The 243,793-nt window shown below is 41.4% G+C and overlaps 3 protein-coding genes across 8 annotated transcripts in view; 1 reads left to right on the top strand and 2 right to left on the bottom strand.

Annotated features, from left to right (window-relative positions):
• Positions 1 to 776: 776 nt before the first annotated feature.
• On the bottom strand, positions 777 to 178,675 carry DPF3 (double PHD fingers 3). Of its 6 annotated transcripts, XM_075282902.1 has the most exons (12): positions 178,615 to 178,675; positions 108,445 to 108,605; positions 106,202 to 106,309; positions 81,164 to 81,288; positions 78,903 to 78,998; positions 78,236 to 78,302; positions 61,945 to 61,986; positions 60,954 to 61,100; positions 52,089 to 52,217; positions 5,395 to 5,507; positions 2,756 to 2,837; positions 777 to 1,425 (listed from the first exon to the last, which is right to left on the bottom strand). In XM_075282902.1, the coding sequence occupies exons 1-12, from the start codon at positions 178,644 to 178,646 to the stop codon at positions 1,391 to 1,393; spliced, it is 1,137 nt and encodes a 378-aa protein (XP_075139003.1). In that variant the 5' UTR covers positions 178,647 to 178,675; the 3' UTR covers positions 777 to 1,390. The 6 variants fall into 6 exon arrangements, 4 of the variants coding, with proteins under 4 accessions (XP_075139003.1, XP_075139004.1, XP_075139005.1 ...); XM_075282903.1 differs by lacking the exon at positions 61,945 to 61,986; XR_012717256.1 differs by lacking the exons at positions 777 to 1,425; positions 2,756 to 2,837; positions 5,395 to 5,507 and adding exons at positions 16,996 to 18,020; positions 47,029 to 47,994.
• A 30,545-nt stretch (positions 178,676 to 209,220) lies between these two features.
• DCAF4 (DDB1 and CUL4 associated factor 4) lies at positions 209,221 to 226,421 on the top strand. Its single transcript, XM_075282889.1, has 14 exons — positions 209,221 to 209,260; positions 212,393 to 212,486; positions 212,695 to 212,783; positions 214,177 to 214,331; positions 215,010 to 215,092; positions 217,370 to 217,472; positions 217,786 to 217,932; positions 219,290 to 219,339; positions 219,449 to 219,534; positions 220,078 to 220,176; positions 221,256 to 221,353; positions 222,304 to 222,483; positions 223,618 to 223,732; positions 226,109 to 226,421. Exons 2-14 carry the CDS (start codon positions 212,398 to 212,400, stop codon positions 226,312 to 226,314), a joined length of 1,500 nt encoding a protein of 499 aa, XP_075138990.1. The 5' UTR covers positions 209,221 to 209,260; positions 212,393 to 212,397; the 3' UTR covers positions 226,315 to 226,421.
• A 5,578-nt stretch (positions 226,422 to 231,999) lies between these two features.
• The window catches only part of ZFYVE1 (zinc finger FYVE-type containing 1), a 22,529-nt gene continuing 10,735 nt past the window's right edge, over positions 232,000 to 243,793 (bottom strand). Inside the window, exons 3-11 of the mRNA XM_075282886.1 lie at positions 242,739 to 242,953; positions 239,220 to 239,326; positions 238,260 to 238,368; positions 238,011 to 238,108; positions 237,810 to 237,927; positions 236,897 to 237,067; positions 235,683 to 235,863; positions 233,682 to 233,792; positions 232,000 to 233,135 (exon numbers count right to left, since the gene is read on the bottom strand). Coding sequence (XP_075138987.1) covers positions 232,903 to 233,135; positions 233,682 to 233,792; positions 235,683 to 235,863; positions 236,897 to 237,067; positions 237,810 to 237,927; positions 238,011 to 238,108; positions 238,260 to 238,368; positions 239,220 to 239,326; positions 242,739 to 242,953 — 1,343 coding nt within the window. The 3' untranslated portion in view covers positions 232,000 to 232,902. The remainder of the gene's footprint in view (positions 233,136 to 233,681; positions 233,793 to 235,682; positions 235,864 to 236,896; positions 237,068 to 237,809; positions 237,928 to 238,010; positions 238,109 to 238,259; positions 238,369 to 239,219; positions 239,327 to 242,738; positions 242,954 to 243,793) is intronic.

Below are 243,793 nucleotides of genomic sequence, written 5' to 3'. Positions count from 1 at the left end.
TGTGTCTGGTTTAAAAAAAAACGGTTTCGCGGCGGAGAGCATAAAACGCTCACTGCTGCTCACGGCTGGACATCTTTCAAACCCATTCAAATGAATGGGCTTGAAAGAGTTCTGCAGGTTTCCGTCTCCTGCCTCTGTTTTGTGCAGGAAACGGAAACCTGCAGAACGGAGACCGGGCGCAGATGTGAACGAGCCCCTATTTCCTTCCTTATTTCCTTCCTTATTGTGGACAGGTTCTCATGCAGGGACACTACATGCATGAGAAGATAACCTGAGCAAAAAAAGGAAATCACGACTGGCTTTCTAACAAGTAGCTGTGACTGTCGACACGAAGATGGTTAGGGAAAATCTTTTTAAACTCGGAAAAGTGTTTAATCACTTAATTTGTAGACAAGTAAATATTTTGGCAGATGTAACTGGTTCTTTTAATAGGAAAACCTCTTTAAGGCTAAGTCCCCACATAGCGGCGGCAACTCGTTGAGGTTTCTTCCACATCGCTTTTCAGAGGTTTCCACAGCTTTTTATGTTGCAGATTTTTTTTTTCTAGCTAATCCCAAGAGTGGCTACACTGGCATCCAACCTAAATAAAGAAGTGGCTGCAGCACTTGCATGAGTGATTGATGGAGTGCCAATAGTCAGGCCCCCTCAGTCTAAAATTGATGGCCTTATTTTAAAGACACTGGGAAGTTTAAAGAGTGACATGCATAAATATGAGTGCTTTTTTTTAGTAGTCACTTAGGAAAAATGCCAATATATTTGTAAGTAAAACATAGCTCATAACCATTTTTAGATTTGGGGCGGGTGGAGCTCATTATTCAAGTGTGAACATAGACACTTGTCAATTACTAAGAAGGCAACAGTTTTTCAACGTTCAGAGGCCAAGGCGTATACAGAGTGCAAAAGGAAGATAATGCAAGGCGTGAGTAACCAATGTTATTAGTAGCTGCTGGTTTTTGTATTAGATGTATAAGGGTAGCATCACCATGAACATTTATGATAGAAGTATCTTCATTTGTAGGACAAAACAATCTCTTCTAATTTTGTGTTTTTGCAGTATTCTAGAGAAATATATGTAAGTAGCTTAATATAATTCTGTTCCAAAAAGCCACTTTGGTTGGATATGTTGGTGAAGAGAAAGGACTGAAAATCATGTTGTGCGCTTACTTAGTGAAGCACCACGGCAGATAACGTGTTCTTTCTATGAGCTGCCCTCTGAATCCAGTATCCATATCTTGGTGGCTACCATTGTTGGATTAGTAAAGCACAAAGACACAAATTCTCATAATGATGGTGATGAAAAATATCCGATTGTTGTCATTTCATTGTAGGGTGTCTTCACTCCCGTTGTCTAGGTATGTACTTTTTAGTCTTGGGGCAAAGAGTCTTCTCTTTATTCATTGACACACAGGTGACAGCTCCAGCTTCCTAAAGATCAAAGAAAGAATGTATAACTCACACATCAAATCTTAATGTTATTATTTAAAAAAAAAAAGTTGAAAATGATGTCTGGATTAAAAAACCCAACTATTTTCTATTATTGTTTGTTGAAGTATATCCTGTTCTGGGCAAGGGCCATTCTGCTTGGGGAAGAATATGAACAAGGCTGCGCCACATCATTAATTAAAGAGGACCTTTCATCAGATCTGGCACAGGCAGTTCAGTACTCTATACTGCTGGAAAGCGGACAGTGCGCTGAATTCAGCGCACTGTCGGCTTTCCCAATCTGTGCCCCGGGTAAAGCGCTATCGGTCCCGGTACCGTAGCGCTTTACAGTCAGAAGGGCGTTTCTGACACTTAGCCAGGGACGCCCTTCTGCCCAGCAGCGCCTATCGCGCTGTACTGTGGAGCGGGAAGGAACTCCCCCTCCCTCTGCTCACACAACTCGTCCCTAGACGAGTATTATCAGGAGCGGGAGGGGGGAGTTCCTCCCCGCTCACACTGTACAGCGCGATAGGCGCTGCTGAGCAGAAGGGCATCCCTGGCTAAGTGTCAGAAACGCCCTTCTGACTGTAAAGCGATACGGTACCGGGACCAATAGCGCTTCACCCGGGGTAAAGATCGGGAAAGCCGACAGTGCGCTGAATTCAGCGCACTGTCAGCTTTCCAGCAGTATATAGAACTGCCTGTGCCCAATCTGATGAAAGGTCCTCTTTAAGGACATCTTCCTGGTGCCTTGGCCCAAATTTATGCCAGCCATTGCCAGCATAGCTCTTGCCATCATTAATGCTAATATTGTGGCGAAAATAATATTGAATAAGGCCAAGTTGCTGCTTAGCCATTATGATGACCACTCCCCTCCACATACACGCACACACCTATTGAATCACCCAAACATCCAAGTTATGAACTTCTACCATTATGTTTTCCTGTAAAATGTTTTAATATACCATAGACTTCATTGTTCCTTCAATGATTTCAAGGTTTCCAGGCTACAAGGCAGGAGAGCAGCACCAAACCATACTGCTTCTTCCACCATGCTTCAGTTGGGATGTGGTTATGGTGTTGGTATGTGGTTTTCCTCTAAACATAGCATTGTGCATTTGTGATACAAATATCTACTTTTCTAATCTGTACGAAAAACTTTTTTGCTCAAGACCACCTGGTTCTTGTATAATGCTTTTGGGAAAATGATCTACAGACAGATAAAACAAAAGTCGAACTTTGTAGTACAAATGTACAAAACAGAGTAAATACTTTGAAGTAGAAGGAATTCTAGGAATATATTTATATACCAATAAATAAAAAAAAAAGGTACCTTCTGGTGGTTCATCCATTGGAGGACTGAGGCAATACATGTGGTATCCACGATCGCAGTCATCACAAAATAGAAGCTGTTCCTTAATGAAAAATTGTGCACAAAATATCAATTGAAATCATGCATTATTGTAAATCTGATTTTATTTATTTTATTTTGCTTTCGTATTCCAGTGCTCACTATACTAATCTAAATATCACTTCTAATCTAAATTGTATATTCGTAAGTCTTTGAGTGGGAGGGAACCTAAGTGCCGGGCGGAAACCCAGGCAAACATGCAAATATATTGAGAACATACAGACTCCATGCAGATGTTGTCCTTGGTAAGATTTGAATCCATTGATAACCACTGAGTCACCCTGCTGCTATGGCTAAGTTTCCTACAGACAGCTGTAACAAGGATAGAGGATGAAAAATTTAATTTACTGCTAAACGGGTGACATTAGGGTGCAATCGTAAAGGACATTTAGGCTAAGGCCCCACGGCCATAAATGCAGTGATAAAGCGCTGCAGGAAGAACCGCTGCGTGATCGCATTGCCGTTCTTTCTGAGGCACTTTTAAGAGAAAGTTCAGAGTTTTCCTCTGCGGACTTTCTCTTAACATTATATCTACGGGAAAGCCACCGGCGTGTCCGCGCTGCGATTTCTTCTGCAAAGTGGGCATGGGATTCGCATGAATCCCATCCCCTTTGCTTGCACTGTAAAACGCCACGATTTTTCCCGCAGTGTCTCCGCTGCAGGCAGATCGCGGCGTTTACGTCCCCTGGGGCCCCAGCCTAAAAGCAGTTATGGTAATCTGTAGGTAGATCTGGCAAATCAGGCCCTGTGTCCACTACACTTTAAGGGTGCATTCACACAGAGTTTTGTGGCACTGTTTTTGTCACAAAACTCGTGTAAAAGAAGTAGCGCTGTAAAAACAGAATCCCATTGAGTTCTATGTGTAGCGCGTGTAAGATGGAACCTATTGAACTCAATCGGATTCTGTTTTTACAGCGCTGCTTCTTTGCACGAGTTTTGTGGCAAAAACAGCGCCACAAAACTCCTTGTGAATGCAGCCTAAAGGGGTTGTCTGAGATGAAATGTTATTTTATTAATTAGGCTGGGGGAGGTGGGAAAAACAAAACAAAAAACATAGTCATACTCCTGTTCTGAGAGCACAAGGAACAGGTGAGTGTTTAAATGAAATGGTTTAGCCTGGACAACCTCTTTAAACATTGATTTGCATATCAATAAAAAGAGAATTCTCTGCATTGCTCCATCAGTTAGCTGTCACAGAGGTGTAGTCCTTCTCCTATTAAAAGCCCCTACAAGCCACTATTTTTGGTTTGTGAGGTATTTTAGAGATGACAGACTTCATTTAATGGCACTACTATTGGTTTTGAAGGCATGTTGGACTTGACATACTCACTTTAAGTTGATGAGAGCATTACCTGGAGTCCAGGATCAACAAAATATTTATAAAGGCTCTCTGTACTGTACATTCAATTCAGTATTGGATAGCAGTGAGGAAATGCTTAGCTCAGCTCTGTATACATTTATAAGATTAGGGGGAGTTAAATTGCCCTGTAAATGGTGACTGTCCTTAGAACCCCCAATTAAATATTATATCATTGAGAAAATGATTGTTTTTTTTTTTTTTAAAGGCTGTGCCTTTAGTTGTGCAAAATTTATTAAAGAGCTCACACATTGGAGCAATTTGTTAAGACTGGCATTGTACAGGGGTTGTGGCACACATTTAGCACAAGAAAAGGCCTTGTGCCAAATATGTGTATCCCATATTGTCCCTCCTTGTTCTTATAATTTTCTACTGAGGGATCTTGGGGGATTTTCTCAAAGATTTCATGAGACTCGCTATGAAAAAAAAATGTAGCTTGCTCTATCACATGTACAGTATATCAGAAATTGATTCTAGGGCAAATAAAGTACAGTGTCTCATAATACACCTGTACATGAAGTCCTTATGGTTTATGGACCTGCAGGAATTCAGTGTACCACCATATGTGATTGATTTATTTTACATTTCACATTGATTTATTTTGTTCCATTTTGACCTTTTAATGCAAGACATGCAGTTTATTATAAAAATAAAAGTTATACAATGTTATGCTAAAACCAAACCTTTACTCTACAAAAACATAGTTGCTGCTTTTGGTCTACTTCTTTCTGATAGGCAGTCAGTATTAATTTTCAGAAGTAGTGAAAGTCAGTGCTTGTGACATGGAGCACACAGCCCTGTTCTGTTTAATATAGTGTTTGCACAGGGTCTAGAGAAGACAGCGACCAGTGACTGCAATGTCATGTCTAGAACATTTATACTTCAGATTCTCCTCATTCTACTAGGCAGTGCAGAGGTTACTAGCATTTTTACTTCCTTTGCTTACTAAATGAATGGTTTTAGCACTCACTTCAGCCTGGGCGCAGGAGCAAAAGTGGAGACGCTGATGGCAACATGAAGGATTTCTAATCCTCCTCCTGGCTCCTGCTCACCTCCGCAGAATGGGAAGCGCAGGCGGACGTGAGCAGGAGCCAGGATTGGTAAGTAAATAGGGCCCATTACCTGCTGGAGTTACCTACAATAATACAATTTGGAGAAGGCTTTTCTAATTTTAATGTGACCAAAATCTTTAAATGACACTCACATCATTCTCTGACGTTCCACAAATGATGCAGGACTTGCACTCTATGCACTGCCACTGGTAGGTTTTAACAGCCTCAGTCATATTTGCTGTGAACTGCAGGCAGGTGGGGTGACCTGCAAAACAAGGAAAAAACAATGTCAATTTTCAAACAAATGAATTTTTAGTGTGATCCTGTACAATTTTTAGTGCCATAGGGTTTAGCTAAATAGGGTAACAGCAAGCAGTAACCCTTTTGCTGCCAGTGATGTACAGGTCCACTCACACTCACAGGCAAAGCCAGTGTCTCTAAGGTCTATAAAACAAATATGATAACACCGCAACATTACCAAAATCTCTGTGAAATGTATATACTCAGTGCCCATTGCATGTTACGCCTCTTTCACAGTAGTTGATCATGATAAACATAAATTTACTTGTTTTGTTTGCTAGCGTGCAGTGTCCATTTTATTTACAAGAGCTCTGAGCATAACTATATCACAACCATGATATGCTACTTTAATAGCAAAAATGAAAATCTAAAGTTCAATTTTCTAAAACACAAGGAAAGAAGCTGCGCACAAGGAAAATTTGGGCTGAAACTTTTGGGTGCTGGCATGCATTTCCAATCCACATTTTGAAACGATGAAGCACCCAGAAAACACCTATCGACAGAAGACGGTAAAGCCAAATGTCCATCTGCAAGAGAAATCAAAATATGTAAGGACAAACAAATTCTTTAGAAATAAAATGTATAAAGGGTGGAGTAGAAACGCTGATATGCCTAGAAATCTGTTACTGGCATTATTTATTTTTTGTTGCTGTCTTTGTTCTTATTGTGGGCTATTAACAGAAGACAAGTACGTCTCGGTGATGTATAGCTCTGAATACTGCCCCAAAACTAGGTTATTTTGGCCATATTATGCAATGTACTTAAAGGTATTCCCATGTCAGCTAATCATGGCTGAGATAAGAATCCACAGCTGTAAGTTGCGACCATCTGTGCTAAGTCTTAGGGGGCATTCACACGATGTAACGCAGTGTTGATTCTGATACATAAACTCGTGTCAGAATCAACGCTGCAAAACAGAATCCCATTGAGTTCAATGGGTTCCGTTTAGCGCGTGTAACACATCGAAATCAATGGGTTAAAAAGCCTCCCATTGATTTCAATGTGTTACGCGCTAAACGGAACCCATTGAAGTCAATGGGATTCTGTTTTGCAGCGCTGATTCTGACACGAGTTTGTGTCAGAATCAACGCCGCCTTACATCGTGTGAATGCCCCTTATAGATATAAATATGACTTAAGAAACCAGTGTAGCAATATGAGCTGTGATGTGTACATAACTTGGGAGTTACGCACATTTCTGATGGTTCTCATTTTCTCTGTGATGTTCATCCTATATCTTGCAGATTGTGGGAGAAATAAACTGCACTAAACATTAATGTAAAAACAATACTGTGTTAATATATGATTGCCTATGTATGTAAATTTGTATCTAAGCTGTGGGTATATGTGCTGTATGTGGGTAAAAATGTAGTCATACTCTAAGAAATCCTGTAAAATGCTATTGTGAAACTTAAAGGGATTTTCCTCACAACACTTAACCCATGTGGAATAGGGTTGTGTCTGATCGATGTGTGTACATTGCTGGTACTGTATGGATCATGAGAATGGGGTTCCCCCGTTCGCTGTGTAAATGAAGCAGTGGTATGCATACATGACCACTGTTTAATCACTTCTATTTGGAAGTGATGGAGCTCTGTATTCAGTCCCTGAGAGGTGAATACAGCAATGTTCACACATGTGGACTACCACTCCGTTCACACAAGAAACCATTGTTCTTGAGATTGCTGGGGGTTTCAATGGGACAGACCCTTATCCTTTTGATAGTTGATAATCGGAAACTCCATAAAATGTGTATATATAATATGTCTATACATTCTATAAACATAACACACATATTTCCTTTAATATGACACTATCTGTATCAACCTGGAACCAGAGCATGATACAATGTAGCAGAATTGTGAGGACTTTTTTTTTTGGCACGTTTTTTTTACACGTGTAAAAAATGGCATTGAAGTCAATGGGAGTCTGATTTTTACACGTGTATTTTTTACATGTGTATTTGGCCATAATCAGCTCACGTTTACTCCATGTGAACAGCCCCTTAGGCTGCTTTCACGTGGAGTAACGCTCCACTCATTCTGACACGTAAACATGTGTCAGAGTGAGAGATGTAAAACAGAATCCCATTGACTTCTGGGTTCTGTCTTATGCGCGCTACCCATTAAACTAAACACGCGCGTATCACATTGAAAGCAATAGGTAAAAAAGCCTCCCATTGAGTTCAATAGGTAGCGCGTGTAAGACAGAACCCATCAATGTCAATGGGATTCTGTTTTACATCGCTCGCTCTGACACGTGTTTAAATGTCAGAATGAGCAGAGCGTTACTCCATGTGAAAGCAGCATAAGATTGGGAGTGTTAGACACCATTGCCAAGTATTGGTGCCATTAGGTTTGGCTACCAATACCTGTGGACTGTCAGAGGGGCCAGCCTCACAGCTCAGCACATTCAGCGCACTGTTAGCTTTGCAATGGTATAAAACAATCCCAATCTTTAGGTCCCCTTTAAAGCTGTTTATCAATCTGATTTTACTATTAATGTCTAATTTTAGCTTGGTTGAATATGTGTATAATATCCATTGATGTGGAATAGGTGTAGGATTGGATCAACTGAAATAATACAAGACATCTGACTTTAGTTTGATTGATTTTCATTGTTCATACCAGTGTCCATTCTCATTTATTGCTGACCGCTCTAGCGAGGATGACTAGTTCTGCTGCAAACAAAAACCTAAATAACAATCGGATACTGTTAGCCTCGTGATGTACAAAGCTGGGTATACACATACAGGTTTCAAGACTAATCTTACTGATGATTAAATTGGTTGGCCATTTGTCATGATAAAAACAATTTTTGGTTTTCTGACTGGTAAGACATATGTCTGTTAGATCAGCTGGTCATTTAGTATGTGTAAGTATTATAAGTATGTGTCAAATTACTGAGGTTGTTTGAAGCAAAGTTTTATTTTATTCAGTAATATTGGGCATTTCATTATACTTCTAATAGGAATGCCACAACTCCCATCTGAAGACTCTCTGAGGCCGGGGCCGCACATGGCATAAACGCCGCAATTTGCCCACGGCAGAAACAATTGCGGTGTTATACAGTCAGAGCAAAGTGGATGGGATTCTAGTGAATCCCATGCCCACTTTGCAGTAAAAACCGCAATTTCCAAAACCAGCACAGTTTTAGAAATCGCAGCATGTGAACTATACCTACGGAAACACCAGCGGCTTCCCCATAGGTATAATTGAAACAGAAAGTCCGCAGAGGAAACCTCTGCAAACTTTCTGTCTAAAATGCTGCAGGAAGAACCGCAATGCATTGCCACCACCGTTTTTCCCGTAACATTTTTTTTTATTTTTGCTGCGGGACGTCCCGTGGGGACTTAGCCTTACTGTTAGGAAAAATAGCACTGCAGGGAGTGTTATTTTTACCTACTGTATGTGGAAACCAAATTGCTCCATTATGAGTCAATGGGGTCCATCGGGCAACCCTAATGTTTGTTGTTGCACTTCTTTCATGCTTAGCTTTGAGCATATGGAGATGTATTTGAATAGGGAAAATTATGCATCTGTCAATTTGTTTATTCACTAAATAGTACGGGTGTATATTTAATCAACTTTCCTAGTTGTTGCACTAGGAAAGTCAGCTATTCATGATACAATTCACACCATATGAGGATGAGTATATTCTACCAAGTGTTAAACCATTTTTCAGATTTTCTGTAAGAAATACATGAAATGTTCTTAAACTCCCCCTCCCCCCATATAAAAGTTGCAGAAAAAAACTGCATATAACTGAGCTCATGCTGAAGGTATATAAATGAAATCTGCAGCACAATTCTCCAGTATTTCTTTCTCCAGTCTTTTTAGTACATCATGCTAAATTTAACATTCCGGAAATTCAATTCTTAAAAACTAAGCCTATACAGATCCTTCATACATTTCAGTGTTTTGAGAGCTCTGTGGAAACGGACCAAAATAGAAAACTACCTATTTTTCATACTACCTAAAGTCAGGGTGACGTCTAGTAGTCTCTGTGTAGGGACTCCAGGTGTGCACCCTAGGTGAGCCAATATCAGCACAGTAGTCCCAGATGAAAAAAGGAATTACCCTCAACATTCAGACCGTTGCAGGTGGATTAGGGTTTGGCTGCATGTGGTCGCTACACTGGCAGCTGCTAAGTGTGTTACTACTCTTTAATATCAAAAAATTAACCATTTTGACCCAAATATTTACAGTATATGCAAAATATGGAAAACATGGGATTGTAATGTAAACCACAGTAAAATAACACTTTTTGACACAATGTTATTTCCAAACTAAAGATATTTAATCCATTTTGCTTGTGAGCATATTAAATACAACAGTAGTTACATAGTTACTTTGGCTAGAGATTGGTCCAATTCATTCAAACCATCTCAAAACAACGCGTCTCTCTTTACACTACACAGTTATTCAGTATAAAATGAAGCACAAGAAGCAATGGGATGTACAGTACGCACAGCATCTATAATTTATAAACCCAAGAATAAGCTAAAGACACATTTACAACTTCTGAGTAATGTTATTTGTCTAATCTGGTGAAACATGTAATGAAAAGACTTTTACTACGGAAGTAAATATAGTAATATCTTAATAGTGCTGAAAATGTACAGAAGGAAACGTACATTTATGTCAGTATCATAGCCACAGAAACATATTTCAGACTGTTCTTGTAAATACAAAAAACAAACAGGATAGTAATTCTGCATGATAAACTAATAGTGAAACGTAAATTAGCTTACAGTTTTGTCATACAGACCAAACGCTTCTCACACCTCGCTACAGCGTTTACAGTGCATACAAGCCCATGGGAGTAAGAGCCAATTCAGATGGCCATATGTGGTCCTGAACCTTGTTCCCTGCATGATGCTGTGAGATCCAGCCTGACTTCAGGCCTACTATCCTGTACTCAAATGATGCAGGGAGTATAAGATAGCACCCACAGTCAGGCCACAAATGGCTAATGTCTAAATTGGCTCTTAAATGTATCAGAAGCACTTATTTCTCTACTGTGGGTTTGCTATAATACATCGGCACAAAAGGCTATGTTCACATCACATTACTCCTTTGGGGTATGTGCTAGAAAAAAAAATTCTGCATATAAGCTGATTATATCTTTAGGGTATGCTCACATGGTACTTGGTATTTTGCATGAGTACTGCTATGACGAATCTAGGAATGGAATCTACAAAGTATGATATAAAGATCTGCATCAGTCTTGTGTTTTGTTGGCTGTATCACAATAGATGGCTCAAATGTGGTGTGAACAGAGCCTGACATCAGCCTGGAACCATAGATATGTTGTAGCAAACTCTCAACTAAGAGAATCATTGGGTCTGTAAATTACATAGTTACAGGACCACTCACTGATGACAAGCACAGACCCTGAAAAGGTGTGGATTTGCATAAAACTGTTCTTTAGTTCACCCTGCAAGATTTCAGCTTAATTTTTCCAGGGCATATTTAAACATGAAGCAATGGCTTTGGGAAGACTGAATTTAGATAGAATAGGATTCACTAGCCAAGATTTACTATTGTGGTTATGGCTAAACTTTGGGACAAATGTGGTGCATCTAGTTTGAACTAAAATGTTTCCAACCAGCTAGATGTAGGTGTGGATTCTCAGAAAAAGGGGTATGGTCAGAATGTGCTGAAATGCAGCAAAATTGTATTATAAAATTCTGACCCAAGGCCAATATGAGGCTAAAGTCCCATGTAGTGGGCCGCAGCAAAAAATAAAAATAAAAAAAGCGCTACGGAAAAAAAATCGCAGGTTTCCTATACAGACTTTTTGCTTCCATTATATTTTTAGGGAAACTTTTCCGTAGGTATAAATGACATGCTGCGATTTCCAAAACTGCGACCGTTTTGGAAATCACAGTGTGTGGATGGGATTTGCTAGAATCCAGTACACTATGCAGGGACTATAAAATGCCACGTTTTTTTTCCCCACGGTTTATGTCACGTGTGAACATGGCTTAAAGGGGTTATCTGGCTTCCAATTGTTTAATGCAAATACATCCACAGCAGCGCTAAATACACACTGTTGCCTTGTGGACTTTTTGCATGGCTTTATTTTACTTGCTGCTCCTTGTATACATGCAGTGAATCTGTGGGCAAACTATATTTCCCACGATTCACCTGCCTGTCCTCCCTTCTCCACTCTCCCCTGTCTTGTGTCTCACTTCTTCATTTCTTGAAGCCATTCTCCTTTGCATTTCTGACCAGGTAATAAATCACTCACACAGAGCTCAGTATTAGTGGCTTCAAGGGGCAAGGTCCTTACGTGCTGCTGTGATGTTTCCTTGGCTAGCCAAACTGCTCACAGAGAGGGATTTTGAGCTTTTGTAAACAAAATATCACAGCTGTGGTCAAAGACTTGAAAATAAATCACATAAAAAAGGCTTAGTTTACACAGAGTTTTTTGGGCAGGAATCAGTCTCAAAATCGGCCTGCAAAAAAAGGCCTCCCAATAGAGTTCTATTGGGGGGCTTTTTTTAACCTGATTTTGAGATGGATTCCTGACCGAAAAACTCAGTGTGAACTCAGCCAAACTGTGTCAAATTTAAACCTGATGTATATTAGGAAGTTCTTTGTATTGTTGCATCCTGTTATTGGGTCTAAATTTTTTTAAAAAAACTGGATAAATCCTTTAAAGTTTGTATAAATGAATAAACATGTCTAAATATGTGCCAAATTTATTATCCAGAACTAATCTGATGCCTCTATAGACTATCTAAGTGTACACTGTCTAACTATATTAAAAAAAATCTGGGCCAATGTCTATTAGAAAGATGCATATTAGTTCATTACAAGAAGTTCCCACCAATATAATATAGTGTATGATACTAGAATATAATACCCCAAGAACTGGGTATTGGGACTTGCATATTATTGACCAGATTAGGGGGCATCTAACATGTAGCACCCCTACTCATTAGCTGCTCACAGTGGCACTCGCACTGCTTCCACTTCACAGGCTTAGTGACCTTACGTTCATTGATCACATAACCTTTTTGCAGCTTAGGGCTCGTTCACATCTGCGCCCGGTCTCCGTTCTGCAGGTTTCTGTTTCCTGCACAAAACATAGCAGGAGATGGAAACCTGCAGGACTCTTTCATACCCATTCATTTGAATGGGTGAGAAAGCTGTCCGGCCGTGAGCGGCGGTGAGTGTTTTATGCTCTCCACCGTGAAACAGGTTTTTTAAATCCGGACACAGAGTCGGACATGCAGTACTCTGTGTCCGGATTTAAAAAAACGGTTTTGCGGCAGAGAGCATAAAACGCTCACCGCCGCTCATGGCCGGACCCGGTCTGTGGTTTCTGTCTTCTTGCATGCAGAAGATGGAAACCACCAAACGGAGTGCCGAACGCAGGTGTGAACCTAGCGTCAGTCCTATTCAAATAAACTGTGTTACAATACCAAGTGCAGCCACTATAAAATTTACACTATGCAATATAAGGCGGTGCAGCCTCTCCAAGCAGCTGATTGGTGGGGGTGCCGGATGTTGGACCCACTCCCATCTGCTATGAATTATCCTAAGGAGGGGCCACCAATGTCTGTAACCTGGAAAAAAAAACCTTTTGAATAGCACAGGACCAGTAAAATGCAGTGGACATTTTTTGCACTAAGTACAGTGCCTGTGCCAAACCAGTTCTTGGATTGGTACTAGCAGTTTTCTGGTACAGTGTTTGATCAGTAGTGTCACTATATAGAGAAAGTTTCAGATTGGTTGCTAGTGCTCCATTATAAGTATAACTTTCTCCGCTGTCAAACCCTCACAGATCAGTAACATATGGCATAACCTAGCCATATGAAAATAAAACTTAGGGCCCCTTCACACGGATTTTTACGCTCCGTGTATTCTGTACATTTTACACGTGTAAAAATACACGTGTAAAATGTAGTTAGCCATTGAGTTCAATGGCATGTTTGTATAACGCGCGTCTTTTTGCGCACGCAAAAAGACGTGCGTTATACGAAAAAGCCATTGAACTCAATGGCTAACTACATTTCACACGTGTATTTTTACACGTGTAAAATGTACAGAATACACGGAGCATAGATAGAATACAAGGAGCGTAAACTCCATGTGAAGGGGCCCTAACGCTAAAATATAACAAACAATGCATTATCTACACTGTGGCACAGAGAGCCAACTCAACTTTTTCTATTTTCAATTTCAATTGCTTAAGTCATTTTCTGGGACAATCGTACAAAAATGTATCTGCTTCCAAATAAATTTACATGTTTCAGGGTTCTTCCAGAAATTGTAATTAAAAATCTGTTGCAGATATCTGAACAAGTTTTTCTTTTTCCCCTGCATCATGTGCATGGATAGAGTCACATGACTTAGCAGAAGAGAAGAATTCAGACAGAAATGAATAACTAAATTAAGTATTACTGTCTGAATTATAGCTATAAGGGGCATAGGTACATAACAAATGGGAAAAAAAAAATCACTGGAGTGCTTCTTTGATATAATATATCTCATACAATTTTGTAATATTCTTACAACCAAAAATACTATATTCTGTCAGGTATCATCTTACAAGAGCATTCACAGAGCTTTGAGGCTAAAATCAATAAGACTGCATCAGAAACAGTGTAACTCTTTTTCCAGGTTAAAGATATTGATGGCCTATTCTTAGTATATAGCAGTGGTATAAGATTGATGATGGTCTCAGACCCGGGATCTACTCACAACAGGTGCAGGGACGCAAATAGCTCCATTTGCTGTGCAGTGGCCCAGACGGGTTACTGCAGCTCAGCTTCCATTCATTTGAAAAGAAGCTGAACTGCATTGAACCCTTTAGCCCACTGGACATGAAGCTGTGGCTCTGACTCCAGTCTTTGTGTTCGTTCAAGAACTGGTGGGTGCTGTGAAGAGCTGAACTGTGTGGGTGTGTGGTGTTGGACCCCCACCAATCTGATAAAGATGGATAGGCTAAGGATAGGCTATTGATTATTTTTAAAGAAGACTTGTCAATTCCTCTAAAGCTGGGTTCAGACAGAGTTTTTTTGGACTGGATTTTGACGCAGAGGTCGCCTCAGAACCCGGTCCAAAAAACAGCTAGCTGCGACTGGATGCCGGTGCAGTGCATACAGTGCATCGGCATCCAGTCGCGGAATTCTGCTCCGGATTAGGCCCAAATGAATGGGCCTAGTCCGGAGGGAGTGTCGCAAGGTGGACGTCTGCAGCTGCTTGAAGAAAGGGCATGTGGCTTCTTTTTTTCGCGAGCGGTTTATTCCTGCTTGCGGAAAAAAGAAGGATCCCATTAAATTCAGTGGAGTCATTTTTTGGGCTGGTTTTTCGTGGATTTCGCGTCAAAATCCGGATCAAAAAACCATGTTTGAACCCAGATTAAGGCTGCAGTCACACTAGCGTTCGAGGACCATTTGGTAACTCTGTTCCACCTTTCACCTAAAATATGTGGAGAGACAAGTCCTGTAAGCAGATCTTGTCTCTCCACCTTAGGGAGCGTTCACACTACCGTCTGTGTCCGACAGGTAGTGTCCGCTCAAAATCTGGCACGGACATTAGGAGCGGACACTAGCTGTGTAGTGTGAACGCTCCCTTAGCGTAACTCCTTCAGTTTTGTATACCACTAGACTGCCAATACTGCCCTTAATTCCCAGTGTTTTTATTTTATCTCTAGCAAACCCCCATTCCAGAGGTATCTGTGCTGTCACTTTTGGCTACCGTGGAAATACAACAGACTCATAGCATTGTGTGTGTATGTGACAACAGGGCCAGAAAGTTCTGAGCTTATGTTATCATATATCTGTATGATGCTGTAAGTTTAGTTTGTTGGCATTGAGTCTTGTTACAGGCAGCCATAATACATAAGTGTTGTGAAGTCTGTAGCCTGAAGACCCATATTCCCTCACGGTTCCATTAAACTGAAGTTATATTCCCATAACGTTCTGTTTATTAGAACTATTAATGTCTTGTATGTACAATACAGGCATGTGCATAACAGCAGTCTAAAACCAAATTTACAGTGTGACATTGGTAAGACAGGACATATCTCAGTATTTAATGTGCACAGAAAAGATCAATGTCATGGCCATTATTGTTGCCTTGACATTGAATAGTGCATGTCTGAAATCTAAGCTCCTATTTAAACTCAACACACGAAGCATAATTCAGAAGAAAACTTAGGAACATTTATAAAATTTTAGCACCTATAGAGAGTAAGATGTATATAGTCTGTCCCTCTATTTTTTATCTTTTGGATCCAAGTATAATGCAACATGTGGCAGACGTGCAACTCATTTGGGTTACATTCCACAAGATTCATTAATGAGAAAAGGTTGAGTCAAACACAGGATAAGTTCTTATTCACACGACAGGGTTTCACTGCACTGTACTAGCTATTTTTTCTTCAAATGGCTAGCACATGACCTCATTGAAAATAATGGATCTATTCGCACAGCACTTTTGTTATGGTCCATGTGACTGATCAATTAAATCAGAGGTAGGAAACCTTCGGCAGTGCAGCTGTTACAAAACTACAACTCCCAGCATGCATACTTGTTCTGTGTTCTTGGAACTCCTATGGAAGTGAATGGAGCATGTTGGGAGTTGTAGTTTCACAGAAGCTGGAGTGCCGAAGGTTACTGACCCCTGCATTAAATAATAGAACATGCTATTTCTCAGTCCATTTTCATGTATGCCTTAATAGACCCAAGTCTATGAGGAACCTATGAAAAAGGATTATCCTTGGATGTACACTCACCATTAAATAAACATGCAGCCCAGTCGTGTGAATGAGCTCTAAGAGATGTTTCAGTCATTCCTTTGCATGTTTGCTTCCTTTTGGATTAATCCGTAAGGCCGGGGCCCCACTGACCATAAATGCCGCAATTTTCCCGCAGCGGAGACGCTGCGGGAAAAATCGCGGCGTTGTACAGTGCAGGCAAAGTGGGGGGGATTCATGCGAATCCCATCCCCACTTTGTGGAAAAGATCGCAGCGCAGACACGCTGTGATTTGCAAAGCCGTTGCGGCTTTGCAAATCGCAGCATGTCAATTATATCTACGGAAACGCTGGCGGCTTTCTCGTAGATATAATGAGAGAAAGTCTGCAGAGGAAAACTCTGAACTTTCTCTTAAAAGCGCTGCGGAAAGAACCGCAATGTGTTCACTCAGCGGTTCTTCCCGCAGCGCTCTAATGCTGCGGATACGGCCCGTGCGGCCTTATTAGCCTAACTTTGGCTTAACAAACTGGAACTTGTAAAGGCAGTGCAAATCATGACATTATGCTTTTTTGCCAATATAAGTGCAAAAACAGGCAACTAAAATTCTGCCAGTTTTACCTAATAGGATTTTTTTTAATGTTATAAATACGGACTTCTGTGTAATATATTATCACACATTTATTTCTCCCAGATTAAAATTATATACTTTCCATAGACGTGTGTGCATCCTTGCAGATTCTGAAATTTTTTTGGGGGGATAACACTATGTCCATACAACCCAACAGTGTGATAGTAAGGCCTGGGCTTCACTTTAAATTTTTTTGGAGAAAAGCAGGAATTAATCCTATGGATGAGAGCTGCAGTGTTCAATCCCAACCCTGGGCACCTGATACTGGCTCCTTACAAAACAATGCAAAAAACAGACACAATTTACTTTGCACAACTTTAAGCTCTGCTCCCTCATAGATTTCTGTCTAGAGAAGTACAATAGAATTTTGTGAGGCAGCTGGGACCACCCACTGTAAAAAAAACAAAACAAAAACACAATTATGTAAATAAATGTGGGAAAACTAGAACTCTACCAGTATTGTCTGTACAGGTATTCCTTCAGCAGCAGAATAAACAAAAAAAAAAAATCACAGCAATTTATGGTACATTACTACAGTCTATACTCCTTTATCGCTAGCATCCAGTGATTGACAGCCTGTTATCTGAGCAGCGGTGACTCAAAACCAGTATGATGCAAAATGGCAATTTCTTATCTGCCTGTAGATACCAATAATTCCTCTACAAAATTTAAAAAATATATATATTAAAAAAAAAAACAAAAAAAAAAACCATGACCGGACAGAAAAAAGAAAATCACCAGTGCCTTATTGCAAAAGTGCATTCATTCATTTTAGTGTGATACCTTTTGTCCACATAAAATGCATGAAAACAAAAATACTGCGCAACTTCAGCCCTGGGATATCCTTGTTTTCTTTAAATATTGAAATAAATAAGGAGAATTTTTTTGTCTTCTGTTAAATTTACATGAAACTAGCCTGAGTGTCAAACACAGCATCTAAGCTAAAAATATAGAAAATGAAAACCCCAAACATCTTCAGTAGAAGCCAGTATTTTTTTTTTTCTTCATATTGCACAAGCAAGGGGTTGGGCTCCAGGTGCAGAGTATTGGTAAATGAAGTCAGTGTTATCACCATCAAAATCAACTCAGATTGCTTTCTTGTAGGAAGTAGATGATCATCATAGGGCATGGCGACCTGTGTGGAAAACAAAGCAAAATTATCAGTAATATATTTCACACTTTTACTTATTTATTATACAGTGCATATGTGATATATCTTACCAAATCAGTATACAAAGCCAAGTGAATCTGGGATGTGAAGAGTTCCAATTACAGAGGTGTATTTCAAGCAGATAACACAATGGATCTGCTGCAGTTTTAGGCTAAGGTCCCACATTGTGGAAACGCAGCTTTTTTGTTGCAGTTTTTTTGAGCCAAAGCCAGGAGTAGATTAGGCAGAAATATAAGTACTTACTATATATTTCCCATTACTTTTGTATCCACTCCTGGGTTTGGCTCAAAAAAACGCAGCAAAATCTGCAACAAAAGAAGCTGCGTTTCCGCAATGTGGGGCCTCAGCCTTATGGTTCCTGATGAGTTCCGAACTGGGAACTCACTGGGAGTGACGAAACACATGGAGAATCAGCAAGCGAGTAATGTAGTTATGATCACAACCAGCTTAGTGCAGCTCTGTCGGGTGTCCATATATTCTGGTTCATTTAAATGTAATATGTATCATACAGTTTACTATATTCAACTTTAAAGGTAAGGCTATTTGGTCACTCTATATACCTATTCATTCTCCTTCTAATAGCCAAGTGCTGCTATCAGCTCTATGTCAGTCTCATAGACTGTAAACAAATGAGAAATGTCTGCAACAAAAAACATAGCGCTTAGGATAGGCCATCAATATCAGATATACGGGGTCCCAGTAGTCAAACCTCTGCAGATTTTCTGGTCCGGATTGCTCCATGTACATGAGAATCAAAGAATTTAATGAATGAATCCTGCAATTTTAGTGTATATGGGTCCATTCACACGGAGGAAATTTCAGCGCTGAAAAAAAAAAGCCTGCCATTGACTTCAGAAAAAGGAACCCATTGAAGTCAATAGGAGGCTTTTTTTTCAGCGCTGAATCTCCACACTAAATTCCTCACCATTTTCTATGTAAGAATGGACCCTAACAAGACACCAGGTATTTTCCTGTCTGTTTTAGATGATTGGTTGGTTTTCACATTACTTTGTGGTAATGCACAGAGATTGTAGCTAAAGAACAAAAGTACAAAATGCTAAATGACATGTGATTTGTTTACTGCTGTGCCTTTGTTTTTTGTTTTTTTTTAAACCCTTTTCTTGCGGAGGAAGTCAGCTCTACGTCCTCCCAGGGTGGCACTTCAGTAGCAGAAGACGTAGCTAATACGTCCTCCCTACTAATGCCAATATCTCTTGACTGCTCTCTGATTGTCACATGCAGGTATTATCTAATTTCCCCCTGTGCCTTACTAGTGGGGTATTCTTATGTAATACCCTCTAAACATAACCAGGAAGTTTATTGGCGCTGTGACCCAGGCGTTTACCATTGTCCAGGTCGCATCGTCAAAAAAAAGTTGCACCGAACACTTACATAAAGTCGTGAATAAAGTTTACATTTCACCCAATCCCTGTCCTGTCCATACCTGATCTTTCTACAGTAAAATACGTCTCTAGTGATGTCTGTTATACGATGAACGTATAGATTATTTTCCATCCCCCTATAAAATTTTTAGCATTTTTATATAAAGTCCTATTTAATTTGCATACACAAAATGGGATGGCGCATATCTGCGATTTTGGCGTCTAACACCCGCCCCTGTAAATGTATACATGTGTGGTATGTATGAACTCCTGTAGTTTTTTGGAAAGTACATTTTGTTTGTAGAAAGGGATTGCTTGAGCTGCACTTTCGTGGCAAATTTGAATTTTTGTGCAATTTTTGCTTGCAGTCTCTGTTTGCTGCAAAGCTGCATGAAGGTGGTTGTACAGTGTTGGCCAAAAGTATTGGCACCCCTGCAACTCTGTCAGCTAATACTCATTTTCTTCCAGAAAATGATTGCAATCACAAATTCTTTGGTATTATTATCTTCATTTAATTTGTCTTCAATGTTAAAACCACAAAAAGAATTGTCAAAAAGCCAAATTGGATATAATTCCACAGCAAATATAAAAAAGGGGGTGGACTAAAGTATTGGCACTGTTTGAAAAATCATGTGATGCTTCTCTAATTTGTTTAACTAACAGCACCTGTTACTTACCTGAGGCACCTAACAGGTGGTGGCAATAACTAAATCACACTTGCAGCCAGTTGAAATAGATTAAAGTTGACTCAACCTCTGTCCTTGTGTGTACCACATTCAGCATGGAGAAAAGACAGAAGACCAAAGAACTGTCTGAGGACTTGAGAAGCAAAATTGTGAGGAAGCATGAGCAATCTCAAGGCTACAAGTCCATCTCCAAAGACCAGAATGTTCCTGTGTCTACCGTGCGCAGTGTCATCAAGAAGTTTAAAGCCCATGGCACTGTGGCTAACCTCCCTAGATGTGGACGGAAAAGAAAAATTGACGAGAGATTTCAACGCAAGATTGTGCGGATGGTGGATAAAGAACCTCGACTATCATCCAAACAAGTTCAAGCTGCCCTGCAGTCTGAGGGTACAACAGTGTCAACCCGTACTATCCGTCGGCGTCTGAATGAAAGGGACTGTATGGTAGGATACCCAGGAAGACCCCATTTCTTACCCAGGGACATAAAAAAGCCAGGCTGGAGTTTGCCAAAACTTACCTGAGAAAGCTAAAAACGTTTTAGAAGAATGTTCTCTGGCCAGATGAGACAAAAGTAGAGCTTTTTGGGAAAAGGCATCAACATAGAGTTTACAGGAGACAAAAAAGAGGCCTTCAAAGAAAAGAACACAGTCTCTACAGTCAAACATGGCGGAGGTTCCCTGATGTTTTGGGGTTGCTTTGCTGCCTCTGGCACTGGACTGCTTGACCGTGTGCATGGCATTATGAAGTCTGAAGACTACCAACAATTTTGCAGCATAATGTAGGGCCCAGTGTGAGAAAGTTGGGTCTCCCTCAGAGGTGATGGGTCTTCCAGCAGGACAATGACCCAAAACACACTTCAAAAAGCACTAGAAAATGGTTTGAGAGAAAGCACTGGAGACTTGTAAAGTGGCCAGCAATGAGTCCAGACCTGAATCCCATAGAACACCTGTGGAGAGATCTCTTGACGGCAGTTTGGAGAAGGCCCCCTTCACATCTCAGGGACCTGGAGCAGTTTGTCAAAGAAGAATGGTCTAAAATTCCAGCAGAGCATTGTAAGAAACTCATTGATGGTTACCGGAAGCGGTTGTGCGCAGTTATTTTGTCTAAAGGTTGTGCTACCAAGTATTAGGCTGAGGGTGCCAATACTATTGTCTGGCCCATTTTTGGAGTTTTGTGTAAAATGATCAATGATTTGACTTTTTTTTTTCATTCTCTTTTGTGTTTTTTCATTGCAAGCAAAATAAATGAAGATCTTAATACCAAAGAGTTTGTGCTTGCAATCATTTTCTGGAAGAACACGAGTATTATCTGACAGAATTGCAGGGGTGCCAATATTTTTGGCCAACACTGTATATATGAATTATTAAATTGTGTTTTTATATACGGTATGCTGTGTAATATGAAAAAGTTAGATTTTGGTGTCAGTCACAGTTTTCTAGGTTCAGTATAGCTTTTTTAACACACTAGTGAATAACAGCAAAATCCTGCTTGTCTTCTGTATTCATGTTTTTGGGAGTCCGAGCTCTTGTTGTAGTTGATGTTTGTGGTACATATAGTGTGTGTATATATATATATATATATATATATATATATATATATATATATATATATATATGTCTACACCTTAAGTTATTATTTTAAATGTATTTTGTATATGAATCTGAGATTGAACATGAGTTTTAGGTGCAAATATGTGTTTTAGTGCATTTTTTCAAAAAATTATTTGTGTTTGTCACAAAAGTTGCATGAAGGTGGATGTGGCTATTGATGACCCATTAAGAGATTTATAATCTTCAGGTTTGTCTACTTTCAAAAAAATATATAGGGGTTAGGGGTTCACTTACTTTTCATGGTGTGTAATCCCTACATTTTATAGTATGATACTTTAACATTTCCAGCTTCAAAGCAGATTTTTGTTCCTTCTAGTTCTTGCGATTTTCTGAAGACACGTGCATGCGGTGATATGAATGAACTCTGCACATGTTGAACTCTTATTTTTAGGAGGTTTGGTGCATATAATTTTTTGTTTGGTTTCCGCTTTTAGCAACTAATGTACATTTATTTGCATTTTTTCATAAAACATTGACTTTAAATCAAAATTGCATGAAGGTGCCTGTTTGTGTACAGTACCAAGTGGTATTCTGGCAATGCTGCAGGTGTCTACTTTAAGAAAATATATAGGTATGGGGGGGTTGAATGATTTTTTAATGTTGCAATTTAAGTTTGATTTGTCCATCTCAAAACTGTGAAAATTGCTCTGCATACTGGAGGTGCAAAATTTCCAGAGACCCTTGGCAGTGAAAGAGTTAAAGTATCCCACCCATTAAATAGATATGGCTCCTGGAAGATTGTATATAAGCTAACTCAGATTCTCAAAGTGGGTGGGAACCTTTTGTATTTCTCTGAGAAAATAAATAGTTACCTTCCACTTTGAAAAGACATGCTAATTTACATTTAAAGTGTAACTCCCACTTTTTTTCTGGTATTATTTCGAAGGGGGGGCTGTTTGGTGACCATTTTTGTAATACACTTTATTATCTAAATTCCTATTTATTATAAAACAGACTGTAAAATTCTCCTCAGCAGCCCTCTAACTGAGCTGTTGCTAGGGAAAGTCCATAAACAGTTATATTGTAAATATGCAGAACTGAAGCCTTTACCAAAGAAGCAATTGCCACAGGAATCACACAGGAATTTCAATTTATATAGTTCATGCTACATATAAAACCACATTCCTAACTGTAACTAAAAAATACAGGGCACTCTGCACACAGCCATGTAAAAACCCTAAAGGGCAATACTAATGTAAAAACACCTAATATGCTAATAATATAGAGGTACTTATACAAATTTGATCAAATCGTATGAAGCCCACCTGTCACAACAAGGCGACCTCATTTAGATGGAAACCTACACTAAACAGACATACCTCTCTTGTACCTGGACAGATCTACAGTGTGAACACAGGTTGAGTAGGGTCCAGAGCACACTCTACTTCAAAATAGCCTAAGGCAGATGGGGGAAGTGGAGAATATACCGTATATACTCGAGTATAAGCCGACTTTTTCAGCACATTTTTCATGCTGAAAAAGCTCTCCTCGGCTTATACACGAGTCAGGGTCCACGGAGCACAGAAAACGAGGGACCTGGAAGGGGGAGGTCCTTTAGTGCTACTGCTCTGTGATTGGCTTGTTATGAGGTCACATGACTGTGATGTCATCAAAGGTCCTGTAGCCACTGGTATGTAACATCTGCAGATAAGGTTGAGTCTAAATCCTAGTAGCTCCGCCCACACCAGAGTCCGATCACCTGGTCATGACGTCATCAGAGGTCCTTTAGCACACTAGGATTTAGCATCTACCCTGCAGATGAGTGGCCAGGATTCATTGTGTCTTATGGAAGATGTCTGTTGTATGGAGGAGAGGAAGCTACAGTAAAGCGAAACACACAGTTACCTTCCTTTAGTTACTCTGCCTATTAATGTCAGGCATTTGGGGTTATTAATTTAGTTTCAGTAACTCCATGTGCCTCACATTAATAACAGTTAACCCCATCATGTCCCTCATATTAACCCCTGTGTGCCCCATATAAGGGTTACTAATATGTGAGACACATGAGGGTACTAATGAAGGACCTTAATTATGAATATACCTAATTATTAGAGATGAGCGAGTACTGTTCGGATCAGCCGATCCGAACAGCACGCTCGCATAGAAATGAATGGACGTAGCCGGCACGCAGGGGGTTAAGCGGCCGGCCGCCGTCAAAGCGGAAGTACCAGGTGCATCCATTTATTTCTATGGAGCGTGCTGATCCGAACAGTACTCGCTCATCTCTACTAATTATTACCTCCATATGCCCCACATATCAGTAACTCTTATGTGAGGCACACAGGGGGTTAACGTGAGGGACATGATTGGGTTAACTGCTATTACTATGAGGCACATGGCATTACTAAGCTGCAATGCACATGACCAGACTTTTTATCTGCAATGGTGGATTCCCCCCCCCCCCCCCCCCCCGCTTATACTCGAGTCAATAAGTTTTCCCAGTTTTTTGTTGTAAAATTAGGGGTCTCTGCTTATACTCAAGTATATATGGTATATACTATTTTAATTGGATAAACCTGTGCAATTGGATGGGTGTGCTGGTCAAACCGTGGAGGTAGCCACCCCACACAGGTGGTCTTCATACTATTTGATAAAATTTGTATAACTAAGTACCTCTATATTATTAGCATATTAGGGGTTTTTACATTAGTATTGCCCTTTAGGGTTTTTACATGCCCTTGTGCTCTGTACAGAGTGCCTGGCATTTTTTGTATTTTTTATTTATATTGCTTCGCAGTAAGCACCTGATCACACTGTGATGTGCAGTCTTAGGGAGCCTTCACACGGAGTAACACCGAACTCAATGTGCGCTTATTTTTACTGCTGTGGAAATGTGAGGGAAGCATTTATGTTGCGTTTACGCAGCGTTTTTTTTTACTATGAGCGTATAAGTGGCGTTTTAATACTGTGTATGTTTTAATACTGTGTAAAGTGATAGGCTGAAAGTCAAGTGACATGGTATTTGTGCTATTTCACTCTGATCCCAAGTCCATAGAACTCACAATCATTGCTAGATGTGGTCATTCACACAATTTATACGCATTCAAAAAAAGCTGGTTTATAAATATTTTGTGAAGTGGATGATAGTGTGGGTTGAGAGAGACTACATAGCAGTGACTAAAGTTGACCATATACATTTAGATTTGGTCACTTTCAACCACAAAAGATATATGAGACAACAGATTTTCAGTCTGCAAAAAAAAATGGCCACGCTGTATATTTCAGTTGGCAGTCGGGTGAATATATTCGTGTTCAGCATGATCAGCCATCTTGCGCAGACTCTCTGTACTTTTTTTTAATGTAAAAACATTAATTAGTGGCTGTCCCTTATTACTGGCCACGTGATAACCTGCAAAACCATAATCCATTAGTGAAGTGTTGGCCGCAACCTGGAGTAAGCCTACATCGCTTTTTTTTTTTTTTTTTTTTTGTAAATTCTCCTCCTGGTTTTAGGCTTGATACTGCATAAGAAAATCTAATGCAGATACTAAGTAATGTGCAAACTCGAAAGGTACAATACAAAAAACAAAAAAAAAACCAAAACCTGACCCAATAATAATGATGAGTTTGAATGTCTATTCACAGAAAGTGATGTGTTTGACAGTTAGATAGTTGACCGCATTCAGTTGCTCTGTCTTTACTTGGACACACTTGTCTTGAGCCTGTGAGACTGAGTTCACATGGAGTTTTTTGGCGAGGGTTTTGAAGAGTAAAAAATCCGCTTCAGGATTTAGGAAATAGCACTTGTTTACATGAGGCGTTTTTTGTAACATTTTTAGTTTTTTTGTTTGTTTTTTTTTCCTCCAGCACAGTGTATGTATCTTGAAAAAAACGCTAGCACCGTTTTGTTCTGCATCCCATTGTTTTTTTCAGGTGGAATCTACCTGAAGAAAGGTCAGCTCACTTCTTTTTTCTGCTAGCGGAAAAAAACGCTAGTGGGGAAAAAAAAAAAGAAGCTAGTGGATGCTATAGAAGTCAATTGGGAGGCGTATTTGGAGTCGGATTCCGCGTCAAAATCCAGACCAAAAAACTCAGTGTGAACTCAGTCTGCAGGGGACCAAAGCTCATCCATTTAATTAATGTTAATTCAGTTAGTTATTTTTAATATTTATTTAGGCCGTTTAATAAAATATGTGCAAGAATCAATAGTGATTGAGAAACTAGCTTTAAAAACAACCAAAAAGGTGGAACACCATCAGGAAAGAATTAGGGTAAGTTCACACAGTTTTTTGGTCATGGTTTTGAGGTTGTATCCGCCTCAAAACCCTGACCAAAAAGACGGCTCCCATTGAAATCAATGGGAGCCGCTTAGGTCTTTTTTCCAGGAGCTGGAAAAAAGAAGCGAGATATTCATTCTTCAGGCCGTCACCTCGCAATTCAGCCTGAAGAAACTCCCTCCTCTGGAATAGGCCTATTCATTGGGCCTAATCCGAGCAGATTGCGGGTGGATGCCGATGCACAGGCTTTCAGTCGCGGCTACCCGGTTTTTGGATCAGATCCTGAGGCGGCCTTTGCCTCAGGTTCCGATCCAAAAAAAAAAACATGTGAACTTACCCTTACCATGTAAAATGTGCTAGAGTTCTAGCACAAAAAAAAAAGTTAGGATAAATGTATTATGCATTATACAACATGTCATATTTACTAACAGCATATGTCATTTTCTTGACTCAAAACGGTGATAAAATGAAGCAGGTGACATAGGAAACTCTATTTTCTCGACACATTTAGGCTGAATTCACACAAATTTTTTTTTACCGGAATTTGAAGCAGAATCCGCCTCTGAATCCGACTTAAAAAACAGTCTCCCATTGACTTTAGTGGGAGTCGTTCACTTCCTTTTTCCACGAGTGGTTTCTTCCTGCTTGTGTAAAAAAAGAAGCGAGTTGCTTTCTCTTGCTCCCTCCTGACTAGGCTCATTCATTTGGGCCTAATCCAGAGCGGAATGCCATGACTGTCAGGACGCTGCGACAATCACGGCTAGCCGTGGGAGGGGTTTTTTGGTCCAGATTTTGAGGCGGCTTCCTGTGACAAAATCCGGTCCAAAAAACCCTGTGTGAATTCAGCCTTAGTGAGATGCAACAAATTTATCGCACACACAACTCTGATAATTCTGATGCACTTTCTGCATACCTGGTTCTAAAAAATACAAACAAAACCCGCAACTGTGAGAATTGCTCAATATATAATACCACCCTAGTAGTTTATTTTCGTTGTCTTGCCAATCAGCACCTTTGTTTTGATGTTGTCAAGACATTTGGTAGGCAACATTATCTTGTAAAAGATTACAGTTCCAGTAGTTCATCTTTCCCCTTTCACAAACATTGTTGAGAATTTACTAATATTAGTAAATGGTGCATTTTTGGCACACAGCCATTTGTGCCACTTTGTCTATTTTCTGACATGAGAAAAGTGGGCGAAGCAGGGCAGAGATTCCTCAGGCCACCAGAATAACCTGAACTCACTATTTAAGCATGAAATGTACACCAGTTTTCTGCTGCCCGCACCCACAATATTAAGACCAGTGCTGGTCTTAATAAATTACCTGCCGTGCCCCTCTACACAAGGTGTAAGGTTGTACTGTAAATACTCACTAGGTGCTGTGTTTAACAGTACCTGCAAAGTGGATGGGATTCTGGCTAATCCCATCCATACATTGCAGAAAAAAATGTGCAGCGGAAAAAATGCGTTTTTGAAAATCGCTGCATGTCAGTTATACCTATGAAACGCAGGAGATTTCTGTATAGGTATAATAGAAGCAGAAAGTCTGCAGAGGAAAACTTTTCTATGAAAAGCGATGTGGGAAAAACTGCAATGCATTTCCACAATAGTTTTACCTCCATTGCTTTTTGGCTGTGGCTTGCTACGTAGGACCTTAGACAGTTTAATAAATCTACCCACTGTCCTTGTACACAACACAGATCTAATACACTGTCCTGCTATTCAATGATACTGCAATATCTACTGTCCATCATGACAGCTCTGTTCAGAGAAAAGGAGGGATGGGGAGAGCCAGGGAGCAATGGAGACAGCAGGCTGAGAGCACTGTGTGTGACCTCCACAAGCAGGCAATAACAGGAGCATGGTTATGACTACATGTGAGACTGGCATTTCAGATACAGACAGTAATTTAGTAAGAGGCGAAAAATTGTGTGCGGATGGCTTAAATGTAGTAAGATCAGAGGACTGCTTTAATTTACCATCAGATGACCTTTAAATACCAAGATCTTTAGAATAATTCACTAACTGAACATGATAACCTCCATGTTGTGTTGGATCATTTTGCCTACAGAAAATGTAAGTTGTTTTTTTTGTTGTTGTTTTTTTTCCAAGCTTAGGAAGTGATTCTCAATTTTATTTTCAGTAAGCAGGCACTGTAAGGAGTAGTCAAGACATATTTGATGAAGGCTTCTTCATCCTACCAACTATAGTGAAGAAACTACTAAAGGGAGCCTTCACACGGAGTAAACGCGCATGTATTTTTGCAAAATATATGTGTAAAAATAAGACTCCCATTGACTTCAATGATATTTTTTACATGTGTAAAAATATGCCTGTAAAATGTCGTTGAAGTAAATGGGAGTCTTATTTTTACACGTGTATTTTGCAAAAATACATGCGCGTTTATTCCATGTGAAGGCTCCCAAAGACTGAAGACCTTGTTGCGAAATGTGGCATTTTGGCCTTGATGGAAATGCCACAGGAAACAATGCTGTGTTTAACAGCAAAGTGGATGGGATACTGGCTAATCCCATTCACACATTGCAGAAAAATATCTGCAGTGGAAATACTGCATTTTCAAATATGCTGGCGTTTTCTGTATAGATATAATAGGGGCACAAAGTTAACAGAGGAATACTCTGCAATATTGCAATGAAAAAACGCTGCAGAAAATAACTATGCTACGTGGGGCCGTACCTAGAAAGAACTATATATGAAATATAAATGCTGCCAGAAAAAAAAAATGTTAGAAAGTTTAGGTGTGCTTTAAAAGGGTATTCCATGAACATGATCATATCTATATTTGTAGATAATAAAGTTAAATATTTTTGCGAATATAAGTAGTTAAAAATTCTGTAAATAGTAGTTTTAAAGATCTTCTCTAACCAAGTCTGTTCTTTTGATTGGTTGCCAATAGATACGACCACAAATGGAGAAACTTTCTATGGTCTGGGACTTGGGAACCCAGGCATGATTCTCTTATTGTGGCTGTGTTATCAGTCAAGGACACTACATGTATGAGAAGATATTTCGGTCCCAATAAGGAAATCATGGCGGATTTTCTGACCTTAGACAGTTTCTGCATTCTTGGTCGTATCCACTGGCAACCGAACAAAACAACCAGATTGCAACCACAACATATTTATAGAAAATCTTTAAAACTCTGCAAAATGTTTAATTACTTATATTGTAAAAATGTTTAACTGTTAATTATTTACAAATTTATAAATGGTTTTGTACATGGGAATACCCCTTTAAGTGGTCCCTCAACTTATAATATAAATTTATTCTAAGGCAGTCATTTGCAAGTAAAAAAATTATAAAATATAAACTCTATGTAAAACTAATAACTAGTTCTGAAGCCTCCAAAATATCAATATAAAGCAAGTCACTTTTTATGTACAGGAGCTTCTACAAGGTCCTGTACAGAATACATCACAAAGAGAAAACTGATCCACCGTCATCTGGTGTGCAATGGAAAAGATTATCCCGCACAGGTCAATGGCAGTACAGAACACGTAGTATTGTACTATCTTCTACAGAGAAGCTGCTGAATAGTCAATCATTATGTGAACTTCACAAATACTGCTTCACCACTTTAGTTTTCTCAGGAGCTACATAGGTAGTTGTGTTTATTCACATGCTTTGGATAGGCATCATGATGATCATATAGTGACATGCCATCGCTTTATGATCAGTGAGGTTCTGACCTTTAAGACCCCCATCCATACTGGGAATATAACCACGCCGCTGGTGTAATCCTGTAGCCCTTCGTGATGATCCCAGGTGTATTTCTTTTAATGTCGCTATATAATTGTTCTATACAATGTACTCTAAAACCGTTAAAAAAAAAAATTGTATGTTTGTTAAAATGGGGAACAAAACCCAGTTCTGTCATTGTTTATGGAGTGTCATTTTACAGCATTCACGTACAGTAAAATTACCTGTTAACGTTATTCTTCAGGCGAGTACAGTTATGTTGATGCCGAATGTATATAGCCTTTGTTCTGTTTTACTACTGGTATTACTATTTTCTTTTTTACTACTTAACAAAAAAAAAAAAAAAAAGCTTTGCTATTCATTTTAATTGGTTGGACATTACTGCTTTTATATATAAATGTGGAAAGGTGAATATGATTGTAGTACTTTGCTTAACTGCCCAGCCATAACGCCATGCCAATCTTTTCTTTGTTTAGTATCACCCTGCTTATTCATCTCAGTTGACGGCTATCCTGTTATTGTAGTGTGGATGCGGTTGAACCAATTTTCACACAGTGCTACTGATCCCTTGCCATTACTGCACCATAACTTTATGGAAGTTTGCAGGAATTTCCCACCTCCTGTATCACCTACACACCATTGCAGTGCCTTCCTATGATCAGTTAAAAATAATGGTCACTGACAGACCCCATTATAAGCAATAGGGTCCATCAGGCTCCGTATGTGTACACTATTTTAGTGTTACATTTGTCGTCTGTTCTGGGTCTCTGACAGACCAGAACAACGGAAACTGGATACAGATGTGAACTTGGCAGTACTGACACATTTTGTCTGCTTTTATCTCCTGATTTGTAGATTCAAAAAACATCCATGTTCTGTATGGTTATGAGGCAGCCATTTTGCAGCGGTTGTTATCAGCATTCAGATATTCTAGATATTCAGATATTCTATATGGAATATAGAAAACAAAAGATAAGAGATGTCCATTGATTTTTATGGAAGAATATTGTGGATGATGGATCCTGTTATCTATATAAAAGTGTGAAATTATATTGTAATCCTGTCTGGAATGATAAGGAGTAGAGATGAGCGAACAGTGAAATATTTGAACGAATATCAAACCCCATTATAGTCTATGGGGAAAAATGCTTCGTTTCAGGGGAACCTACAATTCGACTCAGGAGGGTCACCAAGTGACACCCCAGGAAATGATGCTAACACCCTGGATTGCAACTGGGACAGCAGGGGAAGGAAGTCTGGGGGCATCTAACATGCCCAAGTCACTGTATTACGTCGGGATCCATGTCAGCTTGCGATATGCGGGAGCTGACTTTTTCTCATAGGAATGCATTGACCAGCGTTGATTGGCAGAATGCCATACAGAGTACAGCATTCGGCCAATCAACACTGGTTCTGCCAGAGGCTCGTCAGTGAGGAGGCGGAGTCTAAGATCGGTCCACATCAGTCTCCATTCTGGTCCGATCTCAGATGTAGCAGTGTTGAGCGCACGCTGAGCTCTGCTACACCCTCAGATGCAGCAGAGCTGACTGTGTGCTGAACCCTGCTACATCTTAGATGTAGCAGAACTGGTTGTGACTGGAGTTTATGACATGATGTAACTTCAGAATAGTGACTGCAGCTCTGGAGGTGACAGGAGTATAAGACATGATGTACAACAGAATAGTGACTGCATATATACTCCAGTCACATCCAGAGATGCAGTCACTATTCAGCTGTACATCATGTCTTATACTCCAGTCACAGCCAGTTCTGCTACATCTCATATGTTGTCAGGGTTCAGCACACAGTCAGCTCTGCTGCATCTGAGGGTGTAGCAGAGCTCAGCGTGTGCTCAACGCTGCTACATCTGAGATCGGACCAGAATGGAGACTGCTGTGGACGGATCTTAGACTCCGCCTCCTCCGGCAGAACCAGCCTTGAATGGCCGAATGCTGTTCTCTGTATGGCATTCGACCAATCAACGCTGGTCAATGCATTCCTATGGGAAAAAGTCAGCTCCTGCATATCGCAAGCTGACAGGGATCCCGACCAGATAGAGCCCCAAAGAGCTGGGTGAGTGACATTCCCACCTAAATAAAGGTAATCCCTAGCTAACCCTGCTTGTAGATCTATCCCTGTCTCACAGTCACATAGTTCACAGTCTCATATGATCCGGATATTAAATCCACTATTCGTATAAATTGGAGGTTACCTGATTTAGCCAGCCAATTACTTTTTCCGATTTTTTTTATTTTTTTTCGATGCCTCCGTGTCGTAGTTCCTGTCTCACCTCCCCTGTAGAGTTATTGGTGCAAAAAAAGCACCAGGGAAGGTGGGAGGGGATACGGATTTTTAGTGCGTTTTCCCCGTGGTATTTGATTGGAATCGAATACCTCAAACGGCCTGATATTCGATCGAATACCTATTCGATCGAACGGTGTTTACTCATCTCTAATAATGAGATGATTTCTGAAAAATGAAGCGTCAACCTATGATGAGACCGAGAGGAATCTGCAAGATTTCAGATTTTTTTTTTTTTAATATGGAGAAAAATAAAAAAAAACACTAAAAATTCTTACATAATATGTTTAACATAAAACCTGACTTAAACAATAGTTCATTTTCTAATGATCTACTCCCTTTAAAAGTATGGCAGCCTTAGTCATTTCATACAGCACAACAAAAGTATCCTTGGACAAATGATTTACCGTATTTTTCGGACTATAAGACGCACTTTTTTTCCCCAAAATTTTTGGGGAAAAGAAGGGTGCGTCTTATAGTCTGAAGGTGGCGCCTGGCATCCGCTGTAATAGAGAGGCGGAAGCCGGTAAGTGATAGACGCCATTACAGGTGCCGGGGCCTGCGACATCGCTGCGCTCCTCTGCCCCGCATGAAGCCAGCAGCGGCAGGGGCTCCTCCGTCCCCCCGACGCTGGCTTCATGCAGGGGAGAGTATCGTAGCGATGTCTCAGGCCCCGGCGTCTATCCCTCCCCGGCATCCGCCTCTCTAGTACAGCGGATGCCGGGTCAGTATCCGTGGCCCCTTCTCCCCCGGGGCCGGTCCCGTACCTGTAAAGTTGCAGGTCGGCTCCTGCGCGGCGATATCGCAGGAGCCGACCTGTTCGGGTGACAGCCGGGAGCCTAATTAAGCTATGGGACTTGCGATCAAGTGACCGCAGGTTCAAGCCCCCGGGGGAGGAATAAAATAGTAAAAAAAAAAAAAAAAGCTTTAAAAATATGAAATAAATAAAAGTTCTAAATCACCTTCTCTTTTTTTTCAATACAAGGTGATCTAAGCAATAGATATCCCCCAAAATGGTATAACTAAAAAGTACAGCTGGCCCCGCAAAAAAAACGCTCTATGCATCCCCGTACAGCTGCAGGGTCACCTGTCAATGTGGCCTTGCAGCTGTTGCAAAACTACAACTCCCATATATTAAATATTTTACCAGTTTTTGCTTCAAAATTTTTTTTCCCTATTTTCCTCCTCTAAAACGTCTTATAGTCCAGTGCGTCTTATAGTCCGAAAAATACGGTATATTGGATTGTCCCATAGAAACCAATTAATATATCACAGTACATTTAGATACTTTTTCCTGTCCAAACATATTTACATGATCTAGCCCAATTAAAGGAGTGTGAAAGGGGCCTGAAGACCTTGTATAGATGTTTGTATAATGTGAATAGGCTTTAAGCACATTAAATAAACTGGTGTTGGGGACACTGGGAAAAGTATTAGTTTATACTGTGAGCTGCTATTGGGGAGAGCATCATATATACTGTGGGAGGCCCATTGGGGAGAGAATCCTATATATGATGGGGGGCCACTGAGGAGAACATTATATGTACTGTGAGGGAGCATTATATATACTGTGAGGGGCATAGGGGAGAGCATTATATATAGGCCACAGCAATACTGTGTGAAATGTGGAGTATTATACCTCTGAGATGCCACAGAGTACACCAATATACTTTTTGGGGGAGCATTATACTGAGTGTGTGGGGCCACTGCAGCATTATACTGTATGGGGGGGGAATGGCACATATTATATGGTTTGGCAAAAAAGTTTGTTTTGGCTTCTAAATTTTCTAGTTTAGGAGCCAGCGGCCCTAGGTATTCATTTTTTTTTTTTTTTAGTCTTCATTGCTCCCCCCAAAAGTTGAAAAGTGAGAGCTGCAAATTCCTGTCCATCTCTGCATTCATAGTGGCCACCAAACAGTGGTCTCTGAGCTCAATCCTCAAGGTGAGGTCAGCATCCACAGGATATATATATGGATATATGGCATAGCCTGTTGATATGAAAAAAAATGTCTGAAAGGGAATTTTAACTTTTTTTTTTTTTTGTTAAGGGAAAGTTGGTGTAAAACCCATTAGGCTACTTTTACACCACTATTGTCATTTTTGTTGTTCTGATCCATCAAACCAGAAAAAATAGAAAAATACTACTTCCTTTTCAACATTTTGTACTTGTAAATTATTGGCTTCATTTTAAAACTGGGTTCTGTCCATCAGGGTTCTATTTATTCTTCCATTTGTATTAGTTATAAGCTTAATTTTTTTAAAAAACCATTTATTCTTTTTCTGACAGAACAGGAAGATTCACACAGGGCGAGTTCACACTGGGTTTTTTGGCAAGAATTTTGAAGCGGAATCAGGAGTCCTATGTAATCTGCTAGCTGCGACATGCCCTTTCTTCAGGCGGATTCCACCTAAAAAAACAATGGGAGTCAATAGGAGGTGGAAAAACCATGTCACGGTTTTTGCTGCGTTTTTTTAAGGTCCATACACTGTGCTGGAGGAAAAAAAAACTAAAAACACTGCAAAAAATGCCTCATATATAAAAAAAAAAAAAAAAGCTTAAACCCCCCCCCCCCAATTTCCTAATTCCTGAAGTGGGTTTGTTCCTCTCCAAAATCCTCGCCAAAAAACTCTGTGAACTCAGCCATAGATGGCATTCCTGGGAGCCTTCTTTAGTCTCCAGCGACAACCAGTTGGCACCTAAATTGTGTTATAGGGCTGACAGAGGATGTTTATTCCCTCTGGTTGCTGTTACCTGTAGCATCTGAGGTGAAAAACCTAAAGTGGTTCTAGAGTGTTACCTTTTTTTTTATGGAAAATTGACAACCAGAAAGTAGATTTCTTAAAGGTTGTACGTACTCTCCGTATGATACAGCAAGTGACAGATTTCCTCTATTTGATCAGAAGACTGGTCTACTGAGCAGAAAGTAATAACTCCTGGCTCAAGTACAGCTATCTGGATTAGGAAATTCCCTTGTACAAATGTTGAATTCTGTCTGTTAAAGAGGACCTTTTACCACCTCTAGCAGTACAGGTTTTTCACATCTGTTAATGGGCTCCATTCCTTGGAATTTTTTCTCTAGCCCCCACCATTCCCAAGTAACAAGCACAGTTAGTTTTGGTGCCTGATGTGCTATTTAAGCTGTGTGATGTCAGAAGGGCAGTGTTAGGCAAGGGGTGTGATTCAGAGCTCTAGTCAGAGGCAGCCATTGTCAGAGTTCAGAATCACACCCCTTGTCTGCTCCTGCCTGACACCGCCCTCCTGACAGAGCCTAAATACCATTTCAGACACCAAAAATAATAGCATTGACCGCTTGGGAATGGTGGGGGCTAGAGAAAAAAATTCCAACTGTGTCAGAATTATTGGATGTAATTAATATAAATGGTGGGATTTGTTGGAGGTTGGTGAAAGGTCTTCTTTAATCACGGCTTTCTTAGCAGTATTCTTACTATATGCAGTGGTGTAACTAAAATGCTGTGGATTCCCGGGCCAAACACCTCATTTTTTACATCACATTCTTTATAGCAGCTATAATTACTGCGGGTGCGTCCCGCAGACTTGAAAGAGATACAGCTATAGTACCTACAACTGCTGTTATCAAGAATATGGTTCGTTAGCAGCGCAGAAGCATATAAGTGCATGCTCTGGGAAACAGTTGTTCAGTGAGGTTCTGACAGTTGGACCCCTGCCAATCTTAGTCATAGACCATCATTTATTAAACGGGCTATTCCAGTTTGCTGATCAGCTGTTTGAAGGGACAATTCTGTGACCCCTTTGCTATTTACATCGCTCTCCGTCTGTTTTATAGTTACCATGCAATGTAATTACATCCTGTTCACTTCTATAGGATGAAGCTGTAATTACATCGCATGACAGCTAAAAATTCATGGTTGTAAATAGTGAAGGGGGTCTCAGCACTCACAAAATGTGGTCCGTTCAAACAGATGATCAGCAAGGGCCCTCGATGTTGGACCCCATTGTTCTCTTATTGATAAGATAAATGGAATATCCCTTTATGGAATGAATGTAATAACCCAAGGAGGGGTCCCTACTTCAGTCCATGATAGCAGTCAGGGAAAGCCTAACGCCCTGGCTGCTGTCTTCCCTGTAAATATATTATACCACAAGTAGCAGAGATTGGCATTCATCTCTGCTGCCTTGGGAGTTTAGTACAGTAATCTCAAACTGCAAGAGCTTTGGGGGCAGGACCTGATTTACCAGATTTGCCAAAAGGGAGCCGTGATACAGACAGAAGCTGAAAATGTCATTCTAGGCTAAAGGGAAAACATGAGGCCTGTCTGTAGGCAAATCTTGTAAATCAGGCCTCACCCCCAAAGTACTTTCAGGCAGATATGCATATTTATAAAAAATATGATATGATTCTCTCTACATTGTGATATTGGTTTGAGGCCACAAAGGTATGTTCCTGCTCCTATTACATGGCATAATTATTGGTTTGACAGACTCCCTTTAATGCGATGCAGGTACTTTGAGGCTGGAGTATTATGTATTAATATGTTCCAGGTTTAACCCTCCCCACAGCTGGTGACTTTTTTTTTTCCCCCTAGCTCTGGCATCACACTATATTGATTAAACCATGAGTTTACGAAAACTACTGTATATACACAGATCCAGTCACAACTTCATTTAGATGTATATACACAGATCCAGGGCTACTTCATTTAGATGTGTCAAAAGACAGTACTGATGGAAAACTGAAGTTCTAGGACCAACCTACTCCCACCGATTGCTAGAAACAGCCCTGTCCCCTTTTTCTTTTTTTTAAGCTTCACTCAGGACAGACTAGAATGTCTCTTCTGCATTAAGGCAAGAAAGGTTGATGAGCTCTGGAGCGTTTTTGTGTAGTGATGGGTGTGGGGTCTTAGCATCCAGACAGTGTCTGACACGTTCTTTGAAATGTCTCTGACAGTTTTAAGTGTTACAAATGACATTACAAAGCAAAGGTGTTCATTTTCTTTTATTTTGACATTGGAGAGAAATTTTACAGTGGAACTATTGTGCTCTTCAGTAATTCTTTAAACACAGGGGCTACTGTACACTGACTCAAGCCAGTGGAGTATGAGATCGATCTGAAATAACAATAAATGTTTGTCACTACACTTTACATTACTTGCCACACTGAAGAATTGTCTTCTGTTCATTTCAGTGGCCATCCACATCATGACTGATTGGAAGCCACAAACATTCAGTTACATGCTTACTACTATTTGGCTGCCCCATAAGATATCTTGCCTATATTACCATTTAAAGGCACCAGAAAATGTTTTTTAAACCAAGTTTTATCTTTTCAAAACTGACATATGTCACTTTGTAGGGCAATAACTTTGAGACTCTCTTACTTACACAGGTGATTTTGAGAGAGTGTTTTCAGAATACATTGTACTTCATGTTGGTGGTAAACATTGATTAATATTTTTGTATTTATTGAAAAATAAAGTTAATGGAAATTTAGAAAAAAAAACACAAAATGTGAAAATATATTGTTTTAGAAATTCTGCTTTGTTTGCCTGCTATGTGACCTTATTCCTCTCATTGTTTTACATAGCATTGCTATAACCTCGGACCTATAGGACAAGTGACATCACTTACTCACTGCTCTTGCCAGCAGGACAATCATATAGCTAATTGCAGTTTGTTGATAACAGATTGGTCTGTTATCTCTCTTTGTAAACACACAGATAACACTGAATCAATTCTATACCATATTATCCTATCTGTATAAGTGTTGTGAGACTTCTCCAGCTGTTTAGCAAGAGGGAGGTGAAATACAGGAAGTGAGATGAAAAGACTGTAGATAGACTGCTGAAACACTGATATGGGGGAACTGTTTTATGGGGTGTAGTTTCCAAAATGGGATCACGTATCAGGCGATTTCACTTTACTGGCATTCCAGGGCTCTGCAACAGTGTCATGATGACCAGAAAGTCTAAGTCTGTGCTCCAAAAAACACAAGGTGCTCCTTCCCTTCTGTGTCTGGCTGTGCCCAAACAGCAGTTTATACCCACATATTGTAGCATGTATGATTAAGTATGTTATTCTGGGTACAACAGTGTCATATACGTCTATTTTGGTACACAGTAAGGTACAGAAGAGATGGAGCGCTACGTGGCTGTTGGAGTGCAGATTTAGAGGTTTAGTATGTGGACACCACGTCATGTTTGCAGAGCTTCTAAGGTACCCCTTTTTAATGTAAATGAATAGTGGATGGTGAAAAGTGAATATGTAAGCTGTGTGAAGTACATTGGGAATTTGGGAAAGTACAAGAAATTGGGGGGCAATTGCAGAGAGGTTATAAATTTCGCAATGTTCAGTAGGTGTGCTGCGGGATCTAGATGGTATCAAAAGCATGTACAGTGTTATTGAGAGAGGCGGTCAGATATAAAAGATTGCGAACATCCTTGACCCTAGCAAGGAGGTCAATGTTCGAAGGGAGGCGGCACAGATTTCCAGCGTAGTGCAACTAAAGTCTTAGCCACTGTACAGCGGTACAAGAACAATCGGGCAGACTTCTTTCCCATCTGTGTAGAGGGCAAATTAAGTAGATTCAATAGGAGAGCAAGAGGAACCCCCTGTATGAACAAACCATCCGTCCATCAGGGGAGAAGTCCAAAATATATGGTAAAGCATGCCTACCTCAGTAAGACATCGCCAACAGACTTGAGGAATGGTGGAATTCAGGGAGTGCAGTAAAGCTGGCATGCTGTACCAATGCATAAGAAGCTTGAATGGCGTCTCCCAGAATATCACACAAGACAAGGATTTTATTTTATTTTTAAGCACGTGACCATATATAATTTGCAATTGAGCGAAGCTATTGCTTTCAATGTGATACACGCATATCATATTGAAAGCAATAGGGGGAAAAAAGCCTCCCATTGATTTCCATGGGGAGCACGCGTATGCTGGCACCCATAGAAATCAATAGGATCTGTTTTAACACCACTCATTCTGAACGAGTTTACGTTCAAAATGAGCGGAGCGTAAACTCCATGTAAAGGCTCCCTTAAAAAAGAAATTTACATAAGACAATTGCATGTACTGCTGGAAGTCATTAACTCCTTAATTACACCAGGTTTTTTTTTTGTGTGTTTTGTTTTTACAGTGTTTGATATCTGATATAAATACATTTTAATTTTATGCCATGGGTGAGTACAATCACAATTTATTTTTTTCATGTTTTACTACCTTTGTACAATAAAAACACTTAAAATAAATATTTTGGTTTTACTTTTCCATATTGTAAGAGCAATAACTTTTAATATTAGACACTTTGATATAAAAATTTAAATGTTCCTCTTGTGTCTCTCCTTGCTGTCTGTGTGTCCCATGGTTCCTCTTTGTCTCCCCCCTTCCTCCTACCCCTGTTTTTCTCTTACCCTGCCTGTTTATGGACTTTTATGTCCACTGGCATTCATGCTTGTTATGCTGTTTACATCCTCATCGGTGTTTTGTACTGTGTATTTACATCTAAAAATTTAAATGTTAAATCTGGTGGACCTTTGGACGGAGGCCCCACATTGCAGAAACGCAGTTTTTTTATTTCCAGATTTTTTTGCGATTCTTTGAGCCAAAGTCAGGAGTGGACTGAGAAGAAGGCAGAAGTATAAGAACTTCCTAGATATTTTCCATTCCTTTTGTAGCCACTCTTAGCTTTGGCTCAAAAAAATGCAACAGAATCTGCAACAAAAAAGCTGCGATGTGGGGCCACAACCTTAGACTGTCTAGTCTAACTTTGCACCCGTTCTTAGTTTGCTTAGTTTGAAAGAAGAGTTCCAAAATTTTGGCACCCCTTCTTCTTGCCAGACAAGGTGCATAATATTGCCAAAACACCACGTTTATTAAAGGGGTATTCCTACAAAACATAACCACATTCAAATTTGTAGAAAAGTTTTATTAAGGTATAAAGCGTGGGTCCAAAGGATCCCACCAAAGTCAGGAAGATCATCTGGTAGTTGTCACCCCCCCCCCCCTTTTCAACAGCCATGACTGAAAATTATAATATGCGCCCAAAAAGCATAAGATGCAATGGAGAGTGATCTATCTAATAGGGTAGAAATGTAAAATAGCAACCAATCCATCTGCCTTTTGAAAATACTAATGTGATTTGTGCACGGCCTACTACTGGTAGATAAAAAGGTAAAAGGTTGCTGGGGTACAAAATGTGGGTCCAACCCTGGTAACTGCTCCCCTCTTCAAGAGTTATGACTGAAATCTTTAATATGTGCCCAAAAAAGCATGAGATCCAATGAAGAATGATTTATCTAAAGTGGTGAAATAAAAAATGAGGCCTTAGCTGGATTAGTTGTTATGGGCAATGTCCCCTCTAAAAATGAAAGTACTAATCTGATTGGTTGGTATAGACAATGGCTCCACATATAGGATTTTATAGCAAAGTGAACAACCTGCCACTGATAGATAAAACCAAAATATCAAACCGCCACATCCTGTGGATTATGTCAGATGAATGTAGAATTTCTACTGGCGTAATACAGGCCATGTTTAAAGTAACATTATGGTCACCAATCCCCTGTTGTCATTACTTAGAGTAAACTATTGTGCGTGTGTGTATACCTGCTGTCTGAGGCAAACTATAGAGTTTTTTATGCCCCCCCCAACAGTATATGACCCCTTTCTTATGCTCCCACAATATATGACCCTATTTTTGCCCCCACACAGTATCTAACTCCATTTTATTGCCCCCATACAGTATATGACCCCCTTTTTTACATCCCTCCCCCCACAAAGCATATGATCTCCCTATTTATGGCCCCCACACAGTAAATGACCCCCTTTTATTACCCCCACAGTATATGACCCCCTTTTTAAAGACCACATGCAGTGTATGACACCCCCCCCCCCATTTTTTACAAAAATTATCCTCCACTGCTTATTGTAATAACACAATATGTAGAGGCTGATTAAAATGAAAATTCAGCCCCCGAATTTATTCCATGAGGCACTGCCTTCTTCTCATGGAAGATGTGCCCCTGTATATTTATCTACCATTTGTATGTTGTGATTACAATCCTCTGATAATGGCTGATAACAGAGGACAAGGGTGTGCTGCAATCCTCTGATAATGGACTATGACTATGTCAATGAGGCTATTAAGAATGAATGATCTACAAGCTTCTATTTTTGGTCTTGTGAGTCCTGTCTTCTGATAATAGGGCTGATAACAGAGAACAGTGCTGCAACTCCCTGATAATGGTGTATGTCAGTGAGGCTATTAAGAATAAACAACCTGCAAGCTACTGTGATATATGGAGGGAGGTCCTTGATGTGGAAGCTAGGGGTGCATATGTTGGTCCTAAAAAGCTGTAATTAGGTCAAAAATCTTTGGAAGCATTTACCGTATATACTCGAGGATAAGCCGACTTTTTCAGCAAATTTTTCATGCTGAAAAAGCTCTCGTCGGCTTATACACGAGTCAGGGTCCACGGAGCACAGAAAACGAGGGACCTGGAAGGGGGAGGTCCTTTAGTGCTACTGCTCTGTGATTGGCTTGTTATGAGGTCACATGACTGTGATGTCATCAAAGGTCCTGTAGCCACTGGTATGTAACATCTGCAGATAAGGTTGAGTCTAAATCCTAGTAGCTCCGCCCACACCAGAGTCCGATCACCTGGTCATGACGTCATCAGAGGTCCTTTAGCACACTAGGATTTAGCATCTACCCTGCAGATGAGTGGCCAGGATTCATTGTGTCTTATGGAAGATGTCTGTTGTATGGAGGAGAGGAAGCTACAGTAAAGTGAAACACACAGGTACCTTCCTTTAGTTACTCTGCCTATTAATATCAGGCATTTGGGGTTATTAATTTAGTTTCAGTAACTCAATGTGCCTCACATTAATAACAGTTAATCCCATCATGTCCCTCATATTAACCCCTGTGTGCCCCATATAAGGGTTACTAATATGTGAGACACATGAGGGTACTAATGAAAGACCTTAATTATGAAGATACCTAATTATTACCTCCATATGTTCCACATATTAGTAACTCTTATGTGAGGCACATAGGGGGTTAATGTGAGGGACATGATGGGGTTAACTGCTACTACTATGAGGCACATGGACTTACTAAGCTGCAATGCACATGACCAGACTTTTTATCTGCAATGGTGGATTCCCCACCCTCGGCTTTTACTCGAGTCGATACGTTTTCCCAGTTTTTTGTCGTAAAATTAGGGGTCTCGGCTTATATTCGGGTCGGCTTATACTCGAATATATACGGAAATTATTGATTTAATGATTTGCCAAATTTGGTGCTGAATGGTGCAGGCATAAAGACCAGACAACAGAAATTAATTTTTATAAATAAGTAAGATTAAAAATTGATGAGTTGTTTTTTTTTTTTTTTTTTTTTTTTTTTTTAATAAGGAATAATGAAGAAAACATGGTTGAATTTCTACAAACATCAGCATTCATGGTTGTACCTGTTGGCAACCGATCAAGAAAAAAGACTAGCACCACTTAGATGGTTTGAGAAAATCTTTAAAGTCACTAAATTTTTAATTACTTATATTTGCAAAAATGTTTCTACAATTTTAAACTGTAATATTTATCTCATCATGAGTCACCATTTTTGGAGCGACAGATTAAAAAATATGTCTAAAACTACAAACAGTAGTTTGACAGTATTGATAAATGTGCCCCACTGTGCTCAGACCTGGCCCTGAGTTTCACTTGTACTTCAGACTAATCTTCAATAAAGAACTAATATGACAAGCAGAAACTTAGCATTTCCTCTATTATCAGATATAACACTGATCTAGCACCATGAAGAGAGTAATGGAGATGGTGATGGAAGTGTATCAGAAGGATCAGTGGCATCTGTCGAGGATATATTTTAGGAAATCCTTGTGCTGGACACCACTAAAGCTGGATTCACACCATCGCTTGCTCTATGTTCGGGGATTCCATTCCTGAATCCGCTTGAAAAAAAATGCAGAGAGAAAAGTCTGGCAAGCAGGACTTTTCTCTCCACATTTTTCACGTAGAACCGTGGGGTCTGTGGGTAATCGCTTTTTAAGCGGATTGGGTTTCTGTTGTTCAGGTCCCCAAGCGGACCCAAAGAACGTAAAACGGGCACAGGTGTGAACCTAAAGTCAGACATAACAGTGTGGAGAAGTCAGAGTTATCATTACAACATGATATGAATGCTAATATTTAACATTGGCACTTCTATATCACTGCAGCATGGCCATTAAAGAAGGCATCAAAGCAGTCTGAGGACAACATTAACCCCTTAGCAACTCATGACGTAGTATTACGTCATGGGCGCTAGGTACTTAGCGCACCATGAAGTAATACTACGTCATGGTAATTCCAAAATGGGGTCACTTTTAGGGGGTTTCCATGGTATTGGTACTCTAGGGGCTCTGCAAATGCGACATGACACCTGAAAATTATTCCAGCAAAATCTGCCCTTCAAAAGCCAAATAGCGCTCCTTCCATTGCCGTGTTCAGGAGAAATTGTTTAGCAAACTGTGGGGGGCTTTTTTTCTTTTAACCCCTTGTGCAAATGAAAACTTTGGGGATAAAGTGACATTTTAGTCATTTTTCATTTACACATTCCAATGTTAGTAAAATCTGTGAAACAGCTGCAGTATCAAAATGCTCACTATACCCCTTGATGAATTCTGTGAGGGGTGTAGTTTCTGAAATGGGGTCACTTTTGGGGGGTTTCCATTGATTTGGTACTGTAAGGGCTCTGCAAATGAGAATGGCGCATTAAAACTATTCTAGCAAAATCTGCTGTTCAAACAGCCAGTGTCGCTCCTTCCCTTCCATGCGGTGCCGTCTGCCCAAAAATCAGTTTACACCCACGTGTGGGGGATTTCTGTGCTCGGGAGAAATTGCACGATAAACTGTCAGATGCATTTTAGGTCTAATTGAATGTATTAGTGAAAAAAAAATTAAATGTCTAAAATTTCACCTCCATATTATTTTTATTCTTATGAAATGCTTAAAAGGATTAACAAACCTTCTAAATGCTGTTTTGCATTAGTTGAGGGGTGCAGTTAAAATGGGGTGATTTATGGGGGTTTCTATTATATAGGCCTTTATAATCATCTTCAGAACTGAAGTTGTCCCTAAAAAATTAGTTTGGGGAATTTTCTTGTAAATCTGGAAATCACTGTTACACTTGTAAGCCTTGTAACGTCCAAAATAAATTAAAAGACAATCAAAAGATGATGCCGATATAAAGCAGAGCTATGGTAGATGATATTTATTCATGTATTTGGGTGGTATGACTATCTGCCTGAAAAGCAGAGAATTTCACATTTTGAAAATTGCAATTTTTTCCAAATGTCCATCAAATTTCCTATTTTTTTTTTTATAAGTAAATACAAAAATATTGATTATTGTTTACCACTAACATGAAGTATAATGTGTTACAAGAAAACAAAATCTCAAAATCACTTGTGTAAGTTAAAGCATCTCAAAGTTATTGCCATTTAAAGTGACACATGTCAGTTTTGAAAAAAGAGGCCTGGTCCTTAACACACTTTTGGGCTATGTCTCTAAGGGGTTAAGAAATGATATGCAGAAGAGACATGAAAGCAAGATAGAGCAAGGAAACCGTATACAGTCGACAGGTAGGGTGACTGGAGAAAGCATAAATACAGAGTATCTGCTGGACTGGAATGCTCTACTGGCTTCTTCCTGCAGTGCGCTCCAGAGGAGCTGCCATAATGGCAGTGAATCGCATAGCACTGCTTTGGATTTGTGCTTCAGTCCAGTTTTAGGTTCTTTGAAAACAAACAAAAAACCAAAACATAAAACAGAAGTCAAACACGCTTGGACCATTCACACACTGAGATGTTACTTGTGGATCTTGCTGTAGGTTATGTAAGCAGTCCAGGTCACTTGATATGGATGCTCAGAAGTGTAGGAAGCACTGGAAGAACATGTAATGGAAAGGAAAGTCCAGCAACAATAAAAATAAAATCAGCAATTTTACTCCATGTCCATTCTGTGGATTTTATGAACATGAAATAAAATTGCCAATTTTTATGGATGTTGGTCTTTCCTTTCCATTATTTGTTGTACATGTGTGCAGACTAAAATTGCATTCCACTGGAAAATCTACAAGAAATCTAATACTGCTAAACTCTATTTATATACATCATATAAAGTACTTTTGTGTAGAACTTGCCCTGAAAAATACTCTTTAAAGGGGTAGTCCTAGTTTTTCAAAACTTGTCCAAGGATATTAAAAACCTTTAAAACAAAGTAATAGCCTACACTGAGCTTTGAAATGTGCTGCCAGGCCAGTACTCTGGTCCCAACTGGTTCTGTAGTGATGACATCAAGTTCATTGTCCAATGTGACAGTTTCAGCCAATCGCTGGATCACATGTGCATGTATAGAATGTGATTGCCGCAGTCATCAGGGCCGCAGACAAAAAGTAGAATTCCAGCGTTTTCCTGACTTTTTTTTTAAATTTTTTTTATTGTGACTACCAGTGTTAAAGGCATTCTATGACATTATGTTTGTGTAGGACTGTAGAGACACGGGATTGCTAAAACTTACTGCATCATAAATCATAGAAGCTTCAGTTTGGTTGGTTCCCGGCCCAGATATAGGCGTGTGCAATCCTTAAAGCTCATTCACATGATCGAGTTTCATCTTTGAAACTCCCATACTGTAGTCAGTACAGAACAGTATTTCAATGGGAAAAAGGGACTCCTAGCATTATAGAGAACTATACTGATAGAAGTTTGTCTCACGCACTGTATTCACGGTAAATTCGACCCACACCCGGACTGAGTTTCACGGGTGAAACTTGGTTGTGTGAATGAGCTGTTGGAGCAGCAGGACATGTGAAGGTGAGTATAAGAAATTTCTTTATTTTACAGTTTCCTACCTTGAGCAGGTTTTGAAAAATCTTGGGCTACCCTTTTAAAAGCAGTGTAAAAAATAAAACTCGGCCAATCCCGCCGATTTTAACAGGCTCAACTGATGATTAAATACACAGTAGGGCAGATAAAGTAGTAAAAATACATCAGAATTTTTACATATATTGTGCCTCAAAGCTGGTGTACAGGCTTTACACCTTAAGTGTTTTAGGCACTTTTGTAATAGTTTCTGCACCTTGTTTGACAAGGCTTACTGGTAGAGGGGAGCAGGCTGTTCATCAACAATTTTTTTTGCATATTTTGTTGGAAAGAAAATCAACTAATAAGTGGTGTAAAGTACAACTAGACAGTCTACTGCGCTAAATTTATCAGACAGCATAAGACACTTTGGAAGATCTTTGTGCAATTTAAGGCTGGGGCCCCAAGGGCCGGAAATGCCGTGCTAAAGCGCTTTTGGAATAACCTGCGAAGTGAACGCATCACGGTTCTTCCCGAAGCGGTTTCAACAGAAAGTTCACGGTGGTTTCCTCCGCGGACTTTCTGTTCCCGTTATGTCTATGGGAAACCACCGTAGTTTCCATAGATATAATTAACATGCTGCGATTTCCAAAATCGTACCAGTTTTGGAAATCGCAGCGTGTCCGTGCTGCGGTTTTTCCCGCAAAGTGGGCAGGGGATTCGCATGAATCCCATCCACTTTGCAGATACCGTAAAACGCCACAATTTTTTACACGGCGTTTCCGGCCCCTGGGATCCCGGCCTAAGACTGTTTAAAACCTTAGACTTTAGTATTATTTTATCTGCCCAACAGAGTCTAACCAAATGATTTGTCTGCCTCACCATTGCCTGCTTTCCTTTTTCACAAAAAAAAACCATGCTAATGGAGGAACGTGTATAACCAGCCTTAATGTTGTTTTCGTGCTGGTTGAGCAGCTTCCAGTTTGTTCTGTAGTCTCTACTTATGTACTGTGATATTAAACGTAACGTTTTTTTTTAACGATATTGCTCATTTTCTTACATTTACATAGCTCCTTAGAGTTGTCAGACGTTTTGTTTGAGTTATTTTCCCATTCTGATGAATAACATTTGTGAACAAACAGAAAAAAAAACTCTGGAGTTCACCAAGTTATAGAGCAACATGATGGAGTAAAATGTGCAGGTAGCATACCTTTGCAATCCTGCTGCAGTGTAGTCTGAATTCAGCTCAGCAGGTGCGATGATAGTTTGGTCTCATTCCCATTGCCCTGTGGACCATTAATGGGTGTTGCTTTGGTATCTTCTAGTAGGTGGTATTGAATAAGGAGACAAAAAGGTGCCTTTTAGACATCGGGGAGTCTTTTGAGCCAAAGAAAAATAAATAGCACATATAAATCATTGCAAGGGGAAAAGCAAGTCTGAGGTATTTTATCCCATTTGCTTTTATACTTGTTCTATAACTATAGACCCTCTGACCTTATGCAGAGGCTCAAGTGGAGGAAAATAAGGAGGGACTTGCTCCTTGTACAGCAGTGTTTGCATTAACTTAGGCCGATTCCTCACTGTGTGTGCAAAATCCGATAAAACCATCACTTTATAAAAGTCTTCTGTCACTGAGGTAATCAGGGTCGCAGACAGAAAGTAAGCAGAATTCCAGTGTTTTCCTGACACCTTGTTTTATTGTGACTATCACTAGTAAAGGCATTCATTTATCAATCCAAAGTGGCCTTAGAACCAGCTCTTGGATGCTGGCTAATACTGGAGAGGTGAGCTCTGCTCATACCAAAGGAAAAAAAAAAAAAAAGTATATCCACAGTTGTCACTTGCAAAATATCCAGTTGGATACAGTTGTGCTTTGTAAATGGAGAAGAAATAAAAAAAATATATATATTAACGAGGAGAAAATGCAAAACAAAAACACAAAAATGAAGGTAGGGAGTAGAAGTGTCAGGTAGACGATGGGGTGATCCAGATCATTTGCTTTAGCAGTCTCCCCAGTCGTCTGCAGTAGGGGAGTGAGTGGCTCGGGCTGAGGAAGGCCCCTCCCAGTCATCCTCATCAAAGCCATGAAACGTGGAAGTGTCGCTTTCTGACGTGGATCCGAACAAGTCCTCTGCGTTGTGCATCTCCTCTTTTCTGCTTTCTCTTCCCAAATGAGCTGACATGTATGATGAATATATCAGCACAGGGGTTAAGTAACATACAGTTATCTATGCATATTAACTAGCACAGCCACACCACCGAGACAAAATAGAAAGCAAAATAAATATCAAGCATTCATCACCTTTTCATTAATATTAACTATCCAGGACACAAAATGGCAGCAAAAGGGTTATTTTATTTATTATATATTTCTTTATTTGTTACTCAAGTCCATTTACTTTTCAGAAAACACCAAGCAAACTGATCCAGTAACAAGTATTGTATGTAACTGCTTACAGACCAAGCAAGTCTGATGTCTTAAATACAGTATTACAGTACAGCTCACTCATCCATGCACAAACATAGCTAATCCATACAAGTTAGCTTGGAAGAAATCTAATTTAATAAAAGACACAGCAGAATATTCAGCCTACACATTGACTATAGGTCAAGCAGAGGTGATAGGAAAATTTTGTATGTCCTATTTGTGGATATTAACCACATTAAAATTGCTAGAAAAATCTCCCTGTGGCACACTATGGCTTCTTACATGGCAACAATCCACAAGAAAATAGCCAATGCATAAGATGCAGTTATGTTGGAAAGAACTGGTTTAGGCTTGGCTAGAAGCTTTTAAAGTTGCATTCACAATTACTGTATATAATGCATATAGTAAACGGGTGAAAAGTCACAATATATTTTCTTATTGTGAATTTATCAAGCTTGTTATTTGAGTTATTATCCTACCATTTTTAAGAAACAGGTGAAATTACTTTGTTTTTCTGCTCTAAAAATGACTGCTGTGGACCTAGTGAAAGACAAGTTCACAGAGATGTGTGGTCCAGCTATGAGTACTCTGTGGGTAGCTGTTATCAAGTCCTAGCTTGTGTATTATTGCTTTACTATAGACTATATTGTAGCATGCTTACCTTATTTTCTTTTTAGTACAGTTTCTCTCCAAGCAGACTACCAATACATATGTTAGGAGACTTTTATCAAACGTCAAGGGCACCCACTTCCACCCAATAGTTCTAGTGAGCCATGTACTTTAGATAGCTGTCACCAACAGCTATCTTGCCCCTGACATCCCCATAAAAATGTATGCTCAACTTGGCAGAGCAGTGCATGTATACTGATCCAAGAGAGGGGAGAAAGAAGATACTTCTAGCAGTGGCTTCATTCCCTGAAGGAATTGGGCAGCTGAAAATCACACTTTTGATCCTCATCTCCTCAGACACCTGCTGTGGAAGAATCTGGAGGCCCACATACACTTTAGACAGGCAAACTAGCTTTTAGGGGTTTGTCAGTTTTTTTTATTTTTTTGTATTAACTCATCTTCAGGAAAGGTCATAAAAAAATCATTGGGGGTCTGACATCTGACATGAAGGGGTCAGGGTACTCATTCAAGTGTCTTTGCTGTTTATACTGCACGTGGTCTGCTTTACAGCGGCCACACAGTGGCAGATAAGTGAATGGGATGACATTGTAATTACATCATATGGCCACTATGAAGCAAACAGCGTGCAATGTAAATAGAGAAGGGGTCAGGCCCTTTAAAAGTATGCTTTTTATATGACTGTCCCCCCCCCCCCCCTAAATATTTCATGTCTATAAGGTTTACATGGATCCTTCTGTAGTGAACTGGTTTTGTACTAAGGCCACAATCACAGAACTTAAAAGCCAAAAACTATAATATATTTAAAAGGGTTGTCTTAGCATATTGACCTCCTGGGGCACATGGATGACTCCCACCCCCCACCCCCTCTATGAGCCAGAGCTCCTGTCAAGCGGTTGATCTTTTGGCTACTGTATATATGATGCATTTCTCCTGCAGTTTCCAGCTAATTTCCCGGGGTCTCAGGAGCTGGACTGGCAGCTCACAAATAATATACAATGCAATAACAGTACAGTATAGTCTGTGATAGGACAACCCTTTTAGGTTTTAATCAAGGTTGTTGTAGTCTTATTTTTGTAAGAAACACTGGACACAAACCTATTAATTGAATACAACTTTAAAAGATGCAATTGTTTTCTTTTTGGAATTTTACACACAACTATCATCAGCATGTAAGATAACATGAAAACCAAGCTACACTGTAGGCGTACACTTACCTTCCTGTAGTTGTTCATGTAAGAAGATAACCACTGGAAGGTTGCTATAACCTTTTGTGAACTAACACAAGAGTTCTCTATGTAGACATGCTGGGGTCAAACACATGCAGTCTACCGAGACCTCTTGTGTTTGTTGAATACTGTATTTATATTGTTTACACCAATAGTCAATGCACTGTCAGCTATTTTCTGTGTATGCATTTAGTTAATCATCAAACCAAAAGTTTTTCAAAGTAAAAATATCATATTGAAACCAAACACCAACACAGGTATAAGTGACTCAGGAGTATTTACCAGATTTTCCAAGGGGTGGGCGGAGGTGCCTTCTAATGAAATTGAATTTGGTGATCAGATGTCTAAGATTAGTCCCCTCTAAAGGCTTACCTTTTAAAGCGTACCTCCAGTGGGGAAAAAAAAAAAAAAGTCACTTCCACAAACAATTTTATTCTCTGGCCAGTTAGAAATGTGCTTGATGTAAATCGTAGTGCAGATAATCCTACTGGTGGTTATACTTGTGAGATATCCATCTTTTCCATTCAGGTCCTCAGCTGTGTCATGTGACCATCACCAACTCTTGAACTGACACAGCGTCTTATGTGTAGACAGGAAGTCAGTTTCAATATTCATTTTTTAGAATACTGATGTGAAGACTTTCACAAGTACACACTTAGGCCGCATTCACATGGACTAACGCGGCGCTGATACTCCCATTGACTTCAATGGGTTCCGTTTAACGCACGTAACATATTGAAATCAATAGGTTAAAAAGTGCATTAAACGGAACCCATTGAAGTCAACGGGAGTCTTTTTATCAGTGTTGATTCTGCTGCAAGTTATCGTGGCAGAATCAGTGCCGCATTACTCCGTGTGAATGCTTCCTTAGACTATACGTTGTCAGATTGATCAAAGTGTCTAATGCTGAAGAAGTTTTATACCAATTATTAGTGTGCTTAGTTTTTGATTAAAAAAAAAATGATCCAAGTCCATTGTTGGTCAAGGCACAGATACCGTCTAAAACCGACACAACTGAGAAGCAGTAGGAAGTGGATAATTCCCAAATACAGCCACCAAGATTACTTTCACTACAACTTACATCATGTACCTTACCAACAGGTCTAAGAATAAAACATTTTATGGGGGTACTTCTTTAATACCTCTTGTGGATAGTTTTTATTTTTTTTTTTACTTTGAGATCTTATTTGTGCTACAGACCATTGTTCCAATTTTGCTAACTCTTTCTGCCATGAGATACCCCATTCCAGTCATTCTGCAATGAGCCTGCTAGTTTAAGAAATGCTCGTCAGGTCTTCCCATACACCTACATTCCTTATAGTGCAGAGAAATTGACTACTGTATGTGTGTTACAATTAGTGCTTATGGTACTGTGATCACAGGACTCCCAACTAGCAAGTTACCTCTACAGACACACAATAGCTTGTCATTTTCTGCATAGTTGTAATACTAAAGTTATTTTAGCTGTATCTCTAAGTAGGAAGCAAAGGACGACAGTAATTCATGTCTTTTTTTTTTTCCTCTGCAAATTATTTAAGCTAACAAACCGTATAATTTTTACTTCTAGATCCAAAACTTCAATTTACAGGTGTATTTCTCAAGAGGATTTTAAGTTGATCACTTGAGGTACGCTTTAATATTCTGCTCTCAATATGTATTGAAAGAACTAATAACCTTGTGAATTAATATCATGTATAGTGAACAATGGTGTAATTTGGGATTAGTAACATAAATGTACTATTAGAGATAAACGTGCTACATCCATTTTAGAAAACACACAATGGACCTCAACAATGAAATCTGTGAAAAAATGCAAGCAATTTTTTTACTCATTTATCTTTTTTTTTTTTTTTTGGTCTTGCACCATGCCATGCATGTATTGATGTTTCTCAGTTCATGCAAGTATTGATATCCATATTCAACCACAATTTGTCAATTAAGAATTCAATAAAGAATAGATTTGAAGTAGAAAGAGGAATGACCTACCAGAGCGTCCACAGTCTGCACAGGACACAAGTTCTTCTGGTTGTCCACTCTTCTTGTTTATGGTTGAGTCTCCAAGGCAAAAATCACAGTAGTTATTGGAAAGTATAGCACCATCTGCTCCTTTGTGAGCTAGAAGAACAGTAACATGCATATGGTAAGTGACATGAAAACTTTCATTTGTACCCTGTATAGCATCTACACTGATGATAAATTATATTAACGTTAAATATCATTTCTAATAGAACAATAAACACTGCTATTATCCCTCAGATGCCCCATCAGCTTGATTGCCTCCTATATTAATGACCACAATGTTTATACATGTATTAGCCTTAAAGAGGTATTCCCATATCAAGGATTCTATATATACTGCTAGCTTATGTAAATTAAAGTGTTTTTCCTGAACACATTGCTTTAGAAATGCTGTTTTGTTTGCCTGTTATGTGAAATTATTCCTCCCGCTGTTTACACACTGAATTTGTGTATAATTTTTGATCTGCATTTATATTAAATTTCTAGTAACAATAATCTCTCAAGGTAAAAGCAATGTCTATCTAGTGAGATACTTCTTAGTGTCTTATCTATCAAAACTGCCTATCAGCTTGTAGAGGAATCCAGGAAGTGAAAAGAAGAGACAAGCAGGGAAATTGCTAAGAGAGGGAGATGGGAAAAGCCCTTTAATTTGAACTCCTGGATGGTTGTTAACAGCACTGCCTATTGTCATGACCAGCTCTGGACAGTAGGGGATCCCCAGAGAGGCTCCAAGAAACTGCCTATTTGTCTGGTTTACACTAGGCTCACACTAGCTTTGGCTGTTCATTGTTCTGGTCCATTGGAAGATAAATAGCAGTTACATAGGAAGCTCAACCGACCACACTGACAATAATGGGGTCTGTCAGGTGTTTGTTATTTTTAAACTGAAAGCGGGGAACGAAAAAGCCCTGCGTGCAAGACTGACTTAAAGAGGACCTTTCACCATTTTTCACACAGGCAGTTTTATATACTGCCGGAAAGCTGACAGTGCGCTGAGTTCAGCGCACTGTCGGCTTTCCCGATCTGTGCCCGGTGTGAAGAGCTTATGGCCCGGTACCGTAGCTCTTCTATGTTGCTGATGTCAGGCATGGGAAGGTGCCATGGGGGGGTGTTATCTACACCAATCAGTCTTATTTATACTTTTCATATTTAACCCCTTCCCGACATGAGCCGTAATAGTACGGCGCATGTCGGGTCTGTAACTATGGTGACCGCCCGGGAGCCGGGCGGCCGCCATAGCTGCCGGGTGTCTACTGCTTTAAGCAGTAGACAACCGGCTCTAATGCCTCCGATCGGTCCCCGGACCGATCGGAGGCATTAACCCCTCCGGCGCCGCGGTCAAAGGCGCCGGAGGCACCATTTTCCCGGCGGCGCATGGGCGCCGCCATTTTGGCCGGGATCGCCAGCTCCTGGAGCATGCTCCAGGGCTGACGTCCCGTTGCCATGACAGCCGGGAGCCTTGTACAGGCTCACAGGCTTGTCTGCAAATCCTCTCTTCTGCAGGCTGGTCTATGCAGCCTGCAAAAGAAAGGATGCTTTTTTGCAATGCATTGCATTAGTGATCAGACCCCCTGGGGTTCAACACCCCTAGGGGGTCTAATAAATGCAAAAAAAAAAAAGATTAAAAAAATATAAAAAGAATTAAAAGTTCAAATCACCCCCCTTTCCCTAGAACACATATAAAAGTAGTTAAAAACTGTGAAACACATACATGTTAGGTATCCCCGCGTCCGAAATCGCCCGCTCTACAAATCTATAAAAATATTTTTCCTGTTCGGTAAACGCCGTAGCGGGAAAAATAGTCAAAAGTGCCAAACCGCCGTTTTTTCACTGTTTTGATTCTGATAAAAATTTGAAGAAAAAGTGATCAAAGCAGTAACATTTCCCGAAAATGGTAGAACTAAAAAGTACACCCGACCCCGCAAAAAAAAGACGCCCTATACATCCCCGTACACTTACGTATAAAAAAGTTACGGCCGTCGGAATATGGCGACTTTTAGAAAAAAAAAAATTTTTAACACAGTTTTGGAATTTTTTTTAGGGGTCAAAATGTAAATAAAACCATATAAATTTGGTATCCCTGGAACCGTACCGAAACACAGAATATAGGGGACATGTCATTTTGGCTGCACAGTGAACGCCGTAAAACCAAAGCCCGTAAGAAAGTCGCAGAAATGCATTTTTTCTTCAAATCCACCCCATTCTGAATTTTTTTCCTGCTTCCCAGTACATTATATAGAATAATTAATGGTAGCATCATGAAGAAAAATTTGTCCCGCAAAAATTAAGACCTTATATGACTCTGGGAGCAGAGAAATAAAAAGTTATGGGGTTTAGAAGGAGGGGAGTCAAAAACGAAAATCAAAAAATGCCATCGGCGGGAAGTGGTTAAAAGAAAAAAAAAAAAAAGTATCCGTTTAATGTAACATAAATGTGCTATGCAAGTAGACTTCTTTTGCACCCATGCTGTGTAGGCACTGTATTACATATAGAGTGTGCAGTACCAGGATAAATATACTATTGATTTGAGACTTGTTGCATGCAAAATTGTAAAGTTAGGGATAAGAACAGAACCAGATACTGACTGGAAGTCATGGTCAGTATAAGATAGTTCTTTTGCAGTCATGTTGCTTTACCTATTTATGTAAAAAAGGTCAATGGACATTTTATAGCTTATTCTTGTATTGTCGATTGTATTCTGTCATGTCACCTAATCATTGTTGGTCAGATTGCTCTGAAGTTAGTGACATTGTGATGAGGTTGTCTTGTACATCTAGTAATTTGATTTTCTTTTATATACCCTTGTGTAATATGTGATGCACAGAAAAAATGGTTTCCGTAATATGCCACTTACTGAATTTCGTCTATCATTAATGTGTGCTGTAATAAAACTAAATCTTACACTGCCCCCTTAAGGGAGGTTGCTGACAAATCACAAACACTATTTACTGTACATCATTGTATAAAGCATGTACAAATGTGCAATGATGTACCAGAGTGGAACTTATAAAAATTCTGCTCATACAAGGCAGAAAAGACCAATATTTTGTGCATGTTGTGGTTTTTTTGGGGCAGAATCACTGCATTAAGAACGGTTTTGACTCAAAGTACATTGATGCGATTTTTGTCAAGGCAGTTTTGATTCTTCTCATACGTATGTACATTGTATTTAAAGCACACAAAATACTTTGGGTATGCTGAAGATTATACATACTAGAGAGAAAAAAAACCACACCAAAAGGTGTAGATTCTGTTGGAGAAATGTTGCAGATTTGCCACAAATTTCACTTTTTGCATTACAAATCAACAGGGGAATATAAATTCTGTATCACAAGTCACTTTTTACTGCACCGTGTAGATGACATTTACTTTACTAGTACAGACAACTCTATGACAACATCTGCAACATGTGTGTCTCCAGTCAACTGCTGGAGACACACAGGGTAGAAAATGCAGCTTTACATATTCCCAGCTAACCGGATCAGATATTACACACAGCTGAAAAAATCTGCAGAGGAAAACACATTGCAATTTTCTTTTGTAAATGCAGTGTATTTTTTATCTTTTCAGAAATTCTGTTTTTTGGCTGTGAAACTGCTGTCAATTGCTTAGTGAAAACGCAGAAGGTTTGAATGAAAACATGAAGAGGAAACTTTCAGTTGAACTATGTATATAAAAAAAAAGACAGATTAAAAAAACACTGTAGAAACAAAAGCAAGAACACAATAAAATTGCAGGCATATGGTGCGATTTTTCCTGCAGCATTTCACTCCGGCATAGCCTTCACTAAAAAGGGTTTTCATGTTTAGTAGAATGAAATAAAAAAATTAAAAAAACTTTAGGCCTCATGCACACATCTTTGAGCATGCTGAGTGGGTGCTGATTTTTTTTTAAAGGCACTCGGATCGCACTCAGAATGTCATCTGAGTAACTTTCATACTAGATTCATTTCTATGGGGTGCTCGGTAGAAATGATAGAATCTTCTCTATAATTATCAAGTGAATACATTTGCCAAAAAAAACAAGGCAAGACTACCCAAACACAATTTATAAAAAATGTAACAAAGTTTATAAATGCATAAAAACACAAGTAAATCAAAAAAATTGAAAAAAGGACAAAGGAGAACACATCCAAAAGAACACATCCTCAGGGTGGAAGCCAGATCAGGCGAAACGTGTTGGGGCATTGTCCATGCATCAATTGGTAAGGTTCTGGTGTTAACTTTCTATTTGTATTTCTTATTCTTATGTAGCCTTACATTCAATCTGGTTACCATGGTTTAGTCATTGGTTCACTATTATGTATTGTACATAAGATATTGGTGATTGTATATACTACTGGCACTATGTCTTCAATCCCCTCCCCCCCTTTTTTTCAGTGATTGTTCATATCATTTACCACACCTACTTGTATGCTGGTTTATTTTGGATGTGTTCTCCTTTGTCCTTTTTTCTATTTTTTTTATTTACTTGTGTTTTTATGCATTTATTATTAATAAACTTTGTTACATTTTTTATAAATTGTGTTTGGGTTGTCTTGCCTTGTTTTTTTGGCAAATGTATTCACTTTCTTAGTGTCTACCTCTATTTTGTATGCCCTATGTTTATATTTGTGTATTGTCTTTAATTATTAAAACAGACCGTGGGAGACCCCATGGATGGCACACTTGGTCATGTGCATGGGACCTGACCTCTCCTCACTCACCTCTACTTCTTGGTTCAGTCTCAAAACACAGGAAAAACCTAGAAATGCTCAGTGGCTGCAATGGTGATCCACCTCAGCCAGATCAGAAGTTAACTAAGGGGGCGTTCACACTACCGTCGGTGTCCGACAGGTAGTGTCCGCTCAAAATCTGGCACAGACATTAGGAGCGGACACTAGCTGTGTCCGTGACACCTGTCATTTATTTAAATGGGCATCGGGTGCGTTCTTTTGCACTCCTTCCTTCCCTGTCGGCATGTAAAGATGTCCGACTTCTCAAGCGGACAGAAGAACCCTACATGTCGGGTTTTTCTGTCTGCTTGAGAAGTCGGACATCTTTACATGCGGACAGGGAAGGACGGGCACGGAGTGCAAAACAACGCACCCGATGTCCATTTAAATAAATGACAGGTGTCAAGGACACAGCTAGTGTCCGCTCCTAATGTCCTTGAGAGATTTTGAACAGACACTAGGAGCGGACACTACCTGTCAGACACCGACAGTAGTGTGAACGCTCCCTAATACTTCTAAATTTCATATTGTTTTAAATCTGTTTTAGCCAGGGAGTGCGACCGTGACTGGACCCAGCAAGGTATAAGGCCCACGGCCAGCTGGACATTGCCGGGGCCCACTACCAATATGATAACGGCTGTGGAACATAATGTAAGGTCTGGTTTCCCGACTGCTATGCATATTGTAAATGAAAAGGGTCCCTGGTATCTCGCCGGGCCCCTTTTCAATAGGTACTAGCCAGGGGAGGTGACTGAATAATGAAATAATGAAATTAATAAACACATGTACTCACCTCCCTGGCAATCTTCCATCACGTGACTGAGGCCTGTGATCAGGCCCCAGCGGTCACATGGGGCACTGCGGCGTAATGACATCACTGCGCCCCCATGTGACCACTGAAGACCAATCACGGGCCTCAGCAGAGATGTCGGGAAGATGGCCGAAAATGCTGCAGACAGTCGGAGCTCCAGGATGCCCAGGAAAGGTTAGGCAAGGTGAGTATCAGTGTTTATTTTATTCACCTTCCCTGGGCCTCTGGGGTCTGAAGTGACCACAAAGTATAATAGCACCAGAGCAGGGGGGGGGGCACTGCTGGGCATGTAATACTGCGCGCCTGCATGTATATGATTGTGGTGTGCAGACTATGATAACCTGTCCCTCCCTATACGTCATCTCTGAATGTGACGAAACTGAAAATGGACTGAGAAGATCAATTTATACCAGTGTTAAAATAGAAGTGGATGATGAGAAGTGATGATCAGTTTCTGCTTCTTTTTCTCCAGAAATGGTGTATCACTCTATATTTTCAGCTTTGAGTGGTTTGCATGGAATGCAGATTGTCTTGGATGAAAAGAATCAGCCCTGAGAGATGTCTCAATGTATTATGCATTTCAAGCCAGGCTTCCTATGGCTTGCATGGTGTCCAATTTGTGCCTAGGAGGAATCCTGCTGATTTCCTTCTTCGCCTGATAGGCCCCCAGCCTGTACTAGTCTGGCATGCTGTCATGGCAACCGGCACCCGTGGATCCTGCCACCTGTCATTATTTTGTCTGTCGTGTAAACCATTCCAGGCAGCCATTCTGAATCTGCTGATAAACCTCAACCTCTAATAAAGGATCAGTACATAAAACAAGGAACATTGCACACTTCATACAGTGTTTGCCTTTTCAACCTCTAACATGACTTGTAATGTTTATATACAGGTTTAGGCTTTCTGAATACCACTGAGAGCTCAGGATGGAAATGGTGCAGGATATGCATTACTAGTTCTCCTCATTGGCGCTGCATGTACAGATTTTAGGATGCCAATTATAAGGCGCCCAACCGTAGGTAAGAAGATGCTTAAAACAATGTCTTGTGATGTTTAATGGTCCTTTCAGCATGTATATTATATATAATAATGTTAGTGCCATGCTTAGAACGGATTAACCTAAATACAGCATAGTTTTTCCATTGCTCACTTCACACCAAGATGAACAGGTACAAAGTGCAAATGTGAATGAACTGAAATATATCCCTTATAATTTAATGAAGTGATGCCTGGCCTGAAATATACTATGGAGAAATGAACACTATGCTTAGTTCTTTAGCATTACCTCCCCCCATGTGATTAGGAAGGTCATGCTGTTATCTTAGCTTGTCACCCACCATTACAGTAATCAAGCCAGGCACATTGTGAGGTTGCATTAACGTAAGGAGGCTTAGCCCTCATAAACCAATGCTTTAATCAAATAGAACAGGGAAGTGCGCCTGCAGCTAGACAGACAAGCCTGAGACCGAGGGTCAATGCAATTACCTTTCTTGTTTTACTTACACAGTCAGGATATAGTGATACAATGGCACAAATTGTACTAAGTTTCACATTATGCACGGCAAAGGTACACAATCCACAAAAAATTCAAGTTTTCAGAAACAAACCCCCCAAAATTTGCTGTGAAATAAACTCCTATAGTCAGGTAGTGGCTTTACCATACAACTGTCTACGTGGACACACTTTCTGAATCATTTCTTTTGTGGTAACTTTGGTATTTTACATTTTTATAAAAGTCACCAACGCTCTGCTGGCTGGAACTGCAGACTACCAAACATTCTCTGACATTAACATCAGGACAAAACCTCCACATCAGGTGCTTCATGGCATAGGTTTCCACGGTAGAGTAGCAGCATGCAAGCCTTATATCACCAATTGTCAGATGTAGTGGTATAAAGCACTCCAACACTAGACTATGGAGCAGTGAAAAGGTGTTTTGTGGCGTGATAAATGCCAGGAGAACATTACCTGCCTTGTTCCAGTTGTCAATTTTGTTGTCTGAGGAATAACACTCCCATAGGTTGTTATTCGAGGGTTGGTCTAGGCCAGGGGTAGGGAACGTACGGCTCTCCAGCTGTTGCAAAACTACAACTCCCAGCATGCATACTTGCTCTGCTGTTCTTGGAACTCCCATGGAAGTGAATGGAGCATGCTGGGAGTTGTAGTTTCACAGCAGCTGGAGAGCCGAAGGTTCCCTATCCCTGGTCTAGGCCCTTGTTTTTCCAATGAGGAAAATGTTAATGCTTCAACATACCAAAACAATTGTATGCTTCCAACTTTATGAGAACAATTTGCAGAGGCTCTTTTCTGCTCCAGCATAAATGTGCCCCAATGCACAAAACAAGGAAAATTAGGCCATTGTTGGGTAAATGTAGTGTGGAAGAACTTGACTGGCCCACACAGAGTCTGGACCTCAACCCCATCAGTGCAGCGAAGTAGAATGGGGATTGTGAGCCAGGCCTTCTCATCCATGTGTCTGACCTCACAAATAACAGCATGCTCCAGTTTTTATTTCAATGAATAACAACAAAGGAATAACCAAAAGCTTCCTTCCCCCAAACTACCCATGACCAAGCCAAAATGCTGTATAAGTAAAGGATCAAGCACAAAGATCTATTACAGTTATTTACTGTATATTACACATTTATATATTATAGCTTTTATTTCCCATGGGAGTTGGTAAATCAATAATATGGCATGTAGTGGAACAGGCAATATTTTTAAAGTATTCAAGCACTACAAACATATGTAGTACCTATGTAAATCAGAAGGTTGCTGTGACAGGTCTGCCATTCTAGTGTGCTTTATTTACTGTGATTTTCACCAAATACAAAGACCACAGTTACTACAGTAAGTCCCCTAACAAATATGTTGGAGTGGTTTAGCTATATAGCTATGCCACTGAGTGACGCGTAACAGAGATTAGCCAGATACTTCCACTGCTGATCATAGTAGACACCGTTCATGCAGAAAGTTCTAGTTCATAGTTGACCAGACTGAAACAAGCTCTATGTTATTCATATGTTGCATAGCTCTATGTAGGTTTTTGTGATGAAAAACTCACAGCCTGCACAACCATGTCAGAGTGAAAAGGGGTATGAGGCTAGAGCTCTGAGAAAAAGTGGGGGTTAGAAAGTGCATGCTTCACAAAGAACACCCAACTGTACTCTGAACTTGCAGGTTCACAAGTTAGCGGGTCTTGAAATAAGAAAAATATGCAATAGAGAAAGCAGTGACCAGCATACGGAGACTTCAAACCAATACTTATCTATTTTGGTAAACCGAAAAGAATGCAAAGGCAACTTACGTTTCTGGTTTTCACTTCGATGAATGGAAGGGGAACATGGAGATCGAGATTCTTGGTCTCTGCTGTCTGCCCCTTCTTCATCAGCAAGATGAGTGTGGGTATAGTGGTAGCTGAGGCCAGGTCTGTTCTTGTAACGTTTTCCACAAACTATAAAGACAATATTTGAAAATGGATTTCTACTGACAAATCTCACAGAGAAAATGGACATTGACTTTTCATTTTGCTGTTTATCATTTTAACAAATCAGAAATTGGTTGACATTACTTTTGCATTATTAAAATAAATTTATAATGCAGTTTGCAATATAATATTACAAGACATAATATTAACACAATTACCACAATAAGGGACATTTGCTGTATTTTTTGTCTGTCATAAATATATGGATACCAGAAAATTGCACAAATGTTTTTTTAATTGCACTGTAAATGTATTTATTTGTTACTTTTGCCCCCATAAGTGTAGGATACATGACCAAAGTTAAAGATTCAGTATAAGCTTCACTTTATGCTTTGGCAACAAGTGTGCATCAAAATGACATTCACGATAACATTCAATATATAGTGTTGTATAAATTAAAGGGAAACTGTCATAGAAATCAGAATATTAGAGGATAGAATTGTGCCCACTACAATGGGCTTCAGAAGTGCCAATCAGTAAAAAATGCTTTGCCACATATACCTCTGTCCTCGGGGCACTTTTATGCAATCTGCTACACCTCCAAGCAAATTGGAAAAAATAGGAGGCAGCACTCGCATCTGGTATTGCCAGTGGACATCATTTATTGGGCAAAACAATTCTATGTGAAAGGCCATCTCTCACATGCCTTAACTTAAAAGGGACCTGTCTTAGTGGCAGGCTCCCTCAAATGTAGTCTCTGTATATAGTTAGCAGCCAAACTAGCATTCAGAATAGGGCACCGCACTGTCACACAGCCACAATCTTCTGGTAACATTTTGTACAAGCAAGGGGAGAGAGAGGTAATAAGTACCTTTTTCAGCTGTTTTGGGGTTATGCTTTTGTTTGTAACTATCTGCAACAAAGAAAAAGAGAGAAAAAGAAACAACGAAGAATGAACCTTGCTGTATAGAACAAGGCATTTTTGGAATGGGTACGAACAAGAGGAATTTTCAGCATATTTAGAAGAGTCTTTATGGGAGCTGACAGTAAGCGGACATGTGTGTGTTTAAATAGAATAAAAAAGATGAGATCTTTCTAGAGCCTTATTCCCACCATCGACATTTATGGTGTAACCACAGTATACGTCATAAATATCTGATAGGTGTGTACGGTGGGGCAGGACACCTTTGGGATTGCCAACTAAGGAGTCCAGTAGCTCCTGATGTCACGCATAATATCCAAGAAACAAGGAGAAAGTAAGAGCAGATCACTCATACCTGCAGCTTTCTTTAGTAAGCACTATACTATGTGAAAACAACGGCTATTTCTATCAATTCTTTAGGTTTTAAAGGGGCTCTATCACTGGGAAAAGTCATTTTTATCTAAACACATGCTTGCATAGGCTTTAGAAAGTCTATTCCACACCTACCTATAGTATGTAAATTGCCTCAGTGGTTTCTGAATAAGTCCGTTGCTTTCAGCCAGCTCAGGAAGTTCCCAGCAGCCTCCTCTCTCCTATGATCTCCTATGTGTGTGAGGCAAACAGGAAGCTGAGTCATCAGTAGCAGCAGCAGCCTCCCATAGGAAACAACAGGAGAGGAGTGCACAATGTATCGTGCAACAGTCTAATTAGCATATGAATAAAAACGGACTTATTCAGAAACCACTGAGGCAATCTATATACTAAAGGTAGGTGTGGAATAGACTTTCTAAAGACTATGCAAAGGTGTGATTAGTTAAAAATGACTTTTTCCAGTGATAGAGCCCCTTTAAGGACCATTGTGGAATCTTATTATATTTATTCACTGATACAAATGATGGTCACAGGAAGGGAGGAGGTCTCACTGTTAACCATTTGTGACATATCCTACACATATTTGTCAATGGTCAGAATATCAATAACAAAAAACCCCAAAAAGGTATGTTGGGTGTTATTTTGCATTAAATGCAAAAATCACAGTTTAATGTAACCAAATGGTTATTACTGAAGCTATATAGTGCTTCACTGGATATACTACAAAAAATTTCCTGCTCATCTGGTACCCAGGACAACTTTCTCAATTGTCAACATGCCAACAGTGTCAAAATGCCACTCAGCACATTTTTATATACAGACAATTTTAATATGTGGTTACCTAAACAGAAAATAAAGATGCACAACACCTAGTAAAAATTCATACGACAAGAAATCACTTTAGATTATCTGGGCTCTGACTGTTGGGAGTGCTGCAGAGGTGTCCCATTCATAGTGTATGGTTGGAGCCCTCTGGTAGTAAAATTAATGTCCTATCTTTTTTTTTGTAGATTGTGAGCTCCATATAGGGCTCATAATGCACATTTTTTCCTATCAGTATGTCTTTCGAGTATGGGAGGAAATCCAGTCCACAGAATCACATGATGGCTTACTGTTTGCAGGACAAATGGTACCTTGTAAGACTGGGTTCACACAGGTTTTTCGGGCCGGACTTTGAGGCAGAGGCCGCCTCGGAATCCGCTCCAAAAAACAGCTAGGCGCAGTGCACTGCACCGGCATCCAGTCGCGGCATTCCACTCCAGATTAGGCCCAAATGAATTGGCCTAGTCGGGAAGGAGGTGTCGCGCCGTGGACGCAGCGGCGGATTCGGCGGCAAGAAAGGGCAGGTTGCTTCTTTTTTTTTCTCAAGCGGCACAAAACCGCTAGTGGAAAAAAGAAGTGAACGGCTCCCACTGAAGTCAGTGGAAGGCGTTTTTGTGAACCAGATTCTGAGTCAGATTCCGCGTGAAAATCCAATCCAGAAATCCCCGCGTGAACCCACTCTAATGGCACCATTCAATATCTTGTATAATTTACTGGGAAGCTGAAAATATAATTCAGAATGTGGTGGAATTGGGGAAAAAAATGCATTTGTACCAATTTCATACTGGTGTTGGAAAAATGACGTTAACTGCATTCTGTGGGTAAGTACAAACACAGCGCTACCATATCGATATAGTATTTTTAATGTTTTGCTGGGTATGGCATCTTTTTATGTGGGACAATGTTTTTATTTATACCATTTAGGGAAAGAGCTGATGGTTTGATCACTTTTTATTAATTTTTTAAATTAAGTGTTAAAAAAAAAAAAAATCACCATTTACCTTGTTTGATTTTTTTTTTTTCTTACCGCTACGCCGTTCACCTTATGAGACAAATAGTTTAAGAGCTCAACTCCTAAATCCTGTCCATGTCACCCCTATACGACCTAGGACATTCAATTACATCCTTGGTTGTTAAGGGGGTAAATGGATCACTCTACCCTCTTATTAGAATACATGGTTGAGGTTGGCAAGTCGATCACACGTGGTTGAATATTTTCTGCCCTGATCTTAACACTGGCTGTTTGTTTCTAGCATGCATTTTTAATTGAGTTATCATGTTCTTTACTTGTAACTTTCAAGGTAGTTACTTGCACTTTAAACTAAAAAGACACAAAGTTCACCCCAAATGGTTACTAACTACTTTAAAAAAATCTACGTTGAAATTGAAAATTTCAATTTTAATTTAATTTTTTTTTACAACACAGTAACTATAACCAAACATTGCAGAAAAACTTAAAAGGGCCATGGCATTGAAGACACTTATTTCCTATCAAAAGAATAGGGAATGAATGTCAGATTGCTGAGTGTCCAGTCACTCGATCATTCACTTCAATTGGGCTGCTGGGACTGCAGGCATTATAGAAGGGAACAGATCAGTAGTCATGCAAGCACATAGGTACAATATTCCCAATGGGCAACTCCTTTAAGTAGACCCCTTATGTGAGCAAAATATTCTCCATACAAAGCAAATCATTGGTTCTTATATGGAGTTCTCATTTTTTAAACAGTTTAATTCACCATCCCAGATTTGAAGGCAAAATAGGATTGTGAATGGCATCTTTTTTTTTTTTTTTTTTCATTTTACAGACTATTGCTGAGAACCTCGAGAGCTTAAATAAACCTTTCACCACCACCACCAAGTCCAGCTTGTTGCATCCTTTAATAGGCTGGAATTTTGATGGCTTTGATGGCTGGAATTTTTTTCCCTAGCCCCCACTGTACCTGAGCTGTAATTGCTGTTCGTTTTGGTGCCCAATATGCTATTTAGGCTCTGTGCTGTCAGGTGGGCAGGGTGAAGATGTGTCAGGTAAGGCGTGTGATTCAGAGCTCCAATCAGAGGTGGACAGTGACAGCGCTCAGAACCATATCTCTTGTCTGCTTCTGCCTGACATTACTTGCCTTTGGCAAGAAAGGTGTTGGTCGTCATCTATCTTATGAGGGTGACTTGCTTTAGGGTACTTTATAGCTCCTCACATGCAAGAAAGAATCCCCTCAACAATGAATCACCTGATTCTTGGTCTAATCTCTAGAGAATTGTATCTACTTTGTGATAGAAATTGGTTTGTCTAGCCCCGATACCTGAAGCTGTGTGCCACATTATGCCTGGGTCTGTCATACTTACCAGCCTATTATTATGCTGATTGTGAAGCATTGTACAAGTGTTAAGATCCCCAGATTCTTTTGCTCTAGTCTGGCACCAGTAGGCTAGTTATTACTATGCTGATGACCACGAAAGGCTTCTCTTTGCACCCGGTGATCACCTCAATAAGGCCAGTCCCATGACACAAACTTCAATTATAATGGCAGCAATTATTGTCAACTGCAAGTGTTCACTTCTGGTCATTTGCATGAAGCAATTAATGCTCACTGTGGTCAAAATTAATCAAATCACACGCAAAGTTACAGCATGAAAACTCGCCCTAAGGCTATGGCTCACGCTACTGCGCAGTGCTTGAATGATTTAACAAAAGTAGTAGCTTCTTTTTGACCTCCATAAAATAATATAAAAAAAATATCTCCTATGCGTTTTGATTAGGCCCCTTGCATATCCCTTTTTAGAGATTTAGTCTCCAATATGTCCTTTTTGACCCTTAGGGCTTTTTTATCTTTTGAAGTACTCAGATCTGATCCTCCTTTTGATCGAAAAAGATGTACAGTGGAGCTAGATGTAATGTGCAAGCTTCCTTAGTACATGGAATAAAGTCTTGGAACAAGAAGTCTTAGTGTAGACCTAGCCTTAGCCAACAAGGTCTTGATTGATAGACCTAAATTAAAACAAATCTGCCAACTACTTCAGAGCAGCATGAAGTAGTGTCAGTCTTGCTCATTTCAGCTATGTGACTTTAATGTGTAAATATGCTTTAGTTTAGCAGAGTCTACAGTGTATTAGCTGCAGGGCATTATGACCTTGAAGGCTCCTCCATCCACCCACCACTGACAGCTTTCTCCCTATGCACAGTAACAGGGATATTCAGCAGAGGGAGGACTGAGCCATCTTGTATCTGATAAATATGCCGAAGTACTATAACTGTAATATTGGCTAAACTATACCATATTTACACATAAAAGTCAAAGGTAAGATCGACATGCCTCTTACTACTTCATACTACCATTAAAGTGGACCTTTCATGTCCTCGAGCACAGGCGGTTTTATGTACCGCTAGAAAGCAGACAGTGCGCTGAATTCAGTGCACTGCCAGCTTTCCTGTTATGTGCCCCAGTGGAAGAGCTATCTATGCCGTTACCGATAGCTCTTCACTGTCGGAAGGGCGTTCGCGTTCCTAATAGTCCAACTGGGAATGCCCCTCCTGACTGTACTGTGTGTAACGCTATACTGTGAGGGGGCGTTCCTTACTGCTGCTTTTAAAACTTCTCACCCATTAGAAAAATATCTATATATTTTTCCATTCACTGAGCCATAGGGTGGCTTATTTTTTGCAGGATAAATTATAATACTACTATTTAATATTCCATTGCATATTAAGTCCAGCATGCCCACAGGTCTCTGAAAAAAAAATAAAAAATCTCAAACAGCTTTATTTATGTTCAGAATAAGAACATCATAGCATTGATGAATTTTGGCTGAACCTGCCCTAGTCATAGCCTAAGGCGGCGTTCACACTAGCGTCGGTGTCCGACAGCTAGAGTCTGATGGTAATGTCTGCGCAATATCTTGCACGGTCACTAGCTGTGTCCATTGCATTTTGCATTGATTTAAATGGGACATCATGTGCGTTCTTTACAGTCCGTGTCTGTCCTTAATAGAGATGAGCAAACACCGTTCTATCGAATAGGTATTCGATCGAATATCAGGCCATTCAAGGTATTAGTTTCCAATCTAATACCACGTGGCAAACGCAGTAAAAATTTGTATCCCCTCCCACCTTTCCCTGGCGCGTTTTTTGCACCAATAACTGTGCAGGGGAAGTGGGAAAAGGAACTACAACATCGGAGGCATTGAAAAAAAATTGAAAAAACCCATTGGCTGCCAAAAACATGTGACCTCCCATTTATGAGAACAAATCGGCCGCCATCTTTGTTACATTTGCGGTGAGAGATCGAGAGATATGCTGAGGGCTAGATAGGTATTAGCTTCTAGTAGGCAGGGAAAAACCGAAGAAAAACAACAGCTCTTTTCAGAGCTATATACTGCAGGGAGAGGAGTCAATATACGCTCAACCCAGCTTTGCACAGTGTGTGTATCCAAACGCCAAAGTTGGATACACAGCACTTGTCAGGCTATATACGTTCAACCCAGCTTTGCAGACGATGTCCCCCCAAAACAGGCATACAGAGCAGTTCAGATAAATACGCTCAACCCAGCTTTGCAGGTGGTGTCCCCCCATAACAGGGATGCAGAGCAATTCAATACAGATAAATACGCTCAACCCAGCTTTGCAAGATGTCATTGTCACACAGGAGGCTAGCGGGGAAGTTCATTGCATCCCATTGCTGCAGAGCGGATGGGGCGAAATGGAGGAGGAGGAGGAAATGGAGAGTGACCATTCCGGTGGGGACAGGGAAGTCATGCCAAGTAACACTCTGGCACACATGGCTGAATTCATGTTGGGGTGCTTTTCAACTGACATATGCATTGTCAAAATCCTGGAGAGCAACCACTACTGGATTTTTGCAATCCTCGACCCCTGGTATAAAAATAACATATCTTTTATTTCGGTAGAGGGGAGGGCCAGTCGCATGAGTGATTGCCACAAGCAACTGGTGCAGAATATGATGGAGATGTTTCCATCAACTCTCGTTGGCGGCAGAGAGAAGAGTTCCTCAAATCGGCTAACAACTGCCATCCGGGCCACACCCGGCAGGGGCACACTCTCCAAGGTCTGGGACACGTTAATGTCACTCCCTCGCCAAACTACCGCCACTGAGGGGCCTAGTGTCACCAGGAGGGATAAGTATAGGCGCATGTTGTGGGAGTACCTGGCCGACACCAGCCCTGTCCTCTCTGATCCCTCTGCGGCCTATACTTATTGGGTCTCCAAGTTGATTTTGTTGCTGGAACTTGCGATGTATGCATTGGAGGTCCTTTCCTGCCCTGCCGCCAGCGTGCTTTTAGAAAGGGTCTTTAGCGCACCGGTGGCATAATTACGGATAAGCGCAGCCGGCTGTCAGCTGACAGTGCTGAATGGCTGATTAAAATGAACAGACACTTGATCATTTTCATGTCCACCTGTATCAAGCACCCCGACATGAAGCTTCATGTGCGTGCTCACCCTCTACAATACCTCCTCCTCCACCACCACCACCGTTGCATAATTCTGCTCCTACTAGGCTCAATCCAACCTGATTCCTCTCAACTCTGCTGGTTAGAGGCTCAAATCATTCTAAGGGCCAAAAACACTGCTGGTGCAAGGCTCAATTCACCCAAAGGGCCAAAAACTAAATCTCTGCTTTTTAACCGGTTAAGGACCAGGCCCAAAAGTATGTTAAAGACCAGGCCTCTTTTTTCAAAACTGACATGTGTCACTTTAAATGGCAATAACTTTGAGACGCTTTAACTTACACAAATGAATTTGAGATTGTTTTCTCGTAACACATTATACTTCATGTTAGTGGTAAACACTAATCAATATTTTTGCATTTATTTATAAAAAAAACTAGGAAATTTGATGGAAATTTGAAAAAAAATTGCAATTTTCAAAATGTGAAATTCTCTGCTTTTCAGGCAGATAGTCATACCATCCAAATACATGAATAAATATTATCTCCCATATCTCTGCTTTATATTGGCATCATCTTTTGATTGTCTTTTAATTTATTTTGGACGTCACAAGGCTTACAAATGTAACAGCAATTTTCCAGATTTACAAGAAAATTCTCCAAACCAATTTTTTAGGGACCACTTCAGTTCTGAAAGTAATTATAAAGGCCTGTATAATAGAAACCCCCATAAATTACCCCATTTTCAAAACTGCACCCCTCAAATTATTCAAAACAGCATTTGGGATGTTTGTTAACCCTTTAAGCATTTCATAAGAATAAAAATAATATGGCAGTGAAATTTAGACATTTCATTTTTTTTCACTAATACATTCATTTAGACCTAAAATTAACACATTCACAAAGGGTTAAAGGAGAAAATGCATCTGACAGTTTATTGTGCAATTTCTCCCGTGCACAGAAATACCCCACATGTGGGTGTAAACTGATTTTTGGGCACACGGCAGTGCATGGAAGGGAAGGAGCGACACTGGGTGTTTGAACAGCAGATTTTGCTGTAATAATTTTCAGCGCCATGCCTTATTTGCAGAGACCCTAGAGTACCAAAACAATGGAAACCCCCCAAAAGTGACCCCATTTTAGAATCCACACCCCTCACAGAATTCATCAAGGGGTATAGTCAGCATTTAGACCCTACAGATGTTTCACAGATTTTACTAACATTGGGATGTGTAAATGAAAAATTACTAAAATGTCACTTTATCTCCAAAGTTTTCATTTTCACAAAGGGTTAAAGGAGTAAAAGCCCCCCACAGTTTGTTAAACAATTTCTCCTGAACACGGCAATACCCCATATGTGGCTATAATCTGCTGTATGGGAACATGGCGGGGCTCAGAATGGAAGGAGCGCTATTTGGCTTTTGGATGGCAGATTTTGCTGGAATAATTTTAGGTGCCATGTCGCATTAGCAGAGCCCCTAGAGTACCAATACAGTGGAAACCCCCTAAAAGTGACCCCATTTGGGAAACTACACCCCCCACAGAACATATTAAAGGGTAGAGTGAGCATTTTGACCCTACAGCTGTTTCACAGATTTTATTAACATTGGGCCATGAAAATGAAAAATTACTTTTTTTCCAACAAACTGTCAATTTAGCCCCAAATTTTTAATTTTCACAAGAGGATAAAGGAGAAAAAGCTCCCTAAAGTTCGTTACACAAATTTTGCTGAACACAGAAATGCCCCATATGGGGTCATAATCTGCTGTATGGGAACATGGCGGGGCTCAGAATGGAAAGAGGGCTATTTGGCTTTTGGAGGGCAGATTTTGCTGGAATATTTTTCAGGTCCCATGTCGCATTTGCAGAGCCCCTAAAGTACCAATACAGTGGAAACCCCCTATAAGTGACCCCATTTTGGAAACTACACCCCTCATAGAATTTGTCTAGGGGTAGAGTGAGTATTTTGGCCTCACAGGTGTTTCACAGATTTTATTAACATTGGGACGTGAAAATGAAAAATTACTTTTTTTCCCAATAAATCATCCATTTAGCGCCATAGTTTTAATTTTGCAAATAGTTTAAGAATTAAAAGCCCCCCACAGTTTGTTACACAATTTCTTCTGAACACGGCAATACCCCATATGTGGCCAAAATCTGCTGTATGGGTACATGCTGGGGCTCAGAATGGAAAGAGCGCTATTTGGATTTTGGAGGGCAGATGTTGCTGGAATAGTTTTCAGGGGCCATGTCGCATTTGCAGAGCCCCTAAAGTATCAATACAATGGAAACCCCTCAAAAGTGACCCCATTTTAGAAACTACACCTGTCAAGGAATGTATCAAGGGGTATTATCATTTTGAGCCTAAAATGCTTCCCAAAAATTAATGTACAAAATGAAAATTGAAATTTTTTAAAAAATATGCCATTTCGGTGCCCAATACGTTGCACCGACTTTGTGTTGTCAGAGACCTGCACTCCTAAAACTATTAAGTGGGCCATCCCGGGGGTCAAAAAATTATATATGTGGGTGTAAACTGCTGCTTGGGCACACAGCAGGGCTCAGAAGGGAAGGACCACTGTGCGTTTTAGCTTTTGGGGTACAGATTTAGAGGGACCCTCTGGGCGCCATGATGTTTTTGCAGAGCCCTGGAGGTTCCAGTAAACTGGAATTCACCAAGAAGTGACCCCATTTTGTAGGGGCAATTTTAGGGTCTCTGCAAATGTGACATGGTGTCCAAAAACGAAGAATCTAAATCTGCACTCCAAAAGTACATATTGCTCCTTCACATCTGCACCCTGCTGGGTACCCAAATAGCAGTGTATGCCCACATGTATGACACTGGTGTACCCCGGATAACGTACTTAATGCCATATGTGGGTAGAAATGGCTGTTTGGGCACAGCCGGGGACAGAAGGGAAGGAGCGCTATTTTGGTTTTTGGAGCACAGTTTGGTTTTTGGACGTCATGCCACTTTTGCAAAGCCCCTGAATTGCCAATAAAGTGGAATCCGCAGACATGTCACCCTATTTTGGACACTACCCCACTGATGGGATTTATCAAGTGGTGTAGCGAGAATTTTTAACCCTTGAGTATTGCATTTATTTAGTTTCCAGAAATGAAATCGCAACTGATAGAGAAGTTAAAAATGAAAATTTTACAGATTTGCCATTTCAGTGTGCAACATGTTGTGCCCGACTTATGTCAGCAGAGACACTCCAAAAACTGTTAAACGGGTATCCCAGGCACAACAGCTTTTAGAGCGTTCATCTCTGATACAAGCCAGGCATAACATATTACGCACTGAAAGGACGTATTCCTGGAAAAATGGTCATTTTCACCTCTCACAATCCACTACAGTTATAGTTATATATATAAAGTTATAGCAACACTTGGGGGTTAAAAATGCTGTCTGTACCCCTGGATAAATCCTTCAGGGGTGTAGTTTCCAAAATAAGGTAATTTATCAGGGGATTCCAAATTACTGGCGCTTCAGCTCTACAAAAGTGTCATGGCATCCAAAAACCAAACCGTCTGTGCTCCAAAAACCAAATGACCCTTCTTCCCTTCTGTGTCCGGCTGTGCCCTAATATCAGTTTATACCCACATATGACATTATGTCCGTTATCCGGGGTACACCAGTGTCATACATGTGTCATACATGTGTCATAAACTGCAGTTTGGACGTGCAGAAGGGAAGGAGCGCGATGCGGCTTTTGGAGTACAGATTCAGATGTTTGGTATCTGGGCGCCATGTCATGTTTGTAGAGCCTGTAAGGTACCAGAAAAGTGGATTCCATGGGGTACCAGGAGTGACCCCATTTTGAAAACTGCACCCCTCAAAGAATTTATCAGGGGGTGTAGTGAGTATTAGTATCCCGGACGTGACTGCACAGCGGATGGCGAAGAGGGAATGTATAAGCTGTGCGGAGGACATTGCAAACACCAAATTCCCTACTATGTCCCCGTAGCTCCTATGATTGGGGGAGTCACTCTGGGGGTCACTTTTGGTGTCTGTTCCCTCATAAGCTGTAAATCTGGGGTGTCCCCTGATATCCGCTCACACAGCTTATATATTCCCTACATGAAGCACCCAGTTGTGTTCTAATAATTTGGCGATTTTTGAGGGTTTTTGTCTTCACATTGTGAGATGCTATATTTTCTTTATTTTTCTGGTGACGCAGCCATATAAGGGCTTATTCTTTGCGGGATGAGATGCATTTCGTAATGTCACCATTTTTGGGTGTCTACATCTTATTGAATACATTTTATTAACCCTTTTTTGCTGGATTTAAAAAAAAAAAATCAATCCTGGCATTGAGTTTTACTTTTTTAATTTTACACCATGCAGCGTACAGTATAAGTAACATGTTCCCTTTATTCTGCGGGTCGGTACGGTTACGGCGATACCTCATTTATAGCATTTTTTTATGTGTTACTAGTTCTGCAGAGGAAAAACACATTTGGGGACTTAAATCAATGTTTTTTGCATCGCATCTTCTAAGAGGCGTAACATTTTTATTTTTCGGTTGACAGAGTTGGTTGAGGGCTTATTTTTTGCGGGACAACCTGCGCTTTTTATTGGTACTGTTGTCGGATGCATATGACTTTTTGATCACTTTTTATAGCATATTTTGTATGGTGAGATGGCGAAAAATCATTACTTCCGGCGAGTTTTTTCCGTTTTTTTTTTCCGGCATTCGCCGTGTACATTAAATATTATTTCAGTTTTATTGCAAAGATTGTTACGGACGCGACAATACCAAATATGCATTGTTTTTATTACTTTTTAGTTCTTTTTTTATATAATTCATTTTCTATTGAGAAAAAGGGATTTTTGGGCTTTATAACTTTATTAATTTTTTTCATACACTTCATTTTATTTTTTTTACATTTTTTTTAAACTTTTTCATGTGTCCATTTAGGACACTTCAATCAGCAATACTTTGCTGATATAGAATGCCATGTGAGACACAGCATGCAGGTGTCCCACATGGCATTCCGTAGCAGGATGTCAGGCTGTGTAGACGCACAGCCTGACATCAGAAGGTCCTGGCAGGATCACCAGGTATGTGGGGGCTCCGGGCAGTCTGGGGTCACTGGCCAGACCCCAGACTACCTTTTACTGCTATCGGCACCCTCCGATCTCGCCGCGGGGGGGTGCCGATCAGCTTCAATTGTCGGCGGATGCCTTTCGATCGCGCCGTGATGTTTCACGGCGCGATCGAAAGGGTTAAAACGTCCAGTCGGACTCAGTTCCGACTGGACGTTATTGAGGAAGGGGTTAGGTGTTAGTAACACCTAACCCCCGTCCTCCCCGCACCCCTCCCCCCGCGAAATAGGTACCTAAAGACAGGACGTATTTTGACAATAGTCCGGTCTTTAGGTACCTGGACCGCAGGCCGTAAATTTACGTACGGCGGTCCTTAACCGGTTAAAGGCTCAAATTACCCAAAGGGCCTAAAACTCTGCTGGTGCAAGGCTGAAGTCACCTCAAGGGCCTCAATCTCTGCTGGTAGCTCAGCTTAAGGGCCTCTAACTTAATTTGGAAAGGCTCACGTTAAGGGCCAGAAAAGTGAATTTTGGAAGGTCTTACCACATCTCTCACACACACACACACACACACACACACACACACACACACATCCATCCACAATGACAGTTTAGGGTGGGTACTGTTTGGTTTCCCATTGTCTATTGCATCTGTGGTTGTCATGGGCAACGTGATTTAAAGGGGTGCTTGTTAATGTTTCTTTAGCTTAAAATTTGGGTTTCTGTCCATCCAATTGGGAAGGAAAGAAGGTTTCCAGGTATTTTCCCACTTTCATAGTGTTTTTTTGAGTGTGGAAAGTGTGTAGTCGATAGGCTGTGATGGTGGGGTAATACTGTGACTTGGGCTTGGTAGATGCCCCCAGACATGCTTCTCCTGCTGTCCCAGTTGCATTACAGAGGTGTTGTCATCATTTTCTGAGGTGTCATAGTGGACTTGGTGACCCTCCTGAGTCGAATTGTGGGTTCCCCTGAAACGAAGCATTTTCCCCCCTAGACTATAATGGGGTTCGATATTCGATCGAATAGTCGAATATTGAGCGGCTATTCGAATTTGAATAACGAATATCCAATATTTCACTGCTTGCTCACAAAGATGGCCGATTTTTCAAGCGGACAACAAAAACCTACATTGTAAAAGTTGCAAGCCGCAACAAAGAATTATATTGCACTTTTTTCTGCAGTGCTTTTCACAGAAAGTCCACAGAGTTTTCCTTTATGGACTTTCTGCTTCTATTACACCTAAATGGAGAATTCCAGCGTTTCCGTAGGTAAAACTGACATGCTGTAATTTACAAAAACGCTGCATTTCTACTGTAAATTAGTAGTTACTGTAAATTGCTTGGGCCTTGGCTTGAAATGTCTTTTTAGCTTAGCAAGTTGGTTTTATTTTAAAATTTTGGTGATTTTCTGATGTTTTCATCACTTTCTATTCAATTATTTTAGGAGGTAAACGGCAAACGGCAGTTCAGCCATGTTGATTTTATACAGGGTTCCCCAGATGGGATACATATTTTGCTTATAGTTCATTAATTTTCAGGCACAGGGATACTTAATGTGTTCATGTTTATTTATTTTTTATAAACATTTGTTAAATATATATTAAGCTTTTTTTGTTTAGTTTTCGCTCTTGTTTTTACATCCCCTAGGCAGGTTGAATCCTAGGGGTCTGGTCACCCATACAACATATACTGCAATAACTATAGAATTCTAATGGAAGCGCATTGATAAGAGTAATGGGAGCTTTCAACAGGATCCCAACTGTTATGGGAATGGATTGCCGCCCCAGGATCTCGCTCTGGTTGATAGCAATCCTAGTCAGAATGGCAGCGTTATATTGATTGGACTTTAGATGGAAAATTGGACAATATGCTTGTGATGGAAGGCATACTGTGATGCAACTCTAGGAGTTCCTCAGGGTCTTAGTGAAGCCATCTATCTCATAGGGCAGTTATCAGAAACCAAGGTTTACAGCCTTTATCTTACTATAAAGAAGCCATGAAGGACACAATGTGAATTCCAGTAGATGCCAAACAGTATTGTGAGCGTCACTGCAGTGAGCAATAAGCTATCCAGATACTCACTCTTATAGATGATATTCAACTATCCCTGTGTAAGTCTTTCACGGTAATCTTTGCCCATTCTAGCCTTCTTGCAAGCCTCTTCAGTGACAGTGAGTATGCACAATAATACAGGAAAGGCTGACAGTCACTCAGACCGCCCCCTGGACTCCTGCACTTTCATTTGAAATGAGTCCAAGCAGAGAGAACAACCTTTCTCAACTGAAATAAACAAATCTGTTTATTCTTATAGAGATGCATGTGATTTAATACATAGTAGGTGTATTCTGTGGTAAAGGGAAAATAATGATATTGGGAAGACTGTATTATATGGTATACCTGAAATTATTAGTAAATGGCATAAAATATGGAATAAAAACAGAGATACAGCTATTTGAAATGACCTCTTCCCCTCCTTCCTGTTTGGCAAGTGATATATCTATATATACTGGCAATACAGAGTGAATATGGGATGGATCTTCCAAACAACACATAGTTAATGTTAGCGACAACTTTATAACTCTTCTGCTAAAAGTAATTACAATAGGTTAACATAATGTATTACAAAGATGTAAGTTACAACCCCTCTCTACACAATAGTTACAAAAAGAGGTGTAAACAACTGTTAGGCTGCATTCACACGGAGTAAACGCTGGCGTTTTTTGTGTGTTTTTTGCACATAGCGCCGCGTTTACGCCGGGCAACGCCACCGCTAAATAGCGCGGCGTATACGCGGCGTTAACGCGACGCTACGCGGCGTAAACGCGGCGCTATGTGCAAAAAACACACAAAAAACGCCAGCGTTTACTCCGTGTGAATGCAGCCTTATTTTTACCAGGACTCAATTATACAACATGAAATTTTGGCATTTTTTCAATTTTTTTTGCCACTAGGCAAGACAATACACAAACTATAAAAAGTTATTCTTCTTTCAGTGTTTTCAAATAGAGGGTATACATGCCTAAACTGCCTGGCTAAATATGGATACCCTTATAGTGGGTTCAACCATTTAGGCTTTGGTTACAAGATGGTGCTCTGCAAGCAACAAAAATAAATAATTGGCAACAAGGCATTAGTTTTTACAGGAATTTACATATTTTTGTTACTGGATAGACAAGTATGACAGTATTGTTTTGACTATAAGCAATAGAAACCTGACCGGAAAAAAGTAATGGAAGTGTGAAGAAAACCTTAAGTCAACAATATACATTGTATTATAGTCCATCCACAAGCCATCTAACCTATATGAGGCAAGCCTCTTTATTTTCCTCCAACTGGTGAGATAAGTTTTTGGAACTGAATTTCAATACCTAATCCTCTTGTTTTGACAAGAAATAAATCGCTGCCAGAAGAGTATGGCAACAACTCTCATCCTGTTCCCCATTCACAACATATGCAAGCTTGGCCACATTTAGTGTACATGTATATAAGAGAGTTGGGAGAGATAACTGTTAGCAAGCACTTAGCCAACAGCTCTTTAAGGTGAATGAGCATCTTTAGCCACAACCATTGCTATCTCCATGGCAGACGGCAGCAATAGAATGGGTCGTACTGGAGAACTCGGTACTTTTTAAAGTGGTACAAATGTCAGAGCTTTCCAATTGCCTTTAGTCCAGTACAGTAGGCCAAATAAGCCAGGTGTCAGCCAGTGAAATCTTACTACTATGAACTACAGTGACAGGGAAAACGTATTAACACTGGTCTTAATCTATTCCATACTGACCTCAGATGAGTCAAAATTATTGAGAAAGACACACCTCTTAATAATTTTGGCCCATCTCAGGTTGTCTATCCTGCAGAAATTGAAATCTACACAAGCTAGGAGCTGGTGTAGTTTTTAACCATTACCTGAGACAGTTCTTGGGATATGAAACCCCTTTCTTTTTTTGAAAGAGTAAAAGTTGCAATTTTTAGTGCAATGTACAGGCCTGTACCATAAACAGTGACACTTCCCATACATTTCATTCAGGAAGAGGCATAAAAAGTATGATAAATTCCCGTGTGTGTCTCCAAGTTTGCCATAGAAGACTGGCCTCAAATACTAATTGTCCGTTGCTTTATCGCACAGCAGTGCCCAACCTCATTAATGCTCTTGTGGCATATTGTTTACAAGTACAATTTTACATATACTTCATCATATTTCTATACTTCTGTAGCCATTTTGCTACAATAAATATTGTGATTCTGATTTTAATATTTGACAGTTTCTTGTTCCATTTTTAGTTGTTGATCAGCATTGTTAGAGTAATGTAGCACCATGTAGTACTCAGTGGGTTTTTATTACTACTCATGGATTAATTTGGGCTCCTCATCACGTACCAATTTCAGCATTATATACTGACCATTTGTAAGGCTAAAAGTCAGACTTAACATGTGCAGCATGATGTGAATGTTTTTACAGTCAGCGCAGAACCAATAGCAGCTTCACAGCTAAAGCATGAGCAAACAAAATAATGCAAGTCCACGACTGCCACTGAGCTGCTAGGATGAGTGGTAAAAAGAAAAAAAAACATAGCACGTCAGGACATCTCTACTTACTGTCACATACGTAAGGTTTGTCATGTTCATCAAAAGAAGTATCGTTCCTCCTTCTACCACCACGAGCCTAAAATGGAAAATGATAAAACCTTTTACAAAATACTATCATATCATCATATTTATACTAGTATTAGTGTATATAGTATTTTTCAGACATGCACAACTGTAAACGCTAAGGATAAGTTCACACGTAGTATAGAAACATGCAGCAAGATCTGCATGTCTTACGTGCAGCTTATGTAGCAGATTTTCTGCCGGGAAATGTGGACATAAAATCTGCAGAACAAGTTATCATCCCCTTATACTTGTATCCCTTTATAAAGAACTGATCAGTTAAAAACATTGAACGGAAATTGACATGTCTATATACTTTACAGCAAGTATAAATATTAAAATCATATGTGCTGTATATAATGGATTTAAAATATGGCTTATTGCTGGGGCACTACTGACTGTTAAATGCAGAATTCAGGGATTAGTAGAAAGGACATAGTTGTACACAGTCGTTCCCATTCTCCTCATCAAACTTTCGATGATCACACCATTTACACACACTTGTTAAAGGAATACAGAAAACATAAGTTCTGGGTGTACAAAAACTAGCCCAGAATGGGACCTTATACATGAAAAGGACATTGTATGCTTCTAAAAGTAGCAGCCTCCTCACCCGTCCCCTGCTCCGGTTTTTTCTTTTTGGAAGTTCCTCCTCATAGTCGTCATCCCCATTTGCATCATCTGCATTTTCATCATTCTCTAAAACCCTCTGAACAAATGCCACAAGATTGTAAGTCATAAGAGCATTTCAAGACAAAAGCACACAGGGCAGGCTAGTTTACATGAACAATATCCAAAAAGAAAAGTAGTAATTTAAAATATTGAGTTTCTTTTCATTACTGGGTTTTCTGAGACTATGATATTGATGACCTATCCTTAGGGTAAGTTCAAACGGGTAGCCGCAACGGAAAGCCGGTGCACTGAACCGGCATCCAGCTGCGCACTCTGCTCTGGATTAGGCCCAATGAATGGGCCCAGTCCGGAGGAGGGAGTGTTTTCAGACCAAATCGCGAGGCGACTTGGCCTGAAGAATGAGCATCTCGTTTCTTTTTTCCAGGAGCCGGAAGAAATAGCTCCTGAAAAAAACACCTGAGCGGCTCCCATTAATTTCAATGGGAGCCGGCTTTTTGATCAAGGTTGAGGCGATTATGGCCTCAAAACCCTGACCAAAAAACTCTGTCAGCTTACCCTTATTAGATAAAGTCTGATACCCGGAAGCTCCACCGATCAGCTGCTTGAAGAGCTTGTGGCACTTGGGTGAGGTCCAAGTCCTCTTCTAAGGCCAGGGACAACATATCCATTGGCCATGCTGCAGCTTGAGCTGCATAACTTGGGCTGAGCTGCAATACCAAGCACAGCCACTATACAATATACTCTACAAGGCTTTGATAAGTAATTAGTAAAGAGGCCACCGCAGCCAATATCACAGTCCTGGTAAACCCCTTTAATAAGCAGCTTATCACTTTTACTTTTATAAAACGCTCTTGAATAATTTTATAAAAAATATTTAAACAGCAAAAATACAAAAGGCCAGAACACAGCACTGTCTCATAATAAACATGAAGAAAATAAAGAAAAATCTACATAAGCTTGTCACATCTTTGCATTGTTTTTCAGTCTCTACTTGCTAGGAGTGCACTACAGAAGATGGATGAAAACTAGCAATAGAAATCAAGTGTGTAAGTTTTCATAGTAAATGTATGTTTTGCCAGATCCAACAGTAAATGAATATTTATTCATGAGACAACCCCTATAAAGCTACTGGCAGATGACTGCGCAGACACAATCCATGGCAGGTCTTTATAAATGATTATCTGCATACGAGTGGAATAACATGTCCGTATTAAACCTACAATTGACGTGAACGGTCTGAAAAAGAAGATATATAATCAATGTTTTAAAGGGATCCAATCATTAAAACAATATTTTTTTTTTCTCGATCACACGTAGGAATAGCCTTAAGAAAGGCTATTCTTCTCCTACTTTTAATGTGTTCTCTGTGCAGCCGTTTGGTAGAAATCCCGCTTTTCTTCGGTATGTAAATGAGTTATCTAGCAGCACTGGGGGCGGTCCTCAGCGCTCAAACAACACTGGGAGCGTCCCCAATGCTGCGAGAGAACTCTCCAGCGCCGCCTCCATCTTCTTCTGGAGCGGCCTCTCCTTGCGTTTTCTTCCGGCGCTGGCTTCAAACTTCCAGGCATGCGCAGTCAGCTCTGCCATCAGGCCTTGGGCAGAGCCGACTGTGCATGCCCACCTGGTGTAAGCGGCCATTTTCTTATGGCTGCTTACACAGTAAGCTGTGTTAAGCGGCCACAAGAAAATGGCGGCTTGCATGTGCAGTCGGCTCTGCCCAAAGCCCGATGGCAGAGCTGACTGCGCATACATAGAAATTTGACACGAGGAGAGGCTGTTTCAGAAGAAGATAGAGGCATCGCTGGAGAGTTCTCTCACAGCATTGGGGACACCCCCAGTGCTGTGAGAGAACTCATTTGCATACAGAAGAAAACCGGGATTTCTACCGAAGGGTGGCACGGAGAAGACATCTAAAGGTAGGAGAAGAATTTTAATGATAGAATCCCTTTCATGTCGTAAAAATAACTCCAAACTGTCTATAACAGTTTAAACTCTAGTAGTGTTAATAGCTCTATCCCATTAGGACAACCCGTGTCCATGTGCTCTGCTACGATCCTCCACTTGAGACACCCACTCTGTCAGAAAGTCCAAAGGGTCACTCTGGAGAACTATGAACCATCAATCAATGTTGTCAATTATTTGGTTAGGTGTGGCGATCTGATCACTGGCTTCTCAGGATTATCTAAAGAAGTTGGCTCTTTTCAATACAGATATAACACAATGTAAAACTTAAAAAATTACCTGGATTTCTTGTAGACTGTCTTCATCTCTGACATCTTTCTTCTCTAGTCCTTCACCTCGTAGAAGGGCTTCTAGTGTGGTACCCTCCGACATAACATTGTCTTTCCGTAAAGGGAAGTCCACATCTACAACAAGGGAAAACATGTATATTAACAGTTATACAGTTTTTTTTTTTTTAAATGATCCTCCAGGAAAAGAAATCTATTTTAGCTATCTTACTATTTGGTTACAATGTCTGCAGAAGGATTGAGGTTTCTTTATGTTATGTAAATTCCTGCTTAGAGTTTTCATTTGCATAAAATTAATGTGTCTACTAAGGGAGCGTTCACACTTGTGCCCATGTCTGCCCATTGGGTCTCAGTCCTATTTCCTTGGAAAACTGGATAGGGGACGACTTAGGCCGGGTTCACGTCTGTGCTCTGTCTCCGTTATGCAGGTTTCCGTTTCCTGCACAAAACTGGGCAAAAGACTGAAACCTGCAGTCAGTTTTCAAACCCATTCATTTGAATGGGCTTGGAAACTGTCCGGCCAAGAGCGCCGGGGAGCATTTTGTGCTCTCTGCGACGAAATCTGTTTTTTGTTTTTTTTTTTAAACCGGACACAAAGTCAGACATGCAGGACTTTGTGTCCAGTTAAAAAAAACAAAAAATAAAAACTGTTTTGCCGTGGAGAGCACAAAACACTCACCAGCGCTCATGGTCAGACACTGTCTGTCAGGTTTCCATCTTCTGTCTGCAGAAGACAGAAACCCGACAGACGGAGATCGGGCACAGATGTGAACGAGCCCTTACCAGCAGTCAGTTTTAAAACCCATTCAGTTGAATAGGTTTTTAAAGCAAACTGCAGGTGTCCATATGCAGCCTCTCAGTGGGGAAGCCTTTTTTTTTTTTTTTTTTTTTTTTGCACGGTCACAAAGTCTGACATGCATTATAGTCACTGGAGTTCACAGGGCTCTGTATTGGCAGTCTGCCTCTCCATTGTTCGAGACCCCTATAAACAGACCAGAACAACTAATAGGTGTTCACTAGTGTGAACTGAGCATTAGTATAAATTTACCACCTTCTTAGGATTATGGTTTCAATCTGAGGCATAACTTGAGGGGTGCAGCCCCCCGAGGTCTTGGAACTTTAGGAGACCTCATAAATCCTGTCTTCCAATATGAGGAGACCAGTATTGTAACCCATACATTATAGTCGGGGGTGCCGGGGTACAGATTTTACATTAGGGTACATGTTTCACCTTTGGTTGCTATGTAATAAAAGTAAGAAAAATGTTTATTTCTGCTTATTGGTGTGCTCAAGATTTTTTTTTCTTGTGTAATACATAACATCTTTATGGCATCTGCTGTTTCAATACATTTCTGACATATCAGAATGAAATATCAGAAGATTTGATCAGTGGATTCCCATGACCCTGTGATATTCACCTGTTTTATAATAGGTTGTTCTTTCACTAAATAAAAAAAAGTTCACCCATTATGAGTCCAAAATATAGGTGATCTATGTATAATTTCTGGGGTCCTACCAATCAAAAGAACAGGGATCCTGAGTCCTATATGTGACTAGAATGGAACTGCACATGGAAGACCACCACATCCCTCACCTCCATGGCACTGATAGAAGCGACTGGAGTGGGGGTCACATACTGTATGCACACTTCCACTCTATTCACACAGAGACATGAGGTTCTTATTATCATTGTGGGTCCTAGTAGACAGACCTCCAAAAGTTATACTTTTATAACCAATTTTGTGGACAGGTGCTATACTACTGATAAATGTAGAGTACGAAAAAATGTGTTAAATAATATCAAGCAGCTGTATCTTACTTTGGAGCACTGCAGATATATGTCGCTACCACAGTCTCACAGAACCTGCACCTGCATCTACCCATCATATATTTATAAAATGTATGATGGATTTTTATTGTTGACACCATAATGCTACAGAATTGTAAAATAACAATGTACAATATAAAAAATATCCCCATAGAGAATCCAAGTATACTAGATAGTCAGAGTGCTATTTCCTTGCCTGTGACACTGCTGTCTGTTTCCCTTTTCTCTATTATATCTCCACCTGGTGACACTCGAACTGATAAAACATATAAACTGCCTGAAGGAATTGGAGCTTATAATGCTGCCTAGTGACAGGCGCAGTATTACACATAGTGGCGGCTAACCATCGCTCCACATTGATGACTTGTCACAAGCTATTTTTGTAAGGCCGCTTGTTCTGACTTTGTAAACTAATTGTTCAGGTCAGTTCTGTTCACAGAGATGGAAATGTTTTATACAGTGCATGTGGTCAGCCGGGTTATGTAATAGAATTAGAAGATCTGCCATGGAAACAGGCAATGTACACTTTACTCACTGCGTGCAATCTCTAATGCCGATTTGGAAAATGCAGTTTTCTTAGAAATGACCCTACAGATGAAAATCACGCAAACACTACAGAACACAGTACACCAAGTCACCTATATGCAGAATTATATTTATATCCAGAAATACACAGACATACGCATGTGTGAATCATGTAGTGATACTAGACAGATGATCAACCTGGAATGTACTTTACAAAACTCACAGGGCCTCAGGAAATTGGTGTACAGAGAAATGTGCACTTATAAAATACCTGTGTTGGTTTCCTGATAAGTTACCGGTATAATAAATGGTATTACCCCTTCAGCCTTGTAGTGGTCTACTGAGTGTCATAACCCATTTTTAGGGTAAGTTCACACGGGTTTTTCAAAATCAATAGGAGTGGTCAGTTCTTTTTTCTGGGAGCTGGAACAAACGGCTCCCGGAAAAAAGGAGAAACATGCTCATTCTTTCAGGTGGATTCGCTTCGCGACATCTACCTGAAAACACTCCCTCCCGACTAGGCCCATTCACTTAAGCCTAATCCGGAGCGGAGTGCGTGACTGGATGCCAGTGCAGCTACCCGGTTTTTTGGTCCGGAACATGAGGCGGCCTCCACCTCAGGTTCTGGACCAAAAAACTCTGTGTGACCTTACCCTTATGCTTTCAGTATACTGGTGCCACCTCACTATACTTTCCGGCAATGGCTTTCAGTCCTCCCCTGTATGCATGAGATGTTATTTCATAATGCAACATTGTGACCTTCATGCTACAGGTCCATTGTGGTCGCACAGCAATACAGTCAGGGACATCCTTCTTGCTTATAGGGAACAGATGAATTAGTCTTCTGGCCACGCCTCAGCTTTCTCTCTCCTGCACTGCCGTTTAGGAACCTGGGTGAGGCCTGGTTCACATCTGTGTTCGGGTTTCCGTTCAGGGAGTTTGCTTGGGGACCCCCCAAAACGGAAACCTTTACACATTAAAAAGAGATTAACTAAGGAAACCCGCAGACCCCATAGACTATAATGGGGTCCATGTCTTTTCCGCTCTGTTTCTGCACAAAAAACACAGAGAAAAAAATGGTGCTTACTGCTTGTTTTGTGCAGAAACCACACGGACCTCATTATAGTCTTTGTGGTCTGTGGGTTTCCCAGGTAACCGCTTTTTAATGTGTATGGGTTTGCGTTCGGGAGGGGGGGGTCCCAAGCAGACTCTCTGAAAGGAAACCAGATGTGAATAGGGCCTGAGTGGACTCAGATTTATTGCTTAAAGTAACTCCCTGATAGCAATGCAGGGATAGTGTAAGTTTTTTTCAGTGTAATTGGTGGTATTATGGAGACACAGTCTAGACACACAATATCTGTTTATCAGTTGGACATTGCTAAACAATAACCCGTTGGTTTAGTGAAAGTTTTCTGATATTGATGACCTAGCTTTCTAATAGGTGATCAATATCAGATCAATGGCTAGGGCACCTGGCACCCCCAATGGATATTGGGAGCTCCCGGAAGTAGCACAAATGTGCAATGTTGGAAAAAAACAAAGCTCTGTACACTGTGTAGAAGCTGTGCCATTTACTGCAGCTGAGCTCCCATTCACTAGACTGAAAAGCTGAGTTGCAGTTTCCTGGAATGGCCACTATGCAGCGCACATCACTATTTGCTTCTACCTCTGTACACTTTGCTAGTTCAGTCAGCTATGGCTCTCAATTTGAGCTGATAGTGGGGGTGCCAGACAATTCTAGAACATTCCTTTACCTATAACTTACAAATATATACATAGGTTCCTTGCTTGCATGGATCTATTTATTTACATTCAGGCAGACAGAAGCAGTCTTTCTATCCTTATTGGTTTGCGTGTCATACACAAGGTTGTAAAGGGAGACTGTCATCTGTTTTGCCAACAGCAGTAAAGTTAGCATCTTGACACAAAGGTAATAAATTCTAAGTACCACCCTGAGAAGTCTTAATAAGACTTAAGGACAAGAACACAATGGTGATAGACAAAAATGCAGATGGCTTAGCAAAGTCTGCAGGCTCAGCGTGTGAAAAGTAAAAGTTGAGGTGCGAACAAGGTCATTTACAAAGTCAGCACATTGCCCTCCAATCTTAGTCCAGGTGGCGTATCGTACAAGTGTCTGCCATCTGGATTTGGTACAGCCTGGTGTGACCTGCAAGTCATCTTTTCTAAAGCTGTTGCTGTAGAGATAATGTAACCTCCATGTTTACCTTACATGTAATAATTTACTTTCCTATTCATTTAATACAATATATAGAATTGTATTCATTGCAGTCAGACATGACAAATAGCTACACAGAATACCAACCACACCAATGCCATAGTGTATACCTGACTACAAAAGATTTTTTTTTTTTTTTTACAATATTTTTTATTCAGGCAAACTGTATGGAAATGCAGATAAAAGCCAACAATCTGGCACTTTCTTATAACTTCAATAACTAATGATTTCATGTTCTATCTTCAGATGTAGTGCCTAGTCAGAGAACAGTCAGAACACAATTTTCACAACTTTATTTAAGAATTGGTGAACAGATACATACGGTAAACAAAATGCACAATGTGTAGCCATACACAGTTGGAAGTATTCACCGCTAGAAGTACGGCTACCTTGTGACTCAGGCTGAATTCACACCGCATTAGTCTGATATACATCAGTATAGATATACTGTGCTATTCTATATAGAAGCATACTGCAAATAAAAAATGTGTAACGCATGGTATATTTATTTTTTTAAACACTAGAGTCTATAGAAGACCTACGCCGCAATATGTTGTATTATGGTCTTGTGCCTTTGAATACAGAGTTACAGTATACATATTTATGGCCATGTTACATATACAACAGATGCCAGGTTCATAAAATTGCACCTGCACAGGAATGGACCAGGCGTCATAGCTGCCAAGTCTCTACTGCTTTACATGGCAGCACTGTCAGTGATAACTCCAGTTACAGGCCATTAACCCCTCAGATGACATGGTCACTTTTGGTTCAGTTTCTACCAACTGAATGGCTCCCCTATAATATTGTGGTAATGACATTTTTTTACGTTTTTATATAATTTTTTGAACATATTAAAATATAACAATCTGTTTAAGGCCGGTTGCAGACAACCATGCTGCAATCAGCCTGCCGTGAATTAAAAAGCACGGGAGGGACATGTGGATGTCTCCAACGTTTCACCTGTGCATGGGCGGTACTTCTGCGGCTCCTTTCATTAAATTAATAGGAGCCACGGAAGCAAGAGCCACAAAATAGGACAGGAATAGGACCAGTTCTATATTTTGCAGTTTGGACTATCAGCCCACACACAGGACCTAGTACTTCACATTCATGTGTACGGGCCCATAGAAATGACAGGGTCACTGTACTATCTGTGAATTGCATGGATAGCACACTAAACACAGGCACGGTAGTCTTCAACCGGCCTAAGGGCTTGAGTTTTTTGCAGGCTGATTTTGAGGTGGAATCTGGCTCTAAAACGCCTTCCATTCATTTCAATGGGAGTCAGTAGAAGTTTTTTTTTCCTTCAGATCTAACTTCAAGTAGATTCTGCCTTGAAAAACCCATTGAAATCAATGGAAGGTGGAAAAAAATGCAACAGGTTTTTTGTTGCAGTTTTGATGTGTTTGGCGAGTTTTTTTTCGCAGAAACCACATCAAAAGCCTACAGCATTTTTTTTTTAAAAGAAAGTTTCCAGGTCCATACAGGGTGTTTGAGCAAAACAAAGAAAAAAAAACACCATAAACCACAACGAAAAGCAGGACAAAAAGTGCATCATGTAAAAAAAAAGAAAAAAAGCGTAAAAAAAAAAAAAAGTTTCCTAATTCCGGAAGCAGATTTTTTTCAGCCTGCAAAAATCTCTGTATGTATACATACCATAAAGAGTACCTTTCACCACATCCACCAGCTCCAGTTCTTAGCATCCTTCAGTAGGTGCCACTGCGCTGATTTTGGAGTCATTGCCTTTTTTTTCTCTAGGCCCTATCTTTCCAGAGCAATCAATAATGTTAGTTTTAGCAAAGTTAGGGTAAGTTCACACAGGGTTTTTTGGTCAGGGCTTTGAGTCCGTATCCGCCTCAAAACCCTGCCCAAAAAAGACAGCTCCCATTGAAATCAATGGAAGCCGCTCAGGTCTTTTTTCCGGGAGCCATTTCTTCCGACTCCTGGAAAAAAGAAGCGAGATGTTCATTCTTCAGGCTGTTTCGCCTCGCAATTCAGCCTGAAGACACTCCCTCCTCCAGACTAGGCCCATTCATTGGGCCTAATCCGGAGCAGAGTGCGCGACTGGATGCTGGTGCAGTGCACAGTCTTTCAGTCGCGGCTATCCAGTTTTTGGATCAGAACCTGAGGCGGCCTCCGCCTCAGGTTCCAATAAAAAAGAAAAAACCCATGTGAACTTAACCTTATGGTCTCTGTTGTAAAATGGGTGCTACCAGGTAGGAGCAGACAGACAGGGACCGCCCACCTAACAGTAGACAGTATAATTGTGCTTTTCAGCAGAAATGATTGCTTGGGAATGGTGGGGGCTAGAGAAAAAAAAAATCTCCTCTTGCATATGACACCAGAATCAAGTTTCTATATTTTATAATGTCTGAGATGTAACTGCTTGAATGGACTCTTTCTCCCCCCCCCCCCCCCTCTCTTTTTCTCTCCATTACAAGCCTGGTAAATGGTACACAGTGAGAGGCAGGAACAGCCCTTACTAAAGAAACAAGAGAAGTAATAAATAAACGCAGGATTTCACAAAGAGGAGCCAAAATCTGTTAATAAATGATATTACAAAATGTATTAATGATATAAAAGCTGACTAAAAAATTACGGTTTTTCAATGATATTTCATTCATTATGGGAAAAAAGCTATCCAAACCAACCTGGCCCTATGTGAAAATGTAATTGTCTAAATCTAATCAAATTAAGTCCAGTCCAGACTAACTAGGCCACTTCAAAATCTTGTTTTGTTTTTTTTCCAGCCATTCAGAGATGGACTTGCTGGTGTGTCCTGGATCATTGACCTGCCGCAGAAACCAAATCCACATGAGCTTAAGGTCACAAACTGATGGCCATACATTCCCCTTCAGGATTTTCTGGTAGAGAGCAGAATTCAAGGTTCCATCTATTACAGCAAGTCATCCAGATTCTGAAGCAACGAAGCAGCTTTAGACCACCATGTTTGACTCTCAGTATGATGTTCTTATTTTGAAATGCCATGTTGGTGTTACACCAGATGTAATGGGATGCACACACCTACCAAAAAAATCTACTTTAGTCTTATCAGTTCACAGATTATTTTCCTAAAAGTCCTGGGGGTTATTAAGATGGGTTTTTTGGGGGAAAATGTAAGACAGGCCTTTATGTTCTTTTTGGTCAGAAGTGGTTTTCTCCTTGGAACTCTCCATGGATACCATTTATGACCAGTGTTGAATCATAATCACTGATGCAAGTGAGGCCTGCAGTGCTTTAGATCTTGTTCTGGGTTCTTTTGTGGTTGAGTTATCGATGTACTCTTGTAGTCATTTTGGTAGGCTGGCCACTCCTGGGAAGGTTTACCACTGTGCAATGTTTGTGGAACTTTCTCTCTAGCCCTCCACACTCCAGAACAATCAATGCAGTTAATTTTGGTGCCTGAAGTGCTATTTAGGCTCTGTACTGTCAGGAGGGAGGTGTCAAGTATGTAGGAGCAGACGTGGTGCGATTCCGAGCTCTGACACTAGTTGGAGCTCTGAATCCCACCCCCTATCTGACACCACCCTTCTGACATTACAGAGTTGACATAGCACATCAGGCACCACAATTAAACATGCTTATTGCTTGGGAACAGTGGACACTAAAGACACGAGGGAAAAAACATGGCGTTTTACAGTCACTGCAAGGTGAATAGGATTCTAGCAAATCCCATCCATACCTTGTGAAGAAATATGCACTGCGGACACGCTGCGATTGCCAAAACTGTTATGGTTTTATGAAATTGCAGCATGTCAATTGTATCTATGGAAAAAATCTGGTTTCCCTATAGGTATAATGGAAGCAGAAAGTCCACAGTGTGGGAGCGATTATTTTCTCATATAGGGCCTGCGCCATAAAGGACACTTGCTATTTTAGTTGCAAATCGTGTTAAAAAGTCGCAAATCGGGAAGTGTGACCATCATTATGAATCCTCTATATCTTTTTACTCTTAAAATTAGCAAAAAGCATGCATGTGTATAGGGTGGTCAGGTGAGATAGCTGAAAGGCATCTTAGGTGTATGGTCAGCTTTAGACCTCACACCCAGCTGCATGTCTTACCATATCTGAAACCTGCTGCTTGCTTTCAGTATATCCTTCAAATCCTGCAAACAAATACTAGATAAAGCTGCATGATGCAAATAGTAGGTTTGGAGCACTCTTCTATTTCTTTTTCGGTAAGCTTAATAGGTGGTGCTTTTCAGATTTTGGTACATTTTGGGAACAAAGCTTTAAATTGAAAAACAAGGATGCATAAGGCCAAATCACTGAAGAATAAATTAGGAACTAGGTTGGACTCCTTTTGTTCTATCAATAACATGGACGAGGGAGGGAAGCGGCTGCAGAGACTGGAAGATTGATCACTACTGATGCACACTGAGCACAGTGATCAATAGTGGCTCCCTCTCCTCATCTGCCCTGGGAAGCGTCCAATCTCCAGGCTGTGCCGGCTGACATGCCATTTATAAAAAGCAGCAGCTGCAAGAACACAGGCTCCAGCACTCTTCTGGAGGAACATGGTTATTTTGTGCGCACCTGGCAGCTGGAATTATGCTGTATAAATTGAATATGAAGGAGTGAATGGTTACATATATTGCACAGATGCACAAATGCATTGTCAAAAGAGTAAGATGTTTTCATAACCCATGAAAATTGTTCCTGTTTGCCAAATGTGCATCTAAGCTACCCCCATAGATGAAAGCAAAATAGCAGCAGTCCTAATATAAAAATGTCACCGCACATGGTTTATTGCTGCATTTGGGAGAAGCTGCACCAAGGATAGAACACTACATGTCTTAAAACTGGACCTGTGATGTGTAACAACAGATTTTCTTTGCGTTTTGAACATTTTGTTGGTTTAGCGAATCATTTTAACTGCATTCTGGGAAAGAGCTGTGTTGTCAAGGTCACAATGGCTGTATGCCACTTTCAGTGTAAGGCAGGATTAGGCAGGCCATGGCTGGCTCTTTAGCCCTCAGCTCTGTGGAATAGGATTGGACACATAAATCCTTCAGCCCTGATGCCACTACTGCATATTGAGCACAGTCCAGCAGGAGGAACCACCTTAATTGCAACATGAACTGGGAAGATGAGATACAAGAGAACAATCTGTTTAACCCTTCCCTGCACCATGCCACAGTAGTATGGTGTAGCAAGCAGGTAGCCTGGTCAAGTCACGTAGCAGGACTTGACCATTAAAAAAAAGGAAGGAAAAAAATTCCCCATACACAATGAGGTACATTTACTAATACTGTCAAAGCTTTAGACTGCAAACTTTGGCTAAACAGCTTTAACCCCTTCCCAACATGCCTCTAGCTGAATTTTCCGCAAGTAGAAAAAAAGCGTCATGCTTCATCTTCAAGTGGATTCCACCTACTAACTAACAAGTGAATGGGAGGCAGAAAAATTCTGCCTGGCTGAGGTGGAATTTGCAAATTCCACAGGGATTCTGTGGTGGAATGTGGTCAAGCAGAAAACTTCAGCTTCAAATTCCTGAAGCTGAATTTTGAAGCTAGTACAAATTCCACTATGTGAACATGTCCTTAGGCTGAGGCGGCATGTTGCTGCGCTTTTTGATGCGAGTTTTTCGGAGCCAAAGCCAAGATCGGATTTAGGAGAGAAATAGGGATGGCTCCTTTATATTTCACATTCATTTTGAACTTGTCTTACAAAAAACAAAGCAAACCCTACATAAAACACCTTTTTTCCGCAAAGTGTGAGCTCAGCTTTTGGGCTAGTTCACACGTGGGCAAAGGGGCAGATTTTGACAGCGGATTTCGCTTCAAAATCCGTCCCTTTACAATGGTGGTCTATGTAGACCGCCGGGCTTTTTTTTCCCGCTAGCGGCGGGCTGCCGCTAGCGGAGAAAAGAAACAACCTGCCCTATCTTCAGGCGGGAGCTGACTTTTTCCCATAGGAATGCATTGACCAGCCGAATGCCATGCAGAGTACCGCATTCGGCCAATCAATGCTGGTTCTGCCGGAGGCTCGCCTGTGAGGAGGCGGAGTCTAAGATCGGACCAGAATGGAGACCGCTGTGGACCGATTTTAGACTCCGCCTCCACCGGCAGAACCAGCATTGATTAGCCAAATGCTATACTCTGTATGGCATTCGGCCAATCAACGCTGCTCAATGCATTCCTATGCCGAGATGTAGCAATGCTGGCCGTGCGCTAAGCTCGGCTACTCCGAAGATGCAGCCGAGCTGAGTGTGCAGAAGGGTTCAACACACACTCAGCACTGCTACATCTGAGATGCAGCAGGGTTCAACGCACACTCAGCACTGCTACATCTCAGATGTTTGTTGCACAAAACAGAGCAGGAGACGGAAACCTGCAGGACTCTTTCATACCCATTCATTTGAATGGGTTTGAAAGCTGCCTGGCCGTGAGCGGCGTTGAGCGTTTTATGCTCTCCGACGCAAAACAGTTTTTTTTTTTAAACCGGACACAGAGTCGGACATGCAGTACTCTGTGTCCGATTTAAAAAAAATGGTTTTGCGGCGGAGAGCAGAAAACGCTCACCACCGCTCACGGCCGGACCCGATCTGACAGGTTTCCGTCTTCTGCATGCAGAAGACGGAAACCACAGAACAGACTGCCGAATGCTAGTGTGAACGTAGCATCAAGCTTACAAGTGTAACAACGATTTTCCAGATTTACAAGAAAATTCCCCAAACTAATTTTTTAGGGTCGACTTCAGTTCTGAAAGGAATTATAAAGGCCAATATAATAGAAACTCCCATAAATCACCACATTTTCAAAACTGCAGATGTTTGTTGCACAAACATTTTCACAAGGGGCTAAAGGAGAAAAAGCCCCCCACAGTTTGTTAAACAATTTCTCCTGAAGACAGCAATACCCCATATGTGGTCATAATCTGTTGTATGGGAACATGGCGGGGCTTGGAATGGAAGGAGCGCTATTTGGATTTTAAAGGGCAGAATTTGCCGGAATAATTTTCAGGTGCCATGACGCATTTGCAGAGTCCCCTAGAGTACCAATACCATGGAAATCCCCTAAAAGTGACCCCATTTTGGAAACTACACCCCTCAAAGAATTTATCTAGGAGTATGGTGAGCATTTTGACCTCACAGCTGTTTCACAGATTTTATTAACATTGGGACGTAAAAATGAAAAATTACTTATTTTCCAATAAATCGTCCATTTAGCGCCATATTTTTAATTTTTGCAAGTAGTTAAAGAAATAAAAAAAAACACAGTTTGTTACACAATTTCTCGTGAACACGGCAATACCCCATATGTGATCATAATCTGCTGTATGGGTACATGGCGGGGCTCAGAATGGAAAGAGGGCTATTTGGCTTTTGAGAGCAGTTTTCTGGTGCCATGCTGCATTTGCAGAGCCCCTAAAGTACCAATACAATGAAAACCCCTCAAAAGTGACCCCATTTTAGAAACTACACCCGTCAAGGAATGTATCAAGGGGTATTATCATTTTGAGCCTAAAAATGCTTCCCAAAAATTAATGTACAAAATAAAAAATTTTAAATTTTTAAAGAAATATGCCATTTCGGTGCCCAATACGTTGCACCCACTTTATGTTGTCAGAGGCCTGCACTCCTAAAACTATTAAGGGGCCATCCCGAGGGTCAAAAAATTATATATGTGGGTGTAAACTGCTGCTTGGGCACACAGCAGGGCTCAGAAGGGAAGGAGCACTGCGCTTTTTAGCTTTTGGGGTGCAGATTTAGAGGGACTTTCTGGGCTCATGTTGTTTTTGCAGAGCTCTGGAGGTGCCAGTAAACTGGATTTCCCCAAGAAGTGACCCCATTTTGTAGGGGCAATTTTAGGGTGTCTGCAAAAGTGTCATGGCATCCAAAAACCAAACTGTCTAAGTCTGTGCTCCAAAAACCAAATAACTAGAGATGAGCGAACAGTGTTCTATCGAACACATGTTCGATCGGATATCAGGGTGTTCGCCATGTTCGAATCGAATCGAACACCACGTGGTAAAGTGCGCCAAAATTCGATTCCCCTCCCACCTTCCCTGGCGCCTTTTTTGCACCAATAACAGCGCAGGGGAGGTGGGACAGGAACTACGACACTGGGGGCATTGAAAAAAATTGGAAAAAGTCATTGGCTGCCGAAATCAGGTGACCTCCATTTTAGACGAATAGTGGATTTCAAATCCGGGTCATATGAGAATGTGAACTTTGTGACTATGAGACAGGGATAGCTGTACAGGCAGGGATAGCTAGGGATAACCTTTATTTAGGGGGGAATGTTATTAAAAATAACTTTTTGGGGCTCTATCGGGTGTGTAATTGTGATTTTTGTGAGATAAACTTTTTCCCATAGGGATGCATTGGCCAGCGCTGATTGGCCGAATTCCGTACTCTGGCCAATCAGTGCTGGCCAATGCATTCTATTAGCTTGATGAAGCAGAGTGTGCACAAGGGTTCAAGCGCACCCTCGGCTCTGATGTAGGAGAGCCGAGGCTGCACAAGGGTTCAAGCGCACCCTCGGCTCTGATGTAGGAGAGCCGAGGGTGCACTTGAACCCTTGTGCACCCTCAGCTCTGCTACATCAGAGCCGAGGGTGCGCTTGAACCCTTGTGCACACTCTGCTTCATCAAGCTAATAGAATGCATTGGCCAGCGCTGATTGGCCAATGTATTCTATTAGCCTGATGAAGTAGAGCTGAATGTGTGTGCTAAGCACACACATTCAGCTCTACTTCATCGGGCTAATAGAATGCATTGGCCAGCGCTGATTGGCCAGAGTACGGAACTCGACCAATCAGCGCTGGCTCTGCTGGAGGAGGCGGAGTCTAAGATCGCTCCACACCAGTCTCCATTCAGGTCCGACCTTAGACTCCGCCTCCTCCGGCAGAGCCAGCGCTGATTGGCCGAAGGCTGGCCAATGCATTCCTATGCGAATGCAGAGACTTAGCAGTGCTGAGTCAGTTTTGCTCAACTACACATCTGATGCACACTCGGCACTGCTACATCAGATGTAGCAATCTGATGTAGCAGAGCCGAGGGTGCACTAGAACCCCTGTGCAAACTCAGTTCACGCTAATAGAATGCATTGGCCAGCGCTGATTGGCCAATGCATTCTATTAGCCCGATGAAGTAGAGCTGAATGTGTGTGCTAAGCACACACATTCAGCACTGCTTCATCACGCCAATACAATGCATTAGCCAGTGCTGATTGGCCAGAGTACGGAATTCGGCCAATCAGCGCTGGCTCTGCTGGAGGAGGCGGAGTCTAAGGTCGGACCTGAATGGAGACTGGTGTGGAGCGATCTTAGACTCCGCCTCCTCCAGCAGAGCCAGCGCTGATTGGCCAGAGTACGGAACTCGACCAATCAGCGCTGGCCAATGCATTCTATTAGCCCGATGAAGTAGAGCTGAATGTGTGTGCTTAGCACACACATTCAGCTCTACTTCATCAGGCTAATAGAATACATTGGCCAATCAGCGCTGGCCAATGCATTCTATTAGCTTGATGAAGCAGAGTGTGCACAAGGGTTCAAGCGCACCCTCGGCTCTGATGTAGCAGAGCCGAGGCTGCACAAGGGTTCAAGTGCACCCTCGGCTCTCCTACATCAGAGCCGAGGGTGCGCTTGAACCCTTGTGCAGCCTCGGCTCTGCTACATCAGAGCCGAGGGTGCGCTTGAACCCTTGTGCACACTCTGCTTCATCAAGCTAATAGAATGCATTGGCCAGCACTGATTGGCCAGAGTACGGAATTCGGCCAATCAGCGCTGGCCAATGCATTCTATTAGCCCGATGAAGTAGAGCTGAATGTGTGTGCTAAGCACACACATTCAGCACTGCTTCATCACGCCAATACAATGCATTAGCCAGTGCTGATTGGCCAGAGTACGGAATTCGGCCAATCAGCGCTGGCTCTGCTGGAGGAGGCGGAGTCTAAGATCGCTCCACACCAGTCTCCATTCAGGTCCGACCTTAGACTCTGCCTCCTCCAGCAGAGCCAGCGCTGATTGGCCGAATTCCGTACTCTGGCCAATCAGCACTGGCTAATGCATTGTATTGGCTTGATGAAGCAGTGCTGAATGTGTGTGCTTAGCACACACATTCAGCTCTACTTCATCGGGCTAATAGAATGCATTGGCCAGCGCTGATTGGCCGAATTCCGTACTCTGGCCAATCAGCACTGGCTAATGCATTGTATTGGCTTGATGAAGCAGTGCTGAATGTGTGTGCTTAGCACACACATTCAGCTCTACTTCATCGGGCTAATAGAATGCATTGGCCAATCAGCGCTGGCCAATGCATTCTATTAGCGTGAACTGAGTTTGCACAGGGGTTCTAGTGCACCCTCGGCTCTGCTACATCAGATTGCTACATCTGATGTAGCAGTGCCGAGTGTGCATCAGATGTGTAGTTGAGCAAAACTGACTCAGCACTGCTAAGTCTGCATTCGCATAGGAATGCATTGGCCAGCCTTCGGCCAATCAGCGCTGGCTCTGCCGGAGGAGGCGGAGTCTAAGGTCGGACCTGAATGGAGACTGGTGTGGAGCTATCTTAGACTCCGCCTCCTCCAGCAGAGCCAGCGCTGATTGGTCGAGTTCCGTACTCTGGCCAATCAGCACTGGCCAATGCATTTCTATGGGGAAAAGTTAGCTTGCGAAAATCGCAAACTGACAGGGATTTCCATGAAATAAAGTGACTTTTATGCCCCCAGACATGCTTCCCCTGCTGTCCCAGTGTCATTCCAGGGTGTTGGTATCATTTCCTGGGGTGTCATAGTGGACTTGGTGACCCTCCAGACACGAATTTGGGTTTCCCCCTTAACGAGTTTATGTTCCCCATAGACTATAATGGGGTTCGAAACCCATTCGAACACTCGAACAGTGAGCGGCTGTTCGAATCGAATTTCGAACCTCGAACATTTTAGTGTTCGCTCATCTCTACAAATAACCCTTCTTCCCTTCTGTGTTTGGCTGTGCACTAATATCAGTTTATACCCACACATGACTTTATGTACGTTATTCTTGGGTACACCAGTGTCAGACATGTGCCCTAATATCAGTATATACCACATATGACATTACGTATGTTATCCCGGGCATAGCCTATGACTAAGGGGCAGCGATGTCCCCGAAACGCGTAAGCGGTTTCTTTTAAACGCACCCCTCGTGTGTTTTTTGCACTTCCTCTTTTTTTTGTGATGTGTGTTTCTTTTTAATGGATTAAATAAAAGAAAAGTTTTTTACTGAAGGAGTGTCGCAAACCAACCTTTTCCTTTTCACACCATTGCTGGCTTGTCCTCTACTAGCCCGGAGGCTAGGTTTGGCACCTCCCGAAATAGTTTCTTCATATGCGGTAAGAAAACTGTCATCCATTCTTTTTTTGTATCGCAGACTTTTTATAGTATATTTCGTAAGAGGAGATGGCGGAAAATCATTACTTCCGGCGGGTTTTTTCTTGGGGAGGGGGGGAGGTTCCGCCGTTCACATTAAATATTGTTTCAGTTTTATTGTACAAATTGTTACAGACACGACGATACCAAATATGTATTGTTTTTATTAATTTTTAGGTTTTTTTTTTTAATATAATTCATTTTCTATAGAAAAAAGGGAATTTTGGGGGGTTTATAACTTTATTAACTTTTTTCAAACACTATTTTTTGCACTGTTTTTTTTTTCACTTTTTCATGTGTCCATTTAAGACACTTCTATCAGCAATGCTTTGATTGCTGATAGTGTGATGCTCTGTGAGACACAGCATGCACATGTCTCACAGTCCATCACAGAAAGTCAGGCTGTGCATGTCATGTATGATCATCGCATTGAAAGGGTTAAAACCTCCGATCGGTAAAACTAACGACCAGAGGTAATGGAAAAGGGTGTTAGCTGGCTGTAAGAGCTAACACCCGCTTCTGATGCAGCCCGCTGCTCAGCGCTGTCTTTGATGTAGTCGTACTTCATGGTGCGCGAACTACCTTGCGCCCATGACGTAATACTACATCAAAGGTCGCTAAGGGGTTAAGCTTGCAGAGGGAAAAGCCGATTAAAAAAATAAATAAAAAAAAATATTCATCATGTGCACATATTGTACTAATCATCCATGCAAAGTCTTGTTTAATGGTTAGGTACACTGTAGACATATACAGTTCACATGCAGGTATTCATATTTGCATGAATACATTTCGGACGTCTTAAATTTCACCCCTATAGAAATGTCTTTGACAGGCCCTGCAAATATGTCCAAACCTTAGAACAATATAAAAATGAGTATGTGTTGTTATATTCCTGATAAACGCCCTATTACCAGTGCTCAATGGGAGGGAGACCAAGAATTTACTTTAGCTGTGAGGCCAGCGATAACAAAAAGTATATAACCCCTTGAAAAGAGCTGAGCAGAACCGAATGTTGTGCGGCGACGTGGGGTCATTGTGCATATTAATAGAAATGTTTTCGCAGCCACTACAAATGAATAGAACCATGAACGGTTATTACTGGAGAGGAACAGACTCTTGCTGCGTATCCTAAACGGCGTTCATACAAGAGTGGAAACAGAAAATAAAATTGGAATAGACTGTAAGTGGAATATACAGTGCATGAAAGGAAGGGATGAAAGGAAGTCCAACAAGTAAAAGATTCTATAAGAGGTCATCTCCGAATAAGGTGACTGTCATATCTTCCTGTCCCCTCCATCCTCCTAGATCAGATAAAGATGAAACGCTAGACAATACAAGGAGATACCCAGCTGAGAAGCAGTGACATCTAAAGCTGTGTTCAAAGGCATAAGGTTCCATTTTCCCCCAGCTAACCCATTTTCCTGAGTTACCTTACAGAACAAATCTTCTTATGAATGGTAAAGCTTTTCATCCTGCAGGTTTGATCAATCAGCGGTGGAAGCCCTTCAGAAACGCAACGCTTTTCCCTCAGTGTTTGATGCTGCAAACCTTAATTTTCTTTCCAACTTCACTTTTGAGAAGAAAGTCGTTCTTCTGTGAATCTTTTTGATTCCTTTAAAAGTTTATTGCCGCTAAGAGACCAGGATTTTTATTTCACAACTTTAATAACCACCATCTGAACAGGTGTTTTAACATGAAAGCTCAAAAGGACAGAAGAGGCGTGAACGTTCCCGATATTCCACAGGTGCCCGAAGCTGCATTCTGGGGTAAAATATTGAGGAACTGTTATAGTGTCTTACTTCTAAAAGGATGAGAGGATATATTATTATTAGCTAGTGTATGGGTATACAGCTGCTATTCACATTTTCTGCTTTCTCAAGATCCCTGGAGGAACCGATAGCATGACATAATATTATCTGGCAGGCAAAACACTAATTATTGACCATAATGTACCGTGTAATGTCATTACTGTCACATTGGTGGTGGTACAGCAGCTGGCACTCCCACCTTGGCTTAAAACTTGCAGGATCCAATGCAGGCATCTAAGTAGGGTATATTGTCACCTGCAAGTAGATATTCATACTCTTCATATAGAACAGCATAGGGTCTTGACTGTTCTCAGTTTGTCATCAATTAGCAAACATAACTAGATTGTGGTGTGTTCATTTTACACACACAGACGATATGGATTTTGTTGATAAGGACATCAATAGAGAGAATAAGTTATCCTGTACAAGAGGCAGATGAGTAGTATGAGGCACATCAACCACGGAAATCCAAAAGAGAACTGCACTGATGATGCCAACCCTGCAATGTCAGTGTAGTTTCTGTAGTTTTGAGGTTGTAAAGGACCTGCAGTGAGAACACAGTCACATGTTGCTGCCAGTGTGAGAGGGGTATAAGGGGAGACAATGCTGTGGTATTTGTTTAGTGCTTCTGGCAAGTTATTTAGAGCTGCACTTGGTGTTTGGTGCTTCTTAGGTGTTTTCTGAACTTCATTGTGGTGCTGCTTAGGGCTTACTACACCATAGCAATTGGCATATTAGATGGTGATCAGGCATCTTCATGGATTGGCTGGTGTGGCGTAAGCAGAAAAGTTTGAGCAGTCTGGGTCTATAGCACTGTAGGATACAATAATACAACCGGCAGCATGACCTGCAACAAATTTAATCGGCGTGGTGCACTTAGTATAATACATTTGGTAAAATTTTGCTAGGCAAGACAGACGCTTGTCTTATTTTGGATGGTGTACAAAAACTGGCACACTCATTTAATTCATTTGGCACATTTTGCAAAGACTCTTGGCCATCCTTTTGTCCTAGCACTTTTCAAAATGGTAATGTACACCATGTCTTGTATTTTTTGGCCACTATACTCTTAAGTCACCTTGGCATTAAATATTCTAGCTACTTGCCCATAACTCTTCCCATTATCCACATGTTCTCCTATCCCCTGGTTAAACTTGATGACATACACAACTGTGATTATAGCTTTATGTCATGCTTTTGTTACCCATTGTAAGCCGATGGTCGGAAAAATAATGGAGGGGGTGTGCATCTCGCCCAGACTACTCAAGGTGGGCAAGATGAGAGAAAGTCCAGGAATGACTTGTTCTCAGCAGACAACTTTTGTCTGCTGAGCATTTTGTTACATGCTCAGTATTGGATTTTTTAGGAATGGCAGGTAGGATTGGCAGTGGGACCTGTCATTCCACACCCCCTCCAGTCCACACATTGTGGATGTTTCTGCAGCTGCTGTGGATTGTCCTCATCAGTGAGGTTTAAAAGTTCAGCTCCAGCAGCAAGACTTTGGACAGAGCTGGGCTGCAGGGCCAGCTGGAAGGTCACAGTGTGGGAGCTGTGTCTGGTACCTTTCAATTTTGCAATTGAATCTGCTATTCTAGGTGAGGTAACCTATTTATGTGTTTAGCTAGAGCCTAGCCGGGCAGGTATTTATTTTGTATTGTTTTTTTTTTCTTTTGTTCCAGCACTGTTTCTTGTGGAGTAAAAATAAAACTCTACCTTTTTAGACTAAAAATCTGGACTTGTGTGTCTATACCACCCCACCTAGCAACCTCAGACCCGGACACCATCTAAAGCAGGTCATCCATATCAGGTGAAGGTATTGCACACCGCTTATTTTGGGGGAATAGAACCACAATCTAATGTGTATGAGTGCCACCAGATGTACTGATTTCAGGAAGAGGAAGAAAAGGAACTTGAAGCTTTGTTTTCACAGAATATACGCTGCTGGTCTACGGTGGTTTATTCCCCTCTCTCCATTAACAGGTAAAGGATCTTGGCCAACAAGAGTGTGCCTATTTAGCAGTTTCACCCAACTATAATACATTTGTCTGACAACTATTGAATATGTATGGCAAGCACAGAACTAGATCACCATAGGACTTCTTATCCACAATCCATACAGATATTCTAAATGGGATGTTTGCCTCTAGAACACAGTCATTCAATATACAGAGATATTTAGGAATGTTCCATTCATACTGCTTTTTTTCAGAAGTGTTACGGTCCCTAATGAATGTGTATACTTGAGGACTGAGGAAGTGTAAAGTTATTTTTCCTCTGCTCACTCAAGTAAAACATATTTACTGCCTAGAAATATGCTATGTACAATCTTTCAGTTAGTAATGTGCTCTGAAGCTGCAAATACTGGATAATGATGAAATCATTATTCATCCCTTTTCATTATGTTAAGCTTCTTTAACGCATCGATTTCCAATATGGAACGGCCTTTGTTTCGGCTACATCTCAAATAAAGATCTTTTGTTGAAGCAAAGTGTTTAAATTGACTTACTTCTGTTCAATATCACGGAATACAAATGTGGCGAGCTCACCATGAGATCTGTGCCTAACAGGAGCATTCTCTGAACTGCAAGCAAAAGCAGCAATATGGTTTTCTGGAACACACAACGTTATAAATAATTCCCTAAAACTAACAGTGCATTAATGTGGCGTGAGTAGCACAAAGCATGTATTATTGCTCTAAAGACAAATAGAATGACCAGATTGATCCATAAATATACTGACAAATATTACATTTGGGGTTACAAGTCAGATTTCTAAAAGCCATAAAGCTTGGCATAGTTTTAGCCATCAACCCTAAAGGGTTAGATTTTCCCTAAAGGAAACAAAAAAACAAACAAACTTGGGCTCTGATCACTTCCAGGTTTTGAGTTCTGTCATAAACAGAAATCACAATGCAGTGCAAGATCCATTGCGTGAAGGACACTGCGGGCAGCCGATCGATTTATAATGGGGCCCATCAAGTTCATCTGCAGCAGCACTGCATGTAGTGTCAAGTACGATCATGGAAAAATACCTCATTGTACCTGAGCTGTTAGTCATAATTTTTATCTTTAGAAAAGTTGCAAAAATGAGTCAACTGCAGATAACTGAAGGGTCACAATGGTCATATTCAACAGAAAGAGGGGTTCCATACACTCACCACACTTATAGTAGAAACCCATATAATATAACAATTCTGGATTGTGTTTTCTTGCAACTCTGTGTTGTTTCTCAGTTACTTCAGCTACAAATGTATAACTTAGCTAGTTTCTACCAACACGAAAGGAATGGGTATGATGTCAGGTCCTCTTAAATGGTCACTAACATTACCGACAACTTTGTCTCAATAAAGCAAGATTTTCTTGACCAAAACGTAATGCACTTTAAATTAAAAATGTTGCTGTTTTCTGCTTGAAAACCCTCTCTAAAGTACCTGTCAGTAGGTGTCTCCCTTCTAGCTAATTTGTGGTTTATTCCCTGTTACTAGGGAAGTCCCGTCCATCGATACCATTAAAAAAGTAAAATGGGTTTACAGTGAGTGCAGGAGGGAAATTATAGTTATAGACAGTAAGCGCTTTCCCAGTAAGTGGCTGGGCAAAGAGGGGTGTGTTTGTATTTTTTATTTTACTAAATAAAAATGGCAGCGCTCATGATCTGCCAGGAAAACAGTGTGCGTCAGGTTTGAGCAATGCATCAGAAGGGTTAATGCCCTTTATCAGTGTAAGCACTGAAGAACTGACATCTGCCGTAATAGTACTGTGGATGTTAAGGGTTAAAGGCATAGGTTTACACATCACTGATTGTTCTATGGCAAATATGAGTATTTGCAAGAGGCTATGTGGCAGAATTAAAAGAGTGACACTCCGATATGCAATGGATGTGCCAGTGGATCATGGAAGGATTGGACCAATTCAGTCGCTAACCACTTTTCCAGGTGGATTCCATACAAAGAATGAACATGCACATTCTTCTCGCAGATGATTAGTTTTCCATAGACAAAAATTTTAATGGATTTACTGAGTTACATGTGATTGTGGTTCCAAAATACTAATTAGATTCTGATGTGGATTTTGGTTCAGATTCCATACCAAAATCCTGATCAAATTAATCATTGTGACAAAACATTTTTTGTAATTTATCTGTGAAGGACAGGGCAGACTCTCAGCTACAAAAGGCTCATGAAAAATGCGGGCTGAAATTTGATTGGTTGCTATAGGGCCACTTTAATTTTCACAGACAACCCCTGTAAGGTAAGGCCCCACATAGTGGGCCGCAGAAAAAAAGAAAAAAAGCACTGAAGGAAAAAAAATGCGGTGGCAACGCATCGCGGATTTCTCTGAAAGTCAGCAGAAGGTTACCTCTGCAGACTTTCTGCTTCTATTATACATATAGGGAAACTGCCAGAGTTTATGTAGGCATAATTGACATGCTGCGATTTCCAAAACCACAAAGCTCAGTGTAAGGAAAAGCTATGTTAGAGTACTGTCGGGGAGGCTTATCTCACAGCCCAATGATGATGCTAGTCTGTAAGGCCTGCCCTTCTGACAGTGGGGAGAGATCGGTGCCGAAATTAAGGGCACTGACGTCTCCAGCACCAAGGCACATACCAGGAAAGCTGAAAGTGCACTGAATTCATTGCACTGTCGTCAATCTTGTGGTATAAAAAATTGCAGATTGATGAGGACATGAAAGGTCCTCTTTAAGCTCTGTGATGTCAGAAAAGCAGTGTCAGACAGGGGGTGTGATTTAGAACTCCAATCAGAGGCAGTCAGTTCAGAGCTCAGAATCACACCCCCTTGTCTGCTCCTGCCTGATACCGCCCTCCTGACAGTACAGAGACTAAATAGCAAACAGGCACCACAATTAACAGCATTTGTTGCTTGGGAACAGTGGGTGCTAGAGAAAAAAATTCCAACTGAGTCAAAATCCATGCGGCAGCTGCTGTTAATTGATGTAAAGAACTGGACTTGCTGAAGGTGGTGAAAAGTCCTCTTTAGTCCTCCAATATACTTTCTGTATCAATTCCTCCTGGTTTTCTAGATCTCAGCTTGCTGTCATTCATTCTGCTTACTTCCATTGAATAAAAATCATGGTCATGTGATGTGACGGTCACACAGGTGCACAGCTCATTATAGTCACTGCACAGTAATCAGACATCAGCCTGGTAACGAGCTGTGCACCTGTGTGTCCATCACATGACCATAGACTGCATATCACATGACCATGGACTGATTTGTAGCCACTGGAAGTAAGCAGAATAAATGACAGCAAGCAGAGATCAGATCTAGAAAACTGCGAGGAATTGAGACAGAAAGTATATAAAGTATATTGGAAGTTTGTTTAACTCTTCAGTATCATCATCATCAGTATAACGTGTATTTGCCGAAACTGGACAACTCCTTTAAGATTTGTAACTCCATGGCTATTACATCTTGCCCTCATCTTTCTGTCTTCTCAAAGAGATTCTTGTACATGGAGGTTTTGTGGCTATTCTTAGTGACGGCATTTCTCTATTCCGATTTTAGATCTTCTTTTTCCTTAATAACAGTAATAACCTAAACATGACACAAATTATCTGTCATTTTGTGTGATATTTGGACCATTGCAGCTGTAATGATTTGGATGACTCTACAAAGCTTTGGCTTTTCTCCCCCCTCTCTTTGTCTAGACAATGGATATGTTCAGTGAGGAAGAATCCTTTTGTGATAAATGACAGAAATGTCAATTAGTATGGATGGGGAACATGTTATCTGTATGCACGCAGCACCACAGAAGGTACTGGAGAAAGAAGGAGAAGCGTAGACACTTTTCGGGAATTACACTTTCTGCTCCTGAGGCCACTAAGCTGAAAATTGCCATGGAAACAGACCCTGGCACACAACTGCCCCTAAGGAATCGCCGGCTCTAGCTATCACAGCTGCCAGTGTCAACACAAAAGGTTGGATGGCGTTTGTATCTTTATAGATATCCACACTGTCAGCGAGATATGTAAACACCCATTAAATATTTAGATTTTATATATAAACACTACAAAGAGAAATAAATGCCCAGACACAGCGTTAAGTTCTGCCAAGTGTAAACTTCCTATATAACAACTAAATACTTCACTACGGACCAACTTACCAACCGTTTATTATTAATGCATTGAACAGAGGTAGCAAACAACGTACCCTCACGTCATGAAATCCTTGTTGCAGTGGTGATGCTTGTGGCCTATGCATGCACGCTGCAGAATGCTAGCACAATAGAGTCTCTGTAGGATGGGAAATAAAGATCCCAGCAGTAGGGCACAAGTAATGGTACACAGACTAAGAATATTTCCCCAAATCCAACCTGCTTTTCTTGCAGAGAACGTACAATCAATCCTTCCTTCTTTGTACGGTATATACACACATACTTAAATCTGTCACATCATTCAATGTCACCTACGTATTTCCATGTCTCTCCAGAGCAAAGAAAGAGACTTTAAAGTTCCATTTAAAAACCCGGATTGTGGAGAAAGTGGGTAGCCGTGCTCCTAGCAAATTAAAATGGATTTAGCACTGGCACTTTTTCATTTAAGCTGATCGCACAGATGGAACCAAACACTACTCATTAAGCCCATTAAGTACAGCCAGCAACACGGACGACGCCATAAATCACCCAGATAGCAGACTGTTCTGTTCATCTGCGCACAGGCTACATTTTACCAGTTTAATGCAGCTCCTAATATTAGGATCCATTTGGGATATGAAGGAGGACGAAGAATCATCTCATAGAGACCATGTAAAAATCTACAAAACCAGAAAATATTAATGTATTTGGAATATACAAAGTGTGGCTCATTACTGCTGCTTATTGGGTCAGAACAGTTTTAGACACCATTATGTACATGGAAGCCGTGGGTCTCAGTCTATTCTGAAAATATTAACAGACATATAATGATATGGTTAAGGTGAAATAAGACATTGGTTGTGGCTGGGTGCACATAAAACGGATTATCATCCGTAAAAAAAATGCACTGAGTATGTACAGGTGAAACATTTATTACAATTAAAATACCGCACTGCAAACTGTGGCAAAACCATATACTTTTTACACGCATCTGAATATAATCTCATACCAATATACAGTATTAGTGCCAAATATATCTGCACAAGTACATACATCGGAAGTAAAGAAACGTGGCTAACTATACAGAGGAATGGAATAGATTTCCAGTTACAGAGAATGCAAAGAGTGTGCAGAGAGTGTTGTTTGTGAATTGTAGTTGTCTAGACTATATATATATTTATACCCACCGGCTTTAATCTCCAGGAGTCTTAACCTTGGGTCTTCAGGGTGATGCAAACGTCTCTTCTTTCTCCAACATCGAGCAGGATATGTGTACAACTGTCCTGGAGCCACACCTGTGTACACAGAACATTCCGTTTACTCAGTACTAATCTGAAATAAATTAGTTACTATTGCAGTGTATCACTTTGGATAAGACTACTGTACCACTTTCAGTAAGGCCACAAATAGCAGCTGCCGGACAGCAAAGATGCAGGCAGGATGGAGAAAAGAGAGTTCCTTTCTGCTAAGGCAGGGGTAGGGAACATACGGCTCTCCAGCTGTTGCAAAACTACAAGTCCCAGCATGCATACTTGCTCTGCAGTTCTTGGAACTCCCATGGAAGTGAATGGAGCATGATGGGAGTTGTAGTTTCACAGCAGCTGGAGAGCCAAAGGTTCCCTACCCCTGTGCTAAGGGGTTAAACAGCTGTTGTACCTGTGTGATCAGCAATGATGTACCCTGTCCCCAATGATCAAAACATCTGACATTACTATCACATAACAAACGTTTGTATAAATGATATGTATTCTTTACTTCACATTGAGCAGCATTTTCAAAAAAGAGGTCTTGGCATCCATTATATTGTGCACCATAAACTGGCCCCATACACTTCCATATAGCTAGAGATATATATCATACCTACCTTCAAAGGACAGAAAGAGAGATAGAATGGGTGGTGTGCTGTGTGTGCCGCAGCAAATTTAGCTCCACCCACTTCGGTGTTGACTCCATCCATTCTCATCCATTTTTCTTTGTGCCCCCACACAGTATACTGCTCCTACAGTCACACTAACATTAAATGTCTCCACATTATAGTGTTCCCCTCCAATTGCCCCACAAGTATGAAGGCCCTCTCCTGGTGCCCCAGTTTAATGGGTTGTCAAGGATAAAATTAAATCCCTACACTAATCTAAACACCCTCCCCTGCCTACTTTTTAAATGACATAATTAATCAAAAATGCATATTTACCCATAAAACCGTCCCAGTGACATTTCCTGACTAATTTGGTGACGATCTGTTTCCCCCTTTCTGGAAACAGAGCGTCACTACTACTCCCCAGCCCCATCCACCCCATGATCCTTACCTATCGTCTTCCTGTCTCCTAGCTTCCTTCTGCAGGGAACTGCTCCTCCTCCACCTGTGATGTCTGTCCACGTATTTGCAAAAGAGCCAGAGTCTCAGGTTTGCACTGAAGCCGACACTACATCTCTATTGCACAAGCATGGGAATCTGAAGTAGCTGCCCACGCCTGCACAATAAAGATAGAGTGAAGGCTACAGCAGAGTGCTGGCAGAGTCACGAAAGAAGAGGAGCTGTACCCCACAGAAGGAAGCCTAGACAGGAAGAAGAGAGGTAAGTATAATGGGTAGGGCAAGGGCTGAATTAGTTGGAAAGGGCTAGTAGTGGGCAGGATAGCTAGGGAGAGGGTGTTAGAGAGGGAGGGGAGGGGAGTGAGAGGGAGATAGTGTGAGAGCCTACAACTACCAGAATACATTACATTAGTTAAGAAAGCAGGAAGCTACCCTCTGCTGTCCAGTTCAATGCCCCCCCCTTTATCTGCCCCCAGTTTAATGCCCTCCTCCATCTGCCCTCAGTTTAATGCCCCTCTTCATCTGCCAGCATTTTAATGTCCCCCTTCATCTGCCACCAGTTTAATGTTCCTCCTCCATTTGCCTCCAAAGTTTAATATAATAAAACTACAGATAGTCACCTCTCCTCACTCCCCTGCTGTTCTCTCTACAGTATCTTCTCCTGAAACGTTCAAGGAGCAGTAGGCGTGAAGTGAGTGACGTCATCATATCGCACCTACTGCTCCTGGGGCCGGAGTATGCAGGGACTCAGCGGTGAGGCAGGAGCTGTCTGTGGATGGCTTCTGCTTCATAATAGTATTCAAAGCTGCATCCAGGACATACCTCCTGCCACCGGGACTGTCCCGCTGAATCCGGGATGGTTGGGAGGTATGTGGAAATATATTTATCTGTATTTCATTTATATATACATCCCCAACTGTCTAATTGCTTTGGGTCCAACATTGGAAACCATCATGAAAACCAGAAATTGCCCTGAATACTCTGTGTGAATAGAGCTGTGGTATGCATTTATCCTACACCTGTGGATAGGGAATCATTGCCATTAATGGGAAGATCCCTTTAACTCTGCATTCACAGAATTTTCTGTTTTATTTGCATTTTGTGACTAGCCCGATACCTGGTCCTCTGTGTCTTTTCTCCATCCATATGTAGCAGTTATTCTGGGCTACACCGGTTTGTGAGTCGAGAAAGGGGAGTCGGACACTGCGTTCAGCACATAGCCTTGAGTTGTAGTTGCGACAGTGCTCAATTGCTTCTTTGTAAAACTGATCCCCAAGTCTTTAAGGAAAAACACAGATTTAGTTGTTTTTTTTTAATGTCCTTACAGTTCACTGACAAAAATGGTCAAAACATACAGTTTGATGCTTTCTTATATCGTCAAAATTTTTATACATCGCCTTATAAAAACAGTCACATTCTATATAGATGTATACAGCAAGTTTTCTAAAAAAGGAAAAAATAAATAAATATTCTTGCACAGAAAATAATTTTAAATATTGCCATGTGAAACGTAGAGGAGAATAACTTGTGCAGTTTCATCTGTTGTGCACAAATATTTGAAATAATGCTTGTATAATTCCTGTATAAACATCCCAATCCCTTTTCTACAATTTTCAGGGCACACATTGCTGTCTTCTACATCAGAAGCAGCTGGAAAAAAACATGGCGGCCTTGGCACATGCCATAGTAGCCATTCTGTCTCACACTTTCCAGCTCCAATGCTTCCCCCTCTTGTAATACCAGAGCCCTCTACACTGACCAAACTGCTCAACCTCCTTTGTTTTCTTCCCACCTTTATTGTTAAGTGATCAGGTATCCTTTGCGGGTCAATTTAAAGGGGCACATTAGCCAAACCAAAATAACCAACATGGGCAAGTTTACATTGGTTAGTGGGGCTGAATTTGGTTTTGCGTTATTTCTCTATTAACTGCCTGTCCATAACGTCAGGGACTGTGCTACAGACAACCTGCTTTTCATAAACCCAGTAAGGACATGCAGAATTGGTCTGCTAATTCTGACCCTTCTATAACCAAAATAAAGCGTTAAATGTGGCTTTCTGACAATGTCACATGATATCAGGTGACAAAAATCAGGTACTTTCTTATAAGCTTAGGTTCACACCTGCTTCTGAGGTCCAGCAGGAGCCTCCATTGCAGATACTGTCAAAAATATAAGACAAAACAGCACAGCATGCAGCACTATTACACCATTTACTGTAAAATGATGCAAGTCTTTCGGACCCTATTATAATCAATAGAGTCTGTCAAGCATGTTAGTGTCATTCATGTGATATACCCAGCAATGCTGATACGTATGCAAAATCTGCTGCTTGTGAATTCACAGATATAAGGTCATCTCCGAACAATTGTAAATTCACCACCAAATGGCTTATCAAATGATCTGCAGGCTTCTGCAAATACAATATATGGCAGCACAGCTGAAAGCTTTTCCTCCCTTACAGCCAAGCATACATGTATTCTGAAAGCACAGAGGGGAGTACTCTGCTGCCAGACACACTTGGATGTAGCCTTAGTATGATTAAACTAAAGGAGAAAACTTGGTTTTCCCAACCATGGCAGTGTTGGCAAACGCCTCATAGCAAATGTCAAGCAAGGCCGTGGAGAGCTGATGACTGGGGCTTGTTCAGCAGTCACTGAGACTAACTTCACTTTATGGCAGAATATTCTAGAGGCAAATGTGAGACCATCTGTCCATATGCTTAAGCTGGTCTGAAATTGGGTCATGTAAGAAGACAATGATATTAAGCAGGCCAGCAAACCAACATCTGAATGCCTAAAGAAGCAAATAGCCACAGTAAAGTCCAGGGCTCAATCACGTATAGATGCCATGGCAGGATTTTACAAGAGTTATACATAAATAATAACCCATAAACATCAATGTATAGAACCGGAAGGAGGATCCTGTTTATCCCACCCACATGGCGATTGATAGCTTTCTGTGTACACACACCGATACAGGAAATGCTGTCAATCACTGTGTGTGGGCGGGGTAAGCCAGGACTCTTACTGTCTCTCCTAGGAGTCCTGCCAGGATTCACCCTGCTTCTTAATCCTGCTCAAAATGATATAAACCTATTTATCATAGAGCTCAGCTTCTCTCCCAGAAAGTCCTGATAATGGTGTTCACTGTAGGAGAGCTAATGGTAAACCCTCCTTTTGTCTTCCCCATAACTGTAGTGCTTAAGAGGTTAACCATTAATGTTAGCGTATGTACATCACTAACCTACCTTCCCATGGGTATAGGCACAGGGAATGTAAAAGTATCAGTGAAGTATCTCGAAGAACATGTGCATAAGAATTTAGGAAATAATGGCTGCTGACATCATCATTTTGGTGAGAAGGGGTTAAAGCTTTAACCCGCTGCTCTGAGGTTTCCCTAAATAGACACAGTCCATATCTTGGTATGTGGGATGTACTGCCATGTATTACACTATTGTAGCCACCTCATCTCCAGATACTCCTTCAGTCTACAATTCATGCTTGGTTTAAAGGAATTTATGCAGCTCACATAACACAAAGGAGAAGGGAGATACTAACCCTAAATAATCTATGGCCAATGAAACAATGAAAATGTAATTTATATATTTTGGGCCTTGTTCAAGCTACAAAAGTTCTGTTAAAATTTACGCAAATGTTAAATGACAGCAAGTTGTTTAAGTTGTTCACTGCCATCTTATATGTGGCAGCCATACTGTACAGTCATCTGTCCATATAAACGCTCCGATACAACTTGCTTTTGTCAATGGCACATCCCCTGTTTACATGGAAGAAACTGCAAATCCATTCAGTTTAATATACCTCACAAGTGTACAAAGTACTGCTTAATCTTACAAATGTCTACGCCACGCTTCCAAGGCTTTCTATTCAGGAAAAACTTCTGGAGACAGGATCTGGAAAAGTATTTGCTTTCTCAGATTCCCTAGTATTGGGACCCCACCCAGTAATGGCCATTGATTTCCTTTTGCTTGGACACCCCCCTAGAAAGCTAGCTGCAGACACTGCGGACATTTAACCATCATTGTGGAACGGAAAACGTTAACAGAGGGGTTAATGAGACAATAGCGGTGACTCAGCCAGTGTGAGGAGGCAGTAGCACACCTTTACATTCTAGCTGTCACCGATTCCCAAGCGCTGTCTGCAGGGCTTTATTGAAAAGATAATTTGGCTCATAAATTTCCCCCATCGCTCCTACAGACAGCAAATGATCCACAGAAGGACCCTGCTGTCCAAGAGATAATTACTTCCTCTGCAAGATTCCAGGCAACCGGCGGAGCAGGAATTAGGAAATAAAAGAAAAACTGGATTTGGTGTCCACAGATTACCTTCTGACCACACAAGGGTTAAAATAATGAGACTACAAGAACGCAGAGTTTGGGAACAATGTATAAATATCACTGTGCTCCTCTGTCACCTCATGATATGGAGTTTAAACAGAAGCCTTGTGAAGAGATCAGGGAGACTGGTATTAAACTGCTAGAGAGCAGGCAAGTCCGTAGGCACAACAGTAAAAACCTCAGTCTGAGATTAATGAAATAAGCAGTGGCACCATGTCTACGACTTGTGCACGATAAATCTAAGACAGTCACGCCACGTTTCTAAATGCTAGAGTGTAAACAGACAAACCGCTTTATGTCTTCCAAAAGGGGCAGCGTGGATTAAGGCAGGGGTAAGGTGGTTTATTGGATGTGATCATCTATCACGCATACTATTGTTCAGAACGCCTGTAAAATCCACTCTAAAAAACCCCACAAAAAACAAAAACCCTGTGTAATAGACAGCATGCTGCACTAAAGTGACACTCAAGTGCTTTTGCTTGTAGAATCAAAGCCTGCTATTGCTGATGCCGTCACCATGTCTATATCGTGTGCCTGAAAAATACTGCAGAGCTCATAATACCATATACCTGCCAGGGCCTTATATAGTGATGGGGAGGTCTCCACAGGTCCAGAAATCTGAGCAAAGTGCTGCTGATCACACTGGGGAAGGTGATGGGGGTCATAGTGACCTGAGCAATAGGGGCGGTATATGGCAGAGGGGAGTCAGACCTGAGACATTTTCACAGAGAGGTAGGGCAGAAAACAGGACAGATGAACCTGAGATAACACGGTAGTTCTTAAAAACTGCAGTCATGCAACAGGTTCCATATTTTAATAGAGAGTGACTCTACATGCCACATTGGTAAGGTTTTATCAGGACATTGTTGGAGAAGGCATGAGATTCACTGCCAGGTACTGAGTTTGATTTCAGTACCCAAAATCTGCTGACAGGTTCCCTTTAAATACATCTCATTCACATGCTGGTGCTGTGAAGAAAACCTGTAGGGAAGTGACCTGCACTGCCAGATACAAATCTGAAGCATGCCAATGACCACTGTGGCTCGCAAGGAAATCTGTAGGTGAGCTGCAGCAAAAACCATCCGATTTCAGGGTTTTTTCTGCTGTCTTGGCTTACAGAGGAACATGTTGCAGAATGTCCCGGACATATATCTCGCAGGGTGTTCTTCCCATGGGGCTACAGCATAAGTATTCTCACTCTGGTTTGTACACTCCCAAAGGCCTTGGCGTATACAGTATGTAGGTTTCCTGCTCACAGTTAGAGTTACATTGGATTACTGTGATCATATGTTTTCCGGCTGGTTGGTTGTGGTTGTTGGCATGGCTTGTAGTTCCTGCCTTTCCATTTTCTAGGACCAATATTTTTTATTTTAGTATCTGTATTCATTTAAACTTAAAGGAGAAGCTGAAAGACTACATGAGGCCCTACCTTTAGTGTACATGAAAACAAAGGGGTGGGTGGACAAGGTGGAGGACATTGTGCCAATGGAAATGAATGTCCTTGCTAACTGGCTTTAAGAGTATATTCACACATGGCAGTTTCACAGCATTTTTGATGCAAATGGTGGAAATTCTAGATGTGTACAACTGTGATCCATCTAGTCCCTGGGTTTTCTGGGATTATGATATAGATTACTGTTTTGCAAACTGAGGCTCCCAACTCCCTGGGGGGCTGTGTAAATACTGCAAGTCTTCATAGATATTCACACTGTGCATCAGGCTGCCCCAGTATGGCTCGGCCAGGTCACATGACTCTCCATCATCAGCCATATTGGGAATGCAGCAGTGCACAGCCAGAACAGAATATGGCACCTTTCACGTGCTCTACATTGCCTTCCTGGGTCGATAAACATTCAGGACATTGAGGACATTTAATGGCTCTTGATAGTTTTGATATGGCCACTCACTTAATTGGGCCCTCTAGGAATTGTAGTACAGACAGTGTTCTTTAATGGAGTCTCCAGTGAATTGGAATACCTTTCCCCGAGATAAAATCGTCATCACACGTCCGTGATGGATGCCTTGTCCTACACACATGAGCAGCCATTGGTGTTGGTGGCAAATGAAGTACACAGCTATACTGTGAGGAGTGTGCAAAAATACACATAACAGAGCAGAGACAGGACAGAGAAAGCATGGAGCCAACTACAGTAGCAGGGATCCCAAACAAAATTATTTTCCAAAAATAGGTCCTACCTTCAGAAAGTTTGGAAACCACTGATCTAGATGACCAATTTTTAGGATACACCATAAATATCCCGGCATCCTCACTGACCAGATAATTTTGAGGAGGAATATTCTATATTTAGTGTTCCTTTAACTGAAATCAATCCCAGAAATGACGGTGGGTAGGTGAGTTCAGATGTTCAGAGGTGGAACTGTTGTGGATTTTACATGAAGACGCCACAATGACATTACAATACATGGACGTTTACAAAGTCTCACCAATGTAACTACATTTTCAAATGTACATTATGAGCATTACCAGGGTTTCTACCCTAATATACGTATATACTGCTACACTTTAAAGGGGACCTGTCACCACCACTCAACTAAATGATAATTCTGGATCATCTCTTCTTATAACTCTCTTGTACTGTATCTCTGTTGTTTCTCCTAGGAATGATGGGTGGGGGATAAACTCCTATCACAGTTACGGCTGATAAATAGATTCCAGTCATACAGTTATATTGAAGATTACAATTCAACGTCCCGGAATGTATATTCATGTTTTGTTTTTTATCAGACTACATAGAGAAGAATTATTTCACCATACTGCAACCGGCAGATATTGAAATTTCTTTAGATGCACATGTGATGCTATACTGAGACATCATAGGACTGTAGTTGAGCACAAAGAAAGAGATGAAGAATCAAGACAGTGTTGGTCAGAAGTAGACAGGAGGTTGAACCGCTGGGAAAAAAAGAGTATAATATACATAAAAGAAGTCAAGAGTTTGATAGACAATCAGGTCAGAGGTGCAGAGCTGGAAAGCGTTTTTGCTGGGCTGCTCTATAGATAATTTCCATTCCCATACATAGACTTTATGTCATATCCCAGGCCCAAAAAGGCAGGGAGAATGAATGATAGTTACTCTCACATGTGAACATTTTCATTATACATGTATGCCTTTTTAGGACATATGGACATCATGAAAGGGTTGTCACAACTGAGAACCCAAAGCCATTAGCCAAAACAGAGGACGCCAAGCAAAAGGAAGACTATTTTGCAGGTCTCACCAGTCTATATTTTCCATGGATGGCCATTCATTCACATGGATTGAATGTAACACTACATTACCTCTGTAGGGAATATAAATTAGTCTAGTAGGCACTCTGTGTGCAGCCATATGGTACCTCAATGCAGCAATGTTTCCCCTGTAATACATGCAATGGAGCATAGTACGGTTTCTTTCTTCACAGATTCTTGTGGGCCTACGGATTACTAAGAGCACTGTATGTTGAGATGCGTGACATAGATCCCTACAAATGGCCGTGCACATTGGCGTTACAGAAACTAATATTACAGAAACATTTTGTACACTTTCTCTTTGAACAAAACTGTGTTTAAAATTATGTGTTTTTTTGGTTTAAACTAAATATTAGAACATAAACATTTTCGCACGCCCCTGCTGGGGGTTCATGTGTTAATTGATCCAAAAATAAAATGATTTCATCTGCATCTCTATACATCCTGCACACAAATTAAAACAGGAAGTGTTGCAGTGAAATACAGAAAACATGTTTTTTATACCTTTATATCGGAATATGACAATAAGTTTACCTATCAATGACAAATTGAAACTAAGGCACCTGCACAACATCACAACACTGACTGCAATAGACAAAGACTTGCTCTGAAGCTGGGACGCCTACTTGTTTTTGCACTTTTACCCTTCGCACATGTCCTGCGTTTCCAGACAGGTCTGGAAATTATGGATCGTACAGAGACATCTGGCCGGTGGCCAGGAAGCATCATTAGAGATGACTCAGGGGACACAAGTACCCAGGGATGTTGTCAAGGGTACCACCAGGTATGCCAATTATGTCTTTTTTTTCCACAGAATTTTGATCAAATTACAAATTGTAAGCATGACACCGATGTCTAACACACAGTCTGAAGACATCTGAATGAAAGTGCTCTGCCTAATGTGGCTATCTGCTGGCTCCGTGCATTCATGGTCTGTACATACTGGGCACTGCACACCTACCTGTTATGTAGGACACAAGTGAATGCTACTGATGCAGGCACCATTATTAAAGGGGTTGTAGAACAATAGACAGGATGTGCCCTAAGTTTCTGATAAATACTGGTCCCACTGCCGACAGCCAAATCCAGGCAGTGTTTGGGTTTAAAAAACTCAATGAACTATGCCATGTCTGTAATTCCCACAGGAATAGCGACCTCACAAGTTACAGTACAAGCATACCTCACTGTTCTATGGAGTTATTGTAGCTCCCAATCACTTCTGTGGAAGTTATGGAATGTAAGACAGTGAGCCAGGTCAACTCAAACACAAAAATTACTAAGGCTAAGTCCTCACTTAGTCTCCCGCAGTGGGAAAAACTGCAGCGGCAACACATCGCAGTTCTTCCCGCAGCACTTTCCATGGATAGTTTGCAGAGGTTTTCTCTCCAGACTCTGTGCTTCAATAATACCTATAGGGAAACCGCTGGTGTTTCCGTAGGTATAATTGACATGCTCCGATTACTGGTTTTGCAAATCGTTGCATGTCCGCTCCATGCATTTTACCACAGTGCTGTGACTGTAAAACTGCAATTTTTTTTGCAGCCCCGGCCTAAAGGGGTTTTCTACTATCCTTAACATAGTGCTTCATGACATCTTTTTATAGTGGCTACTAGGGGCACTGCAGTGGTATCCAGATCAAGCAGCAGTCCCATAAATCAGCAGGTTGTGGGGGTCCCAACAGTGATCCACATCCACACGGCTCTAAAATAGATGGCCTATTATAAGGAAAATTCTGAAACTCTATTCACAAATATATATGTTATTTTCAATCTAATGTCCCGATTTATATATATAAAAAAAAAAAAAAAAAAAAAAAAAAGATGAAAAAGTGTTGAAAGACATAGAGGAAGTCAGAGGCACAGCCAGAAGTTTGGCTCACCAAATCCACAGCTCTACCAAAGGGGCATGTTAATCTAGGGTAGTGTGAATGACCATCGGGTTCCTCACCCTACTGCAACCATGTGGTCTCTTTGGAGAGTGCAATTTACTGTAGACCTCGGTAGAAGTTTTGCCAAAAGATTACAGGAAGCCTCTATTTGCAGATCAAAGACTGAGACATGCATTCTGTGGGGTAATACAAACAGCTGTAGTTTTTGTAAGTCTATACCTGTCTGTATTTGTGGCTTGTTCCATCAGTTTAATGTATGGGTTAGTGAAGAGTACGAATGATACACAGATACCAAGCCATGTGTCATCCATGCCATTTTCACTGACCCAAACACTGAACACGGTCATGTGCAGGAAACCTCACTTTTTCAAGTAAGGCTTCCATTTTCTGCTACACAATAAAAGCAAACAATGAAAATAATAAGGGTGAAAGAACTGTGCTATGACAGATATGTACGCCACCTAATGGACACCACTGTCTATAATCAGCACTGGTATATTACCAGACAGAATAATGCAGCATGCTACACTATTTTGCCCTTTCCTTTTGACTGGATCTTCAGTAAAGGCTCCAAGCACATGTGAACCTACCCTAATCTTGTTTGCTATCAAGTTGAAAAGTTTCAAACTAAAATCTGTAATTTATTGGACTCTACAAGGCTTGGGACACACTGCGGCTTTTTGTTAGGCGATATTAAGAATATAGATGCTACGTTGCACCTAATACTACCAAATGTGGTTTTGTTGGATTTCTGCTGATGGTTGACTTGAATGAAACACCGTGTAGAGAATAAAATGATCACATTTACTATCATTCAGTGTGATGTAATAGTGCAACACCATGATCATATGTCATGTGACTATAAGATGCCAATTAGTCCTAGCCAAAAGAGTTGACATCCGGCATCAGTTGTACTAACATTTTTGACCTTATGGTTATATATTCTTCAGATAGTGAAGCAGACCCATAAAGATGAAAAGCAGAAGTGACCTGAATTTTTTTTTATTGCAAAAGTTACGATGAGGTGAGAAATCCTGTATTTCCTGTGTGTACTCAGAGCAGCATCAGATGAAGAAAACAACAAGGTATAAAAGAAATGTCTATGAATGTTAACACCTTCAGAGCCACAATAAAAAGGGACATATAATGAAACATTTAATAAACCTGGTGCAAATTATAGCAATCCAAAGTCCAAAAAAGCAAAGCAAAAAAAAAGCTGTGGAAAGGACTGCGGCTTAAACACACTGCATTTTTTTCTGCCGCGTTTTTCCATAAAAACTTTCTTCCCCATTATATAAATACAAAAAACGGCAGCGTTTCTGCAGGTATAATTGACATCCAGCTTTTCCACTGAGGATATTTTTCTGCAGTGTGTGGATGCGATTAGCCAGAATCTCATACAGTTTTCAGGTATTTTAAAACACAGCAATTTTTTTGCAGCGGTCAAAATGCTGCATGTTCATACCATGGAATCCCGACCTAAAAATCCCCTTAATGGCAAATTCTCCCCTCTGTTTACACTATACATCTAGATCACAGCCACATACTGAAGGTTTCCGATAATAACCAAGAGGCTATAAAGTTTCTGGAATTTGTGTTTACTACATACATACAGTATGTGTGCTAAGTGTTACTGTATATATACTAATCCTACTAATATTATAAATGTGAAAGTTTGTGTGTTTGTTACTCTTTGATGCAAAAATAACTGAACAGATTTGGATGAAATTTGGCACAGATAGTTTGTAATCTCGATTAACACATAGGCTACTTTTTATCCCGGTAAATTACATGACTTCATGTCTGTTATGAATTTATGTTCACATACTATATTATACTGCAGGAGATTTCAGCTATTTGCAGTTTTGCTGATAAACACTGCTCTGTTATCTGTCTATGTAAACACACAGATAACACAGAAGCTGCTCAGACAATGAGATAGGAAAACTGCTTTCATCCAAATTGCCAGATGTAGCAGAGCTGTGTGTGTACAGATGTAGTAGGGCTTGAAAACGCCTGAACGAATTTGGATGAAATTTGCCATATAGATAGTTTGTAACCTCGATTAACACATAGCGTACTTTTTAGTCTGCTAAATGACATGGCTTCAAGACTCTTATTAATTTACGTTAATACTAGCTTCTGCCTGCGACTTCAGACTTGGGTCCAGCGAGAAATGAAAGATATGCGACTAATTAAAAAAAAACAGTCACGACGCAAGGAACAAGTTCAGCAGGCAAACCATCGACGGCAGCAATTTACTGGATATAGGCGGATCATCGACTCCAGCAACACGCAGACGAAGTCACGAGCAGAGGCTAGTATATATATATATATATATATATATATATATATATATATATATATATATATATATATATACACACATAATATATATATATATATATATATATATATATATATATTGTCAGGGTCTGGGGTTGCTAGCTGGGATGGCAAAGACACACAAGTCCAGTTTCTTTAGTCCAAAACAAAGGTTAGAGTTTATTTTCACTCAAAAAAAAAAGTAGTGCAGTAGCAAAAGGAAACAATACAAAAATAAATACCTGCCTGGCTAGGCAATAACTAAACATAGAATAAGTTACCTCACCTAGAATAACAGAAATCAAAAAGACAGTAGAATCATTCAGGACACAGCTCCAAAATTATGACCTCTCTCTTAGGCTCTCCAGCCAAACTCTGCCAAAATCTGCTGCTGGAGCTGGCTTCTTAAGCCTCATTGATGAGGTAAGCTACTGCGTAGTCACGATGTGGCCGCAAGATCTGGTCCAACCTCTGAAAGGTAGCAGGAGCTCCATGCAAACCAAATGGCATAACCCTGTATTGGAACAGTCCTTCTGGAACAACAAAGGCAGTTTTCTCCTTGGCTTCTTTAGACAAAGGTATTTGCCAGTAACCTTTTGTCAGGTCCAGTGTGGTTATGTACCTGGCATTACCCAACTTCTCAATAAGTTCATCAACCCTAGGCATGGTATAAGCGTCAAACTTGAAAATCTCATTCAATTTTCTAAAATCATTGCAGAACTGCCAAGTACCATTGGGCTTTGGTATCAATACAATTGGGTTAGACCACTCACTTTTGGATTCCTCAATTACACCCAACTCCAGCATACGTTTAACCTCAGCTGACACTACCTCCCTACGTGCCTCTGGTATTCTGTAGGGTTTGAGGTTTACTTTCCTCCCAGGTTCTGTCACTACATGGTGCTCTATCAGGTGTGTACGCCCTGGTAAATAAGAGAACTTGCGTCTATTTTTCTGCACTGCAGGAACTCTTTTGCCTCCTGTTGCTGGAGCACTGAGAGTGTCTCATTCACACGGACTGGAGAGATTGGTGGCAACGAATCAGCCACCTCTGTATTTAAGGCCACCAAGGATTTCCTCTGGTTCCAGGGCGTAATCAAATTCACATGGTAGATTTAAAAAGGCTTCCTTTTCCCTGGTTGGTGAACCTTATAGTTGACTGGCCCTACTTTTTCCCACAATTTCATATGGACCTTGCCATTTCGCTAAGAATTTGCTCTCCACAGTAGGCACCAAAATAAGGACTCTGTCCCCTGGGTTAAACTCTCAGACTCTGGCAGAACGATTGTAAATTCTGCTTTGGGCCTCTTGTGCTCTTTGCAGATGTTCTTTTACAATTGGCATGACTGTTGAAATGCGGTCCTGCATTTCAGCTACTTGCTCTATGACACTATGGTATGGGGAAGCCTCAGGTTTCTTTGGCTATATCAAGTAAGCCCCTGGGGTGTCTACCATAGACTATTTCAAATGGGGAAAAACCTGTAGACGCTTGTGGAACCTCTCTAATAGAAATCATCAAGTATGGCAACAGGCAATCCCAGTCATGACCATCTTTTCCTACCACCTTTTTAAGCATATGCTTGAAAGTCTTATTAAAGCGCTCCACTAACCCATCTGTCTGGGGGTGATACACAGAGGTCCGTATGTGGGTAATTTTAAACAGCTTGCATAGCTCTTTCATCACCTTTGACATGAAAGGTGTGTGCCTTGGTCGGTCAGTATCTCTTTAGGTATGCCTGTCCTTGAAAACATATAGAATAACTCACGGGCAATCCTCTTTGATGTCGTATTATGCAAGGGAACCGCCTCAGGATAGTGAGTAGCGTAATCTAAGACAACCAGAATATATTGGTGACCTCTAGCTGACTTGGCTATTGGACCGACCAAGTCCATACCAATCCTTTCAAAAGGCACTTCAATGATGGGCAGGGGAACCAAGGGACTACGGAAATGTGAGGCTGTGGCATGTACCTGACATATAGGACAGGACGCACAGTAGTCCTTCACTTCCCTGTACACGCCTGGCCAATATAATCTTTGGAGAATCCTCTCCTGTGTTTTCTCCTCCCCTTGGTGTCCCCCAAGCACATGATTATGGGCCATATCAAGTACCATACGGCGGTATGGCTTTGGTACAAGAAGCTGCTCCACAATTTCCCCATTACTTTTTGCAACCCAATAAAAGAGGTAATTATTCATAGCAAAATGTGGGAATTGGTGGTCAGCATCAGGGTCCTGAGGCACATTGTTAACAACTGTCAAATTATCACGAGCATTAGCAAGCATGGGATCTCTCAACTGTGCAGTACCAAAATTATCCGGTGACATTTCTAATTCAGGTATATTAGGCTCAGAGGCTGGGGAAGAGGCATCATCCTCCTCTCCAGCTAGGACCTGTAGCGGAAAGTTGTCGCTCTCCTCATGCACTTTGGGCGTAGGCAGGGTTTCCACCTTTGGCTGTGTGATTGTACCTTTTCAACACAAATCCCAGAACAAAGGGAAATCACGTCCCAAAATCATATTATTCATAAGTCTTTTTACAACACCCACTTCATAATAAACAGATCCTACTATAGTCTCTATTGTGACCTTGGACATGGGGTAGTCCTTGACATGCTCATGGATGCAACAAACACTCATACATTTGTCCGGGATAAAGTCCCCAGCTATCAATCTGGCATGCACCAGAGTGACCAGGCTACCAGAGTCCAACAACGCCTGGACAGAATGGCTATTCACCTCAGACCTCAGGTCCAGTCTCTAGTCCCGGTGCCGCAGCACAGACGGGTCTGTCAAATAATGATTGATGCCCATCAGCGTCACAGTGCATTGGCTCAGAGGTGACTGGGCAGCAAATGTCCCCACTCATGGCATCTCCAACACTGTACCAGCCCTGGTTTCTCCAGCAGTGAGTCCTTTCTTGGGCTGGTGAACTGCCTAGAAAACCCATCACGAGCTCTTTTCCCTCCGCTCTCAAATATTGGAACAGTCTTACCAGGAGGTGCCCTCCGTTGGGTGTTCCTGGGGGATGGTTGCGCTGTAGGGTCATCATGGAGTTCCGCCTCAGTTGCCAGGTACCTCTCCAGAAAGCTGACGAGCTGGTTGGCATCTTGGGGTCTCCATGTCCAACCCAGCGCTTCAACGCAGGAGGAAGAGCTCTGGTGAACTGGTCTAGGACCACCTTCTCCACCATCTTTGCAGGGTTACAGGTGTCTGGTTCCAGCCACTTTTTCACCAGGTGAATCAGGTCGTACATCTGGGATCTGGCAGGCTTGTCCATGTGGTAGCTCCAGGTATGTACCCACCGGGCACGGACAGCAGTGGTTACCCCCAGCCGAGCAAGAATTTGCACCTTTAGTTTATCATAGTCCTGGACATCTTGCTGGCAGAAGTCATAATAGGCCTTTTGGGGTTTGCCGGTCAAATAGGGTGCAATGATGTCTGCCCAGTCAGCAGCTGGCATTTTCTCCCGTTCGGCCTCTCTCTCAAACACAGTCAGGAAGGCCTCTATGTCATCATCTGGGGTCATCTTTTGCAAAGCTCTTTGCACAGCCCGCTTCTCATCTCTGCTCCACAGGTCTTTGCGGGCTGGTGACAACAGTCTCTTTAAGGAGCGCAATTTGCTCCATCAGCAAACGATTCATTTGTTGTTGCTGCACATTGGACTGTACAAGATGCTTCAGTATCTCCTCCATAGTCTGGATCTGTATAGCGGCAGCAGCCTTTACCCAGGACATAAAAAAATTTTCTCCAGCAAGGAGTGGACGTGTCGTTGCCCCTAGCAACCGCTGTATGCCCGCATCCTCCACCAATTGTCAGGGTCTGGGGTTGCTAGGTGGGGTGGCTTAGACACACAAATCCAGTTTCTTTAGTCCAAAACAAAGGTAGAGTTTATTTTCACTCAAAAAAGGTAGTGCAGCAACAAAAGGAAACAATACAAAAATAAATACCTGCCCGGCAAGGCTCTAACTAAACATAGAATAAGTTACATCACCTATAACAACAGAAATCCAAAAAAGTCAGTAGAATCATTCAGGATACAGCTCCAAAAATATGACCTCTCTCTTTGGGTCTCCAACCAAACTCTGCCAAAATCTGCTGCTGGAGCTGGCTTCTTAAGCCTCCTTGATGAGCAGACTCTCAACAGCTGAGTTGCTGCTGGAACATCCCCAAAGTGTGGACTGGAGGGGGGTGGAATGACAGGTCCCACTACCAACCTACCTGTCATTCCTAAAAATCCAGCCCAATACTGAGCATTTACCAAAATGCTCAGCAGACTAAAGTTGTTTGCTGAGAACAAACATTCCTTCTTGAGTTTTCTCATCTCACCCACCTGAGTAGTCTGGGTGAGATGTACACCCCCTCCATTACCTGACCAGCCATCGGCTTACAATATATATAAACACACACACACACTGAGTGTAATAGCAATACAGTATTTATCATTATTTATATTTGTATCCTATAATATCAGGATTGTATAGATGGCAACATTAATGTGGAATATCTGAGTGATGTGAAAGAAAATCAAGAGCAATATATAAAATAATTCCATGAGAGCACAGATATTGAAGACAAGATCACAGAATCCCATCCTACACACCACAGACATTATATGACAGTTATATTGAGCTCCTATGTGGTTAAAGCGGAGGATGTGGCAAAACAGTCACCTTTTTCAATGTAGGTAAAACTGCCCACATGTATGTGTATGTACATTGCACCTCAAACTTCACATGCAAAATGTGAAAGGAAACTCATTTGCATTTTACATGCCTTATCTTTAAGTTATTATTATTAGTGACAAACAAGATCCAGCCATAGAAGGTGTAATGTTGTGAACTTGTGTGTTTCCCTTTTATATACTATGGGCCTCCCAATGCAGCCGTGAGTAACAAAACAGGGCTTGTCTGTAGGACCTCTGCTAAAAACGGGTGCTCCAGAATTGCTGCCTCATAAAGGGTACAATTATGTACTGAAGCAGACAAGTCAAAAAAGATCCACTTCAACTGTTGTTCCTGTTTTATGCCACTGAAATAAACACCACATCAGAAGCTCCCCTATAAATTGAGCACAGCCTTAAAAAGATACTTTAGGACTAGGTTCACATGGTCAAGTCAGGCTGTGTTAACACTTGTGTCTGATCTCCACTCGGGGATTCCATCCCCCCATTCCGCTTTAAAATGCATAGAGAAAAGTCCTGAAAGTAGAACTTTTCTCTTCATGTTTCTGCCCTTCCCATTTTTCGGGACCCCGTAGTCTATGGGGTCTGCGGGTAACCGCTTTTTTAACCTGAATGCAGGTGTGAAGCTGTTTTTTACTATTTAGCTGTAATGTCTAAGTACAGCTATAGCCAGCTTTATACAGGTACATTTAGTCCATGAATCTGACCATTTATTGAGTGAACACTGAGGTCCGGCTCTCACAGCATCATAGTCCTGTAAAGTCACTGCCTCACTGCAGGACAGCTGTCCAGTTCCGTTATTAAGTATTCAATACAGAATACCGTATATACTCTCGCATAAGCCAAGTTTTTCAGTACAGTTTTTGTGCTGAAAAAGCCCCCCGCTAGGCTTATACTCGAGTCAATAAGTTTTCCCTTTTTATTGTGGTAAAATTAGGGGCTTCGAATTATATTCGGGTCGGCTTATACTCGAGTATATACAGTAATAGTCCCTCGGAAAGGCAGGGGCTCGCAGCATTATAGAAGACTATGGTGCCGAGAGACTGGGCTTCAGACAGTATTTTGTCCAGGAAATACATTTGATACATTTGTCTGGATATCTCCAACTGAAACCTTACAGGGTTTCCAGTCTGTGACTAGTAGTGAGCCACAATAAGTGTCAGGCATATTGCATGATGTTCCATTGTCATTAGCAGATAATATTAGCAGTGGTTGGTTGAGAAGACTCATACATGCAATATCTCACAGTCTTAGGGTGCATTCACACGATGTAAAATGGAGCGCAAGCTGGCACATATACGCGTGTTAGCATTTTGCGCACTCAAAAAGATCCCATTGATTTCAATGGGAGTTACAAGCGTATACGCTGCATTATTTTGCGCCCGTAAAATTACGGGCGCAAAATAACGCGGCGTATACGCTCGTAACTCCCATTGAAATCAATGGGATCTTTTTGAGCACGCAAAATGCTGACACGCTTGCGCTCCATTTTACATCGTGTGAACGCACCCTTATTATAAGATGTCAACTAATATAGCGAACACAGTCGGTCATTTACAGTGGACTTAAAAGTACGGTTAGCTGTGCAAGGTAGTTTTTGTTTCATAACAGTTATTATTGATAAAATAATGCTAGATTCCTGAGAGGAGAAGACGACCTCTGGATACATACAACCCCAATTCTTAAAAGTTGTGACTGTGTAAAATATTAATAACATAAGAATGCAATGATTTGGAAAGGTCTTTTAACCATATTTTTCACAACAGAACATAGAACGTGTATCAGAAGGTAAAAATTAGATATTTTTCATTTCTTTTGAAAAAAATTCACTCATTTAGAAATTGACTCTAGCAATGAAAGAATTCATGACATGTTAAACAATTGACACTTATTTATTCGGCATTCTGCTTTGATCCCTGTATAGTCTGATGCTGATTTTTCAGTGGAATTCACCTCAAATCAGTTTGAGCTTAATGCTAATAAAGAAGGCCTGTCTTTAGAAACCAACAAACTCAAGACAGAACCCAAGAAGTGGAGGGGCAGGTCTCTGTTCACAGTTTCTGCATGATTTTTACACAGATCTGCTGCTTTGTGATCTCTGCCTATACAGTACAGTGCTCAAAGAGAAGTCTGCAGCTTGTCATTGCTCACACTTTGATCTATTTTATTGCTATTTTATAGTTACTTCTATCATAATTTAGATAGCCTTTACATCAATGAATGAACATGCTCTCTTTTATATCGATGATCCATTTTCTGCTTTACAGACACACTGCCTGACGTCAAGGACACTGGAGACCTGTGATTGGGCCTCAGTGGTGATTCGGCATTGTGACACAGATGCAAGCGTTGCAACGCTGCATGAACGCTGAAGCCCAACCACAATGATCCTTGATGTCAGCCAGAAGACCAGAAAAGAAGAGGGATTGGCACTGGAGCCCAGACTCACCTCCTCTGTGCCTCCACTTATTATACTCTGGGGTCTTAAGAGACCCCTATTTCCAGTAATCTTATGCTACATTATTGGGATTTTAATATTACTCTCTCTTTCAGTGAATTAACCATGAGAACTAGCATAGAGTCCCAGTATCCCACAGCTCTTACAGAGATCACTTCTATGATGATGTAGAAGTGGACGGCATTGACAACAAGTACTCTTATGTCTTCTGTGGGACTTTCTCATTTGTTTGGATTCTGAAGTATAATATAATATTTATTGTGCCAGCTACCTTAGGTACAAAATATGCTACATTCACAATTGTGTCATTTTATCTGTTCATCTGGTCTGTTGCAGCAAGTGATCTCAGGGGAAACTATTGACTTTTTCATTTGGAATTTCTGCCAGACTCTGCACCAGATACTCTGAATGTAAACTCTGACGCTTCCATGTGAACATATCCTTAAAATGGTTATCTATGTTGACAGATGTTAGGTGTCAGTGCCACAGTCTGTGGGTGCCAACTCTTTACACAGCAGACATCACCAGTAGTGTCCATGGTCAGACAGAACTTCAGACTTTGCAACCATGACGTATAATAGGAACAAACAGGAAATATGTTGTTGTCTAGGTCTCTCAAGGCCTCAACAGTCATATCTATGGTCGCCAGATACAGCCGCAACAAATCATTTTTAAGATCCAAGACAGTGACATAAAATGATGGAACTCAAGGATATCTACATTTATAAACCTCTCCAAGATGTAAAAATGTAGGGCAGGTGATATCTGTAGAGATCTACAGGGTGCCCCACTCGGGAGTACAACTTAAAAATGTGAATTACTCTGCAAGGCGTGCATATATCATCATGCAACAAGGTTCAAAATATTCCTTATTTAAAGAGGACCTTTCATCAGATCGGGCACATGCAGTTCTATATACTGCTGGAAAGCTGACAGTGAATTCAGCGCACTGCCGGCTTTCCCGATCTGTGCCCGGTGTAAAGCGCTATCGGTCCCGGGACCGTAGCGCTTTAGTGTCAGAAGGGCGTTTCTGACACTTAGCCAGGGACACCCTTCTGCCCAGCAGCACCTATCGCACTGTACTGTGTGAGCGAGGAGGAACCCCCCCTCCCTCTGCTCACAGTGCTCGTCCATAGACGAGTATTATCAGGAGGGAGGGGGGAGTTCCTCCCCGCTCCACAGTACAGTGCGATAGGTGCTGCTGGGCAGAAGGGCGTCCCTGGCTAAGTGTCAGAAACGCCCTTCTGACACTAAAGCGCTACGGTACCGGGACCGATAGCACTTTACACCGGGCACAGATTGGGAAAGCTGACAGTGCGCTGAATTCAGCGCACTGTCAGCTTTCCAGCAGTATATAAAACTGCATGTGCCCGATCTGATGAAAGGTCCTCTTTAATGAGAAATTGATTGTGTGTCAAAGAGGCAGGCACTATAGCTGGCACTGCTATGGTGGCCTGGAGTGGTGAAAGTAAGCATTGCAGTATACCGTACTATAAAGAGTGATCATTGTGAAGACCTACTGGTCACCAAAACACATTCAGAAGGAATGTTTGAAAAAATGTAGGGGGAGAAACCCGCCTACCTTCAAAACCATCATAAAAATGACCAAAAAGTTGGAGGCGATGGGAGGCCTGGTTGATCTGCATTCTGGAGGACGACCTCGGATGTCGAATGAGACTGTGCAAGACATTACGAACCTTTTGAAAAATTCCCCAACAAAATCATTACGTCGTCTAGCTCAAGAAACCGACTCAAAGTCGACCTGTCAATGAGTTGCCAAGAAAGGGAAAATCAAGCCATGCTGCGTCACATCTGAAATTGCTGCCATCGACAGTGACATGTTGAAGAGGGCATGCTCAAACACGGAGCATTGCGTTTCCTTGTACGCAGATGTTGGGGGGGGGGGAATATTATCAGCACCTTTTGTAATGTGGACTTGTTTTCCACTAAATACAGGTATGTTCTTTTCTTAGAGCTCGCCTTTATGTTCATGCATTTGCGAGTAATTCACATTTTTAAAGTTGTATTCCTGAGTGGGACACCCTGTATTTGTACGCAAGTACAAAAAGGAATATGCAAAATCTGCAAAACACATTACAGTGTCATGACTATTTCTTGGATAAAAAGAAAGGTTAGGAATCCCTCACCTTGGAGTTTTCCCAAAATGGCTCTTTCACATGTGACTAGCTTCTTTTGCAGATTTCAACCAATGTATACATCCCTCCCCGGATACAACAATTCCCATAATGTAAAGGGTGACATCTAACTTACAAGTGTTCTGCTTTCTGTAATTCCAGCAGACCCCTAGGTTGTACAAACAAGATCACACTGGTGGCTCAAACACAAGTCTCATTAGCAGCTTTACCACAAGGATTTTAGTCACAGTAAGAGTACAGGAAAGTAGGTCAAGCTCCTACAGCTACTGCTGAAACAAGCTCTCAGAAGCTATGTTTAGAAGCCATAGATGATCACTATACGTAAGAGCTTACATGTTATGACCAAGCACATCATGACTTTCTCTGGTTCCTCCCTCCATCATGTCTTCTTGATTATGACACTGTATTACCAGCCTCAAAATTGGTTTATATTCCACACCAAGGTATGAGGGGTTAATACACATATAGTTGTATAAGTGTGAAGTGTGGGAGACTGGTATACTGTGCAGTTTATATTCTCATATACATCAACAAGTTATGCCATAAGTGTCAGGTCCCATCTATAGAACTTGCACCAAGCTCATGAATGAAGGCCAGGACTCCTGTTCTGTGGCCATTGTGAATGGAGATCAGTGATTACTGAACTCAGTGATTTTGTAGAACCCTCATACAAAATAATGCAGAGATTTGCAGTCCCCTCACCAGTCCTAGCAACAGCAGAATGGGGTCTCTGAAACCTGTTCTTAAAGGGGCTCTATCAGCAAAATCCTGATGATAGAGCCCCACATATGCGTGAATAACCTTTAAAAAGGCTATTCAGGCACCGTAAAAGTTGTATTAAACTACCCCCCCCCCCCCCCCGTTTTAAAATAATAACCTAAAAAAGAATGTTATCTACTTACGCATCGTGCACGCTGGGCGGGCATTCAGAGTGTGTCTTCTTCTTCATCCACGCCTCTTCTTCCTCCGATGTCTTCGGGTCCCGTCTTCCTCCGGCGCTCGCGAACGGACGTTGATAGAAAAAAATAGCCTGGGCGCATGCGCAGTAGCCGTAGTAGAAGCCGCATGCTACTGCGCATGCGCCCAGGCTATTTTTTTTATATCAGTGTCCGTTTGCGAGCGCTGGAGGAGGATGGGACCGGAGGACATCGGAGGAAGAAGAGGCGTGGACGAAGATGAAGACACACCCTGAATGCCCGCACAGGGTGCACGATCCGTAAGTAGAGCACATTCTTTTTTAGGTTATTATTTTAAAACGGGGGGGGGGGGGTAGTTTAATATAACATTTACGGTGCCTGAATAGCCTTTTTAAAGGCTATTCACGCATATGTGGGGCTCTAGCAGCATGATTTTGCTGATAGAGCCCCTTTAACATAGGTGTGGGCTCCAGAGGTGGGACTCACATCTATACAGACATTTATGGGATTCCACAGAATATGGCAAAAATATGAAAATAAGGACATATGGTTCCCGCAAAGTGTTAGGCTGTATTCACACGACAGTAGACAGCAACTGTGAAAATGACAAATAGGTCTGCTTTTCATGGACTAAACCCACAAAGAGCCATATCCGCAGAGATGTATTGTCAGTGACACTGTTCATATAGTGTAGGACATGATAGACCCCATTCTATAAGTCAATGATTTCCGACATTAGTTCCCATCATATGTGACTTCCATTATGATGCTTATTTATATAAAAAAAAAAAAAAAAAAAGAAAAGTTTGTTATAATTAGGACACTGAATAAAGCAATGCTATAACAAAAATCACCTTGAGTGGGAAAGATAGCAGCAACCCACAGGCAAAAGGAAAGATAAGGAGTAAGTTCAGGCAAGCTGCATGTACCGATAATTTACAGCCGTGAGAATAAGACAAGGAAAACAAAAATATCCACAAAGATGGAGGACGTAATGCACGGACAGCTTGAAATACGGATACTTCTAAGTAACTAGCAATGCCAAGTATTTAATTGGGAAGTGTTCAAGGGAGCCAGAGGATAAAAGCATTGAGCCATTGTAAGACTATTGAATGCAAGGCTGGGGACTAGTCCTGAATATGTAAGATCCACTGTAGCAAAGTAATGGCAAAAGAGGTGCGGCATGAAAAATATCAAGACGCAAAACCTAATGCCCATAGCAACCGTGGAACAGATGTAGTCTAACTGGTTGCTATGAGCAACAAGGGCAGTTTTCTGATAAAATATTTTGATAAATGAGGCTCTTAGGGTATGTTCACACTACTGTTATTACAGTCCATTGGTGTCATCAGTCATGGGGTGACAACAACACACATTAATGATGGCAGAGTATAGAGACTGAGCTTCCTGGGTCTGCGTCCATTTCCTTTGACTGTAATGTAAAATAAATAAATAATAATAATAATAATAATAATAATAATAATAATAATAATAATGTGCCGTCTTCTGTCAGGTTTGTTTAGTCTTGTAAGAGAATAAAATGTCCTACAGAAAAAAACAACAGCTTCTGTCATGTTTTTTTATATGGGGGTGAATGCGGATGGACACCAGATGGAAAGGGCTCAGTCTGCATTTGTCATTTAATGTTCATTGCCCTTATCTCATCCTATGATGGATGAGAGCAATGGACATTAAATGACGGTAGTGTGAACCCACCCTTACTTAATATAAATGTTTTCACTGAAAATCATGAAATAAAAATCCTTTAAAGAAGAGTGATATAAATGCCCTGTAAAGTGGAAGCCCCCCCTCATACAGCCTTTGTCAGGTGCTGTACGCCCACCGATCTGACACCTAAGTATAGGTCATCAATATTAAGGTTCTGCCAGAAATCCCAGGTAAAAAAAAGTCTAGCAATTCTGAATTTTTCATCTGGTGATTTCATATGAAAAAACGGCATTTGACATTAAGTAGCTGGTTTCAGTTTAAAAACGACAGACACCTGACAGGCTCCATTGTAGTTCATGGGATCCACCAGGTTCCTTGTGTAACCACTGTTTTAGCGGTCCGCCCTGAAGATGTGAATGTAGCATCGAGTCCCTCAAAAACCTTTTTAAGCGCCATTCACAACAGCACCATAGCAGCCCAACATGTTTTAGATTCCCGACCTCAGCTAATAGCCTGTACAACAATTGGGCTGTAAATACCTCTCTTGATAAGCATATACTGTGTAGACCACCTATATCTGCTCAGTAAACAATGGAGAATTTGTTCTCTTGTGGACGAAGACTTCTCCACTGAACTTCATGAAGAAATACACATTGAATCTGTGACAAAAAAATGACATCTACAGATTTAGTCTAGGGATGACTCTGTTGTGGTATGTCTATGGCGGACATCCTGCAGCTGTCCCAGCCGCAACAAAAAACAGTCAAAATCGATTGGTTTCTGCCACAGCTTTCAGCTGCAATTTCTGGGCAACTGGCCCAGCCTTCAACCATTGCAGAGTGAAAAACGCGGATAGACCTGCAGCAATAATTGAAATTCTTTTACATATCTGAGCCCCTCCCGTGTGGCTATACCTGACGGCACTTGGAGACGTAATATTCCTATTGTTAGGAGGCTCTAACCATATGGACTTCTGGGCTATTACCCAGACATTATTATTGGAGCTCAACATCCTCCTTTTTATCCTTCTTCTCTACTCTCTCTCTCTCTCTCTTAAAATCCTCTTCTTTTCTGTTCTATTTCTTCAAGATATCTTCCTTCTTCTCCTTACGCTCTCTCTAACTGTCCTCTACCTCCCTTTACCTTTTCCTCCCTCTCCTCGCTCCTGGAACAACTGTTTTGGGTTCTTGACCCTGAAGCTCCCAGTGAACAATGTTTGTACTAGTTTTTGACGTATGTACACTTCTGTTTGTCCTTGTTCTTTATTTTTCCTAAAAATCAATAAACTTTGAATTAAAAAAAATAAATCATTTGTCAATAGGTCAATTTCTGAAACCTACTGCAGATGTTCTTCATGGAAAGCCACAGCATTTCTGGTATGTGGGGATATACCTTAATGCAGACCTGGGCAAAGCCCGGCCCCCGGGCCATATCCGGCCCTCTGACTGTTTCAGTCCGGCCCGCACAGCTTTGACTAGGGAGGCATGTCTAGGGGGCGTGTCTTAGTGCCGGCCGAAGATGGAGATGTGGAGCGTGTCATAAAGTAATGAGAGATGTAAGGTGAGCTGCAGGGTGGAGAGAGAGAGAGTGTGTGTATATGTGTGTGTGTGTCTATATATATGTGTGTGTGTCTATATGTGTGTGTGTGTCTATATGTATATGTGTGTGTGTCTATATATATATATGTGTGTGTGTCTATATATATATATGTGTGTGTCTATATATATATATGTGTGTGTCTATATATATATATGTGTGTGTGTCTATATGTGTGTGTGTGTGTGTCTATATGTGTGTGTGTGTCTGTCTATATGTGTGTCTGTCTATATAAGTGTGTGTGTGTCTATATGTGTCTGTCTATCTGTATGTGTGTGTCTCAGCAACCTAGGGGCAGAGATGGAAGGGGAATGTTGTACTAGGGCAGAGATGGCAGATGGAGGGGGGGGGGACATGAAATGGGGAAAATAAAGGGGGATATGAAACTGAGGGAGAAATGGAGGGGGGGGGGGACAAGAAACTGGAGGTAGATGAAGAGGGCACTTAGACTGGGGGGACATTAAACCGTGGAGGAAGCTGTAGGGGGACCTGTCTGCCTCTAGTTGCCCCCAGTTTAATGTCACCCTCCAGCTACCCCTATGGTTTAATGTCCGCTTCCCGATTTTAATGTCCCCCTCTAGTTGCCCCCAGTTTCATGTCCTGCTCCAGCTGTCAATGTATTGCCCCCCTCCAACTACCCCCACTGTTTAATGTCCCCCCTCCAGCTGCTCTAGTTTCGTGTCCCCTCTAGTTTCCCCCAGTTTACACTGGGGCACCAGGAGAGGGACCTAATACTGTGGGGCAGTTGGAAGGGAACATTATAATGTGGGGACATATAATGTACAGGTGACTGTAGGAGGATTATACTTTGTGGGGGCACATGGAAAGATGATTGGGAATGGGTGGAGTCAACATAAAAGTGGGTGGAGCTAAATTTGCCGTGGCACGGCCCTCTAGCATAGTTTCAATTTCTTATGCGGCCCCATGGGAAAATTAATTGCCCACCCCTGCCTTAATGGGATCCATCAGATTGTGGTATTTTTGACAGCAATAAAAGGGCTGCAAAAGTCACATTACTGAAAACTGAGAGAACCCACAAACTATAGTAAAGAACTAGTGATAAAAGTTTGCATGAGTGCTAAGTCAATTGTTTCAGTACATACAATGCTTAGAAACTAAAATGGGGTCCTTAAAGTAAAAAATTATTTTTTCTACAAGATGAAAAATGTCACAAATATTTGTGCAAATTTAGGACAATTTTTAGGTTAAGGCGTAGTGGGCTGCAGTGAGAACGCGCTGTGGGAAAACACACAGCAGAATGCATTACAGTATTTCCTGCAGCGCCTTTCACAGAAAGTTTGGGTTTTCCTGTGCGGACTTTCTGTTTCAATTAAACCTACCGTATATACTCTAGTACAAGCCGACTTTTCCAGCACATTTTTCATGCTGAAAAAAGCTCTCCTCGGCTTATACACGAGTCAGGGTCCACGGAGCACAGAAAACTGGAAGGACCTGGAAGGGGGAGGTCCTTTAGTGCTACTGCTCTGTGATTGGCTTGTCATGAGGTCACGTGACTGTGGTGTCATCAAAGGTCCTGTAGCCACTGGTATGTAACATCTGCAGATAAGGTTGAGTCTAAATCCTAGTAGCTCCGCCCACATCAGTCCAATCACATGGTCATGACGTCATCAGAGGTCCTTTAGCACTAGGATTTCAGATCTACCCTGCAGATGAGTGGCCGGGATTCATTGTGTCTTATGGAAGATGTCTGTTGTATGGAGGAGAGGAAGCTACAGTAAAGTGAAACACACAGGTACCTTCCTTTAGTTACTCTGCCTATTAATGTCAGGCATTTGGGGTTATTAATTTAGTTTCAGTAACTCCATGTGCCTCACATTAATAACAGTTAACCCCATCATGTCCCTCATATTAACCCCTGTGTGCACCATATAAGGGATACTAATATGTGAGACACATGAGGGTACTAATGAAGGACCTTAATTATGAAGATACCTAATTATTACCTCCATATGTCCCACATATCAGTAACTCTTATGTGAGGCACACAGGGGGTTAATGTGAGGGACATGATGGGGTTAACTGCTATTACTATGATCCCCATGGAGTTACTAAGCTGCAATGTACATGGCCAGACTTTTTATCTGCAATGGTGGATTTCCCCCCTCGGCTTATACTCGAGTCAATAAGTTTCCCAGTTTTTGTGGTAAAATTAGGGGTCCCAGCTTATATTCGGGTTGGCTTATACTCGAGTATATACGGTATATGTAAACCGCCAGCATTTCCATAGGTATAATTGACATGCTGCATTTTCCTGAAAAAGTGATGGCTTGGGAAATTGCCACAATTCCACTGTAAGTACTTTTCTGCAAATGTTTTTCACTAGAATCTCGTCCACAAGAATTGTAAGACACTGCGGTTCATACCATGGGGCCTCGGCCTAAATGTATTTTTTTAACCTGACCAATTTCTGCTAAAATCAGGCTTAGGGAGTCCTCACACGGAGTAAACGCGCGTGTATTTTTGCAAAATACACGTGTAAAAATACACATATAAAAATAAGACTCCCATTGACTTCAATGATATTTTTTACACGTGTAAAAATACGCCTGTAAAATGTCATTGAAGTCAATGGGAGTCTTATTTTTACACGCATATTTTGCAAAAATACACGCGCGTTTACTCCATGTGAAGGCTCCCTGAAACTGAAAAATAAATGTGGACTATTGTGTGTTCTAAGTTCTAAGCAACTGTGTTTTAGGTTATGTTTTTGCCACAATGTGGCAGCATTCAGCTTTATTTAAAGCATTGACTTTCCAAAGCAGGCAGCATTCAAATACATATTCAAACATATGATTTATAGGATTTCTATCTATTTGGCATATTTTAATATAACGGACTATTAGAGGTATCTGTATAGACTCCTGGAATGACAGATATACTGACAGGTAGTATGGCCTACATTTCATATGTACATTTTGTTTGGTGCGAACTGGGTGCTCGTCCACACTGTAAGCTCTTGCGAGCAGGGCCCTCACTCCCACTGTGCGAACTGATTTATTACCCTCTAATGTATCATCCTGTCTGTACATGAACCCTATGATTTGTAAAGAATAAGTTGGCGTTCTATAATTAAAATGTATTATTCTTACTAAAAGCTAAAAAATGCGGTTCTGCACTAAAACTTTTAGATCATTGTGCTATTACCAAACCCAAAAAAGGTGCAAATGTTTGCACAAATCTGTGCTGCTTGTTTATGTTCTAATTTTAGGACTGTCAAAAATGCACCAATTTCATTATGATGTGTAAACCTTATATAAATTGGCCACGTGTTTTATAATGTAATTTGTATTTGTATGTTATCCTATAATATTCTGCTACTATAGAATCATTCCGGTCACCAAGTATTGGTAGTTCTGGCCCATAATCATACACGTGCACTATAGCCTAAAATTCATGCGATGCTTTGAGGAGTTAAAAAACAAAACAAAATCCTTTAGATCAATTCCAGTCATTAGAAATCCAGCTCCTTGCATTCATCAGATGCCACAGGCTGCTCTGAGCCCAGACACGGCTCTCAGTTGTGACTAATAGAAACTTACAAGATGTAGTTATCCCAGCCAAAGCTTTGCAAATCGATAATAACCTTAAAATGTAACTGGGCCTTTGAAGTCGTAAAAAGCCAGAAAATACACTGTCAAATACACAGGTCAATTTAATATAGTTTCTACACTCTTAATTTTCCTTTCCTTTCTAAGAAGTCCTCTTTATCTCGAGGAACAAATTAAACAATGAAATGTCACCTTCTGCTTTTTGCACAGATCAAGGTTTGGCTTGCTCTTCTATTTCCACAGACAAAAGCAAAAAATACAAAAGCTTTGACGGAAGTCAGAAGAAAGGCTGCACTCTCCATGAGCTCTGCTTATTTTTGGCAAAAGGCAGAAATTTACAATTGCTGATTTTGGAGCGGCGAATGCTGCATGTTTGTCATGACTGTGTCCTGCTGCATTGCTTTAGCTTCTCCTCCGGAATCCTCTGCATTGGCAGCTGAATGGGGCTGCAGTAGCAGCGGCTCTCCGGGGCTTCCAGTGGCTCTGACAGAGCAATTAATTTCCTTCTCCTGAGGTTAGCCGAGAGGTTAGACAACTGCCTGTACCCATCACTCAGTCTCCACACTCCCCTTTTGTGCCAAGGCAAAAAAAAAAAAAATTAAAGGCTTTAGCGTTTAACATCTTCACCACCAAATCAGGACTCAACGTAGAAAGAACATTTCTGAAAAGAAGGTTATGGAAGATTTCATTGTTTCCAGCCTGGACTGGTCACATTAAAGGGGATACCCAGTATATTGGATTTTAGGGCCTATCCTTTATCTAATAGGTAGGAGACAGATGGCCAGCCCCCACAATGATCAGCTGTATAGGGCTGCTTCTGATATCCATACTGTACACAACATGGATCAAGTCAGGTTTTTGTGCCTTTCATCACCACCACCAACAGGTCCAGTTCTTTACATGAATGAATAGGTGCTCCTCTACTGATTATGGCACAGCTGGAATTTTACCTTTATTCCCCACCGTTCCTGAGCAATCAATGCTGTGAGTTTTGGTGCCTGATTTGCTATTTAATCTCTGTACTGTCAGGAGGACTGTGTCAGGCAGGAGCAGACAAGGGGTGTGATTCTGAGCTCTGACACTGGCTGCCTCTGATTGGAGCTCGGAATCACACCCCCTGCCTGACACCACCCTTCTGACATTACAGAGCTGAAATAGCAGATCAGGCATCAAAACTAAGGGTGCTTGTTACTCAGAAACTATCGGGGCTGGAATCTCTGGAGCAGCACCTATTAACAGATGCTAAGAACTTGAATTGGTGGAGGTGGTGAAAAGTCCTCTTTAAAAAAACTTTGGTTCCTTTCTATAAAAACCCACACTGAAATCCTATCTTGCTAGCAGAACATGCAGTAGGTTTGCCGATCACTGTGATTATGAGAGTATCCTTCATAGCACTGATATATCATGCTGCATAGAAGGCTGAAAAGTAGTAGTTGTATGTTGGGCTTTATAGCACCTAGAACAGTGATTATTTTGTAATTTTAAAGATAAAATTCTAAGTTTTCATATACATTTTTGTAAGTCACCAATTGAAGACACAGTTGAGAATGGGTGCTGCAAATACAGCGCCTAAACGTGTGTACATGCAGCTCTCATTCCAGATTGTGTTTTCTTCTGGCGATATTTGTGATTTTGTCTTTAACATGACATCAGAACGTCCATTCTAGGCATTATAAAACCAGAGATACGGCTATCTGAGGAGACCTCCTCTCCTGCCATTTCCTGTATGTAGCATCATAATCTCAGCGGTGTATCAGAGCCACCCACCTATACTCACAGTGATCAGTAAATCTAGCCTATGTACTGCTAACCGAAAGAAACAAAGGATAATAGGGAGGGGTCAGAAAGTGGATTTCTGTTTAGAATTCCATAGAATTGAGCCAAATCCTTTTCATAAGGAATATGACAAAATGTATCCACACAAAAACCACCAAGAAATCAAGCTGTTGGAAAGTTTAGGTATACTTTAAGGGGAAGCAACTGTGTCAAGTTCCAAAGTGCACCGGATTTATTACTGTTGCCAGTTACTTGGCACCAAGTACTGGTCTAAATTACAGTACCCAAGAGGGGTCTAAAGATGATAACAGCACCAAATCTATCAAACAGTATTCATCACAGTGATAGATCTGGCACACTGTCTGACTCTGCTGTCTCCAGTTATTCTGTGTAAGGCCTAATGTAAATGACCAGATATTCTGGGTTTTGTGTACTTTCCATTGTTTTAATGGATCCTTTCATTTCTGTGATCCCGTACACACTACCATGATGTTCACTGATCATGAAGTATGTAGATCCATACATGCACAGTCATGTGCCGAACGGCTAAATGCTAGACATTAGTAAATTAAGGGTTAAATGAATTTCTTTGCAGCCAGCAATCTGTTCAGAAACTGGGCTGACATACCCCGCACTAGAATGGGGTCTGTACTGGACGGTCACAACACTTAATTGTCAAAATCAGCAAGATGTGCACAGTCCAGGTCATGGTCTTAATATCCAACTGGCAATGATGGAGATTGTAGAGTTCACACCTATTAGGTGAGGGAATCAGCTCTCCTGTTTTATATTCAGGCTGGCAGACTGGAACAAAGGGCCTAAATAGCTCCCTCTGGTCACTCCATTGAAATAAATTGCCAGCTATCTTGCCACCCAAAACACAGAAGCGTCATATATTACGGCCTACAACCTTAAACTCGGTATTCATCAAAACCCAGCCGTGGTTTAGTGCAGAGAGATGATCTCCTACTAAGAGCGTTGTTGTTTTCTGACTGAATACTTAAGATTTTTACCAGGAAAAGAAAAATATATATTTTTCTCTGTATAGAGAGGTGTTAAAGGTAAGATATGGCAGGTGCAAAGCCACACTGTAAGCCACCAACAACGTCTCCAAGGACAGATAGACTGCATATGATGTACTAAAAGAGATATAGAGGTTTCCTTGTCTGGGGTTTTTGGGGAGGCAGAGTAAATTTCTTTTTTTGACTTGTACATTTGGCTGCAGATGTCACTGAGGTCTGTGACAAGCTGCTACGATGCCCTGCAAGCACTAACTTCCTACTCGATGAGCTTCTGTGAACTACATAGCCGAGCATGCCTTACTACTGGATACTTCACTGGACAGATATCAATATCTGCCTATACATTATTCAGTGTGCTCTTTCAATGCAGGTGCATTATTTATGTACTTTGCATATATTTAACTGTTCATGCATAGGTTGACTTTATACATTCTCAATAGTCTACAACCAGTGGCTCTTCAGCTGTTGTAAACATATGCAGCATTCAAGGCATGCTGGGACTTATAGTTAGAGCCACGGGTTGCAGGTTAAAAATGACGCACATGTAGACGCCATATCCATTCCAATATTTACGGTAACGTGCACAGGGGTTTGTTCACGTATCCTAAAAAATGTGCAAGATGTTGCCTATATAGGGTTGCCAGACTAAGCAGTCATGGGGAAAATAGGACTTGTTGCAAACGGAGAGGGACAGAATCCTTCAATCTGAGAGACCTTGTTTTATCGCTCTGTTAGATTGCTACGCGCATGTCCTCAGTAGTTGAGAGAATGACAAGAAACTGGAATGACAGCAAGAAGTGCACAGAGGTGTAGAGTGGTGTGTAGTGATCCGTTCTGTACTGTGAGTGAAATTGGATGTCACATCCCAGGCATAGGGCGCCAGTGTCAACATAACCATCAAAAGATATCTGCCTGACATTGGGCTATGAGCTAGATGTCCAGCTATAGATGTTCTACTGACCTCAAACACTGTTCTCAAAGGCTATCATAATGCACAGCAAGATGGCAATAGAGGCTGGTATGGTGGTCTATCCGCTTCTGCAGGAAACCCAGGTTTCTTGGACACAATGATACCTGGAAATGGCCTGGAGACCATGTGGGAAGTAGCCTTCACAAAGGGATATCACACTAGTCCTACTCTGAGAATTATGTGTGATGGTGTATTGCAAATTGGATGGACCCCTCTAGTCTTCATTTATCACATATACTAACAGCTCAACGTTACATCGATTTGCTCATAGAACCAGTGGTATGGCCATTCTCCAAAGTGTCTCAGGAGATGTTTATCCATAGGACTACACCAGGCCGCATGTTGCTCATGCTGTTGTGAGCAGCCTGTGTGGCCTAAACCTGCTACCACAGCCTGCAGCGCCTCAGGACTCATCTTCAATCCAGCCCAAGTTCCATAATTCCAAGAATTTTCTTTGTTGTAATGATTCCTTTTTGTAGTTTTAATGTTGACAAATGCTGCAGAAATTACTTCATAAAACAAGATGTGCAAATTACTACAAAAAAGTCCAGATCAAGAATAGTCATATAGTCCTGCCCCCAGCCTACCCCTTCCATGGGTGAGATGGCTGGTATCACACTAAGGCCAGGGAATTGTCAATAAGCCAAGAGATGCAAAGAATGACTTTTCCCAATATGAACATCTATTTATTTCTCTTACATAGCACCTTATGTCTGAGATGAAACCAAAGTACCCAGAGGAAACTTATGCAACGACACACAGAAACATACAGGGAAACATACAAAACTCTTTGCAAATGTTGTCTTAGGTCAGATTTGATCCTAGGACTGCAAAGCAACAGTGCTAACCACTGACAACAACATCGCCCAGATGAGCACTTTCAGTAGTGTTACACTTTGAGTGAAGGTGGTTTTTGACAGATTTTCGCAAACAATCTTAAAAAAGTTGAACATGGGAGCCCTTATATAACAAAATGTAACACCTCCCCAATAACACTCCAATCCTCTCTTATCTCTCCAACACACAGTAAATGCTTGGAGATGCCTACTCAGCCAATGCCTGACTGGATGCAGGGACCTGCCTCAGTCACTATGCAGACATCTCCATGTTTGTGGAGAGAAGAGCGGCAAGTACCATACCAGAAGAGCAGGAGATCACAGAGGGGGAGTAATATTTTGTCACGTTAGGAGGTGTTCACACTACTGTTGGTGACGGTCAGCAGTGTCCGTAGCTATTGTCAGTTACAAGATTTTAGCAACGGACCGTCACAAATCCATTAAAATTTCCTTTGATTTCAATGGGATTTTATCTTGTGTCTGTTAGTGACCGTTTATGTCCAATATACAGTTAGGGCCAGAAATATTTGGACAGTGACACAATTTTCACGAGTTGGGATCTGCATGCCACCACATTGGTTTTGAAATGAAACCTCTACAACAGAATTCAAGTGCAGATTGTAACGTTTAATTTGAAGGGTTGAACAAAAATATCTGATAGAAAATGTAGGAATTGTACACATTTCTTTACAAACAATCCACATTTTAGGAGCTCAAAAGTAATTGGACAAATAAACATAACCCAAACAAAATATTTTTATTTTCAATATTTTGTTGCGAATCCTTTGGAGGCAATCACTGCCTTAAGTCTGGAACCCATGGACATCACCAAACGCTGGGTTTCCTCCTTCTTAATGCTTTGCCAGGCCTTTACAGCCGCAGCCTTCAGGTCTTGCTTGTTTGTGGGTCTTTCCGCCTTAAGTCTGGATTTGAGCAAGTGAAATGCATGCTCAATTGGGTTAAGATCTGGTGATTGACTTGGCCATTGCAGAATGTTCCACTTTTTTGCACTCATGGACTCCTGGGTAGCTTTGGCTGTATGCTTGGGGTCATTGTCCATCTGTACTATGAAGCACCGTCCTATCAACTTGGCAGCATTTGGCTGAATCTGGGCTGAAAGTATATCCCGGTACACTTCAGAATTCATCCGGCTACTCTTGTCTGCTGTTATGTCATCAATAAACACAAGTGACCCAGTGCCATTGAAAGCCATGCATGCCCATGCCATCACGTTGCCTCCACCATGTTTTACAAAGGATGTGGTGTGCCTTGGATCATGTGCCGTTCCCTTTCTTCTCCAAACTTTTTTCTTCCCATCATTTTGGTACAGGTTGATCTTTGTCTCATCTGTCCATAGAATACTTTTCCAGAACTGAGCTGGCTTCTTGAGGTGTTTTTCAGCAAATGTAACTCTGGCCTGTCTATTTTGGAATTGATGAATGGTTTGCATCTAGATGTGAACCCTTTGTATTTACTTTCATGGAGTCTTCTCTTTACTGTTGACTTAGAGACAAATACACCTACTTCACTGAGAGTGTTCTGGACTTCAGTTGATGTTGTGAACGGGTTCTTCTTGACCAAAAAAAGTATGCGGCGATCATCCACCACTGTTGTCATCCGTGGACGCTCAGGCCTTTTTGAGTTCCCAAGCTCACCAGTCAATTCCTTTTTTCTTAGAATGTACCCGACTGTTGATTTTGCTACTCCAAGCATGTCTGCTATCTCTCTGATGGATTTTTTCTTTTTTTTCAGCCTCAGGATGTTCTGCTTCACCTCAATTGAGAGTTCCTTTGACCGCATGTTGTCTGGTCACAGCAACAGCTTCCAAATGCAAAACCACACACCTGGAATCAACCCCAGACCTTTTAACTACTTCATTGATTACAGGTTTACGAGGGAGATGCCTTCAGAGTTAATTGCAGCCCTTAGAGTCCATTGTCCAATTACTTTTGGTCCCTTGAAAAAGAGGAGGCTATGCATTACAGAGCTATGATTCCTAAACCCTTTCTCCTATTTGGATGTGGAAACTCTCATATTGCAGCTGGGAGTGTGCACTTTCAGCCCATATTATATATATAATTGTATTTCTGAACATGTTTTAGTAAACAGCTAAAATAACAAAACTTGTGTCACTGTCCAAATATTTATGGCCCTAACTGTACATTCAATGCGTCACAAGTCTGGGGGTTTTTTCACAGACAAAAAAAAAATCCTACATGCAGGACCTCTGTGTCTCTGTCAGGTGTCTGTTATTTTTTAACATTGAAGTCTATGGTTAATGGATTTATAACAGACAGTAACTGAAAGTCATCAGTTACAGTCCGTTATTTTGTGTCCGTTTTTTTCTGCGCATGCTCAGAAAGCAGAAAAAAAACGGACAGCATAAATACGGACACTTAGGATGGATTCACACTAGCATCGGTGTCTGACAGCTAGTGTCCGTAGCTAAGATTTTAGCATTGGACACTAGCTGTGTCCGTTTACACTTTCCATTATTTTAAATGGGATATTATCTTGTGTCATTTAGTGTCCGTTTACAACCCAGTCCGATTTTTCAAGCGGACAGCAAAATCCTACATGTAGCGGACACTAGCTGTCAGACACCGACGTTAGTGTGAACCCAGCCTAACGGATGCTGATGTGCCTGTTATTTTTAACTGGTCCATTTAATATCCGTTAGTGTCCATTCATGTCAGTTATGATAGGTGGTGTCTGTTTTTTTTGTTTTTAAAACTGACACTTTCATAACAGAATCCAACAGTAGTGTGAACCCTGCCATAGAGCCCACATGTTTAGCCATTTTAGGACTATTTTATTTCTCTCCTTTATCTATTAGGTAAAGCACAGACACTTTATGTTTAATTCAAGTTTATGGACATAAATCAATCTCTACCAATCAGAAACGTAGTAATAGGCAAGTACTTGGCTGCTATCCTCTATGACCATTCAGAACATATTTGATTCCCTTCATTATCTGAGGTTTAGCCCAACTAACGCAATTGTTTCCACTTAGAATTCTTGAAATAAATGTATCTTCAGAGGTAGCCACATTTACCTGAGTATGCATACTAACAAGACGACAGCACACTAAACCCACCTAGGATTTTGATCAAGGTCATAAAACTATGCCATTTATGGTGTCATATTTTTTTTTGTAGATTTTTGTATTATTGCAGTACATTTGATAGTCCTCTTAATATCATTCATTTTGTTTCAGAGCTTAAACAGTTAATCCAAAACACAAACAATCTCAAAAATGATATTGACGCCATAATCAAACCTGCTATCTGAAGATGTAATCTAAAACCGCCATCAAGAAACCACGCAGAATTTGCAAAAAAAATAAAAAATATACAAAAAGTAAGAGACCCAGAAGTTTCTTGTTAGAGGAAATGAAATCAGGTGCATCAGGTCAGTAAGCAGTAAGGACACAGTGGGGTGACAGCTTAGACAGACTGGAAACAGTCATCTGAATATTGAAGAGATAAAATTGGAATTCTGGCTCTCCGTCCCTCCCTGAGCTGCATCAGCCAAGCTGTGAAGTGTGAAGGAGGATTGAGAGGAGCTCCAGCCGCGAAAAATATTTTGAGCTGATGCAACCCAAGTCCCTAGGAGACTTTCTGCAGAGAATGGAACACAAGCGACTTGTCAAGTAAGTGAAGCACGAGTGGAGATCTTTGTGCTGCCTTCACTAGCTCACATGCAAAACCCTGCTAGCAGCCAGTTGTCTAAACACTTGTACGAATCAGAACATTAAATGACTATGTTGTTGCGGTCACGTCTGGCTGCGCTAATGTTTAAACACATCCTTACAAATTTAGCTCTTAACAGGCATTTGCGTTGCAGAAAATATTTATACAGTAAAAGCTTCAAACAATATTTTAATCATTCTGGTGAATTACACAAGCTTACAGAGAATTAACAAGTACCCCAGCCTGGGAAACGCTGAAGCGGCAGCTCTTTCACAGACAATCTGCCCCTCATGTTATATAAAGAAAGAAAATGTTAGAGAAGCAATAAATAAAGGGAATGTATCATCAGTTGTTTAGAAGCCGTTTTATATTAGCCAGTTTATTGATCGAGTCTTTTAATTTATCCACCGTAAAAATAAAATCCAATTTTCACACCAGCCACTAAGATTTATAATTGGCTGACACTTCCTGTTCTGTAGAGATCACTTTTCTGCAGTCATATCAGTATCATCACAGGCAGGATTGCTGACAGCAGGTGATGGACATAATTTACTTCAATATCACTCCCTCTTCACATGTCAGAGCGTATTCCCACAACTAGAGCAGTATCCTTAGGACTTAAATAAAATCATGATTAATCGGGCATTTTGCCTCAATTACGATGCTGAAGCCCGGGCAGGTGGCCAAAATCAAAAATCACAAGTGTTATTTTCCTCTCCTGGGCCTTCTGATTGATGTCAGCGACCACGGACGTGGAGTTGAGACCCTTGCATTTATGTGTCACCACGTGACTGCAGAGGCTTTGGGAGCAAGGAGTTGTGCTGGAGAGCTGAGCAACACTGAAGGTTTATGTATGATCCCCTTCGCTAGGGTCTGAAGGGGAATAGAATAGGAGCAGTTTTGGTTCAGACATGTTTGTTCTTACCAAAACCACCAGACGAACCTTGCAGAACTAGCAATGGTCTGTTCAACAAATACTTAATGTGGCCTTACTTAGGGTAGGTTCTCACGGGGTTTTTTGGATCGGAACCTGAGGTGGAGGCCGCCTCAGGTTCCGATCCAAAAACCGGGTAGCCGCGACTGAAAGCCGATGCACTGCACCGGCATCCAGCCACACACTCCGTTCTGGATTAGGCCTACAAGGCAAATTGGCCTGAAGAATGAGCATGTCACTTATTTTTTCCAGGAGCCGGAAGAAACGGCTCCCAGAAAAAAGACCTGAGTGGCTCCCATTGATTTCAATGGGAGCCATCTTTTTGGTCAGTGTTTTGAGACGGATACGGCTTCAAAACCCTGACCAAATAACTCTGTGTGAACTTACCCTTAACGATCCCCGCTCCTGCTCACGGGAGGGTCCACTTCCCTTTCAGCCCTACAGGGGTCCTGTGTGTCCCATCTCATGTCCCTGTTAGCAACGTGATTTGGGACGCACAGGGCCCCCTGAAGGGCTAAAGGGCAAGTGGAGGTAGTCGTAGGCAAGATTGGAGATCGATAAGTAAACAGGGCCTGTTACCTGCTGAACTAACTCCAGCAGGTAACACCCCTTTTAATTAAAAAAAAAAGCAGTAGGGTCGCAAGCCCCGTAGCAAGTGTTGTGATGCCATAAGACCACACAGCCCTCAGCCTCATCCTGAAGACAGAAGAGCTGAAGACAGCAGAGAATCACCCTGGAGGCCAGGAGAGGTGAGCAAGACTATTTATTATGTTCGCTGACCTCCCCCTGGGCCTCCACTTATGAAGGGACTCCAGAGCATAATAGCAGTTTCGGTCTGGATGGGTTATGTCTAAACTGAACTGCAAATATTGTAACAACCGGGCAGAAATTAATGACGTGAACAAAATCAAGTTGGTTATCCAGGTTGATGTTCAGCTTCAACACATAATACTCTGGGGTCTAAAGGAACCCCAGAATATAAGAATAGTTTCAGTTCAGATGTGTTCGGTCTGAACAAAACTGTAGGTAGCACCTCATGAATATTGTAATAACCGAACAAAAAAAAAAAATCTGCACAAAATCACGTTGATTATCCAGGATGATGTTCGGTTTGGGTTAATGCACTTGTCCTACCCACAATAGTCCCCTTGTTGCTTGCTGACAAAAATTTATAGTTAGCAAAAGTCTAAAGTCGCCAATTCAATTCAAAAGTGGTTGATCTAAAGCTTGTTCAGCTGACAATGAGCATGGAGACATTTTCACTAGTTATAGTTGGATTGTGTATCGGTCATGTCACTGCTAACACTCAGCACACAACATTTGACCACTGATTGGCGGTACTTGGAGCCACTTCACTTTGGGCCCTACCAATGTGGACAATGAATGGGACTGAGGACCTAACACTGAAACAGGCCCAGGGGTAAGGAGAGTATCACTTCTTTATGTTAAACAAACTCATCCCTATCCCTACAGGTTTTCCAGTTTTGTGGGCAAACTTCTGTAACTCAATTGTGCGTCAGGGCTCCTAATACCAACACCACCATGCAACGTGCTGCAGTGCAGTTTCCACTTAAAATAACAAGTGTTCTTATATCCTCCTCCTCCTCTTTAGCAGTCAGTGACCTAAATTGCTACCCACATGCTCTATACAAGTTATAAAAAATGTTATAAAAATGTGGTTATTGGTAGGACAAGTGTTTCCTACATAAGTTATTGGATGGCTTATGTCAACAATGCTAGTTGGTAGTGATAGGACTGTCAGAGCAGGCTTTGCCCATGACCTTGCAGAGGTCGGTCGCTAGTAAAGCTCTATAGACTTTCAGTTATTGCTCAAAGTTACACTATATTCTACTTTACCAAAGTCTAAACAAGAAAATCATTCAGAGCTATGTAGAAACGTCAAAGCATTAGTAAATATAGTATAGGAAATTAATGTATTTTACATCCCACAGAGCCAATTTGATAAATAGTTTATATTTTGTAGTCTGCAGCCATGGATAGGCATACTGTTTCACTGGAGAAGATCACACTGTATATACAGTAGCTCAATGATGTATATATACCTACTATACAAGAATCTTACTTCTTTTTTTTTACTTTGTCTACTTATGATAGTGATTAAAGATGTTTCCTGGGGTGGGAATATTCATCTGTTCTAAGAACTAAACAACATCAGATCAGTGGGGGGTCAATATCCGGGCCCCCCACTGATCATAGGTTTATAGAATCTTATACACAGGAATGGAATAGGAAGCAGAAAGTGCTGTTCTTTGTATAGTGGTCAGATCAGGTACTGCAGATAAGCTACCTATAACCTGAATAGGAGCTAAGCTGGAAAGACTCTATTCAACTATTTAACAGAAAACAGAGCTGTCTGCTTCCTGCTCCATTCACTATCTATCAGGTGCTGAGACCAACTGCTCGGTGGGGGTGCTGAGTTTCGGATTCCCACCTATCAGGTATTAATAACTTATTAGGTTACCAAAATATTTTGCTCAGGAGATCCCTTTAGGAAAGCTATTCGCAAAAGATTTGGCAGAAAAATAATAGTCTCTTATTTTCCCCTAGAACAACGTCATTTTGTCGATGGTCTGTGTCTGGTGCTGCAGCTTTTCCCTATACAAGTAAATGTAGCCTAGCTGCAATACCAGAGAAAACCCAAGCAGAAAGATCATTTTTCCTAATCCAGGTCAACCCCCTGTTAAAAAAACAAAAAAAAAACAAACAAAAAAACAAAACAAACATCCACTATGCCGATACTGTATATTGCAGTGGGTTACCTACTGGCAAATTTTCAGCAGCTAACCCTCTGGGATTATTGTCTGTCTCTCCAAAACCTTACAGTTGTGGTTACAAATAATGTCGCTGTTTCCTTGTTGTTGGCACGGCTGGGGTCGCAGGTCCGATTTTGACCAAGGGCAACATTTGCAAGGAGTTTGTATGTTTGCAATGGTTTCGTCTGGGTAATCTTAGTGGTGTAACTACCGCGGTAGAAGCTGTCACAGGGCTTGGGACGGGCCGGAGGGCCCCTGATTTTTTTTTTTTTTTTAAATAGGCTATTACCTGCTGGAGTCACTGCAGCAGGTAACGGGTACAATTTACTTACCAATCCTCACTCCTGCTCACAGCAGCCTGGGCTTCCCCAGCAGCAAGGATCAGTCAGTGAGGTTGTGGGCCTGAGAATCCCACAAACATTGCCATCATTATACTCTGGGGTCTTTTCATACCTGGGAGTACAATGATCGGAGGGCCAGGGGAAGTGAGGGAACATAAAAAACAATGTTACTTACCTCTCCGATGCTCCGGCAGTCTGCGGTCCTGTTTGATGACATCCTACACATCACGTAAGCCCAGCTTGAATCCTTATGCATTGTGACGCTGGCTTGGCTCACATGTCATCTGTACCAACATTGAAGTAATATTGTTTATTTTTGGTTTGTATCCTCCTCTAGGAATCCGATCATTATACTCTGGGGTCCGAAAAGACCCCGGAGCATAATAATTGTTCATGGGTGGTCCACAATGTGGCATAATACTATGTGATGGGGCCACTATGAGGCATAATAGTGTATGCAGGGGCCCACTATGGGGCATCATACTGTGTGCAGGGGCCCACTATGGGGCATAATAGTGTGTGGAGGGGCCACTATGGGGCATAATACTGTGTGCAGGGGCCAGTATGGAGAATAATACTGTGTGCAGGGGCAAGTATGGAACATCATAGTGAGTGTAGGAATGCAGTTTGTGTGGGGATGGGGTGGGGGGGCCCCATGTCAAATGTCTGCCATTCCTGCCCCATGTCAAATGTCTGCCATTCCTAGTTAAACCATCACTTGTGCGTGTTGGGGATAAACACCTGTACAGCAGCCACTGACTCCTCTACTCCAGAATGCTACCTGCATGCTTTGATCCCTTTGTGCAAGAAAAGCACATTACAAACGTTTGTCTTTTTTTTCCATCTATTTTACTGTGTATGTGGGTCAGAACATGTATTACATAAAAGGGTGCTCGTGTCATGTGGTCCTTTGCTAACATGTTTCACTCCTGTTACTCTAGGTTCACATCTGCGTTTGGGTATCTGTTCTTTGGGTCCACTTAGGGACCCGAAAAACAAACAAAATCTGCCAAAAAAAAAGTGGTTACCCGTGAAAACTTGCAGATCCATAGACTATAATGGGGTCCACCAGGTTTCTGCCCAGTTCCCGCCTGAAAAATGCTGAGAGAAGAGTCCCGCTTGCATTGTTGGTAAATTTTCCAAACTATTTGGGATAACTTGCAGATACAAAAATGATATGGGATTTTTAGATGGCCACTAAACTGTAGTTAAACATTGTATAAATCAATAACTGACATTCACTACACAATGTCTTTAATTGTATACTCTGATACTTATACTTAAGAAGCAACAAGTTCTTAACTTAATTCTCCTCCCTTTTCCTTAGATGAGCTATGTGCGTTCCAGGAAGGCAAACGCAGATAAGAACCTGCAGTAAGCAAGTATGAGAACATTTTGGCGGTGCTGCTTATGTTATAAGACTAAACATCCAGTTGAAGGAAGTGAGATTAAATGTAACATAAATGATAAATGTATACCCACACAGTTAAGGGCTTGTTACAATGTGTCAGTCTACAAACACTAAACACCCTGTCTAACTCCGACTTTAGGCTGATTTTTAGATCAATACATTGTAACAAGGAGCAAACTGCAGCTGTGAAATCGGAGGGACAGATAAAATAGATTTTCAGCCAGTAAATGCTAACAATAAGCACACATTGATTCTCAGAATTTCAAGCAATGATCATGATAGAAATTGAAGAATTGCAATGTAAGGTATATAAGAAGTGTGTATACTTTGTCAGGCTGGGTTCACATCGGGGCTGGACTCAACTGCCAAGACAGTGGTTACCCGTGGACACCAGAGCTCATATAGACTATAATCCATACAGGACTTTTCTCGCCTCCGATTTCTGGTGGACACTCTTGCACAAATGTGAACATAGCCTCATAAAAGAAAATTTACCTTTAGTTATGAAGCTTACTGTATTGTATTAAACTTCATTTCTGGTATTAGGTTAAAGGGGTTTCATATTTATGACCTATCCTTAAATCATCAATATCAAATTGGGGACGGGGGGAATTTTGGGTGTCAGATCAGTTTGAAAACAGTGGACTCCCAGAGAATCCCATTATAGTCCATGTGTAACCACTACATTAGCAGTCTGAGTCTACGTCGTACAGGTCCCGCTGCGGACCCGAATGACAGAGAGCAACTTTGCTAGTGTGAACCTAGCGTAAGCCCGATGTGAATGGGACTCAGCTGCAATGCCAAGTATAATCGCTTTACAATGTATAGTGCTTGATATCGAATGAGGTTACAGAAGTCATGTGAGCACTTGGGTCTCTTGAAATAGTTAATCTTTGAGGCGGCCGGGCAGTGGACATCCGCATATCGGAAACTGAAGACCTATCCAAAGGTCATCAACATCAAAGTGCTGGAAAATTCATTTAATAACTGGTTAATCCCTATAAAAATGAAAGGTTATACAACGTTTCATTATACCTTAGCTTGCAATTCCTCACCATCTTAAAGATTTATTTGCTTTAGGCAAATGAGAACAGTCAAGTTACATGCTAATATTTATTGCTTGGCTATTTTCAGAAATCCGGTAGTTGTGGCACACACGTGTGACCACCTCTATAACCGCAGCAGTCATAAGACAGGATTTGGGGAACTCCCCTAAGTAATATAGAAGATAAAATGGAATATGTAACGGACATATTCTGTGGCTAGGTCATAGATATCCAACATGAGAATACCTCTTTAGGCTTTAGTTAAATAAAGAAAAGAAAAACGGAAAAGGTCTTAAAGGGATTCTGTCATTGGAAAACCATTTTCCACAACCACCACGTCGGAGTAGCTTTTACAAAGGCTATTCTTCTCCTACCTTTCTTTTTCTGCTCTGTGCTGCCATTTCTGAGAATTTTCTGTTTTCTTCTTTATGTAAATGAGTCTTCAGGAAGCACAAGGGGCGTCCCCTGTACTCAAAGAAGACACTGTTCTGAAGATCCAGCGCCGCCTCTCTCTTCTTCTGCAGACACCTCTCCGAAGCGTCATCAGACGTCGAGTCTCTGTTTGGGATCCAAATTCCGTGCAAGCTCAGTTGGCTCTGCCATGTTGTGTTGGGCAGAGCCAACTGCATGTCTGTTCGGCCATTTTCCTGTGGCCTGTTAAACGAGTGTCCGCTCGACCATAGGAAAATGGCAGAATAAGTGAGAGGCGGTGCTGTATCTTCAGAAGAGCGTTTTCTTTGAGCACAAGAGACGCCCCCTGTGCTTTCTGGAGACTCATTTGGATAAAGAAGAAAACCGAAAATTCTCAGAAACGGTGGCGCGGATCAGAAAAAGAAAGGTAGGAGAAGAATAGCCTTTTGAAAAACTATTCTGGCATGGTACTTGTGGGAAATGTGTTTCCAATGATAGAATCCCTATAATATGTTATGACGAATCATACCATAAGGCATTTCATAACATGGTTTAGTATGTCTATTGAGTTTAGCCTATTATCCTGCAGTGCTGATCCAAAGGAAGAGAGAGAGGAATACCCCAATAATGCCAGGTGCCATGTGTCAAGTACCAGCAGGAAATAATCATTCTTTCAAAAGCCACAGTAGTGTTTGTTTCATATTCCTCATACTATAACATTATTTCACTCTTGGTCATTGTAACTTGCAACCATGGCTATGTATAAAGGTTATAAAACCACCAAAATGTTAACCAACAATAAGCAATGCACTGCAGATTGGCATAGTCTATGGCATTGTAAGGTCAATACGGATAGGATAGGGCGGTAATAAATCGAAAGGATGTTACACAGTTAAAGGGGTTGGCAAGGACAAATTATGGAGGGGCCTGGGATCACTGGAGAGGGGCTGGTGATGCATGTGGCCACTGATTGGTCTGATCGGTGAAATGGGGCACAGGGCTTTTGGGGACTGTGTACGACTGAACGGACTACGGTGGCAATGGAGTCTCAGGGACAGGCGAGTAGATTTTGGGTTTTTTTTATTGTATTGTTACACTTGCCCCAGACACCATTGTCATTTGTCTAATTGCTGAACAACCCCTTTAAGACAGAACAACCCTCTGTGTAAACACTGTAAAATTTCTGCACCGCAAAATGTAAAATATCAATATAATGTCCAAAACCACCTACGTTCACCCTGCAAGCAGGCAGGCACATAAGTATTGATTATGATCCAGAAATATACATTACATACAAAAAGGAGCAAAAAAAAAAAAAAATTTGTACATTGCACAGCGCAGAACACACTGTGATGTATCTCTGACCAATGTCATATGAATGAAGAAGAAGGTTGAACAGTTTTCTGCTCCCCATAGTTTCACTGTCATCTCGAACACCCCACGCACTGCTGGCAGCGATCTCATTACAGTCAGCTAAGGTGGGAGTCAGCCACTAGATAGATATAATGGCAGCTATCCATGGCTCAATAGCTGTGCATTATTAATGGTTCTAGATTATTAATCCTCAGGATCCTAATCTTTTTAACTCGTTTTTTACCAAACACAAAAGGAACATGCATTGGGGATAGAAGTAGAGTCTAAAGCACAACCAAAAATGATATAATAGAAATCAAAAGGTTTATTTTATTTTTTTACTATTTCTTATGAAACATACATCTCCATAACTACATCAGGTCAAGTTACAAAACTCTTTGCATAAACTTAAAGAGGTTGGCCACTTTCACACCGATATTGACAAACAAATGTACAATAAAAAGATATACAATTTTCCAATATACTTTTCTGTATCAATTGCCCCAGGTTTTCTAGATCTCATCTTGCTGTCATTCATTCTGTTACTTCTAGAGGATAAAACTCTGACCATGGTCATGTGATTTACGGTCCATGGTCATGTGATGTGCACAGCTGATTACCAGGCAGGCGTCTGATTATTCTGTGACTGTAACAAGCGGCACCTGTGTGCTCATCACATGACCATGGACTGTAAATCACATGACCATGGTCAGAGTTTTATCCACTAGAAGTAACAGAATGAATGACAGCAAGCCGAGATCTAGAAAACTGTGAGGAACTGATACATAAAGTATATTGGAAAATTGTATATCTTTTTATTGTACATTTGTTTGTCAATATTGGTCTGAAAGTGGCCAACCCCTTTAAACAGATTGTTCCACCATAACAAACATCACCTGTCCATAGAGGCATAACTTGAAGCTCCTTGACCTCAATGTAATCTGTGCCATCTACAATACTGGTGTCTTATGTTCCAGAGAGACCTTTTGGGCCCCCACAGGCTAGAGGGCCCAGTAGCAATTATTATCTTTGAACCTCTCATAGCTACAGCCTTACTTATTCTATTGGAGGGAACCCCAGTGATCAAACTTAACCTATGCTGTGGACTTAACAACTTTAAAAGGAGAATCCCATCAAACGATGTTAGGTTCCGTAGGTATATATCACATTCTATGCCATTCACCACGGACTTGAATGGCCTTTAGTTTAGAAAGTAGTGCCAGAGATTTCCTGTAATGGATCTGTGAGTGTTTAGCTACATTCACACAATAGATCCCTTTTTACACTACCAAGGGTAATCCAATTTCACAGATCCTTCATATACATGAGTCTGCTGAGGGATCCGTGAACTCAGCCTGAGAAATTGCACATTTTACTTTTCTTGGATCATTCACATGGACCATTAAAACAACAGCCGTGCAAATAGATCCATTAAATTCTATGAGGCTGTGTGTGTAAGGGTAAGGTAATGGCTAGCACACAGCCGATGAATACAATCATGTGAATGAGCCTTTACTTGATTAATTTTGCTGGCAATCGGTGGAGGTCTGACCTCATGGACTCCCCTTGTAATCTTCAAGGCCAGCCACTGGGAAGATTCACCACCATTCCTCAGTAAGGCTAGGCTTACACTCGTGCTGTGCTCTCAGTCGTTCGTATCCACCGTGGGACCCAAATGATGGAGAGCCCCCTGCTAAAGAAGCAGTTACCTGTGGTCCCCATAGATTGTAATAGGATCAGACAATTTCAGTATAAAACTGGCATAGAGAAAAGACCATTGCAGAACTTTCCTCTCCGCTGATTTTCACGATTGAAGCCTAAGAAACAAGCGGTTCAGACTTCGAATGAACTCCAAGAAGCGTAGTAATTTAGCTAGTTGGTTTGTTTCCAAACTGATAAAATAGTTTGTATTAATAAGCCTGCGACTGTTCACTCACTGTGGCTTACTATTTTATAGTTACATGATAAGTTTCCTGGTTATTTATTTAGTTCAACTCGTAAGGGGGGCTACATTACATAACATTCAAGCAAGTCCTTTTATACACTTAGTGTTTGTTACTTTCCTTCAGTAAAGCATTAAAGTAGGCTACTCCACAGCTTTGCTTCATTCAGTCCATTGCGACGTGTATAAAATCCAGCATTTAGCCTCAAAGTTGCTTTTAAAAACATTTGTGAAAGAATGGCTAGTTCTAAAGAGCTCACTAAATTCCAGAGTGCTGTAAGTCAGTTTGTGAAATGTCTTCCTTTATAGATAATCCACCATCAACTGCGAGTGATATTATAGTGAAGTGGATGCATTTAGGAACCACAGCAAGTCAGAACCAAAGTGCAGACAGACTAAAAGTTACAGAAATGTCAGATGCTGAGGCATATAGTGCATAAAAGTTTCCAACACTCTACTAACTCAGTAACGGCAGCGCCCCAAACCTCCTCTGGCATTAACTTCAGCACAAAAACTGTGCGCCAGAAGCATCACTGCAATAGTTTTCATGGCCTAGCAGCTGCATGCAAGACTTACATCACCAAGTACAACAAGTGTCAGATGGAGTTATGTGAAGCACGTCACTACTGGATTCTGCAGCAGTGAAAACATGGAGTGAGAAATGACGCTTCAGACTGTAGAAGTGCGTGTAAATGTGAAAAGGTCCGTGGCTGTTTTGTGATCAATAATGCCTACCTTTACCTGTACTTCTTGAATAAAGATCGGGATACAAGCAAGTGTGCTGTCCTCTTTCTTTTTTCATTTGGATGTAGCTATACATGTTGGGAGTGAGCCCCCGTTCTGAGTGGTGGTCTGCATGATCTAGAAAGCTACCATTATTTTTTTGTTATTATACATGTGAAACCTGCAGAACGGAGCAGTGCCAGCTATTTCTTTATTGCCTTTACAGTTCATGCTTCTCTATCTGACAGTCTGATGGACAAGTGTGGATTTGGAGGATGCCAAAACGTTATGTGCTTTAGGCTACGCTCACATCTGTGTCAGTTTCTCTGTTTGGAGACTCCGTTGCAGTGACAGCCTACATTGCAAGAGGAAAAAATACAAGCCTTTTTTATCCCGCGATTTCAATTACAACGACATTGGACCTAACCCATTATAGCCAATGAGGTCCGTCAGCTTCTATATGTGTCCATTATTCTGGTCCTCAGATGGGGAAGGACAATGGACACCCTTGTGTTCCTCAATTTTTGTTGTGGTATAGTTATATTGGTTTTTGGGATTACCCATTTATTATTGACTAGCTGGTACCCGCAACTTCGTCTGCGGTGATTGTAGAAGTGTGTAAATACAGGCGCGGGTAAGGTTTTCGTACTGTGTATAAGGTATGGGATATGAAATGTAACTTTGTATCTTGTTTTTGCTCTAATTCAGAGAATACATGAGACTTTTGTGTTGAAGCTAATTTGTATTTGAGCTGCTATACGGTGTTGTGAGAAACTGTACATAGTGTCTTTGGGACAGAGGTGTTTGAAGTTAAGATACCTCGATATATGACATTGTATGATTTGGTATTTTCTGCCAGTAGTGTGTTGACATTTTTTTGTTTGTAAAAGTTGCCATATTCTGACAGCAGTCACTTTTTTATTTGTCTGTGTCGGGGGATGTGTTTCTTTGAGGGGCCGGGTGTAGTTTTTAGTTGTTGCATTTTCGGGAAATGCTATTGGTTTGATCACTTTTGATTGATATTTTTATGATAATGAAAATAGTGAAAAAATAGTGGTTTTGGACTTTTCAGTATGTTTGCCGCTACGGTGTTAAGCATCCAGGCAAAATATTTGTATATCTTTGTAGAGCGGGCGATTTCGGACACAGGGATACTTAACATGTATGTGTTTCACAGTATTTAACTACTTTTATATGTGTTCTAGGGAAAGGGGGGTGATTTGAATTTGTAATACTTTTTATTCTTCATTTTATTTTTTTTCCCTTTTTTTTGTTTTTGTATTTATTAGACCACCTAGGGGTATTGACATGGGTGGGCGGTGTCGCGGATTGTCAGAGCGATGGGGGTCGGCAAACATGGCTGCTCCAGAGCGTTAAAGAGAGCCTCCTGGAGTATCATTAAGGTGAGGGGCAAAGTGGTAAAGTATATGTGAATGTGATTGTGTGGGGTTAGGGGCGAGGCTGTAGAGGGTAATATGAATTTTGGGACTTGCTATGGTCCAAAGTGTGTGAGATTGTAGAGATGGTGGTGTGAGTTTGGGTTTTGTGGGGGTCCTGGCACAAACGTATGTGCGCTATTGTGACGAAAAGTAGCCTATTGCGCAATCGGGTGTATTAACTATGTTTGTGGAAACTTTCAGCCAAATCGGTCGAGCGGGTTTTGCGTGATTGAGGAACAAACATCCAAACACACAAACTTTCACATTATATTAATAGGATGGATAAATTTTGTTGGTTGTGCAAAAGTGAATGTAGCCTTACTGCATTACTGTAAAGTTTGATGGAGGAGAGATAATGCTATGGGGTTGTTTTACAGGAGATGGTCTAGACCACTTTGTTCCAGAATTGAATTCTGAATGCTTCAGCATACTGGGACATTTTGGTCAATTGTAGGTCTCCGACTTTGGGAGAAGATTTTAGTAAGATCATTTTCTGTTCCAACATACCTGTGTCCCAGTGTACAAAGTAGCTTCCATAAAGGCATGTTGTAGAAGAACTAATCCGAATGGGTCAGAATTCTGAAACATTTGCTTTAAGAAAAGGACATGCCTTGTCCCATATCTATTAGGGCGGGTTCACACTTGCGCCCGTGCGTGCTTTAGGCAATCCAGCTGGGTTTCCGTCTTCTGCCCCGAGAAACTGAACAGGGGACGGAAACCCAGCAGTCAGTTTTCAAACCCATTCAAGTGAATGGGTTTGAAAAGTGAGTGCCCGTAAGAGTTTTGTAGCTGTCCACGGCGAAACAGTTTTCTTTTAACCGGACACAAAGTCCTGCATGTCTGACTTTGTCTCCGGGTAAACAGAAAAAACAGCCGCAGACAGCTACAAAATGCTCACGGGCACTCACTTTTCAAACCCATTTACTTGAATGGGTTTGAAAACTGACTACCGGGTTTTCTTCCCCTGTCCAGTTTCTCGGGGCAGAAGACGGAAACCCAGCTGGATTGCCTAAAGCACGCACGGGCGCAGGTGTGAACCCGCCCTTATGCGTTTTAGGCTGAGGCCACCTGTTGTAGAAAAGCAGCTTTTTCTGTTGCACATTTTGCTAGGTTTTTTTGAGCCGAAGCCAGGAGTAGATTTAACAGAAGGGAAAAGCGCAAGTAATTCCTTTATATTTCCTATCCTTTTCAAGCCACACTTGACTGTAGCTAAAAAAAACAAAAAAAACACAGGGGTGGGTGACTTGAGGGAGGGTTTTAGCCAGTAAGTACTGTAAAAGGTTTATCAAGAAATACCATATTTATTAGCCAGCAGCCACTGTAATAAACTGAACACATCATTAGACTGTCTGGTCCTTGTTTACACTGCCTAAATATTAGACAGTATTAGCAGATCTGCCCCAGTGTGTCCAGGCCCCGACTGTCACTCCTACTGAAAGGTGAGACGATCAGTGAGAGTGGGAAGCTGAATTGTAACACCATTATAACTATACCACATGTCACTCATAAAAGTTTAAGCTGTAAGTGCCCCTTTAATACCTGTACAGCCACAACAAAGAGTACATCAGGCTTCTGAATTATGGGAGGTGCAGCACAGGGATGAAAGGGATGTTAAAAGTTTGTCAGACAAGTCGGTGCAATGATGGTTTCCTCGGACGCTTCTCTGTAATTACAGCTTGGTGTAGATTCGGCTTCGCTAATCAGGTCTTCTCCTCACACTTTCCAGAAGAATTTTCTATTCAGATGTTTCGACACTGTGGTGAATTATCTCCACACTCAACCTTGAGATGACCAGTATTAGACACTGCGCTCTCGCTGCTAAGCAACCGGTACCCTTGAAAGCCTTCCAGTTTGATAAAGTTGATGCTGTCCTACAGGGAAGCCAGCCAAAGTGCACGTCTACAGTAAGGGATTGCACGGACCCCAGGTTTGCATTTTTAATAGATTGAGAGTTAAATGTAAAAAGACCCTTTACAGCAGATGTAGATGAATGCTGTATTGGGGTATGCTGGATTTATGGAAAAAATCTTATTCCACAGTAACACAGGACTACACAAGACCTTGGGGGAATGAACTACATGCAGTCTAAAATCTTGTAATTTCCTTCACAATTAAATGGAGTCCCTGACACTGACCTTTAGGGGGCACTGTTTGTTTGCCTCAGGGGAGGCTGTATTTCCTTGACTCAATCTAGGTGCATTCAATGACCTGCAGCACACAGGGAAAGACAGGGAAACATCTGTAACCTAGATTTACTAGTATTACAGATGAGGCTGACAGCTCTTTATAGCAAAGAGTCTAGGGGTCTCTTTTATGGAGACTGTTGAAATACCCACAACACACTTATGGCAGGTCCCATTGTCCATGAGAAAAATCTGAATAATGCTCAAACAGTACACAACTTTCTGAGGAGGCTGCTGTGAGTAGGAGCGGGGTTTCGGTAAGTGAGGCCGCAGCCTATGAACCCCAAAAACATTGGCCCAGAAGAGGCGAAAGAACATAAAAAACACTGTTACTTACCTCTCTTGGGGCTTCGGGCCTGTGTGGTGAAGTCCAGGGGTCACGTGGGCCGGGCCTGCATCATTATGCATTGCAACGCAAGCCTGGCTCACGTGAGGTCTATGCCAACATTGAAGATGGCTGAAATCAGCAGGGGGCGTGCCGGAGCCCAGGATAAAAAAGTAACAGTGTTTTTTATGATTGTATGCTCCCCTGGGTCTCCGATCATTATACTCCGGGGTCGGAAAAGACCCCAAAGTATAATAATTTTTCATGGATTGTCTACAATGGGGCATAATACTGTATGAAGGGGCCACTGTGGGCATAATAGTGAGTGCAGGGGCCACTATGGGGCATAGTAGTGAGTGCATGGGCCACTTTGGAGCATAATAGTGTATGCAGGGGCCCACTATGGGGCGTAACAGTGTATGCAGGGGCCCACTATGGGGCATAATAGTGTGCATAGGGGCCACTATGTAGCATAATAGTATGTGCAGGAATGCGGTTTGTGCGGGGGTCGGTCAGTGTCAGAGGTGAAGGGGCCCATGTGAAATGTTTACCTTCAGGCCCAGCCATTCCTAGATATTCCACTAGAGGAAATGTCAGATTACCCATATAATACTGTACATGGATGGACTGTGATGGGACTAAGAAATGAGCTTCTTGTCAGAGTGTCTATGCTTTGGCTCAAAAAGTTGATCCCTCAATGATATTCATATACCTTAATAAGGCACACAAAAAAAGGGTCAACATCCTGTGTAGTGTGGCTGCAGCCTGTAGTGAAGAACACAATGATTCATGGCCCCGTCTATTACTGAACATGCTGGACGCGACCATGATGTTTGAGTTGTGCTGTACCTTACTTGTACTTGGTAATGTGTCGCCACTCATGAAAACAGCTCTACAAACTCTACAACTCATGCCCTCTACCAATATACAATTGTTCATTATGGCTTTTTAACATTCAGAAACAAACAGAACATTCTCAATCCATAAACTAGTGATGCAGAATGATGGAATACCGGCTAAACAAAGCATAACGAGACTTTATAGCTATTTCATGTCTTTGTTAAATGCTTCCTATTTGACCATTCAAAGGCAAATTGCTATACTTGGTTGCTTAGGACCTGAATCCCCGAGGAACCACATGCCCTCGAAACACTTAAAAGGTAACTCCACACTTCTTAGAAATTTTTTGCTATAAGTCTCAAGCAAAATCTGTGACACACTTGTGTATTCTGCGGTAGAAATCAGACATACTACAGATTTGAAACCTGCATGTCGATCTACACACCGATTCTTCTCTGCGGCACGTTGGTGAAATGTTTCAAAAACTTTTCTGCTACTGTAATGTGGTGCAGACTTTCAGTGTGAACATAACCTTACAGTATTTGCAGGACATATGAATGCCTTTGTCATCTGACGTATACGATTAGGTTTTCAAGGGAGACTTAAACATTCCAATAGGAAAATCCTACACTTAACATCTACGAAAAGTGACGGCCAATGATTAATTTAATACATGTCATTTATTGATGGACAAGGACAGTGTATCTGTCTAAGATGGGTAATGATGGGTTGATATTTGGATGATACATTACAGCTGCATTCTTTGTCGTGTGTGGTTATCTGCTGGGTCAGCATCACTTTTAATAGGCACATATTGAGTAAGATGGATGCAGCCACCTACAACTGCAGCTTCATAAATCTTCTACCAGGACCCAAAGCAGTTTTATGATTAGGAGCTGTAAAAGATTGTTGTCCATGCTTAGGCATAGTTTGGGCAATGTCACAGCTTTACCAAATATTTTAAGTGTAAAAGTGAATTAAAGCACTAGCACAGAATGCAAAAGATTTGCACAAACAATCCCTAAGTGATTCAGCTAGCAGGAAACAGATTGCAAGTGCAAGTTATTGTATATATGTGCCGGCTTTGTCATAAAGTGAGCAGTGTAGAGAGATGATATTTTTGTTGTGTATAAGTAACAGAATGGTCTGATGTGTAGCCTATTAGGCAGTAATGGCGAACCTATGGCACGGGTGCCAGACGTAGCACTCAGAGCCCTCTCTTTGGGCACCCATCTGTGGAGCAGATTATACTGTGTGGGGGCCACTGTGGATCAGATTATATTGTGTGGGGCCACTGTGAAGGGTGGAGGTTGTTTATATAACTGAAAGCTTGGTAAAAAGCCGCATTCACACAACCGTATTTTGTGGGTCCATAATTGCTGCAATTGTGGATCCGCAAAGCATTAAGGTTAAATTGCCGTGTTGGCACTTTGTGACAAATTAGTGAGTTTTGGGTTGCAGTTTTGACACTCTGTCTCCAAAAGGTTCACCATCACTGCTATAAGGGGTTGCCCGGGTTCTATAAAATAAATTCATAACGCCAGCTGGAAACAGCCTACACTAAAAAAAAAAAAAGAATCATTACTCACCTGTCCATTCCCCTGCTGATTCAGCGCCAAATCTCAGACAGTCCTTCTGGTCTTTGTTTACATGCAGATGGCATGTGACCGCTGCAGTCAATCAATGGTTGCACTGGTCACGCGTCCTATTCCTGGCATCATGGCTCTTGTCACTGAGCTATAACAACAGTAATGCAATGCCATCTAAACTCATCACACCATGTCTTTAGAGACTTCACATTGAGCTCAAGGGCACAGCCTCTAGCAAAAAGAAGCATATAATTGTCTGAAATATTCTTTTATGCTGTAGTATTATCCTTATCCATAATTGGAAAAAAAAGAAAGCAAAAATACGATCCCATATTTTCCCTCCTTTACCTACTTGTAGTAGGAGCCATTCTCTCAGCTATTCCACCAAACCCAGATTCTAGGAGACTGGCAGATATGAAATGACATTTGTACTGTAACAGAGACTAGTGGCGAAGTGCTTACACCATGAAGTCTACAGTGCACAGGGTATCCATAGGCTTCTCTGCATGGAGCTCCGGACACACAGTTCTTGTGTGCATGTAATTTCCAGGGGGAACAGAGGACTCTATAATGAGTGATTCTACAGATTATAGGCCATTTTTACTGCCGCAGGCTTCAGCATTCAGCAGTTTGCGTGGCCTACCAATTGGTTGCTGTACTGTTCACTTCGCAATAACAGCATGAATGGGGGAGATATAGTGGAGGAGAAATTTTCCAAACTGACTTTGCAAAAAGTGGTATCCCTTGGGCACATTAATATGGCGCAGTTGGGCACATTAATATGGCGCAGTTGGGCACAGCTAAAGTTACATCAAAATCAGACAATGGAGTCAGTCAACCAAGCCGCAAACTCAAGACTCCTCAATTTTTACAGCCCACTTCCTACTCCTTTTCTGACTCCTTCAAAAAATGGCTGACAGCCATGACCAGTCAGAAGCAATAAACATCTTTTTCATTCATTAAAAAGTCAGTGATTGGATTCCTATGAAAATAAATATGTAACAAGCCACATATTAAATTGTGTTATATGAATAATTGTATAATCTGATAATAAAAATAATTTTATTTTGAAGCCAGAGTCAGAAACTTTTTTTTTTTTCCCCAGTTCTATCCAACTTCTACTCTGACTCCACAGTCCTGATCAAATCTGCACTGGAATAAACTGCATGCAGTTTTGATGAATTTTTATTTTTGCAGGTGAAATAGTAATATTCAACATTTACCCATAAATTTAAAAAAAATAAATAAATACCGAAACTGTATGCATGTTTTAACTGTATTGTATGAATCCACCAGTAGGCAGTGACAAATTTCAAGTAACTAAGTTCTTCTATACCACCCCAACTACTACTACTACTACTACTACTACTACTACCACCACAACCAATACCACAAGTGTCAATAGAAATTATATTACCAGAGGCGCTAGACAATGTAATTATGGGTATTAGAATTCATGGTTGGTTGTTTGTTTGTTCTTTAGAGAGGACTTTTCACCACTTAGGGCACATGCGGTTTTATTTATCGCTAGAAAGCTGACAGCTTTCTGTGCTCCGGGTGAAGAGCTATCGGTGCCGGTACTATAGCTCTCCACCATCAGAAGGGAGTTTCTGACAATCACTGTACTGTACTGTATTGCGAGAGCGGGGAGGAAAGCCTCCCTCCCCTCCTGATAGTACTCATCCATAGACAAGTCATGGGCAGGCGTTACTCACTGCTCTCACAGTACAGCGCTATAGGCGCTGCTGTGAGAAAGGGCGTTCCATCCTGTAGTGTGTTTTTCCACTTTAATTTCGGGGGGGACTCCAAATCCAGGCCTCCATTGGTTAATAAATTTGATTTCCATTGATGATTTTTGTGCAATTTTGTTGTCATCACATTCAACTTTGTACAGAGCAAAGTATTCAATGAGAATATTTCATTCATTCAGATCCAGGATGTGTTATTTGAGTGGTCCCTTTATTTTTTTGAGCAGTGGATAGAGATTGGGGATGGGAGTTAGTTTATATATAATCGATTTTGTTTATGGATGAAATATTTGGACCGGTCTATTGTATTTCTATGATGAATTATCGGATATCCATTTGTACCAGACTGTCTTTTGTGTTTAGAATTTGTCTTACAACTTGATATATTGTTGGATTGATTAATAAAGATTCTGTTATTTACAGTTCATTTGATTATTGTGCTTTGGGGAATGATTATTGATCACTGAGTATTACTTATTTGTGGCTTCCTAATTTTTGTGGTGAAAAATATTTTTGTATATAATGAGACTTATCTTTTTTTTATTGCTGATCAATAGAGAACAGATGTCTGGTGCTTGATTTTATACCCCTGGCTTATCTTTCATATAGAACTGAAAAAATATATAAGGGTAGGGGTAGACATACTTTTTGGCAATATGATGTATACCATTACCTACACGTTTTGCATTTACAGCAGCACTATGTTTTGATTTACTGTAGGTGTCAGAAAGTCAAGCATTGCCCCTGATGCCAACCATGTCCATCCTGGGGCTAGTTCTATTTATAGCTTCAAACATCAGGACTGAAGACAGAAAAGTATTTATGGCTACATGATCATATTTCAGGAAGAGCAGACATGATCTCCAAGCAAATGCAATTATTAGTATGCAAATCAATGTAGGCACACATATGTTATAGTCACTGCTTAAAGGGGTCACAGGGAAAATCTGGTACTGAGGACATTATTAAGGATATACAGTATAACACACTGTGCTTGTCAAGGTGTTACAAAACAGCAACAACTTAATCTGGTAACTTTTCTAATGCAGGCGTACTGGCTATCAGGACCCCGGTATGCGATTACACTGTTGTTGGTTGTAGTCATGATTCTTAAGACAGTGCATCTGGATTACAGGTACAAAGGTCCTGCAGCAGTAAGTGGTTCTGTGTCCCTGTGCTATGTCCGATACAAGCCCATTCAAGTAAATGACGTAGAGTTGCAACTGTGCCACAAAACCAAACCCTGCTACAATCCCCCTGATGTCCACATCAATACAACTATTATGCCCACATGATCACTAAAACCGACAAGTACTTTCGGTTAAGGAATGAACAATTAAAACTTTCAAAAATAAAAGAGTTAATAATTTATTTTTGTCATTTGCAAAATGCAAAGTGAATAAAGAGAAGAGAATTCTAAATCACATCAATATTTGATGTGACATTTGCCCTTTGCCTTCAAAACTGTGTAAGTTCTTCTCTGCTTACTTACAGACAGTTTTTGAAGAAACTCAGCAGGGAGGTTGTTACGAACATCTTGTGTAGATGTAGGCTTGCTCAAATCCTTCTGCTTCTTCATATAATCCCAGACAGACTGGATGATGTTGAGATAAGGGCTCTGTGGGGGCCATACCATCACTTCCAGGACTCCTCCTCCAAAGGCAGTCACCCCAATATCGATTTAATTTATTTTTTTTGTTCATTCATTTTGCATTTTGTTAATTGACAAAAATAAAACTATTAACACTTGATTTGACACTTTTGATTTAACACTTGAGCATTCTCACTTTGCAGCATTTGTCAAGCCTAAAACTTTTACACTCTACAGTATATGAACATTATAGCAAGAGGAGAGGTTTAAATAGCTAATTTTCATGCATATAAGCTTTATAATGCCAATCTATACTTACAGATGACTGACAACTTAAAAGGTTTGTCCAGTTTCAACAAATAAATGTTATTGTTTGTATAATGAAACGTTCTACAATTTTCCAGTATACTTCCTGTATCAATTCCTCCTGGTTTTCTAGATCTCTGCTTGTTGTCATTCTGTTACTTCTAGTAGATAAAAATCAGTCCATGGTCATGTGATTAACACACAGGTGCACAGCTCGTAACCAGATAAATGTCTGATTACTGTGCTGTGCGCCTGTGTCCATCACATAACCAAGGACTGTACATCACATGACCATGGACTGTACATCACATGACCATGGACTGATTTTTATCCACTAGGTGTTAACAAAATTAATAACAGCAAGCAAATATCTAGAAAACCAGGAGAAATTGATACAGAACATATATTGGAAAATTGTAGAACATTTCATGAACAACCAATAACATTTGTCTAGCAACATTTATCTGAAACTGGACAACCCTGTGAAAAGGTCTTTTCACAGGGTTGATCTTGCAGTCCAAACTGCAGACAGTGTTATAGAGCAGGAGGAGCTGAGCAAATTGATAAAAAAATGTTGTGGGAAAAAATTCAGTACCACATTTATCAGTTGAAATTCCTTCTTTGCCAATGTCAAGGAGGAGGTCCTATCAGTGGCTGACAGCTATGTCTGTACGATATGTCACATTGCATTCTTCATGTGACAGGTTCCCTTTAAGACTGATTACTTTAGTGGATGTCTAATTTTTAGCATCCCTATCAATCTGCAGAAGGCTCATGTTCACTGCGTGTGGAGCTGTGCTTATTCTGAGGAACAGCGACACCTTCAATCAGCTGATCGGTGGGGATGCTGGGAGCCGGAATATCACTAAGTAAAAGATTGCATTAGTGCACAGTGATATGATGAAATCCTATAATTGTGATGGATATTTTATGGTTTTGATTCCAATCAAAAACGCAGGTCAAATACTGCACACATAAAATATATGATATAGTAATCTATATATGCTATAGAGCTAGACATCTGCACATTACACTTACCAGAATGCAGGAATGGAAGTCTAAGTGCATATTAGCTACTGTCTGATACTTTCCCTTTAAATAAGCTGAGACTATAGCTTTTCAGAAGCTTACAAATACATTTGAATTACTAATTTTTTTATTTTCAGTTCATTAGGTGACCTCCAATATTCATTGAATTTATAGTAAACTGGACATCAAACTTTTTTCTACTTTATCATTGAATTACACTTACTGAAGCTTTTATGACATCCCATTCTAAATTCATAGGCGTTCATAGTTGGCCCCACATTTCAGCTAAAACAACTTCCACTTTTCTGAGAAGGTTTTCTACAAGATTTTGGAGCTTATCAGTGAGAATCTTTACCTATTCATCCAAAAGAGTATCGGTGATGGCTCAAAGTCTGTTTTTGACCGAGGCCCCACGTGACGTAATTGCCGCAGTTTGCTCACGGCGGAAATACTACAGAAGAAACCATGCAGTTTTACAATCACAGGATGGGATTCTAGCGAAAATTCTGTGGTAAAATATGCACAGCGGACATCACAGCATGGCAGTTATACCTACAGAAACATCAACAGTTTCCCCATAGGTATAAATGAAGCAGAAAGTCCACAAAGGAAACCTCTGCAAACTTTCTGTGCAAAGTGCTGTGGGAAGAACCACAATGCATTGCGGCCACAATTAGTCCCGCAGCATTTTTTTGTTGCAGGATGCCTCGTGGGGCCTTAGCCTTCAATGGGTTTGAGGGCAGGCCTCTCTGTGGCCCAGTCAAGATCATTTACAGCAAACTCCCCCAACCATGCCTTTGTGGACCTTGTTTAGTACACTATGGCACAAACTGTTAGCACAAAGCTGAAATCATACAATTTTCCAAAGTGTTTTGGCATGCTGAAGAATTAAGATTTCCTTTCACTAGAACTAAGGGGCCTAGGCCAAATCCTCTAATCCGATCCATAGAATTTCCCCCCTTCACCAAAGATTAAAGCTGGCGCAATAGTGAGGCGGATAACGTTCTCCAGGCATTTGCGATATCCAGACTCGTCCATCAGATGGCTAGATAGAGAAGGGTGATTCGTGAGTCCACAGAACTTGTTTGTACTGCTCCAGAGTCCAGCGTCACCGTCCTTCACACCACTCCATCAACGCTTGGCACTGCACTTGGTAGTGTTGCATTCAGCAGCCTGCTCATGAAAATCCATCCAACAAAGATCCCAGTGCATAGTTATGGTTATTGGTTTGGAGCTCTGCAGTTATTGAGTCAGTAGAGCATTTGGGACTTTTACGCGTTATACTTATCACTGAGTGAGCCCTGCAGGTTCGTGGCTAAGTTGTGGTGGTTTTGGAAAGACATCCACTTTTCAATAACACTTCTCACAGTTGATTATGGAATATCTAGGACGTAAGATATTTCACACACTGACAAGTTGAGGCAGTGACATCACAAGAGTACTCAGTGTGCTCTTTAGAACTAGCCATTCTTTCCCCAATGTTTGTATAGGCAGACTGCATAGGTAGGTGCAGGATTTTATACATTTGTGGCAATAGGACCGAATTAAACACCTGAATTCAACGATTAAACAATGCTGGGTAACAATACTTTTCTCCATATAATGTTTAGGTGTAGGCACAAAGACTGTACTGTGCCCCATTATCTTATCAGTTAAAGGGAGGTACAATACAAAAAAAACTATATGATAACCAAAGCAAATAAAACTCCTCCCAATCTCGGACAGGTTGCTCCGCAAAATTTGGACCAATATGGTCATTGGACTATACACAGTTACAAGGAATGCACGGTCACATCTGTATAAAACATCCATTTACATATTTCTAGAGGCTACAAAAACTAAAGCAGACTGAAAGTCAATGGCACATGAAGTCTCTTTACATAAAGATATGAATTACACAAAAAAAAGGTAAGTAATATATAGGTAGAGTCAGGTATACAACACTGAGTGCATACGCTCTGAATCTCTTGAAAGACTGAGTAACCAGTCTATAAATGCCTTCTAGCACTTTGGTTCTGAACATAGCCCTAGACCTCATTCACACTTTAGTATTTGACCAATACTGACATTTATTTTTTAAGCCAATATAAAAAGAATCCAGCCCACTAGCCCAAGTGTCCATAGAGCCAGAGTGCTGGTGTATTGTACAGCCATTAGGAGGCAGCATACTGGCTGTATGAAATGCTTAAGTTGCAGGACCGGATCTCTCGCTCACTCCTATGATGTAGCAGCTGCTTCCTGTCCTGTTTGCCATCACCCCTCTCACTGACACATTCTTCCCACACCAAGTCAAGTATGGAAGTGTGATCAGTCTAGAAGTGTGCTGCATGGCTACATGTGTATACAGAAGCATGCATGTATGAGAATTTCCACCAGCTATACAAGTCATCTGTAATACACAGTGATGCAGGAACTGATGAACCTTATGACTAGAGATGAGCGAACAGTGTTCTATCGAACACATGTTCGATCGGATATCAGGGTGTTCGCCATGTTCGAATCGAATCGAACACCACGTGGTAAAGTGCGCCAAAATTCGATTCCCCTCCCACCTTCCCTGGCGCCTTTTTTGCACCAATAACAGCGCAGGGGAGGTGGGACAGGAACTACGACACTGGGGGCATTGAAAAAAATTGGAAAAAGTCATTGGCTGCCGAAATCAGGTGACCTCCATTTTAGACGAATAGTGGATTTCAAATCCGGGTCATATGAGAATGTGAACTTTGTGACTATGAGACAGGGATAGCTGTACAGGCAGGGATAGCTAGGGATAACCTTTATTTAGGGGGGAATGTTATTAAAAATAACTTTTTGGGGCTCTATCGGGTGTGTAATTGTGATTTTTGTGAGATAAACTTTTTCCCATAGGGATGCATTGGCCAGCGCTGATTGGCCGAATTCCGTACTCTGGCCAATCAGTGCTGGCCAATGCATTCTATTAGCTTGATGAAGCAGAGTGTGCACAAGGGTTCAAGTGCACCCTCGGCTCTGATGTAGCAGAGCCGAGGCTGCACAAGGGTTCAAGCGCACCCTCGGCTCTGATGTAGGAGAGCCGAGGGTGCACTTGAACCCTTGTGCACCCTCAGCTCTGCTACATCAGAGCCGAGGGTGCGCTTGAACCCTTGTGCACACTCTGCTTCATCAAGCTAATAGAATGCATTGGCCAGCGCTGATTGGCCAATGTATTCTATTAGCCTGATGAAGTAGAGCTGAATGTGTGTGCTAAGCACACACATTCAGCTCTACTTCATCGGGCTAATAGAATGCATTGGCCAGCGCTGATTGGCCAGAGTACGGAACTCGACCAATCAGCGCTGGCTCTGCTGGAGGAGGCGGAGTCTAAGATCGCTCCACACCAGTCTCCATTCAGGTCCGACCTTAGACTCCGCCTCCTCCGGCAGAGCCAGCGCTGATTGGCCGAATTCCGTACTCTGGCCAATCAGCACTGGCTAATGCATTGTATTGGCTTGATGAAGCAGTGCTGAATGTGTGTGCTTAGCACACACATTCAGCTCTACTTCATCGGGCTAATAGAATGCATTGGCCAGCGCTGATTGGCCGAATTCCGTACTCTGGCCAATCAGCACTGGCTAATGCATTGTATTGGCTTGATGAAGCAGTGCTGAATGTGTGTGCTTAGCACACACATTCAGCTCTACTTCATCGGGCTAATAGAATGCATTGGCCAATCAGCGCTGGCCAATGCATTCTATTAGCGTGAACTGAGTTTGCACAGGGGTTCTAGTGCACCCTCGGCTCTGCTACATCAGATTGCTACATCTGATGTAGCAGTGCCGAGTGTGCATCAGATGTGTAGTTGAGCAAAACTGACTCAGCACTGCTAAGTCTGCATTCGCATAGGAATGCATTGGCCAGCCTTCGGCCAATCAGCGCTGGCTCTGCCGGAGGAGGCGGAGTCTAAGGTCGGACCTGAATGGAGACTGGTGTGGAGCGATCTTAGACTCCGCCTCCTCCAGCAGAGCCAGCGCTGATTGGCCGAATTCCGTACTCTGGCCAATCAGCACTGGCTAATGCATTGTATTGGCTTGATGAAGCAGTGCTGAATGTGTGTGCTTAGCACACACATTCAGCTCTACTTCATCGGGCTAATAGAATGCATTGGCCAATCAGCGCTGGCCAATGCATTCTATTAGCGTGAACTGAGTTTGCACAGGGGTTCTAGTGCACCCTCGGCTCTGCTACATCAGATTGCTACATCTGATGTAGCAGTGCCGAGTGTGCATCAGATGTGTAGTTGAGCAAAACTGACTCAGCACTGCTAAGTCTGCATTCGCATAGGAATGCATTGGCCAGCCTTCGGCCAATCAGCGCTGGCTCTGCCGGAGGAGGCGGAGTCTAAGGTCGGACCTGAATGGAGACTGGTGTGGAGCGATCTTAGACTCCGCCTCCTCCAGCAGAGCCAGCGCTGATTGGCCGAATTCCGTACTCTGGCCAATCAGCACTGGCTAATGCATTGTATTGGCTTGATGAAGCAGTGCTGAATGTGTGTGCTTAGCACACACATTCAGCTCTACTTCATCGGGCTAATAGAATGCATTGGCCAATCAGCGCTGGCCAATGCATTCTATTAGCGTGAACTGAGTTTGCACAGGGGTTCTAGTGCACCCTCGGCTCTGCTACATCAGATTGCTACATCTGATGTAGCAGTGCCGAGTGTGCATCAGATGTGTAGTTGAGCAAAACTGACTCAGCACTGCTAAGTCTGCATTCGCATAGGAATGCATTGGCCAGCCTTCGGCCAATCAGCGCTGGCTCTGCCGGAGGAGGCGGAGTCTAAGGTCGGACCTGAATGGAGACTGGTGTGGAGCTATCTTAGACTCCGCCTCCTCCAGCAGAGCCAGCGCTGATTGGTCGAGTTCCGTACTCTGGCCAATCAGCACTGGCCAATGCATTTCTATGGGGAAAAGTTAGCTTGCGAAAATCGCAAACTGACAGGGATTTCCATGAAATAAAGTGACTTTTATGCCCCCAGACATGCTTCCCCTGCTGTCCCAGTGTCATTCCAGGGTGTTGGTATCATTTCCTGGGGTGTCATAGTGGACTTGGTGACCCTCCAGACACGAATTTGGGTTTCCCCCTTAACGAGTTTATGTTCCCCATAGACTATAATGGGGTTCGAAACCCATTCGAACACTCGAACAGTGAGCGGCTGTTCGAATCGAATTTCGAACCTCGAACATTTTAGTGTTCGCTCATCTCTACTTATGACATTAGATTTGTAGTGTAGTGCAGAGTTTCCATATTGCCATTAAAACTGTCGAGCTAATGGGGCACCACGGTGGCTCAGTGGTTAGCACTGCAGCCTTGCAGCGCTGGAGTCCTGGGTTCAAATCCCGCCAGGAACAACATCTGCAAGGAGTTTGTATGTTCTCCCTGTGTTTGCGTGTATTTCCTCCCATTCTATAAAGACATACTGATAGGACGAAAAAAAAATGTAGATTGTGATCCTCTATGGGGCTCACAATCTACATTAAAAAAGAAAAAAAACTGCCAAGCTAGTCTTACTGGTTTACTAGCTAACAATGAGTTTATTTGCATCATTTCTGGGGTTATATACTCTTGTGATCTTTATGTTTGGTTTAAATCGGTTGTGCCAAGTTTATATTGTATCCCCAATCCACATGTGCATGGGTGTTCTTGCACCCCCATCTGAATGAAGCACCAGTCATGCCAGGGATGTTCTATTTAACTCCATATGACTGCCACATATAGCTGAGCGCCATACATGGCTTATCTTCAGCAGTCCCATAGAGATGAATGGAGCAACAGGACATCTGTACTGCGTCATATAGATAACCACCTCCACTCACTGCCCCTTCTCTTGATCGGTATAGGAGCCAGAGGTTGGGCTCCTAGTGATCTATAGATCATCCCTTATCCTGTGGATAGAGAACAAAGTGGAAACATAGTGCAACCCCTTCAACATCCATAGCAAAGAAGCAATCTATCAACTTCAGCTACCACAAGTCTGATCATCCAAACTAACATCACAAGTTATTACATGCATGTATAGTACATTTAGGGTCCGCACATATGATGTTTGGCTATCCTGCACAAATGTCCATTTGATTTCTCCATTTAAAATCAATATTTTGAGGTCCCTCTCAGTGTTATAGGCAGCCTCAAATCTAAAGCACCTCATAGTCATGGTCTCACTGGTAGCTCTCCTTCCCTCCTCCCCCATGACAGCATTTTCCAGCAAACGGAATAAATGTAAAATATGGCCAAATGTAATGATCACTGACAAGATAAATATTCCTAACGCAAATGAAGATTACAAAATCCCAGGTACCTTCACATGCCCCACACCAAATGTATATGTACCACATGTCCTGTAGATGAAACTGGACAGGGAATGAGGATGAACTCTCCATCATACAATAAGAGAAGAGGACAGATCTGCCTAGGACAAAACCTTTTCTGTAGCTTTGATGACAACATGAAGGACATGAAAATATCGATGTTATAAGGAAACTTGGGAGTCTCAGAGAGGTAGGAGTGTCTGGGAGGTTTTATCTCAGGGAGACTGGATGGTCTGGAAGGACAAACTAATGACAACCTTTGATGCATTGAGAACTGTAGTGAATGTGTTTAATGGATTCATGTCAGTCTACATCACTTAAAGGGGTTTTCCCATCAATATAAACATATTTAAACTTAAAGGCAGTTAAAAGTTAAACATTTTGCAAATCTAAATCATTACACCTTTTGCAGAGTTTTAAATATTTTATAAAAGCACCTTAGTCATCATGGTCTTTGGTTTAGATTGTTGCCAATGGATATGATCATGAACTTTCCATAAAAATTTCCTGCATTCAGGGCACTGTCGGCTTTCCCGATCTGTGACCCGGGAGAAGAGCTAGCGGTCCCGATACCGTAGCTCTTCACAGTCAGAAGGGCGTTTCTGACACTGTCAGGAACGTCCTTCTCCACAGCAGCACCTATCGCGTTGTACTGTGTGAGCGGGGAGGAACTCTCCCCTCCCGTTTATGGACGAGCACTGTGAGCAGAGGTTGGGAGCGCTCCTTCTTCAAAGGCGCTGCTTTGAAGAAGGACGTTCCTGACAGAGTGTCAGAAACGCCCTTCTGACTGTGAAGAGCTACGGTACCGGGATCGGTAGCTCTTCACCCGGGTCACAGATCAGGAAAGCCGACAGTGCACTGAATAGAACTGCCTTTGCCCCAAACCATGAAAGGTCCTCATTAAATACAAATGTAGCCATCGCCAACTACTTCCTGCAAATAGTACACCAGTGAACTATTGTTTTGTCTAAGTGTTATACAGCAATCAGGACATCATGATTTATCACTTGACCCTGGCTGCCAACAAGGGGAAATTGAAGTCCCCTCCTTAGAAAAGTGCAGTCATAGTCATCAGCCGATGACCGCAAGTAACTTTTGTTATATGTTCACCCCCAAGAAAACAAAAAACAAAAAACATTGGTGGCAGTGGTTAAAATGTGTCATCAGACCATGAACCAGATCTCAGAGAGAGAGGACAAAGAGAAAAAACAAACTTTCACCAGCTGAGGCCAGGTTCACATCTGTGCATTGGTTTACCTTTGGGGAGTACGCTTGGGGACCCCACGGGCGGAAACCTATTCCACATAAAAAAGCGGTTACCTAAGGAAATCTGCGGACCCCATAGACTATAATGGGATCCGTATGGTTTCTGCACGAAAAATGCGGAGAGAAAAGCGCTGCTTGCGGGACTTTTCTCTCCACATTTTTCATGCAGAGAGGGGAACGGAATGGCCCGAACGCAGATGTGAACTGGGCCTACTACTGGGAAACTACTTCACTATTTACTACTTTAGCACAGTTTTATATCGCTTGTCTCAGTGGTTAGTACGTTTGCCTTGCAGTGCTGGTGTCCTCGGTTCAAGGACAACATCTGCATGAAGTTTATATGTTCTCCCAGAGTTTGTGGGGGTTTCCTTCCTTATGGCAAAAATATACGGATAGGTAAATTGGCTTCCTGTTAAAACAACTGACCATTCTGGGTGTTGGGGGCTCAGCGCCTGTGTGGCAGCCACTAACTCCACAAAGGTCCCTTGAGTCCCCTGGTGAGAAGAAGATATTACAAATGTTTGTATTGTGTTAAACCATGCCTGATGAAGAGACCCAAGTAGTCTCAATAGCTTGTGATTTGTCGAATTTTCAGCTAACTGCTAAAAGGTATAAACTATTGAAGACTCTCAAGTTGTATCCTTTATATCTACTGTTTAATACTATACAAAGACATTTTTCCTGTTCTATATATACAATAACACATGCATTTTAGTATCACCAGCTTCTATGGGTTACTCCTGTTCACGCAGAACAGCAAAAATTTGTCTTTTAGGGACAAGAACTGATACATGACAACCCCAGGCGTGTGCACAATTTTAGTACACTGTTTAATGTTTTAAAAACATATTTAAGGAAGATATAAAAGTTTCCAAATAATACACATCCATCTAAATACATATAATTCTATACATTCTCTCTAGTGCCATCTATAGGTAGCTACCCTAAAGTCAATGATGATTAGAAAGTCATCATTAAAAAGGGTCAATAAAATGAATTTTTGAAAGAGCTCACAATGGTATTAAAAAATGAACCGAGGCATACTCGCCTCACCAATCCACCACTTCTGTTCTGACATTGCCTGCGACCTGCTGATCTTGGCTGCAGTGATGACATCCGACACAGGGGCATTATCAGTGCTGCAGGTCACCACTATGATCAGCCACATGTCCCTGTGTCAGGATATCATCATTGCTCCAGGAAGAGAAAATAAATAAAATTGGTGAGCACTGGAATGATAGCAGTGGTATATACAGAGGTGAAATCGGTCTTTTATTTCATACAATCCAGAGCCATATAAAAAAAAAAAAAAGCATTCTCTGGACCGCCCCTTTAAAGAGACTTAAAAGGAGTTTTCCCTACAAAAGACCTTTACGGAATAGCCACAGGAAATCCCATAAATGTCTGATAAGAGCAGGTCCTACCTCACACCTAAAATGACCTCTCTTCTCAGTCTCTGTGCCCCTTTCACCTAAGGTCAGGCTCTATGGAAACAGCATAGCTCTAAGCCATGATATTTCCATAACTCCCATAGAAGTGAAGGGGAGTTACGGAAACTATATAGCTCACTGTTCTAAGCAGACATGCACTGTTTCCATACAGCCCAACTCTGTTCAGCCACTGACTTAATTGCCCAGAGCAACCAGAGTGCAGCTTTCATTTTACCTGAGCTGTGTGAGAAGTGAAAGCTGAGCTTTGATTGGTTGCCATTAGCAACTAAGCCAGTTTTACTATTAGACAGTTTTTGATTATCTCCCGCATTGTCTGCACTTTTAAGAAGCGAGAACATAACACAGATATTACATGTTAAAGGGGTTTTTTGCCACAATAGTGTAAAGATTTTTCTTGCTGGCACTGTATAATGCTACCCCGGACAGGTGTTATGGCACCATATCCTGTTGTAACTCCTGATACATCATATCGTATTCTGCCTCAGACAACAATTCTCGAGTACCTTTTCTAAGGCTCGGTTCACATCTGCGCCCGGTCTCTATACAGGGATTCTGTTCCCCTCTCCACATGAAAAATGCAGAGAGAAAAGTAAGGCAAGCAGCAGTTTTCTCTCTGTATTTTTCGCCCTTTTTGGGCAGTAACCGAACGGAAACCAGGCGGACCCATTATAGTCTATGGGATATGTGGGTTTCCTAAGGTATCCACTTTTTTTATGCGGATAGGTTTCCGTTTGGGGGTCCTCAAGCGGACTCCATGAACGGAATACCGAACGCAGATGTGAATCAGGCCTTAGATGTCTTATTGTGCCATCTCTTTGTTACTCCTCCCACAGGTTTATACATAGATTGATAATTAGCTGTTACCAATACACACTGTCCAATCAGTGCTGATGGTGTTGGACTGTTGGGACACACCCCTTTGACAAGATAAAGGTCAATTTAGACATAATTGTCTAAGAGGATAACAGAACCACACAGAGATATAAGAAAAAATTATCAAGAATTATTTCATGGGGAATAAAAAATTTGGTACAATAGAGAGGTCAGAAGAGGTGACATATATACTCAAATGGGAATATAGAATGGAGGAAGGAGTGGTGGGGAAGTAGCTCTCCTACTGTAACAAATAAGTATCCTTAGGTCGTGCAGACATTGCTTGTATTAAATTAATCTTAAAGGAATTTTAGAGGACTTTATCCTTAGGATAGGGCACCAATATTTGATCAGTCTGACTGACATCTGGGACCCCTGCCAACCAGCTGCTTTCAGAGGATAAGACTTGTTCCTTGTGTCGATGACGTCACATTCATCGGTCTCATGGTACAGCAGCAGCTCTGTCCCGTTTAAGTCAATGAGTCTGAGATGCAATACTAAGCACAACCCCTGCGATATCTATGCACTGTGCTTGGTATTCACTCTGTGGCGTTATTCAGCCAGCTGATCTGTGGGGGTCCTGGGTGTCAGGCCCCCATTGATCACATATAGATGAGTTATCCAAGGGATAGGACATCAATATGTATGTCTTGGAATAGCGTTTTAATTATTGGAAACAGATCAGGAACAATACGGAGGGAGGCTAACCATCATTTTACACTAATAAACCAAAACCATGCAAATTAAACGGTGCTGCAAAGTGTTTCAGATGAGTTTTTTTTATAAATGACAATTAAAAATTGAAAGTAATGGCAATTATATTGGTCACAGGTTTTCACTACTCAATACAGAGTGTACAAACTAGCAGTGCTTGGTTACTAAATCGCTTCAGTCATTGTGAACCAAAACATAAAACCTGCCTATTAACATGACCTGGAAGGTGACTGCACCTTTTCACATGGCATCAGTATGGTAGGTAGCGCTAAAAACACTTGAAAAGATCCTGGCACATATTTTAAACAGGCTTATGGGCCACTGGGGTACATGCCAGGATTTATTTAATGTTACTGCAGATTCTGCTATTCCTTATAGAGGGGCCCAGTAATATAAAAAAAAAAACAAATAAATAAAAATGAGTGACAAGTGTCACTAAGGGGCATCTATTAAATTTATCCATAAAACCATAGAAATTTCAGATGGTCACTTAAGGCAACATTCAGATATGTGTCTGCAGGCTCCGCAGATTCAGAGCCTCTAGTGCAAAGTCTGTCTAAAAACGTGGACAAAAAAGTCCTGCAAATGTGATTTTTTTCATCTGGCATTGTTGGGAGAAAACAACTAATTCCCAATGGAGCCTAGTTTACTCAATGGGGTCCCTCGGGATCGGTTCCTGAATGTCATAGAACGGATCCGTTTTATTGATTAATCCGTTCTGTTGTTCCTCTTACAGAACAGAAAAACGGATTAAACAAGACAGATGTGAACGTATCCTCACTGTGCGAATACTTTTGGCCCAAGGCATAACAAGCTTATATAAGATGATCTACAGAACCATAGATACGATAGATGTATACTATACTACCATGCACAAACTGAACTAGTCAGATCCAAAAATTAAACAGGTAGTTTTTAAGAAACTAGATTTGAGATGACAACCAAGTATCTGACAGCAACCAGTAACATGTTTGTTGATTTCGTGCATTCTGCCAAAAACGATGAGATCTTTGCAGCCAGCTTAAAAAGTGATGTAGTCGCTGAGCTGTCAGTGAGAAGGGGCTGGTGGTCTCAGCTGGTACAACGTGCGGCTCTATTTCCATAAGTCCTCGATCTACATATCAGTCAATGAAGTGGGTGGTGGATGATAAAAGACCAGGTGACAGCCCCATTTGTCACCACTGCCTCAGCTCAATCTCCAAGTTCTCAAACTGTGTGTAAGCCGCTGTCATGTCCACAGCTAGTCCTGCCCTGCAGAGTGCAGCCACCCATGCCCTGCACCAGGCTGCCATCATCTCACTAGTTTACAGCTCCGCTACCTAAAACAGTTCCTAAAAATCTGCTCCCCAGTAATAAGAGCTAGAGTGTTAGGCAGTGCTGGGAGCCGTGCGCTGTGAGGAGGCGGCGCGGTGCCTGCAGAAGTGTGCACTTGTCTCTATATGCGCACAGCTCCAGCTGAGAAAGGCGCCTTTTTTTCATATGGAAACACGCGGATTGTGCACATTTGTACTCACGGTTTCAGGGGGTTGTGAATGACAGTCGCCATCTTGCTACAATGTAACAGAATATTGTCTGTCTCGGAGTTCTGAACGTTCGATAAGGGAGGGGGGTGAAGAGACGGACCAATCAGAGGCAGCCGTACCGGCGTCGCAGCCAATGGTAGTCGGGGGGGCGTGTCGTGGAAGGGTTGTTCTGCTAGGTATTAGAGAGCTGTCAAAGCACCAGAGGTCACTCCCTTGGGTGGCCGGACAGGGAGCAGTAGGGGAGGAGGAGGAGGGGACTCAGCATTTTACTAGCTGCTGGCGGAGTCGGCTGTGCCCAAAGTGCAAGCTTTGCCCAGAGTCAGACGGGTTAAAACTGAGTGGGCAGCGTTTGGGCACTTTACAGAAGGTGGGAACTGTCTGCTTGCATTGCACTTGCTGCCCGTCATGCACCCTGGACTCCAGCCATCTCCTCCAACAACACAGGCTGCATGTGGCTGACATTTCTTTCCGTGCCCATAGCTTTATCTTGCCTCAGCCCTCCCCCACTTCTCTCCAGTTTCCTCCGATGGGCTCTTTGGCAATGATATATGAACCCCCTCCTTCACCCCTCCACACACAGAAACACAGTCACCCTCCTCCTCCTCCCACCTCTGGCCCCTGGATTTCTCAGTGTCAGCTAATATCCTGCAGTGGCTGCTCCAGCATCAGGATGCACTAAGAGGTCACTTCATGTTGTCAGCTGCAAAACAAGGTGACTGGAGACTAGATGGCACCCTACTAAATATTAACCCTGCAGTCTCCTGCGCCTCACACATACTTTGCCTAGGAAATCACATTATTCTGACAGGTGAAACCTAGCACCACATACAGTTTTGTTTAGATGTTTCTACAGAGTACAGACTGAAGCAACACCGGCAGGAATTTGCATGGAAGGGGTCACATCTGTGTCAGGGGCTCCATTATATTGGTCATGGAACTGAAAAACACAGACCCAGATGTGAAGAAGCCCAAGAGTGCAGGTCAGACTTTGGAAAACATGATGGAAATTAGGAGATAGGGAAATATCTACAGTGAACAGCCAGAACATTAAAACAGGTGACGTGATTATATTGATAATCTAGTGACAATAACACCTGTGAAGGGTGGGATATTTAAGCAAGTAGGTGAAGTGGTTATTTCTTTAGGTAGATACCTTAGGCAAGATATGAACCTGGCATAATCTGAGCGATATGACAAGAGCCAAATTGTAACTCCAAAACTGTAGGTCTGGTGGGGTTTTGTCGTAGTGGAGAGTACCTACCAAAGTGGTCAAAGCGAAAACAACTGGGGAACTAGCAACAGAGTCACGGGCACATAAGGTTCGATGAGTGGGGGGAGCAAAGGTGCTCCGATTCCAGAGAGAGCTACTGTAGCACAAATTGATGAAAAAGATGGCTATGGCCCGGTTCACATCTGCACATGGGTTTTAAATTTAGGGAGTCCACACGGGGACGGGACCCCCCCACCCCACATAAACCTAATCGCATAAAAAGCAGTTACCTAAGGAAACCTGCGAACCCCATAGACTATAATGGGGTCTGTGTGGTTTCCACTCGGTTTCCGCAGTTCACATCTGGCCTGAGTGCAGATGTGAACTGAGCCAATGATAGAAAAGTATTAGGGCTAGTTCACACAGGGATTCCTCGTGTACACATTCTGTCGCGGCTGCCGCAACGGGATGCCGGTGCAGTGCACGGCATCCCGTCGCGGTTTTCCGCTCCGGATTAGGCCCAAATTAATGGGCCTAGTCTGGAGGGTGCTGTCGCAAGTCGGATGCCGCGGCTGAATCAGCTGCGGAATCCGCCTGCAGAAAGGGCAGCTTGCTTCTTTTTTCCGCTAGTGGGAACAAACCGTTAGCGGAAAAAAATGCTAGTGGTCTACATAGACCTCTATTGTGAGGGGGTGGCCTTTGAGGAGGAGTCTGCGCCAAAATCCACCCCCTCTTGTCCTATGTGAACTAGCCCTTAGAACGCACAGTGCTTGCTGCATTTGGAATTACACAGCCATTATCACGTCAGTGCCCCCTTTCTGATCACTGCACAAAGTGCCCACAATAGGTGCAAAAGCATCAGAAATGAACCACATAGTGGCAGAAAAAGGTGGCCTGGCTTGGTGAATCACATTTTAACATGTGGACTGCTATGTGTGTGCATTACTTACCAAGGGTAAAAGACAAGCAGTAGTGTCAGTAGGCCAGGGGCATTTACAAGGGAACAGTTATACAGTCAGGGGTGTAACCAGTAAACATGGGGCTCTATATCAAAACATGAGGCTTCATGTTGCGGAAACGCAGCTTTTTTTTTTTTTGTCCCAGATTTTGCGTTTTTTTGAGCCAAAGCGAGGAATGGATTTAGCAGAAGGTAGAAATATAAGAGCGTACTATATATTTCCCTTTGCTTTTGAAGCCTTTTGTGGCTTTGGCTAAAAGAAAAAAAAACGCAGCAAAATCTGCAAGAAAAAAAGCAGCGATTTCTGCAATGTGGAGCTTTCTTAAACAATGACCTCAGGACTTGAAAGTATACACTTATTTTGGACCCCTTTACACACAGGGACAATGCACATAAAGATTTATGCAAAAAAGTGTCTTAGCTGCTTTACTTTTCTAAGACAATAAAAACAATAGTGATTTTACCATGCAGGGATAAAGTACACAGTGATGTTACAGTACAAGGATAATTCCCACTATGACTTCATAGTACAAGATCTGCACACACAGAAAGTTCACTGTGTGCATGGTGACATCACAGCATATGAAGAAAGTCATACTAAAGATGTCACATGCAGGAATTATCATGACCCAGTAAAGTAATGAAGGTGCAGTCAGCTCCCAAATCCCCTCCCATCAGCCATAGTGAACCATTAATTGCACCCTAGATCTCAGTGGAAATGGGCCCCATTAGGTGTTGGCTCCCATAGCAGATGGCTGGAGCCCTGGAAATGCCGGTCCAGTAGAGATTAAAAATAAATACTTATACTCGCCTCTCCTGGGCTTATGACACTCCACAACAGCCTTTCTGTGACTGAGGTCAGGCGCCCCAGACGTCACTGCTGGGGCCAGTGATTGGGCCCCTGCTGTTACATGGGGCACGCCGGCGTAATGACATCGTGTCCTACGTGACCGCTGAGGCCCAAACATAGGCTCCAGCGGGGACATCTGGGGCGCATCACCTCAGTCACAAACAGAAGATGACCGATGACCGAAGAAGATGGCTGGATAAAGCCGGATAGAGCAAGGGTACCCAGGAGAGGTGAGGCAAGGTGAGTATAAGTATTTGTTATTTTAATCACTTCCTCTGTGTGTGGGCCACCGATGTGCATATAATACGGGGAGGGGGGGGGGGGGGGGGGCTACTGTAGACCATATTATACTGTGTGGGGGCCACTGTGGAGCACATTATAACGTGTAGGGCTCCTTCACTATTCACATTACAAACCATCGGTTTTATAGCAGCCGTGCACTATTATTACAAGCTGTAATAACATTGCACGGTGGTTAAGACAAGGATAAAACAGATACTGTGCAATGTAAATAGTGAAGGAGTCACAGCGCTTGCAAAAGCACCATGGTATCTTCAAACATTTTATCAGCAGGGGCCCTGGGTGTTGGATGCCCACTGATCTCATAGCTCTCAGACTGTTAGGACCCTGCCGATCAGCTGTTTCCTACAGCATGCAGCTCCCAGTACTGTTTATATGCCGGGTACTTCCCCATTCACTCACTGTATTCTTTATAATTGTGGTTGTGGGCATTAAAGCTCTATCCCTTTCAAGTGTCTGAGATACTGCTACAGCACCTGTGACTGTCACTATTAAAAATCTGCTGTAGGAAGGGGGCCGCGGTCAAAAGTTTACACTGGGGCCCAGAAAACTTTTGTTACACTACTGGTCAATAGGGTCTGCTGGGCTCTATGTGTTATCACTGCTTTAGCGTTCCACCTCTCCTTTGTTCGGGTGCCCCGACATACCTGAACAAAGAAGAGCCAGTGCTAGTGTGAACCTAGGGTAATATTGCCTACTAGGAGTGTAGGAGATCAATGATACAGTACCGTTGCAGTGATGCTAGCAGGAGATTAGAATTGTGGGCAGGTGCATTGGTTGAAAGCAAAGTACTGGAGGGGGTTTGAGTGGGAGAATAAATACCTTAAGGGTGGCACCGTGACACGGCAAATGTGGCCACAACAATTAAAGTGTTCTTGGTGCAGTGATGTCAGGAGTGACAGTAGTTGTCCATACTCCTAGCAACTTACTTACACCAACCTACAACCATTTGGAGCACTAAGCATTGTGTGGGGCAATATTTCTATGGTAAAGGCTATAGGTGGGCATATTAACTGTGTGTCTGGGGCAGCAAGGTAGCTCTGTCCATGTGTAGGAGTAGAAAGGCTGTGTGGGGCCACTAAGGGGCACTATAACTGTGTAGTGGCCATAACAGGGCACAATTACTGTGAGGATGGCACTAAGTTGGCATTTTAACTTTATAAAATCTATAATTGGACATTATTATTGGAATGGGACACAAACTGTGAGGTGTCAGTAAGGGGCACTTACTCTGAGTGAGGCAGGGCACAAAGCAAGTATTATTATACCTGCAGTGACTGTGAGGAGACACTATTACTATGTTGGGGCAGTAAGGGAGGTATTGTTACTATGTGTCATGAGGGAGCACTACTGTGTGTGATAGAAAGAATGATACTATTAATGTGCAGGGTACAGTGGGGGCGCTTTAATTGTGTGGCACAGTATTCGTATCACTAGCACTATCTATTTGGCACTAATGTTTTGGGGGTAACTAAAGATAAGTAGCAGGGTTGTATTGTTAAAGGGGCTCTATCAGCAAAATCATGCAGATAGAGCCCCACATATGCGTGAATAGCCTTTAAAAAGGCTATTCAGGCACCGTAAATGTTATATTAAACTACCCCCCAGTTTTAAAATAATACCCTAAAAAAGAATGTGATCTACTTACGCATCGTGCACGCTGGGCGGGCATTCAGGGTGTGTCTTCTTCATCCACGCCTCCTCTTCCTCCGATGTCTTCGGGTCCCGTCTTCCTCCGGCGCTCGCGAGCGGACACTGATATAAAAAAAAAATGGCCTGGGCGTATGCGCAGTAGCATGCGGATTCTACTACGGCTACTGCGCAGGCGCCCAGGCCATTTTTTTTATATCAGTGTCAGTTCGCGAGCGCCGGAGGAGGACGGGACCCGAGGACATCGGAGGAAGAGGAGGCGTGGATGAAGAAGAAGACACACCCTGAATTCCCGCCCAGCGTGCACGATGCGTAAGTTGATCACATTCTTTTTTAGGGTATTTATTTTAAAACTGGGGGGTAGTTTAATATAACATTTACGGTGCCTGAATAGCCTTTTTAAAGGCTATTCACGCATATGTGGGGCTCTATCTGCATGATTTTGCTGATAGAGCCCCTTTAAGGAGGGGTCAGGACAGAGATTATGTGCAGAGGGAGGGAATAGGTGGAGAGGGTGCTGAAAACAAGTGAGAATCTAAAGATGCCTGGACAGCAAACTGCAAAGACAAGTGATGGTAAAGTTGTCATGGCGGTCCTTGGAGTGAAGGACTCCAATCTGAGCAGTTATCAATGGTCATGGTGTGTCTGTATTACCTGGCCCTTATATAGTAATAGTAAATGGTAACTGTATGACTGTATCATTTGAAGGCTGTATACCAGACTCTGGGAGAAAAAGCAGCTGCATCCTCTGCACTGCAAACACAAAAAGCCACATCCTCTGGGCAAAAGCGTTTGCTGTACTGTACAGCCTGCCCTCCCTGTCCCAGTACTAGGAATACTAAGGTAGGCAGACTACTGCTGGCAAGCACAGCGCTATGGGGCTGGACAGCATGGGTCTCAAACTATGCCAGGCAAATGGACTACATTCCTTCCAAATCCTATATAATACAAATGTATTATTAAATAGCCCCAGCAGTAGCTCCACAAAGTTTAATGTCCCCACCAGAAGTGGCCCCATATACTTTAATGTTCCCAGCAGCAGTTGGTCCGCACAATTTAATGCCCCCCCATAATTTAATGTCACCCACTATTGTCTCCCAGCCAGTACCTGCCTCATTGATTCCAGGTGCGCTCTCTTCCTTTGCTCCATGTGCACATACATCACGGCATGCGTCTGGAACAGGGGAAGAAAACGGGAGGTATCAGGGAGAAAAGAGGTAAGTGAATAGACACTGAAGCTGCCTCGAGATGTGTCTGAAGTTTTGCGGCCTACAAACTCAGGAAGCTTTAGAACCTGGGGTCCGCAGATCATAGCCTCAGGGGGCATGTGATTCAGACCCTTGATGTACAGTACAGCAGACTTTACTGAGTAGAGGATATGTCTGCCGTTGTTTGGGGAGAACAGATCCAATTCTTTTCTCCAGAAGAGGAGACTTGGAACCTTTCACCCCGATAACTGGCAGCTACATCCATCCTTTGCTTAGCCTGCTGTAATAGGAGCTGTGAGAAAGGGGGATGTGCAGCGTGCGCAACATTTGGAGAGAACCTGTCAGTGTTATTATGCTGTGCATAGAGAGAAATCTGTCAATCAAAGGCAAGGGAGCAGGCATATCATGAATACCATAAGGGCCCGTTCACACGGAGTAAACGCGCGTGTATTTTGGCAAAATACACGTGTAAAAAATACACATGTAAAAATAAGACTCCCATTGACTTCAATGACTTTTTTTTTTTTTTTTTTTTTACACGTGTAAAAAAAAAAAAACACGTAAAAAAAAATACACTTGTAAAATGTCATTGAAGTCAATGGGAGTCTAAGGGTGCATTCACACTACGGATACAGTGACTGATTCTGAACGTTAAAACACATTCAAAACCAGCGAGCATAAAGCAGATCCCATTCATTTCAATGGGAGCCAGCATACGAGCGCTCCCCATTGAAATGAATGGGCTGCTTTTTACTCTACGAGCGCTCCCATTGAAGTGAATGGGAAGCGCTCGCGTGTACTGCTCGCTGTGTGAAGGGGCCCAGCGCTCGGCTCAGTCCGAGCCGTACACGCGAGCGCTTCCCATTCACTTCAATGGGAGCGCTCGTAGAGTAAAAAGCAGCCCATTCATTTCAATGGGGAGCGCTCGTATGCCAGCTCCCATTGAAATGAATGGGATCTGCTTTATACGCGCTGATTCTGAACATGTTTTAACGTTCAAAATCAGTCACCGTATCCGTAGTTTGAATGCACCCTTATTTTTACACGTGTATTTTTTACATGTGCATTTTGCCAAAATACACGCGCGTTTACTCCGTGTGAACAGGCCCTAAGACTCCTCACAGGCAGCCCTGCAAACATTGAGATAACAGTGCTCAAAAACGACTGAGCAAATACACATAAGTGGCCAGCATGTTAGAGAGGGCAGCACAACAAAGTCAATAGGTTTCCTATAAGGAAGCAGCTTTTTTTCCCCTCGATCTCCACATTTGCTGTAGGTATGGTTTTTGTTTTTTGTTGGTTTGTTTTTTTGTGGGGGAGCGATAACTTTTAGTTACAATGGTAGTATTTTTGGTTACATATGCCTTTTTGATCACTTTTTATTTGATTTTTTGGGGGAGGCAGGTTGAACAAAACATAGCAATTCTGGTATTATTTATCTTTTTTATAGCAGATTTTTTTGGCTTTAAAAAACCACAGCTCCAAAGCTGCAGCAAACTAGATGTGATGTGAACTGAACACTGTATTAAAGCACCCTAACACAGAGAGTATATGATCTTTCTACTATATTAGTCCCCTATATGCAAAATAAAAAAATGGATAAGTCCAGCTGTGGAAAAACCTAGAACATTATCACGCAAAATGCTCCAGAATTCTGTCGTAATTTGCACCATAGCTATAAAGTGTTTTAGACACTTTTACAACTGGTACGGGGAAAGTATGAGCGACTTCATGGAGAATGGACACTGTACCAAAAAAGCACCACCTGTGAATTTATTTTATCTGTAACATCTTATCTGTTATCTCACAATTTTTTTATGTTTAAAGACACATATTACTTGCAGGTTCGGGGAGCACCGATGGGTGCCCCCTTTTCACCGTCGCTGGCTAATCTCCTCCTATCCTACTGGGAGGAGAAATTTATTTTTTCTAATTCCAATCCTTTTTTGTCTCATTTGCTCTGGTATGGGCACTACATCGATGACATACTCATCGTTTGGCTCGGAGATGTAGCGCCCATACCAGAGTTCATTAATTTTCTTCATTTACAGTCATTTGGTTTAAAATTTACTTTTTCACACAATTTTTCTTCTATTGATTTTTTAGACATCACTTTGGTGGGCTCGGTGGAAACAGGTGAAGTAATTACTCGACTACATAGGAAAAAAACTGCGGGTAATGCCATCCTCAAAGCTGACAGTTGTCACCCCAATCACACTATAAAAAGTATCCCAATAGGTGAGATGATAAGAACTAAAAGATCTTGTAGTAGACAGAGCGACTATGATCAGATAAACAGGGAAACCATAGAACGTTTCAAAAATAGGGGATACCCCACTTGGATGCTCAACCGAGCACTTAAGAAAATCAATAAAAGGGATAGAGATACATTGTTGTCTGGAACAAAAAACCTATCAAAAACAATTTCAGTAGATAACTATGCCAGAAAAGATAAAGACAATATTGTCTTTTCTACTAAATACAGTCCGCAGTTTAATAAAATCACTGCAATTATTAAGAAAAATCTACCCATCCTTGAAATAGATGACGTCACAAAAAGGTTACTTAAAAACGGTGTCAGTTTTGTTCCAAAAAGAGCAACTACCTTGGGGAATATCCTCTCACCAAGTCATCTACCATCAAATTCGGAACAAACTTTAAAATCTGTGTTTTTTAGATGTAAAAGCCCTAAGTGCAAGGTGTGTAGTTTATGTATTCAGGGAGACGAGATAACCAGCTTTTCAGGAAATTTTTTACATAAAATCAAAACTCATATTAATTGCAACACCACCAATGTTGTCTATTGTGTCAAATGTATCCAATGCAAATTGGATTACATTGGATGCACATCTCGTAATGTAAAAACAAGAATTATCGAACACATTAGAGACGGTAATAAAGTTGATAATACAAACATGTCTGGAGTCTCTAGACATTTCGCCATATACCATGGCGGCAGTATTCAGACACTGCGTTTTTCTGGAATAGAGAAAGTTAATACATCTACAAGGGGCGGTGACTCTAAGGCTCTATTGTTCAAGAGGGAAGCTTGGTTCATTCACAAGTTTAACAGCAGGACCCCACAAGGATTAAACATTAGAACTGATCTTTCATATATTTATTAATGTACATACTAAGTGTTCTCCTTTTTCTTTCCTTGCAAATTCCCATATAGATAGAGATATTAACTTACTATTATAATATCACTCCGCTATGTCAGAAGGTTTTACTCCGTTCGCTATATCAGTATGTTAACTGATTTAACAGCAGCCGATTGGTTCTTTTGTACCACGTGACCCGGGAGGCGGAACTGCAGATCCATTCATGGATTTATACACATATCCGGCCTGACTACGCAGCTTATCGTTTAGTATCAATGGATCGACCATAAAACCATAAGGTAGTTTTGATTTGGCTTCTTCATTTTCTATCTTTATCTATATGGGAGTTATTTCCTCCGGTTTAGTTACTGAAAAGTCTCCTCCTAATCGGAATTATATTCAATTGTTTACATGTTGAATAGTATTTATCCGCTTCTTCTTTCGGTTTGTATTTACTCTTTAAATCTTTCAAATCTTTTACATATTTAAAGATTTAAGGTATAAATCTTTGTTAAACTCCATGAATGTTATGGTTCTTTTAAGATATAAATCGAGTATTTATTGAACTCCATGTATGTTTTTGAACAGCACAACTTTATTATAGACAGAAACTAACAACGCAATTGCAGCTGTGACTAATGTGATTAATCAGGTAAACCCAATGAGTTGGGTACTGGTCAGTAGACTATATAAAGAAGTCCAGTCTGAATATGTTGTATGCTATGATTAAGGGGGTCTTCTTAACCCCGAAACGCGTAAGCGATTTTTACAGCACCATGTGTATCTTTTCTATCTTTTTCTGATGTCTTCTATGTGGATCTGTTTTTAATGGACTAAATAAAGAAGTAATTTTGTAGTACCGGAGCGTGGCAGGCCATTTCTTCTTACATCTTTCTGGTATAAATGAAGCCAACTAATGGGAGTTGTAAAATTAGACTAGATAGTCTAATAATGTAACCGATTTATTAAAGAGGACCTTTCATGGTCCAGGGCACAGGCAGTTCTATATACTGCTGGAAAGCAGACAATGCGCTGAATTCAGCTCAATGTCGGCTTTCCCAATCTGTGCCCCAGGTAAAGCGCTATCGGTCCCGGTACCGTAGCTCTTTACAGTCAGAAGGGCGTTCCTGTCAGTCTGTCAGGTACGTCCTTCTCCACGGCAGTGCCTATCGCGCTGTGCTGTGTGAGCGGGGAGGAACGCCTCCTCCCCTCCTGATAATACTCCTCTATGGACGAGCACTGTGAGCAGAGGGAGGGGGCGTTCCTCCCCGCTCACACTGTATAGCGCTATTGGCGCTGCTTTGAAGAAGGACGTTCCTGATAGACTGTCAGGAACGTTCTTCTGACTGTGAAGCACTACAGTACCAGAACTGATAGCTCTTTACCCAGGGCACAGATCGGGAAAGCCGACAGTGCACTAAATTCAGCGCACTGTCGGCTTTCCAGCAGTATATAGAACTGCCTCTGCCCCAAACCATGAAAGGTCCTCTTTAAACCATATTAAACACTGATAAATATGGCGCAGTTTAACAATGGATTGATATATACGTTGGAGTCTCAGTCACAGAAAATGAATCAGCGGAGCGACAACTCCTGCGTGGAGGACTTCACTCCCCGCCGATTTCAGTTTTGAAACAGCGGACACCCGATGAACCCCATTATAGTCAATGGAGTCCACCAGTGTCCGTGAGTAACTACTGTTTTAGCAGTCTGGTTCAGATCTGAACATTGGACAGCACAATGGTAGTGTAAACCAAACTGTCTAGTTAAGTCTAGTTTTGACTGTATAGTAGACTGTCTAGTTTAAGTTTGCACTGTCTAACTTTTAGGCTAAGGCCCCACGGGGTGTCCTACAGCAAAAAAGCGCTGCGGGAAAAACCACAGAGGCAATGCATTGCAGTTCTTCCCGCAGAGCTTTAGACAGACAATTTGCAGAGTTTTCCTCTGTGGACTTACTGTTACAATTATACCTATGAGGAAAATGCTGGCATTTCCATAGGTATAATTGACATGCTGCTATTTCCAAAACCGCGCCGGTTTTGGAAATCGTGGCTTGTCCGCACCACGGTTTTTAATGCAAAGTGGGTATGGGATTCACTAGAAGCCTATCCACTTTGCCTTTACTGTAAAACGCTGCGATTTTTCCCATGGCGTTTCCACCACAGGCAAATCACAGCGTTTACGTCCCATGGGACCCCGGTCTTAAACAGTACTCTGCCCCACAAAGTTTTAAGACTTATGCACAAAAAAATTACTCAAGAGGGCCTTCCATGTCCTCATGCACCCGCAGTTTTATATACCGCTAGAAAGCTGACAAATGCACTGAATTCAGCGCACTATTGGCTTTCCCATTATGTGCCCCGGGGTTGGAGATATGCCCCCCCCCCGTCAGAGGGGGTGCTGTCCCAATGGTGACAGTACTCGCTCATCTCTAGTCACAACGTGACTCCATTCACTAATGTGAGTAAAGTAATTACAAGGTGACCTGGTGATATTTGGACATGCAACGGGAGTCACAGCCAAAATCGCTGTGTAAAGCTATCCTTAGGCTGGTTTCACACAGGGTTTTTTGATCCGGATTTTGACGCAGAATCCGCATCAAAAAGATCCGGAAAACTGAATGTTTGTAGCTTTGCTTTTTAGCACCCTTAACAATTTTCCTTGCACAGTGGCAAGTGGGAACAACACTGATGGAACATAGTTCTACACCTGTGCCGCAACAACTCTCAGGATCAGTGGAGATCCCTACACAACAATAGCCAAATAGCTATCCAACAATAGTTGCGGAAACACAGATTTTTTGTTGCAGATTTTACTGCCTTTTTTTGAGCCAAAGCCAAGAATATCTACAAAAGGAATGGGATATATATATATAGGAAGTTCTTATAAGTCTACCTCCTTCTCAATCCACTCCTGGCTTTGGCTAAAAAAAAAACAAAAAAAAAAACCAGCAAAATCTGAAAAAAAAAGCTGCATTTCTGCAACGTGGGGCCTTAGCCTTAATGTCAGTTTTAAATTAGCATAAGGGCACATTTTTAGACTTGTCTAAAACTGCTTTTACTTCCATCTACATATTATAATTTTAAATTGCAGGTAAGGGAATAAACAATAAAAAAAAAAAAAACATATGTAAAAGAAATAAAACCTATTGAACAATGAACTTTGAACTACACACTTCACACCAAAAGATATCATATACTCAAATAACTGCATAGTTCTAGTTTAACTGTAATACAGTCAAATTCAACTCAATAGATGTCTATTTCTACGCTATTTCTAAACTTGTAAATATGTAATCCAGCATGCCAAAAAATAAAATTTAACTTTTACTTAATAACACGTTTCAAGAATGCATAGTGGATCCCACTTTTTAATCTAATATGAAGTTAAATTTTATTTCTTGGCATGCTGGATTTTTTTACTGCCCCTTCCCTGAGCTTGAGGACTGGGTTTTTTTCCCCCCCAATTGGAATTCAGCCTGGCTGAATATAGGGTATCTGCAGTGCTCCTATTAACCCCTTCCTGAGGGAACAGGAGCACTGCAGATACCCTATATTCAGTAGACCAGGCACTTTCAGACACAGGATAACTAATGTGTATGTGTTTCACAGTCATTTTCTACTTTTTTATGTATTCTAGGGAAAGAAGCGATTTAGAACTTTTATTTTTTTTTTATAGCTTTTTTTTCCACTATTTTATGGGAGATTCTATACATTACTATTGCGGCTGGTCATAGACCCCCCCCCCCCCCCCCCAAAAAAAAAAAAAAAAAAAAAAAATTATTTTATTGTTTTTGCTTGACTCGAGTATAAGCCGAGGGGGGCTTTTTCAGAACAAAATCCTGACAGCAGAGCTGACTGCGCATGCGTAGAATTTTGTCCCAGCTCCAGAAGAAGACGCGCAGAGAGGCCATTCCTGAAGAAAATGGAGGTGGCGCTGGAGAGTTCTCGCAGCGAGATAACTCATTTGCATACAGACGAAAACCGGGATTTCTACCAAACGGCGGCACGGAGAAGAATAGCCTTTCTTAGGGTGCATGCACACTACGTAACGCCGGGCGTGTATGAGAGCCGTACACGCCGGCGTTACAGCAGGGCTGCCGAACACTTCCCATTCACTTCAATGGGAGCACTCGTAAACGCCGCTGTTACGAGCGCTCCCATTGAAGTGAATGGGAAGTGTTCGGCAGTCTGCCGTAATGCCGGCGTGTACGGCTCTCATACACGCCCGGCGTTACGTAGTGTGCATGCACCCTTAAGGCTATTCCTACGTGTGATTGAGAAACAAAATGTGATTTTAATGATAGAATCCGTTTAATCCTATTTCTAACTTATAACTGGAAACAGCAGTAGTAATACTAGAGTAAAGAATATATATGTGGTATAGCAGTCAGCAGAACTCAATACCAGGATTTACCTCTAACAAATCAGCAGTTACAACTGAATTACTACTTCGGCCCAGAGTTATGTCGTCTTCAGTGGCGTAACTAAGAATAGCTAGGCAGCAAGGCGAACAATTCACATGACGCCCCTCCCCCCAGACTCCATTGCAGCATCTGCCAAAACTGAGCAGGAAAAAGTCCTGCATAAAAGTTTCTGATTTGAGTTTAAAAACAACAGACACCCAACGGATCCCATTATAAACAATGTGGTCCATTGGGCTCTGTGTGTAACTGTTGATTTAGTGTTCTGCCTCTCCATTGTTCAGGTCCCTTGATTGACCTGAACAACGAAGCACCAGCACTTGTGTGAACCTAGCGCCAGATTGCTCTATTACATACAGTGTCCATAATGGATAATATCTTGTGCACCTTTGACATACGCTTTTAATCTCATATTTGTTTGTATTATTATTTGTGGAAGCCATATTTAGATAGTTGAAGTAAAAGTTAATATTTTTATTTGACTTGCTAGTAGTAATCAAAACACCCCATTAGGCTGGGCACCACATTGCGGAAATGTAGTAGCAAAAAAAAAAACTGCATTTTACAGTACCTGCATAGTGAATGGGATTCTGGCTAATCCCATGTATATATTACAGAAAAAAATATCTGCAGCATGTCAATTATACCTCTGGAAACACTGACATCTTCTGTACAGGTATAATAGGGGCAGAAAGTCTGCCGAGGAAAACGCTGCGAAAATGCAATGAAAAACGCAATGCTTTTCCACCGCGTTATTTTTGCTGCATCTCACTATGAGGGGCCTTATTAGGCCTAGTCAGCTAAACGATCTTTTGTTTCCCCATCATTACTTCTTGTAAGGGCTAGTTCACACGGGGCACGGGATGTCGTATTTTGGTCCTGATTTTGATACAGGATTTTGACTCCCGCTCCGGAGTAGGCCACAATGAATGGGTGCTGCCGTGAGGCGGATTCAGCCGCGGAATTCTCCGGAAGAAAGGGCAGCTCGCTTTTTTTTTCTGTGAGCGGCAACATATCGCTCACAGAAAAAAGTGAGCGAACGGTCTACATAGACCTCTATTGTGAGGGGGTAGATTCTGATGTGCATTCAGCGCCAAAATCCGCCCCCTCTTGCCCCCTGTGAACGAAACAAAAGGTATCTAGTGATTGAACGACAAAGACAAAGCGTTATTCTGTCATTCATCGATGGAATATAATAAATAAGGTATTTATTGACTTTATATACTTTTTACTGCAGTTTTTCTTCCATCTGAAAAAAAATTAAAGCTGATAGAAGGGACAATTCCTTTTTTTTTGTTTTTTGAACAATACATTTAAATAGAAAGTTTATGTATTAGTGGGATTCACCAAGACAATGTATATACCAGTAAGAGACTTAGGTCAGGCTCAAGTGAATATAGTGTCTTTTTTCTCATGAAAATGCATGTCTCCATTGCTGAGATATTTACTTATTTCTCAATATGCAAATAAGCAATCTGGAGCACCAATGGCAGCTTCATTGCTCCAAACTGCTATACCCCACACTGCACTAATTCACTGGAAAACACGGCCTGGCCAGATATCAGTACAGCTCCCTGGCCCTAGGGAGCTATACTGAAAGGGAAGAGGAAAGGAGAGTATATTAGAGCAATGTGGGGCATAGCAGCTTGGAGCAATGGAGTTGCTCTCTGTGCTCCAGACTGCTCGTTGGCATATTGTGAAATATATGAATATCTCAGCAACGAATGCAGAAATCTTTCATGTGGAAAAGGCGTTACATTCAGTTGCGCCTGACCTATATGTGTTTCTGGTTTAATATGCTTTACCCTGGTGACACTGACTTTCACGGATCCCTCATGGATTTGAGTCTATAAGGGATCAGTAAAAAAGGCCTAGGAGATGTCCTATATTTTGATGGTCTGTTAAACAGTCTAATGGTCTGAATAGATCCAGTGAATTCAATGTGTTTTAAAAACCGCCATTGCTTGATATTCAAGTAATTATATGACAAGTAAAGTAATATTCTAAAATGTATAATATCGCACAAATATCTGCGTGGTAACAGTTTATAATTGTATTTTCAGGTCATGTTGGAAAAGATACAAGTCTGAAAACTGATGGCTTTTCCTTCTTGCATACAAGACTTATTATACATTCACTACTTTACTTGAATGTATTGGCATGTTTTTAGGGAAATAAACAACTAGAAGGTGGAAGATTTTGAATGTGCTAAAACTATAAAGAAAATTCACAACGTTTGAATGCTTTGCACCTATCAACAAGGGTGTATGGAGCATTTTTTTAGCCATATTTTTAAAGGGGTTTTCCAATCCCAAGTCAAATTTACATACTATGCTATATATAGTTTATCAGCAGGTGATCTGTCTGACACCCAGACCACATATATCATCTGTTCCAGCTCTGAGTGATTCAGGTGAACTACAGTGTTGTAGAATTGGGTGGCGCAGGGACATTGTTCATGCCGTTCAACTGCAGTTGTGGCTTATGCACATGGACGTGATGGGCACACAGTCTGACACATAGTGCTTAAATTCAGTGTTCCAGTATAAAGAAATGTGTCTGAACTGGAATGTGGAACATAAAAAAAACTCTATTACTTACCTCTCCTGGCTCTGGAAGGCTTCAGGCCTACTTGATGAGGTCCCAGACGTCACATGGGCCGGGGCTTGCGTCCTTATGCATTGCAACACAAGCCCCTGCTCACGTGATGTCCCATACATCATTGAAAATGGCCAACATAAGCAGGGAGTGCGCTAGAGTCAGGGAGAGGTAAGTAACAGTGATTTTTATGTTTGCATCCTCCCCTGGGTCTCCAATTATTATATTCTGGGGTCCACAATTGGGCATAATACTGTGTGCAATGGCAACTATGGGGCATAATAGTATGCGCTGGGGCCACTATGGGGCATAATAGTGTGTGCAGGGGCCACTATGGGGCATAATAGTGTGTGCAGGGGGCACTATGGGGCATAATAGTGTGTGCAGGGGGCACTATGGGGCATAATACTGTGTGCAATGGCAACTATGGGGCATAATAGCATGCACAGGGGCCACTATGGGGCATAACAGTGTGTGCAGGGGCCACTATGGGGCATAATAGCATGCACAGGGGCCACTATGGTGCATAATAGCATGCACAGGGGCCACTATGGTGCATAATAACATGCACAGGGGGCCACTATGGGGCATAATAGTGTGTGCAGGAATGCAGGGGGGGGGAGGGTCGTTGGTCGATCAGGGTCTTCGGGGTGTATGTGTGTGTGGGGGGGCATTATTCCAGAGTTCCCCCTAAAAAAATTTCCCAAATTAAGCACTGCTGACACAGCAAATCATACAGTGTTACTGCTGGAAATCTACAACAGTAAAGAAAAATGAACCAAACGTTGTGGCGGATTTCATTTAGGAAATGCAGATTTCCTCTTTGCAAAGGGTGAAACCCGCCATGAAAACCTGCAGTAGAAGTATTACATGCTGCAGATTTGAAATTCACACCAAAGTTCTGTTGCAGATTTTTTCAGCAAAGTGTTTATGACAGTTACCAAAATGTCATCCACATTGCAGAATTTCTGAGGTGTCAGAATATCAGCATTTCTGTTCTGAGCATCCAGGATTTCCAGGATTATCACATTCTATTATTTATTAACATTTCTCTTCCTTGGTTCCGTGCAAAGAAATGTTATACGTGAAGTGAAATGAGAAAGACAGTGATTCATTTGCTCATAACCCTATAATAAAGGACTAATAAAGCTGCATTGACATGAAGCGCTGTTTATGTATCACACAAATAATGACATACTTAGAACCATATGGCCCATAATGTAATCAAAAAGCAATGTTCTCATATCTGCTTTGCAACAAACAGTTCCTGATACATTAATTGTCCGTCTCCTTTTTTTATAGTCCTAAACTGACTTCCACTTCAAAAGCAAAGCAAACATGGATGCTCAAAACTAAAACCGTGCGATACCCTGGACCAATTATGCAGCGCTCAACTCCATACGTAGCCACATATCACATTGTGCCAGGGTGAGGACAACACATAGTATATACACATCATAGAATATGCTTGTGTGCAGGAGAATTAAGGACATCTTTCTCCAATGCAGTTACTTTTTTACATCACTGGGCTAAACACAAGATTTTGACAACATATATGTATATGTATATAATATGTATCTATAGGCTGAAAAACAATATGGCCATGTAAACAAGTCTTATAAGGTGACCAACAGAACCCCCCCACAAAAAATTCTAAATATATGAAAATTGTTTTTATTTTTTCTTAAAAAGTAAATTTTACTTATTTTGTTTTGCAAATAAGTGACTGACTGCCGAGAGTTGGTACGTGCATTCCTCTCTGGCTGCTGCCATCTTGCCCAGCACCACCTAGGTCACAGTCCAAAAACCAAGAGCATAATAGTCTGTCATTCGCAGCTGTGAGATCTTGTGGGTTTCTGCCTATGCCATGGGAGATTGTGAAAAGATGGCATAGGTGGTGTGTGCATGATGGGAGCAGCCAAAGAGGAATGCACGTGCCAACTCCTGTGGTCAGTCACCTATTTGCATAGCAGATGCGTTCTCAAAAAACAGACTGACAGAGAGAGAAAGAGAAAGATCTACAAGCTATTTAGGGTTTGTGAAGCCAAGAAGGGGCATTTCCTGGACGTAAGTCCTTTGTAAAAGTCAGTCCTCTCACAGCTATAGTGCATTCATAACAGTGCCCAGCACAGATATATACATCTCCTTATTGCCATGAATCCATCCTATACAACAGAGGTTCTCGATGTTAAGTGTCCTCTAATGGTTTGTGAGATACAGCTGAAAAGACAGCTTGGACTTAAAGGCGTTTTCCAGGATTTACATACAGATGATGGTGCTGGGTCTCTGACACCCATCAATCAGTTCAAAACAGCAGTCATGGTACCAGAAGTAGTGTGGTGCGCGGAGCCAGAAGTCCACAGCTCTGTCTACTATGTAGTGGTCATGCTGAGTTGCTGTGGCTCACTTACCATTCAAGAGAATTTTATTTTTGAATTAGAATGATTGCTAAACAGGTAAACTTCACTGCAAGGAACTGCAATAGTTAAAGGGGTATTCTCATATCTCTTGTTCTGCAGCTTGCAGGCTCTGTGCTCTCTTCACTTCCTGGATTTCTCGGCACATTGGTGGGCGGGGTTTCACTTGCTCTGCTATCTGCTATGTTTGCAGTCAGTAACGAGGGATTGGTTGTAAATGCATTACCACAGTATGAAGCTAATGTGGAAACTGATGTAGCAGAGCTGGATTTGAGTCAGCTTGCATTACATACAGAGGTACCGGACTCCCTATCTCAGCCCTTATCAGTCAAATTCAATTAAACCAGCTGATAAGTGGAAAAGCTGAAGATAGACAGCACACTAATCCCGGAGCTCTCACCTCCCCTTCCCCTATCTGAGGAGCTCCGTTGCTTGTCAGACACACACAGCTCAGAGCTCCCAGCCCCTCCCTCCCCCCCCTGAGAGCAGGCAGCTACATCAATTGGGAACTGAGCAGATAAGCCCCGTGGCCATAGAAACGCAATATCAACAATGAAGTGAATAAATTAAGATAGCGGCCGAACAAAGCAGTTTTGATAAAGCAATGGATTTAGGAAATGTCTTAAATCCACACAAACTAGCAGTATAGATAGGATGCTTGTCATGTGACAACCCCTTTAAATTACTGCTTAAAACAATGGGCAAAAATGTCCAACACATCCGATAATTTTACAACATTCTGCCATCATAAACAACTGTTTGCAGTATTCTAAAAATTATCGATAGCCAAAATTACCCATATCAGCCAACTAAAGCAGGGGTCCTCAAAGTTTTTAAACAGGGGGCCAGTTCACTGTCCGTCAGATCATTGGAGGGCTGAAATATAGTAAAAAAAAAAAAAAAAAAAAGATTAAATGCTCCACAGTAGCTCCCCCCACATTATTATATGCTCCACAGTACACCCCCCCACACACTGTATTATATGCTCCTCAGTACGCCCCCACACACACACACTGTATTATATGCTCCTCAGTACGCCCCCACACACACACACTGTATTATATGCTCCTCAGTACGCGCCACACACACACACACACACACACACACTTATACTTACCCATGAAGAGCCGCCGGACATCGTCCTTCTTCAGAATTACGTCATCACGTGTGCGTCAGGCCTACACTGACTACTTTCAGCTGTATGTGCATTTGCACATACAACTGAAATCAGTGATCACTCTCTAACAGGGAATCCTGTACCGGATTCCCCGTTAGTGTGCGATGGCGTGTGGACTACGTGTGGCGGACCGGAAAAATGTCCTCGCCGGGCAACATGTGGCCCACTGGCCATAGTTTGAGGACCCCTGAACTAAATTGTAATTTGTATAACCTGTTTATAACAGGTAACCAACAGTCCTAGAAATGTGCTATTGGTACCAATGTTTTTGGATATTTTCTAATAACATCCATTAACAATGTTTTGTACAGTAGTGGCCTATGATGGTTTGGTAAAAGACAAGATTCTTCAATGAGAAGAGAGTATATAGTATAAAACAAGATGCCTTGGAAAACAATTAAATGGGTTTCGCAATATGGGGCATACATGATAGTAGTTTTGTCTTAACACGTAGCACTAGCCAATGAGCAATACTGTCTGTGGTGACCTCCATGCTGGAGAACAACTCCCATCCCGTTTATGAGACCGTGATAGCACTGGGCAGTACTGTCAGTGAACGACTGCTTCACCTCAAGTTTGAGAAGGAGCGCTATCTGAGATCTTTCCTCCCAACCGAGGTCAGGCTGTATAATCAACATCAGGCTAAGCGGAGATCAATCTGCACAGAGAACTAAATGATCTGAAGTCTTTCTTTTCTTTTTAGTTTGATATGACTCCTAGTATCTTGTACTACTACTGTATTATCCATGGTGCTGTAACATATTGAATTTCCCCTATTAAAAGATTATCTTCTCTTAATATTACGTGTGCCAATGACTATAGTTAATATACTGTATATTAGCCATACTTCATTCATGAAATCTTCAAATGCCCATATAACACCTACCAATCAAAGAGCGCACATCAAACCAGTTGTAGTGTTTATGTAAAATACCATAAGATGTGAGTTTTAAGAGCCAGAACCATAGTATCCACATAATAATAGACCAAGTGCCTATAAAGCCTCTAAATCTCTTCCCATAATGCTAGCCACTGAATTCATACTTATTTTCTATTATAATAATAGTGTTAACAGTTTCCCCTTATGTCGATCTCAGATGTATCTCCCCAAAATAACCATAGCGCTCTGGTGCACCAACATAGAAGCCATAGTATCTACGATAGAGATGAGCGAGTACTATTCAAAACAGCCGTTTCGAATAGCACGCACCCATAGGAATGAATGGAAGCGGCCAGCACGACGACTTTGCCGGTGGCCGGCCGCTTAACCCCCTGCGTGCCGGCTGCATCCATTCATTCCTATGGGTGCGTGCTATTCAAAACGGGAGTTTCGAATAGTACTCGCTCATCTCTAACAGTATCCCATATTCACAGCCAGGCCACAGCCATAGTTCCTATCCCAATAGTGGCCATAGCTGTAGTCCCTTTAAGATAGTGCCATGATTTCACATTCCCACACTACTCTCCTCTAGTGACCAGAAATCATGATTGAGGAGAATCAGCAGCAGCACACGTGTCACTAGTCTTCCTGGGCTACCTGTGTTCAAAATTGAGCTTAAGAATAAGAAAGCTCTACAATGAAAGCTACAATATATAAATAGCATAAAATACTCTTCATTTCTCCAGTCAATTCCCTCAGTGGTCACATGTCAATCTACTGACACTGTGACTAAGCTATGGCAGCCATGATGTAAGGCTAGGCAATTATGACCTAACATAAAATGATAATTAATTGAACATTTTACCTCAATTGCGATTTATGAAAAATTATTTCACACCACGGCCCCCTATTTATATAGCATGCCACTGAATTTTGTTTTTGGTTATTCACATATCAGTAATCCTGATTGGATAATGTACAGTTAGTGACATATCCTTTAGTCAATGGCAGGGTGAGACAGGATGGTATGGATATGAAAAAAGAAGTTCTCCATTAACTGAGCTGACTTTTAGTTGCTGGTATTTTGCAGTGAATTGCCCAGCCCTACCATGATGGCAGTAGTACATACGTGACCTCTGCTGCAGCAATCACATGTAAATAGAAACCAGGAGAACTATCCGAAAGCCATCACTGGACTGCTGGAAGATAGGAGAAGAGAGTACCGATTCATTTTATTTTATGCTATTTGAAGATGCTTTTCAGGTGGATAGCCCCTTCAGTCCTTGAGGTCTTTGATACCCCTGTAATCCTTTAATTAATAAGATTTCCAGGATGTATGGCTCATGCAAACAGTTATGAAGGTCCATGTGTGAGCCACGTCTTTAGCCCCAGAAAGAAGAATAGATTCGGGTAATAATAACGGGTAATCAAATTTTGTGAAGGGCATTCTTTATGACACCCTAAGTATACACGACCATACATGACCCCTGACACGTAGATTCATTGCTTTGTGTGTTTAATTTAAGAATGAGCTAGATTTAGAAGTACCTAAAAATCTACATCGGTCTCAACACTAACTTGTCTCAGAAGGATTGTTTTTCCTTGTGGAGAGTGCCAAAGAAAGTGTAAGGAACCTTATAGGTCAGGCATTGCTCCCTGGGAGAAAGGTAACCGTAATTCAACACTAACATTACCAATATCAAGTTATAACCCCAAGCTGAAAAGGAGGAGGAGCATGTATAATATACGGGAGAAGCCAAGTTACAGACCTCAACCATCAGCAGGCACATACTGTTACTACTAGACATGGAAAGGAGTTATTCTGGAATAAACTTTTATACAGCACTACAAATGCGGCTGTTTGCATGACATTGCAGATTATGTCCTTTTGATTAGTTTGGAATAAAGATAATTGATAGGAACAGGTGTGATCCGGGTCATGAACAAACAGTGAAGTGCAGGCCAGCTCAGGTCAAAGGTGAGAAGCACAGGGGAAAAGTCCATGATCAGTCATGGTCAAGCAATGATGTGGACTAAAGGGCATGGCAGGTATAAGCATGTATACTTACCGTATATCAGATGTCACAGAACATCTAGGAACATATCTGTATGCTCAAGAGATTACAAGAAGGTTAAATAAAGAGTGAATATGCTCGCACATACATGCAAGTCCCCTGGCAATGCCTGGAAAATGGATTTAAAGCCTACTTCTAATTATAAAACAACATTCCATAAATGAACAGTACAGTACAGGTGAATATAAGAAACATAGTAATACATCTTATTAAATGCTTCATTCTCCATTCATTAGGCTGAGTTACTTCTAACATAGAAGTCTATGAAGAGGTGAGAGGAAGGGGGAAATTATACATACTTACTAAGGCTGTATTCACACAGTAACGCCAGGCGTTTTTTGTGTGCTTTTTGCACATAGCGCCGCGTTAACGCCACGTATACGCGGCATTAACGCCGCTCTATTTTGCGGTGGCGTTGACCGGCGTTAACACGGCGCTATGTGCAAAAAGCACACAAAAAACGCCTGGCGTTACTCTGTGTGAATACAGCCTAAGGCTGCTAAACTCTGCTATACTCCGGAATTAACATAGGCCTTTGGGCACCCATATCCAATAAGATAAGGCTCTACCACTGTACAGAATGAGGCAGTAAATCAATAGAAGGGGTCTAACCCACTTCTTTCTCCATAGACTTCTGTGCATGAGTGTAGGTAAAGATAAGGGTGTTACTAATGATAAGAACCTGAGTGAAAGGAAGAATGAGAAGAGCAACCTAATAAGTAGAGAAGGAAATGTTACAGAATTTCTTACATTCGCCTATACTATTAATTTCTGAAAAGTTGTAATATAATATGAGGTAGGCTTTGATGGAAGCACACAAAAATAGAAGTGGATATGAACAGTATACCTGCAATATGGTTACTTATTGACTAACTACACTACACAGAGCTAGTAAGATACAGCAGATGCCAGCTTGCAAACAATTTCCCTTCCAGACAATATCACTAAGTCAGAGGTGAGCGTCTCTTGGGAAGATGATAACAACATGTGACATAAATCCTATTTACAGACATTCACAAAATACCATGTCAGCAGTGTCTGTCTGTTATACCTTGTAGACTAACCAACACATGTGCGACAAATATCTTGCAGGTGGGATTTGCACCCACCTCAAGATTGGCCGAATCACCTGACTTCCCCCCATTGGTTGGTTTGCCTAATAGCAGCTGTGAAATCATACAGGACACTTAAGCCCAGTTCACATCTCCATTCGGTTTTCCGTTCAGGGAGTCCACTTAGGGACCCCCAAAAGGAAATCTATCCACATAAAAACGCGGTTACCTAAAGAAACCTGCTGACCCCATAGTCTGTAATGGGGTCCGTGTGGTTTCCACACATAAAATGTGGAGAGAAAAGTGCAGCTTCTTTTTTTCTACATATTTCATGCGGATAGGGGAACAGAATGGCCTGAACGCATATGTGAATCGGGCCTTAGGCTATGACCACAGAGGACAGGTCCTCTGCATGATTTTGTTTGCAGATCCTGCAATGGACCAAGGTTGTAGAAAAAAAAAAACCCTTATAGCCCTTATAGCAATTAGAGATGAGCGAGTACTGTTCGGATCAGCCGATCAGCTCCATAGAAATGAATGGATGCACCTGGTACTTCTGCTTTGACGGCGGCCGGCCGCTTAACCCCCCGCGTGCCGGCTACGTCCATTCATTTCTATGCGAGCGTGCTGTTCGGATCGGCTGATCCGAACAGTACTCGCTCATCTCTAATAGCGATGAGTCCACTGTATTCATGAGGAGAGTGCTTGGTGCTTTCGCATAGAAACACGGCAGCCATCAATCACAGCTGCCACCAGGGAGGGGATGGTGGTGGCAGGAACGCTCTCCCCCTATGAATGTCGCACACTTATGCAGTCTGCTATCAGTCTAATGCCACAATACCTTTGTGCTGTCTGGAGCAGTCCCCATATTATGTAACCCTAAAATAGGGTAGCAGCACAGTATACTGACAGATCTTCTTTAAGATGGGAAACCCCTTTAATATCTTATGTGGCTATATGGCAGACAAAACAAAAAATTCAAATGAAGAAGCCAAATCGGCCTTGAGAGGAAACCCACAATGTAGAAGCCAAGTTAGATGATCACATTACAGAGGGAGCGACTCACTTCTCACTGAAAGCTCTCCCGGGTTCTCATGAGATTTCATCCTGTCCCTGTGCTATAACAACACAAACACCATACTTGTGTGCCGCTCGCTTTTCCCATGCTACATGGATACTTTTTTAGAAGTCCTAACATTGTCTTCGAGTTGAAGGTATTTATTTCTGGGAACAGGCGGTATCAGTGCTTACTCCCAGCCCACTGAAAGTGCAAGCTGAAAAGCCCTATTCATCCAGCAAGACGTGTATGAAACAGAAGCCAGACTTCTTTACAATCTGCAGGGTATTTCATTCTACAGCTGTGTGTTCCCCACATCAAGCATTTATGACTACCAGGCATGGAGGTGCTGACCTTCCCTATAATCCTGAGAAGTTCTCAGAAAAACAGAAAAAAACAACCTTAGAGAAAAATAGCATATTGCAATAAATTGTTATAAAATAAATCTATGATGTCCCGGGCATTTAACAGCAATATCCCATAGTGCTGGAAAGCTAATGCATTGTGTCAAATAGCTGCAAACACTGTAAGGTAAGACAGGCTAGTAGTATTGTTGTGCAATGGCCTTACATACCAATACACTGCATCTGCTGCTCCTATTCAAGGAAAATACATGCGCCACCTAGTGGCAAACGGACATAGTGCACAAAAACAAGTGTACAAGTGTAATGGCTCTCAATGGGGAGAGACGAAAGTACAAGGACTTGTCAGACCATGTATACCTTGGGTAAGAAATACACAACATGCACCTTCCAAAAGATGGCACTAAGAGCAAACTCCTCAATTTCACCAATGAGGTCTTATTTAAATTTTTCTCACTCACATCAAGGCAACTATGGATAGCTATAGAATACTGAAAGTCACAGAAAGGAATTATATTGAGGGATTTAAGGGGGCTACATAAAATCTCCTTTTCACAATCTCCCATTTAAGCAGTTGGCTAAAACAGAAGTATTCTTGAATGCTGTGGATATCCTATAAATAAGATGACAATGTCGTCCTCTAACTCCTTCACCATTGTAAGTCATCCAGATAGATAAACAGCACAAGGGCAGGGATGTACTTATAGGGTCCATGTGAAGTTATATAAAGCTCAAGTGAATATATATGACTGAACATACACCTTATGGGATTACGGTAGAATAGCTACAACACTATGGCAAGAAGAACCACCAGTCCTTCATGATCTGGATGCCAAATGTACCATATATATAATATATATATCATAATGAACAATATTACCACATCTATCCCAAGAGGCAAAACCAAAGGCACAACACACAGAAGTCCAAACCTTAAGTACAAGTTGTCCCTTTATCACACCAGTGACAAACAGAAATGCAATGTACAAATTGGTTTATATACATCTGTGACTACTAGTCACCATAAGAACAAACACTGCTCAATCTTTTTGCGATTAGAAGTCGTAGTCGCGATACGACTCCATTCACTTAAACCAGTGAAGCGACCTTTGGTCACATGAAAGAAGATACAGCCAAAGATGCCAAGTAGCCCTACCTGATCAAGACTGGTATTTCACAGAAGTGAATGGAGCAGTATTCACAAGTGTACTACCGGCTGTGAATTAAAGGCACGAGTGGCGCACAAGGGACACGTGGATGTCACCCATGTGCCACTCGTGCACCGGCCATGCTTCCGCGACCCCTTTCATTAAATGAATAGGAACCACAGAAGCATGGGCTGCATAATAGGACCTGTTCGATATCTTGTGCCTGATGTGTCGGCCCGCACATGTGACCGTGTAATTCACAGTCATGTGTAAAAATCCATAGAAATGAGTGGGTTAGTGGGCTATTTGTGAAATAAATGGATAGCACAAACATGGTGGTCTGCAAGGCGTCTTTAAGTGGTTGGCCACTTACAGACCAATATTGAGAGTCAAATTTTATTGTTTTTATACTAAAAAGCTGTACAATTTCCCAATGTACTTTCTGTATATACTTTTGTATATCTCTGTTTGCTGCCACTTATTCTGCATACTTCTAGTGGATACAAATCAGTCCATGGTCATGTGATATATGGGATAAGCGCGAGTTCTTAAAACGTGCAGAAACCAGCTGTGTGATGTTATTACACATATGTACAATATGAGCCTGAAGCCAGGAGTGGTACCAGAACTGTGGAAAACATCTTGTGTGATACCAGTTCCAAAGACACCTCATCCGACGGACCTCAACGGCTACAGACATCCTAGTAGACTACCTCACAAACCTACCTCAGTATGTGAGAGCCCGGGACTGTGTCTGACACTGTGATTTGTAGAACGGGGGCACCACAAGGTACAGTTCCTGCCCCTTTCCTCTTCACACTGTACACTGCTAACTTTAGGTGCAGCTCATTTAGCTGTTACTTGCAAAAGTACTCTGATGACTCTGCAATAGTAGCCTCATCACAGATGGAGACAACAGGGAGTACAAAGACTTATACCGGGGTTTTCTGGACTGGTGTCAGCGGAACCACCTCAGGATCAATGCTAGGAAGACCAAGGAGATGGAGGTGGACCAAGGACCAAGGAGATAGTCAAGACCTATAAGTACCTGGGTGTGCTCCTCAATAATAAACTGGACTGAGCTGATCACCTGGAGGCGCTGCACAGAAAGGGTCACAGCAGGTTTTATCTGCTTAGAAGGCACAGGGCCATTGTAGTCCAGAGGCCATTTCTTAGGGCCTTTTTCAACTCTAGTAGCATCAGCAATTTTCTTCGGAGTAGCCTGCTAGGGGAGTAGCATACCAACCAGGGACAGAAATAGACTTGACAGGCTGATTAGAAGGGCCAGCTCTGTCCTGGAGAGCCCCCTGGATCCAGTACAGGTGGTGGGTGACAGAAGGATACTGTCCGTGGTGAGCTCCATGCTGGAGAACAAATCCCACCCCATGTATGAGACTATCCAAGACAGATGGTCTGGTTAGAAAAAGAAACCGCGCTCACTCTCGTGTCACAACAAACGTTTCTTTATTGGTATACAGCAACAAACGATCACACCTTGCTGTGTATCATAAAGAAATGTTTGCTGTGACACGGGAGTGAGCACAGTTCCTTTTCCTAACCAGACAATCTGTCTTGGGAGGAATTCCCAATTTGGTCCTTGCAACTGTGACGTATATCCTGCCTTAGGAGGAAGCGAGGGACCTGCGGCTCAATCAGACTCGTACACTATTTCCAGACCTGGAGTACCACAAGCTTGGGTGTTCCTGTTTTATTATGTATGAGACTGTGACAGCACTGTGCAGCACTGTCAGCAATCGACTGCTTCACCCCAAGTGTGAGAAGGAGCTATCAGAGGTCCTTCCTCCCAACCGCGGTCAGGCTGTATAATCTACATCAAGCGAATAACAGTCTGCACAGAGAAATAAATGTTCCTGAAGTCTTTCTTTTCTTTTTAGTTGCTATGACTCCTAGTATCTTATTTCTATCTACTATTCTGAGCTTGTATGTGTTCTTTCTTACAATATATTTCTGTCTTATCCATGGTTCTGCAACACACTGAATTTCCCGGTGGTGGGACTATTAAAGGATTATCTTATCTTATACAGTCCATGGTCATGTGATGGACACACAGGTGCACAGCTCGTTACCAGGCGGGTGTCTGATTACTGAGCTGTGCACCTGTGTGACTATCACATGATCACAAACTGATATTATCCACTGGCAATAAAGAGAATGAATAACAACAAGCAGAGATCTAGAAAACCAGGAGGAATTGATACAGAAAGAATATGGGGAAAATTGTACAACTTTTTATTATACAAACAATAACATCGTCATAAAAAGATTGCAAGTTGTGTGCATGTAGACATTATACAGTGCAAAGTTAGTCTAGACATTCTTAAACTGCACCAGATTTTCCAAAGTGTGTGGTGTACTTTTAGACTGTTTAGTTTAACTTTACACCACTTAAAAAGTGGTTACCCATAGAAACCCGCAAAGCCCATAGACTATAATGGGGTCTGCAGGGTTTCCGTCTGAAAAACATGGAGAGAAAAGCCCAGCTTGCAGACATTTCAAACAGAATGGGGACCAGAATCCCCAAGAGCAGATGTGAACCCAGCCTAAGGACTGGTTCACATCTGCTTCGTTAATAAGTTTGGGGAAGTCTGCATGGGGACCCTCCCAAACGGACTGCCAAACACATTGGCAAGCGGTGTGCAGTGAGAGCACATGGACCCCATTATGGTCATGCGGACAGGAAAGTAGATAGTGAACTACTTTTCTGTCCAATTGTTCTGTGTGGAGATCGTGCAGAAAGCACATGGACCCCATTATGGTCTATGGGGTCCGTGTGCTCTCACTGCACACCGCTTGCCAATATGTTTGATAGTCCGTTCGGGAGGGTTCCCATGCGAACTCCCCCGAACTGAATACCGATGCAGATGTGAACCAGGCCTGGCTGAGTTTACATTGAAATTTAGTGCAAATATTTGTTGCAATGAGTGAAATTTTGTTTCAAATTTCAAAGTTTTGGCACAATTTCTGACTCACAGGGTAGTATATTAAGCCACGGCCCTTTTGAAGAAGCTCCAAGAACTATACTAAACATACAAACTGTTATACATGGGGAGAATTCATCATTCCCTCTATGCAATGAATTCTGGACCAGAAGTATGATACTGAGGTGATGCAAGGCTCTTTCTTGCACCAAACATGCACCTCAAGCCCTCATCTGCCATGTGCAGGAGTGGAGATCAGGGCGGGTATACCTCAGCCTGGCTGATTTATTAAAACTCACACCAGTTTCCTGACATTTGTTAAAATGGGAATCTAGTCACTGCAAGCCTTGCAACATTGAGGTCTTGGGTTCAAATCCAACTGAGGACAATATCTGCATGGAGTTTGTATGGGTTTCCTCTGAGTATTATGGTTTCCTCCCACATGCCTCAAATATACTGATAAGTAAACTGGCTTCCTGTAAAACAACTAACCCTTGTGTTAGTTGGGTATGAGCGCCTATATGGCCGCCACTAACCCCCCTACTCCAGAACACTCCCTGGTGAGATAGCTGCATTACAAATGTTTGCCATACATAATACATATGTCTGCTCCTACCTGGCTGCAGCCTCTTCAGAAATCTCTAGTCCCTTCGGTCAGGCCTTTTATTAAAGGTTGGTATACAATAGGCCAGTCTTAATAAATTTGCCCCAAAGTGTCTGTAACACATAGAAAATAAGGTATAAACCATATATTGTAGCTTTTAGGTGCAATTTACTTCAGAATTATGGTGCACATATTTCTCTCCCTCTCCAATGCTGTGTGTCTGCTGAGGTGAAGACATAAAATAGCCCGCCATTTAGAAATGACAACATAATGAAGAGAATGACTTACATGTCAATCATCTTATTCATTTTGGTTGGGGTTTCTGTCACTTTTATGAAGCTTTCTCCTCACGGAGCCTTCTCCTAACTTGTATGACATGGCTCTGTAGCGGGCCGTGGTGAGGAGAGGCTTTCACCTGTCCCATTTCTCTCATTGCCCGTAATCCCGGCTGCCACCACTAGATGTCAGTATGAGTAACAATATTTGCAGACGACCTCGCTTCATTAGTGAATGTAATCTCAGCTGTGGCCACTAGATGTCAGTGTGACGAACTGAATCGCCGCTCCTGCTTTAATTTTGGAGACTCTATGGTGATTGGCTTCCACGTGTAATAACAGACCTTCCTGATGTCTATGATGTAAGTATATCGGGCTGTCACTTTATATACTGTCTGTGCAGGGTTGTGACGTCACTTTTTAGATATCTATTGTATCGATTGTATTGGGAAGTTGTCTTCCATTGCAGGAGCTTATAGCGGTAGTCGGTAATGTGTCATGTAATAAAGATTTTCTGTTACTTCCGTTGTCGGTGTATGCTTCATATTATTGTATGAGACTTAGGGGTTTCCCACCAAATTGGACATCAGCTATGAAGAGATATTCCTATCATACACATATATGGTGTATTAGTCATGTATGTCATTCATGTCTGATGGCTGGCACTGGGAATGGTTTGGTGGTCCCAACTTTCATGGGGCAGAATGTGCGGCGCATAGCCCACTAAGGCAAATTTATCTCCACTCATTTCTACACTGACTCTGCCTATTCCCATCCATTTCTCCTTGTGCTCCCCACACAGTATAATACTCCTAATATTATATACCTCCACATTATAATGTTCTCCTCCATTTGTCCCCATGGAATAAAGTCCCTCTCCTGGTGCACCCACAGTTTAACCCCTTCCCGCCGATGGCATTTTTTGATTTTCGTTTTTGACTCCCCTCCTTCTAAACCCCATAACTTTTTTATTTCTCCGCTCCCAGAGTCATATGAGGTCTTAATTTTTGCGGGACAATTTTTTCTTCATGATGCCACCATTAATTATTCTATATAATGTACTGGGAAGCAGGAAAAAAATTCAGAATGGGGTGGATTTGAAGAAAAAATGCATTTCTGCAACTTTCTTACGGGCTTTGGTTTTACGGCGTTCACTGTGCAGCCAAAATGACATGTCCCCTATATTCTGTGTTTCGGTACGGTTCCAGGGATACCAAATTTATATGGTTTTATTTACATTTTGACCCCTAAAAAAAATTCCAAAACGGTGTTAAAAAAAATTTTTTCTACAAGTCGCCATATTCCGACGGCCGTAACTTTTTTATACATAGGTGTACGGGGATGCATAGGGCGTCTTTTTTTGCGGGGCCAGGTGTACTTTTTAGTTCTACCATTTTCGGGAAATGTTATTGCTTTGATCACTTTTTATTCAAATTTTTAGCAGAATTAAAACAGTGAAAAAACGGCGGTTTGGCACTTTTGACTATTTTTCCTGCTACGGCGTTTACCGAACAGGAAAAATATTTGTATAGATTTGTAGAGCGGGCGATTTCGGATGCGGGGATACCTAACATGTATATGTTTCACAGTTTTTAACTACTTTTATATCTGTTCTAGGGAAAGGGGGGTGATTTGAACTTTTAATACTTTTTATATTTTTTTATATTTTTTTTTTACTTTTTTTTAAAAAAAAATTTTTTGCATTTATTAGACCCCCTAGGGGTGTTGAACCCCAGGGGGTCTGATCACTAATGCAATGCATTACAATGCTAATGCATTGCAATGCATTGCAAAAAAGCATCATCTCTTTTGCAGGCTGTATACACCAGCCTGCAAAAGAGACAATTTGCAGACTGGCTGGGAGCCCTTAACAAGGCTCCCGGCTGTCATGGCAACGGGGGGTCGGCCCTGGAGCATGCTCCAGGAGCCGGCGATCCCTGCCAAAATGGCGGTGCCCATGCGCCGCCGGGAAGATGGCGCCTTTGACAGCAGCGCCGGAGGGGTTAATGCCTCTGATCGGTCCGGGGACCGATCGGAGGCATTAGAGCCGGTTGTCTACTGCTTGAAGCAGTAGACACCCGGCGGCTATGACGGCCGCCCGGCTCCCGGGCGGTCGCCATAGTTACAGACCCGACACGCGCCGTACTATTACGGCGCATGTCGGGAAGGGGTTAATGTCCCCCACCACACACAGCTCTTGCTTTACTACTGTATTCAACTCCTCTGAATCCTCCAGATGCAGATGAGTTGAATCCGGGACATACATCCTGCAGACCAGAACAGCAGGACAGGACCTGGAAACTGTCCTGCTGAATCCAGGACAGTTGGAAGGTATGAGAGAGGTGTCTGTGTAAATATGCAGGCAGTCTCCATCATAGTGAATGGGAGAAGCAACTAAAAAAGGAGTGTATTTACACATGGCAGATTTGTTTCCATGTGATAGATTCCACGTCAAAATACACCTGCAAAAAAAAAAAAAAAACTTGTGATCATACCCTTAAGGCTATTCCTATGTGTTAGTCTTAAAAAATGCGATTGTAATGATAGAATGCTCCCCTCTGCCAGTCCCTCCACTGGCTACCTATAGCCCAGCGAATTGAGTTCAAGCTATTAACGTTAACATTCAAAGCCATCCACAACCTGTCCCCTCCATATATCTCTGAACTAATCTCCCGCTACCTGCCCACACGTAACCTCAGATCCTCCAATGACCTCCTACTCCGCTCTGCTCTCATCCGCTCCTCACACAACAGTCTCCAAGATTTCTCCTGTGCATCCCCCATACTCTGGAACTCCCTACCACGACACATAAGACTGACCCCCACAATCACAGGCTTCAAGAAGGCCCTGAAGACTCACCTATTCAGGAAGGCCTACAACCTCCTATAACACTATCACCGCACTGCCATCTGAACTGTCTCCCCCTCTCCTTCTGTCTCTTACCTCATAGATTGTAAGCCCTCGCAGGCAGGGCCCTCTACCCCACTGTGCCAGTCGGTCACTGTTAGTATTATATCTACCTTTATAATTTGTGTATTGTATGTAACCCCCAAATGTAAAGCACCATGGAATTAATGGTGCTGTATAAATAAACAATAATAATAATCTCTTTAACATACTTTACAGATTCTCTTGTTGAGCTGTGGGTGACTGTTTACTAGGGTATATTAGGCTACCTTTGGCATGAGCCACCTTCATCTTAATATTGCTCCCTATTATTTAACAGAGAGCTGCATTACAATACTGTTCAATATCATTGCGAAAGGAATGACTTTGGGTCTATATGGCTATGTACTATAGCTGAGTAGCAGTGTGTGGATGATTATGAGCTGACTAGTAGTGCATTTGGACTAAAATCGGGAATTACATAGTAATCAGCTCATTTTGTCCTGGGCGCGGACTTTAAATGTTTTACTTTTTTTGGGACATTGGGAAGGTTGTAAATTGGGAGAAAAACCTTTAAATCTATTAATGTTTAAATACAGATACAATGAGACGAAACTACAAACCAGAAGGAAAGGGACACAAAAGATATAATAATTGGCGGAGAAGGGATTCACGCTGGCGCAGCAATGAAAGGTGAGTTCAGAATGTTTCCATGTTCACCACGAGATCGTTCACATCACTGTCTATTGTGTGATTTGAAGTGGCCAAGAGTTGAGCACGCTGACATCTCAGGTTGATCCTGACAAATACTTAATTTATTTCTGAAACGCTTCCAGGTCTTAATATTTCCTTATTGTTTTTGTTTATTTTTAACCACTTTGCATCTTTTTTAATTTTGAAGGTATAGGTCCGCAGCATCATCACAGTTTGACAGCTCAGACACCTCAGCAGGTTCTTCATCTGGTTCAGCCCAATCATCTTCAGTGCCTGGTAAGTACCTTAAGGAAGTGTCTGCTTATAAAGTCTTTTTAGGTGAGAGTGAAGACGCACATGTATGCTGAGCCAGTTCTCTAGTGTTTTCACATCACAAAGGTAAACATTTATTGATTATTGGCTGGCACTTGTTACTGGCCGCGCAGATTTTCGGGTTGCTGTAAGGCTAGTAAGAAGTGTTATCCAAAAATCAATAAATGCCTCACTTTGTGAAGGAAAAACAGCAGCATTTGGCCAGAACCACTGTGTGTCTCTTCAATTCCAATAGCAGGGTGTCCTTCATTTGAGACCATTATTAATTAGGACGTGTTCACATCTGCGTTCAGAGTCTGCCTGAAATCGTGAATGAAGTCTTGCAAGCCAGGTTTTTTTTTTGTTTGTTTTTTTCTGTCCAGCAATGTCAGGGAGAAAATAATGGATAGCCAACATAAATACATTCTTTTCTGACATTAGATGGATTGTTTTTATTGTTTAATCCAGTCTTCTGGTTTGGCCAAATAGACCAGCCAAATGGATTTAAGATGTAGATTTGAATGTAGCCTTACTGTAATAGAGTGATCACTGGATGCCCCAGCAACAGAACAACCTTATAGCAAACAACAATTGTCAAAAGTGGACAATCCCTTTAAGGCCTGGTTCACATCTGCGTTTGGTATTCTGTTTGGGAAGTCCGCATAAGGACCCCTCTCCGAACAGAATACCGAACGCATTGACAAGCGGTGAGCTTATGAAAGCACACGGAGCCCTTAGGCTATAATGGGGTCCGTGTGTTTTCCACGCAGTGTCCGCATGAGTCATGCAGAGAGGAAAGTAGTTCTTGCAGTACAATTGTCTCCGCATGTTCCATGCGGACACTGCGTGGCAAACACACAGACCCCATTATAGTCTATGGGGTCCGTGTTCTTTCATAAGCTCACCTCTTGTCAATGCTTTTGGTATTCCATTTGGGGGGGTCCTCATGCGGACTTCCCAAACAGAATACCAAACGCAGATGTGAACTAGGCCTAAGGTGTAGTATGTTTGTTTTTTGTTTATTTTAACCATATAAAACATATAAACGCAAACCTGTCAGGTGATTCATACTGCCTTAACCATAGCTTTTCAGAGAGAGAATAAAGCTTGGTATAGGGAGATGTGTGTAATAAGTGACTCCCCTCCTTCTATTTTGGTGCCGTAGCCTTATCAATTGGTCTCCCCTTATATGCAGAAAGTACTCGTGTGAATTAAGTATTTCAGGCAACCGAGTTATATCAGGAAATTGTATTGCTTGCACATAGAAATATACATTCTTCATTGCTTTTATTACGAAGTATACAGATATCGATTGTATGAACGTCCTGTTCTGCTTGGCTAATACAACATATACATGACTTTTCTGGTCTCTGTTTAGAACTTCCTGGATTTTACTATGACCCTGAAAAGAACAGATATTTCCGCTTGCTACCAGGGCACAATAACTGTAACCCACTGACAAAGGAGGGGATATTGAAGAAAGAAATGGAGGTGAAGAGACTACAGCATCTAGAAGAAGATAAAAACAGAAAGGTGATTCTTGCCATGGTTTTATACATATATGTACAGTGCGTGTATTAATCTGGTATAGTGATGTTTTTGCTATTTCCACCTATAAATATGTGCAATATCTAGAGGAATTTTTAATTGATTATCCCAGAACAGTGCTATCTTGTCAACTATATTGCATTTCTGTATCAGAAACACATGCTGGACTATTAGCGAACTCTTTGGATTACTGAACATCAAATGATAGGAATTGCACTACATGTAATATTATAGTTGTATAGCTTCCAAAAAGGGCAAAATAGATTATGTATATTCAAATTATATTCCATTGCTGTCTCTTCCTGCCATCCATCTCCTCTTGTAGGTGAAGACATATTATCCACATTAAGTGGAGACAACTCAATTTTATATGGAGCCATTATATGGTCTACATATAGTGCATAAGCTCTATAATGTAGCTGCACATAACTAATCTCATATGAAGGTTTTTGGTGTATTGGATTCCATACGTATGCAACACAAAAAAAAAATGGTGGCGTGTTCCATCAGACTGTTTTGTATGTAGTGTTCTGTTATGTAGTACATAAACTCTACAGAGAAGTTTTATTATTTTGACTTTTTGCAGTCATACTTCCTCATTTGTATGTACCTATACTCTTTTAATGTCTAAATGGCCTGACATCTGTTTGTCGGTTTATGCAGAAATCGAGCAGACTTGGATTAAACGCCTCATTGCTGCTTCGTAAACAACAGCTTGGACTGCTGCCCTCTACAACCTACTGCAGGTGTGAAAAAATATGCATAATGTCACCAGACACGTTATGCTGTTATTATAAACCATAAGCATAGCTGAAAGGGAATGATTTAATTGGTAAATTCCAGTTAGGGCACGCTCACATACATACTATCTAACTATTACATTTGAGAAATGATGTCAAAGGGAGTCAACCACTTGCAAAATTAATTGAAAACCACTTACATGCTGTTTCAGGATTGCTTATTGACACATAGTCAATATAAGTTTTTGTGTCAGTGCAATCTTGTTGCTGAAAAAAACCAAACAATTTGTAATCTGTATGCAGACTAGCTGTTCGGAGCACCTAGGCCATGGCCTTGTCTACCAGTGCATCCATTTGCCTGCAGTTACTAATCATTTGGACGTGTCAATATTTATGTTAGAGATTGGTGCTGAAGCCAACCATAGGTGATCCAACAGGCATGCCCATGCCCCAGGTGTAATAATCAGCTCATTTGCATACACATTAAAAGTTGATTTTCTTAGCAAAATTGCGCTTTGGGAGATAAAGGGTATGTTCACTGTGCCCCAGCATGAGATGCGAAGGAGACTAACGGGCACAATGGAGCACTAGGAACAAGTGAGTGCACTTTTTTTTTTTTTTTTTTTTTTTTTTTTTTTTTTTACCCCTCTACCACCGCACAGGTTGCACTAATTCCTAGAAACTCCTTTTAATCACTTACAATTATTAATTAAAAGTGTTTTCCAACCCCAGAAAACTAAGTGTAAAAAGGTCCAATAGAGACATTTCAAAATAAAAATAGGTTTCTTACGCCTTTTTTTTGTTTTTTTTAAATAGGTCCTTTCCTGCTAAAGTAACTCCAGCAGGTAAAGGGCCCTATTTACTTACCAATCCTGGCTCCTACTCATAGCCACCTTCGCTACCCCTTCTGCGAAGGCCGCTGTGAGTAGGAGCCGGGATTGGTAAGTAAGGCTGCGGGCCCCACAAACACTATTATTATACTCGGGAGTCTTTTCAGACCCCCGAGTATAATGATCGGATCCCCAGGGGAGGTGAGGGAACATAAAAACCACTGTTACTCACCTCTCCTTGCTCCAGACAGGCTTCAGGCCTACTTGTGTAACGTCCCTGATGTCACATGGTTAGAGGCTTGCGTCCTTATGCGTCGCGACGCAAGCCCGACTCAAGTGACATCCCGTACGTCATTGAAGATGGCCGACATCAGCAGGGACTGCACCAGAGCCAGGGAAAGGTAAGTAACAGTTTTTTTTATGTTTGTATCCTCCTCTGGGGAGTATAATAATTGTTCATGAGTGTTCACAATGGGGCATAATACTTTGCGAAGGGGCCACTTTGGGGGTAAGTACCATGTGCAGGGGCCACCATGGGGCATAATACTGTGTGCAGGGGCCACCATGGGGCATAATGGTGCATGCAGGAATGTGTGTGTGGGGGGGGGGTCGGTTGGGGTCACCGGCTGGGGTGGGGGGGATTTGCCCCTGTCAAAAGTTTGCCACGGGGCCCCGCCATTCCTAGTTATGCCACTGCTCTGGTTAAAAGGTTGCCAGGTCCAGGCAGATGCCTGTTCATCAAATACTGGTTGAGATGGGCCAATGCTCACTGGATGGGGGTCTCAGAGCATGCATTGTGTTAGGAGAGACCAGACAACAGAGCTTAGCAGAGACCCAGCAGCTTGTGAACTGGAGCAGCGGAATCTTATTATAACATGCTCCTATTAGGCAATAATACACTTAGTTTTCTGGAGCTGTAAAATCCCTTTATTAGATCTTGCAGGTTAACACAGAGTCTCAGAATGGTTGGCACTTTCTATTCTTTAGGAGTCATCTGATATCTTCACATTAAAAGGTAACACCTCTGTTATAAAGTTGAAAGCAGGTAATATAGGATCACACCATCGATAATAGATGTGGGGACAGCTCGCTTCCTCTCAGTGATGACGGCACGAGCACAGAGCTTTCCCTCAACACTCTGACAAAATTAGCCATTTGAATTGACAGCAGTCTTACGTTCACTAGAAAAATTCTATTAAAAATCTGCTGTAAATTTCAAATTTGCATTGTAAAATTTGATCTCCATCCCTGGCTTTTTTTTTTTTCTCTTCTATGGGTGGGGGATGAAATCCACTCAGTGGATCGAGTTTATTTCTTTTATATACTCCCAGTACAGAAACATACACATAAAAACTATCAATTGTCATTGCATGTGGCATCATGTAGCAAGTATTAGAGAACCACAGATCGTACCTGTACATGCCTCTTCATTTTTATTTTTTTACCCCTATAGACGTATTCATGAGCTGAAAGTGACCTGTATGCAAAGGAAGGAAGTATCTATTGTAAATCCTGAATCTGTTGGTGCTGGGACACATAAGTATGAATTCATTCTGGTAAGTCTATGGTGTTGGAATGAATTTATGCTACAGCATTAAATTATTCCTATGAATAACACATGATATGTTTCAATAAATAAGAAAAGTTGAATTAATTTATTAAAGTCGATCATGTATTATTCATAGGAATAGTGTAGTTCCCTACATGCACTCTTAAAGAGGGAGTGCGCAGTATATTTGTGTTTTGGATTTACAGCTATACTAGTCCTGAATATAGGGACTATTTCTAATACATCATATGTTACAAGCATGTATTGCTATTACTTTGGTCACCATCTCGGACGTAAAGTTTTTTCTATATATCCTCTAGGCCGACTCGTCCTATGAAAGGTTATTTGTCGTGAATGATATGGAGAATGGATTTTGTAAATATGGTCTATTAAATCTTAATGGGCTGTGGAAAGATGTACCGACAGTAGAGAGTCATGATGATAATCCATACTTCACCAACCAGAAGGTAACACACTGGCTTCCTTACTTGGAGTCTGTCAACAGAACAAGCCCTTTTGAACTATAAGCACAGTCAGATATTTAAAGGTTCATGTTAACAAAACTTTTTTTCTGCTTTCCAATTGGCGCCTCTATGGGCGAAATATCAGGTTTTGGGGGGGGTTTATATGCTATTAAGCAGTTTGTTACAATGAGGGGGTCACAATTGCTCTCATCATAGCAAAGAGCTTCCTTATGCTTGGTTAACGTCTGCATTTGGTAATCCGTTCAAGGAGTCCGCATGGGGACTCCCCAAACAGACTACCGAACACATTGGCAAGTGGTGTGCAGTGATAGCAAACAAATCCCATAGACTATACTGGGGTCCGTGTGTTTTCTGTGCGCTGCCTGCACGTGTCATGCGGACATGAAGGTGGATCACGAAGCACTTTTTTGTCTGCATGTATACTCTATGGGGTCTGTGTGCTTTCACTGCACACTGCTTGCCAATGCGTTTGGTAGTCCATTCGGGGGAATCCCCATGTGGACTCCCCGAACGGATTACCAAAAGTGGATGTGAACCCAGCATTACTGCTATGATTGATATGGCCTGGCAGTGTAAATGTCAGTTATAACAGGGAGGGTTGTGGGGATTGTGTGCAGGAAAGCATAGCTCTTTGGTGTGATGAAAGCAATGGTTATCCCCTCATTGTCTCAAATACTTTATTAGCACAACAAGGAAAAAAAAAGTTCATATCTCAGCAGCTTTTTGTACTCATTTTGTATTTTATATTATTATTGTATCATCATGCTGCTGTAACGCACTGAATTTCCCCATGGTGGGACTATTAGGGTGCCTTCACACGGCGTAGCGTGCCGCTCCGTTAGACACGTATATATGTGTCCGAGCGCGGCGCTTCAAAACATAGCCCATTGATTTCAATGGGTGCCAATATACGCGCGCTACCCATTGAAATCAATCGGAGGCTTTTTTACCTATTGATTTCAATGGGTAGCGCGCGTATATCAGCACCCATTGAAATCAATGGACTCTGTTTTGAAGCGCTGTGCTTGGACACGTGTATACGTGTCTAAAGGAGCGGCGCGCTATGCCGTGTGAGGGCTCCCCTAAAGGATTATCTTAACTGAGGCACCAATCCAAAAGCAGAAAAAAAACGTGTTTTGCTCATGTGAATCCCATCTATCTGAAACTTCTTAAAACTGGCTCAAAATGTATTAAAAACATAAAAGAACTCACTTTACCAATATCCCACTGCTCCCATTGCAAAGCCTCTAAACTCTGATGCTTGAAATGATGTTTACATATCTTTAGTAGATTTATTAATTACTTAGTTATTTATTGGAACATTTTATTCTTTCCAAAGGTGGTTACTGCATGTTGGGCCTCGCTAAATGCACCAGACTCCCATGTCCTGTATCCTTTTACTCTGCTGACTAAGTTGTCACTGATATAGGTCTGATCTCCTGTATCAGGATGTTGCATCTGTGACCTATTGAGTTGCTAGTCCTTGATGGTCATTCAGAGTCTGTCTTCTTGGAAAACCTGAGGCTCCAGGCTGTGTCAGTCTTATTCCAGCATGCCGTTTCAGGAACCTGGCCGCAGACTATGGTACTGTCGTCTTGTATTTAATTATCTTTAAAGGGGTGTGTCACTAGAACCCAGCATATAACCCCAACCTCGCATATAGATCAGGCATAGTCACCTGAATCAAATGGTGTTTTCCCCTTGTGATTGGGTGTCCTTGTTGATGAGATTTTGCTGTTTTTTGTTATTATACATATTAGCTCTTTGGAGCAACAAGGGCATTGTGACTTACCTCTTTGAAGAATCGGCAATGCCTTCATTGCTCCAAAGAGCTTATCTGCAGATTTGCAAAAATGTCTATTTATCAGCAACTGAGGCACCAATTCACAAGGTAAAAACAACATTCAATCCAGGTTACCCTAACCTATCTATCTGCATGGTTGTGTTCTGGTGACAGACTCCCTTTTAAACTCCTCAAAAGTATATGTCTTCATTGGAGGAGATTTCATAGGTGCTGAAGTAGTGTCATACATAAGTATTATTGTAAGATTTTGCCTTAAAATTTTAGCAGGTTTTTTTTTTTCAAGACTATATCAGTTAAAGTAACAAATGACTTTACCTTTATAGATGATGTCCGTCCAGAAGTCGTCTACAATATCAGAATCTCTAACGCCTGGTCTTGTGCATGGTGTCTAAACCCTCGATTGGAGTGTTCATATGCAGCAGGTTTGTTCTTGTATCTTTCCATCCCTTTTTTATTTTCAGAATGGATTTAACCATTATTATTAGTCCTATGAATCTATAGAGACAAATTTTGCATCTGCGCTCAGGTTTCTGTTCAGGGAGTCTGCTTGTGGACCCTCCGAACGGAAACCTATACACATTAAAAAGCACTTAGCTAAGAAACCACACGGATCCCATAGACTATTATAGGGTCCATGTGGTTTCTGCACAAAACGTGGAGAGAAGAGTGCTGCTTGCACTTTTGTTTCCATTCAGGGGGTCCCCAAGCGGACTCCCTGAACACAGTTGTGAAGCAGGCCTAAAAAATAAAGAAATAAAAATCAGTCAGGTCTTTATAATTTACTTGCTGTCATAAAATCACGGTGCATTTATTGCATAGATCTTCTAAAAGTACAGGGTTTTATCATGTATAAAAGAAGTGTCTCATTTGCAATGTATTAAAGGATTATTTCCATGTTATAAGATGATGGTATATTAGTCTTATTTTCCATTGCTTTAGAATTGCCTTTGACCTCTGGGATCCTCCTCTGATTTACAGAATGAAGGGTTTGCAGTAATAATTTAGCAATTTTACCAATAATAGTGCCAATACTTACACAGGATACTTCACTTGGCCAGAGTTTAAGGCAGGTCTTACACGACCGTATTGATTTTACAGTCCTAAAGTTGCTGATCAGCAATACTAGTTGCTGATCAGCAACATAGACACCGCAGACGCCCGTGTCCTGCCGCACTCGCCCATAGAGTTCTATGGGCGAGTGCGTGCAGTGCTGTGAATTCACAGCCTTTGCGGACCTGCTCTATAAAGTGCACACCACGGATAAAATATCCAGTGGTGTAAGAGGCCGCACTGAATATAATGTGTCCGCAATTGAAAACCATCAATTGCGGACCATTTGTCGACTTACATTACGGCTGTGTAAGACCAGCCTAAGCCCCATAAACCACAAACTGACTACATGTTATGACTATGTAAGATTGGATTAACCCTTTAAACGCAGTCATTAGTTGTATTAGTTTTAACAAGTTATTCACCTTTCTTTTACCTGTCAACTTGGAAGGTCTTCGGAATCAAGTCCTGGTTCTGAACGCTGCTACAGATGTTCAGCACACTTTCCGTACTAGCAGTGATGTCTTGGCTCAGCAATTTGCCACACAGGTACTTTACCATTAGTTATATAAATGTACACAGTATGTAGTTACAATCTGACTAAGGCTAGGTTCACACATGCGCCTGATCTTCGCTCGGGGATTCCGTCCCCCATTCCACTTTAAAATATGGAGAGAAAAGAAGCACTTTTCTTTCCGCATTTGTCTGAACTTGCGAACCCCCATTATAGCTATAGGGTCTATGGGTAACTTTTTTTTTAGCAGGTTAGATTAAACGGATCGGATTTCCGTTTGTGGGATTTGGGTTTGTTTCTCTGCCTGTCTTGCTATTTCGAGCCCATTTCTGTTCATTATTATTATGATTGTTGTTGTTTATTTATATAGCACCATTAGTTCCATGGTGCTTTACATTTGGGGGTTTACATACAATACACAAAATATACAGGTAGATATAATACTAACAATGATTGACTGGCACAGTGGGGTAGAGGTCCCTGCCCGCGAGGGCTTACAATCTATGAGGGAAGGGGGGTAGAGACAGAAGGAGAGGGGGGAGGCCGGGCAGTGATGGTGTTATTGGAGGTTGTAGGCCTTCCTGAATAGGTGAGTTTTCAGGGCCTTCTTGAATCCTGTGATTGTGGGGGTCAGTCTTATGTGTCGTGGTAAGGAGTTCCAGCGTATGGGGGATGCGTGGGAGAAATCTTGGCGACGGTTGTGTGAGGAGTGGATGAGAGCAGAACGGAGTAGGAGGTCATACATTCGTGCAATGTGTCAGTTAAAATTATTGTAAATTGTTCAGCAACTTATTTCTTCAAATTGATGGAACAAATGATACATGACACAAAAACTGTCCTTTTTCACTCACATTGAACACTTCATGTAGAAATTGTGGGCTCCTACTATAGTTACTCAGTTATAGCTAAACTAAGGTCACATGAAAGATGTTGGATTTGAGCGGGTCATTTTAGATTATAACAAAAATGGGTACTATACTTCTAGACCTTACTACTGTATAATGGCTGTCGCTCTGGAGAAGTATTCTCTATTGATCTACGTGCCTTCTATCGATCACCTGATGACTGGAAGAAAGGGGTGTCATTCTCACAAGGCTCCAGCATCACATGTCTGCGTCTTCTCCAGGATGAGAACTACCTTGTGGTGTCCGATATGTCTGGGCAGGTATGTCAAGAACTAAAGCCTTAAATGACTGCTCCATGATATCCCATAACAGTTTAATATACACTGGTCACACCTGTTTTGTGGTTGCAGTGAAGGGATGGATGGAAGCACATAAGTGCGTCCCTCAATTCATGTGTGCGGTCGCCCACAAGCACAATGATCTTGGGTCGTTCCATCCTTTTGAACTGACTTCTAGCCAAGCATGTGCATTAAAGGGGTTGTTCAGGCAAAAAAAATGGAAAACCTTTTTAAAAGTTTAATTAAGCTGGGGGCAGTGAACAAAAAGAATTGATACTCGCCTGTCCTTGTTGCTCTGGTGTTATCTGCTCCCGGGGGTTATGCTAAAGCCACTGATTGGCTTCAGTGGTCACGTGACCGCTGAGGCTAATCAGCGAAGGGCCTGAATGTCACTACCTGCAACATCATGTGTTCTCTTCCTGAGGCCAATCAGCGGCTTCAGCACAACGCAGGAAGAGACCCAGGAGAGCAAACAAATTGGGAGGCGCAGGACAACAACAGAGCAACTGGGACACGTGAGTAGGTATTTTTTTTTTTACTGCTCCCAACATATTTAAACTTTAAAAATTTAGCCTAGACAATCCTGTTAATCCCTATTCAAATCTGCGGGCTTGCTACAGATGACCAATTGTATTCAGCTTCTTTCTGGCGTTACCACAGAGAAGAATGCAAGCATGTTCACTTGTCACTCATTTAAAATGAATAGATTTGGGGCCATACCCAAAAAATCTCAACTATGGATAGGTCTTAAGTTTAAAGAGAACCTTTCATCACTTGGGGCACATGCGGTTTTATATACCGCTAGAAAACAGACAGTGCGTTGAATTCAGCACACTGTCGGTTTTCCCGTTCTGTGTTCTAGGTGTAGAGCTATCGGTGCCGGTACCGTAGCCGGTCCTCTTTAAACTCTTAGAAAAATCCCTTTAAAATGTAATAACATACTTTTAATGTGGTCCTTTTGAAACCAAGATCAATAATGGAGAATGTAAATCAACATACAATGAAAGAAATTTGTTTTTATTTCAGACTTTTGATAGGCGGTTACATATTTTCTGATGATTACATTGTATTTTATTTGATTATATTTATTTGATTGATTACAATTGTGAACTCTAGATTAAGCTGTGGGATCTGCGGATGGTGAAATGTGTGCAGAACTATGAGGGACATGTTAACAGTTACGCTCACTTACCTGTGCATGTGAAGGAAGATGAAGGCTTGCTGCTTGCAGGTATGGAATTTGTACAAGAAATTTTACAGAAAATTCTTAATCTTTGTTTGAAGGTTTGTCTGGGTTGGACAATTTTTCTTTCTAAAAGCTGCCTCTGACAACTAGCTAGTAGAGATGAGCAAACACTGTTTGGATCAGCCGATCCGAACAGCATCAGACGCTGACTTTGCCGGCGGCCGGCGTCAAAGGTGCTTCCATTCATTTCTATGGGTGCGTGCTGTTCGGATCGGCTGATCCGAACAGTGTTCGCTCATCTCTACTAGCTAGTATACCATATTAACAAAATGGTGCAGATTTACTAAGGGGAAAGCATCAAAATTCTGGCTGTTTGCACCAAGAAGTATCATATGTGCCTTGCGCAATATTTTTCTGCCTCACTTTGCAAGGAGTCATGGTTTAACAGGAAAGGGACATGATTTGAATTGCCCAAAGTTTGGTGTAAAGTAAGCCAAGAAAAAAGTGGTGTAATGTTAAGAAAATGTGGTTAGGGATGTAAATGTATTATATGGCATGAGCTGTAACTCTACCTGAATTTATTTATTGGGTGGTCTATGACTTTACAATTGATGGTCTTTTCTGTAGGATAGGTCATGAATAGCAACTGAAAGAGGTCCAAATCCTGGGACACCACCAGTTGGCTTATATCAGGGTCTGTGGTAGTTGGCACTGTCACCTCTTCATTTACCATAGTGGTTTATTCTGTAAGGTCTGTGCTTGGAAATGAGATGTGTGGTACAAACATCTGCATTCAGTTTGTATGTCGGCCCATTTTTGCCTGGATTTCCTAACTCTCACTGACAACATACCAATAGGAATTTAGTGTAAATATGGTAATGAAAAAATTGTGTGAAAAAGTATATATTAAGTTAAAGTGTTATATGTGCAGATGGCTACCAAAAAAAAAAAAAAAAAAACACTCCCTGGAAGAACACAGCTCCATCCACTATAATGGCCATCTAATGTTACAGCCACAAGTTTATAGTTCACTTGAATAGGAACTTTGGTGCAGTAGCCATGAATGTTCATTTGAGTGGGAGATGAGCCGACACAACCAGAGACTATGTACTTTCCACAGGTACAGCTCCATGCATTGTACTACTTCCAACTGATTTTGGGGGTCTCAAATGTCAGACCTGCACTGATCTCACCTCGATGACATATACTTTTTTTTTTTTTTTTTTTTTTTTATGTAGATTGTGAGCCCCACATAGAGCTCACAATGTACATTTTTCCCTACCATTATGTCTTTTTTGGAATATGGGATGGGAATCCATGCAAACACGGGGAGAACATACAAACTCCTTGCAGATGGTTTTATGCCCTTGGTGGGATTTGAACACCAAGACTCCAGCGCTGCAAGGCTGCAGTGCTAACCACTGAGCCACCGTGTGGCCCCTGATGACATATACTAAGGATGATAAACAATACTAAAGTCCTAAACAACAAACTCAGAAGAACCCTTACAGTACATTTACTGTTAGCTGCAGGACTATATATTGCTATAAATAGGCCCTATAACTAAATATACATGCAGAAAAGAACAGAATGACCCATTTAGTTTATTAAAGCCAGGTGTGAAAATTGATATAAATTCCAGGATTATTACAGTTAGATGAGCCGCCCCTCCCAATTCCTGTCCTGTGTCAATGCATTTGTTACATAGTGTTAGATACATAAGTATAGTTTAAGAAATGTTTATTTCTACTTTATGAATGTGTTCATTCGGATTGTCTTATGGGCAACACTTCAGTGACTATTGTGTTACAGTAAGAACTAAAATTAGCTTTCATCTTACCTTTTCACTTTGTATTGACTATTAAAGGGTTATTACTATCTTGGCAAATTGCCGCCGTGATGGGAATAATTACTCGTAAGTCCTGACCACCAGGGCGGGCTTTCCAGGAACAGCCAAGTAGTGCTGCTCTACATTGTTCTCAGAGGTGAATATACACTACAGAGAGTGTAGCACAGCTAAGGCTAGGTTCACACTATACCTGCCCTTATGTTCAGGAATTCTGACCCCTGAAAAATGATGGGAGAGGTTTTGCAAGAAGGACCCTTCTCAAGTTTTTCAGGCAGAAAGCCAGTGGACCCCATTATAGTCTATGGGGTCCACAGGTAACCGCTTTTTAAGCAGATTAGATTTCTGATTCTTGGGGCCCTGAGGAACAGAAAGTCAAGCACCAGTGAAAACCTAGCATATGCTACTTTATCAAGATCCACTATTTCCATAGTTCCTGCTCACCTCTATAGCGGTTATGGAAACAGCACTACTCGGCATTTACGAGCAGCTATTCCTATCTCAGCAGTGATTTGCAGACATGGGAATAGTCCTTTAAATAGAATTAATATTGATTCATCTCATTTCCCATGCAGTTGGACAAGATTGCTACACAAGGATATGGAACTTCCAGGATGCCCGGCTTCTGAGGACAATCCCGTCACCACATACAGCGGCCAAGGACTCTATACCAAGTGTTGTATTCTCCTCCTACCAAGGAGGGAAAAGACCAGTTCCTGGGTTACTAATGGCTGTCCAGAAAGACTTGTATCACTTTTCTTATGACTCAAATGACATTTAATACACATTTAATCTAACTTGCACCTACGGTACTTCAGTACAATCCTGATACCTGCCAACCAAGCATTTTGGTTTTGGGAACAACATATTTATTTTAACAGCAGAAATTATCAAGCCATGAATATTTAAATACATTAGCCATTGAATAAAATTTGTATACCATTTTTTCTTAGGAATTTGTAGTTTCTGTCTAAACGCAATTTGTTGGCTGGAGTGATGTGGAAAGAAGAGAAACATCACTACTAAATATCATCAATGACTGGTAAGGCGCTAGCCCTACAAGACTACACGGAAGGAAAAAAAAAATGTATCATCAGCCTAACTATCTACATCATAGATTCCTATAAAGCAGCTATTCAGAGTCATTAGACCCATGGTCAGGATGGGGCTGCTGTATTACGGTCTATAGAATGTGGCCGTCTGAATTACATAAAGCTTTAATTTTAGATCCAAGAACATTGTAGCTGTTTGATGCCTACAATCACAAGGTTTCCATATTAATAAAAAAAAAAAAATCTAGTAATCAAATGTATGTACGTAGGTACAGTATGCAACCATAGTGTGCTATCGGTACTGTGCAACAATGGTTGGTAATATGGTTGTGTGCATTAGACCTTAAAGCTAATCTGTCATCAGGAAAGTCTGTACCAAACTAATCACATTACCTTGTAGGGCGGCTTCTTCACTTTCCAAAGACTCCTTTCTTATTCCACATTGCAGCTCAATTTTCATGAACTCTAGTATTTTATTCTTATACAAATTCGATGAAAAGACTTTAGTGGCGTTTCATCTCCTGCTGGGGCTTCACGCACCACTCCAGACAAAGTATGAATTAGAAAATCTTAATCTTTACATTAAAAAAAAAAAAATTGGGCTGCAATGCAGATTAAGAAAGACATCCTCTAAAAGTGTAGATGCAGCCCTATAAAGGTATCGTCATTAGTTTCATCATAAATTTGCTGCTGAAAGACTATTTTTTAGGGTGTGCATTCAGCAGTTCAGATCTTTGGTTCTTTCATCCCTGCAAGTAAGACTTGATGGACAATAAAGATAAATACTACACAAGCCTGAATTTAAATATTATTCAATCTTATCCAAGGCAGCAATGATCTTCTCCTCCAGAAAGTAGAAAATCCTTCAAAGGAGGCATAGTCAAGTCCCCAAGTCAAACAGCCAGGGAAGTATAAAATATAATAAAAGGAGTTTGGGATAAATAGTGTCCCAAATCACTTAAAGCCATCCATGCAAGCAATAAAACAAACTATTTTTCTTAGAGATGAGGCTCATCAGACTGTTCTCTGGTGCTCCTGACACCTACACCATTGCGCCGGCTTCACTGTTCAAGTGGCAGAGGTATGGGGCATGCACGCACACTGAAGACGGTGTGCGCTAGTGAAGAACTTTGCTGGTGCAGGAAGTACAGCTGGTGGGTTCACACCAGTGCTCAGTTTCCATTTGAAGATTCAGTCCCCATTATAGTCTATAGGGGTCCACCTGTTTTCTTGGGCTACCACTTCTTAAACGGATTGGGTTTCCATTTTTCAGGTCGCAATGAATGCAAGCCAAAGTGCTGGTGTGAACCTGGCACCAGTATAAAACATTTTTTTTTTATTGAGAGTACTGATGGCTTCATAACAGGGCAATGTGAGACACTAAACCCCCCCAGTCCATAAGGACCTCTGGATGGTTTAGTGTCTCAAAACGCCCAGACAGACTCCCTTTAAGCCTCTGTATACTGTAAAAATAAAGAACTGAAATGCCTCTGTATATAATGCCTGTAAGACTCCATACTTCAGCTGAAATGTCTCTGAGCACTAGTACACTCACATACTTTTTGTTTTTCATTTAACAAATCAGGAGACTAGTTTAAAAACAAAAACTACCAAGCACTGCCACAGAAGTGATTGTGACAAGAAACAATCTATGAAGTTGTAAGACAAAACAATTACCACACTTATAAAAAGGTACTACTGAGAAAAAGAAGGGAGGAAAGAAAAGCTGTTGGCTCCACTTCCAGGCTATACCCTGCCACAGCACTGTGCATGAATTCAGTTTCTGCCATAGCAGAGGGAGAGAAACACAAAGGAATATAGAGCCAACAACCACAAATCTGTCCTGAACCCAAAAAGGAACAAACACAGCTGGGCCAGAAAAAACAAACAAAACAAGGGTGAGATGTGTCCCCCAGTGACTAGAACGATAAAAGGATTTTAAGGAAAGTACAAAAATTCAAATTTTCTCACTTATTTCTCTGAGGGACACAGCTCCATGGTATGTCCTAAAGCAGTCCCAGAGGATGGGAATAAACACAGCCATGCAAACCTTTCGCGCTCAGCCACTTGCAGAAATTTACAACCCAAACTGGCATCGGCAAAAGCCTCTGTACCTGGTGAAACTTAGAGAAAAGTAGACTGAGGCCTAGTGAGAGCCTTACAGACCTGGGAAGCAGAAACCTGATGCCAGTGGCCCAGGGAGCTCCAACAGCTCTAAAGAAGTCACACGGAAGGGCAGAGCCCTACCCTGAAACCAACAGATCTCAATCTCAGATCAAAGCCATCAGAAGATGGAAGCTCTGGAAGCAGGGAAAACGAACAAAGCATCCAACAAAAAAAAAAAAAAAAAAGTGAGGGACAACTATCGGGAAGAGAAGAGAAAGCACTCAACTCAGATGCATGCCTGGGACCGAGCAGATAGGAAAGCAAGACCAAGTCCTTGATGTGGAAGAAGGAAAACCACAAAAAAAAAAAAAAAAAAAGCGCTGTGGCAGATGGAGGACAACCTTATCCTTGTGGATGACCAGAAAGGGAGGCTGCCAAAAAAAAAAAAAAAAAAAAAAAAAGGGGCAGCCAGCTCAGGCCCCTTGCGGATAGAGGTAAGGGCCACCAGGAACGCTATACCATCGAGGGATACCATAAAAAGCTTGAAGGGGAAACCTGAAGCACCTCAAGGACGAGGTAAAATCCCACAGCTTCAAGAGTGGACATTAGGGGGAAAGGAGCAAGGGCTCCACTCCTGTAGGAAAGTCTTAAAAGGGAAGAGAACTTAGACCTTGATCCAGACCAGAAAAGATCCGATGCGAATATTTACTCTCACATCAGTAGACATAAGAGCACAGTTGAAGGAAGATTTGCTGATAATGGAATGTGGCGCTCCACCCAAGGCAGAGATTGGAAGGCTGCTAGTAAGGTCGCACGGATCCTGGTGCCACACTGAGGTTTCAAGTAGGCGGCCATGGACAAAATGGTCACTCTGGACTGTGACCACACGTCCTTGGAGGAGAGAGATCCAATGAGACAGGGCAAATAAGATAGCCTTTGTTTCCAGCAGGTTAACTGGAGGAAGGACTCTCCCTTGGACCACAGGCCCTAAACAGTCAAAGCACTGAAGACCACTCCCCAGCAGGGGAGACTGGCATCAGTGAGAATTACCTACCAACAGAGGGGAAGAAGGACTTCCCCTGAGAAATTCCTGGGATGGAGATACACCAAAAAAAAAATATATATATATATATATATTGGCAAAACGGAGACTAGAATCAGGCAGTCAAGGCTGGCCAGATATTTGTCCCAGTGGGTCAGAATTGTCAAGTGGAGAAGACGAGAGAATAACTGAAAGGGACAGCCTAGAACAGGGGTAGGGAACCTTCGGCTCTCCAGCTGCTGTGAAACTACAACTCCCAGCATGCTCCATTCACTTCCATGGGAGTTCCAAGAACAGCAGAGCCAGTATGCATGCTGGGAGTTGTAGTTTTGCAACAGCTGGAGAGCTGTACATTCCCTACCACTGACCTAGAAGGTTGAGGCCATCATGCCCAAGACCCACATGATGAAATGGCATCTCTGAAGGTGGGACACGTTGGAGGTCACCAGATAATCTGGCTGCTGATGTGGCAAGTGGGTGGACTGGGTGACTGATGAGGTGCTAGAAGAGCGCTGCGCCCGCAGGGGGTACAGTTAGTGTGGGGTACAAGCTGAAAACTTCCCTGCACCTGAAAAAATAAAAACGAAGTAAGACAAAGACCAGAGTCAGGTCGTGTCTGCCTCCTATGGACACTAGGTTCAAACTAATTCATGCAGTGCTGTGGCAGGGTATAGCCTTGAGGTGATAAATGGTTTTCTTTTACAAACTCGAAAAAGGTACTTACAGATTAGAGATGAGCCAATACTATTCAAAACAGCCGTTTCAAATAGCACGCTCCCATAGGAATGAATTGACGCAGCCGGCGCGCAGGGTGTTAAGCAGCCGGACTCCGGCCCCAGCTACATCCAGTCATTCCTATGGAAGCGTGCGATTCGAAGCGGCCGTTTCGAATAGTATTCGCTCATCTCTTACAGATATAAATAAGTTACCAGTCCTGTATTTTTTTTTTTTTTTTTTTTTTTTTAATCATAGAACAGAAATTTTCCCAGTGGCAATAAGCAAGAGCATGAATCATTAAATTGGGCTATATATATATATATATATATATATATATATATATATATAATTTTTTTTTTTTTTTTTTTTAAAGGATTACATCTGTTGTATTTAAATGAGTGTTACACCTTTTAAAATGGAAGCTGTTGAAAATCGATCCAGAAACTGTTCTTGTGATATACGGTAAGCTAATTAATGATGTTAATAAAATGCAAATTGTTGGACACTTGGTATAACAAAGAGTCACTTTTACAGCTAGAAATTAATACAGGGACTGTAAAGCTCTGGACTACAACTCTCCTGTTACCAATGTAATCTATACATGGAATCTTAGACTAAGTTCACACGGCGGATTTTTGTTCAGAATTTGGCGCAGATTCCGCCTCCCATTGAATTCAAAAGAAGCTACGTGCCCTATCTTCTGAGGCGGAATCAGCTGGGGGAGACCACAGCGCGTCACTCCTTCTGGACTAGGCACATTCATTTGGGCCTAAAATGGAGTAGACTTCTGCGACTGGATGCTGGTGCACTGCACTGGCATCCAGTCGCGGATAGCCGTTTTTTGTTCTGGAATTTGAGGCGGCATCCCGCCTCAAATTTCAGGCCAGAATCTGCCGTGTGAACTTAGCCTTAGACTAAAAGAAATAACATTCCACAACCAGTGGAGGGTTTCTTGCCATCCACATTAATCTAAGCAGGCATACATAGCATAGGCAAAGTTAGACTTCTATCGGCCTATACTTTTTGGCTCTGGTCTCTTATACAGCTAATTGTAGTACTGTACATAGGACCTGTGCACACTTCATTTTGTAAGGTCAGCTTAACTTGTACCATTTTACAATTCATATTCCTTTATATTTATTATCAATTGTAATATATACTGAATTTATTTGTCCAGAAGATGCAAGTTGGGGCCCAGCAGTACCAGTACCCCTTTGATTGTATGGAAAACTGTCCATATATTGTGCCGGGTAATGCAGATTAGCTATATTTAGGTGAATGGGGATATCATTTTAAAGAGAGGATGACCATGGTTGTCAATCATGCAGCCGTATATAAGTTACACATATTCAGTAAAGATATTAGGGGAGGAAAAAAAAAATTAAAAAACTGACAGTACAGAATCTTATTTTTATTTAGAGGTCAAAAGGAGAAATGACAGGAAAAAAAAAAGTATACTTCCATATATAAAAACTTTTCATAAGTGAATAATACAGATAAATATAAAAACTATAAGTATACCTTATTAAAGAAATGTGTGGAAAAAAAAAAAAAAAGGAAAGCAGCCTAATAACTTGAGAAGGAAACATTTCTTCAATAAGATATATTACCAAGTTTGTCATATTGATAGATATTATTCATTTATGAAAAGTTGTTTTATAACTGGGAGGTACGCATTAAAGAGGATCCTTAACCACCTCCATGAATTCCAGTTCTTGCCCTCTGTTAATAACAGCAGCCCCACTGATTCTGTTACAGTTGGACTTTCTCTAGCCCCCACCGTTCCTGAGTAATCAATGCTGCTAGCCTTGGCACCTAATATGCTACTTAGGGCTCTGTACCTAGGGGTGTGATTCTAAGCTCCAGTCAGAGGTGGACAGTGTCAGAATCAGTGGAGCAGTGCCTATTAAATAATGCAAAGCGCTGGACATGACGATATGGTAAGAGGATCTCTTTAAATTAACACATTTTAAGATTTTCATATATAAATTAATGTATGTACATGAAGTCTTAAGTATTACTATGAACTAATAAGAGCAGAAACATTGTTGAAAACTTTGGGAAACTGCCCTTTTCCTCATATTAAAAGGTGCTGAAATAAAAATATGCTCCGGAGGAAGAGGTTCGCCGCAAAAAGCCCCTGCTGAAGATATACAGAAAACAAAAGCAAAAAATAAAAAGTCCTACTGTGGTGGAGCAGCAAGGTGCATACAAAGTTGATTTTATTCCAATGTTACAAAGTGCAGGTTATATGCTTTTCAGTCTCCTAAACAGAGCACATTTGGTGCCATCTTGTTAAATATGATAATGATCATAATAAGGGTGATGATGAGAGACCACAGCGGATAGGTCAGAGCATGCATTGGTAAAGAAGCCTATAGATGAAGATAGGTTCCATTATTATCTAGCCCTGAGTAGGTACTGAATTGTGAAACATGGTAATGGGGTATGGTTATAGATCACCAGGTTTCTTATTGCAGTTAATACAGACACGAACAGGATGATCCCAGCCCCGGGAGGGTACTGGCCTTTTATCACTTGAACAGTCACCGCAGAATCCTTGTCCACAAGCCCGACAATGGTGTTTGGAGATTTTGATGTTAAATTCTTTTCTGCAGTTGAAGCAATTTGTGATCTCATGGTCTGGAATCCAGTATGCAGGTCTCGCTGCATCCTTCATTAGGCCTAAAATTCAGCAAAATAAAATAAATCAAACAAGTACAAAAACAAGTGTATAAGCTATAATCAATAAATGTGGCAATGCTGGTGATGTAACCATTGTGGCATTTCACACCTGCTCCATTTAAGGATTTTTGTTTTACTAAATGAAAATGATTGCATACAGCCTGCTATATCGCCATCTTGACTGTCATGGGTCCAGCTCTATAATGCTGGTAGGGAGGCTCTATTTCAGGTGTATAAAAATCATCTTGAAGGTAAAATGAGATCATACATATGGGAAATATTTTGTAAAAATACAATACTGGCAAAGAGACTACCACTAGCTGAAATTGCAACAGTAACCCATTAAAAGAAAAAAAGCTGTTCAACCCCATTACAACATAAAGGAAAAAATATTTATTTAAAAACAGTCAAAATAAATTCCTATGTATATCATTATTAAGATACAAAAATTATTTGGATGACCTAAAAATACCCTTCAGCCAACATTCACTTAATTTTCTCCAAATTTTATTTCTCCAAAGTTTATTCTATGGTATAACTTCTTACCTAAAGGAATGTCAATAGCGGTTGCCACTGCTCCTAATGTGTTCTGTACAGCTTCACCGACCTTTCTTGCGATTACAGTACCTCCTTCGTCGTCTTCATTGCTATCAGCAACTAAAATGGAAATAGAAAGCGGTCACCCAAATTTTATTACGGTATATATCATCTTGTGATCCCAGAAGCCCTGAGCAGTAGCACAATATTTTATATCTGGTAAAGGACTACTCTGCCACAATATATAGAACTACAAAGAGAGAATGTGAAAGATTAGTTATATAGCAAATTACTTTATCAACACCTCATCGCAATATATTTTGTGCAAGGGGATGGTTCGGCTCTGTATACATTGCATTCAATGCTCCTGCTATCAGCTAATTAGTGGGGTTGGAACCCACACTGATATGATATTGACCTAGCCTACAAAAATATAATATATATATATATATATATTTATATAATGCGCTAACACCAGATAATTTTTTTTCTTTTTTATTGTGTAATCCAACACTGGGGATGACCTTTATTCATTTTCAAATTGGATTACTGTTTCAATTTTGCGTCATTTTCCCCTTTATAATGAACTAATGACTTTCTTCCAGTGGGGTCAAAAGCCAAATGGGATGTCGTAGCTGTTACATCAGTGGGCTGACCATTTACTGCCTCTTCAGTTGTGGGGCGGTATTGCTGTTGAGCAGGGTTTGTAGAATGGGACCAGCTCAGAGACTCATCAATGTTGAGCAGGCTTCATCCAGAGAGTATAGGAGCAGGGGTTGTGGGGCATTCCCTGTTCAGATATATCACTGACCATAGACCATGCCCCTTGCTTCTCCACACTGATAATTCAGCAGCAATGACATCTGTAGGGAATCGCTTAGGTAGATGCTTGTAGCAGTGCAGGAGACAGGGACACAGACACTGGATTGCACACAAGTTTATCCTTTATTCACATGTAGCGCATACACTGCCTTTACAGAGGCACAGAATAAACAAAATCCTTCTCAGCTGAGAAACTAACTTAAATGTAAGGATACTTTTCCCTGACTATACAGGAGACTGGCTACCAGTCTCCCACCTTGGCAACAACGGGTGGCACAGTATCTGCTTTGGAGGTCCAGTCTGGACAGTTCAGCTCTGTCAGTGTGGTGCCACCCTGCTAATCTTCACACTCAGACTGTTATTAGGGCCTGATTAGTCAGATGACCTCCCTGGTGTGGGTCTCACCACACACCCCTTAGGTGCCTGGCTGGAATATACTTCCCAGACTACACCCTTCACTTTCTCACATATTCCATTTGGCTTCTGGCAGTGACCCCACTGACAGAATGTTATTAGCTCAGTATAAACAGCAGCATGGCGAAACAAAATTTAAATAGTAATCCAGTTTGAAAAAAAAATATGAAATGTCATTTGCAAGGTTGGCTTACACAGTAAAAAAAAAAAAAAAAAAAAAAAAAAAAAAAAAAAAAATGGAATATCCCTTTTATGTCTTGTTCATTCCAATTTATTACCACTTAAAGGGGCTCAGTCATTGAACAAAGTCATTTTTTAGATCGGCTATTCCACACCTACCTTTTGTATGTAAATTGCCTCAGTAGATTTGGAATAAGTCCGTTTTTTATCCATATATTAATGAACTTCCACTGTGCACCGGAATTGTCTGTATGCACTCTGCTCTATGTGTATGTACAGCATAGATGAGTCCTCCACACAGCAGCCTCTGCTATACATACACATAGAGCAGACAGTGCACACAAACATTTCCAGTGCACGGTGGAAGCTCATTAGCATGTGAATGGGAAAAAAAAAAAAAAAAAAAAAAAAAAAAAACACACACGACATGCAAAATCTACTGAGGCAATTCACATACAAAAGGTAGGTGTGGAATAGCCTTTCTAAAGGCTGTGCTTATCAAAAAAATGACTTTTCCCATTGATAGAGCCCCTTTAACAATATAGAGAGTTTCATTGAGAATGTATGTACTGGTACAGGTAGTAATATTCTCACCAATGTGTGTTCCTCTCAGGTCATAGCAGCAGTCACATACACGAACTGGAGACAGTCCCCAACCTCGCTCAGGCACTGGACGGCTTTTAGATGAGCAGCTATCACAGAAGCCTTCTCCGCAGGCCCGGCAATGATGTTTGGTGTCATTCTCTTTAAAAGGGTTTCTGCATTTTGTACATTCCTGCAAAAGTGAAAAGCAATATAACCAATAAATAGTAATATATACAGGAAATACACCTTAAATCTCCCTGTATTATAGGCATGAGAGAAGGTGCCATAGCTGTGGTCCAAAGGCTAACAAGCTAACACTTGAGTGGGAGCTGATCTGCAGTAACCAAGCAAAGCTACTACACAGTGTACAGAACCATCTGCTTCCATTCAATCCTGTGTTGTCTGGAGCTGCCTAAGCTGATATGGATAGGTCTTCAATGTCAAAAGCCATCTTCAGTCCAGAGGTCCAGTCTGTGCTAATATGCCAAGATCTGCTGCACTGCTTTTCAGCAATCTCATACACAATCCACAAGTCTGTAGCATTAAACTCTCATAAGTGTCACTGCTGTGCTCGGCCATGTGCATCTGATAACACTAGACCTCCAAGATTTCTTTTCCTAGCACATTAGTGCAATAGTTCATTCACAAGTCATATAATACAATCCCTATCAGCCTCCTGGTTTACTATACAGAATGTCGCCTAACTCCTAGGCAATAATTCAAAGATAAAGGTTGACAATATAAATGTCCTCAAGACATAAAATACAGATTATTTTAGCAGGAATTTACCTCACCAAGGAACTAGTAGAGACTTTGTATACCAGGTTAGATCCATGTTCTCACCAGTACTCCAGAGCCAGAGAACTATTGAACTAAATGAATTAAGTGAACTAATGTTTTAGAATGAACTAGATCATAGGGAACCAGTCTCCAAAATGAACATTTCCCATCACTATTCAAGGGTAGTCGTCCTGTGTAGGCTCATTCGCCAAGCATCACAATTGATGAGTAAATTATAAGTTCCAGTAATAGGCCATCACTTACTGTGGTGAGAAATCTCCAGCTTTTAGAGTTGTTAATCTATATCCATCTATGGAAGGAAAATGTTCCCTCTCTCCTTTGTATTAGATACAGCACTTAAACGCACCACGAGCCATGTGGAAATACAGACTAAAAGCTTCAAAGGAAACCTGAGAGAATGAAAAGATGAATCATAATCCTACCAGAATTTGGGAATTTGGTTTCCAGTAGGCTGGGGCAATCTGATCCGTCAACCAGGATGTCACGGCTTTTGTAGGTCCAATACTTAGTTCAGTCACAGACTGGGCCATAAAGTTCATACCATCCAGAAGACGCTGTGCCGCATTGTTGTTATCCTTTAAGAATCCATCAGACTAAAGAAATGTAAGAAAAGTAAAGTTCATTTCCATAAGTGGTGTTCCTTCCAACATCCTAATCAAGCCCTTGACTACAGTCTTCTGCCAGCAGCTCTGCTCTATGGGACATTTATACCCAATACAAATCTGACATTCAACCTTTAAGGGATTTCCAAGCAAATGATGTTGATGATCTGTCCTTAGAAAAGATCATCAATATCAGATCAGTAGGGGTCCAACAACCAGTACCCCTGCTGATCACATGTTCTCACCAGCCACTATATGAACACACAGCCAGAAGCAGATAGCTCGGTTCTCTGGGTTGAGGCCATACCAAATTAATGCATCTTAGCTCCCGTTCACTTGCATAGAAATGTGCTATAGTATCTTATCACAGCCACTACATAGCTCTGTTCTCCATGGCTGCAGCCCTATGCAAGTGAATGGGAGCTGAGCTGCAGCCACTCCACACAGCCTCCAAACAGAAGACAGAACTATCTGCTTCTGTTTTCCATATAGTGGCAAGTGAGAAAAGCTGAATGTTCCTGGTTTCAGACTCCCACCTCAGAAGTCTCATACTGAAAACTAATACCAAGGCGAGTTGCCTGGAACCCCCCCCCCCCCCCCCCCCTTAATTCCAAAACAAACATGCATAGTTGCAAACTCTACTGGCAAGGTTCCCCCCCCCCCCCCCATTTGCTGAACATGCATATAGAAATTACTAGAATGTCTCACAGAAATTAGGAAAGGAATCACTTACATCTGGCCAGACATGTTGTATCTCTGTGCGCACAACAGTATCAACTGGATCCTGATTTCCAAACCAGTACTGGCGACTGCGATAAATCACCCCACAGTTTGGACACTCAATGACATATCTACATAAAGATGCATAAAGCAAGTATTAGTATGAAGAGCGGTCTCAAGTATTGTAGATAATGATCATAATTACATGACTTACCCAGACCAGGCATACTTGGCAAGGCCGAGCCAAGGAGAGTCGGTGGATGCAGAGGTTTTGGGTACCACATTCATCTCTCTTCCACCTTCATAGCAGGCCTGAAAAAAAGAGAAGGACTCAGTGACAAAGTTAATGTACAAAGTAAAAACACAACAGGATAGACTCCTCTCCAAGACGACAACCCTAAGTCTTTTATTAGAGGCAAGAAATTGTACAATCTTATATGACCCTAATGACTTTAAGTCTTACCTTACAAGTAAACACTCTGTTGTCAAACTGGTGGGAGTATCTGCAGCGTCTTGATGCGTCATGAGGAATTCCTTCCTTGCAGTGATTCATGCTGTTCTTACATCCTGCTCTAGAGAACAGGAGGCCAGAATAAGACAGCAGTATGAAGAAACGTGTACAGAATAAAGGACGAATTAACCCCTTTAGGATGAGCCTATTTGGGGACTTTTTTTTTTTCTACCAATGTCACATTCCAGGACACAACTTTTTTTTATTTTTCCATTGATATAGATACATGAGAAGTTCCTTTCTGCAGAATGGGAGTTGTATTTTTCAATGCCACCATTTCAACTACATAAAACTTAAGGAACTTTCAGCACCTCCACCGACTCCAACTCTTTGCATCCATCAATAGGCCCTGCTCCACCGATTCCAGTACCATTAAAGTGGTTTCTTTAGGCCCCCACTGTTCCTGAGCAGTCAATAATGTTAGTTTCAGCACCCAATATACTAATCAGGCTCCCACGTGGTGGACCTTCGTTGGGGCACAGAGCTCAGGACCACCCCCCTGACAGTATATAGCCTAATTAGTATATTGAGAGCTGAAACTAACAGCACTGATGGCGAAAAGAAGTCATTTGCAAAGAAGTCACCACTTTGATTGGCTACAGTGGTCACCTAGCACAAATGCACTGCTGATGCCAGATGGGGACCCTGTAAACATAAGACCGGACCTACCGGAGGAATACTGTTATTGGTCACTTAGTAGCACTACTAATGTAACATATAGAATATACCATGATCATATCTAGTATACTATTACATATTAAATATACTAATTATACACACACACCATATCAGACGACCCCCTTTAAATGCACCGCCTTAAGTATTTCCTAATAAGCCATAAGCCCAAAAGCAGATATGTACATTTTTTTTTCTTAGAGGAATCTAGATACCATTAATGTGGGGGACACTTACCCACAGCTATGACACATTGCAGAACAGGTAAAGTACTCATCAGGGAAGAAACAACTATGTGTCATTTGGTCATCAGGTATTTCACCACTAAAGCGATCGCTCAATGCCTGGAAAGCAATATGATAAATTATATATAGTTTATGTGTTTAAGTGTTCAGACACTGTATAAGCAGTGATTTGAGATTCACCGTAATGGCTGTAAGGCATTCATAGAACAGATCCAAAAGGCATTCAGTACTGTTAAAATAATGTTATATAAAAGATGACAAATGGACACAAGAGAATGTTATATACAATGGAATCAACAATCCCTCAGAATTTTAAATTTAGTAAGAGGCTCAGGGGAGGTGGTTATGCAAAAGGACGGTGGCATAACCCACGCAACGATATGCTGGCTTCATTCTGCACCAAGAGATATTCATACACGGCGATTTTTGCCACATTTGCTTTATAAGACGCATGGACTCTTTCCCCCCCTCCCCACACTCACTTCGGATGGAAAAAAAAAAAAAAAAAAAAATGTGTCTTATAAAGTACAATATATTGTATATGTGATACTACTTTACTGGGTGCAAAGAGAAGTCATGTAACAGTACATACATTGTGCTCCATTAACCCTATAAAACGCAGACCACTGTGGTCTTTAGGGTAAAAAGTAATGAGAGGAAAAAAAAAAAAAAAAAATTTCCTTTTATGTTACTTCAACCATAAATTCTAATTGTGCATCTATAAGCTAATAGTGTTAGCACAACCAATAATGCATTGCTTGTGTGCAATATTACCGACATGGTCTACATAAAAGCATTGTACATGCATTATACATATTACCTCTTCTCAGAATGGAGTCACAAATTGTTCTCCATTACAAAGTATATTACTTCTGCAACTTAAGTGGGTGATGCCATTACTTGCTTTTGTTCCCTTGTGTTTTTTCTCATAGCAAAGTAATTGTGAACTTCACCTATAGGTCCTTTCCTAATACAAAACGGTTCTGTGGGATTAGAAAAGATGGCTGCTGCAGGAAGAGCAAAAGAAACAGGGAGCCTGTCACCAGGAAACTCAATATCAAAGCAGCGACTGCATTGTAGAGCACATTATACTGAGCACCCCCATAGTGTTAGATAGCCCAGTAGAGTCACCATTACCTTGGAAAAAAAGAAAATAAAAAAATTGTAACATTCCCTCTGCTCATGAGCCTTATTTGCAGAGTCTTAAAGGGGTTGTCCAGGATAAAAACTAATCCCTACACTAATCTAAACGCTCTCTTCCCGCTTACTTTCTAAAGATCATAATATATCAAAAATGTATATTTACCCGTATCCCTGGGGCAGTCATGTCACCGCCTCAAGGAGATTTGTTGGTTATCCAGTGATGATCAGTTTCCAAAAAATGGAATGTCACTACTACTCCCCCCATCCACTCCATCATACTTTCCTTCCAGGCTTCTTCCTGCAGGATGGCTCCTCCATCTTTTCTGACTGCCAGCGCTTGTCCCAGCACTGGTCTGGATAATCCATCTCTACTGTGTAGCTCCCCCACCTTTGCATTAGAGGTGGATGGCTGCTGCAGAGCACAGAGCAGTGCTGGGACTATAGTGCGCCGCAGGAGGAAGCGACACATGTATAATGGGGTCAGGCCAAGTAGATTGGGTAGAGCTAGTAGTGAGGAATAGCTAGAGAGACAGGGATGGGGTGTATAAGAGGGAGGGTGAGAGGAGGGCAAGTAAGGTAAGAAAGGTTAGTGTGGACGCTACATAGCAGGATGCTCAACCATGTAAACAAATGCAGAAGATGCCAGGAGCTCCCAGAAATCACTCAAAACACTGCTAAAGGTGTATGGGTACATTTATTATCCCATTAATAGCACTAACAGACTTAAAACCCCTTTAAGGTTTCAAACCTAAATACAGAGCCCTTGGAGGCTCTGGCACGCCCACTGCACTTGAGCCTCATTTGCATATTTCTATAAACAGCTTTTTCAAGCTAACGGTGCATCTACCATCAGATTTAAAGGCATGATGGTGCTCAGAACAACGTCCCCTACAGTGCACTGTGGCTGATTTGATACAGAATTTCTATCCCTTTAACTCAGAAAGCACCTTATATAGGCTCTTCCTTGTTTATATGTCATTTCTGTCTTAATACACTATATGACTGTTCCCTTATCTCTAACCATACTCCTTTTCCCTGTGTGCAGACTGATTCACTGACTGTCCTCTGTTACCAAATACGTCTTATTAAATGGAACTCGTATTGCATATTCCTAGGATTATTCATGAGGACATAGCAGGACCCAAAAATGGTTGTCACACCACAGATCTTGACCTTGGTTACTATGGTAACTAAAAGAGCCCTACTCTTAATTCCATATCTAAAAATACAATACATGTTTTCCAAAAGGTTAAAGCTACATATAGAAGACGATTATATATAGACATCTAGATATATTATACACACATTTTTATATTTAAAAAACAACCAATTTTGGCACTTGCACTGTACTAAGAGGTATACATATACATTGCACTAGTATATTTTATTTACATGTACAGAGAAAATCCTATTCGTAGCCACTACTGATTCTACTGGATTAAATGGCAACATGAAATGTCCTTCTGATCACTTGTCCTTTCTTGGGTTCTCCAGAGATTGTGGCTGTTTTTAGAATTGTCCGACACACAGAATGGACACCTCACTGTCTCTATATTCATCCACCAACTTCTGTACCCTGGCAGCGTTCTGTGCCTCTCCAAACAAGATCATTGCTTTGATTCTTTTAATAAAGTGGTTTAGTGCACTACTACATTAAAGGGGTATTCCTGTAACTAGACTGTATCCCCCTATTCACTGGACTGATTGGTGTCATTCTCTATAAGACTGCAGGAGACAGTAAACAGCAATCTGCCATTTGCAGAGGCTGCACATGAGTGACCACTCACTCCATCCATACAATGGATAAGTTGGACAAGAGACTCCCATTCTTGTGATCTTTGGGGTCCCTATTCAGTGGATAAATTACCAGAACACCTCTTCAATGGGAAAATACCAGAGTTTAAGACACTAAACCAACAGTTTGGTTTTTTTTTTGGTTTTTTTTAAGGGTCAAGATTGTGCCATTTGCCACTCATGTGCCAAAAAGTGGGATGTGTCACATGAAAAAAGTGCACAAGGATGCAATATATTATAAACCCTCTCAAAGCCAAGTAATCTATAGGGAACTACGTTCCAATAGGTGGTGCTAGGAGCAAATTTTTTTTTTTTTTTTTTTTTTTTTTTTTTTTAAACCAATGAGATCTTATTTGCATATTCCTTACTCAGGATTGTGTCAAATAGGTTGTAAATACACCATAATCACTAAAGGAGTCCACAAAGGTGCAAGAAAAGAGAAAATAATGCAGTAAAACAATACTACATATATGATAGATTTGTCATTTACAAGAGGTCAAGCAGAATTAATGATATGACAGAACCATTGACAGCTATTAACATTCATCAGACACCCACTTCTTGGTATATTTACCTTTAAAGCCTTGTATATGACCCCAGGATGACGGGACGATCGTGTGGTGTTGTTTTCCAGCTGCTGCTCGATTGAACGTCTAAGGCCTGAGAAATCAGTGGGTGGGTTATAGGTACGAGTTCCTTTATAATGTATGGAGCTGAAGGCTTCTGGGAATCGACCAAGCCTACGGAAGCGGTCCTGTATTACCTTCTCTGGTATTTCAGAGGCCTTTTCTACAAGAGGTATATAAAAAGTAGTAAGAAAATAGAATATACATATACCAAGAGATAACCACCCAGTTCTCAGCAATCCGCTAAATAAAAATAACCTACATGATCACCGTTTTAAGGGGAATATATCCTATTCAATTTAGTTTTATTAAAAAGATTAAATATACAGAAAAGTGTTTTTTTTCTGTTTTTAAGATGACATAACTCACATAAAAACTTACCTGCTGCAACCATATTTAAAGGGATCCTATCTTTCAAACCCTTTTTTTGTCTAAATAACACATTGGAATAGCCTTAAGAGCGGGCATTTTCTCGTGGCCGGCGGGCATGCGCAGTCGGCTTGTCCTAGAAGTTAGAAGACACCGCCGGAAGAAGACGCGGTGAAGACCTTGTTCCAGACAAAGATGGAGGCGGCGCTGTAGAGTTTTCTTGCAGCATTGGGGCCGCCCCCAGTGCTGCAAAAGAACTCATTTACATAGCAACAAAAAAAAAAAAAAACAAACAAAAAAAAAAAAAACACTGGATTTTAGGCGAATGGTGGCGCGGAGAAGACAACGAAAGTTAGGAGACGAATAGCCTTTTTTTTTTTTTTTTTTTTTTAAAACATGAGGTTTGAAAGATAGGATCCCTTTAAGGCCTTTCTTTATATTGAAACAGTGACAGTGTGTATGCAAGTTATGGCAGCTGACGTGAATGGCAATCAACTAACAGGGAAATGTCATGGCTTACAGTCTCCAGGTTAAAAATGGGATCGTATCCTATACCCGAGGACTAGACAGTGGCATGGGAGAGTCTTATTTGTGTGTATAGAGTCTATCATGCTTTATCTAGGCCTCCAGCACT

The sequence above is a fragment of the Leptodactylus fuscus genome, chromosome 7 (genome assembly GCF_031893055.1).
Source record: "Leptodactylus fuscus isolate aLepFus1 chromosome 7, aLepFus1.hap2, whole genome shotgun sequence".
In the NCBI taxonomy this organism is placed as follows: Eukaryota; Metazoa; Chordata; class Amphibia; order Anura; family Leptodactylidae; genus Leptodactylus; species Leptodactylus fuscus.
This window is presented reverse-complemented; position numbering and strand designations above follow the sequence as displayed.

Excerpts from the sequence above, each read along its gene's own strand:
- DPF3 (XM_075282902.1), bottom strand. The coding sequence starts at position 178,646 with ATGGCGACTGTCATTCACAACCCCCTGAAACC. Across the intron at positions 78,999-81,163 it reads ACAGTCTACAAGAAATCCAG|AGGGTTTTAGAGAATGATGA; the intron begins GTAATTTTTTAA and ends GCATTTGTTCAG. Across the intron at positions 78,303-78,902 it reads AAAACCGGAGCAGGGGACGG|GCTCGTGGTGGTAGAAGGAG; the intron begins GTGAGGAGGCTG and ends TTTCCATTTTAG.
- DCAF4 (XM_075282889.1), top strand. The coding sequence starts at position 212,398 with ATGAGACGAAACTACAAACCAGAAGGAAAGGGACACAAAAGATATAAT. Across the intron at positions 217,473-217,785 it reads ATAAGTATGAATTCATTCTG|GCCGACTCGTCCTATGAAAG; the intron begins GTAAGTCTATGG and ends TATATCCTCTAG. Across the intron at positions 220,177-221,255 it reads GGAGTGTTCATATGCAGCAG|GTCTTCGGAATCAAGTCCTG; the intron begins GTTTGTTCTTGT and ends TCAACTTGGAAG.